The following is a 288358-nucleotide window of genomic DNA, read 5'->3' as shown; positions in this document are numbered from 1 at the left end:
TAAGTGAAATGTGATTGGTTAATCTATTTCACTTAAGTGCAATAGAATTACGCTTAAGTGTAATGTGATTGGTCAATCAGAATGCTACTCATTGCGTCACTGTACTTGCCGCGAAGTCCGACTTTGTATACTGTAATAGGTACAGCACCACAATTAGAGAGGTGTTCAGCCGCTCAAAAGGTTAACCATTGTCAGAAAAAAAGTAAAATTACCTAATGTAAAGCTTGTTTAATCATGAAAGCTTTAAAGCTCTAAATTTTCTATCTATGCTTTGGCAGGTCTTGAAAGTGACGAGTTTAGTGTGTAAGTCAATGGAACAATTAATATATAGAGTCACGTGCAAGACGTACTAGTTACGTAACTATTTGGAGCCATGGCCCCATGCATACTGCCATACTTATCCATGGCCAGCTGTCGTTGTGTATGTACGAACATAACACCATACTGACCCTTAGCAAATGAAACAAAGCTATGTTTATCACTGAGTCTGAACCTTAGACATTCGGAAAATGCAGCCAGCCAATCAATCGTTGCAAAGTGCAAACTGTTGCTGATGCAGTTGGAAGGGCACTTTTGGAGCAAGGAAACGCCGACTACAACACGACATACCACCAAGCAGTGGTACTAGCAGTATAGTAGTACCACAAGGCATGGTACCCATGTAAACATTGCCCCCAGACCAACCACTTCTCCACACGAGGTAAATGTTAAAACGGCTTGCCATACGACCGATCCTTCAATTCCACTTAAGCTAAATTGTATTTTACTTCAGTAGAATTGAATTTTACTTAAGTAAAACGCAATTCTATTTATCTTAAGTGCATTTTTATTCTACTTAAGTAGAATACAATTTAGCTTCAGTTTAATACAATTTCACTAGAGCTTAATTTTATTCTACTTAAGTAAAATACAATTTTACTTAAAAGCTTAAAACTTAAAAGCTTAAGTAAGAAAGAATGACACTTTTACTTAAGCTAAATTAAAATTTACTTAAGTAGAATTATATTTTACTTAAGTAGAATACAATTAAACTTAAGTAAAATGCAATTCTATTTGAGTGCAGTTAATTTCACTTAATTTTAATTTTATTCTACTTAAGTGGAATAAGTTCTACTTAAGTAGAATAGCGAGGTAAATTTTAAAACGGCTTGCCATACGTCCGACAAGCTCGAACTTGGTGCGTTAGTGCCTGACCATGTAAACGTCGTGCCTGCGTGATTAATGACGTCATAAGTCAAAAGTCGGAGGTGAAGGTTTAAGCAGCCTAAACTTTAATTTTAGCCATTTTCTGCTTGTCAACATGGTAGGAAATGTCATTCAACTACACGATATGTGGAGAATAATGGGACAAATTTAAAATAGTACTTATGTGGTTGTTAAGGGTAGAGGCCAAAGTTCGATATAGGCCAAAGGTCAAATTAGCCTAAACTGTGCGAAAAGTGTGTCGCGAAATCCTCTTAAGGTGTAACGTTTGATAACTTTCAGCCTGCGTGATTGATGACATCATAGGTCAATGGTGGTCAGGTAAATGGTTTCAGCTATTTTATGTTGTATAAAAAAAGGCATCAAACCACAAAATATGTAGAGTATGATGAGACAAATTTAAACTAGTGCAGATTTTGGTGTTTAAGTCGAGAACAAAGGTAAATTTGACCTAAATTGTGCGAAAAAAGGTGTGTCTCGAACTCCCATACACCGTAAGTCCTATCAAGTTCAAACTAGATATTTAACACAAGTAGCATATTTTTTAACAAAATTAGGATGACAAGATTAAAACCATGAAGGAGATGAGACCTGCAACTCAATATATTACCTTTGGAAATTTTAATGAGTTAATGTCGACCTCAAATCGTCTAACAAATAGCCTCATACAATTCGGTCAATACTTTTTAAAACTTTAGTAGTTGGAAATTTAAATGGAAGGCTTTTACATCCATTACGAGAACTGAGCGAACAAGTTGATCAATTAAATTGGATCCTAGCTGATGCAGGGAGAGTAAAAAGGCACCAAACTAACTGTGGTACCAGTGGCGGAGCTAGGGGAATTGGTCGGGGGGGGGTGGCGAGAATGGTCTATAGGGGCGCTTCCGACATCTTAGTGGAGCGCCACCACAGGTTGGCGCGGAGCGTACAGAAGTTTTTTGAGTAAAGATACTCCCAAGATCGCCGGAAATGACCCTTTCAGGGCCTTGCTAATTTGCAGATAAACGAAGAATAAATAGGTGTCATCGCCATTTTGTCAGAAAATTACACCAACAAAATGTTACCGATATCGATAGGTATTTGAGAGCGCAATAAAAAAGTCAATAATCGCGAATAAGTAAAAAGTGGTAAAAGCTGAAAAGGGCGCCAGCAGTCCATTTTAGTCCGTCGGGGGGGGGGGGGATCCGCCCCTCTGACTGTATGGACGCTCCGCCACTGTGTGGTACATTGCAGACGGTTAAAAAATATTACAATCTGTTTATTGAGAAGTTTCCAAGATACACATCTGACAATCACCATGGAATAAAATATTTTGAATTGGGAATTTGTGTTAAGCTTCAACAAGCCACAGTGGTGTCGCCAGCCGCGTTCGCGTGCCTCTCATTCGAATCGTAAATTTCGTAAAATATAACATCCATGTTTTCATCTATTATTAAATGTTATTATTAATGTTGTTATTAGCAGTTAATTGTGTCACTTAAATTTCATAGATTTTCTAGGTTACCGGATTCAGATAACGCGAAATAATGGTTCAAATTGTACTCACCGTTAAATATATATAAAGGCAGTGTCAGTTATGGCTATAGCTTCTTGACCAGGACACAACCAACTGAAAGGCACCGGTAATTCAGTTATGACTCACTTTCTTCCAATCGTTGCTGTTCTGTGTTATGATATATCACGAGCGCTCTGTATTGACGACCACTACCCGCATCACATCAAATAACTGCAACATGCATTGTATCCTGTTTATGTCACCGTCGCTTCCTGTGGCGGATATATGACACTTGATTTGAACGGTAAAAGTTGTACTAATTTATTATTATATATCGGTTAAGAGAGTATTGTGAAGGCGTAACTTCTGTCTGTGACCTATTCAAAGGAGGCTCCAGACTCCAGCTATACAATATGCAACCATGGGAGGGGCATGGAAGATCAATTGATTACGTGTCTATATGACGTCATAATATTTCCGCAAATCATCACGTTTTTCACTGGAAAGTGTACTCGTAACTTGGAGTACCGTGTTTTGTTACAGACGGCTTTGACATTTGCGATTTCTTGTAAAAAAAAGATGGCTTTTGTTGTCGATTTAAATTTTGATATGTTGTAAAGCAAATGATCAAGAACAACAAAAAACACAGTGCTACCAATATACAGGTTGTTTTGTATTCCAGCAAAAAAGGATAAACATATGTGGTTTAGAAATACAACCTATGTTAGACAGATTGCAGAGCTTTGTAATGGTCCACAACAAATTTAAAATAATACTTATGTGGTTGTTAAGGGTAGAGGTCAAAGGTCAATGTAGGCAAAAGGTCAAATTGGCTTAAACTGTGCGAAAAGTGTGTCGCGAAATCCTCTTGAAGTGTAACGTTTGATAAGTTCTAACTTGATGGGTATAGGTCCCTGATCATGTAACTTTGTGCCTGCGTGATTGATGACGTCATAGGTCAAAGGTCAGGTAAAAACCCTAAAAAATGGTTTCAGCTAGATTATGTTGTAGGAAAAGGCATCAAACCGCAAGATATGTAGAGTATGATGAGACAAATTTTTAACTAGTGCAGATTTTGGTGTTTAATCTCATAATATAAGGAAGACGTCGATTGATATATTAATATCATTTACCGAAGATTATAACACTTTTCAAAGAAAAACGGATAGATTCTGACAGATCAATTGAACAGATTTTCATCAGTTACTTCAGTTGATGTTGACAAAATTTTGGAATCTAATCTTCAGTGAAATCCCACAATGTTGGCAAATTGATAAAGCTTTATTTCAAAATATAAAATGCGAGCATTCGTCATAGTGCGAAAGCAAATTCAATGCTTCATCTCCACTGCACGGAGTGACTGAACACAAGGTGCTCAGAAGATCAACAGCGCCATCTTTCCACGTGGCCTATCGATTATTGCTGCTTACTAACTTTAAAAATGTGTATATTGTGCTAAATTGTAATTTTGTATCGCTCTGACAAAACGATATAATATTTACTCAAAAAATGAAAGGAAAAAATCGTCAATGTTCATTAAACTAAAACATCCATGTAGGATCAACTTTATAATTGAAGTCAGTGATTAAAGATTTAATAGGGGAAAACGTTTGTGTCCCACAAAATTCATTTCGATAAACACATTGCGAATAATTTCTAATGACAACACATCAAACTTTTAGTTTTATGTCGCTTTTAGTTCAACTAAAAGCTTGCAACTGAACTATAGCGATCGTGAGATTCTGCCAAAATTCTGTCATTTATTGCCACCGTTTTCGAACGACTGTCAATACGTCATTATTCTGTCTATTTGCTTGATATTTGATAAATTTGACGGTCATTTGAGGTCACGAGAAGTCATTTAATGAAAACATAAAGTGCTATACTCCTCCTAGAGCGTTTGTCCAAATCTGCCGAAATGATGTCAATATAACGTTTGAATGGTAGTAGAACTTGTTCAGGAAAAAAAAAATTGTCGTCATGTGAGGACCCAAAACAGGGCCTTAGGTTCTGTAAAGTTTTCAGTTATGATGAAATGTAGGCCATAGATCATGTGATGATCATGAAAGTTATTTTTCAACTTTTTAGTGCTCATGACCAGTATGCGTGTTGGTGTGAGTAGCAAAAATGTCTTCCATCTTAAAAAACATTTCGGTCATTTTGTGAAATAATTGGATTTGATCAAGTCAAATATTTTCTTGTTATTCAGGCCTTGCTATGTAGTTTGATGTCATTCTCTGTAGAAGGACTACTTGGCGGATGAACACAATTTGAACTTTTCAACAGTTTGTGTGTGAAATACGATATTTGCATGGAATGACCTATATTGTTGGAGCCGACTCCGGTATCTGCTCTCTAACCTTTCTCTTTGGTACGTCGATTGTAAACAAGTTGCAGGTCGTTCTACTATACTGTATGGGTGCAATTTTCGTGAACAATGTTTGGATTAGCACAATTCAAACATGATATCCACAATATTTTAGTAGATTATTATTTAACTATACATTGCCACCTCAGTGCCTTTTTGGTTTTCCGAAAGGGACAAATATGGAGTCACTCTAACCGACCTTGCAAAATTGTGAGTGGGACCGCGGATTGCAAAGTCGGCAATGGCTATAACGCGGATCGCAAAGTCGGTTATTACTAATACGGTTAGATTCGTCCAACACGGCAACATACAGAAACGCTGTACTCAAAGCCGAAGACTTCATTGGTACAAATCCTTTGGCCAGCGATTGCTAGACCGTCATTTTTCAGGAAGGTTGTTATTACTAAATGCGTAGGGTCTGCACTGTTTGTCAATGTTAGAAATAACATTCAACAGAAAGAATAAAATTATCAAAGGAATATTAAAATATTAAAATATTAAATATTAAAATTAATAAATGTTGATAATATTATGTAGTTAACATCTTTAATTGTGTTTGATTCAGAAACTGTTAACCCCTATACAATATTCCATATACTTGAAGTTTTGTTGGTTATTCCTATATGTTGATAGAGGTAAGGTAAGTTGGCTTTAAATAAAAACAAAAATGGAAATATATCTATATATAACGGAAACAACTGCTTGTACGGTAGATGACGTATAAGGAACACTTTTTTTGATGTTTTCTCAAAATAAAGTTCTCATTTGACTACTCAAAGATGTATATTACATGCCAACCTTACGCATTACGAGTAGAACCCCTGTGACAAATCTTACGCGATACGGGTAGGACCCTTGTAATGTCATCTGGGAATTTAATCAGGTCACACATACTTGTTTCTTCAATACTGACCTATGTATCTTTCGGGGCAAGCGAAATTGACACTAACGTATACAGGAAGCAAGTTTCGTAAGGGGTCGATTGTGTTATACATATTATAGTATAGGCATACTCACGCAGACTATTATTACCGTATGTTCAGATCTGGTCTATGTACCGGTACGAATTTTGTTTTACTGAAATAGTTTAAAAAATATCTTATCCAACACTCGGTACGTACCGGTATACTAACTGTACTCTACAATCTTTTATTATAGAATCACAGGCAGTCTTTCTTATTTCACGTGCCAAAACCCTGACCAGTTCCAAATAACACGTCATTGCGTGACGTCAGCAAACAGTTAGAGAGGCTTATTGTTGAAGTGCAAACCTGCACTGCAACGTACGGAAGACTTATAGGGCCATGCCCGGAGAAAGTCTCTAATTTCCACATATTTGTTTTTCTTCTCGCTTTTGCATCCATGAATCCATCGACCTAATTGTATATTTATTATCGCCGTTCATCTATCATTAATGTCTCCAATACGTTTTATTAATCGTACTGCAAACCATGTATCGTTAACTTCCCCCTTCCTGTACCTCATTGACACCTAATTCATCATCTGATCTTAAAAAAAACACACACACACAAAAACTTAAAACTTCCCATCAACTGTTTTTTTTTTTTTTTGAAGAACAAGAAAATAAGACGAATAAAGCAGAATTGATCGCATACCCCACAGATGTTTATTTCCAGAAGTATATATTTAACTTGATAGCCTATCATTGCTTTTAAAGGTTTAATAAGGGCATATCCAAATATTTATAACAACAGCAAAATTACTCCTCGTTTAATTCAAATATTATGACTTAAAAATGCAAAATCGAACAATTTTTGCACCTGCAGTCACATGGCGATATAACTTCCCATCAAAATTCAGTAAGTCTATACAAGTGATGAGATTTGACCTCCAGATGGTGTCTCCAAAGTAATCTGGCCCTAGGTTACAGAATTCTCTCAGTAAGTAGTGATGAAAGAAACTTGTTTGTTGTATATAGATAGATAGATAGATAGATAGATAGATAGATAGATAGATAGATAGATAGATAGATAGATAGATAGATAGATAGATAGATAGATAGATAGATAGATAGATAGATAGATAGATAGATAGATAGATAGATAGATAGATAGATAGATAGATAGATAGATAGATAGATAGATAGATAGATAGATAGATAGATAGATAGATAGATAGATAGATAGATAGATAGATAGATAGATAGATAGATAGATAGATAGATAGATAGATAGATAGATAGATAGATAGATAGATAGATAGATAGATAGATAGATAGATAGATAGATAGATAGATAGATAGATAGATAGATAGATAGATAGATAGATAGATAGATAGATAGATAGATAGATAGATAGATAGATAGATAGATAGATAGATAGATAGATAGATAGATAGATAGATAGATAGATAGATAGATAGATAGATAGATAGATAGATAGATAGATAGATAGATAGATAGATAGATAGATAGATAGATAGATAGATAGATAGATAGATAGATAGATAGATAGATAGATAGATAGATAGATAGATAGATAGATAGATAGATAGATAGATAGATAGATAGATAGATAGATAGATAGATAGATAGATAGATAGATAGATAGATAGATAGATAGATAGATAGATAGATAGATAGATAGATAGATAGATAGATAGATAGATAGATAGATAGATAGATAGATAGATAGATAGATAGATAGATAGATAGATAGATAGATAGATAGATAGATAGATAGATAGATAGATAGATAGATAGATAGATAGATAGATAGATAGATAGATAGATAGATAGATAGATAGATAGATAGATAGATAGATAGATAGATAGATAGATAGATAGATAGATAGATAGATAGATAGATAGATAGATAGATAGATAGATAGATAGATAGATAGATAGATAGATAGATAGATAGATAGATAGATAGATAGATAGATAGATAGATAGATAGATAGATAGATAGATAGATAGATAGATAGATAGATAGATAGATAGATAGATAGATAGATAGATAGATAGATAGATAGATAGATAGATAGATAGATAGATAGATAGATAGATAGATAGATAGATAGATAGATAGATAGATAGATAGATAGATAGATAGATAGATAGATAGATAGATAGATAGATAGATAGATAGATAGATAGATAGATAGATAGATAGATAGATAGATAGATAGATAGATAGATAGATAGATAGATAGATAGATAGATAGATAGATAGATAGATAGATAGATAGATAGATAGATAGATAGATAGATAGATAGATAGATAGATAGATAGATAGATAGATAGATAGATAGATAGATAGATAGATAGATAGATAGATAGATAGATAGATAGATAGATAGATAGATAGATAGATAGATAGATAGATAGATAGATAGATAGATAGATAGATAGATAGATAGATAGATAGATAGATAGATAGATAGATAGATAGATAGATAGATAGATAGATAGATAGATAGATAGATAGATAGATAGATAGATAGATAGATAGATAGATAGATAGATAGATAGATAGATAGATAGATAGATAGATAGATAGATAGATAGATAGATAGATAGATAGATAGATAGATAGATAGATAGATAGATAGATAGATAGATAGATAGATAGATAGATAGATAGATAGATAGATAGATAGATAGATAGATAGATAGATAGATAGATAGATAGATAGATAGATAGATAGATAGATAGATAGATAGATAGATAGATAGATAGATAGATAGATAGATAGATAGATAGATAGATAGATAGATAGATAGATAGATAGATAGATAGATAGATAGATAGATAGATAGATAGATAGATAGATAGATAGATAGATAGATAGATAGATAGATAGATAGATAGATAGATAGATAGATAGATAGATAGATAGATAGATAGATAGATAGATAGATAGATAGATAGATAGATAGATAGATAGATAGATAGATAGATAGATAGATAGATAGATAGATAGATAGATAGATAGATAGATAGATAGATAGATAGATAGATAGATAGATAGATAGATAGATAGATAGATAGATAGATAGATAGATAGATAGATAGATAGATAGATAGCAAGTTCGGACCCCGGACAACAAACATTTTACAGACTTTGTACGCCACTTCGTACGTAGACGAATCATCTAAATAATAACCGATTAAAGTCAACTCAATCCGGGTCTTATTCCTTTCATTTGGTTACAACATTATATGCATATACAAGCTGCGCACATTAGGCTGTCTATAACGTTAGGCATTTGGCCTAACGTAAAGTTTTCAGTTATAAGATGAAGTGTATAGGCCACAGATCGTGTCCATTAATCATGAAATTTGGGGTCATCCGAGGTCAAATCGTGAAACCCTTGTAAACATGTACAACCTCACTACACTCTGTGTAGTGAGGTTGTACTGTACTGTACTGTACCTGACACATTGTACTTACTTTGATGTGGTTACCATGAAAGCTGATCTAGGTTAGCTATTAGGTGACTTTAAAATTGCTCTCCCAGCCACACCCACCACAGCCGGTTTGCCAGTCGTCTGGTTTCATATACAGGAATGCACTGTGAACATTGTGACGTACAAGGCAATTGGTTACCTTCCCAGCTAACCAAACCCTCCGGGCTCCCGCTCTAATTGGTACCATGTAAAGTAATAAAGATGAATGAAAAATATATCAAAATAGAAAGTTAGTCAAGTAGTCTAAATTTTGAGTTCATAATATGCTATTGAATAATTCCTTTACAAAGAATGCATCATTCATTAAAGATTAAATTAAACCTTTTAATTACTAACATAGCAGTACGTAATGAATAAAACATACCTTCATATGCTTCTTAAAACTATCAAACTTGTTAATAAAGAATAACCAAAGTTGGAATTTAAAGGTAAACAGACAGGTCAAAGTTCCCATTCATATAGAAGTGTATGTAATTCCGAGTAAGATGGCCTCTGAAAAAATCAAAATAGCAGCTGCACTTTTCAAGTAATATCCACTTTAATTTTAAGCTGACAAAATTTGATAGCAAAATGTCATAACCCCTCTGACAGGTATGTAGACAGGTAGCTATTACTTCAGTTGAAATATCATAAACCACCCCCACCCAAAAAAAGTATATATATATATATATATATATATATATATATATATATATATATATATATATATATATATATATATATATATATATATATATATATATATATATATATATATATATATATATATATATATATATATATATATATATATATATATATATATATATATATATATATATATATATATATATATATATATATATATATATATATATATATATATATATATATATATATATATATATATATATACTTTTTGGGGGGGGGGGGGTTATGATATTTCAACTGTAGTAATAGCTACCTGTCTACATACCTTTAATCTTTGAATCTACGAATGCTCACACATTTGCCAGAGAAACATTCAGAGACCTAACTTTTGGACTTACCTTATCTGGTCTTACTATGCACCTTAAATATTAGCCCTTCAAAAATATAATTGTAAAATGTTGTTAATGGAATGGCAAAATGAATATTAAAACAAATGAAATTTAAAAATCCTGCCAATTGCAACTGTGATGTAGTCCCAAACTGGTGAGCTTGTTGAATTAAAAATGAAAAAGAATTGGGTTGGCCTCCTGTCTGGACCTTGGCCCAGCAGAAAAGGTTGGGTACACTTCAGGGGCTTCTCCTTAACAAATTGGCCAACGTTGGTGCACACAGCCTACCTGAAACGACAAAGTTATTTCAAATCATTATTACCCAGTTAAAAATGTGTGGTTATGGATATAATGGACAGATTTTTTTAGTTTATAATTCTGTGGTACACTTTAGTTGACAAAATAACGTCTTTACATCACTATCAATTTTGTCTATTAAAAACTATCCAACAGTTGAAGCAGGAAGGGTAATAACCTTTACACCAAACACAACAAATGGTCCTTACCTTTGGTACTGCACTAACAGAACAATACACTGTGTGTAGTCATATATAACACTCTTAGGATATTCCCTTTTAGGGGTTAGAAGTTCAATCAATCTTTTGGCATAAGTTGCTCTCTCTGCTGCATAGGACCATTAACATCCCTGTTGTAAGCAATCATTCAGATTTTCCAACACAGTTGATAGATTAATTCTATTTTCTGTCCATATTAATTTTGTATTCCCTTGTGAATTAAATAGTGAAAGGGGATACATCTTTGTTGTATAATTAACTGGTAAAGGGCAACGTTGTTAATTATTGATATTCCTTTCAGACCCTGACTGGTTTTCTACATTATTACTCATTGCTGTCTGTACTATGAATGAAGAAGTTACTGAACATCACAGATAGTACCCATCTTAAAGTAGATGAATCTTGTGTTTGCTTTGGAGGGTGTTTCATTTGCTATGTCCATACACTGTGTATAGGCATTTGTAACTCTCTTCGGATATTCGCTTTTAAGGGGTTAGAAGGTCATGCAATCTTTTGGCATAAGTTTCTTTCTCAGCTGCGTAGGACCATAAACATACCTGAATTGTAATCAATCATTCGGATAATCCAACACAGTTCAAGTTTAATTGTATTTTCTGTCCATATTTGCATTCCCTTGTGAATTAAATAGTGAAAGTGGTTCAACTTTGTTGTATTAACTGGTAAAAGGCAATGTTGTTTAATATTGGTATTCCTTTAAGGCTCTGACTGGTTTTCTACAGTATTACTCATTGCTGTTTGTACTGTAAATGCTATTTAACCTTAATGCCATGTAGTATTTTTCTCCCGTATATTGAGGTTAAATTGATATAGACCTAGTGAACTTTGTAAAGAGGGACATACATATATATTATTAGCTATTGCTATTCATGATAGTTATGATTGAACATTGCAATTGTTTGTCGTCCGAAGTTTATTGTTTCTACTATTATTTTGTAATTTTCTTTCAGGAAATTTCCCCCTATTCCGAATTTTCCACCTGTGAATAAATGTATCCAAAAACAACCTGGTAATTCTGCTGTCTCTGTTTCAGTTTGTGACGTTACATCTTGATACGTGAAATAACAAAAAAAATCATAAAGGAAAACGTTCATTAAGAAAAAACAATTCCTGGACCTTAGCTGCATTAACTTCTGGCCCATTACTCATAGGCCTAACATTAGCCTTAGGCATAGGCCTTACCTCCGAACACAGGCACTCGTAACGTTATGTAGGCGTGTTTATATACTATACACCTACATAACGTTACGAGTGCCTGTGCCTCCAAACAACTAGCCAATGTGTTAATGTGTATGGTACCAAGCCTAATGTTAAATGTTTCCGCTACACTGTTAAGCTTAACGTTTAAGAGCCTAGCCAATCGACTGTAGGCAACGACGACCTGCGGCCATGGCAACCTTCTAAATTCTATATAATTTCACGTTCTTTCAACATTTGCTTGTTAACCTTACCTCCAAACAACTGAATACCATCACGTCCAAATCCGCTTTCTTCAAGCCACTGCGAAACTGACATGTTTTAAGATGTAAAACGACAAGAACGAGCGAAGGCAAACGAGTAAAAAAAATGGCGTAACTACAAATATTTCTGTATTCGAAGAAACGCGTACTGAGTACTGACTGATTGGTTGATCCTTCACTCCAAAGTAAGAGTGAGCGTTCTTAGCATTTGATTGGCTCATTTGTTCACTCCTTTGTAAAGAGTGAATATTAAGTACTTTAGCTTTGAAATACGAAGATTTCTGTTGTCTAATGGAGTGAATTTCCGCTCCTTTGGAGTTAAATTTTTTTCACTCCGTGAAAAGAGTGAAAAGTTCACTCTTTTGTTTTTAGAGTGTATATATTACGTCTGATTCATGAAAAAAACTGCACAAAAACGGCAAAAAAACGGCATACATTTGTGTACGTTTGCATACAGGAAATGTACAGTTATAAGGGCTATGTCTAATCTTGGCCTACATTTTACAGCTTGTGTTTATATTGATGGGAATTGCCAACTGTCTGTTGACCACATACTTGACAATTTATGATAGCCTGAGTATTGGTTGATCACACATATTCAAACACTATTGCATATTAGAACTACTATATTGTCATGACAAAAGTATGATTGTTGTGCTTCCTCTTCTATGAAGTCAAGAAAACCAAATCAGTTCACGGAATATGTTGTTACTTGACATTTATTATTCTACACAGATTGATTTTCCATGATTTTGTTTATATGCAGTGTTTATGGTATTCTGTCTGGTTTAATATGTTAATTCTGCTTTGAAAAAGTCAGTTATTAGCTTGACAAATTAATTGTAATATAAATGACTGTACATATATGTGGGTAGGTAAAAGTACTGAGAACTTTTTGGATTCATTATCATTCATTATATTCCAAGATTCCCTCTCTTAATATCAAACAGTGTGTCTTTTCAATATTTCACTATAGGCTATCAGTTGCATTGTCTCATTAGTGGAAATACTGAAGACAAAAAATGAGCGAGTGCCACCAATTAATGGCACCAATGATGCAAATCTGTAGAAATGAACTTACCAGAGGATGAAATTATCATTAACTTTAGCCGAGCGTGAGTCATTCCATTGCCCACTTCCTGGTTTTTAATAGACGGTGAGTGGAAGTAAACGTCCATAGCCGAGTGGTGAGGGTGTCCGCATATAAAGCGGGAGGCCCGGGTTCGAATCCAGGTGGAGGCTGGAAGTTTTTTCACTGTTCTGGATTTGTTAAGCTCATGACGGTTTCATATATATATATATATATATATATATATATATATATATATATATATATCACAAAATTGGTGGATCGGATCTTGCTACTTAAAGTTTCACGCCGTAGAGATCTTCAGGCAAGTGATAGACTGAAGCCTAGTACTCCCTATATATATATATATATATATATATATATATATATATATATATACATGTATGCTAAGGTGTTTTTCTAGTACGGTTGAGTGATCTTAAGTGTCTGCATTTAGATACTAGTTCTGTTCGCTTGTTAAGAATTCTTTCCTTTTCAGAGTGTGCGTTGATGATCGCGAGTTTCTCCTCCAGGCACAGGCTGCATTGTGTGGTACCACTAAGTAGGGTGTTGGAATGCTTGAGGATTGACCACTCAATTTCGTAACCTTCCCCTTTATCCTTCAAGTCCCAAATAAATTTGGATAGTTCTGTTTCCTTGGCGTAGATTTTGTTTCGAAAAGAATTCGTGTGGTTGTTGTACCTTAAGTTGAATGGACCACCGCACATGCCGATGTTTGAGTTGGTAGTGTCATTGTGATGAACTTCTGCCTTGTACACAATTGCGGCGGATAAGCATTTCCCTGCCAGGGGGCAGTCACTTGGGTTCCTGCAATTGCATTCTTTTGTAGGGTTTGGGGGGGGGGGGTGGCCATTGCGAGGTTCCTTGAGTTGTGTGCTGTTATTATTGACTTGATGCTGTTCATGCAGCTATAACTGATTTTGACATTGTTACGGTTGAATATTTTGTGATATCTCTGCGATGGGGGGAAGTGTTTCGAAATGAGCCTCAGAAAAGATCCTCCTGCAACGTTGCTTTTAATATTTTTACTGTATATATATATATATATATATATATATATATATATATATATATATATATATATATATATATATATATATATATAAATATATATAAATATATACATATATATATATATTTATATATATATACATATATACACATATATATACACACATATACACACGCACACACACACACACACACATATATATATATATATATATATATATATATATATATATATATATATATAAATATGTAATTTAAAAATGGAAGAGAAACTTGGGAAAGAGGGGTGAGGGTAGGAAGGATGTTCACTCCAAATTATTTTGCTGTTAGATATTAGCTTAAACTGCATGGGAGGTTAGAGGTTATTAGCGAACAATGCAAACATAATTATTGTAACGCTGCCTTTGTCCTCGGGTGTGTTGTTGATACGTCTGGTGTATTCGTCCTTTGCTATCGGAGAAGGGTAAAGGAGGGGAAGTCATATATTCCTCTATATAGGTCGGAAATGGGAACACAGTGGGTATAGGGGTATGGAGAGAATATGGAACACTAAATACTAGAACAGGTTTTCTGTGTTGACATTAATTTATTAACAAGTGTACACAATTTTACAAACACTGACTGCGCATCCGTGACCTTGAAGAAACGCATTGGCTTGCATCGCTGTGACTTTGCGCCGTGGCCCCTGCGGCGCACACTAACCAGCGCAGGTGTAACCTTAGCGGGACCATAGAAAATTTCTATGAGCGGGGCGCGAATTTTTTTCCCCCAGCGCGGTAAAGGTCAAAATTAGCATACCTCGCCCCATTGACTGGAGCCCGTATACATAAGATTCATAACAATATTAACTAGCAGCTGCTGCATTGAATCGCTCATCACATACCACATTTCACAAGCCCACTCTGCTACACTCACAACAACAAAGAAAACAGTCTAGCAGCAGTATGTACAATGGTACGCGTTTGAGTAGAGTTAACTTATATGAGTGTGCGTTATACACGGGTGTAGAAGGTATGTGGTTATGTATCGCACAACTCTGTTGCTGTAAATTTAAAGAAGTTAAATCAAACCGAAACAGTTTGAAGATGATACAAAAAAAACACCATATAATATAAACGTAAGACAATTTCTGTGTTCAATAACTATAATCCACAGTAGCAGTGGTACTACTAACATGCATGACTAAATACTTGGCCTATATCTTTCGTATTATAGGCTATTATCTGAAAACCGTACCAAAAGGTCATAATAAACCGTCTCAAAGGGTCATAATTTTGAAATCAAATCAATGTGTATGCTCAAAACTATATAAGAGTCTACCAGTTTAAAGCTTAAAGCATCTCAAGTAAATAATCAACCAGAAACGGTCAAGCTGTCCAATGTTTTGAAGCAGTTTTGAAGCAAGCAAACGTCTGGTACTTATCTGCGTTCATTGCTATCGCTCTACTTTGTACAGCAAGTTCTACCATCACTTCGAAACTTCACCCTTGTGTCAAAACTAACTTATTCGATTTATTGGCTTCTCAGTTTTGGAGTCATCAACCTAAGTACTCCTTACCTTCAAAAAAAGACAGTCATCTACAATGATACGTGTACACTCACAGTCAATGGTCGCAGTATCATGTTTTACGAACTTATGGATGTAAATGTACACAAACAAGTCCGCGCAAAAGCAAAGAAAAAAACATTTTTAACACATTTTTTAACAAAGTTGTTTCAAGACAGTCGCCAGTTCATACAGTACGTGTATGCGAATCACGATCCACACTGCGTGTACGTGTATGTTCATGTACATACACACACGCATAGCGTAAGCAAGAAGTTCCTAATTCAGCATCAAAAGTGCAAGACCCAGCCAATGAGAAGGGAGGTATGCAAATGATGGCCTTAACCGCGCTGGGGAAAAAAAGCTCGCGAGCGGGGCACATTGGTTCGTATCACGTATGACTTGGCAGCGCGTGCACACTAACTAACGCCGCTATGACCTTGGCGGCGCACGCTCACTGGTGCCACACTAGCGTCCTAGACAAGTTATGGCAACGGAAAACGTACGGTACCCTGCAACACAGAACACAGCCGATGATAAAGCCTAGTCAGCCTACAGCAGCGACAACCCCGTTAGCCTAGTCTTGGCCAAGTCGTTTATAGTGATACTCTTTTTCTCGCTTGACTGTACATGCCTCAGAGTCCGTTTCTGCCTACCATGAATTTGCTTACCCACTGTATTTTACATGCCCGAGTATCTATCCGATACAAATCAATCGAAAGCGTTTGCCGCGGGCGTTCTCTGGGCAGTATAGCAAATAGATACGGGAAAACAGCTCTGTGAAAAAGAAGGGTACACTATAGGCTGTTCAATTATAGAGTCGACTACCGTTAGCCTAACCGACACTCCGTTTTATACTACATCTCACCTCCCGCACCCAAAGCACTGTTCTCAATACTACCCATTGTTAAACCCCCAGCCAAGGAAACACCCGTATTTTCCTACAAAGTTCATCCAGTTCGTTATCTTATAAGTAACTGACACTAGGCCCGCCTTCACAAACTACGCATGGTAGAAGAACCTCTCTGGGAAACCACCCGGACTTGCCAAAAGCGGCACAGCTTCGATTAAAAAGTATAGAGAGCGACTACCGGAACATATAACCATGGCCAAAAACACATTTAATCAACACGACATTTGCAAGAAGCCGTATAACACCAGCTCAGTGGCAATACCTGTGAAAATACTGCGATACATGTAACAAACGTTTATTAATTAAAACTACTGCAACCATTCCGTTGCCTCGCTACACCATGGTTTTACTAATACTATAAAATAATTCCTCTGCGAAAATATTGGACCATTGATACACGCGTTCCGTAATTAAAGGTATAATTAATTACTTAACTACGATTACGTTAGTCTTTTCGCGTGGTTTCTGTTATCATTATATTTCTAAGTCTATTTTTTCCTTCTTCTCCTTCTCCTTCTTCTTCTTCAGAGCGGAATATATGTTGATACTAGATGAGACTAGTCTCATCTAGTATCAACATATATATATATATATATATATATATATATATATATATATATATATATATATATATATAAATGAAAATCGTAATGAGTTGGAAAATCAAGGACAGTGAAAAAACTTTCAGCCTCCACCGCGATTCGAACCACGGGCCTTCAGCTCTGTACGCGGACACCCTAACCACTAGGCTATGGACGCTGATTGTATGTCCAGAGGTTCGAAACCGGTAAGGAAGGTCGAAATTCCACTGTAGGCGTTTGTCACCTGTATCGAACAATACTAGTTCTGTTTTTGGTGACATATTTTGCCTTACTCTAGAGATCAAGATACATGATGTTAACCAACTCGTTAGTTTATTTATGATAATATAGCGCTTTACATCAAAGAATGATCTCAAAGGACTTCACAAAATCGCATAAAATATTACAACTGCAGCTTAAAAATAATATATACAGCCTTAAACTATTGCATCCTAAAAATTACAAAAATAAATTAATATTCAAACAATAAATATTAAAGCAATAAAATTCAGAAATTAAAGACGAAAGCAATAACATATGACAGCATACAATAAAACTAAAATACTAAACTATTACAGCCGAAATTAGTAACAATAAGACTATCAAAATATAAATAGAATATATATATATATATATATGTTTTTGAAATATATTACCCTGTTGATAGGTGACACTCCAAAATTCCAAGGTAAGACAATATCTGATGTGATTTTACATCAAGGTACTGACATCACCGTTTATCGGCTCTTAAACGGTTCGACTTGACAGAGAAAAGCCTTTAAATAGAAACCCTTTCCATCATTCTGCTTCATGTTTTCGAATGAAATCAAATATCAAGATTTGGCACATATTCACCCTGGAATGGGCAAAGCGTCGAATTTCCATCCAGGCCACACAACTAATGTGATCAAACGTCCCCAAATGTTTCAGGGACAGTCCAACATTCCGATGTTTCGTCCCCGATTAACAAGTGTCCCCAAAAACTTTGTCCCAGAATTAAATCCCTGACATGTACGCTTTTATTCACAACATTTAGAAATTTGCAAAATCTATACCTTCCTGCCCGTTATACTTAAATTACACGTCATTAAAAAAACAACAACAAATACCCAACATGCATATACAAATAGGCCTATCCCTCACACAGACGATCCGCTCAGATATCGCAACACAGGACTATTATAACGGTAGGGTATAGGCCTATCCTACTATATACGCGGAGTAATGTACAAGGGTGTTTCCTATACGACATAGAAGTCGTGCTACTCCTGTGCTGACCTATAGCGGCCTACTCTTTGATTATGTCATGTCTGTGCTCTACCAGACTAGCACTTTCTTGTCAAAAGGCGAGAGGTGGACACCCCTCCCCTTGTAGCGCCCGCCCCAAACCACCTTCAACAAGTTCCAACCCATAGAAATATGGTCACCTTACACAAGACTGGTCTGCTATACGATTTCACAAGGCACTGAAATATTTACGTATCAGCTCAGATATGGTACTCATCCTCCAATATCATGTTCAAATTATCCCACAGAGAGGCGACAGACAGTCTTGTATTTCCCACCTATAGCATAGTACTTGCTATGCCCTATTCCATTTATTCTTCATCTGTTTAGCCTATGCAGACACTCCTCCTTTAATTTCTCAACACGGCTCAGCCACTCACCGTTCTCTATATCCCCATTGTTTCTGTGGCTGTCGAGATTTGTAACTGGTATACATTGAACTATACATCACTTTTTAGTACAGGAGATAACTTAACAGTATATCTCGATTTAACAGTTCGTAATAACGGTATTAAGACATTTGAAATTATACGATCATATGAAAACATACCAATAATTAAGACGAATCTTTCACATTTGACATATATGAGAGGATATGACTAGCTATATACGGTAAGAAATGGGTGTAGAGGATAGTATATCTTTTATCTCTTTTTCCACATCTGCCTTGAGAGCATTGTATGCCCGTAAGATTTCATTTCATCTGAACCATCGTAGCCGACGTACTGGGATCTCGTCTTGAACGTCCTAGTGTCGTACGTAAGTTCGGCGGTACATGAAATATGCGCGATATGCCGGAAAGAAGATGTCTTCGAAAACGAGATCCCATCAGAAAGATTGACAATGGATCGCAACACGTGTTAAACATTTGGAAGCACGTGCGCCAGTGAAACAGTACTACTGTAGCACCACTCGGTTTTTCATAACTTTCGTCAAACATCGCAAATATAACCAGAAGATGGAAAGCAGCCAGCACACAGCAAAACATATCGCCAGACATATTACCACTCTTGCTATCCTGGTTCGCCCAGCTCGTGCTTTTTTGTTACGCTTCACAGATTCTTTGATTGGCTTACTTTGCCTACAAAGAGTTATTGCCACGAAGACGTACATGCAGAAAATAATGGCCAGAGGCACTACATACAAGACCACGAAACCGTAATAGGCTAAGCAATTTCTGAAGTCCTTTGCCCTGACTCCTCCTGACCGATCAAATGTAAATGCGTACGGTAGTGCTAGCAAAGCCCCCAGAATAAATACAGTCCCGACTTTCCAGCCAATCCCTATCACATTATGCCATGTTGGTCTGACTACAGCACACCATCGTTCAAAACTTAACATTACCAATGATAATACGGAGAGTGTACAACAGTAGAGTAATATGTAATGCTGTAAATTAGCAATTGCGGGAGGTAGTTTAAATGAGTCCTGGTCCACTAAGTCTAGGGGGATAATGGTTACCAACATAAGAATGTTGGATCCTCAAAGCATTGAAATAAACACATTAGAGGAACCACGAAGCTCTCGAACGAAAGCTACTAGTGAAAGTACGGCTGTGTTTGCTATCACCCCGAACACGAGAATGACTACGAGGGCAATATTGTATATGGTAGCAGACAATTTGGAGCGTTGATACACGTCAGGCCGATCAGAGCCACTGAAAGTATAACTACTAATACTATCGTAACCGTAATCGTCAGATCCAACTGTAAAATTGTAGGACGACGACATTGTATCAATCGATTATCTTCACTGAAAATAATTGAATATTTTGTCTACGTGCAATAATCAGTCGTTTATTAACTCTTAATACCAATAAGAGATCTTTTGCTCCGTCCTTTCTTTTTTCTAGTAACGTGGAGACTGTACAAAGAGCGTCTTAGTTATCGTCGTAACACGTATTAACCTCTGTACAAGAACAGGCAATTCGCGCCGTTGACGGATGGGACTGGTCTCGTCTGTATCGTCGTAGTTGAAGTCAGACGAGACAAGACTCAGTAGTAACACAGTAAACCCGTCAGCCTTTTGCTCTGTTCCGAAGCTGACGAGAAATTCAACGTGCTGAGCTGTTATAATTCAGACTCTACAAAAAGAATTGAGAGAAGACAATCATAAACTTCATGAACCGTATCAACGGTTCGAATCCCGGTGGGGGGGGGGGGGTGGAAGTTTATTAACTGTTCTTGATTTTCTATATATATATATATATATATATATATATATGCGCGCGTGTGTGTGTTGTCATGTTATAATGACAAATAATTGCATATATCAACACTAACAAATTAGCGTTGTCAACGAATCTTGAGTGTTGAGAACGAATAAATTACACTTAAAGTAGTAATGAATCTGTTACTAATTAATACTATTTCATCATCATCGTCGTCGTTGTCGTCGTCATCATCATCATCATCATCTTAATTATTATTGTAGACATAAAACCTGAATCAAATCCACTCGCAATCCTGAAATGAACTTCCAACTTTAATAAGTATGATTCATCAGTTTCAATTTCATTGTTTCCCATAGCTCCCTTAATGAGGTACAAGAGACAAGAGACTTACAGATATAACTATACCACATGCATGTAAAAAAAAAACGTTAAGGCCTACATTGTACTCAAAGCGGCGATATATAACTAGTAACAGGAATATTATTGTTCCACTATATAAAATTATCAAATTGAAAGGAAAGACAATATAGGTTTAAGAAGAGAAACCAACTTTTGTGTCGCTAATACAAAGTAATAGAAAGAAGCTATTCAAATCAGATAGGAAATATAATCTCAGTATAGATTATGGAGGAGTTTTCCCCCTCCTTTTTGGTTTTAAAATTGCATAAAGCTCTTCTTTTTTTCTTCTTTTATAAAAGACTTTTGATTTTTTTTGCTTCTGAAAGAGACTTTCAACTTTCAGCAATTAAGTTCTGTCTATTGCACACAAAAGGACACAAGAATAAGTACGAGAACCCGATCACTTCTCATCTCACTAATTTTCTCCTCGCAATTTCCAACGTGAAAAATAATATGATGAAATCAGTCAACCTAAACAATACTTGTGGGAGCTTGTTGCTATGTACCAATTGTACACTTAAGAGAAAATAAGATTTTTACGATTGGATTGTGCTCAAATGACAGATTATTTTGAAATTTTATGTTCGCCATGAATATTCTGTAAAGTTTGAAGTTTGGTTTAAATCTCACAAAGCCAGTAGCGTCTGGAAGTGTATGTGTTTGGGGTTGACGGTTGGGTGCGGTGGTGTTGGGTGCGGGCAGTGTTGGGGAGGACACACCAAAATCAGGGCAACATTTGTTGGGCACAGAATCGGGTGGAATACGCCAGCGTATGGCGCGAAACCATTTCTGCGTATGGCTAAGAGGCCGTTACATGGGCCCTGATGGGGCTCGAGGGAGACTCTGAGACTCTAAGACTTTGTGTTCTTTTTCGTTTCCAAAACATATATTACCTTTAACTGAGTATAATTCTTTTGATGTATACGTAAGAAAACCAAACTTGTTATCTGCATAACTATATAAAGTCATCAGTTGTGTTAATGCCATTGGGGGCCAGCCTAGGGCTGGCACTCTGACCTAGATTGTGTGAGAAGGTGTGTCGCGGACTTCTAGACCGTACGTCCGTATGGCAAGCCGTTTTAATATTTACCTCGCTATTCTACTTAAGTAGAATTAGTATCACTTAAGTAGAATACAATTAAACTTAAGTGATACTAATTGCACTTAAGCAGAATTGCATTTCACTTAAGCTTAATTGTATTCCACCTAAGCGGAATTCATATTAGCTTAAGTTCAAACGGTTTTTGTCTATATCGTATATTACTTAAGTAAAATTCAATTTAGCTTAAGCTTAATTGAAGAAAGCTTAAGTAAAATACAGTTCCACTTAAGAAAATACAATTCTGCTGAAGTTAAATTCAATTCTACTTAGGTAAAATGCTATTCTACTTCAGAAAAATGGCTTTTCAATTTCACTTAAGCTGAATTGCATTTTATTTAAGTGAAATAGAATTCCGCTAAGTGAAATGTGATTGGTTAATCTATTTCACTTAAGTGAAATAGCATTACGCTTAAGTGTAATGTGATTGGTCAATCAAAATGCTACTCATTGCGTCACTGTACTTGCCACGAAGTCCGACTTTGTATACTGTAATAGGTACAACACCACAATTAGAGGAGTGTTCATCCGCTCAAAAGGTTAACCATTGTCAGAAAAAAAAAGTAAAATTACCTAATGTAAAGCTTGTTTAATCATGAAAGCTTTAAAGCTTGAAATTTTCTATCTATGCTTTGGCAGGTCTTGAAAGTGACGAGTTTAGTGTGTAAGTCAATGGAACAATTAATTGTGGTGCGAGACCTATAGAGTCACGTGCAAGACGTACTAGTTACGTAACTATTTGCAGCCATGGCCCCATGCATACTGCCATACTTATCAATGGCCAGCTGTCGTTGTGTATGTACGAACATAACACCATACTTACCCTTAGCAAATGAAGCAAAGCTATGTTTATCACTGAGTCAGAACGTTAGACATTCGGAAAATGCAGCCAGCCAATCAATCGTTGCAAAGTGCAAACTGTTGCTGATGCAGTTGGAAGGGCACTCTTGGAGCAAGGAAACGACTACAACACGACATATCACCAAGCAGTGGTACTATAGAGTAGTAGTACCACAAGGCATGGTACCCATGTAAACATTGTACCCAGAACAACCACTTCTCCACACGAGGTAAATGTTAAAACGGCTTGCCATACGACCGATCCTTCAATTCCACTTAAGCTAAATTGTATTTTACTTCAGTAGAATTGAATTTTGCTTAAGTAAAACGCAATTCTATTTATCTTAAGTGCATTTTTATTCTACTTAAGTAGAATACAATTTAGCTTCAGTTTAATACAACTTCACTAGAGCTTAATTTTATTCTACTTAAGTAAAATACAATTATACTTAAAAGCTAAAAACTTAAAAGCTTAAGTAAGAAAAAATGACACTTTTACTTAAGCTAAATTAAAATTTACTTAAGTAGAATTATATTTTACTTAAGTAGAATACAATGACGCTTAAGTGAAATTGAATTTAACCTAAGCTTAAAAGAAAGTGGTAATTTTACTTAAGTGGAATACAATTAAACTTAACTAAAATGCAACACTATTTGAGTGCAATTAATTTCACTTAATTTTAATTGTATTTTACTTAAGTGGAATAAGTTCTACTTAAGTAGAATAACGAGGTAAATTTTAAAACGGCTTGCCATACGTCCGACAAGCTCGAACTTGGTGCGTTAGTGCCTGACCATGTAAACGTCGTGCCTGCGTGATTAATGACGTCATAAGTCAAAAGTCGGAGGTAAAGGTTTAAGCAGCCTAAAATTTAATTTTAGCCATTTTCTGCTTGTCAACATGGAGGGAAATGTCATATAACTACACGATATGTTGAGAATAATGGGACAAATTTAAAATTGTAGGTATGTGGTTGTTAAGGGTAGAGGTCAAAGTTCAATATAGGCCAAAGGTCAAATTGGCCTAAACTGTGCGAAAAGTGTGTCGCGAAATCCTCTTAAGGTGTAACGTTTGATAAGCTCTAACTTGATCGGTATAGTTACCTGATCATATAAACTTTCAGCCTGCGTGATTGATGACATCATAGGTCAATGGTGGTCAGGTAAATGGTTTCAGCTATTTTATGTTGTAGAAAAAAAGGCATCGAACCACAAAATATGTAGAGTATGATGAGACAAATTTTAAACTAGTGCAGATTTTGGTGTTTAAGTCGAGAACAACGGTAAATTTGACCTAAATTGTGCGAAAAAAAAGTGTGTCTCGAACTCCCATACACCGTAAGTCCGATCAAGTTCAATCTAGATATGTAAACAAATAGCATATTTTTAACAAAATTAGGATGACAAGATTAAAATCATGAAGGAGATGAGACCTGCAACTCCATATATTACTTTTGGATATTTTAATAAGTTTATGTCGACCTCAAATCGTCTAACAAATAGCCTCATACAATTCGGTCAATACTTTTTAAAACTTTAAAAGTTGGAAATTTAAATGGAAGGCTTCAGTTTGACTGAAATTTGTGATTTTACATCCATTACGAGAACTGAGCAAACAAGTTGATCAATTAAATTGGATCCTAACTGATGCAGGGAGACTAAAAAGTCACCAAACTAACTGTGGTACCAGTGGCGGAGCTAGGGGTATTGGTCAGGGGTGGGGGGTGGCGAGAATGGTCTGTAGGGGCGCTTCCGACACTATCTAAGTGGAGCGCCAAAAAATGGGTTTTTCCTTTTTCGAAAAGTATCTCGTGTAACCGTCATATGACAAACAATGACCTTAAATGTGACATGTTCCCTAAGTGAAAAGACACAAAATATGGCAAGTTCGGATCCCGGACACAAAACGTTTTACAGATGTTGTACGCCACTTCGTACGTAGACGAATCATCTAAATAATAACCGATTAAAATCAACTCAATGGTCTTGCTTGATAAACATGTCACGTTTGATGAAACATTTATGATTGACGGTGGTACAGTCGTGCATTAATCAAATCCAATACGTGTTTATAAGCAATAAATCATAAGAAATATAAATCACGCATATTAAAACACAGACCAGGAAAGCACGATCATCACCATCAACTTAATAATTATCTCAAACTTTTCCTAACTTCGTGCAATCCACACAGATATAACAATGTCAAAACCGTAAATTATGCCTAGAAGAGTGTCATTTATATATTGGCACCGTCTTCTACACGGAGCCTCAATCTTTTCTTGACGGCCGGTTATCCGGGGTTTTCCGTCATCCCAGCTGAATGGCGTGAAAACGATGGATGCAATACTTGAAGTGCAAGTGAAACTACTACATAATTGTGACTAAATATTGCGAATCGGTTATATTTTTCAAACTATGAAGGTAGCCTATGCTTTTAGAAACATAAAGAAATGGGAAAATGTTCTACGGAAAGACCGCTAGGCAAGAATGCCAGAACAAGGCGGGAATGACTTGATGACGAGTGTGCTGGATATTGCGGCGTTAACGTCAGAGTTAAGGGCCTAGTATCATTTTGTAACGTTTTTATTTGTTGCTAGTATGTCCAAAAGAAAGAAAACAAAACAACAACACGTGAGGGGCATGATGTAATTCTTGGATAGAAAACCATACACCAAACTTTTCCATATAGCCTAGAATGAGGGTTAGTCACAGTCTTCGCGAAAATTTGTTGAACCGTTTCGTATACACACACGTGACATTCAATCCACGTTATACGTGCTTATAGTGTTTTCACTCCAGCCACATGAAGAAATAACCTTTTTTACAGGAAGTGACGTATGTGCCCCAGAAACGATGAAAAAGGGGAATATATGTATATATATATATATATATATATATATATATATATATATATATATATATATATATATATATACAGTGGCGTATGAAGGTACTTTTGAGTGGGGGGGGGGGCTGAAGACTGATGGCCGGCCTGGGTGAGGGGTCTAAGGGGAGGGTGTGTCCCCCTCCCCTTTTGGATTTTTTTGCATTTCCAGGTGGCCTCAGATGCAATTTGGTGCAATATAGCACACTTCAACCCACCAACTCCATTTTGTATATAATTTTGCATTTTCACCTGGCCTTAGATGCAATTTGGTGCTCCAAATGAGATTTTTTTTCTCATTTGGAAATGTAAAAGGGGTTTTCTGACTTGCGAAGCCGGGGGGGGGGGGGGCGGAATGATACTTCCGCACCTCCATATTTTTCACTGGGGGGAGCTGGCGCCCCCAGCCCCCCGGTTCCTACGCCCTTGTCATAATATATATATATATATATATATATATATATATATATATATATATATATATATATATACAGTGGCGTATGAAGGTACTTTTGGGTATATATAAATATATATATATATATATATATATATATATATATATATCCCGGTGGAGGCTGAAAGTTTTTTCACTGTTCTTGATTTTCCAACTCATTACGATTTTCATTTATATATATTCATTTGCCTTTGTCGTTTACCTCCATTGCATTAACATTATGTATATATATATATATATATATATATATATATATATATATATATATATATATATATATATATATAATTAACTGATGAAAGGGGGGGCGCGTTTGAGGGTTTCACAACACTGCAATGGCGAATGCGCCAGCATCTCCCTGCCGCCTTCCCCGGCTCCTGTATTTCGATAATTTTTAATAATTTGTAAACGCCAGTACGGCAACTTCAAACTGCCATCAAGATAAGAATATCTAACACCATTTTTGTTTTCAGTTTTTTTTACCGCCCCCTCCCCCCTTCCCCCGGAAAAGTGTTACATTGCCATCTTGAACAGAAGTTAGCAATTAAAATTATGCAGCAAGTTGTTGAAATGTCGAGATTTAACTTTGATGAGTTGTCTTTTTAAAGACTTGTCCAAAAAGTTGCCAACTTAAAATATACTTAAAATATTGTAAATTTCGTAGAAAATCGTTGACATGGCGAGATGCGGTAAGTATAGTCATTAAATCATTTTTTTTTAGTGCGCACGTGCAGGAAAGACGTCAACTGCTCAATTTTATATTCAGAAAACTGTTGAAACACAAGTAAAAAAAAAAAATCATCTGATTGATGAGTGAATTGCGTAGATTAATTTTATTGACACTAAAATATTTAGAAACTTTTCCCAACGGTTCCCGACAGCTTGTTATGTTCACGTTTTGTCACATTTCTTCCAAAAAAAAATCCCGTACATAATTAATAACTGGAAATAAATCATAACAAACATGATATTACACATGTTGAAGATTCATACATGTGTGAGCTGACAGTACATCGTTTTGCTAAATAAGAGCAGGGTATGGGGGGAGGGGGAGGGGGTGAAAAGTATTATTGCACAGGTCACGAGTAGAGTACAACACGATACCATAAGTAGGTATTTGCTTAAATTTGCACACGTGTGTCCGCACTTGTGGACATCTATAGTTGTATCCAATGTAATGTGGCACATGGTTAATAAGCTCTGTCTTATATCCCATTAAAATGAGGAATAGAATTCGTGAAATTGGAAAGAGGTCTATACTGCTCATATGGGGAAGAGGTTAAAGGGGTGACTAACTCTCATGTTGGTAAACATTTTTTTAGTGATTTCACGTTTATCTGTTTCATTTTGTGTATGTTATTTTACTGAACGAGTTCATGGGGACATATAGTGCTATATAGTCATTAGCTGACTTGTATTATACGTGTATCTGCATATTTAGACGGCGAGTTGCACTAAATGTAGTCGCAAATGGTGAGCTCTCTTCTTGCATTGTGAACAAGTATGAATTATTTTATCTGTTTATATTATGTAAAATGGAGTCATATAAAAAGTTATAAAAGAATGAAATAATGACGATGAGTTCAGGTGTCACTATAGGATGTTACATACACCCGGGGAACACGTTGACTTGGTTTCTATCCATACGTTTTGATGAGAAAGTTGGTTAAAAATATGACGATTGCGTGGGCAAATTGTTGAATAATTGTTTGGAGCTTTACCTTTCAGTAGCGCAAAATCACATATTTTATTGGGATATTTTTCATCAATTATTCAGCATATCCGCATTCATTCCTTTTGTAAATTTGAGAAAGAGCAAACGACTGAAACAATGTCACAACTTTCAAAATGATATATTTACCTTTACGTGTTGATAACAGTGGAACGCAATCACGGACAGTTATACCAGATAAAGTAAATACCAAAGGCATATCTTTCGCTTGCCCTATCTATCTACTCTATGAACAACGTTAACCAACAACCCTGAAGAAAGTTTATAGATCCTGTACAACAAATCAAGGTGACAAAATAAGATACTGTATACGCTAACTCAGTCTAAGATTCTGGGGCGTCTAAAATATTCCCTGCTGAGGACTGGTGGTGGTATGGAAACAAATGCTGCTTGGATGGTTGTATGTTAGTAACGACGAGCCTTAATTCTCGCTATTACATGCAAAAGATATAACACATAGATAAACGAGTAAAGAACAAGCGCTGCGTAGATTTCGTAAACTATTACTATGATCAGACACGATACAGACAATACATCGAAGCCCTCAATAATATATAGGTAGAAAACATGTAATGTACTTAAACGAAAATGGTCATAAACGAGGTCTCAATACCGAAGTAGAGTCCTATAACGATACGTACAAACTTGTATAAAAGACGAATACAAAACAGATACAAGTACGACCACAGTGGTCGGAGCCAGCGCTACTACCGAACCAAACGATTCAGAACGGGAGCGAAGACTCGAGGTCTGCTTCAGCTGAGCTAGTGAGCAGACATCACGTGACCTGTAATAATTACGTCATGTAACCTATGGAAAATAGAGGGCGACAGATATGATGACCAACGGCATCACTCTACCAAATATGCATGATACAACACAATTAGTTGAACATTCAACAAGAGGTATAGAATATCGAGTTCGGGACTGACCTCAAAGGAACAAACCAGACAGTAACCATGGGAAAGGTGGTCATTGCTGATTGGCCTGGAAACATTAAAAAATCTTGACATAAAACTGAAGACATAAATAGTCGAAATCTTACAAGTAGGAAGAGTTCACCTATAGTTATTAACGATAAGGAATCAAAGCTACAGCATACACTTTCGCTGAATGTATAATTAGAAGTGCAGTAAAACATTTTAAGTTACTCACCACAATATATATATATATATATATATATATATATATATATATATATATATATATATATATATATATATATATATATATATATTCACACCCTGTCAGTGTGAGAAATAAAGCATCCTTGCAGCGATTTTTTCGATTGCTGATACACCGTTTTCTTCAATGTATTTGTCCTGTTGATATCCTGTTCTTTGAATGTACATAAATACATTTCGCAGACTGCACATTTTTGCTTAGATGAAAAACTACCACCATCTATATCTTTCAAAGTTCAGTTACACCCCTCTAACGATCATTTACAACTGCAGCATATAAAAATTCGACTTCAGATATTACTTTTTGAACAAATGGAACTGGCACAGCAACATTTATGAGTATGTTTTTGATCATGAATTTACCATCTGCTCTATGACTATGTAACAGAACTTTTATGATCGTGTTAGTAATATGACTTTCCTTTCCTATACGAGTCATGTTTTATTGTAAAGACATATTAAAGTATGAAAAGAGAGGGTTTTTAGGTCTCATAACTATATATATATATATATATATATATATATATATATATATATATATATACATATCATTATTATATGATATATTTAGCATCCCTAGGTTAAAATTAATTGAACAATGCCATGGTTAAATTGCAGCACATGGACTTAACATGTTTTTTTTTTTTTCATTTCCGTAGAAATTTACCCGTTTCCCAACTGTCGGTATCATCGACTTTATGGCCGCTTCACAAAGAAGTTCCAAGGCTTCTACATCAATATCATTGAATGTAGGATAAGTAAATGCAAGAATGGGAAGTATTAAGTTCAGTAGGTCTAGGATAACTGCTTCAATCACCTTTCAAGCTTGCTGCAAACAGAAATCAAAACATGAAAGTTCTAGTTATATATAGGCTTACAGTAGGCTATAGTATACTACCATTGACCAAGGCATATCACCGTGTAGTCCCATGTATAACTACAAAGTCAGTTTAGTTTGGAGACCAAGGATCAGGAAGCCTTACAATAGCTTATTTGAGACCCTATCCGTGTTAGATCGTAGATGAACACCGGCTTATTTCAAGCCTTCTCTCTTCGATAAGTGTTCAAAGGATAACGAGGCAGAGGTGTGAATTCAATCCCATTTCTGCTGCCGGGACCGCCATTATATGTCCCAATCCGACGAACTAGAGTGTATGCCCCAGCATCTGACAACTTTCTCAATACTGAAGTAGGCAAAGGCATCATATTCAGTGCAGCCATGACGAACAAATTTGTTTTGAAACCAAGTGAAGAACAGAAACAAACCCCTTTCCCCAATTGCAAGTTAAAAAAACTGAAATACCAAATCCACGGAAAACTCCGCACATCACCACTGCACTGCAGCGATTTTGAATGGCTCATGAGAATCTGGCTCCTGCCAAAATATTGATCTGGTAACTTAACCTTTGCCTTTTCTAGTTATGACACGATTTACAACAACAAAAAGTGCGGAAATTTTAGATTTACATGTTGGTAAATTATGTTAGTAATTAATGATAATAAAAACTTTAATTCGATAATGAGTAAAACATACTTCTAATTAATGTTGCAGACTTATGTGTGCCTTAAAAGGTTTAAGAAAACGTTAGGCTGGCCAATATACGTACGCCTAGGCTAGATCTGATCGTCATAATGGCCCCCAGGCATGCATAACCACGGCGTAGGCTGTTATTTGAAAGAAAGAAAACACAGTGCTTACTGCTTACATTTGCAACATCGATATCCTTTAAGTTACAAGATCACATTGTTGATACGGTGAAATGAGCAGCGGTGAACGTGTGGAGTCCGGTTTGGCTTAAGTGAAGGTCTACTAACCTAACGTTAAAGGCATTGAAGCGTGCGGCCATCTGAAAAAAAGTTAACTTTCCGTTGCTTGCAAGTCAAATTTTTTTTTATCGTGTCGCTACAAAATGCAGACAGTCATGAAACCTGATACCTTGTTATCTTTTATCTAGACCTGAGATGTCCATCGTTGCTATGTACACTGTGTTGTAGGTAATGACCGTAGCTGTATGTACAGACTGTACACTAGTGTATAATTACCGACGGTAGCAAGCTGTGGTGTGTATTTTCTGGGATCGATGGTGTGTTCAACACTTCTGTTACACCTCATTCGAAACTAGGTCAGATTACCGGCATTAGACGTTTCTTTTTGCGCGACGGTCTTCACATGCACCCTTTAAATGATATAGCGTACCGTTAGCCGTTATTCACTCTGATGTCACCGGTGAAACAATGGAGACACTATAGTAGGATTCTTCCATTTGTTTACCTCGAAACTCCGGGTAGCTCAGTCCCCTTTGGTTTAGTAAATCGACTGACTTGGACATGTTTCCATTGATCCAGGTTATTTTAATGGAATTTGAAGACATAACGGTTGAGTATGTTTCTTCTTTGTTTTTGTTTCTGACACCAGTTTTCGTATATAGACTATACCAGAGGATGGCTGTGGAGATTGTCATTGCGAATATATCTCGTCTCAGTAAAGTGACTTCAAAGACGACGATACAGACGAACCTCACACATTCAGTTCTGCGACATCACGAATTGCTTTACGTGGTGCATAGTTACCAGGAGTAACTTGTGACGTCGGCAATGAGGGTCTCATAAATTCCCAAAAGTTACTGTGAAAGCGACGACAAAAGTTTTGTCATTTAGGGACCTCCACCAGCAGGGAAAAATGGAGACGCTGTAAAAATTTGTCATCTTGAAATGTTGTGTTAACAATTTTTTTCAGGCTTTGACCTTTGCTGAGCTCAAGTGATCTTTACCATTCATTTCATGGGTTAATTTTACTTATCATAGGGTATGCGTGCAGAGACTTAGTAGCAGAGCAATCCAAGTTTCTTGAACCTATTATATGTCGTGCCCTTTGATTTCTACTGTTCTGAAATGACCTTTGACCTCTCACAAGAATTGTAGGGTACTTCTTCTACTACTTCTATCTACTTTATCAACAAACGACATGTAAGATCCCATGAAATGTTTCGTTATCGAGATCACAGAGATTACAGACAAACATATGATGGGGAAAGATGACGCAGCTCCTTTGAGCGAGAAAAGTTATATACGGATATCTGCTTCAATTGCTCTACTGACAGCAAAGGCACGAAAGTATTTACGAAGACAGAAAAACCTCCAAGCAGAAATGAAGGTTTATTGAAATTTACTAATTTCACAACAAGGCATGCAGATCGAGTGCAACACTCTGTGATATGATCACGCATGAAGTACAATACGGGCTTAAATTAAACCTAATATGTGTTTCCTTTTACTCGTCAGTATCTGCCTAATCACTACCACCGTTATCAATAGGTCAGTCATTGTTGTCGTTAAAGTATTATTATTATTGAGAACTATAGCATTCATATGGTTGTTTACTCGGGTGAAATACACGATAGGCCTACTTAACGCATTGCTCGTACCATATATATACATAACCTTAGATACTACACAGAAGTGATGTGATTGGTTAATACAGGTGTGATATGCTATACGCTGAAGTTGAACATGTATAAGAGTTGCGCGATCGTCAATAAATCACCACAGCTTCTCAAAAAGACGACCTAATCGTGCCGAGCGTTTGTTGTATGATCCTTAAAACAAACCTCGTGTGACCAATATCATTTTTTACCGGTAAGTATTGCTTTCCTGTTATTTATCAGTAAAGGTACCGTACGTATTATGTAATTCGATTATAAGGCAACATTAGTGCTAGATTATAGTAGTAGGATGTTCGATGTTACCTTCTTGTGATTCATAAATATATCTTAGAAGACGATATGTCTTGAATCCACGGAATGGAATAATTAAATAAACATATATTAACCCTCGTTAGCTGTAACTAAGTAATATGGGGGTGGGTTAGGATAAGCGATTGCAAATTTTATCTTGTAATACTCTCTGTATATAGGTTTATTAAATCTGTCTATAAAACATAGAAACTGATAAATGTAAAACTCTCAGATCAAAAAATACCATGATCAGGAATTGGAACAATTAAAAAAAAAGTATCAACTTTTATTTCTTCTCGAAAGTATACTGACCTAAATGCTCTTACTCTCATGTGTATTGAGATTACCAAATAGTTTAGGATGATTCAAGTAAACTGTGAACGGACATAATAAGCTGTGGCGATTACAATACTTTCGCGGAAGTTTGATAAAGGGTGGCGATTTTATTCTCATTCCGCTTCTCCTTGGAAAACCTCCTTATATTTCTCCTTCTCCTTCTCCTCCTCCTCTTGAAGTTTCTAACATGGAGAGGGGCGGGGGAAATACATTGACTTATAAGTGCCCTGAGACAGGTTTGTCATCAGTTTAAGTCTAAGTGGGGGGGGGGTCTGGAGGGGTGGGGTGGGGAAGAGGCAACACCACACATTGCAAAGGATGGTATGGCCAACATTTTCAATAGTGAGTACCTGCTCGAGTTCTGAGTCAAGAGTATGTGATCAAGGAGAATCGCAAAAACGATGTCAAAACAATGACGAAATTACGCATGGATGTTTACAGTAGATAAAACTTGCTACCAGACAGCTGTTAAATTCAATGTTTTGAATTCTGGAGGAGAGGAGGTCAAATGATTTGGGACATGTTAGATTCTTAACCATTAAACAAGGCACGGAGAATAAACTTCCAAAGTTAGTGTTGTATATTTATAATCTCAACACTACTTTGCAAGGAAGTGTGTTGTATGTAATTTCAACACTACATCGCAAGTAATTGTGTTGTATGGAATCCGACACTACATTGAAGTAAGTGTGTAGTATGTACTCTCAACAATATATCGCAAGTAACTGTTGTATATATTATGAACACTACACTACAAGCAAGTGTTGTATGGAATATTAACACTTCATTACAAGTGAGTGTGTTGTATGAAATCTTAACAGTACATCGTAAGTAAGTGCTGCATTTAATTGAAACACTACATTACAAGTGAGTGTGTTGTATATGTAATCGAAACACTACATCGTAAGTAAGTGTGTTGCATGTTGTCTCAACAGTACATCGTAAGTAAGTGGAGCATGTAATCTGAACACTAGATCGCAAGTAAGTATGTTGAATGTAATATCAAAACTACATTACAAGTAAGTGTGTTGCATGTAATCGAAACACTACATCGTAAGTAACTGTTGTATGTAATCTCAACAGTACATCGTAAGTAAGTGGTGTATGTAATCTGAACACTTCATCGAAAGTCACTGTTGTATGTAATGTCAACACTACATCGCAAGTAAGTGTGTTGCATGTAATCTGAACATTACATTGCAAGTAATTGCATTGTATGTTATTTCAATACTACATCGTAAGTAACTGTTGTGTGTATAATCTCAGCACTACAACGCTTTTAAGTTCTGGCGATGAAGAAAGAGTACACCGTAGGATTCTAGATAATGAAAAGCAATACAACATTCAAGTAACATAATTTTTTGGGAGGGTAGAAAGTAGAGTCTGGGAAATCTCTTCCAACAATAAAAATGTTTGGGGACCCTGTTTCAAAGACTTTGAGATGGTGGACATTAAGCACATAAGGATTACAAAAGGTTACCTTTTGGGATGATCTCATTTTCCGGGGGGAGGGAGGCAAGTTTAGGACCCCGTTGCAACACCCACCGCATGGATCCCAGCTTAAAAGTCCAATTCGTTAAACTGAGATCCGTGGCAGGTGGTACACTTATAAATTGGTTCCCATTTCAGTTTTTATAACCCCCTTCCCCCCCCCCCCTCACACACCTTTAGGTACTAAAGGCCACCGGTGTAATTTGTGATAAAGCCAATGACTCTATTTTCTATATTCCCGTGAAGATGATAAATCGTCATTGTCTTAACATTACTTGAGATTCGTTGACCCATTCGTTCCAATTAATTCCACCGCGAATATCATGTAGACGTGAAGAAGCGATGCCGTCAAAGTTTAGCGATTACCTAGTCATGTTACCGATAAGTTAGTATGCTTCATTGGCGCTGTAAGACATATTTTATCTTTAGTATTCATAACTGTTTTTAGTTCATACTTCAGTATTTTACATGTTAGCTGATTGATGCATGTAGATTATATAAATATTCGAAATATATATAAGACTGTACTATTCGAACCACGTTTCAGAACGTATTCGTCGACACTCTGAAGCCTATACCTAAAAAATAATTCATGTCATGCCTATATCCGTACAGGTGAGAGACATGTGCTTCGATTTGTCTTGGGGGTGGGGGTGAGGGGATGGCATGCGAAGTCTTCGAGAGTCAGATTGAGCCTTCTATAAACCCCCTTCGCACTCTTTATTTGCGTCGATTGCATTATGGCAAGCCGTTTTAACATTTACCTCTCTATTCTACTTAAGTAGAATTAATTCCACTTAAGTAGAATACAATTAAGCTTAAGGGAAATGAATTGCACTTAAGTAGAAATGCATTTTACTTAAGCTTAATTGTATTCTACTTAAGTGGAATTAATTCTACTTTAGTAGAATAGAGAGGTAAATGTTAAAACGGCTTGCCATAGGGAATACGTATCCATATGTTTACTCAGACCATGAGGGAAGAGGGGGGAGGGGGGGGGGGAATATTTTGGAAGTGGATAAACGCAAATGTGTCAAGTGCATATCTAAGTTAAGGATGTTAGGGAACACATTTTAGGATGTTAGGGAACATATTTTTGGTTGTTAGGGAATTTTACTGAATATTTTGAATTTGACATGATATTCATAAATGTGAGAGGGATACTTATCGATTTCGAGACCGACTTGCATTAACTTGCTGTGCAACGTTTCGTAACATGAACCAACAAAAGTGGCAACTTGCTTTATAATTGCCACTGTACATTGTTATTGACGGTGAGTGCTGGGTGAGTGAGTGTGAATGATGGCTGGGTGTGCAGTGTGACTGGGTGTGAATGATGGCTGGGTGTGCATGGTGACTGGGTGTGAATGATGACTGGGTGTTCGTGGTGACTGGGTGTGAATGGTTGCTGGGTGTGAATGGTGGCTGGGTGTGCAGGGTGACTAGGTGTGCATGGTGACTGGGTGTGAATGATGGCTGGGTGCGCAGGGTGACTAGGTGTTCGTGCTGATGGCTGGGTAAGCAGGGAGACTGGGTGTGAATGGTGGCTGGGTGTGCAGGGTGACAGGGTGTGAATGGTGGCTGGGTGTGCAGGGTGACTGGGTGTGAATGATGGCTGGGTGCGCAGGGTGACTAGGTGTTCGTTGTGACTGGGTGTGAATGATGGCTGGGTAAGCAGGGAGACAGGGTGTGAATGGTGGCTGGGTGTGCAGGGAGACTGGGTGTGAATGGTGGCTGGGTGTGCAGGGTGACTGGGTGTGAATGATGGCTGGGTGCGCAGGGTAACTGGGTGTTCGTGGTGACTGGGTGTGAATGATGGCTGGGTAGGCAGGGAGACTGGCTGTGAATGGTGACTGAATGTGCAGGGAGACTTGGTGTGAATGGTGGCTGAGTGTGCAGGGTGACTGGGTGTTCGTGGTGACTGGGTGTGAATGGTGGCTGGGTGTGCAGGGTGACTAGGTGTGCAGAGTGACTGGGTGTGAATGGTGACTGGGGGTGAATGGTGACTTGGTGTGAATGGTGACTGGGTGTGAATGGTGGCTGGGTGTGCATGGTGACTGGGTGTTCGTGGTGACTGGGTGTGAATGGTGGCTGGGGGTGAATGGTGGCTGGGTGTGCAGGGTGACTAGGTGTGCAGAGTTACTGGGTGTGAATGGTGACTGGGTGTGAATTGTGACTTGGTGTGAATGGTGACTGGGTGTGAATGGTGGCTGGGTGTGCATGGTGACTGGGTGTGCAATGTGACTGGATGTGAATGGTGGCTGGGTGCGCAAGGTGACTGGGTGTGCAGTGTGACTGGGTGTGCAGAGTGACTGGGTGTGAATGGTGACTGGGTGTTCGTGGTGACTGGGTGCGAATGGTTGCTGGGTGTGAATGGTGGCTGGGTGTGCAGGGTGACTAGGTGTGCAGGGTGACTGGGTGTGAATGATGGCTGGGTGCGCAGGGTGACTAGGTGTTCGTGGTGACTGGGTGTGAATGATGGCTGGGTAAGCAGGGAGACTGGGTGTGAATGGTGGCTGGGTGTGCAGAGTGACAGGGTGTGAATGGTGGCTGGGTGTGCAGGGTGACTGGGTGTGAATGATGGCTGGGTGCGCAGGGTGACTAGGTGTTCGTGGTGACTGGGTGTGAATGATGGCTGGGTAAGCAGGGAGACAGGGTGTGAATGGTGGCTGGGTGTGCAGGAAGACTGGGTGTGAATGGTGGCTGGGTGTGCAGGGAGACTGGGTGTGAATGGTGGCTGGGTGTGCAGGGTGACTGGGTGTGAATGATGGCTGGGTGCGCAGGGTGACTAGGTGTTCGTGGTGACTGTGTGTGAATGATGGCTGGGTAGGCAGGGAGACTGGGTGTGAATGGTGGCTGAATGTGCAGGGAGACTGGGTGTGAATGGTGGCTGAGTATGCAGGGTGACTGGGTTTTCGTGGTGACTGGGTGTGAATGATGGCTGGGTGTGCAGGGTGACTGGGTGTGAATGGTGGCTGAGTGTGCAGGGTGAATGGGTTTTCGTGGTGACTGGGTGTGAATGATGGCTGAGTGTGCTGGGTGACTGGGTGTGAATGGTGGCTGGGTGTGCAGGGTGATTGAGTGTGCAGGGAGACTGGGTATGAATGGTGGCTGAGTGTGCAGGGTGACTGAATGTGCAGGGAGACTGGGTGTGAATGGTGGCTGAGTGTGCAGGGTGACTGGGTTTTCGTGGTGACTGGGTGTGAATGATGGCTGAGTGTGCAGGGTGACTGGGTGTGAATGGTGGCTGGGTGTGCAGGGTGATTGAGTGTGCAGGGAGACTGGGTATGAATGGTGGCTGAGTGTGCAGGGTGACTGGGTGTTCGTGGTGACTGGGTGTGAACGATGGCTGGGTAAGCAGGGAGACTGGGTGTGAATGGTGGCTGAGTGTGCAGGGTGAATGGGTGTGCAGGGTGACTAGGTTTGCAGGGTGCTTAGACCCATCGCCAAGTCGAATTTTCGGGATAAAAGTAGCCGAAATTTTGTTGATAAAGTAGATAGAAGTAGTAGAAGAAGTACCCTACAATTCTTGTGAGAGGTCAAAGGTCATTTCAGAACAGTAGAAATCAAAGGGCACGACATATAATAGGTTCAAGAAACTTGGATTGCTCTGCTACTAAGTCTCTGCACGCATACCCTACGATAAGTAAAATTAACCCATGAAATGAATGGTAAAGATCACTTGAGCTCAGCAAAGGTCATAGCCTGAAAAAAGATTGTTAACACAACATTTCAAGATGACAAATTTTTACAGCGTCTCCTTTTTTCCCTGCTGGCGGAGGTCCCTAAATGACAAAACTTTTGGTCGTCGCTTTCACAGTAACTTTTGGGAATTTATGAGACCCTCATTGACGACGTCACAAGTTACTCCTGGTAACTATGCACCACGTAAAGCAATTCGTGATGTCGCAGAACTGAATGTGTGAGGTTCGTCTGTATCGTCGTCTTTGAAGTCACTTTACTGAGACGAGATATACTCGAAATGACAATCTCCACAGCCATCCTCTGGTATAGTCTATATACGAAAACTGGTGTCAGAAACAAAAACAAAGAAGACATACTCAACCGTTATGTCTTCAAATGCCATTAAAATAACCTGGATCAATGGAAACATGTCCAAGTCAGTCGATTTACTAAACCAAAGGGGACTGAGCTACCCGGAGTTTCGAGGTAAACAAATGGAAGAATCCTACTATAGTGTCTCCATTGTTTCACCGGTGACATCAGAGTGAATAACGGCTAACGGTAGGCTATATCATTTAAAGGGTGCATGTGAAGACCGTCGCGCAAAAAGAAACGTCTAATGCCGGTAATCTGACCTAGTTTCGAATGAGGTGTAACAGAAGTGTTGGACACACACCATCGATCCCAGAAAATACACACCACAGCTTGCTACCGTCGGTAATTATACACTAGTGTACAGTCTGTACATACAGCTACGGTCATTACCTACAACACAGTGTACATAGCAACGATGGACATCTCAGGTCTAGAGAAAAGATAACAAGGTATCAGGTTTCATGACTGTCTGCATTTTGTAGCGACACGATAAAAAAATTTGACTTGCAAGCAACGGAAAGTTAACTTTTTTTCAGATGGCCGCACGCTTCAATGCCTTTAACGTTAGGTTAGTAGACCTTCACTTAAGCCAAACCGGACTCCACACGTTCACCGCTGCTCATTCCACCGTATCAACAATGTGATCTTGTAACTTAAAGGATATCGATGTTGCAAATGTAAGCAGTAAGCACTGTGTTTTCTTTCTTTCAAATAACAGCCTACGCCGTGGTTATGCATGCCTGGGGGCCATTATAACGATCAGATCTAGCCTAGGCGTACGTATATTGGCCAGCCTAACGTTTTCTTAAACCTTTTAAGGCACACATAAGTCTGTAACATTAATTAGAAGTATGTTTTACTCATTATCGAATTAAAGTTATTATTATCATTATTTTTTCGAGCATCTAACATAATTAACCAACATGTAAATCTACAATTTCCGCACTTTTTGTTGTTGTAAATCGTGTCATAACTAGAAAAGGCAAAGGTTAAGTTACCAGATCAATATTTTGGCAGGAGCCAGATTCTCGTGAGCCATTCAAAATCGCTGCAGTGCAGTGGTGATGTGCGGAGTTTTCCGTGGATTTGGTATTTCAGTTTTTTTAACTTGCAATTGGGGAAAGGGGTTTGTTTCTGTTCTTCACTTGGTTTCAAAACAACTTTGTTCGTCATGGCTGCACTGCAGTTATGTCAAATGGGGTTCCTTTGCCTACTTCAGTATTGAGAAAGTTGTCAGATGCTGGGGCATACACTCTAGTCCGTCGGATTGGGACATATAATGGCGGTCCCGGCAGCAGAAATGGGATTGAATTCACACCTCTGCCTCGTTATCCTTTGAACACTTATCGAAGAGAGAAGGCTTGAAATAAGCCGGTGTTCATCTACGATCTCACACGGATAGGGTCTCAAATAAGCTATTGTAAGGCTTCCTGATCCTTGGTCTCCAAACTAAACTGACTATGTAGTTATACATGGGACTACACGGTGATATGCCTTGGTCAATGGTAGTATACTAGCCTACTGTAAGCCTATATATAACTAGAACTTTCATGTTTTGATTTCTGTTTGCAGCAAGCTTGAAAGGTGATTGAAGCAGTTATCCTAGACCTACTGAACTTAATACTTCCCATTCTTGCATTTACTTATCCTACATTCAATGATATTGATGTAGAAGCCTTGGAACTTCTTTGTGATAGTATAGTAGTATAGTATGCCCTTTTCGCACCCCTTTTGGAGGCGGAGGCGGAGGCGGGATGAGGTGGAAAATTTGGGGGCGTCCTTCATGTAGGGTTTCGGTGCTGACGCCCCATGAGAGGGGCGAACAATGCACTCATTGCTTTTATTATAGTTTTTATTTTTAACTTTGCTTTATCCTATTTAAGTATTAAAAAATAATATAATAACAATAATAATAATAGCTTATTAAACTTCATGATTGTTAAAACAAAACAAACGCAAACAAAACAGATGAAACAAAATGTTGGGATATTTTAAACATTTATTTTCTTTTTAAAGAGTACTTTCAAGAAATTATTGAACATACAAAGTTCCAGTTATGTTTCAGAACAATTATTTTACAATGTGTCTGAAAGTTATACATTAACAAAAAATACCAGGCAACAGTGAAATGTATTACGCCAATACATTTTCGATTACAAAGTAAATGTGTCTTACAAGTAAAGTACCCGATATAGGTTAAAATCGTTGATATTCTATTGGTTTATACTTCCTAACCCGTTATCATACTTTATAAAATAGGTTTCCAGATAAAATTCAAAAGAGTACAGGATGAGAAAACATTGGTTAATATTAAAAATCAAGGAGGAAAGTCACAAAATGGGGTAAATCATTTAAAATTTAAAACAAAACGTTTTTCAATCAACTATTAATTATAATCACCATACATTAGCCATATAAAAGAGAAAATGTACACTAAGTTCATGTAAAAAATAATAATAATAAAAAAAAAAAAAAATAAAAAACTTATAACTGTATATATAGGAGTATTCTTAACATATAGATCGGTGAATAAATTTTCTTTGCAGCTATAGTGACACTAGTATAGTATGCCCTTTTCGCACCCCTTTTGGAGGCGGAGGCGGAGGCGGGATGAGGTGGAAAATTTGGGGGCGTCCTTCATGTAGGGTTTCGGTGCTGACGCCCCATGAGAGGGGCGAACAATGCACTCATTGCTTTTATTATAGTTTTTATTTTTAACTTTGCTTTATCCTATTTAAGTATTAAAAAATAATATAATAACAATAATAATAATAGCTTATTAAACTTCATGATTGTTAAAACAAAACAAACGCAAACAAAACAGATGAAACAAAATGTTGGGATATTTTAAACATTTATTTTCTTTTTAAAGAGTACTTTCAAGAAATTATTGAACATACAAAGTTCCAGTTATGTTTCAGAACAATTATTTTACAATGTGTCTGAAAGTTATACATTAACAGGGAGAAAAATACCAGGCAACAGTGAAATGTATTACGCCAATACATTTTCGATTACAAAGTAAATGTGTCTTACAAGTAAAGTACCCGATATAGGTTAAAATCGTTGATATTCTATTGGTTTATACTTCCTAACCCGTTATCATACTTTATAAAATAGGTTTCCAGATAAAATTCAAAAGAGTACAGGATGAGAAAACATTGGTTAATATTAAAAATCAAGGAGGAAAGTCACAAAATGGGGTAAATCATTTAAAATTTAAAACAAAACGTTTTTCAATCAACTATTAATTATAATCACCATACATTAGCCATATAAAAGAGAAAATGTACACTAAGTTCATGTAAAAAATAATAATAATAAAAAAAAAAAAAAATAAAAAACTTATAACTGTATATATAGGAGTATTCTTAACATATAGATCGGTGAATAAATTTTCTTTGCAGCTATAGTGACACTATATGTAGAGTTATACAAAACACGCACAAGCACACGAGACAGGAGAAAACAGTAAAATATTATTCCATACTGCATAATGTTCACTAAATATCAAGATATGTAGTCGTAACACCGTCTTCTTGGACTTTTCTCTTCGGGTAAAAGTAAGTGAAGGCATCCTTTCTGAGCCTGTATGTATAAACGTGATTGTCTCTCACTCGAAAACCTTTATTTTCTCCAGTTTTTGGTTGTTTTGTTGTAAGAACCTCTTTATATATTTTCTCATCGATGCTATTTCTTTTTTTATTTACCCCTTTACAACTACATTTATCTCCCTTGACACCACCGAAACAGTAATACATTTTGCTGGATAAAGCAACAATACCATCACCTTGCCATTCTACTTTAAACAATCCAGGGGTTCGTTTATCAAACATTTTTTCTTCAGTATCATCACGTGGAAACCATAAATGTTTTTCTGCGCGAAATGTTTCATTCATGTTCGGTTTCAAAATCTCCTCTAGACTGTTACCAGCGATGGAAATATACGCCGAATCAGTGTCCATTTCCACGTACTCCCATTTACTTACATCAAAAAATTTACAGAGACAGTCGTAATAAAACTGTAACATGCGTAATTTGGCATACTGGTAGACAAACAAGCCAATTTGAATTGGAAGATCCATCTTAATACTACTTTTGGCTAGTTCTACTTCGTAACAATCATCAACGATGAAATTCAAATCTCGAAAAGCAGGTGAGTTGACCATTTTGGATGATGAACTAGCATCAGCCATTTTAACGTTTGTATGCCTTTCCCTGTTGGTAATAGTTTTACCGTAAGAAGAGTTGCCAATCAATTTCATGGTATCTGCTATGATAGCCTTTGATGGATCGCGGTCACCTGCTCGCCGAGCATTCGACACAGATTCACCAAAAGTACGAAAGCATGCTTGAGGGGTATATTCAATGACTTGGTAAATACGAGTAATTATTAAACCATGTTGAAGATACCACTTGATAAGAGGAGTTGCTAAAAGTATTTTGTTACCAAACATGCTACCTATAAGACTTCGTCTAGGTTTTTGCATTATTTTATTTTCCTCCGCAAATTGTTTCATATGTTCACCGATGTTTTCTCGGGAGATATTTGTGTTTTTGAAAATAGGACACATTTCGGCAAATATAGGTTTCAACTTATCAGGAACGTGAATGTCGCACTCAACAAACCCAAATAGTTGGTTATCCTGAATAGCACGAATAATTTGATCTTCAGTCAATTTATTCTTAAACTCTAACGGACGATAAAGCGTACTCAAAAAATGCCTCAAATTTTGGTTATGTTTCTTCATTTCACGAAATTGACATTCCCATACTTCTTCATAGTTGTATCCTTGGTCTATTACATATTGTCGAATCTCTCTAGTATTTTCAAAGAGTGTCTTCATTGGCACCCCAGTCTTTTCATTTACAGACTTTCCTCTAGTCGGATGACAATTATGTCCATGGTAATAACACCCATGAAACTGTAAAACGGTGTTTGTTTCTGCACAGTAACCGTCTACGGGAATTCGACGCAAGCCTATTCGCTTCTCAGAACAATTCATTGCGTGACGTATTTTTACGTCACTTACATAGGCCTTCCATTCTAACCACTCGAAACTTATTGGTCTAGTTCGTGAGAGCTTAAACCCGTTATCTGATTTGCGTCTTGTAAAACTTCCAGTGGGCATATCCTGCATGATCGCCCAAAGATACAGTGCATTAGCATCATAACCGACAATTTTTTGGCAGACATGACTTGGGTTGTTACGAATAAATGTTTTTCCCTTTTCTTGATGTCTGTTAAAGATGATTGAAGGTCCACCAACTAAACTTTCACGAAACGTGTAATACAAATCCTTATTTTGTTCATTAATTAATTGAAACGTTGGGTTGTTTGAAACCTTAAATAAATGTTTCATTGTTAGCCCAGGAACTGATATCCCGTCCTTAAAGGCATCAATGCCCCTTTCTTTGTAGAACTCCGTCATCTTTTCTAATGCTTCAACGAAGGGTTCTACATCACGGTTATTGTACCATACAAGAAACTCTCGCATGGTTTTCATGTTTTCTCTTTTCCACACATTTTTACAAACTGTATAATCCTCCACCGAGATATTACTTTGCTTTAAATCGCTGTAGAAAGTTTCATACGGTGGAAGCTGAGGGTAATCAAGTTTCTCTAAAGAAAACCATTCAAATGGGAAGAATCCTTTTGTTTGTGAACATTCAAACGCTTTTAAGAAAGCATCATAACTAAACCCAGGAGCGAGATAATTTGTAATGTCGAGAAACATAAGATTATCTGTGCGCAGACACATGTAGTTATTGTTTCGCTTAATGACACAATTAATAGGATCATTTTTGATGAGATAAGGAAAGAAGAATTCTTTAATCAGGTTAATATCATAACTACCGGAATTGAATCCTAACACGGGAATTTCGGATATCCAAGACGTTAACGAATCAAGAAGAATTTTAAGGTGATGTTGTTTGGGTCGGCCCTTACTCTTATATTTATCTTGAATTAAGTACCATTCATCTTGATCTTGCTTAATTTTATCTTCTACTGAGCGAATCAAATCACCAAAGGTTTCCTCTAACAATGCCTGACTATTTTCTGCAATTCGGGATAGATACTCAACTACATTCTGAATCAAATCATGTGGCCCTTCATTTGAAATAAAACAACGAGGTCGAAGAAACCCAGGAACATTGCTACAAACACTTGCACTTAAAGGAACATGTTTAGCCTCCCATGTCAACTTATCAGTTGCTCTAAAACCCTCCACCTGAGATTCAAAGTAACACTCGAAATCGAACACAGCTCTGTATGGATGGTAACGTAATTTCTCTGGTACAGCGAAACCTTCGTCTTCTAACTGCTCAAAAACGGTTCTCTGTAATTGGAAAACTCCACCAGGGAACTTATGCTTTGAACCTTTACCCTCACATTTTGTTTCATGTCTGATAAGAGCCTTGCTCTCTTTCCATAATTTTTGACATTTACGACACATATACGTTTTAGAATACATATTGATATCAGAAATATACGAAAAATGATTACCAATTAAGTTAACATACATTGTATCCTTAAATTTCTCCAAGGAACGCCTTACCAATTGTGCTACATGAAGAATACTGGAGTTAACAAGGAGATATGCCGTTGAATCACCATTTTCTGTTTCCTGTTTGTTTAATTCATAAACAACGATGTTCACGTTGAAGCTGTCTTCGAACCGAGTGAGTTCTTTCATCCGTACCCCGTCGAAGCTTCTCGGATCCTGTCCGTGTGAGTAAAGACGATACATTCTATGGGTTTCTTTTTCCAGGGATTTTGGATTAGATCCACGAAATAGCGCCAGACATCTGAACAAACACATGTTATCATTGTTTGGTTCACCGGTATGAAGATTCTTCTCGAGGTTAACGATAGCTTTGTTGTCCTTTACATAGTCCGGAACTTCAACTGTAACACATCCGATCGGGTGGTCAAGTACCTTATAGACAAAGTAAGTTACGTTAGTAACTGTTTCTATCACCCATTTCGAATTTGGTCTTTGTAACCGTGCATGTTCGAGTAGATCCTGTGCAAGAAGAGCTTCGGTGAAATGTTCAAGTGTCAGCTTGTTTGTGATCTGGAAGGGTTCTTTGAACAGCTTAGAATTATTCGAAGCGTAGTAATAACGAAGTTCACACGTTTCGACATTACGAAGAAAGAACCCCAATCCAACATTAATCTTGAAAACATATTTTTGATCATCAAAAATCATATCTGTGTGATGGATCAACTTTTCTCGAGAAGTTTTGCTCAATCGATAGTTGTACACATCCCTTAGTTTATTTTGCCTGCGAAATTTAGTGCGGATATCGTTCCAATGTTTCTTGTACAACCGCAGAACGTCTTCATGTGAACAATCAGTCCTTTCTGGAATATGGAAAGTAGAGACAAATTCGTCAACGTTGGCTGGTACTTCGACTAGATCTTCACATGACACAGAGTTAGATACTTCTGATGTTTTCATTCGTTTTAAAGATTGTGATCTAACTTGATCATCACTTTCAGCTATTCGTTTACCGCTAGTTTCCTGGATTGAAGTATATGTTCCGTTTGCATCTCTCCCCGTTACCGAGGTAGACGGGGTTTGCGCTGGAGCAATATCCTTTTGTGTAGAAACTGTTCTAGTAACATCTGTTGTTACGGTGTTCTGACCATTTCTTGCCTCCGTGGCATGATATTTCAAGTGGCGAAGGAGGTTATCCTTTCGAGAATATTGTTTAAAACAAATTCTGCATTGTAAGTTTGCCCCTTTGATATGGACAGTTTCAACATGACGTTTTAAAATATCTTGACGAGCGAAAACCTTTCCGCATGTTTTACACTGATATGACATTGTGCTACCTAACATGTATGCTGACCTTTCTCTTTCAAGTTTCAAATAGTAAATGAGAAACCTTGGCTCAATACAAAGACTATATGAGCTTGAATCAAGCGTAACGGTTCATTGAGCAGCAGTGACGGTTACGTAACACCCTCCTTGATAAACAAGTCTGAACATGTTAACTTCTAAGGGGGTCGGTGATTCAGAGCACCCTCATAAATTTCACAAGTTGGGGAGACAATAAATACTCACAATGCCGATGTAAGGAACAACGTATTAATCTCTTTATATATATTGTTTCCTTCGTCTGCATTATTCAACAAGGTAACGAAATAAGTAGATTAAGCTAGAGAGCGTTTAAAACATTTCGAAATAAGAAAAACTTCATTTGAGGTTGTAGAAAATATATGAAATAACATTTTCGGACACAAACACCGCTACAGTTAGTATAGTATATATATATATATATCACTTCGTAAGGTTCCCCACATAACTGCCGTTTTATCACAAGAAGTGATTTCGACAAAGACAATACAGTAACTGAGGTTGTTGGACCATAAAACGTTAACAATGATTTTATTTCTGTCCCCACGATAGACCCATGTGTCTTACAACAGTGTGTTATCAACTTCTACACATATACTTACCTGTAACCAAAGTCACCTAATAAGTTTGTAGTAAAGTATCAGGTATCGATATACTTTAAACTCCACAATCTATATTCCTTTTTAATTTTATAGGAATTCTCGTCCCAACGTTAAAAGAAAAGAAATAACCTTATCTACCACAATTTTACAATCGTTGTACTTAAAAGTAGGTCTACTTACTATCATTCTGTAAGCTAACTTACACAAAACAAGTACGATAGCCTGCCGCGCCGTGCTAGTAACGCTGAATACCGAAGGAGTTGTTTCTTTACTAGAGAGATTATATCCCAGCAAGGGTACACAATAGATGACTATTGATTGAAGGCCTTAATCTACTGACTGGTTGTATTGTTCATCTGTCCATGATACAGTACACCTACAGTACTAGGAAGGGTGAAGGTTTAACTTTTCTTGCTGCCGAGACAACTGAGTAGGAAAACTCAGGCTAAGTTATCAGACCTAAAATTCAAGAAAATATGTTAACGGATAAAACGAACTTATATATAAATATATATATATAGTCATTCGAAAGTAAACTAAATTTTACATGCATAATCGGGAAACGGAGGACTGATTCACCGCACCATAATAAAACATATACTATAGTTGTAGCGGAGAGGTAAATAATATCCAAAAACAACAGGTTTTCTGGTGGTTATGGTAAGACTGCTACATCCTTATCATTCTTGATGAATTAATGAGTGAAAAAGCAAAGATCGATGACGTAATGGGATTTTGCAGAGAATAGAATACTGTAAATTGCACTTGTTTCTTGTGATGAGCCTGTGAACACAAACGAGTGACTCAAAGAGTAAATGAGCACACTGTGAACAAAGTAGAGAGCCAGTGCACATATTGTGAACACGTTTATTGAGTAGAATGAGAACGTACTCACTGCTTTAAGGGAATAAACAATACATGAAGATAGACTCGTACAAATCAAACCAGGCCCACATTTAGGCTGAATTTGATCCATTTGAAAATGCCTTCAGGTGGGGGTAGGTCTAACCGGTATAAATTTACCGGTAGACAATCAATTGATGATTTTTTTCGTGGTAAGCAAGGGCTGTCACTAGAGCTCGAGCGCAACAAAGTTCATCGTTACCCCGTGGAATGGAAATGATACATTGCTTACCACGAAAAAAATCATCAATTGATTGTCTACCGGTAAATTTATACCGGTTAGGTTTCGCTGTACCAGAGAAATTACGTTACCATCCATACAGAGCTGTGTTCGATTTCGAGTGTTACTTTGAATCTCAGGTGGAGGGTTTTAGAGCAACTGATAAGTTGACATGGGAGGCTAAACATGTTCCTTTAAGTGCAAGTGTTTGTAGCAATGTTCCTGGGTTTCTTCGACCTCGTTGTTTTATTTCAAATGAAGGGCCACATGATTTGATTCAGAATGTAGTTGAGTATCTATCCCGAATTGCAGAAAATAGTCAGGCATTGTTAGAGGAAACCTTTGGTGATTTGATTCGCTCAGTAGAAGATAAAATTAAGCAAGATCAAGATGAATGGTACTTAATTCAAGATAAATATAAGAGTAAGGGCCGACCCAAACAACATCACCTTAAAATTCTTCTTGATTCGTTAACGTCTTGGATATCCGAAATTCCCGTGTTAGGATTCAATTCCGGTAGTTATGATATTAACCTGATTAAAGAATTCTTCTTTCCTTATCTCATCAAAAATGATCCTATTAATTGTGTCATTAAGCGAAACAATAACTACATGTGTCTGCGCACAGATAATCTTATGTTTCTCGACATTACAAATTATCTCGCTCCTGGGTTTAGTTATGATGCTTTCTTAAAAGCGTTTGAATGTTCACAAACAAAAGGATTCTTCCCATTTGAATGGTTTTCTTTAGAGAAACTTGATTACCCTCAGCTTCCACCGTATGAAACTTTCTACAGCGATTTAAAACAAAGTAATATCTCGGTGGAGGATTATACAGTTTGTAAAAATGTGTGGAAAAGAGAAAACATGAAAACCATGCGAGAGTTTCTTGTATGGTACAATAACCGTGATGTAGAACCCTTCGTTGAAGCATTAGAAAAGATGACGGAGTTCTACAAAGAAAGGGGCATTGATGCCTTTAAGGACGGGATATCAGTTCCTGGGCTAACAATGAAACATTTATTTAAGGTTTCAAACAACCCAACGTTTCAATTAATTAATGAACAAAATAAGGATTTGTATTACACGTTTCGTGAAAGTTTAGTTGGTGGACCTTCAATCATCTTTAACAGACATCAAGAAAAGGGAAAAACATTTATTCGTAACAACCCAAGTCATGTCTGCCAAAAAATTGTCGGTTATGATGCTAATGCACTGTATCTTTGGGCGATCATGCAGGATATGCCCACTGGAAGTTTTACAAGACGCAAATCAGATAACGGGTTTAAGCTCTCACGAACTAGACCAATAAGTTTCGAGTGGTTAGAATGGAAGGCCTATGTAAGTGACGTAAAAATACGTCACGCAATGAATTGTTCTGAGAAGCGAATAGGCTTGCGTCGAATTCCCGTAGACGGTTACTGTGCAGAAACAAACACCGTTTTACAGTTTCATGGGTGTTATTACCATGGACATAATTGTCATCCGACTAGAGGAAAGTCTGTAAATGAAAAGACTGGGGTGCCAATGAAGACACTCTTTGAAAATACTAGAGAGATTCGACAATATGTAATAGACCAAGGATACAACTATGAAGAAGTATGGGAATGTCAATTTCGTGAAATGAAGAAACATAACCAAAATTTGAGGCATTTTTTGAGTACGCTTTATCGTCCGTTAGAGTTTAAGAATAAATTGACTGAAGATCAAATTATTCGTGCTATTCAGGATAACCAACTATTTGGGTTTGTTGAGTGCGACATTCACGTTCCTGATAAGTTGAAACCTATATTTGCCGAAATGTGTCCTATTTTCAAAAACACAAATATCTCCCGAGAAAACATCGGTGAACATATGAAACAATTTGCGGAGGAAAATAAAATAATGCAAAAACCTAGACGAAGTCTTATAGGTAGCATGTTTGGTAACAAAATACTTTTAGCAACTCCTCTTATCAAGTGGTATCTTCAACATGGTTTAATAATTACTCGTATTTACCAAGTCATTGAATATACCCCTCAAGCATGCTTTCGTACTTTTGGTGAATCTGTGTCGAATGCTCGGCGAGCAGGTGACCGCGATCCATCAAAGGCTATCATAGCAGATACCATGAAATTGATTGGCAACTCTTCTTACGGTAAAACTATTACCAACAGGGAAAGGCATACAAACGTTAAAATGGCTGATGCTAGTTCATCATCCAAAATGGTCAACTCACCTGCTTTTCGAGATTTGAATTTCATCGTTGATGATTGTTACGAAGTAGAACTAGCCAAAAGTAGTATTAAGATGGATCTTCCAATTCAAATTGGCTTGTTTGTCTACCAGTATGCCAAATTACGCATGTTACAGTTTTATTACGACTGTCTCTGTAAATATTTTGATGTAAGTAAATGGGAGTACGTGGAAATGGACACTGATTCGGCGTATATTTCCATCGCTGGTAACAGTCTAGAGGAGATTTTGAAACCGAACATGAATGAAACATTTCGCGCAGAAAAACATTTATGGTTTCCACGTGATGATACTGAAGAAAAAATGTTTGATAAACGAACCCCTGGATTGTTTAAAGTAGAATGGCAAGGTGATGGTATTGTTGCTTTATCCAGCAAAATGTATAACTGTTTCGGTGGTGTCAAGGGAGATAAATGTAGTTGTAAAGGGGTAAATAAAAAAAGAAATAGCATCGATGAGAAAATATATAAAGAGGTTCTTACAACAAAACAACCAAAAACTGGAGAAAATAAAGGTTTTCGAGTGAGAGACAATCACGTTTATACATACAGGCTCAGAAAGGATGCCTTCACTTACTTTTACCCGAAGAGAAAAGTCCAAGAAGACGGTGTTACGACTACATATCTTGATATTTAGTGAACATTATGCAGTATGGAATAATATTTTACTGTTTTCTCCTGTCTCGTGTGCTTGTGCGTGTTTTGTATAACTCTACATATAGTGTCACTATAGCTGCAAAGAAAATTTATTCACCGATCTATATGTTAAGAATACTCCTATATATACAGTTATAAGTTTTTTATTTTTTTTATTTTTTATTATTATTATTTTTTACATGAACTTAGTGTACATTTTCTCTTTTATATGGCTAATGTATGGTGATTATAATTAATAGTTGATTGAAAAACGTTTTGTTTTAAATTTTAAATGATTTACCCCATTTTGTGACTTTCCTCCTTGATTTTTAATATTAACCAATGTTTTCTCATCCTGTACTCTTTTGAATTTTATCTGGAAACCTATTTTATAAAGTATGATAACGGGTTAGGAAGTATAAACCAATAGAATATCAACGATTTTAACCTATATCGGGTACTTTACTTGTAAGACACATTTACTTTGTAATCGAAAATGTATTGGCGTAATACATTTCACTGTTGCCTGGTATTTTTCTCCCTGTTAATGTATAACTTTCAGACACATTGTAAAATAATTGTTCTGAAACATAACTGGAACTTTGTATGTTCAATAATTTCTTGAAAGTACTCTTTAAAAAGAAAATAAATGTTTAAAATATCCCAACATTTTGTTTCACCTGTTTTGTTTGCGTTTGTTTTGTTTTAACAATCATGAAGTTTAATAAGCTATTATTATTATTGTTATTATATTATTTTTTAATACTTAAATAGGATAAAGCAAAGTTAAAAATAAAAACTATAATAAAAGGATTGAGTGCATTGTTCGCCCCTCTCATGGGGCGTCAGCACCGAAACCCTACATGAAGGACGCCCCCAAATTTTCCACCTCATCCCGCCTCCGCCTCCGCCTCCAAAAGGGGTGCGAAAAGGGCATACTATACTACCCTATCCGTGTGAGATCGTAGATGAACACCGGCTTATTTCAAGCCTTCTCTCTTCGATAAGTGTTCAAAGGATAACGAGGCAGAGGTGTGAATTCAATCCCATTTCTGCTGCCGGGACCGCCATTATATGTCCCAATCCGACGGACTAGAGTGTATGCCCCAGCATCTGACAACTTTCTCAATACTGAAGTAGGCAAAGGAACCCCATTTGACATAACTGCAGTGCAGCCATGACGAACAAAGTTGTTTTGAAACCAAGTGAAGAACAGAAACAAACCCCTTTCCCCAATTGCAAGTTAAAAAAACTGAAATACCAAATCCACGGAAAACTCCGCACATCACCACTGCACTGCAGCGATTTTGAATGGCTCACGAGAATCTGGCTCCTGCCAAAATATTGATCTGGTAACTTAACCTTTGCCTTTTCTAGTTATGACACGATTTACAACAACAAAAAGTGCGGAAATTGTAGATTTACATGTTGGTTAATTATGTTAGATGCTCGAAAAAATAATGATAATAATAACTTTAATTCGATAATGAGTAAAACATACTTCTAATTAATGTTACAGACTTATGTGTGCCTTAAAAGGTTTAAGAAAACGTTAGGCTGGCCAATATACGTACGCCTAGGCTAGATCTGATCGTTATAATGGCCCCCAGGCATGCATAACCACGGCGTAGGCTGTTATTTGAAAGAAAGAAAACACAGTGCTTACTGCTTACATTTGCAACATCGATATCCTTTAAGTTACAAGATCACATTGTTGATACGGTGGAATGAGCAGCGGTGAACGTGTGGAGTCCGGTTTGGCTTAAGTGAAGGTCTACTAACCTAACGTTAAAGGCATTGAAGCGTGCGGCCATCTGAAAAAAAGTTAACTTTCCGTTGCTTGCAAGTCAAATTTTTTTATCGTGTCGCTACAAAATGCAGACAGTCATGAAACCTGATACCTTGTTATCTTTTCTCTAGACCTGAGATGTCCATCGTTGCTATGTACACTGTGTTGTAGGTAATGACCGTAGCTGTATGTACAGACTGTACACTAGTGTATAATTACCGACGGTAGCAAGCTGTGGTGTGTATTTTCTGGGATCGATGGTGTGTGTCCAACACTTCTGTTACACCTCATTCGAAACTAGGTCAGATTACCGGCATTAGACGTTTCTTTTTGCGCGACGGTCTTCACATGCACCCTTTAAATGATATAGCCTACCGTTAGCCGTTATTCACTCTGATGTCACCGGTGAAACAATGGAGACACTATAGTAGGATTCTTCCATTTGTTTACCTCGAAACTCCGGGTAGCTCAGTCCCCTTTGGTTTAGTAAATCGACTGACTTGGACATGTTTCCATTGATCCAGGTTATTTTAATGGCATTTGAAGACATAACGGTTGAGTATGTCTTCTTTGTTTTTGTTTCTGACACCAGTTTTCGTATATAGACTATACCAGAGGATGGCTGTGGAGATTGTCATTTCGAGTATATCTCGTCTCAGTAAAGTGACTTCAAAGACGACGATACAGACGAACCTCACACATTCAGTTCTGCGACATCACGAATTGCTTTACGTGGTGCATAGTTACCAGGAGTAACTTGTGACGTCGTCAATGAGGGTCTCATAAATTCCCAAAAGTTACTGTGAAAGCGACGACCAAAAGTTTTGTCATTTAGGGACCTCCGCCAGCAGGGAAAAAAGGAGACGCTGTAAAAATTTGTCATCTTGAAATGTTGTGTTAACAATCTTTTTTCAGGCTATGACCTTTGCTGAGCTCAAGTGATCTTTACCATTCATTTCATGGGTTAATTTTACTTATCGTAGGGTATGCGTGCAGAGACTTAGTAGCAGAGCAATCCAAGTTTCTTGAACCTATTATATGTCGTGCCCTTTGATTTCTACTGTTCTGAAATGACCTTTGACCTCTCACAAGAATTGTAGGGTACTTCTTCTACTACTTCTATCTACTTTATCAACAAACGACATGTAAGATCCCATGAAATGTTTCGTTATCGAGATCACAGAGATTACAGACAAACGTATGATGGGGAAAGATGACGCAGCTCCTTTGAGCGAGAAAAGTTATATACGGATATCTGCTTCAATTGCTCTACTGACAGCAAAGGCACGAAAGTATTTACGAAGACAGAAAAACCTTCAAGCAGAAATGAAGGTTTATTGAAATTTACTAATTTCACAACAAGACATGCAGATCGAGTGCAACGCTCTGTGATATGATCACGCATGAAGTACAATACGGGCTTTAATTAAACCTAATATGTGTTTCCTTTTACTCGTCAATATCTGCCTAATCACTACCACCGTTATCAATAGGTCAGTCATTGTTGTCGTTAAAGTATTATTATTATTGAGAACTATAGCATTCATATGGTTGTTTACTCGGGTGAAATACACGATAGGCCTACTTAACGCATTGCTCGTACCACATATATACATAACCTTAGATACTACACAGAAGTGATGTGATTGGTTAATACAAGTGTGATATGCTATACGCTGAAGTTGAACATGTATAAGAGTTGCGCGATCGTCAATAAATCACCACAGCTTCTCAAAAAGACGACCTAATCGTGCCGAGCGTTTGTTGTATGATCCTTAAAACAAACCTCGTGTGACTAATATCATTTTTTACCGGTGAGTATTGCTTTCCTGTTATTTATCAGTAAAGGTACCGTACGTATTATGTACATATCAATTCCTTAGCGCTCTTCCTTGTGCAGCTGCGGAAAGTCACAAACAGTTACTACCCACACCCCTCGTTGACTTACTGTTAGGCCATGTTTTTCTTCACTGATAACAGTTCTTTCCTCATTTCATTACACTTTGTCTAAAACATCTTTAGAAAGGTGGAATAAATCTCTTCATATCTCTGTTGTTTCCTAGTTTCTATTTAGCATGGCACAATCGGACTTTGGGGGTTAAAAAATGTAAAAATACGTAACTTTTGAAAACCAAAAGTCACACGTAAAACACACAAGGCAACATGTGGCGTCGTGTGGCTTTTGAAACTCCCATTTTTGAAAGTTCAATTGTGTTACTATAACACTGGCCCTCCTCTTTGTCTAAATTGAATATGCATTAAAAATGAGTGACAGATTCTGTACATATAAAAATTATTGTGATTGGTTCAAGTTTTCAATCGGACCTAGGGGTAACAAATGAGAGTCTTCGTTAGAAAATATCGACCTTCTAGCCCAACCTCGAGAGACACTATCGTAGACGCCCGCGTGGTAGCGCCTAGTATAGGGGACTGTAACTACGCACTGTTTAATCGTTTATGTGTAATTGTATTAAAATTTGTTATTGTACTATTAAGAACTCAAAATTAGTTTTAAAACACATTTGTTGGTAGTTTTTTTCACCCAAATTCCCATATACATTGAGAATGCAATAGTTGGCGTCACAGCAATATAAAAAAAACCCGCAACAGAATGGATCAGTCTAATCTTCCTGACCGCGTTGATCCACAGCGCTCACGTATGGGAGCGATGAGTCACACTTAATCCTTCAAAGAGCATATATTGCAGTACTTTTTAGTGTCGTTTTGGGGGGTGAAGGAATTGATATGATTCGATTATAAGGCAACATTAGTGCTAGATTATAGTAGTAGGATGTTCGATGTTACTTACTTGTGATTCATAAATATATCTTAGGAGACGATATGTTTTGAATCCACGGAATGGAATAATTAAATAAACATATATTAACCCTCGTTAGCTGTAACTAAGTAATATGAGGGTGGGTTAGGATAAGCGATTGCAAATTTTATCTTGTAATACTCTCTGTATATAGGTTTATTAAATCTGTCTATAAAACATAGAAACTGATAAATGTAAAACTCTCAGATCAAAAAATACCATGATCAGGAATTGGAACAATTAAAAAAAAAAGTATCAACTTTTATTTCTTCTCGAAAGTATACTGACCTAAATGCTCTTACTCTCATGTGTATTGAGATTACCAAATATTTTAGGATGATTCAAGTAAACTGTGAACGGACATAATAAGCTGTGGCGATTACAATACTTTCGCGGAAGTTTGATAAAGGGTGGCGATTTTATTCTCATTCCGCTTCTCCTTGGAAAACCTCCTTATATTTCTCCTTCTCCTTCTCCTCCTCCTCCTCTTGAAGTTTCTAACAGGGAGAGGGGCGGGGGAAATACATTGACTTATAAGTGCCCTGAGACAGGTTTGTCATCAGTTTAAGTCTAAGTGGGGGGGTCTGGAGGGGTGGGGTGGGGAAGAGGCAACACCACACATTGCAAAGGATGGTATGGCCAACATTTTCAATAGTGAGTAGCTGCTTGAGTTCTGAGTCAAGAGTATGTGATCAAAGAGAATCGCAAAAACGATGTCAAAACAATGACGAAATTACGCATGGATGTTTACAGTAGATAAAACTTGCTACCAGACAGCTGTTAAATTCAATGTTTTGAATTCGGGAGGAGAGGAGGTCAAATGATTTGGGACATGTTAGATTCTTAACCATTAAACAAGGCACGGAGAATAAACTTCCAAAGTTAGTGTTGTATATATATAATCTCAACACTACTTTGCAAGGAAGTGTGTTGTATGTAATTTCAACACTACATCGCAAGTAATTGTTTTGTATGGAATCCGACACTACATTGAAGTAAGTGTGTAGTATGTACTCTCAACAATATATCGCAAGTAACTGTTGTATGTATTATGAACACTACACTACAAGCAAGTGTTGTATGGAATATTAACACTTCATTACAAGTGAGTGTGTTGTATGAAATCTTAACAGTACATCGTAAGTAAGTGCTGCATTTAATTGAAACACTACATTACAAGTGAGTGTGTTGTATATGTAATCGAAACACTACATCGTAAGTAAGTGTGTTGCATGTTGTCTCAACAGTACATCGTAAGTAAGTGGAGCATGTAATCTGAACACTAGATCGCAAGTAAGTATGTTGAATGCAATATCAAAACTACATTACAAGTAAGTGTGTTGCATGTAATCGAAACACTACATCGTAAGTAACTGTTGTATGTAATCTCAACAGTACATCGTAAGTAAGTGGTGTTGCATGTAATCTGAACACTTCATCGAAAGTCACTGTTGTATGTAATGTCAACACTACATCGCAAGTAAGTGTGTTGTATGTAATCTGAACATTACATTGCAAGTAATTGCATTGTATGTTATTTCAATACTACATCGTAAGTAACTGTTGTGTGTATAATCTCAGCACTACAACGCTTTTAAGTTCTGGCGATGAAGAAAGAGTACACCGTAGGATTCTAGATAATGAAAAGCAATACAACATTCAAGTAACATAATTTTTTGGGAGGGTAGAAAGTAGAGTCTGGGAAATCTCTTCCAACAATAAAAATGGTTGGGGACCCTGTTTCAAAGACTTTGAGATGGTGGATATTAAGCACATAAGGATTACAAAAGGTTACCTTTTGGGATGATCTCATTTTCCGGGGGGAGGGAGGCAAGTTTAGGACCCCGTTGCAACACCTACCGCATGGATCCCAGCTTAAAAGTCCAATTCGTTAAACTGAGATCCGTGGCAGGTGGTACACTTATAAATTGGTTCCCATTTCAGTTTTTATAACCCCTTCCCCCCCCCCCCTCACACACCTTTAGGTACTAAAGGCCACCGGTGTAATATGTGATAAAGCCAATGACTCTATTTTCTATATTCCCGTGAAGATGATAAATCGTCATTGTCTTAACATTACTTGAGATTCGTTGACCCATTCGTTCCAATTAATTCCACCGCGAAAATCATGTAGACGTGAAGAAGCGATGCCGTCGAAGTTTATCGATTACCTAGTCATGTTACCAATAAGTTAGTATGCTTCATTGGCGCTGTAAGACATATTTTATCTTTAGTATTCATAACTGTTTTTAGTTCATACTTCAGTATTTTACATGTTAGCTGATTGATGCATGTAGAATATATAAATATTCGAAATATATGTAAGACTGTACTATTCGAACCACGTTTCAGAACGTATTCGTCGACACTCTGAAGCCTATACCTAAAAAATAATTCATGTCATGCCTATATCCGTACAGGTGAGAGACATGTGCTTCGATTTGTCTTGGGGGTGGGGGTGAGGGGATGGCATGCGAAGTCTTCGAGAGTCAGATTGAGCCTTCTATAAACCCCCTTCGCACTCTTTATTTGCGTCGATTGCATTATGAAGACGGGAATTATGGCAAGCCGTTTTAACATTTACCTCTCTATTCTACTTAAGTAGAATTAATTCCACTTAAGTAGAATACAATTAAGCTTAAGTGAAATGAATTGCACTTAAGTAGAAATGCATTTTACTTAAGCTTAATTGTATTCTACTTAAGTGCAATTCATTTCACTTAAGCTTAATTGTATTCTACTTAAGTGGAATTAATTCTACTATTCATAAATGTGAGAGGGATACTTATCGATTTCGAGACCGACTTGCATTAACTTGCTGTGCAACGTTTCGTAACATGAACCAACAAAAGTGGCAACTTGCTTTATAATTGCCACTGTACATTGTTATTGACGGTGAGTGCTGGGTGAGTGAGTGTGAATGGTGGCTGGGTGTGCAGTGTGACTGGGTGTGAATGATGGCTGGGTGTGCATGGTGACTGGGTGTGCAATGTGACTGGATGTGAATGGTGGCTGGGTGTGCAGAGTGACTGGGTGTGCAGTGTGACTGGGTGTGAATGGTGGCTGAATGTGAATGGTGGCTGGGTGTGCAGGGTGACTGGGTGTGAAGTGTGACTAGGTGTGAATGATGGCTGGGTGTGCAGGGTGCCTGGGTGTGAATGATGGCTTTGAGTGCTAGGTGACTGGGTGTGAATGGTGGCTGGGTGTGCAGGGTGACTGGGTGTGAATGGTGGCTGAGTGTGCAGGGTGAATGGGTTTTCGTGGTGACTGGGTGTGAATGATGGCTGAGTGTGCTGGGTGACTGGGTGTGAATGGTGGCTGGGTGTGCAGGGTGATTGAGTGTGCAGGGAGACTGGGTATGATTGGTGGCTGAGTGTGCAGGGTGACTGAATGTGCAGGGAGACTGGGTGTGAATGATGGCTGAGTGTGCAGGGTGACTGGGTTTTCGTGGTGACTGTGTGTGAATGATGGCTGAGTGTGCAGGGTGACTGGGTGTGAATGGTGGCTGGGTGTGCAGGGTGATTGAGTGTGCAGGGAGACTGGGTATATATGGTGGCTGAGTGTGCAGGGTGACTGGGTGTTCGTGGTGACTGGGTGTGAATGATGGCTGGGTAAGCAGGGAGACTGGGTGTGAATGGTGGCTGAGTGTGCAGGGTGAATGGGTGTGCAGGGTGACTAGGTGTGCAGGGTGCTTAGACCCATCGCCAAGTCGAATTTTCGGGATAAAAGTAGCCGAAATTTTGAAAAAAAATGAAAGTAGAGAAATAAAGAAATCTTGAGATTAAGTAGTCACAATTTCAACTGAAGGTTAAAATAGTATATATATAAATAAAAAAGAAGAAGAATTCACATGTTCCCTCAAGCTACCGCAGTATCTTCAAAACTAAAACTCTTTTTTGGAAAATTGCCAAACCTTGTTGGTTTTCACATCCTTGCCCACCTCTTCTTGAAAGCTTCCTATGTTACGGGTTACAATGCCCCTGTCCCTACTTTGATTTGAGAGGCATATAGACTTCCATATATGTGGACGCATGTGACGTGGACCGTTAATTACGGTAACGTTTACGCCCTTGAAGCCTTGATTGGTTGTTAGGCGACGTTCAGCTCTCCCATTGCCATGCCACGTAAATCCGTTTGATGTTCATACCGCAAGAACATCCACAACAGCTTCATTCTTGGTCGTTACTGCCGGATTGGTTGTCAGTGAATATACTTGATCACAACATGGACTTAACAAGATTCAGTATTGAGATTATGCAGCATTGCTTCTCCAATGTCTGGTATTGTCCAATAGCAATGACCACCTTGACTTGTATAAGTTATGATGCACTCAGGATCGTCTGCAGTGCGTGATTTTATTTTTAGCCTGAGAATGCTTGGAGATGGTAGAAGAAAGTAACTATAAACAATGTGAGAATTGCTTTTTCTCCAGCCTCGTTACGCAACTCCCAACCTGCTCTCGACTTCGAGAATGTCAATTAAATGATTGTTGAGGGTTGAATATTACAGAACATTATTTGATTTCATAGCAAATTTGGGGGGGGGGGCGAAATAATGAAGGCCTACAAAACAAAAGTAGCAATAAAAAAAATAATAAAAATAAGGTCCTTTCATTATATACATCGAAAGGAAATTGTGCGAATATCATATATATTTTCTCTTCTTTTATAGTTTCGGTACAGAGCACACGACACGCGAGTTGCAACGTTTACCACACCTAACGGGCGTTACAGAGTGCACGGCGAACGTCATCACTACGAGTGACGACGGCCAAGACGGTAACAAAAGGTCAAAATTTGATACAGAAGTCCTGTAGTTTCCCAAAGCATCATAACTGGTCACAGTTTACTGCCATTGACGACGTCGAAGGCAGTTATTCATGTTCACCATTGCTACGCAGATACATAAGTCATATAGTTTCCCATATTATTACTACTACCAATAGCGACGGAAAGTCATTACTACCAGTTGCGACGGCAAGGACCATCATAAATATCCAATGACGACGTTCAATGTATAGTTTCCGACATAATCAAGTGTCATCTCGTACAACACTCTAGTGCGGACGGTGGAAACATTTTGCATAAAAAAAAGTTATAACTAGTCACGATCGATGGCCAGTAATATAGATCAGGACGTGTACATGACGTCATCCGTTGCTGCTAGTTTGCCTGACGATGGTCAAGTTTCGCTAAGCTATAGCTTGTTAGAAGAAGCTATAGCAGCATATTGCAGAGGCCTATATGACCGTACAGAGACTGGTCAAACCATTTACATTATTGTCCTGGTAGCCATTCTCGTGTTCGGGGTGATAGCAAACACAGCTGTACTTTCACTAGTAGCATTCGTTCGAGAGCTTCGTAATCCCCCTAATGTGTTTATTTCAATGCTTTGTGGATCCAACATTCTTATGTTGGTTACCATTCTCCCCTTTGAACTCGCGGAACATGACTCATTTAAAGTAGAAAAAGGACTTGCTGGTTTCAAGCATTACATGTTATTATTCTTTTGTTCAATCTCCATATTATCATTGGTAATGTTAAGTTTTGAAAGATGGTGTGCTGTAGTCAGACCAATATGGTCTAATGTGGTAAGGATTGGCTGGAAAGTGGCGATTGTACTTATTCTGGGGGTTTTGTTACCGCTACCGCATGCATTTACATTTGTTGCAGAACCAAATGATCAATATTTCCAGAATTTCTTGAACTATTACACTTTGGTGGTCTTGTATGCAGTGCCTTTGGTTATTTTTGGCTGCATGTACATTTCGGTAGCGAAAAAGCTTTGCATGCAAAGTAAATTAATCAAAGAAAGTGTGGAACGTAACCCCAAAGCTCGCGTCCAGCGTAACAGAGTAGCATTGGTGGTGATGGGCCTTGTGGTAAGCTTTGCTGTGTGTTGGCTGCCATTTCATGTTAGACTTTTTGTTGAAATATTTCAAGAGTATTTTTGTTTTCCGAACGAACCCATAGTTTTTATGGTCAGGTGGCGCGTATGTTTCTATATGTTTAATACGTGCTGCGATCCAATGTCAATCTTTCTGTTGGGTTCTCGTTTTAGAAGGCACCTTCTCTCCGCATTATCACATCCATTCCACAAACTCCAGAATCAGTCAGCGGCAAGGCAGACACAGTTTGGCAGTTACAGTAATCTCCGTTCAGGACGATCCACATCGGCGACGGTTATTCATATGAAATCGGTTGACACCACTCTTGGAGGACATCCAAAGCATGATGAGGCCGAAACCGCCTAAACAAAACTTCTTTTGTTGAAACATCCAAAGATATCGCTTTGAATGTTGATTACATTTACATTAGTCAGCGGCCAGCACTAAACCAAGTCTAGTACTTACGCTTTTGACTCAAGCATATGGCACGAATCATAAGTTTTACGACCGCAGGTTAAGATTCAAGCTATGTTGCATTTACTCATTGTCTTTAGCTTCTGCAGCTTCTTCTTATGGAAGCTTAAAATTGCCATCAACATAAGAAAAACTTTGCCCCATAAGTTGACATTTTTCAGTAAATTGTTTAGATCACAAGATAATATCTTATCAAAAATCAGAAAAATGTTGGATTGCTCAGTTGTTTTAACTGAGCAATTCAACAATTTTCTACAAAATGCTTAATTGACAACTTAGCATATCTCGTCAATTCAACATTTTTCTGCAAAATGTTCATTCCATCTAGTGAGCAATTGAACAATTTTTTTTTTAATATTTTTGATAAGATATTATCTTGTTAACTTAAAAATTTACTGAAAATGTTGACTTATTGAGGAAAAGTTTTCTTATGTTGATGGCACTTTTAAGCTTCCGTATCTTTCTCGACAGTATGTCGACATAGGTATATGTCAATTTGAGTTGCTAGAAACTGGTATAAGTCCAAGGAAATTGACTTCTATCGATTTAATTCGACATATCATCGAATTAAACTGGTATATGTCGATATTAATTGACATAGCCTATACCGATTTATTTTACATATCATCGATTTAAATTGGTATATGTCGATTTCAATATGTATGTGTCGATTTAAACTGGTATAAGTCGAATTAAATTGGTATATGTCTATTTAAAATGATATATGCCGGTTTAATTTGACATATCATCGATTTAAACTGGTATATGTCGATTTAAACTGGTATGTGTCGATTTAAATCGATGATATGTCGAATTAAACTGGGTTATGTCGATTTAAATCGGTAGAAGTCAATTTAAGCTGCTGGAAACTGGTATAAGTCGAAGGAAATTGGTATATGTCGATTTAAATCCGTATAAGTCGATTCCCCACGATTTGAGACTGATGGCCCGCCATAGGAGAATACCCTTGTTGGCTATCCTGGAATCGCAGAGGGTTTACCATGTTGTAACCATGGAGCTATAATCTGTTTATAGCTCCATGGTGTAACAAATAACACTGAAATCATATTGAATAGTAGACGTCTAGTAATTTCCCCGCTTTCTTAATCTAAATAAATAGTTTTGATACTTGTGTTATTTGTATCAGTAACAAGGTCACGGAAATCCCCGGATGTCCGACCGACAGACTAGGAACGATGATGTATTCAGAGTCTTGTAGGATGATCTGTTATAATTGTATTAGATATTTTCTTAAACAATAAACAATGTCTTGAAACTCTTTGTGCGTAAATGTAAGTTTTGAGAGAATCTGATTTATTTTCTCAACATTCTCGAAACTTTAATATGTCCAAAGACGGGTCTTTATATGTTTTAGACACTGAATGTCGGTTACATTGTTGGATGGTGAGGGCGAACGACAATTTGAACTACAAGATAATAACTTGACAGAAATGTCGTTTTGCTTTATAAGGGCAAGGTATGGGGTGCTGGAAAGTATTATTAAACAGGTCACGAGCAGAGTACCATACGTAGGTATCTGCTTAAATTTACACACGTGTGTCCGCACTTGTGGACATCTATAGTTGTATCCAATGTAATGTGGCACATGGTTATATAAGCTCTGTCTTATATTCCATTAAAATGAAGAATAAAATTCGTGAAATTGGATAGAAGTCTATACTGCTCATATGGGGAAGAGGTTAAATGGGTTATACTAACTCTCATGTTGGTTAACAATTTATTTTTTATGTTTTCATGTTTATCTGTTTCATTTTGTGTATACTATTTTACTGAACGAGTTCATGGGGATATATAGTGCTATGTAGTCATTAGCTGACTTGTATATACGTGTATCTGCATATTTAGATGGCAAGTTGCACTAAATGTAGTCGCAAACTCTTGTTTTATTATTATATCTGTTTATCATTGTGTAAAATGGCGTCATAAAATGAAATTTTTAAAAGAATGATGATTTTTTGGTATCATTATAGGATGTTCCATATACCTGGGGAACACGTTGACTCGGTTTCTATCATATACGTTTTGATGAGAAAGTTGGTTTGACCTTCATAATATCAGTTTTGACCAGAGTGTTGCTACATAGGCTATCCAATATTTTGTTCCATTCATCATAACGTATGATAACCTTGATCTCACTGTCATATTCCTTCAAATATGACGTATCCCCTTTTTGTATTAACATAAACATTATAGCTCCAAGACTACATTTTAATAGTGGGAAATGCAGCAGTCCACGGTAGAGATGATGCAAACCTTGTTCTTCACATAGTCGAGTTCGAAGGCCAACACCAGCACCACAATTTTGAAAACACAACTTACACAATGATTCGAAATCATCAAACATAGAAGAAATGAGTAACAGAAGGGCTACTAGTTATCGATATAAGTCACATGTCACAACCTCCTTGTCATAAAATAACTTTAGAAAGAGAGTCTGAAGGTGGCAGCCCAATGAGATATGCAAATAACATGGAAGAGAAAAATAGTTCACATCGTGAGTTGAATTTTAACCTCCATCTCAAAATCCTGTTCCTAACTCTATGTATATGGCTGTTTGAATTTCACTAACATTGCCCCCAAATGAACACTCTCATACTCTGGTACACTGTAAGTCAGTAGTATAGGCTGTGATGTCACTATATATATATATGGTAGATGTTTTTATATAAGGTTCACTTTTCTGTTACAATCTGATTTGTCGATGAAATGTGCTGCATTTGGAATCATGCTTAATACCTTGTCAATATCCTCTTAAGTTTAGAATTTCATCAATATCGCTTTTGTGACAAATGTCGATTTTCCTAAAATGATCAATGAAAGTTGCCTAATTACCACGAGGACATGACAAAACTGTGGTTTGCCTGTTAATTGCATTCAAAGAGTTTTCATCGATTGCATATTTTTCATTTCAAGCGTTTATCTAATTTCAACTTTGTATACAAAACGGAGGACTAATTTGTTGAAACTTTGACCATTGGCCTTTGTGTTTTTCTGTTTACATCTATATAATTAGACACTTGTTATTGTTATTGTTTCTGTTTTCCTTGTATTGGTCTTTTCTTCACGAGGACCTTACATGACATGCTATATAGTTATAGCTTCTTTGGATACCGCTTGATCCCTTTTTATTAAAATTTACATTCGTCATTTCTTTACAGTAGTTTTAAGCTGCTTAAAGGTATACTTTGTCTCACAGTTTGTATAACTATTCATAGCTACTACGTAAAGCGACGATGGTTAAAAAAGGTTTTCAACCAAACAAACAACTATCATAACTTTTTGTGAACATCATATTGTGTGCGTGTTCCTATTAATCCATAATTTCCCTGAAAATGTCACAAGACTGCTCTAGCTACCTGGGCTAATTGCTGTATTGGGTGTGAATGGTGGCTGGGTGTGCAGGGTGACTGGGTGTGAATGGTGGCTGGGTGTGCAGGGTGACTGGGTGTGAATGATGGCTGGGTGTGCAGGGTGACTAGGTCTTCGTGGTGACTGGGTGTGAATGATGGCTGGGTAAGCAGGGAGACATGGTGTGATTGGTGGCTGGGTGTGCAGGGTGACTGGGTTTTCGTGGTGACTGGGTGTGAATGATGGCTGGGTGTGCAGGGTGACTGGGTGTGAATGGTGGCTGAGTGTGTAGGGTGAATGGGTTTTCGTGGTGACTGGGTGTGAATGATGGCTGAGTGTGCAGGGTGACTGGGTGTGAATGGTGGCTGGGTGTGCAGGGTGATTGAGTGTTCAGAGTGACTGTGTGTGAATGGTGACTTGGTGTTCGTGGTGACTGGGTGTGAATGGTTGCTGGGTGTGAATGGTGGCTGGGTGTGCGGGGTGACTAGGTGTGCAGGGTCACTGGTTGTGAATGATGGCTGGGTGCGCAGGGTGACTAGGTCTTCGTGGTGACTGGGTGTGAATGATGGCTGGGTAAGCAGGGAGACATGGTGTGAATGGTGGCTGGGTGTGCAGGGTGACTGGGTTTTCGTGGTGACTGGGTGTGAATGATGGCTGGGTGTGCAGGGTGACTGGGTGTGAATGGTGGCTGAGTGTGTAGGGTGAATGGGTTTTCGTGGTGACTGGGTGTGAATGATGGCTGAGTGTGCAGGGTGACTGGGTGTGAATGGTGGCTGGGTGTGCAGGGTGATTGAGTGTTCAGAGTGACTGTGTGTGAATGGTGACTTGGTGTTCGTGGTGACTGGGTGTGAATGGTTGCTGGGTGTGAATGGTGGCTGGGTGTGCGGGGTGACTAGGTGTGCAGGGTCACTGGTTGTGAATGATGGCTGGGTGCGCAGGGTGACTAGGTGTTCGTTATGACTGGGTGTGAATGATGGCTGGGTAAGCAGGGAGACTGGGTGTGAATGGTGGCTGGGTGTGCAGGGTGACTGGGTGTGAATGGTGGCTGGGTGTTCGTGGTGACTGGGTGTGAATGATGGCTGGGTAAGCAGGGAGACAGGGTGTGAATGGTGGCTGGGTGTGCAGGGAGACTGGGTGTGAATGGTGGCTGAGTGTGCAGGGTGACTGGGTTTTCGTGGTGACTGGGTGTGAATGATGGCTGAGTGTGAATGATGGCTGGGTGTGCAGGGTGACCAATCGCCAAGTCGAATTTTCGGGATAAAAGTAGCCGAACTTTTGAAATAAAATGGTTGACATTTTGTTAAAGCTGTTCACATTGAGCAAGTGGAACTTTTGAGTGAACAGCAGGCAAAATTTGAATTTTGTTTTTCGAAAAATTCAATATCAAAGTAAAAATAAGTAAAAATGTATGAAAGATCACAAGGTCTAAGATCGAATATTCGTATATCCTACCGACAAAATTTGGAAAACATGGTATAAAGTCAACATTTGAATAGAAAAAAATGAAAGTAGAGAAATAAAGAAATCTGGAGATTAAGTAGTCACAATTTCAACTGAAGGTTAAAATAGTATATAAAAAAAAGAAGAATTCAAATGTTCCCTTAAGCTACCGCAGTATCTTCTTTTGTTGGAAAATTGCCAAACCTTGTTGGTTTTCACATCCTTGCCCACCTCTTCTTGAAAGCTACAATGCCCCTGTCCCTACTTTGATTTGAGAGGCATATAGACTTCCATATATGTGGACGCATGTGACGTGGACCGTTAATTACGGTAACGTTTACGCCCTTGATTGGTTGTTAGGCGACGTTCAGCTCTCCCATTGCCATGCCACGTAAATCCGTATGATGTTCATACCGCAAGAACATCCACAACAACTTCATTCTTGGTCGTTACTGCCGGATTGCTATTTTACTGAACGATTTCATGGGGACATATAGTGCTATGTAGTCATTAGCTGACTTGTATTATACGTGTATCTGCATATTTAGACGGCGAGTCGCACTAAATGTAGTCGCAAATGGTGAGCTCTCTTCTTGCATTGTGAACAAGTATGAATTATTTTATCTGTTTATATTATGTAAAATGGAGTCATATAATGAAAGTTATAAAAGAATGAAATAATGACGATGAGTTTTGGTGTCACTATAGGATGTTACATACACTCGGGGAACACGTTGACTTGGTTTCTATCCATACGTTTTGATGAGAAAGTTGGTTAAAAATATGACAATTGCGTGGGCAAATATTGTTGAATAATTGTTTGGAGCTTTACCTTTCAGTAGCGCAAAATCATATATTTTAGTGGGATATTTTTCATCAATTATTCAGCATATCCGCTGTTAATAATTTTATTTCGCCCGGTAGCCCATCCATGGCATTCATTCCTTTTGTAAATTTGAGAAAGAGCAAACGACTGAAACAATGTCACAACTTTCAAAATGATATATTTACCTTTACGTGTTAATAACAATGGAACGCAATTACGGACAGTTATACCAGATAAAGTAAATACAAAAGGCATATCTTTCGCTTGCCCTATCTATCTACTCTATGAACAACGCTAACCATCAACCCTGAAGAAAGTTTATAGATCCTGTACAACAAATCAAGGTGACAAAATAAGATACTGTATACGCTAACTCAGTCTAAGATTCTGGGGGGTCTAAAATATTCCCTGCTGAGGACTGGTGGTGGTATGGAAACAAATGCGGCTTGGATGGTTGTATGTTAGTAACGACGAGCCTTAATTCTCGCTATTACATGCAAAAGATATAACACATAGATAAACGAGTAAAGAACAAACGCTGCGTAGATTTCGTAAACTATTACTATGATCAGACACGATACAGACAATACATCGAAGCCCTCAATAATATATAGGTAGAAAACATGTACTTAAACGAAAATGGTCATAAACGAGGTCTCAATACCGAAGTAGAGTCCTATAACGATACGTACAAACTTGTATAAAAGACGAATACAAAACAGATACAAGTACGACCACAATGGTCGGAGCCAGGGCTACTACCGAACCAAACGATTCAGAACGGGAGCGAAGACTGGTCACAAGTCTCGAGGTCTGCTTCAGCTGAGCTAGTGAGCAGACATCACGTGACCTGTAATAATTACGTCATGTAACCTATGCAAAATAGAGGGCGACAGATATGATGACCAACGGCATCACTCTACCAACTATGCATGATACAACACAATTAGTTGAACATTCAACAAGAGGTACAGAATATCGAGTTCGGGACTGACCTCAAAGGAACAAACCAGACAGTAACCATGGGAAAGGTGGTCATTGCTGATTGGCCTGGAAACATTAAAAAATCTTGACATAAAACTGAAGACATAAATAGTCGAAATCTTACAAGTAGGAAGAGTTCACCTATAGTTATTAACGATAAGGAATCAAAGCTACAGCATACACTTTCGCTGAATGTATAATGAGAAGTGCAGTAAAAAATTTTAAGTTACTCACCACAATATATATATATATATATATATATATATATATATATATATATATTCACACCCTGTCAGTGTGAGAAATAAAGCATCCTTGCAGCGATTTTTTCGATTGCTGATACACCGTTTTCTTCAATGTATTTGTCCTGTTGATATCCTGTTCTTTGAATGTACATAAATACATTTCGCAGACTGCACATTTTTGCTTAGATGAAAAACTACCACCATCTATATCTTTCAAAGTTCAGTTACACCCCTCTAACGATCATTTACAACTGCAGCATATAAAAATTCGACTTCAGATATTACTTTTTGAACAAATGGAACTGGCACAGCAACATTTATGAGTATGTTTTTGATCATGAATTTACCATCTGCTCTATGACTATGTAACAGAACTTTTATGATCGTGTTAGTAATATGACTTTCTTTTCCTATACGAGTCATGTTTTATTGTAAAGACATATTAAAGTATGAAAAGAGAGGGTTTATAACTCTCATAACTATATATATATATATATATATATATATATATATATATATATATATATATATATATATATATATATATATATATATATACATATTATTATTATTATATTATATATTTAGCATCCCTAGGTTAAAATTAATTGAACAATGCCATGGTTAAATTGCAGCACATGGACTTAACATGTTTTTTTTTTTTTCATTTCCGTAGAAATTTACCCGTTTCCCAACTGTTGGTATCATCGACTTTATGTCCGCTTCACAAAGAAGTTCCAAGGCTTCTACATCAATATCATTGAATGTAGGATAAGTAAATGCAAGAATGGGAAGTATTAAGTTCAGTAGGTCTAGGATAACTGCTTCAATCACCTTTCAAGCTTGCTGCAAACAGAAATCAAAACATGAAAGTTCTAGTTATATATAGGCTTACAGTAGGCTAGTATACTACCATTGACCAATGCATATCACCGTGTAGTCCCATGTATAACTACATAGTCAGATTAGTTTGGAGACCAAGGATCAGGAAGCCTTACAATAGCTTATTGGAGACCCTATCCGTGTTAGATCGTAGATGAACACCGGCTTATTTCAAGCCTTCTCTCTTCGATAAGTGTTCAAAGGATAACGAGGCAGAGGTGTGAATTCACTCCCATTTCTGCTGCCGGGACCGCCATTATATGTCCCAATCCGACGGACTAGAGTGTATGCCCCAGCATCTGACAACTTTTTCAATACTGAAGTAGGCAACGGAACCCCATTTGACATAACTGCAATGCAGCCATGACGAACAAAGTTGTTTTGAAACCAAGTGAAGAACAGAAACAAACCCCTTTCCCCAATTGCAAGTTAAAAAAATGAAATACCAAATCCACGGAAAACTCCGCACATCACCACTGCACTGCAGCGATTTTGAATGGCTCACGAGAATCTGGCTCCTGCCAAAATATTGATCTGGTAACTTAACCTTTGCCTTTTCTAGTTATGACACGATTTACAACAACAAAAAGTGCGGAAATTGTAGATTTACATGTAGGTGAATTATGTTAGATGCTCGAAATAATAATGATAATAAAAACTTTAATTCGATAATGAGTAAAACATACTTCTAATTAATGTTGCAGTGTGCCTTAAAAGGTTTAAGAAAACGTTAGGCTGGCCAATATACGTACGCCTAGGCTAGATCTGATCGTCATAATGGCCCCCAGGCATGCATAACCACGGCGTAGGCTGTTATTTGAAAAAAAGAAAACACAGTGCTTACTGCTTACATTTGCAACATCGATATCCTTTAAGTTACAAGATCACATTGTTGATACGGTGGAATGAGCAGCGGTGAACGTGTGGAGTCCGGTTTGGCTTAAGTGAAGGTCTACTAACCTAACGTTAAAGGCATTGAAGCGTGCGGCCATCTGAAAAAAGTTAACTTTCCGTTGCTTGCAAGTCAAATTTTGTTTTTATCGTGTCGCTACAAAATGCAGACAGTCATGAAACCTGATACCTTGTTATCTTTTCTCTAGACCTGAGATGTCCATCGTTGCTATGTACACTGTGTTGTAGGTAATGACCGTAGCTGTATGTACAGACTGTACACTAGTGTATAATTACCGACGGTAGCAAGCTGTGGTGTGTATTTTCTGGGATCGATGGTGTGTGTCCAACACTTCTGTTACACCTCATTCGAAACTAGGTCAGATTACCGGCATTAGACGTTTCTTTTTGCGCGACGGTCTTCACATGCACCCTTAAATGATATAGCCTACCGTTAGCCGTTATTCACTCTGATGTCACCGGTGAAACAATGGAGACACTATAGTAGGATTCTTCCATTTGTTTACATCGAAACTCCGGGTAGCTCAGTCCCCTTTGGTTTAGTAAATCGACTGACTTGGACATGTTTCCATTGATCCAGGTTATTTTAATGGAATTTGAAGACATAACGGTTGAGTATGTTTCTTCTTTGTTTTTGTTTCTGACACCAGTTTTCGTATATAGACTATACCAGCGGATGGCTGTGGAGATTGTCGTTGCGAGTATATCTCGTCTCAGTAAAGGACTTCAAAGACGACGATACAGACGAACCTCACACATTCAGTTCTGCGACATCACGAATTGCTTTACGTGGTGCATAGTTACCAGGAGTAACTTGTGACGTCGGCAATGAGGGTCTCATAAATTCCCAAAAGTTACTGTGAAAGCGACGACCAAAAGTTTTGTCATTTAGGGACCTCCACCAGCAGGGAAAAAAGGAGACGCTGTAAAAATTTGTCATCTTGAAATGTTGTGTTAACAATTTTTTTCAGGCTTTGACCTTTGCTGAGCTCAAGTGATCTTTACCATTCATTTCATGGGTTAATTTTAATTATCATAGGGTATGCGTGCAGAGACTTAGTAGCAGAGCAATCCAAGTTTCTTGAACCTATTATATGTCGTGCCCTTTGATTTCTACTGTTCTGAAATGACCTTTGACCTCTCACAAGAATTGTAGGGTACTTCTTCTACTACTTCTATCTACTTTATCAACAAACGACATGTAAGATCCCATGAAATGTTTCGTTATCGAGATCACAGAGATTACAGACAAACGTATGATGGGGAAAGATGACGCAGCTCCTTTGAGCGAGAAAAGTTATATACGGATATCTGCTTCAATTGCTCTACTGACAGCAAAGGCACGAAAGTATTTACGAAGACAGAAAAACCTTCAAGCAGAAATGAGGGTTTATTGAAATTTACTAATTTCACAACAAGGCATGCAGATCGAGTGCAACGCTCTGTGATATGATCACGCATGAAGTACAATACGGGCTTTAATTAAACCTAATATGTGTTTCCTTTTACTCGTCAATATCTGCCTAATCACTACCACCGTTATCAATAGGTCAGTCATTGTTGTCGTTAAAGTATTATTATTATTGAGAACTATAGCATTCATATGGTTGTTTACTCGGGTGAAATACACGATAGGCCTACTTAACGCATTGCTCGTACCACATATATACATATCCTTAGATACTACACAGAAGTGATTTGATTGGTTAATACAAGTGTGATATGCTATACGCTGAAGTTGAACATGTATAAGAGTTGCGCGATCGTCAATAAATCACCACAGCTTCTCAAAAAGACGACCTAATCGTGCCGAGCGTTTGTTGTATGATCCTTAAAACAAACCTCGTGTGACCAATATCATTTTTTACCGGTGAGTATTGCTTTCCTGTTATTTATCAGTAAAGGTACCGTACGTATTATGTAATTCGATTATAAGGCAACATTAGTGCTAGATTATAGTAGTAGGATGTTCGATGTTACTTACTTGTGATTCATAAATATATCTTAGGAGACGATATGTCTTGAATCCACGGAATGGAATAATTAAATAAACATAAATTAACCCTCGTTAGCTGTAACTAAGTAATATGAGGGTGGGTTAGGATAAGCGATTGCAAATTTATCTTGTAATACTCTCTGTATATAGGTTTATTAAATCTGTCTATAAAACATAGAAACTGATAAATGTAAAACTCTCAGATCAGAAAATACCATGATCAGGAATTGGAACAATTAAAAAAAAAGTATCAACTTTTATTTCTTCTCGAAAGTATACTGACCTAAATGCTCTTACTCTCATGTGTATTGAGATTACCAAATATTTTAGGATGATTCAAGTAAACTGTGAACGGACATAATAAGCTGTGGCGATTACAATACTTTCTCGGAAGTTTGATAAAGGGTGGCGATTTTATTCTCATTCCGCTTCTCCTTGGAAAACCTCCTTATATTTCTCCTTCTCCTTCTCCTCCTCCTCCTCTTGAAGTTTCTAACATGGAGAGGGGCGGGGGAAATACATTGACTTATAAGTGCCCTGAGACAGGTTTGTCATCAGTTTAAGTCTAAGTGGGGGGGGGGTCTGGAGGGGTAGGGTGGGGAAGAGGCAACACCACACATTTCAAAGGATGGTATGGCCAACATTTTCAATAGTGAGTACCTGCTCGAGTTCTGAGTCAAGAGTATGTGATCAAAGAGAATCGCAAAAACGATGTCAGATCAATGACGAAATTACGCATGGATGTTTACAGTAGATAAAACTTGCTACCAGACAGCTGTTAAATTCAATGTTTTGAATTCGGGAGGAGAGGAGGTCAAATGATTTGGGACATGTTAGATTCTTAACCATTAAACAAGGCACGGAGAATAAACTTCCAAAGTTAGTGTTGTATATATATAATCTCAACACTACTTTGCAAGGATATGTGTTGTATGTAATTCAACACTACATCGCAAGTAATTGTTTTGTATGGAATCCGACACTACATTGAAGTAAGTGTGTAGTATGTACTCTCAACAATATATCGCAAGTAACTGTTGTATGTATTATGAACACTACACTACAAGCAAGTGTTGTATGGAATATTAACACTTCATTACAAGTGAGTGTGTTGTATGAAATCTCAACAGTATATCGTAAGTAAGTGATGCATTTAATTGAAACACTACATTACAAGAAAGTGTGTTGTATATAGGCTAATCGAAACACTATCTCGTAATTAAGTAAGTGGTGTTTGTCATCTGAACTGTACATCGCAAGTGTGTTGTATGTAATCTCAACACTACATCGTAAGTAAATTTTGCATGTAATCGAAACACTACATCGCAAGTAAGTGTTGTATGTAATCTCAACAGTACATCGTAAGTAAGTGTTGCATGTAACCTCAACACTACATTGTCAGTAGGTGTATGGTATGTAATATCAGCACTACATCGTAAGTAACTGTTATATGTAATATGAACACTACATCGCAAGTTTTGTATGGAATCTAAACACTACATTACAAGTAACTGTGTTGTATGAAATCTCAACACTACATCGTAAGTAAGTGTTGCATGTAATCGAAACACTACATTACAAGTGAATGTGTTGTATGTAATCTCAACACTACATCGTAAGTAAGTGTGTTGCATGTAGTCTCAACAGTACATCGTAAGTAATTGGAGTATGTAATCTGAACACTAGATCGCAAGTATGTTGAATGTAATATCAAAACTACATTACAAGTGCGTGTGTTATATGTTATCTCAACACTACATCGTAAGCAAGTGTTACATGTAATCGAAACACTACATTGCAAGTAAGTGTTGTATGTAATCTCAACAGTACATCGTAAGTAAGTGTTGTATGTAATCTGAACACTTCATCGAAAGTCACTGTTGTATGTAATGTCAACACTACATCACAAGTAAGTGTGTTGTAGGTCATCTGAACACTAAATCGCAAGTAATTGTGTTGAATGTAATCTCAACATTACATTGTTGAATGTAATCTCAACATTACATTGCATTGTATGTTATTTCAATACTACATCGTAAGTAACTGTTGTGTGTATAATCTCAGCACTACAACGCTTTTAAGTTCTGGCGATGAAGAAAGAGTACACCGTAGGATTCTAGATAATGAAAAGCAATACAACATTCAAGTAACATAATTTTTTGGGAGGGTAGAATGTAGAGTCTGGGAAATCTCTTCCAACAATAAAAATGTTTGGGGACCCTGTTTCAAAGACTTTGAGATGGTGGACATTAAGCACATAAGGATTACAAAAGGTTACCTTTTGGGATGATCTCATTTTCCGGGGGGGGGGGCAAGGTTAGGACCCCGTTGCAACACCCACCACATGAATCCCAGCTTAGACGTCCAATTCGTTAAACTGAGATCCGTGGCAGGTGGTACACTTTTAAATTGGTTCCCATTTCAGTTTTTATAACCCCTCCCCCCCCCCTCACACACCTTTAGGTACTAAAGGCCACCGGTGTAATATGTGATAAAGCCAATGACTCTATTTTCTATATTCCCGTGAAGATGATAAATCGTCATTGTCTTAACATTACTTGAGATTCGTTGACCCATTCGTTCCAATTAATTCCACCGCGAAAATCATGTAGACGTGAAGAAGCGATGCCGTCGAAGTTTATCGATTACCTAGTCATGTTACCCAATCAGTTAGTATGCTTCATTGGCGCTGTAAGACATATTTTATCTTTAGTATTTATAACTGTTTTTAGTTCATACTTCAGTATTTTACATGTTAGCTGATTGATGCATGTAGAATATATAAATATTCGAAATATATATAAGACTGTACTATTCGAACCACGTTTCAGAACGTATTCGTCGACACTCTGAAGCCTATACCTAAAAAATAATTCATGTGATGCCTATATCCGTACAGGTGAGAGACATGTGCTTCGATTTGTCTTGGGGGTGGGGGTGAGGGGATGGCATGCGAAGTCTTCGAGAGTCAGATTGAGCTTTCTATAAACCCCTTCGCACTCTTCATTTGCGTCGATTGCATTATGAAGACGGGAATTATGGCAAGCCGTTTTAACATTTACCTCTTTATTCTACTTAAGTAGAATTAATTCCACTTAAGTAGAATACAATTAAGCTTAAGTGAAATGAATTGCACTTAAGTAGAAATGCATTTTACTTAAGCTTAATTGTATTCTACTTAAGTGCAATTCATTTCACTTAAGCTTAATTGTATTCTACTTAAGTGGAATTAATTCTACTTTAGAAGAATAGAGAGGTAAATGTTAAAACGGCTTGCCATAGGGAATACGTATCCATATGTTTACTCAGACCCTGAGGGAAGAGGGGGGAGGGGGGCAAATATTTTGGAAGTGGATAAACGCAAATGTGTCAAGTGCATATCTAAGTTAAGGATGTTAGGGAACACATTTTAGGATGAAGGGAACATATTTTTGGTTGTTAGGGAATTTTACTGAATATTTTGAATTTGACATGATATTCATAAATGTGAGAGGGATACTTATCGATTTCGAGACGGACTTGCATTAACTTGCTGTGCAACGTTTCGTAACATGAACCAACAAAAGTGGCAACTTGCTTTATAATTGCCACTGTACATTGTTATTGACGGTGAGTGCTGGGTGAGTGAGTGTGAATGGTGGCTGGGTGTGCAGTGTGACTGGGTGTGAATGATGGCTGGGTGTGCATGGAGACTGGGTGTGCAATGTGACTGGATGTGAATGGTGGCTGGGTGTCCAGAGTGACTGGGTGTGCAGTGTGACTGGGTGTGAATGGTGGCTGAATGTGAATGGTGGCTGGGTGTGCAGGGTGACTGGGTGTGAAGTGTGACTAGGTGTGAATGATGGCTGGGTGGGCAGGGTGACTGGGTGTGAATGATGGCTTTGAGTGCTAGGTGACTGGGTGTGAATGGTGGCTGGGTGTGCAGGGTGACTAGGTGTGCAGAGTGACTGGGTGTGAATGGTGACTGGGTGTGAATGGTGACTTGGTGTGAATGGTGACTGGGTGTGAATGGTGGCTGGGTGTGCAGTGTGACTGGGTGTGAATGATGGCTGGGTGTGCATGGTGACTGGGTGTGCAATGTGACTGGATGTGAATGGTGGCTGGGTGTGCAGAGTGACTGGGTGTGCAGTGTGACTGGGTGTGAATGGTGGCTGAATGTGAATGGTGGCTGGGTGTGCAGGGTGACTGGGTGTGAAGTGTGACTAGGTGTGAATGATGGCTGGGTGGGCAGGGTGACTGGGTGTGAATGATGGCTTTGAGTGCTAGGTGACTGGGTGTGAATGGTGGCTGGGTGTGCAGGGTGACTAGGTGTGCAGAGTGACTGGGTGTGAATTGTGACTGGGTGTGAATGGTGACTTGGTGTGAATGGTGACTGGGTGTGAATGGTGGCTGGGTGTGCATTGTGACTGGGTGTGAATGATGGCTGGGTGTGCATGGTGACTGGGTGTGCAATGTGACTGGATGTGAATGGTGGCTGGGTGTGCAGAGTGACTGGGTGTGCAGTGTGACTGGGTGTGAATGGTGGCTAAATGTGAATGGTGGCTGGGTGTGCAGGGTGACTGGGTGTGAAGTGTGACTAGGTGTGAATGATGGCTGGGTGGGCAGGGTGACTGGGTGTGAATGATGGCTTTGAGTGCTAGGTGACTGGGTGTGAATGGTGGCTGGGTGTGCAGGGTGACTAGGTGTGCAGAGTGACTGGGTGTGAATTGTGACTGGGTGTGAATGGTGACTTGGTGTGAATGGTGACTGGGTGTGAATGGTGGCTGGGTGTGCATGGTGACTGGGTGTGCAATGTGACTGGGTGTGAATGGTGGCTGGGTGTACAAGGTGACTTGGTGTGCAGTGTGACTGCGTGTACAGAGTGACTGGGTGTGAATGGTGACTGGGTGTTCGTCGTGACTGGGTGTGAATGGTTGCTGGGTGTGAATGGTGGCTGGGTGTGCAGGGTGACTAGGTGTGCATGGTGACTGGGTGTGAATGATGGCTGGGTGCGCAGGGTGACTAGGTGTTCGTGGTGACTGGGTGTGAATGATGGCTGGGTAAGCAGGGAGACTGGGTGTGAATGGTGGCTGGGTGTGCAGGGTGACAGGGTGTGAATGGTGGCTGGGTGTGCAGGGTGACTGGGTGTGAATGATGGCTGGGTGCGCAGGGTGACTAGGTGTTCGTGGTGACTGGGTGTGAATGATGGCTGGGTAAGCAGGGAGACTGGGTGTGAATGGTGGCTGGGTGTGCAGGGTGACTGGGTGTGAATGATGGCTGGGTGCGCAGGGTAACTGGGTGTTCGTGGTGACTGGGTGTGAATGATGGCTGGGTAAGCAGGGAGACCGGCTGTGAATGGTGACTGAATGTGCAGGGAGACTGGGTGTGAATGGTGGCTGAGTGTGCAGGGTGACTGGGTTTTCGTGGTGACTGGGTGTGAATGGTGGCTGGGTGTGCAGGGTGACTAGGTGTGCAGAGTGACTGGGTGTGAATGGTGACTGGGGGTGAATGGTGACTTGGTGTGAATGGTGACTGGGTGTGAATGGTGGCTGGGTGTGCATGGTGACTGGGTGTGCAATGTGACTGGGTGTGAATGGTGGCTGGGTGTGAATGGTGGCTGGGTGTGCAGGGTGACTAGGTGTGCAGAGTTACTGGGTGTGAATGGTGACTGGGTGTGAATTGTAACTTGGTGTGAATGGTGACTGGGTGTGAATGGTGGCTGAGTGTGCATGGTGACTGGGTGTGCAATGTGACTGGATGTGAATGGTGGCTGGGTGTGCAAGGTGACTGGGTGTGCAGTGTGACTGGGTGTGCAGAGTGACTGGGTGTGAATGGTGACTGGGTGTTCGTGGTGACTGGGTGTGAATGGTTGCTGGGTGTGAATGGTGGCTGGGTGTGCAGGGTGACTAGGTCTGCAGGGTGACTGGGTGTGAATGATGGCTGGGTGCGCAGGGTGACTAGGTGTTCGTGGTGACTGGGTGTGAATGATGGCTGGGTAAGCAGGGAGACAGGGTGTGAATGGTGGCTGGGTGTGCAGGAAGACTGGGTGTGAATGGTGGCTGGGTGTGCAGGGAGACTGGGTGTGAATGGTGGCTGGGTGTGCAGGGTGACTGGGTGTGAATGATGGCTGGGTGCGCAGGGTGACTAGGTGTTCGTGGTGACTGTGTGTGAATGATGGCTGGGTAAGCAGGGAGACTGGGTGTGAATGGTGACTGAATGTGCAGGGAGACTGGGTGTGAATGGTGGCTGAGTGTGCAGGGTGACTGGGTTTTCGTGGTGACTGGGTGTGAATGATGGCTGGGTGTGCAGGGAGACTGGGTGTGAATGGTGGCTGAGTGTGCAGGGTGAATGGGTTTTCGTGGTGACTGGGTGTGAATGATGGCTGACTGTGCTGGGTGACTGGGTGTGAATGGTGGCTGAGTGTGCAGGGTGGTTGAGTGTGCAGGGAGACTGGGTATGAATGGTGGCTGAGTGTGCAGGGTGACTGGGTTTTCGTGGTGACTGGGTGTGAATGATGGCTGAGTGTGCAGGGTGACTGGGTGTGAATGGTGGCTGGGTGTGCAGGGTGATTGAGTGTGCAGGGAGACTGGGTATGAATGGTGGCTGAGTGTGCAGGGTGACTGGGTGTTCGTGGTGACTGGGTGTGAATGATGGCTGGGTAAGCAGGGAGACTGGGTGTGAATGGTGGCTGAGTGTGCAGGGTGAATGGGTGCCAAGTCGAATTTTCGGGATAAAAGTAGCCGAAATTTTGAAATAAAATGGTTGACATTTTCTTAAAGCTGATCACATTGAGTAAGTGGAACTTTTGAGTGAACAGCAGGCAAAATTTGAATTTTGTAAAAATGTATGAAAGATCACAAGGTCTAAGATCGAATATTCGTATATCCTACCGACAAAATTTGGAAAACATGGTATAAAGTCAACATTTGAATTGAAAAAAATGAAAGTAGAGAAATAAAGAAATCTTGAGATTAAGTAGTCACAATTTCAACTGAAGGTTAAAATAGTATATATATAAATAAAAAAAGAAGAAGAATTCACATGTTCCCTCAAGCTACCGCAGTATCTTCAAAACTAAAACTCTTTTTTGGAAAATTGCCAAACCTTGTTGGTTTTCACATCCTTGCCCACCTCTTCTTGAAAGCTTCCTAAGTTACGGGTTACAAAGCCCCTGTCCCTACTTTGATTTGAGAGGCATATAGACTTCCATATATGTGCACGCATGTGACGTGGACCGTTAATTACGGTAACGTTTACGCCCTTGAAGCCTTGATTGGTTGTTAGGCGACGTTCAGCTCTCCCATTGCCATGCCACGTAAATCCGTTTGATGTTCATACCGCAAGAACATCCACAACAGCTTCATTCTTGGTCGTTAGTGCCGGATTGGTTGTCAGTGAATATACTTGATCACAACATGGACTTAACAAGATTCAGTATTGAGATTATGCAGCATTGCTTCTCCATTGTCTGGTATTGTCCAATAGCAATGACCACCTTGACTTGTATAAGTTATGATGCACTCAGGATCGTCTGCAGTGCGTGATTTTATTTTTAGCCTGAGAATGCTTGGAGATGGTAGAAGAAAGTAACTAGAAACAATGTGAGAATTGCTTTTTCTCCAGCCTCGTTACGCAACTCCCAACCTGCTCTCGACTTCGAGAATGTCAATTAAATGATTTTTGAGGGTTGAATATTACAGAACATTATTTGATTTCATAGCAAATTTGGGGGGGGGGGCGAAATAATGAAGGCCTACAAAACAAAAGTAGCAATAAAAAAAAATAATAAAAATAAGGTCCTTTCATTACATACATCGAAAGGAAATTGTGCGAATATCATATATATTTTCTCTTCTTTTATAGTTTCGGTACAGAGCACACGACACGCGAGTTGCAACGTTTACCACAACTAACGGGCGTTACAGAGTGCACGGCGACCGTCATCACTACGAGTGACGACGGCCAAGACGGTAACAAATGGTCAAAATTTGATACAGAAGTCCTGTAGTTTCCCAAAGCATCATAACTGGTCACAGTTTACTACCATTGACGACGTCGAAGGCAGTTATTCATATTCACCATTGCTACGCAGATACATAAGTCATATAGTTTCCCATATTATTACTACTACCAATAGCGACGGAGAGTTATTACTACCAGTAGCGACGGGAAGGACCATCATAAATATCCAGTGACGACGTTCAATGTATAGTTTCCGACATAATCAAGTTTCATCTCATACAACACTCTAGTGCGGACGGTGGAAACATTTTGCATAAAAAAAAGTTATAACTAGTCACGATCGATGGCCAGTAATATAGATCAGGACGTGTACATGACGTCATCCGTTGCTGCTAGTTTGCCAGACGATGGTCAAGTTTCGCAGTATTCAAAAGAAGCTGTAGCAGAATATTGTAGAGGCCTATATGACCGTACAGAGACTGGTCAAACCATTTACATTATTGTCCTGGTAGCCATTCTCGTGTTCGGGGTGATAGCAAACACAGCTGTACTTTCACTAGTAGCTTTCGTTCAGGAGCTTCGTAATCCCTCTAATGTGTTTATTTCAATGCTTTGTGGATCCAACATTCTTATGTTGGTTACCATTCTCCCCTTTGAACTCGCGGAACATGACTCATTTAAAGTAGCTAAAGGACTTGCTGGTTTCAAGCATTACATGTTATTATTCTTTTGTTCAATCTCCATATTATCATTGGTAATGTTAAGTTTTGAAAGATGGTGTGCTGTAGTCAGACCAATATGGCCTAATGTGGTAAGGATTGGCTGGAAAGTCGCGATTGTACTTATTCTGGGGGTTTTGTTACCGCTACCGCATGCATTTACATTTGTTGCAGAACCAAATTATCAATATTTCCAGTATTTCTTGAACTATTACACTTTGGTGGTCTTGTATGCAGTGCCTTTGGTTATTATTTGCTGCATGTACATTTCGGTAGCGAAAAAGCTTTGCATGCAAAGTAAGTTAATCAAAGAAAGTATGGAACGTAACCCCAAAGCTCGCGTCCAGCGTAACAGAGTAGCATTGGTGGTGATGGCCCTTGTGGTAAGCTTTGCTGTGTGTTGGCTGCCATTTCATCTTAGTGTTTTTTTTGATATGTTTCAAGAGCATTTTTGTGCTCCGGGCCAACACACAGTTTTTATGGTCAGGTGGCGCGTATGTTTCTATATGTTAAATACGTGCTGCGATCCAATGTCAATCTTTCTGTTGGGTTCTCGTTTTAGAAGGCACCTTCTCTCCGCATTATCACATCCATTCCACAAACTCCAGAATCAGTCAGCGGCAAGGCAGACACAGTTTGGCAGTTACAGTAATCTCCGTTCAGGACGATCCACATCGGCAACGGTTATTCATATGAAATCGGTTGACACCACTCTTGGAGGACATCCAAAGCATGATGAGGCCGAAACCGCCTAAACAAAACTTCTTTTGTTGAAACATCCAAAGATATCGCTTTGAATGTTGATTACATTTACATCAGTCAGCGGCCAGCACTAAACCAAGTCTAGTACTTACGCTTCTGACTGAAGCAGCGGACACGAATCATAAGTTTTACGACCGCAGGTTAACATTCAAGCTATGTTGCATTTACTCATTGTCTTTAGCTTCTGCAGCTTCTTCTTATGGAAGCTTAAAATTGCCATCAACATAAGAAAAACTTTGCCCCATAAGTTGACACTTTTCAGTAAATTGTTTAGATAACAAGATAATATCTTATCAAAAATCAGAAAAATGTTGGATTGCTCAGTTGTTTCAACTGAGCAATTCAACAATTTTCTACAAAATGCTTAATTGACAACTTATCATATCTCGTCAATTCAACATTTTTCTGCAAACTGTTCATTCCATCTAGTGAGCAATTGAACAATTTTTTTTTTTTTTTGATAAGATATTATCTTGTTAACTTAAAAATTTACTGAAAATGTTGACTTATTGAGGAAAAGTTTTCTTATGTTGATGGCACTTTTAAGCTTCCGTATCTTTCTCGACAATATGTCGACATAGGTATATGTCAATTTGAGTTGCTAGAAACTGGTATAAGTCCAAGGAAATTGACTTCTATCGATTTAATTCGACATATCATCGAATTAAACTGGTATATGTCGATATAAATTGACATAGCCTATACCGATTTATTTTACATATCATCGATTTAAATTGGTATATGTCGATTTCAATATGCATGTGTCGATTTAAACTGGTAGAAGTCGAATTAAATTGGTATATGTCTATTTAAAATGATATATGCCGGTTTAATTTAACATATCATCGATTTAAACTGGTATATGTCGATTTAAATTGGTATGTGTCGATTTAAATCGGTAGAAGTCAATTTATGCTGCTGGAAACTGGTATAAGTCGAAGGAAATTGGTATAATTTGGAAATTGGTAAAATTTACTGAAAATGTTGACTTATTGAGGAAAAGTTTTCTTATGTTGATGGCACTTTTAAGCTTCCGTATCTTTCTCGACAATATGTCGACATAGGTATATGTCAATTTGAGTTGCTAGAAACTGGTATAAGTCCAAGGAAATTGACTTCTATCGATTTAATTCGACATATCATCGAATTAAACTGGTATATGTCGATATAAATTGACATAGCCTATACCGATTTATTTTACATATCATCGATTTAAATTGGTATATGTCGATTTCAATATGCATGTGTCGATTTAAACTGGTATAAGTCGAATTAAATTGGTATATGTCTATTTAAAATGATATATGCCGGTTTAATTTAACATATCATCGATTTAAACTGGTATATGTCGATTTAAATTGGTATGTGTCGATTTAAATCGGTAGAAGTCAATTTATGCTGCTGGAAACTGGTATAAGTCGAAGGAAATTGGTATATGTCGATTTAAATCCGTATAAGTCGATTCCCCACGATTTGAGACTGATGGCCCGCCATAGGAGAATACCCATGTTGGCTATCCTGGAATCGCAGAGGGTTTACCATGGTGTAACCATGGAGCTATAATCTGTTTATAGCTCCATGGTGTAACAAATAACACTGATATCATATTGAATAGTTAGACGTCTAGTAATTTCCCCGCTTTCTTAATCTAAATAAATAGTTTTGATACTTGTGTTATTGTATCAGCAACAAGGTCACGGAAATCCCCGGATGTCCGACCGACAGACTAGGAACGATGATGTATTCAGAGTCTTGTAGGATGATCTGTTATAATTGTATTATATATTTTCTTATGTAAAGACTCTAATGTAAAGTCATTGTATCAATCAATGTATAATCGCATTTCACTCCAAGAATTATGCAGAAAAAGGACTCTTAACAGACGATTGGTTGCTATTTGCGTATCACTTCAAACAATAAACAATGTCTTGAAACTCTTTGTGCGTAAATGTAAGTTTTGAGAGAATCTGATTTATTTTCTCAACATTCTCGAAACTTTAATATGTCCAAAGACGGGTCTTTATATGTTTTAGACACTGAATGTCGGTTACATTGTTGGATGGTGAGGGCGAACGACAATTTGAACTACAAGATAATAACTTGACAGAAATGTCGTTTTGCTATATAAGGGCAAGGTATGGGGTGCTGGAAAGTATTATTAAACAGGTCACGAGCAGAGTACAACACGATACCATACGTAGGTATCTGCTTAAATTTACACACGTGTGTCCACACTTGTGGACATCTATAGTTGTATCCAATGTAATGTGGCACATGGTTATATAAGCTCTGTCTTATATTCCATTAAAATGAAGAATAAAATTCGTGAAATTGGATAGAAGTCTATACTGCTCATATGGGGAAGAGGTTAAATGGGTTATACTAACTCTCATGTTGGTTAACAATTTATTTTTTATGTTTTCATGTTTATCTGTTTCATTTTGTGTATGCTATTTTACTGAACGAGTTCATGGGGATATATAGTGCTATGTAGTCATTAGCTGACTTGTATATACGTGTATCTGCATATTTAGATGGCGAGTTGCACTAAATGTAGTCGCAAACTCTTGTTTTATTATTATATCTGTTTATCATTGTGTAAAATGGCGTCATAAAATGATTGTTCCATTCATCATAACAAGGGCGTAGGAACCGGGGGGCTGGGGGCGCCAGCCCCCCCCCCCAGTGAAAAATGTGGAGGGGCGGAAGTATCATTCCGCCCCCCCCCCCCCGCTTCGCAAGTCAGAAAACCCCTTTTTCATTTCCAAATGAGAAAAAAAATCTCATTTGGAGCACCAAATTGCATCTAAGGCCAGGTGAAAATGCAAAATATGTACAAAATGGAGTGGGTGGGTTGAAGTGTGCTATATTGCACCAAATTGCATCTGAGGCCACCTGGAAATGCAAAAAATTTCCAAAGGGGAGGGGGACACCCCTCCCCTTAGACCCCTCCCCCAGGCCGGCCATCAGTCTTCAGCCCCCCACTCAAAAGTACCTTCCTACGCCACTGCATCATAACGTATGATAACCTTGATCTCACTGCCATATTCCTTCAAATATGACGTATCCCCTTTTTGTATTAACATAAACATTATAGCTCCAAAGACTACATTTTAATAGTGGGAAATGCAGCAGTCCACGGTAGAGATGATGCAAACCTTGTTCTTCACATAGTCGAGTTCGAAGGCCAACACCAGCACCACAATTTTGAAAACACAACTTACACAATGATTCGAAATCATCAAACATAGACGAAATGAGTAACAGAAGGGCTACTAGTTATCGATATAAGTCACATGTCACAACCTCCTTGTCATAAAATAACTTTAGAAAGAGAGTCTGAAGGTGGCAGCCCAATGAGATATGCAAATAACATGTAAGAGAAAAATAGTTCACACCGTGAGTTGAATTTTAACCTCCATCTCAAAATCCTGTTCCTAACTCTATGTTTATGGCTGTTTGAATTTCACTAACATTGCCCCCAAATGAACACTCTCATACTCTGGTACACTGTAAGTTAGTAGTCAGGCTGTGATGTCACTATATATGGTAGATGTTTTTATATAAGGTTCACTTTTCTGTTACAATCTGATTTGTCGATGAAATGTGCTGCATTTGGAATCATGCTAAATACCTTGTCAATATCCTCTTAAGTTTAGAATTTCATCAATATCGCTTTTGTGACAAATGTCGATTTTCCTAAAATGATCAATGAAAGTTGCCTAATTACCACGAGGACATGACAAAACTGTGGTTTGGCTGTTGCATTCAAAGAGTTTTCATCGATTGCATATTTTTCATTTCAAGCGTTTATCTAATTTCAACTTTGTATACAAAACGGACGACTAATTTGTTATAACTTTGACCATTGGCCTTTGTTTTTCTGTTTACATCTATATAATTAGACGCTTGTTATTGTTGGTGTTTCTATTTTCCTTGTATTGGTCTTTTCTTCACGAGGACCTTACATGAGCTATATAGTTATAGCTTCTTTGGATACCGCTTGATCCCTTTTTATTAAAATTTACATTCATCATTTCTTTAGTTTTAAGCTGCTTAATGGTACACTTTGTCTCACAGTTTGTATAACTATTCATAGCTACTACATAAAGTGACGATGGTTAAAAAAGGTTTTCAACCAAACAAACAACTATCATAACTTTTTGTGAACATCATATTGTGTGCGTGTTCCTATTAATCCATAATTTCCATGAAAATGTCACAAGACTGCTCTAACTGCCTGGGCTAATTGCTGTATTGGGCCCCAAAAGCTGCTGGCTCTCACCCCAATGCCCAAACCTCACTTTGTGGAAACTTCATATGCCACAGCAAAGTTTTTGTTGTTGTTGACGAATTAGTATCCATTGGTGACTTTTGACCTCTTCTAAAATTAGGACAATTAGGAACACAGTATACACTATTTTAAAGGTCTGCTGTATAGACCCCAACTATAGCACGCTATCAATGAAAACTTTCTTAGGATATCGTCTTGATTTGGTCGTAGTAAAATGACCACTTTTTACCAATTAGTCTGCAACGCCTGCCAATTAGTTTTTCTTGTATGTCATCTACCAATCTCTTCAAGAAAAAGAAAAAACAAACACAACAATATCATCACTATGAAGAAAGTGCAAACCAAATCTGAGATTCAACAAGGTTTCCTTCGGGGTGAACTATGACCTCCGCCGAAAAATGACCAACAATTTCATACACATGGCAGACTAATGACAAAGAGGTCACATATATCCCTAAGTCCAAACAGAGATTTTGAACAAAAATGCTAACTATATAAACCATATCCATCTACAAAATGTACTGTGTGCCCAGTCACCGTAACTTAATGTACCATAATTGGTTGAACTGAACCAAGCTTCTCTATTTTAAGCCAAATAAGAAATCAGTATCAACTCATGAATTTCAACTATTTGCTTCTCACTTTGAACAGTGTGGTTCAGTCTTGAATAAAGTGCTCTTTGTTTGTTTGTTTTCACATAACAAAAAGGAAAATCTTTGGGTAGAGTATTTTCTTCCTTTAAGTGGAAAACTATTGGCACTACACTGGTGCAGGCATTATTACAAAGACATAAAAATATCTAGTTCATACATCATGCGACGATGAAACACCAAAGGACTATTACACTCATTGTTATGAGGGTTCTGTTTTCAATGATACTCGAAGGGTTAATAACTTCCAAACTATTTTCACTAGAATAATGTATTTCCTTTTGGAAACTACCAGCACATGCAGAATCCCATAACGGTACTCAGCAAGGTACTTGGCATTTACCAAAAATATGATCAGCGAAACTCCTTGATTAATACTCCATCCACACTGAACGGCTTCAAAATTACGTTAGACCAGTCCGTATGAAGTACAATTCAGGATTAATCGACCCCGGGGCTTGTCTTCCTCAAGCTTGCTTTATATAACCATTGACCAACATATCGCCTGTCTGCCTGGATGTGAAAATGGTGACAGTGGACCATCGGATATGGAGTGGATGTATGGTACCAACACCAGCTATGCGGCGGATGAATATTAGTCACTTTATCTGTCGAGTGGATGTCTAGTAGGGACATCAGCTATGTGGTGGATGAATATTGATGGCGTCTGCCTTAAGACAGATGAATAAGGTAGGTGAAATGAAAGTGTCAGCCCTCAAAAATAAGCCGACCGTCATTTACAGTATCATCAATTTATCCTTTGAGAAGCATTTCAGAGATTGAAGTATATATTTTCAAAGCTGAATATCTCAAAGACCAGAAGACCTATAGAAACTGTTCCAGCACTCAATTGTTCCTTTTCCTTTGCCATATCAAGACTAAAGTCCAGCTTTAAGAAAACCTTTAATTTTTTAATCTGTTCTGACGGTTTATATCTGACTACTTTTTAATGGCAGCCCGTTAAGCTACTCTTTACATGATCAGTACTGACATTTCAATAGATATGTTGCCCTTCTCAACAGAATAAATTCCAGACAGTGTGAAAACATGTTTTTGTCATGGACACAAGTTCTCTCACTTTTGATATTACTACAGAAAATTTTGCAATAGGTACGAGCTGCATAATTCCTGCAGTTCTTAGGAAGTTTAATTTTGGTCAGAGTTTCAACAGAAATCATTAGCAATTCCACTTCATTAGCAATTCTAGAATTAATAACTGTTGACCTGCTTGAATAATCATCAGAGCAACCCACCATATGAATGAAATTAATCATTCTTGAGAGAAAAGGTTGAGAGACAGGGCATTCCAAGATATTTACATTTTGACAGTTGCTGACCTCAACTGACCTTTTGAGCCCAACCGGAATCTACAATCGTGGCATGTCTGGGAACAATCTGAGTCGTGGGCATATGAAAGTTTGTTAATGTTACAATTCTTTCAGATTTACAGATTTGATTATTCTTACATTCTGACCTGTGTTGGCCTATGATGCCACCAAAACCAACAGGTACTTTGTGAGTATGCCACTCGTCAAGGACACAATTAACAACTGGTCCGTATTGTCGTGTACGTGGTACTCTTGGTATGATTTTTCTAGGATGTTCTCGCAACATCACAAGCCAGTGTAGGAAAGAGGCTCCAATGGAGTCAGTGCAGTAACTTTACATTTTATTAACCTTTACAAACTGTCTTCTGTATCCAAAACACATTATGCATTTCAGTCATGAACGCCAAAGATCTAAAGAAAAGAACGAAAATGTTGACCCTTCTGTGTCTACCAATTAGCTATTTCCCATGTTCTTCCAGCAAACGTTGAAGTAACATAACTTAATAGTAGAGCCGAGGGTTGGCCGACTAAATAACACACTACGATTGGGTCACTGTCGAATGACTGACTGGCACAGTGGCGAGATCAACCTGTGTAAATGACATCTGAGAAGACACACCTGGCTTGTCCTGTTTAATTGACTGCAATGCATAAAACAGCTGTTGTATAGCTTCATCTCGGTTCATTAGGAAGGTAAAATGATCTGAAATGACTAGACCATGAACACATTGAGGTTAAATGGCCATTTGCGCTTGTGTATTAAACACAGTGATGATTTCCTTTATCATTTTAACACATTTTCTTTTCATGTCCCTGGATAGTTATTGGTTTTTGAAAGGCTGCTTCTAAACCATTGAAGATATTAATCTTAAACATACTGGCATGGCTTTTCAGCATTTAATGTGCTATCGATATATATAAGATACTTTTACTATGGTTAGCATACAGTAGATTGAGTATGTGCTGATAGGTGAGTACCTATATAATAGACTCTTTTTTTTTGCTCTCAAACATCTTGTGTAGATTTCCAAAGTTTAGCCAGTTAAAATGTTTGTGTCACTGTGTTGCATCCCTCAAAATATTAAGACCAAGTATGATCAGTTAAATACTTTTCAAAGAAAGTACAGATAGCCTGCAGGCTTAGTGATTCCTTGCCAAATAATGTTATATATGGAATCATCTGATTGATGGAACAACTGAGGAAAATGTGTACTAAAGTCAGGTACCAGAACATCAGAAAAGAGTTCTAGATCATAACTTGATCATTACTACTTAGATAACATCCTTCTGAAAACTTGCTGACAGATACTAGTCATCAGTGGAAGTGGAAAACCCTTCCAGCCGCCGAAAAGACGAAAGATCAAATACTGTGATAGTTAGTGACACAGAAAAGCCATTCATCAAAGACATTGTTTGAGTTTGAGAGCTTACGAGGTTTCCAGACTTTAAAGGGTGTGAAGACTCATGCAAAAGAAACGTCTTATGCCGGTAATTTGACATAGTTTCGAATGAGGTGTAACAGAAGTGTTAAACACGACCATCGATCCCAGAAAATACACACACAGCTTGCCACCGTCGGTAATTAGACACTAATGTACAGTCAGCACATACAGCTGCGGTCAATACCCACAGCACAGTATACAAACGATACAGCTATGGACATCTCTGGTCCAGCTAAAGATAACAAGGTATCACGATTCATTACTGTCTGCATTTTGTAGCGACACAAACAAAACGTTCCTTGCAAGCAACAGAAAGTTAACTTTTTCAGATGGCCTCACACGGTTTGGGGCGAGTCTTCAACGCCTTTAAACCTCTGTTGACTTCAAATGACCTTCGATCAAGCATCATATTTGGGAAAATATTAGGGCAATATCTGCCAGGAAATGTGTTTGTGAAATAAAAACAAGTTCTACTAAGGGCAGCAGGTAATTGAGATAAGGTCCAGTTTTCTGTGTCAAAGTTAATCCCTGAGGCTGTTAATATTAAGCTCTGACTTCTGAACGGACACAATTCTTTCCACTTTAAACAGTTGGGTAGCTGGACACAGGCCACCAACGTTGCAATTGCCATCCCTCTGATGGAAATTTGTCTGCACCATGTTTGGTTATAACGAAAATAATAGAGATATAGAAATAGTAAACAATGATTGTCTTCAGTGCCCGGCATCATCCATCAATGTCTAGAAGAGATGCGATGCATCCATAGATAATCAGCATATACATCGAGTAGCTTCTTTTCATGCCCTCCTCAAAATCTAGTTGCCTTGGTAAAGAGAGAACTTGTAGTTCTTCTACAGCGAATGCAGTGTACTCCTGCTACCGGTTTTTCACGATACCGTAAAGTTCTACACGTCGATCTTTTTGCCATTAAACTGAAAGAAGCAGTGACCCTGTTGGTGGTTTTCTGATATTCCGACTAATAAATTGTTCTTCGGAGAACACGTGGCCGGCGTCAACGAACAGAGATGAACTTGATAATGATGTTCCTTTATGTAATTCGACCGATCCGCATCGACTATGCTCATACAAAGTTTGCCTACATTGGACACAAAACAGAAGCAACAAATATGAAGAAAACAAACCAAAATTTAAAAAAAAAAAGGTTTAAGTTTTGTGTTTAGATGTATTTTCGTTCCCACCACAGATTAATATCTTTTTCATCATTTATACCAACGGGGAAGGAAAACCACACATTTTATCCTGATTTCACGGTATTAGAAGGCTACACAGAGAACTTCTCATTGCTGGGACAATATCAGACGGTTCAGGGCAAGTGTTTATTAAATCCAAATCCTGTCAAACGCTGTGGACCTCGTGGTCTTACCCTGACACTACCCTTGCAAAAGCTGCCCAGGGCAATTCACCACTGCTGTACAAAGAGGTGCATGTAACATGAAAAATCAGCCTAAAAACCACAGAAAGAAATCTGTCTGTTGGTCTACGATCAGGAAATGTCTGAGAGAATATAGACAATTTCACCCAGGTGTATAAATGGGGACTTGCAAATATAGTTGCGTGCGCCGGTTTGTGGCTGCACCCTATGGGAAGTCCCCCAGGGAACACATGGCTGTGGTGCCCCAGGAGAGATTGATTGAATTATGCACACTTTGGTGTGTAGGTGTGACAAGTTACCAATGACCAGGGTTAAGTACAGCGCAGCGAGACTTTATTGTAAGTTGCGCTATATCAGAACTGTTAATTAATTAATTTCAGAACTAACGTAGGTATGTTGTGCTATAGAATGTAGGAAATGGAATTTCAAAGTCGTGATCCCAGTATGACGAGTCCACCGCTCTGCTAAAGTGAGCTATCTCTAGCTTTCACTTGGTATCAAGTCTTATGTAATCATTTCATTTGTTGGGGTCCTCAGTGAGAGTCCCGGAGTAACATGCATGACCTCTAGGAACACGTCCCAGTCTAATCTATTACAACCTGAATAAACAGCAGCAGCAGCAACAACAACTGAAAGATGGTTCTAGGGTTTGGTATACATGTTCTTTCCAACCATGCCCAAAATGAACAGAGATCACTGTCAGATCAGTGGAATCTATTTCCCTCCCCCCCCCCCCTCCCTCAAGACCGTGACAAGCGTGATTGATGATGCCGGTACCACAAGTCGGTCACTTCCTGTAGTATTTTACGATATTCCTTCTCTTTAATATCATTGAAGAAGAGACCTTTTCAAATGTTGCAAAAGTCAAACTAATTGTTTGAAGTACCTTAACTTGTGTTTTCAAAAGCCATTCTGTTTTGCGACACTGTACACAGTGGTACGTTGAACTAGTCGATCATGTACCCAGTGGGTAGCTGTTATATCCGTCCTATCTTGTGCCACAAAGTAGTCTGTTCATATTATGTAAATGTGGTTTATTATGTACGTTGACTTATCATCTTTTGTCACTTATAAGGCAATATTATCTCTGTGTTTGCAAGGCAGTTAAATATTGCATTTTCATTAGCCTATTTCATAATTCCATTTTCAACAGTGTATTTCCACATTATTGTGAGAGCAATTAAATGAAGTTGTGGGCATGGTAGATAAAGTTGTTTATTTGGGAGTTTATTTGGCTAGAAATCAAAGCTGAGGGTCAGAAACCTACATAATTGGAGTTGTGGGAAATATAAACCAGAAATTCCAGTTGTGGGTAAGATCACTCGGAGTTGAAGTTGTGGGCAAGGTAGCCAGATATTAGGCCATTATTGAATGGGGACTTCATTCACAGGCAGAACCTGCAACACTAACTTTAATTCTTTGAGAGATACGTAACAAAAAATTTTGTTTAACAATTTATCTCCAAGAAAATTGGGAAAACAAGTTTGTGTGAATCTGAGCCAAATAATATATCCATCATGAATCACCTTTGAAATATTATTTGTGTCATATGTACTGTACTTACCACGCTTGTAATTTTCATTTTCAAAGTCCCAGTTTGTCTGTTCTGCAGCATGAGCCACCAATAAGAGTTCCTGGGAATAAATTATAGAACCGTTCATCAAATACCAAGGAAAGTTGACTTCATAGCCAAAGAGGTATATATATATATATATATATATTTAACGATTCCTGGAGGAATAAAGAGGCTGTATTTCACAGACTTTAATATGAGTTGTATGCAATAGTAGACATGATTAAATGCAATTCATCAACTGACTATATTCCCAGAGTTCATCAGCTGAGTACCTATAAATTAAATTATCACTAACTGCTTGTTAAGCTGTAGTGCAGCAAACACAGGATCATTATTTTCCCAGGGATGATATTGCCTAAGTTGCTTGCAAGTTTATTAAATCTGACCAAGTTTTGTTATAAACAAACTTTTCTTTATACACTATTCAAAAACTATGTGGTAAAAGCAAAGTCAAGTCTGATTCATTAGAGGTGAAGTCAAAGCCATCATTGGCCGATGTATAGTAAACAAACTTCTCTTTCTTTACCGCTAGTATCAAAGAAAGATTTAATAAAATGAAAATATTGTTCTTTCTTTATAAAAAAAAGAAAAAAAAAAGGGTAAAGATCATGAGGAACGCCCCAAAATACGTTAAGGGAGTTCAAATAATGGGCACTTATTATTACATAAAGATGCATCTATTTTCCGGGTAGTGAAACTACTCAATAACTGGAAGCATCTGGAAGCTAGAAAACCGATAGGACAGTACTGTACTTTTGAGAGGGTTTAGCAAATTCAACAGAAAGCTAAAACTTTAGGCAAACAATTTACTATGCCATTTAACTAGTGTGTATAAACTTGCACAATTGCAGACCTAAGATACATGCAGCAGTGCAGTTTAATACTCCAGACCTCATACTATATTCAATTACAGAACAAATACATAAAGTAGTGAGGTATATTTCTCCAAACCTCATGTTATGCCCAAATTACAGAACAAGGACATATTGCAAGTGAGGTGTAATGCTCCAGACTTCATCTAAGCATGATTACAGAACAGAGAGACAGGGAAGTGAGGTGTCATACTCAAGGCCTCATGCTATATACACAATTACAGAACAAAAGAACAAATACGGTGAAGCACACTTCTCCAGACCGCATGGCTGTTGCTATGCACAACAGTAGACCAAAGACATGTAATGGGATACTAGTAATGCTCCAGACTTGATGTTAATTCATAATTATTGGAAAAAAGACGCACTGAATTGAAGTGTAATGCTCTAGACCTCAATATATATATGTATATGTATATGTATATGTATATGTATATGTATATGTATATATATATATATATATATACATATACATATACATATACATATACATATACATATACATATACATATACATATATATATATATATATATATATATATATATATATTTATTTATATATATATATATATACAACTGTAACATTCAATCGTTAAAAACAAGTTTACTATAGGTTTAGATGAGAACTCACTGCACTTTTGATTATCATTACTGCATATTATATTTCTGTGTTTTTACAGTATAATTGTAACTTATGTATTGTATAACCTTTCCAATCATCATGCTATATGAAAATGTAATAACCATTTGTGCACTTTAGGTTATTTCAATTTCATTTATTTCTTTTTTTTTACACAACAACCAATATACAAGATAAACAAATACTATATATGATTAAACTTAAATGTAGCATGTATTTGTTTTGTGAGTGTTCTCAAGAATTAAAGCTCATTTCATAATTAGAACACTCCCATGAAATTGAAGATAGAGAAAAAGAAAAAAATTCAAAGCATGAAAAGAAGAAGAAAAAAACAGAATGTGTGTGTGTTAACTTCTTTATATAAACACACTTAACTAGATATATGAACACAAATACTATAATCATTATCATGGTAAAATCACTAAAATTTGCCGGGATTAGTCAATCAGTCAATAACACACGGCACAACCATCTTACTGACGAAAGAAAGCGAACTATAGTAATCCTTGTGATGTGCTTAACGAACCGTGAGGTAGATGGAAGGCATGCTTTGTGAACTGTACTGGTAGGGAGGGAATTCCTGCCATTTGTAGCACGGTCTTGAAAACTTAAATAGACGGACTTTGTAAAGGCAAGGATAAAATTGGATATAATTGGCATTTCATTTAGATTGCAAAGTGTTAACTTAGAACATCTTGAAAAATTTATCATTCCATTATAAACCTAGTGCAGCTATGACTTTGTTTCATTTTTGGCTATATAACATTACAACTGTGCACAATAACATTTTATCCTTACATTTACAACTGCAGGCATTTTTTAAGCTATAATTTTGCATGTTAAGGTTATTTATTGTTGTAGCAGTTTATAAGTCTGCACAATTTGATTGCTAGGATTATAAATTTCTTTACCCATTAGCATTACTGTATATTACTTAAGTTATTACTTAAGTAGTTGAGCACTTATATTTCAAGAGAGAATGCACTGGAAACCCGGACAACCAGGACAGATAACGAAAAATTATCCAGTTCTGACAGTTTCATGATTTTTTTAAAGTGTTCCCAGAAATTTGTCTTAAGAAGATGTTGGTAGTTTAAGTTAAATTTGAGGCCATCGAGTAATCTTTTTCTAACAAGTACGAACTTGCTACGAAGGAACGTAAACAATGGTTTTAAATCTAAACTTCCTTCTATTCAATACATTCTGAGCATATTCTCACCACTTGTGATGAAAATTAATAAAGACAAGTTTTCTTTATTTTTATCGATGTTTATTCTCTGACTTCATTTCATCTTGAAAGTCCGGTCCGGCCAGATAAAATCCAGCCGGAGTTTGTGAAAGATCTGGCCGAATTGGGTTCCTGCCACATCAAAAGAATGGATCCGATGCATTCCTAAAATTAGCTAGAAACCGCAATATATGACTTTTCAGCTGATTAAACTAATTGTCAGGGATATCAATTACCAAACCTACGGGGTAATTCCGATACGATAATATCAGGCAAACATGGAGCTGAATTTACTAACACACTGGGGCCGACACTGATTCTAAGCCCAGACATTTGAATATTTGAATCTAGCATTACAAATGATTGGCCTATGAGAAGCCATGTAAGACATAGTGCTGACACTAGTCCAGAGTTGTGGACATGTCATTGAGGCTGACACTAAGCTTGACAACAATGTCGGGTTGACATGGAGGCTGACACTAAGCTTGACAACAATGTTGAGGCTGATATCGAGGTTGGCACTAGGCTTGACAACAATGTCGGGCTGACATGGAGGCTGACACCAAGCTTGGGACAATGTTGGGGCTGACATTGAGGCCGGCTCTAAGCTTGACAACAATATCGGGCTGATATCGAGGCTGACACTAAGCTTGACGACAATGTCGGGCTGATATTGAGGCTGACTAAGCTTGACGACAATGTCGGGCTGACATGGAGGCTGACACTAAGCTTGACAACAATGTCGGGCTGACATGGAGGCTGATACTAAGCTTGACAACAATGTCGGGCTGACATGGAGGCTGACACTAAGCTTGACAACAATGTCGGGCTGACATGGAGGCTGACACTAAGCTTGACAACAATGTCGAGGCTGACATGGAGGCTGACACTAAGCTTGACAACAATGTCGAGGCTGACATGGAGGCTGACACTAAGCTTGACAACAATGTCGGGCTGACATGGAGGCTGATACTAAGCTTGACAACAATGTCGGGCTGACATGGAGGCTGACACTAAGCTTGACAACAATGTCGGGGCTGACATGGAGGTTGTCATTAAGATGACAACAATGTTGGGCTGACATGGAGGCATAACATAGCAGCTCTAGTTTTGTTCTGAGCACAACATTTTCTAGCAAGGTATCACATTACACCTCTGATTTTTTCAAGCCTGACATGGATCTTGTCACATGAGAAGGAAAAGCCTAAAGTTAATAAGATCCATTGACTTCACAGCTAATATCCCTGATGTCATTTACACAAGCAGAATGTGACTTTGGTCCATGGCATCCTTGTCAGTTATCTGTCCTTCTCCCCCTCCCGACCCACCCCCCAGCTACCCCCCCCCACTTCAGTCCTTCCCCTTTCCTTGTCACTCACCCTCATCTCAAAACAAGATTTCATTTAATCAACCTAAAAGACACACTTAATGCTGTAGATCATCCCACCATGCAACCAAAGAATTAAGCAATAATTATCAATTCTCACCAAAAATTGTTGGTCCTTTGTATCAGGTTTAATCTTTCTTCTCTCCACCCTTTGTCTACTAATCCTCTAATACCTCAATCTATTTTGTGTTCACCCTGCTCATTAACCTTTCTGGATTCTGTGCTTGTATTTTGTCCCTTGTATTTTCTGTTACTTGTCATTCAGCCTCTGAAGAAGATCCTGCTAGGATCGAAACGTCAGGCCAACTTTATACCTTTTACACATTCTCTAACACAGGCTCTTCAGTGGATAAGCAGTTTGCTAACAGTTTTTGTTTTATTTTGATTCCAGTTTTAATCAAGTATAAATACTGTACTGACGAACTTCAACATATCTACAGTTAACCTCTATACTTCAAAACTTAGCAAACTTCTTCTTTTTCTATTCATTTTCAACATCACTAAATTACCATCACTAAAGAGAGTGCTTTTCTCTGTTAGACGATATAATGCTCAATTACCTTAAAGAGAAAAATATTCCACAGTGTTTAAGCTGAAATCCCCTTTGTAATATCTTGTTCCTAACTTGAAAGGAGGTTGATTCAATGAATCACGTCTTGATATTTATTACATGACCCTCAATTATCATTGAATCTATCAAAGTTAAGGTAGCACCACCGACCGATTTTCCCGTAGTTTATGTATATATGATGATTCATTGTACTCATAAACTGCGGGCTCACACTATTCAGTACATCTGTAGAGGTGTTTATTACATGATCTGGCAGAATGATGGAACGATTTGAATCTAACAAAGTTAAGGTAGCACAACCGTTCCGATTTCCCCAGATTTATTTATGATTATATTCATTGTAGGCCTACTCATAAACAACAGGCTCAACAAATTCAGTACATCTCTAAGGGTGTTTATTACATGATCTGGCATATTCCATAAAATTGCAATATTAACAATAAATATTTAGTGTAAAAAGTTTTGATCGTTATGCAAAAAAATAAAACGAAAAAAAACCGAAAAAAAAACAGAAAATGGCAAAGTTTGGAGAGTACTGTACTATGGTGTCATCAGAATTCAAGCTATGGCTAGGATGACCATTTACAATTTGTTAGAGAATGCACAAACTGTATACACAATATAAGGAAGAAATCACCATGTGTGACCCAGCTCAATAGACACTATATATATTATACCATATCCATTGAATTACTCAAAAACTAGTACCAGACATGTCAACAGTTTGATATTAACAATTAGGTCAATGCCGCCCCGGGCAGAGTAGATTGTTATAAAGTTGACTCAAGCAAAGGTCTGTTTGTGTGATAGTGAAGGAGAAGTGAAAACTTTTAGATTTGACGTAAAATTATCATGCATTACACGACAGTATAACACTGTGTCCAAGCAGCAACTCCCTGCACGCTTGTCAGAGTGTTTCTGGGCAACAAAGCACTAAAAGATAGTTCATGGCCGCCATTACTTATATTGAAAACTCAACTTTTAACATCCATGGGGGAAGGGGAGGGGAGGGTGAGGGCAGTGGCGGAGCGTCCATACAGTCAGGGGGGGCGGATGCCCCCCCCTGACGGACTCAAATGGACTGCTGGCGCCCTTTTCGGCTTTTTACCACTTTTTACTTATTCGCGATTATTGACTCTTTTATTGCGCTCTTATCTACATATTGACATTTGTCACATTTTTCGGCGATGACACCTATTTATTCTTCATTTATCTGCAAATTAGCAAGGCCAGGAAATGGTCATTTCCGGCGATCTAGGGTGTATCTTTACTCCAAAAAAATTTCTGTACGCTCCACGCCAACCTGTGGTGGCGCTCCGCTTAGATAGTGTCGAAAGCGCCCCTACAGACCATTCTCGCCCCCTCTGACCAATACCCCTAGCTCCGCCACTGGGTGAGGGGGAGGGACTGGTACCCTTACCTAGTGAGGATAGTTGATCAAGAGATGTCAAGTTTAGCATGTGTTTGTATTTTCCAAGGCCTTTGATTCTAACATCGTCGATGATGTCAATTGAGGCTGATTGTAAAATATTTTGTCAGCAAAGACTGAACCGATCAGAGAAAATATAGGCAAGCTATTGGGGGGGGGGGGGGGGTTAACATATATTCAAGCACCGTAGATTGGCAGATGTATAGTAGCTTTAATGTCACTTGTTCAAGGCTTCAAAACCATTTTTTTTGTTACATCTGTTGAAACTATTAGTTAATTCAATGGAACAAACTTAGTTCAGAGCTTCATAGACTGATTGTGTTGGGGGTAGGTGTGGGGGAGGGGGAGAGGGGCAAAGGAGAGAGGGCAATTAACCTTAAGCCTTCATCCTCTCAACTTAACAGAGGGTTTTTATCATTCATGCTTTTTAAACTTAAAAAGCTTTGAATATTATTTGGTGTACATTACACTATTGAGCCAGCTGATAGAATTTGTCATGTATCTGATCATTACTTGTTTACAACATTTTGCTATAAAGTTACTTTAAATAGTATTAAAGTTAGTGTTTTGAGAGATGGTCTTCATTACCCTATCTCCCCACCCCCCACCCCACCCCAAATACCCCTCCCACACCCTCCCACAAATCTGCTAGAATACTAAATAATGGTACCTTTTTGCAACTTTCAACAAGCTTTTTCATGCTGACCTCAAGCAATTTTGACTTACACTGAGACATTAATTGTCTACGTATGGGAATAACTTTGAGTATCAAAACCTCCAGGGTGTGTCACTCTTAAACGATAAACTCTAAAAATATTTGGAGTCAATTCTAATGACCCATTTAGTTCTATTTCTCCAAAATTTTGCTGTTGACTTCTGTTCATGATACAAACAACTAGAAACTTTCAGTATTCATGGCAGTTCTAAGAATCTATCACTGGAAACAATAAAAAAAAAAACAGAAAAAAAATCCATATTAATCTCTATTTTATTTATTAAAAGCAAAATTGAAAAAAATATGAAGCTACAGGATTTTTAGGATGGTTTCCTTAGAAACCAATAAACAACCAAAGGGAGAATATTCACTGGTTAACAAAAATGATTTTCATGGAAGTCTTTTATTGTCAGTTCCATTTGAGAATGTCAAAATCAATAGTACTATAAATTTGTGACATTAATGGATATATTGAAGAAGCAAGATCAATAAATATTTTTATGACATTGTAGCAAGAAATCCTCTAAATATAAACTTTCAGCAGATTCATTTGTTTACACCTGGATTTGGCGTTCTTTTGTAAACTTATTTTTTTTTCGTGAGAGGAGGTAGTAGAGTGAGGGAGGGGGGGGTAGAGTGAGGGGGGAGGGATTCATTATAACATAGATATATTTATTTTGTACTTCATTGTGTAGGTTTAGCTAGCTGGGAAATTCATAAAAAACAAGCAATAAAACAATTCTTAGTACCGGATATTCAGTTTAAACTCATCTATATTTATACATGCTCTAAACTTTCTACATTCAAAAGTCATCTTAAGACCCATCTTTTCACTTGTTCTTTTGTAAATTAATCTGCTTTCTTTGTAAAGCGCCTTAAGCAGTGGCTTTTGTCTACTGATTTGTCGCTATATAAAGTCTCATTTATTATTATCATTATCTATCATATATATAAATATATATATAATTGGAAATCAAGAACAGTCAAAAAACTTCCAGCTTCCACCGGGATTCGAACCTGGGCCTCCCGCTTTATATGCCGACACCATAACCACTAGGCTAAGGACGCTGATTGTATGTCCAGAGGTTTGAAACCGGTAAGGAAGGTCGTAATTCCACTGTAGGCGTTTGTCACCTGTATCGAACAATACTAGTTCTGTTTCGGTGACATATTTGCCTTACTCTAGAGATCAAACATGATGCTAACCAACTGGAAATCATTTGTGATTCCTAAAGCCGGATCTCGAAAGAGATACTTTGAACAGACTTTTGTTAATGAAATGGAGGTAAATGACATAAATAAAACGATAAACGATATCAATATCTTAACTTTAAACCAATACATCTGAGAAAGGAAGCGTGTGGAAATTAACAGCCTTAGAACTGAGATAGTTCGTATTGGCCTTTTATTTTGGAAAGTAACCTCAGGGCAATATCGGGCATCCAGGGGGGAAATTCCCAGTATAAAGCTCAAGCTCTTAAGAACCTGAAACAGTAATAACAGGTTTCTATTCTCTTTAGTCTCTTTTGACGTGAACCAGAACATTTTATCCATTTTTTACAACTCTATTATTAGTAGTGTTTGGTCTTACTGCATAACTTCATGGGTTGGTAACATAAATAAGACATCCAAGAAAGTGTTAGATGATACTGTTAAACGGGCAGGTAGGGCTGTTGGGAAACGCTTGCCAATGTTTGACGAGGTCTTTGATAGTCGGGTTGATGATAAGCTTCATTCAGTTCTCAAGGATATCGATCACCCTCTCCACGCTCCATTAAATAATTGTATTATCCCTCGTAGTGGGAGGATGAGACCTCCGAAGGCTCATACTAATCGTTACCCCTCATCTTTCATGGGACAAGCTGTTAGAATTTTTAATGCATCTTTTAATCGTTAATCTCTTGCCTTTGTCTTTCCTTCTTTCATTGGTTCTTATCATATTTACCGTTTGTGATTTGTTTATACTTTTTATTCCTTGCCATTCTGTGAGCTTCGGCGCATCTGTTCCCATTCCTTGTTATTAGCATTTCTTATGCTTTTATTGTCCTACTGTTTGTTCTCTTGTTGTATAGTATCGTTTTTATATCTTACTGTTTTATCTGCAAGCATGTAATTTCTCTATCGGATGCAATAAAGTTTATCTAATCTAATCTAATGTACATTTGGAAATTGTACTTTAAACGCCAGCAATAAACTGCAGAGTAGTTCATGTTAGAACCCCAAAACAATGCAATTGAACAACTCAGCTTGACTTTAATAAACTTGGAATAGCTGGATAGATTGACAGTAGGTTTGCTTCTTAAGTTGTTCTTTGGTATCTTCCTTATGATGTATAACTTTAAAAGACTTCATCAGAGTAGAAACACTTCATGACCCCCTCTCTCCCCCTCCCATTATCCCCCATCAATTTTTTGGTATTGTGCAGAGTTAAACCTCCATTAAGCATTACAAGGGAATGTAGTGTTGAACCTCGATTAAGCATTACAAGGGAAGGCAGTGTTAAACCTCGTTTAAGCATTACAAGGGAATGCAGTGTTATAAATGAAATTCCCCAGGGCTACTAAACTTTGGCAAACAGACTTTCAATCAAACGGGCAAATTTATACTTACTTTGACCACATTCCACCCTGTGTTACAGTCAAATTCAACAAGAGTGCCAAAGACTATTATTTGTTAAGCAAGAATAGATTTAGTTCACAGACAACTTTGTGACAACTAGCAGGTATTGACTGCCTTAAGGTACCCTTTACTGGATGCACAATGTGTATGCTCAATTCATAACTGTACATAGATAGAGGAAGGATCATTATGACTGACCTATAGCAAATTACATAACAGAATATCTCATAAACACTTTACACACAGGAATTGATGAAACTAAACAATGTCAAGTTAAAATGGTAAAAATAAAAAATAGAAAAATTGTGCAAACAAAAAAAAAATAATAATAATTAATGAAAATTAGAATAAAATAAAAAGGATGGCTTTGCAGTTTAATTAGAACAATCAATCGATGGAAGGGGGTTTAAACAAGACAGTGTTGGCGAGGTTGCACCACAGCAAAAAGTCATCCTTTCAAAGGAAACAACCTTCCGATTCCTTTGACCACTCGACAAAGTCACGAAGAGAAAGAAAGAGTAAATATTGTCAAAATCGTACAAGAAAGCTGACATGTAAATCTCGAAAGGTTTCATTTATTTATTTTTGTTCTATCACAACATAAGTATGACATATGACATAGAAAGAGATAAGAAACAAAAACTTGTGAAAGGAAGTGTTCTAAAAATCCCTATAGGGCTTGTCGGATAGTGACACTCCCTAAAAAAAAAAATTGCAGAACTTTACAATTAGAAAAGAGAACCAAAAGAACAAAACAAGCAGAACCACCCCTTCCTCTCCCTTCCCTCACCCCCCTCCCCCCAGTTTCATTTCACAGTTCTAGTACATGTTGATGGAAGTGCTTTTGTAAGATATTTTTTGAAAGCAACTAAAGAAGGCATCGCCCTTAAAGTGAAAGGTAGGGGATTCCAAAGTGTGATGGCCCGATGATGTAAGCTAGTTTTAGAGAAAGTGTTGTGACATTGTCTTGGGTGCAGGGAATCAGCTTGCCTATTATTGTGAGCGTGGATGTGTGAGTTTTGTGTAAAGAAGGCATTCAGAGTATCTGGTAGCCTTTCATGTAATGAACGATTAAACAAAACCGAGGACATTGAGACTGAACAGATCTCAATGTCCTCATTTTAGGTTACGGATGACTTCAACAAAGCATACCAGCAAGGTGCCACAGTTTCGCCATAAGAATTTTATTGTCACAAACTGTTATTGTCACAAGCAGTTAAGAGGACTTTATCATCATCATCATCTTTGAATTAGTCGATTAATGACTGATTGAATTCCAACACATCTTTACGACTCTGTAATCTTGTCACGTACATGTTTGGGACTTTGGAATTTTTTTTTTGGGGGGGGGTCCACTTGTTGTTTCATTTATTCATTTATTAATTTGTTCATATTGTATAATTGACCATTGTCTGTTGTATTGCATACTATCGAATTGGATAGCTTCACTTTTAATGTTAACATTGTGAGGACCACCTGAGGATGATTTTGTCTGAATTTGTCTTTCTTCTGACAATTGGCATGGCTGTATAAAGTCAGAATATTTGCGTACAGGAATAGGGGACATTTCTGTATAAAGAGTGGACGATCTTCTGAATATTCAGCTCAGTATTTGCAGAGTTATTCCGTCGAAAAGAGGAGAAAAGGATAGAGATAGAGCCAACTTTTAAGATCAGTTTTTGGTATTAAACGTGGGATGGATTTAGTGTTTAGAAAATTGTTATAATATGGTGATATGTTCTACCTCGATTGTATCTTAGTGAGACAGTTATGATTAGATGTATCGTCCGGAACAGGAATACTATTCATTTGTTTGTGTTCATTCTCTCGTCTGTACTTAATTGTTTCAGGGTAAGGTTGTAAATTTGCAACGATTTTAACCAAACGATGCGATATTTTGTAGCAGATCTTGGACACCCCCGGCCTCAACCTGTTCCATCCAGTTACAGAAGTTGGCGTAACACAGGACCTTAAGTGAGTTACTAACCATTTCAAGAATTGCTCCAGATGGAGTTTCTTTTTGTATAGGTAAAGTTATAGTCCAAGAAAAAAAAGAAAACTTGAGAGCTCCCATGTTTCTATACAGTAGCTGTTATGGCTTTCAAGATATTCAGCCATAAAATATGGCTGGATTGCTCCTTTAAGGCTGAACTGCTCAATGATAATGTCAGATTCTCAGAGCAGGCCCCAAAATGGTATTAATGTTCATCTGTGGTTATTTCATCAAACTGTAATAACTTCTCCAAAACATTAAATAACTTAAAGATATTCAGAACACCCTAGAATGGCAATTCAACATCGTTTGTCCTTTAGAATATTAATAACAAACTGTAGTAGACATATCATTTGCAGCCATAAGAAATCTCTTGTTTTCACATTGAGTTTTGTGTTGCATTCTGGGAGATTCGACCAAATGCTCAGTGTATTACTGTATAATTCGGTCACTTTAAAGGTATGCTGTATTGGCCCCAAATATGTTAGATAATCAAATATGGTCACCTTTGGGTCAAAATTCTTGGTTTTATTACAACCATCAAGGACATTTTCCTCACTGGGACATTCAGTCATCTTGTGTGTTCCTTACAAATTGTCTGAGAACAATTTGGAGAGTCAAGACCTCCAGGAAAGTACTTTTTGGAAACTTCTGGCAATTATAGTGTGCTATAATTTGGGGCCTATACTGACTACCTTTAATTGATGAGCCCAGCCTTTTATAGGGAAATTTCTAAAAAATAAAGGATTAAAAATTGTTGTAGAAAAACCTATAATACAACCTGGACTGAAAGCGGTGGTTTTTTCTTAGTTGTTCTACGACACATCAGAATTTATTTTTGTGCCTACAGTCCTCCATTAGTTATCGTATGCAGTGGCTTCGATATTCTAAATCTAATTCCTCTTTGTCCAGAAAACATTTCTATTCCTCCACAGTGTGCGAAGAATACATCCAAAAATATCACAATTGAGATCAATAGTAAATAAATAACTGCTTGAGAAACTTTTCAATGAGCCTGCTGAAATAACTTACCTCTGAGAAAAAAAAAAATAAAAAAAAAAAAATAATAATAATAAAGTGGCAAGAAAAACCAAACATGATGGAATAAAGTTTTGAATCAATAAAATGCATCTTTCCATACACAAAATGTCTATTGCCAAATGTTTCACAAATGGTTTGCCTCGGGCCATAATCGTTCAACAGACTGTCACTGTGAAGACGAAAGAGGCTGAGTGGAGTCGGTTACTTTATTTTCCTGCTTCATGTACCTCAACTTAACCACTCAGACCCTAACTGAAAGAAGGAAAAAAAAAAAAAAAAAAAATATATATATATATATATATATATATATATATATATATATATATATATATATGTATATACAGAAGAGACCAAAAAAAGGAACAGTGAATTGGCGAAACGACTTCTTACGTACCTGGCTTGAGATGGGTATATCTCGGAAAACTTTGCTTCTGGGATACGAGATGGATTCTGTCGTATTGATTGAACCGTAACAACAGGGACTGGAGACGAGCGATGCCTCACTCAGCAAACACTTGTCAATAACTATATCTGTAGCGACTCCGCAGGCATGCAAAGAGACCTGGAAACAATGAGAAGAATTGAAGGGTTGAAGGATTAAAAGGAAATACAAGAACGAAAAAAAAAGCATCAATTTTGCAAAAGTATCATATCATGGTTATCATGGCAGCCGACTCATTTAAAGATCTGTAATATTTTCACATGTGCGTTCGTAAGGAAACTACATGTTTAATTTACCAAATCAATCCCTCAGAAAATAATACAGTTGGCCTGCTGGGGCATTTATCCAAAGTTTGTTCCTTTAAATTGATATCAAAAGAAGATTTTATAGAAACACATGAAAAAAAAAAAAAAACAGAATGCAAAAAATGCATTGCGGTTTCGATGATGTAACATGAGCAGTTTTCTTCATGAATCTGACGTAATGTATAGTGAGGGTGTACATGTTTACAAGGGTTTCAAAATTTGACCTCTGATGACCTCAAATGACCTCTGACCTCCACCAAAAACAATAGGCTTCTTTAACTCAATGTGGTACTTTTACACACTAAACAAGAGGTCGGCCCAAGCTTCCAGTATTGAGATATCGTGATTACAAGGTTTTAACATTTTGACCTCTGGTGACACCAAATGACCTTTGACCTCCACCAAAAACAATAGGCTTCTTGTATTCAATGTGGTACTTCTACACACTAAATATAAAATTGGTCTGATCTTCCCTACTTAAGATATCGTGTTTACAAGCTGGGCGTCACAAACGCACTGACACACACACGCACACACATACAATCATGAATGCATAGGTTACGATTATCATCGAAACCAAAATACAAATTGGGTGTGCATTGATGACATTACACCTCCCATTTGCTTCAAGTTTGCTTTTGGTGCAAAACAAGTCAACTTCAAACGTTGTTATCATGTAAACAATACATAGGAATTGCATACAATTTTGACTGACTAGGACCATCAACGTATCAAAGTAAAGGTTGTTCACATGGACTACCCTTGTAGGGGAGAAATATTCCAGAATATAGCCTGCAATCCACCAAAAAATGTTGCTATTTACACAGTATTGGGTGTTAATTAAAGCCACAGTTTAGACAGTGCTAGCTTTTTGAAGGACACATTGTGATAAACACAACGATGATTGCAGAATCAGAAAGATCAACCACTCTCTGACATATCCCCTCCCCCTCCCAGTCCACTCCCTCCCCACCCCACCACCCCCCCACCGGTAGAAGAAATAATTATATTTACGGCTCAACGTTGGATACTGCAAATTTTGCCTCAAGGCAGACAATTATTAATTATCACCCAAGACAGCCTCTGTTAACACTTCTTAACTAATGTTAGACTTCTGATGATTATCAATGTTACCACATATTCAATGTTACCACATGGTCACATAAACTAAAACCGGAATTTGAACCTGACAGGTTACGTCGTGCATGATCACATTCTGTGGTAAAATGAGTCGATCTGGCCGTGTTAACAAGATGTCGAAGGATGCTTGATCATGAGATGCATACAGATCGCTCGATCCATCAGGTGCAGCGGAGCCTAAATTTAGATGTCACTTACCGACCTACGAAAAGTCTGTCGGAACACCGAGTGATACATTCCAGGGAATAATTTAGTCTCACATTTTTCAAGGTTTATGAACTGTATTTCTTATGAAATACTGAAGAAAAAAAACGCAAACAAAAGCGAGATGTTGCTCCATTTAATGACTGCTATATGAATAATCTTCCATTAATGTAGCAATTTGCCCATTTTGCATAGCATTTTTGCTCTATGATAAGTGGATAATTGCACAGCCGTAGCCATGGATTACTTGCTTTATATGATATGACCATTAGCAGGCGCGTATCCAGGGGGGGGCGTTGGGGGCGCGCGCCCCCCGGGTAAGAAAAAGAGGAGAGGAAAAAAAAGAGAAGAAAAAAGGAAAAAAGAGGGGAAAAAAGAGGAGGAGGAGAGGAAGGAAGGGAAAAGAAAAAGAAGAGAGAAAAAGGAGAAAAGGAGGGAGTAAAAGAAAAATGCCAAGACCTCAGGAAGAGAAAGAGGAACAGTGACATCATTACAGCACTGATCCCTATTATATACACAGGGTAGCCAGTGACGGATCAAGGATTTGGGAAGGGGCATGTGCCTCACCCTACCCCTTACACCGACAACTCCATTTTTGACGTTTCCATTTTCCCTTGTTTTCACTCATGATCTATATATATATACTATATATGGTCTATCATAACGCGTGTGTGTGTATATACGACAATTGTAGAATTGTGCTATGAAACCAACTGTGGCTGGTCTCGAACTCGACCGTGTCATCTGGGAACATGACGCATTTCGGGAAAGGGCGACTGCCCCCCCCCCCTTTCAGCATATTTTTTTTTATGATATCGCTAGTAATTTCAAAATAGAAAGTGCTTAGATGCAACTTACAAGGCCTGGGAAGTGTCATTTCCAGCGATCTGGGAGGCATTTTTGGCCAAAATTTGCTTGTACACTTCGCGCCAACAAATGGTCCTGGGTAGTGCCATTTCCAGTGATCTGGGAGGCATTGTCGGCCAAAATTTTCTTGTACGCTTCGCGCCAATTTATGGTGGCGCTACGCTTAGATAATTTGCCTACAGGCTTCGCCCCTCCCTTGGCAAATTCCTCGCTACGTGCCTGTTCGAATTTGTAAAGCAAACAGCAGATATCACATCATATCAGTGAGCATGAAAATGGCGTTCCAGGATGAAAAGCCTCAAAACTGTCCGACTTGCCCGAAAAAAATAACCAAACATTTTCCCGCGCTCCGCGCGCATTCAACATGTAAATGTCAATACCATATAAGCAAGCATCGGTTATTACATCGCATGCCATCGTGTACCAAACGAAATGTCTTATGTAGATGGAGAAAAAGCATGGAGGTCCAATTATGTCAAAACTCTCTTTTACATTAGTAATGGCGAATTAGGGGCTGCAACCCCCCCCCCCCCGCCTCCTACGCCTATGTGTGTAGTGTTCGGTTGAAGGAAATATCTGCTATTTTTTCATTTCCTTTAACGTTTTATAATAGCCGTTATAAGAGGTTTTAATATTTGTACACCAATAAATTAACTGTGTCTGAATTTTCGAAAATTTCTGACCAACATTCTTCATCACACTTCCCTCTACTCGTGCAATTTTGACCGGTCTGTTAGGGGTTGAAGGAGGTTTTTCTATATTGGTTGTCCATAGATGAAATTTTGTACAACATTATGGGTATGTTTTGAAGTGAGTTTATTCACGAGAAATGTGAATTTTCAAATTCTGAACAAATAATGGGCTTAAAACCTTGAAAAGTGGGGCTGACGGGTAATGTGGGCCGCGACGTGTCACCTACAAAAGCAATGATCCACAGGACATGCGATGAGGTCGAACATGATGTGTGACTGGTGACAATCTTCAAAAAGGGTATGGATGGAAAAAACCTATTGGGAAAGACTTGGTTCTCAGGCCAAAAGTGTACATCTGGTTGGTCGTTTTCAAGCCCGAGAAGTGCCATTTCCGGTGATCTGGGTGGTATCAATAAATTTTCTTGTAAGCTGCGCGCCAACCGATGGTGGCGCTCCGCTTAGATAGTAATTCGCGCCCCCCCGGGTTAGAAAATCCTGGGTACGCCCCTGATTAGTCCTTTGTGCCATTAATGACTAACAACGGCATATGTGAATGCTCTCAGCCCGTACCAAATATCCACTCAAATCGCCCACATACAATCTTATTCGTATGCTTAGTTCAGGATAACAAACACGCAGTCTCCGGTTATATTTTACTTGACTCATCAATATACACATTAAATTATTATAATTTAAAGTTCTATGCACTTCGATTCGCTTCTCTATCCTCCCCCCCGGGCAGCTGTATGTATGGAATACAAGATATTACCATAAATCACAAATCCAAATATTAAAAATTTATAAAGTAGCAAAACTTTCAATTATAACTTTTACCGGAACATTAAACGTTACTAAATCACTGATCAACACAAATATTTATCCAACAGGGGATAAATCAAAGAAGAAAATGAGATTAATAAACAGAAATATCACAGCACGTGAAGAAAACAAGATAAATAGTAAAGCAGATAAAAATCTTTCACCAGCCCATATCTTAGGCAAACCCCTAATTGAAGCATGTGCAATGATCATAAAACATGAGCAAAGTGGGGGTTATACAGGAATAAAAACATATAAGATTAACACACAACCAGAAAATGAAAATGTTTTAATAGTGGTAATACGATATACCTAAACATATTCATAGTGTGGTGAGCCATACATTTTAATATTCATGAACTTGTGCACACCAAAATAAAGAGGATTATCTATTGAATAAGCCTATCATCAACTGACATCATTTTACCATGTCATGTACTAAACTGGACAAGCGGTTGAAGCTCTAGATAAATTGCCATTTTAAGAATTTTACGTTAAGCCCAGCAGCAGACTCATCAATATGCATGAGATGGGAACCACAAACAATAGGGCATATCTACACATCATAGAGCATCGACCTACTGTACCAAGCTTGACATTGACTCAACTTGTGCTTCTTGAGATATCGTGTTTACAAGCTGGCCGTTACATACACACACAGACACCCACCCACACGCTGACACCAGCACAGTTGGAAAGGTTATTTGATCCTTCTGCATCATAACCATAAACAACAATATTTTTGATTTTGTAATTCCATTGATTTTTTTCCCTAAAGAATTTGTCACACCCGCATTGCAAATACCCAATAGCCTTGTACCACTTATCATTCCATATGCGACTTTATACTTGACACACACACAATTAAGTTTGCCTTGATTACGCACAAGACAATCTGTTCCACACAAGCTGAGTAATAATTCAAATGTTTTTTAAATAATGTTTCACTTGTCACACTCGCATAGCAAGTACCCAATAGCCTTGTACCACTTTATATCATTCCATGGGGGACTTACTTGACACACACACAATTAACTTTGCCTTCATTATGCACAAGACAATCTGTTTTAGTTTTAGAATTAGACATAAGGTATTAACAAACGATGTGATCATAAAAAGTACTGTAGTATTGTTGAGAGGGTTAGTTACAAATATTTAGGGGTTTTAATTGGTGATAAGTTAAATTGGGGTGAACACATAGACTATGTTGAAAAAAGGCTAAAACCAAGATTATACTGCTTACGTAAGCTGAATTCTTTTAATATAAATCCAGATTTTCTCGCCATCTTCTATAACTCCATTATCTGTAGTGTTTGGACCTAAATTGTATTACTTCCTGGGGAGGTAATGCGGGAAGAACCAGCATAAAGGTTCTGGATGTTGTTTATATTAAACGTGCTGGTAACATTATTAGGAAAAGTCTGCCGTCAGTGGCCTTGGTCTACGAGAATTGTGTACAATTGTGAGACAAGCTGCTGTCAATGTGGAAAGATCACAGTCACCCATTTGCACAATCATCTAACCAGCTGTATCATTGCTCGTAGAGGTAGATTGAGGTCGCTGACGTCACACACAAATAGACATCGTTCTTCGTTTATAGGCACTGCCATTATAGTGTTCACAACAAGAACTTCACGAGGTAGGGGGGGGGGTGGCATTTCCACTTAGTTGCGCTGTTGGAGCTAGTTAGTGCATATTTTGTTTAGACTGCATTTAACTGTTGTATATTATCAATGTTTTTTTGTATTTTGTATCATTCATTGTATCAATGTTCTTTGTATTTTGTATCATTCATTGTATTGCTCACCGCAGATATGTAATTTCCTTCTGGGATTCAATAAAGTTGACTTACTTACTTACTTCTACACAAGCTAAAAGTAGATAACAAACTGAGTAATAATTCAAATGTTTTTTTTAAATAATGTTTCACTTCCAGATGAAACCGTGTGTTTGGCGGATGTAGAACATATGCTAAGCATATCAAAACAAAAGTCAAAATACATGGAGGAAGAAAGTGGGATTCTATGGAAGTAGTCAGCAATGTACAGCAAGGAAGTGTAGAATTATTTAAGACAATCTTATTCAATTGACTCTGGTCTTGGGCCTCATGCAAATAACATGAATGTAGTCTTGCATTTTGATAATTCAATATTTGCAGCTGGTACAACACAGTTTTGAAACCATTTTGTGGCATATGACACATATATGTGTGAGTTTTTTGAGGTGCATTTTTTTGGGAGGAGGGGGGGGGGGAGGGTTGGTTGGTTGCAATTCTTTATTTTATTTTTGGAGATACAGTCCACACAGGTCACAGTACTATGATGTGTGGCCTTTACCTATGATATATGTGATGGAAGTTAATTATTAATTAATTAATTAACACACACAATACAAAGCCTGCCAGTGACACTGAGAGCGCGTTTTAAAGGGTGTGAAGACTCGTGCAAAAAGAAACGTCTAATGCCGGTAATCTGACCTACATTTGAATGGGGTGTAACAGAAGTGTTAGTCACCACCATCGATCCCAGAAGATACACACACACAGCTTGCTACCATCGGTAATTTAGACACAAGTGTACAGTAGTCAGTACATACAGCTGCGGTCGATACCCACAGCACAGTGTACAAACCTGAAAATCCCAACCTCATTGCTTGTAGTCCAGAAATTTATAACAAAACTTCAAACAGTTTACGTGATGAATTAACAACCAAAAATATTGAAACAAGAGGTTTTACGTACGAGTATCAAGATGATACCGATCGAACAGGATACCAAAATAAGACGTGATCATTGATTCACACTTTGGATAGAGAACGATAAAATGCTCACCCCGATATCAAAGGCTCTGTGAAAGTAATCGATATTACTTTGATAGAGGGACGCATTGGTAAGCTGAAGCGCGTTGACACGCTGCAGAGCTCTCCGTACGGATTCATCGTTGATCTCGATCATGATCACAGGACACTTGGGTAACAAGTAGGCTAGAATGATACCGACATGACCCTGAGAACAACAATGGAGAAACAAAGGAAAAGGAAAGGTGTTTTTTAAACAGGAAAACATTCAGAGAGAGAAAGAATGAAAACCTCACAATATACTAAACTTGTTTGAAGTGAAGATATATTCACAGAAGGAAGAATGGACCTTGTCTAAAACCACCAACCACCAAGGTACCCTGTCTGCTTGATACAAGAAACATTTCCGGGCATATTGTGAGGACATACATACCTGAAACTTGCGTTTTGATTACAACTTGATCAAACCTTTGTACCATTAAGCTAATTAATACGGGCAATTGTCTTTCAGCAGACATGCCGCACATTCCTAGACCACCAATATAGAGAGGGGAAAAGAACAGGAGAGGATGGTGGGGTGGGGTGGGGTAGGGTGGGTGGGGTGGGGTGGGGATAGGGGTAGTTAGTAGTTACATGTTCCTTCTAAAGCAGGAGTAGGGACAAATTGAGTTTACAGAGCTAAGTGCACTTGGTATGTATCTACAGTACTCCCATGGAAGAAAAATTCGACAGATAGCATAATTATTTATTGAAAAGGAAAAAAATCAGAAATTTAAAGTTTGAATATCCTGGAACACAAGTAGGAACTATGTATGCAAACTTTCAGGAATTTTCCTTCCTATATACTAAGGTTTCAGGGGTCCACCATAACAATAGGGTATTGAACCCTTCTCACAGGCTGCAGAACTAAATCTGCTGGAGAGAGAGGGGTCTGATAAAAGAGTCCATGTCCAAATATATATATAAATGCACGAATGTCCAAAAAGTTGATTGAAAGTTGCTGAAAACCTGAATGCGCTGTTTGATCCGTAATGTAAACATGGACCATCAGGCACACAGGTCACAGGTTGAAAAAAATGGCAACATCCAGTCACAACTATTTTACCACTGTACCTCACAAGCAGATCAAGACTTTATTTAGCTCATTACGGGAGTTGTTTAATACAAAGCATTCTATACAAGATATCATACCATTGCTTCTCTGTTTTATTTGCCATTGCCTAGAGCAGTATTTTCTTTCAAGTGCATATCAACTGCACCTGATAGAGTTTTGAAAGAGATCATTTTTTATTTAAATATAATCAAGATTAAAGCAATCCATCTCTCACCATAATGCTATTTTTTTTTTACACCAATGTAGTTTCTATTTTCCTCATACCTAAATTGAAAAAAATTGTTTACAAAAGACTATGAGATACCTTCTAACGGTGATCAAATCGCCCGTCCCCCTCCCCAAATGGTTAGTTGTATCTCTGTCAAAGGTCACAGCAGATCACATAATACAACACATAAAATATCCCTGAGCCAAAGAAAAACAACTGTTATAGTTGTAGTGAACCATTTTATAATAACATCAATTTTCAAAACCACAACAGGGAAAATAAGAACAGCATGAAGGCTTCATCTCAACATAGTATCATGTGATGGAAACAAAATAATTAAGACTTACTTTGACTTAAATACTTGATTAGTTCAAAAACACTTACACCTCCACTACAGAAATCAACAATGGTGTCACCGTCTTGTACTATCGCCATCACCATGGTTACTAAATTTTCAATTTGTTGATGTTTTTTCAAAAGCCTGTCTGCTGGCACCTCACCTGTAGAAAACACACACACACACATAATAACAAAATGAAAAGATATTTTAATACCCATACAAAAATGGACCCTTCCATATGGCAATGAACAATTAGAACTGGCACCCATTACCTCCCTTCCATGTACAACTTCTACACCCCCCCCCCTTCTAATCAACTAACCATTGTTAGCCAGTTTCTTAGAAAACTTTAATGAATATTGATGCAACATCTGCTTAAATAGCATTTCGACTGAATAAGACAGCTATAATAATAATAACAATAATAATCAGCAGCTATTTTTACGACCCTGAAGCGCCCCCGCAAATAATGTGGGAGAAGCCCGCAATATCAGCAGATATAATGATACCCGGGCAGGTCATATTCAGGTGGGATTTTCATCCAAGAGCCCATCTACAGTTTTCCCATCTGAAATGACTTTCTGAATTGAAAAAGTTCCCAAACATTTGAGTCAAAATGTTGAATTGGAAGCCACCCCACTTAAGTAAGTAAGTGAGTTGTAATCCATAATTAAGCCCTTACGGGTTTCTCCCAAATTTGTGGTCGCCTAAGTGTCGTAAAGATAACTGCTGATTATTATTGCTAGTTAAATTTTTACGAATGAGTGGATCTATTAAGTTCCGAACTATTAAGAATCCATCATCGTAATAGATCAGTTCATGTATTCCTTCTACCCATGGTTAACAGTGCATGCTGAAGAAGGAGGAGGACTTAAATATTCAGCAGTCTGTCACCAGCAACGCAAAATGTACTTCACAACCAGCCTTGTTGTCTTTTGATTACCCGCAGAATAATATTTTTCTTCAAAATAAAAATTGTAACTAGTCAAATGTTGTCACTCTTGTGTACAACAAGTCTGACATTTCCATTAGCTTTTCCATTAGACATTTCCATTATAAACTCACTACTCTCTTCAATTCACACCTCCTTTCACCTCTTACAAAAGTTGTGTTATTATTAAGTGTTCGCTCATCTCAGTTAATAATGCATCTGGTGACACGGATGTGCTATGCAAAATGTTTGGGTAATTTGTTCAAGAAAGTTCAACCATGTATGTGTTGTTTTTTTTTTCTTAAATTAGGAACCATAATATTTTATAAGAGACTACAACTCAGAGTCTTCAAAACTGCCACATAAAATTTGAACACTAAATTATTCCATGCAATCACACTCAGAAGCAAACAGTTATCACAGCAGAACTTGTATGACATATGAGTACTTTCTTTTTACCAGAAAGCCAAAAGGCTTTGTGACTCCTTGGCCACAGGAAATAGTTATTTTTTATGGTTCATCTACTTGGTATAAGGCATCCACAAGCTAAATATGATACATCTTAATGTTACCCTTCTTGAGATATTGTGTTTACAAGTTTTCCACAGTTTGACCTAGAGCTGGTAACCCTAAAATGACCTTCGACCTCTATCATAAACAATATTGCTTTAACTCAATATGGGGCATCCACACACTAAGTATCAGATTCATTACTGTTTCCCTTCTTGGGATATCGTATTCACAAGGTTTTCACAGTTTGACCTCTGGTGACCCCAAAATGACCTTTCACCTCCTACAAAAACAATAGGGTTCTTGTACTCAATATGGGACATCCACACTCAAAGTAAGACCTCACTCAAGGTTACCCTTCTTGAGATATCATGTTCACAAGCAGCGTCACATACAGACACACACACACACGCCATCACCATTGCATAGGTTCCTTTAGCCATCAGCAAATTTGGAATCAAAATTGAGGGTATTTCCTTCAACAGTTGGAGTGGAACTAGACTCATCAATCCTACTAACGAAATACAATTCTGCAGTTTTATTCTTAGAATTTTATTAATGATTTGTACAGTACTAAAAAAATAACCATACTTAATTTAATAATACAAAACTTTGCTTTGATCTACATCTTTCATGTCAAATCGGAACTAACCTTGCTGAGGGCTGACCGCTGCAGGCAAGGCTGACCAGTCTATGCCAGTTGTCAAGACATCTTCAGGATGACTGAAGCCGATGGTCTCTTCAAGTTTGAGTAACAACGAGGGCAGCTTCCTCTTCACGGCGTGATTTCTAGCTTTCCTAGTTATGAAAGACATCATCAAAGAGATAAAACTGGGTCACAAGATCAGAATATTCTTTCACTGCATTCATTCATGGTGCGCCCTTCATAATTAAAAAAAAATAATAATCACAAATATGACGCATTGTCAAGGAGCATCATGAGTCAGGGGGACACATCTCAAGTCTTCACCTTTCTTTGAAAAAAAAAATGAGAATTAGTCTTTATTCTTATTCTTCATGACGTATTTACCCAGACCCCCAATTGATCCCCTGGGACTGTACCCTCTAACACACACACACATGTCACACCCAACCCCCTCTTGTCAGGCCTACTGGATGTCACAAAATGTTATGATACCTATTTACTTCTCCCATTCCAGCGCTTCATACTGACTCAGTCGAAATACCAAAATACAAATTCCGTCACTTACGTGTAACATCTCAGTCTAGAAGCCTGCAAAATGTTAAAAAACAAACAATTCCTTCCTTATTTAAAATGAGAACAAATTGAGGTTTCATGCTCAAGATTTAATGTTGATTCGGAATTGAAGTCTATAATTCTCCGTTCATCTTTTGCACAAAATGTATGAAATAATCGTCGTCATCGGTACCATTTGAAAATTTAGATTTGTGCCATCTTGTCCTCACTTGCAAGTCTGATGTTCCATCATTGCCCCATCATTGCCCCCATCCCCCTGTCCCTTCTGCCCCCATAACCCTGTCCCTTCTGCCCCCATCCCCCTGTCCCCTCTAAACAAAGTTAATAGCCTACCAATTGAGGGCATACTGTATATATGCCATGCTCCTTCTCAAAACTATATTACACCCTGACACAATATAGTTGCCATGACGATCAGAGCTTGTTACGTTCTCTTTTGAAACAAAACAATCAACCAAGAGCCAGTGTTTCTAGAACCATTACATGAATGTTAAACAATGTTATAATAATACAATATAGATCTGCCCAATGAAACAGTTGAATTGAGATAATTTCTTTAATCTATTCTTCTACCATAATTTCTCTTCACCCTTTTTCTGTACCAAACTGGCCTTGGAATCTTGCGAGTGAGCAATTTGATGGTCAATGACTTAATCATCTTTAATCATCGTCACCTGTTTTTGAAAGCTCCGTCCGAGAAGTTTATGACTAAATATTCTACAGCAGACAGTGACTTTGATGGATACAATTCCTGTTGTTTATCAATACAGTACTTTAAATCAAGGACATTTTTACGTCCCCCCCATCGTCAATAAACACTCGCAAATTCCAATGTATTAAAGTGTACTTTTCAATATCAACTTCGATATTACTTGAGATGAAAAAGTGCTTTTATTAGGATCCCAACTTGAGACATCTACTGATAGAGTATGCAAGTTATTATCTTGCTGGTCTTACGCTACTGTCATCGTTAAATTTATATTGAATTGATATTAGCTCCACTCATTATTTATTGGGCTCTCATTATAACGCTCTGAACTACAGTAAACTGAGAGTCGGCTTATCAATTGCCACTCACTTAAAGGGGGTGTCCACTGACCAAGAAATCACAATGGAGAAGGACACATCTAAGGCATCGAAAAAAACAAATTAGGCCTCCTAGAGGGTGGCCGCTGGCATGATATCAAAATGGAGGGCACATCCAGAGGCGATGAGAGCCAGGTAATTTCATCGTAATCTCTGGATCTGATCTCCACTGAATGGAAAGCTTTCACACTATGGAGTTAATCTCATTGAGCAGAGGATCAGATCCAGATCAGATCCCTGCTCTAGATCTAGTTTTGAAAGCTTTCTTAGAAGGTTAGCAACCAATTTAAAGTGGTTCGTGAAAGACTGTTAAACTCTGTGATTGACATTTAGACAAAGTGGTAGACATGAGGTGTGAACTTTAATTATGCACCGAAAAATAAGAGAATAAAAATGTCTCAAAATTTTGTCTCTGATAAGATTTAAAAATAAAAACTATTACATTAACTTTTGCAACTATATTACCCATTGACTAAATTTCAAAAGAAGTTGCCCAAAAGATGTTTTTGCAACAACAAAAAAAGAGTTTTGCTATCAAGCACTAGATTATCTCAAAGTTATTTTCAATTATTGAGATAAAAACTCTGTCAGCAGACAGACAAGTACCAATTAAAGCCCTTAAAGCAGCATTTTGCGTCCTTTTCTATGATTTTTCTCAAACTCACTGACTCCACTATGCCATAACGACATACATTACTAGCTTATCTATTAAATCTTACTTCAAAAGGTGGCATAAAAGTGGCATAAAAATTTGCAACTTTCAACTTTGTTTTTCTCCAAGATATTTACCTTTGGGATCCCAATAAACCTTGCCCATAATATGAATATTTAAACACTACGACCAAACGCAAAATGCTGTTTTAAAATGCTGAGGTCCTCCTACGGATGCAAAAGAGACGACTCTCTATTTTGTGATGATGATGATGATGAATGGTTCCATCTCCCATTCAAAGGACGACTTTAGGCAGAATTTTAATCTTGATACGTCATAGACCAATGAAAACATTTTGAGAGCTGTTAATTAAAAGTTCCGATAGCTGTTAAATTTTTCATGTTATTCACCTTTAAAATACATCTCGGGACTGCTCCTTTAAGGCTAAATTGTACAAGCCTTAAAGTTAAATGTAATTCCCTTTTGTTTCATCAAATATAATAACTCAACCAAACCACATTTTTATTAACTTCATATTAAATAAAAGAGAACCCTTGGAGGGATATTCAATAGCATTCCTCCTTGAAAGTTTTCTAACCTATTGTGTGTCATTTGAGGCCAAATAAAAATCTTTTGTGTTTCCCTTTTTTGTTGATCTGTGTATTAGACTGTATAGTCCAGTCACTTTGATTGATGTAACCAGTCACTTAAAGGGTCAATCCTCAAAAATTAAAAAAGTGTGACAGAAAGTACAACATGGACTGATATCAGTTCTTTTTAATGGTCTTCAATACATTACAATTAATTTTGTGCCTATAGTCATCCTTTAACATTATCCATTCCATTCTCTTGCTATTCTGTATTTTTTTCCTCCTTTTTTTCTCTCCAAATTTGTGGTCATGTAGACAATGTACACTTAACAGGTAAATTTACTGTATGCCCTATATATAACAGTCCTTGCAATACTTGTAAGGTAATGCTAGAGAAGAGGAAGAGAGTGGGAAAGGGGTGGGCAGGGGGATAGAGGGGTTGGAGGAAGTTAGGAGCAGAAGAAGAGTGACATAAAATGAACTTTGAATCATATTTAATTATAGTTACCTTGATTTACCCTCTCCATGGTCATAGTCAACAGTGGCTGGTTTCTTGACATCCGGAATGCTCAACTTAATTTCACAATCAAAGACAAGTTCTTGAATACCACAGAGGGCAGCAGTCTCTTTTACAGAATCCAGTGACCACATTCTCTGATACCAATTGATGATGTATGGTATCATGTTTTGAAGTACTACCTTGTTGTCTATGCCAAGCCCCAGGAACACATGAACAGGAATAAAAAGGGCAATATCTACGATTGTTAGAGCAGAACCTACGGCAAACATGTGTTTTAGATGAGCTTCTTTGGAGCTCAAAGAACTAAATTTACCATGAACTTTGACCTGGGATGCCTGATCATTCGAGTCAGTATCCAGAGACAAAAGATTCATCGTGTCACGTAAATTTGGAGAGATTTCCGAATCCACTATTCCACCGTCATCTTTATCGGCATTCGTCATCGAGATATTCGACTCGTTTCCGCCAAATTGCGACGCTACCGATTTGACGACTTCCTCGGTTTCGTACCGATTGTCGACATTTTCCACTTTCGAATGTTGTTCACCAACATTTTGCTGCACGTTAGTCTCTGACACAGATCCATCTAAAGGTTGAACAGCTGTCCCCCTCTCTTGGGGCAACCCTCCCTGGGTATCATCAGATCTGCCTTCGACATTTTCGGATGTACCGTCTCTCAGAGAATTACCGCTCGCCGCTTTGTTCATTTCTCGTTTCCAACTTTCCAACGGAATGAAGAACTCTGAACTTTTGAATGTAGTCTCTGGAGGTATCTCCCCATTAGCTAACGCTCTCTTGAAGGACCTGATTGCATTCCTGTATGTCTTCTTATTTACAACCACATGTTCAGTTTTGTAACGAGAAACAAATCCCTCGGATCCTTCGCTACTCTTCCTCCCTGATCTACCCTCTTTACGAGAGGCGGCCTCCTCTTGATGACGGAGGTTAAACGTAGACACCGGAGACGACAGGTTCATTTCCAGGGTTTTTAGGGACTCCGGAATCATATTTTCTTTTACCTCTGGGACTTCACTGTTGTTAACTTTCCTCGCCTGTCGAGCGACATCGTTAGACAGATTCAAGTCCACCAACTTTGCCCAGATGTTACCATCTGCAAACGTTTTGAGGCAAACCTGTCTAAATCCCTGAAAATGTGAAAACATTAACATCATGATGAGAAATCAAGTTTAACAAACAAGAAGAAATGCAATCAACCATGTTTCACAAGAAAAGTATCGGAGCAGGAACTTACAAGAGGTTTTTTATCTCCATGTAGTGGGTGGAAGAGTCGAAAAAGAAGATTGAGGAAACGTTTGTAGTATCATTTTCATAATAAATATACACCATACACTTTAATATCCTCTTCTTCTTCCCATACAAGGGTAGTGGAAGGGGTTTGTAGCAGAAGGTGTATTAGAATATTAATACTTTATAACAAAGGGCACTAGTTATTTGGTCCACACTGCACTGCTTACATACATCAAGTTTGAGTGGTTTTATTCTTCAGACTTTACCAAATTTGGTATTTCATCCTGGTTATCTTTCATGCCTGTTTTCATTTAGGAGAACATGAAGAGAGGGTAAAAAGAGGGCTTGACTGGGTAAGGAGAAAGGGGTCTCTTCCACTGCGAACTTGTAATGTTAAAAGAAAATACGAGAGGAACTTAAACTAATTTTTGCAGAGATGCATTACCATATTTTCATGGGCAATCTCTGGAATTTTATACGTCTTTAGATGGCTTTGGAATCAGTTATTAATATGATCAGGTGGCAGTGAATATGGACAGCTTTTGGTATTCCACAACTGGTGATTGACTGTCACTCAGTGTCTAATTAGGTAGGTACACTTTAAATCCCATAGTCGAAACATGGTGTCAGAAGTGGGATGTGGGTATTATAATATCTTTCTAAATAAAATAAAAATAACACAAAAACTGTTTAGCAAACTGCTTATCCACTCAGTGTCCTAGGTAGGTACACTTTAAATCCCATAGTCATAACGTGGTGTCAGAAGTGGGATGTAGGTATAATGATAAAGAGGAATGATGTAAGAGGAAACGTCAGGCCCACTTACTTTACACAATATCTTGCTAACAATACAAAGCATATATTACCAGTAAAGCAGACAGATCTTCACTACTTTGAGACTGAGAAGTCCGTAGTACGATTCTTCTGAGGACCGTAGAGAGTCCACAACGGCAGACATTTCCCCGAGAGTCAAGGATGGCGGGTAGAATGCAGCCCTTTAAAATTTCTGAGAGTTGACTTTGACTTTTCTTCGTCACTGTCACACCCTGAGATCTTAACCAATCACACACAACTGATTGTAGCGGTCTACTCCCTGGCCCTGAACTACTGGATGAACCTATCAGCTCGGGAGACTTTGAAACTGGTTCTCCTTCAATGTTGTGATGTCTTGAAGATACTTTTGGCTCAACCACGACTACGTTGAAAGATCTAGACCGGCAGAAAACTAAACTGAATAGAGCAATGTCAGATGCAATGGATTCACTGCTTAAGATATCACTCGAAGAAACGTACAGGAGGTCCTTGGAAGCAACGCCTTCCTCGACGTTAGAAGATTGTACACTGTTCATTCTGGCTACAGCATGGCAACTCTAGATCCCTTCGAAAAGCTGGATTTAAATCTGAAATACGAGAAGAAACAAACAGTTAGAAGAGTGAGACCTAGATTTAATATTTTCACAGGAAAGCTGATTGCACAATCAACATAATTAAAGGATAAATATCATGATATTGAGTCCATCACTCACCATATTAACTATTGTTTAAATTTACGGTTCACAAACTATTGGCACCACCCAAAAGTGGGTCCTGAAACAGTTTTGGTGGGTCTCAGGATAATGCACATTTAAACACAAAGCAAATCAAACTTTTTTCAAATTTTTGCCTTTTTCTTCATTATTTGAAGGCAACACTTGATTCACTTCAGTCAAACTGTAGAACTTTATTATTATGGCAATTTTAGTAACATGCAGTATGGTCAATTTACCTTAGTCAAAGCAAGCTAGAATTTGCTCATTTTTTAATGAAGACTATTTGCAAATAATTGCATTTCAACTTGAATAACAGTTATGATATTGTAAGTATAGTTCCAGCTTGATTTACTAATCAATTGACCCATATGAATGAACTCTCTATTCCACTTGCCACATCTCCCCCTCTCCCCTCCATCATTCAAACCTCACACATCTATTCAGAACGCCTGAATATTAGCTTATATTATTAGTACATCTTGTTTAAACATAATTATAGTCTAATCATACCTCAGAATGCATCATTTGACAGATCTAATTAAGGAAGAACCCCCTCCCCTAAATCATAAATGGGAGTCATTTTCAACCACCCTTGGCCACACTCCCTCCTTTATAAAAAATAATGGAGTCACGTGCTGTTGCTTTAATATGAATAAAAACTGTTTCTACAACTTGGCAAGTTGTAGTTTGAGTTTCGAGTCACTCCAAGATGAATGTATGTCGTCCAGTTTACAGAGTTGTTGACAATTGACAATTCATTTCACGGACATTAAATATGAATCTAAGAGACTGACTTTGGTTAGCTTGCGGCTTTGATAAGCCAGTGAGGCTTCTTCGGGAGTTCCTGCTTGCAGGAGGATCTAAAATACATACATAAATGTATTAACAGTTCATTCAGCCCATAGTACAACTGGTTAGGCCTATACGTAAGTTCTAAGCATGGGTTACTCTTTGTATTGGGCTAGCCTATCTATGGCCGAGCTGAGGCCAAGTTTGCCTATGAAGCCTACTTCGTTTTCGACCAAAATGAAAACCGAAAAGAAACCATAGGGTATGGTAAGAAATAAAAGCAATAACTTATAAATACGGCTTGCTTTTGCCTTTGCACATGTTTATGACAAACCTTTGATGTATTAAATAAATTCCCTTTTCTCGCTACCATTTTTGTACAGGTCACACACACACAGGTTACGTAGTATAGAGGTAAGTACGATATTATGCTTTGATAGCAGATCAGCGAAACTGGAGAGCACGTGAACAAGTAAGTAGTCGTAGGGTATTCCCCTGCTATATAGTAAACAACTCAAAGCTGCACAAAGTGTGACCGCAGATTGAAGAGTTGGATTCATTATCAATATACCAGCCCGACCGACATACGACATTTACTAAGGTATGTGAAGACCCGAAAGAACTAAGGATATGTTATTTTCTTTTATCTACAAGTGATATATTTATTGCCTGTACTGTGAGTATCGGAAAGTCAACTTGCTCTCCTTCATTCTTCTCCCTTTTGAACCCCTTTTCCCTTATTCTTTATTAAACGTGCATAAAGTTTTCTTTCTGAGATTAGGCTACATTAGTCGGGGGATGGACTAACTTTTCTAACCACAATTTTCTGTAATTGTTTTAGCTGATTAAATGCAATAATTTAATTGTTTCTCAGAATCAGAGGGTTGTGAAATGGAATGATTGCCTCAGAAGAGATCGGTTGTGCTATTGAACACTGTCGATGGATTCATATTTACTTTTGAAAAGTATAAGCTAAACTAGCTGTAAACTCCTGTAATCTCCTGACCATTCATGAGTTTGCAACATGCATGGTTGTTATATGGTTTCCTCCGTCCCAGCTGCAGGACAAATAATAAAGGGGAAAGTGAATATAGGCCCCACTCGCTCATCAGCTAGGCGAATTAAAGTTGCGGCTCCTTATTCGGGCGACTCACAGGTATGCGGACCTTTTGGGGAGCCATTCTCCATCGAGTTCAAAATCATAATATATGCGGATACCACAAACCCCTTATGCACGATTTTCTATGGCCAGGGTAGTGTGGGTTTGCTGAACTTTGGGTGGGGGGTGGAGGGTCAACTTTAGTTTAATTAACGGTGCTAGGGTGCAAAAGTGCTGTATGTTGCATTTGGGGGATTTGCGTAGGCATGTGTCACCCCACCCCCCCCCCTCCCGTTTGAAAAAATGGATACCTTGTCGCCCAATTTCTTCACGGAATGTCGAGCTTTAGCGTCCAATCAATCATACACCTAGTTATTTTAATATGATAACAGATGATTTCATCTTCGACAAATAATGAGTGATCAAACTTAAAAATTAAAATTCATTTGCATTATAAATGGAGCATCTACGTTTACTTTTGTGTCGTGAAGGAATCAATAATGACAACTCAGGGTAAGCCTATTGTTCATCTGATCTGTCAAATAATCCCACAGTACCTGATCACTTAGAACGAACACAAGAGAGACGCATTGCTTTCTGCTTTCACTGCAAGTAGTAATTTTTTTTCACCCGATCTCACCAAGCTAAATTTAAATTGGTTAATGTTTAAGTGTCTTCCATTATCCTGGTGGGTTTAGCAGATGAATACACAGGGGCGTAGCGAGCGGGGGTGTGGGGGGTGTCACACCCCCCCCCCCAATAATTTGGTCGCTGTCGGCAAATTTTGGGCCTGTCGGCAAAAGGAGAAAAGGTGAAGAGAGCGGAAGGGGAAGAAAGAAGGAAAGCTGAATAGAGAAAGGAGAACGGGAGCTTCTTCCGTGCCAAATTTGACTTAAAATATGCACCAGATTGCATCTAAGGACGTTTCAAAACTAAAAATTTTCCAAAGGGGAGGGGGACACCCCCTCCCCTTAGACCCCTCCCCCATTTCAGTCATCACTTCCAGATCCGTCTGCAAATCAAATTCTCCACACCCCCCCCCCCAACAAAAAAACCTTCGCTACGCCCCTGTGAATACAGAAGCTGATATCTAGAGTTCGAAACCCCTCCAAAGTTAGACAATCAAATGTGACTATTTTGATATTTCCACCTTTTCCCCTCTGAGACTGGTTCGCGAGATCCTGCAAGGATCCAAAAAGTCAGGCGCTAGAACTTTTATATAAATTAAAATATATCGTATAACATCTGGTAGTGTTGACAATACATCTTTGAGCAGAACACATACTGAATGTAAAGGCACCCTCTTTTTCATTCTCGACTTCAAGAATTAATAGTCATAACACAACAATATCGTACAGTACAGCGATTTCAATTATCCAGTTCATGCACACTATAAGCCATTTGTATAAAAAAGTTTTAAAAGGTTTTAAATTGGGAGAATTACTCACGGGGCAATGTGCACTGCAGAGAAGCTGCACAGGTGCATGCATGGGGGAATCGGTGATGGTCTGTGTTCATTTTGCAAAATCATATAGAGTATTCGGCACGTGTTTTGGGAGTGTACACACATGAGTCATATCCTGGGTATATAAAGTTGTTGAAAGAGTATAGTAGTTGGTAGGAATGTTTTACTCACTTGTGATGCCTTCTTACGTGGGGTTCCTAACCCTGGATTACATAAGCTGACATGGGAAAGACTAGTCTTTATATTTGGTATCGTTAAAAAGGTAGTTTGGAATAGAAGGTGTCGAATTGTGTTTGATAAGAGAATTAAGTTGATGAAAAGTAGGTAGTGAAATTGATTAAAAGAGAAATGCAAGAGCGCATTGAAACTGATTTTAGTAGATGTTCAGAAATCAAATTTATGAAAACTTGGATTCATGGTTCGTCTTTCTGTGAAATACTGTTAAACGGGAAAGTACAATTAAGTTACCGTATTGATAGAGTGTAGATCAACTTCTTAATTTATTTTTAGCTTGTATATATAGGTAATTGTTTTCTTTCTTTCTCCTTTGTATAATCCTGTACTTATCGATTTCTGGTAATATTGTAAAGTAAAAAGTCAATAAACCGGAAGAAATTAAGAATTAGTTCTGAAGTTACTTTTCTTGCTGATGTGTTGCTTGGCGCGACGGTGTAAGCGAAAGACCTTGCGTTGCTAATCGAGTAAACCGTTGCTAGGGTTCGAGACAGGTCGGAGGCGATATTACCTCCGGCTGTAGGTATGGTGCGTTTTGTGGCCTAGGATCCCCCGCCATATGTCCCTTTTTGTCAGGGTGTAAGAGCCGGGGGCAATGGGGAGACGCCCCAACTCCCCCCCCCCCAAAAAAAAGCAAATGTGTCCTACTGGCAAATAAAATGTGCTTCTTTGATGAAGAACTGTTCATTGGATATCCTAAACCTTTGTTAATTTTAATATTTTATTTAATTATTCACGTGTACCATAATAGTATTGATAGCATACTAACACATTATATATATTTAAGTAATATGGCCGGTGTGTATAGGTTTATAGCATAACGAGTGGTGGTCGGTTGTGGAATGAGAAAGTGCCCCTCTGATGTTGTGCCCCCCCCCCCCCGTTTTTTGGAAGCTTCCTACCCCCTACAGGAGGATGCGATGAGGGTCGGTTGGTTAGAGGTCGACCAGAATCGTCCAAGGTGGCTTGCGTGAAACCTTGCTTATGGCCAGAGGTCCGAAACACTCCCTGCGACCGGAATGTGTGCAGCCCATGTCCACTGAATACGCCGTGGCCCAGTGAGTCGTTATTCTCCTAAAAATGTACCTACGGAAGCTTACAAGTGCCATCTTAATATTTAATTAATTTACGAAACTATTACTTAACTAGCGCCATCTCTTTAACTTCCTGCATAAAGAAGGAAGATATTTGTTGCAATCCTGATTGGCATGTAATAGTATTTTCCCAAACAGTAAAGAGCACATAGTGCTATAACAACAACAAGTGGCTTTTCCATTATCATATATATATTAGTGTTTTATTTCTATTTGCCAATTTTTTTATTTCTATTTGCCAATTTTTTGTTGCTGTCAACGTTTCTTCCGGAAAAAGTCTGCTGTGTGTTTAGATGTGAGGGGGGGGGGGGCACTTTGCAACTGTTATTTATATATCGTCTACATATAAAAATCGGCGTGACGTCGTATGAGCCATCTTATTAATACTCATTAAGTAAATCTTTATCTATGATTGATTTGTCGATTTTGTAGATAGGTTTTACCGACTAACCTCTTATTTCATAGCATTGGAATGCCAAACATTGTCAAACTATACACATAATGTAACGTTGTAACATACAATAATGGTGACGTGGCGGTTCATCCGAATTTTGACTGCGTTTTGCCGTTGTTATGATTTTTACAACAATGCTTTACCAAAAAGTATTCATCTTTTGTTTTCTCAAGTGGTAAGATCCTCATGTGCATATTGTTCCTGCCTCCAACAGTACATATTTAAGAGACTTACTTAACAACTAATGTAAACTTGCATTGGCAATTAAGGGCACAATTACGATAGCAAATCATAGATTAATTATTACGTAGTCTATAAGTAACCTATGCAGCAGATAGATCAGTTTATCATGCTTGGAATTACACATGTAGAGTGTCGGAAGGAGTAGCCAAGGAAAGGATAAAGCATGATCCGCAATATGTTTCCGCAATGAGTCATTTGAATAGGGTCAATAGATTAAATGGTTTGAACAGATAAATTTATGATTTTACAATCCCTGTCGCGATGCATTTGGTTTTCGTACAGATGCCTGTAAAGAACACACTTCTTAATACAACAATTGTTATGACATTATTTGAAGAGGTGAAGGGGTGGGGGAGTTTCGGGGAGTTGATGGTCATTTGCGGAGTGTATAGCCTAGTGGTTAACGCCGGCGTCTCCCAGTCATGAGATCCCCGGTTCGATTCCCCGCCGACAGCAATGTGTGTCGTCTGGCAAGGGTGTTGTTCAATAACAACTTCCTGACATGGACGTTAAATGGATGTGTGCCGAGAGATTGGCTTCGGTCAGCTTGCGAGTCTACAAGCCTCCATGGCTTCTTTCGCGAGTTCCTGCTTGCGGGAAGATCACATATACATACATACATACATACATACATACATACATACATTTGCTTGTTTCAATAAGTTTCTTCTCTAACCGAATTGTTTTTCTACTATTTCTCGCTCCCGAATGGCTGTTTTATCGTTCCTCAGTGCAGCCGGTCAATTTTTAATTTAGAAATTTATAGCTTTCTACACGGAGATTGATGAGAATACTGTACAAGAGTGCATTGCAAATGATGGAGTGGCTTCCTCAAAATAACACAAGAATTGCAGTTGTGACGGGGTCTTTACTTTATTATGAAACGAATTGATTTGTGGTTCAGTTATGATATAACGTAGTATTAGGCAACGTTGTCATCAAAATAAAAATGGACTAAATGTAAAAGTTTAAATCTCAGCAATGTGACAAGTTATCAAGATGAGTCTTTAACTAATGAGTAATCATGATTTGGTACTAATTTGAGATATATATCAACAAACATACAATTGCTTTTTTTAGTTCAAATGATATTTTAGCAGGAAATTCTTTGTTCTTCTTTCACAGATCATCGTCTACCTAGATGACCTAGTTTTCTTGGACGTGGTGTTGGTGGAAGTATCTTCCGGTCTCCCTCCAGTGCCTTCCTACAACAACAACCCCATTCCACTGCCTTCAACCACCACCTTGGAGGACCAACCAACCGACCAGGAACAACAAACTGCAATAGAGTCAGCAAATGTGAGAGGAAGTTGAAAGAAATAGTTCCTATCTTACCTTTCATTCATTAAGCGTGATTTGTGCGTGTCTGTCATATATACTTATATTGTCAATCACGATGTAATCTGTACAGTGGCGGAGCGTCCATATAGTCAGGGGGCGGATGCCCCCCCCCCCTGACGGACTAAAATGGACTGCTGGCGCACTTTTCAGCTTTTTACCACTTTTTTATTGCGCTCTCATCTACCTATTGACATTTGTCACATTTTGTTGGTGTAATTTTCTGACAAAATGCTTTATCGACACTTTCGTTGTACGAATGACACTTATTTATTCTTCGTTCATCTGCAAATTAGCAAGGCCCGGAACGGGTCATTTCCGGCGATCTAGGGAGTATACTCAAAAATGTTTGTACGCTTCGCGCCAACCTGTGGTGGCGCTCCGCTTAGATGTCGAAAGCGCCCCTAGACCGTTCTCGCCCCTCTGGCCAATACCCATAGCTCCTTCACTGATACTGTACTTCTTAAATGCATTTGAAACGATATTTTATCAGTTAAGTCTGGTAGAATATCAGTAATGCTAATTGTTGAATCGTGCTCGCTGGATAAATTTGAAGTTAATGGCGACACAATCGTAATAGGAAATTACTCTTATCAAGTTATTTCTATTCTTTTCATGATAAGCATCTCACCTATCGAAGAACTGCGTGCATCAGTCGGTCTCTGCAAACCAAACCATCGCCGACCTCGTAGACAAGAAAGTGTTTAAAGCTTGAAAAAGGCTCAGCACGAAATATTTAACCAGAATGCGAAATGCATTGAGGTTTCGATGACTTCATTGCACTATACTTCTGCTGCAGACATAGCTGTCACAATACAAATGGCCCGGACCACTATTTTGATGTACAATTACACTATGGCATGCAGGGGCGTAGCGAAGGGGTTTTTGTTGGGGGGGTGTGGAGAATTTAATTTGCCGACGGATCTGGAAGTGGTGACTGAAATGGGGGAGGGGTCTAAGGGGAGGGGGTTCCCCCTCTCCTTTGGCAATTTTTTAGTTTTGAAACGTCCTTAGATGCAATCTGGTGCATATTGTAAGTCAAATTCGATTTGCCGACGGATCTGGAAGTGGTGACTGAAATGGGGGAGGGGTCTAAGGGGAGGTGGTGTCCCCCTTCCTTTTGGCAATTTTTTAGTTTTGAAACGTCCTTAGATGCAATCTGGTGCATATCTTAAGTCAATTTGATTTGCCGACGGATCTGGAAGTGGTGACTGAAATGGGGGAGGGGTCTAAGGGGAGGGGGTTCCCCCTCCCTTTGGCAATTTTTTAGTTTTGAAACGTCCTTAGATGCAATCTGGTGCAAATTTGAAGTCAAATTTGATTTGCCGACGGATCTGGAAGTGGTGACTGAAATGGGGGAGGGGTCTAAGGGTAGGGGTATACCCCTCCCCTTTGGAAAAAATTAGTTTGAACGTCCTTAGATGCAATCTGGTGCATATTTTAAGTCAAATTTGGCACGGAAGAAGCTCCCGTTCTCCTTTTTCTATTCAGCTTTCCTTCTTTCTTCCCCTTCCGCTCTCTTCACCTTTTCTCCTTTTGCCGACAGACCCAAAATTTCCCGACAGCGACCAAATTATTGGGGGGGTGTGACACCCCCCCCCACACCCCCCCCCCGCTCGCTACGCCCCTGATGGCATGGTAAACACAGGTCAGTCTACTGTACCTGGCAATACACACCTCCACCAAAGACAATAGGGGTCTTGTACTCAATTTGGTGCATCCACACATCTAGTATGAGAAGTATCCACGATTCCCATCGTTATAGGTATCATGTAAAAGGCATTCAGAGTTTGACCTCTGGTGACCTCAAATGAGATTTGACCTCACAGGCAACAGGATTCCTGTACTCAAATATGGCAATCATGTTTTAAAGGTGTTCAGGCCTTGACAAACGTTTTTAAATGTACTCCCTATTTGGCGACCGTGACTAAAAATCTACTTGCCAAAACGCAAAATTCACTCGCCACTATGGCTGCTGTTTTCAACGAATGCCCATAAGCTAATTTCCAATTGTCAACAGCCTCTCCTACTCTTATGAGTCGTAACGCACACGTTATCTTATAGGCTCGACGTTGGGAGATGAGGTATATTATGAAACAATGTTTCAACAATTTCATCCCTGGTGACTCCAAATGACCTCTGACCTTCACCAAAAACAACAGGCTTCTTGTACTTAACATGTTACAACAACATACTAAATATGAGATTGGTCCAAGCTTCCCTTCTTGAGATATCATGTTTACAAGGTTTTCACATTTTGACACCTAGTGACCCCAAATGACCTTTGACCTCCACCAAAAACAAGAGGATCCTTCCACTCAATTTGGTTCACCTACTCACCAAATATGAGATTGGTCCAAGCTTCTCTTCTTGAGATATCGTGTTTACATGCAAAGCGTCACTCACACACACACACTCATCCGCCTGCACAACCACATAGGTTACGATTATCATTGAAACCAAAAACTGATATTGCGCCCCTACTATATTTATTGGTCTTTTCGTCGCAGACTACCCTGTTCTTTACTGCATATGTACAGTTGTGTCATACAGTATGCAGTAACGTTACATGCCGTACCTAGGCAGCGTTACATATCAGTGCTTGTAGTTACCATGGTACGAATATAGCGGTCTGATATCACTGCACAGCAAATCTGCTACTTCTGTGTGAACGTGCTTGTAGAACTTCTATCGGTCCAAGCCTTTTTATGTCAGGAAACTATCAGTATTTTATAGCTGGAGACTTGAATATAAGTGTTTCTGACCTCAATTGGTATGTAACTATAAGCTTAGCAAGTAGGCCTAGGCTTATCCTGATCTAACTCCTAGCTACGTCTACTCCTACTCCGAGTCCTAGGGGCCTAGGCTAGGGTCTACATGATTAAGTAAGACTAAGTAAGATTAGGGCCTAGGCCTTCACTATACAGCTCTACATAGGCTACAGTAGGTTGTTGCCTAAGCTTTTCCCAAAATTGTTACAGTTAGCCGTAGTCTTACTCTTAGACTGCACAAAGTTGCAAGAGCGGTATCACTTTAATGAATCCAAAATAAGCAGGTTTTCAATAAAATACAACCACATTAGGCCTATCTAACCTAGGAAATTTAACAAATGGATTACAGCCCAGGCAGAACAAAACTTTAGTATAGCCTAGGCTAGGCAAACAAAATGTTTACTGTTCAGGCTAAAGGTAACATTAAAAGTAAATTTATTGTCATGATAACCTTAGCTTGAATTATTTTTTCTTGAGGCTTAAACTGGACTAATGTTACTTTGTTAAGTTAGGTTTGTTCCAGCCAGCAAATTATTTCATCCCTTTGAACAGGTCCATTGAATTCAAGAACAGGAAATCACAGCGGTATGTAGGCCTATGAAAATTTAATTCACCTAGCCTAGTTGTACATCCAGTGCATTTGGCCAAAATTACAAATAGGCTAGGAAAATTGTCCACACTATTTCATGATGTAGCATGCAGTTGCGGTATTGCATTTAGGCATAAGCCTAATGTAATTGACTGTTTTCTTATAGAATCAATATTATTTTACAAATTTATATCCATTTTCAAATTTAAAGGATAATATTTCCTACATTTTCTCATAATTTTGACTAAAAACAGCAAAACATTTTAGGCATTTGACCTACAGCACTGTGTTAGCAGCTTTTACAGTTTGCATTGTCGTTCATGGGGACTCAACATATATTTCTTTGAAATTTCAGGAAATGTAACTATTATCATTTTTGATTTTGTTGTTGTTAGGAATCATGATGTATTTATTCCTGATTTGTCAAGATATTTGCTTGTAGCTACTCCTTGATTCACATTGGCATTTAGATCCTCCTAGTACAAGACTCCTATTATTTTCTTCGTAGGTCAAAGCCAAAGGTCATTTGAGGTCAGCAGAAGTCAAAATCTGAAAAGTTTGTAATACACACAAATACGTCCAGTTACACGCATATGAACTTGATATTTGATAAGTAAGGTCCGCATTACAGTACTTCAAGAACCTTGTTGATAACTTGAAGCCATAATGGTCAGTACATAAATGTTCTGGGCACAGTGTTACCAGTGGTTGAATGTAACTTCTCATGTAAAATGTGGCAAAGAATCTCTAATCCAGTTGGTTTTCTGGTTGAACTTTGGACTTGTTAGAAGATGATCTTCAATAGATCATGTTTCATTATCAGCACTTGCAGAACCCCAACTACTGTACCGATGTGGTTAGTAGTGCACTAAAAGTCAACAACAACAACAAAATCTTTAATTAGGGAGTCTTATAATCCCAAAGTACCATGGTTACATAATGACATACATGTTGAATGTTTATGACATCATCATCATCATCATACTGCTGAATAATTCAGATGTAATAAATCTGATCTGTGTCAGACTGTGTGTCTTTCTTTACCTATTCACTGTCTTACTGATAGTAAGTCATATCAAAGATGTTTACCATGTGCAGTTACAGTATTGCCCCTGGCATCAATTAATAAGTACTATAATAATAATATCAGAAAGTTAATTGTTTCCTATTGAGAAAATTGTCTTTCTCTTGTAAAACAGAACCTATGGGCATGAATAGGCCTTCCAAGTACTACCTGATGCCCTAAATAGCAAGGCCCTACTCCTACAGTACATCATTTTATGGACTTTATAGTTTGCAAAAGTGCTAATTTAAATTGTGCTGTACATAATATAAATGTTCCAGTTCTTTTTTATTCTTTGCCAGTGGCAGGAGTAATCTATGTGATGGTGATGGAGTGTGTGTGTGTATGTGTATGAATGTGACTTGTAAAAACAGTAACTCAAAAAGTTCATGGTGGATTTACTTCATACTTGGTATGTGGTCTTATTGGGTAAAAGAAGTTTTATTGTTTTCTGTGAAGTTCAATGGTCATTTGGGGTCAACAGAGGTCAAAGTCTGAAAACTTTGTGTACACGATAACTCAAAACATACATCTTTGTTGAACTTCATACATGGTATGCAGCTGGTTGAGTACAAGATTACTATTGAAATTGGTGGAGGTCAAAGGTCGTTTGCGGTCAACATTAAAAATAAAGTCTGAAAATCTTGTAAACAGGATAACACAAGAAGTATATCTTTCTTGAACTTCATATGTAGTATGTAGATCCAGCTTGGTGAGTGCGAGAATGCTATTGAAATTGGTAGAGGTCAAAGGTCGATTGAGGTCAACAGGCATCAGTGTCTGAAAACCTTTTAATCATGATAACTCCAAAATTAAAGCTATAATTAATCTGTGAATTCTCCAGTGCTATTCAGTTCAGTTTAGGTCTGTGCAAGGGCTCTACACCTGGCATCCATATAATGAAATCTGCTTTAGAGTTCATACTCTTGCTTTAAACATGCACTTAAGCCTCCTTTCAGTTTCCCCCTCTAAGCCTCAAGGGATCAACAGGTTATCTAAAATGGGCACAAATTGGCTCAAGGGGACAACTCAAATGGTGGAAATATTGGCCAATTTCTCAGAAATATTTCACACTCAACCCTCAACAGTTATAAAGGGATTGCTAGCTCAAAGTTGGTGAAATGTGTCTATATTTCACATAGGAAGACTGTTCTTTTTGGATATTAAAAGTTGAAACTTTTTCATTTAAGTGACATGATTGATGCCCATAAGGGATTGCTACAAACCTTTTCTGGTTCTCACTTAATTCTTGGACAAATTTAACTCACTTGCTCTGCATTAGGCAGTCATTTTTAATTTTGAGGATAATGTAATGTACAGCAAGGAATCACAAAGCTAACTGGCTTCTGGTTGAACATGTAGACATGAAATTGCACAAAGCCATTCCTTAAAGCAGTAATTTATTTAATATACTACAGTAAATGTTCAATCAGAGAATGATTTGTAGTGATCAAAATTCATTGATATAAATCATTCAAGTCCTGCTTGTTAGGTTAGTTATTAGTAATGATGTTATTTAAGTACCTGACAATAACAAGAGTGCAATTAAGCTTGGTTACAGTCTCATTTGCTAATAGTAGTGATAACTAACATTGGTAGGATTGGACATGTGTGGCATATGTTGAAATATATACAACAGTTTTTTTCTTCTTATTCCTTGCAGAAGGTAAAACAAATCTATAGATGCAGTCATGATGTTATGTGTATATGCGTGTTTGTGTTTGTTTGTTTGTGACATCTCAGCTCGTAAACATGAAAAGCTCATCATATGTAGCTTGTATTAATTTCATACCTAGTACATATTCTTAATGTCAACTGGCAGAAACATTCATTTAAAAAAAAAAAAAAAAAAACTATCTACTGGCAAGCAGCGAAAACCACTTACGTATTGGCCAAAAAAATTGCTTACATTTCGAGGGCCAGTGTGCACACTGCACTTCACTGTGCTTTCTTTCAATTGCCTTTTTGATTGCTCAGTTTAAAGAGTAACAGACATGAATCATGAGATGTAGTCAATCCTCCTCCATAAATTTGACAAATACTCAATAATTAAACAGTATAGCACATTGCAATCCTGCCAGCTTTACCAGTCTTACCGGGAGTCTCAATATTCTTAAAGCAGTCACATTCTCTCTGGAATTTATGTGCTGATCTCCCATTAAATGTTCTAATTGTTTCCTAAATAATTTCTGATGGGTTTTCAAAATTGTGATCAGAAATGGGCCACACATATGTCTTTGCCTGCGGGTAGGAACGTAGAGAGAATCCACTTGAATTGGTGTGGGAGATATGCTGTACAATTTTCAATTTTTTCTCTCCCCCATGATCCTGATGCCCTATATCTATTTCAGTGAAAGACAGGTTAGACATTGTACTGCAAGGACTAATTTGTGAAGGTGGAGTGGGGGGGGAGGGGGAGGGGGAGTGAACAGCTTGATCACAAGGACACCTACAACTATCCCTCAGTTTATAAAACCTGTTAAACTAAATACTAACCACTCTCTAAGCGCTCTGCTATCTATATAGTGTACTGTAACTCTGTATTACATCTTCCCATACGGCACATATCGCACACAAGCCAAAATAACATGTGAATTAAATATATATGTTAGCAATTGATATGTGATCCAATATTTTTTGCTTGACCGACTACTGATGAGTTCTGTAGAATATTTCTGGTCAATGAGAAAGGAGTATGCACACACAAACAAGGATAAATATTGTGAGATCGATTCTTCTACTTCAAGGTCAAACAACTCTCTCTTTTGTATTGAGTTTAAGACAGCGTACCTGTACTTCTGCTTGTAATATAAATATTAATGTCATGTGACCAAGAACAGTTTGAACGCCATGGATAATTACTAAAATTACAAAAAAAAAATTGAGAATGTTATGGTCAGGAGAAAGTTTTTTTTTAAAATACAATTTTGAATATGAATGGTTGTGTTGATTAATATCACACTTCACAGTATATATGTCATAATGTAACACAGTGTGCACACCTATGTGTTAACCGCATATATGTGTTTTTTTGTGAATAAATTCATGTGTTAATCAATTAACATTAAGTTTTTGTTTACATCATTTAGTTCAAAGTTTGTTGTGGTACATACAGTAGTTCAGTACATCATGTAATGAACAGAAAACAACTTCATTTGACCTGGTAACAAAAAATAAAATAATATTATTTTTAATGCACCAGGACTAAAATTTGTCAGTGCACCTCACATTGCATGAAGGAACAACATTGTTGTATACTTGTAAAATAAACCAATACACCTCGCTTCCAGTTCAACTTCATAAAAGCACTTGATGTATGTAAAAAGCTTTTTGCTTCGAGCAAAGCAGCTGCACTTACATTTCAGACTAAAATTATACCATCATATTCACTCCAACCACATTCACTCAGGAAACTAACTGTACAGTGCAACGAAACATTTTGTGATCCATACGAACACTACATAATTATATTCCTACCTACTGTAGACTAGGCCTACCATAGGTATACTGTTCGTATGTGTTAGTCAAGTGTAAGTATGGCATATATATGCTGCACAATAATGTTTGTATTGGGAAAGTAGCTTATACAGTTCAGCACTGTATCAAGAAATTTGTTGTTGTGGTATTAAACTTTAAGGATGACCTTGTGCATTAAACATTAATTTTCATATGTTGTAGCGCACATTAATTTCCATTTTCCAGTGTTGAACAAGGAACATAATTTGTAAGTTTACGTCAAGTCGGTAACATATTTATGAGACCACTGCAAATATTGTTTCCAGTCTTCACTCCGATAATATCTGTTGAATAAGTTCATTAGCATCTGGTCATAGTAGGTGTATATCACCAGTGGCGGAGTGTCCATACAGTCAGGGGGGCGGGATGCCCCCCGACGGACTCAAATGGACTGCTGGCGCCTTTTTCAGCTTTTTACCACTTTTTACTTATTCGCGACTATTGACTTTGTTATTGCGCTCTCATCTACCTATCGACATTTGTCACATTATCTGCAAATTAGCAAGGCCCGGAAAGGGTCATTTCCGGCGATCTAGGGAGTATCTTTACTCAAGAAATTTCTGTACGCTCCACGCCAACCTGTGGTGGTGCTCCGCTTAGATAGTGTCGAAAGTGCCCCTACATACCATTCTCGCCCCCCGACCAATACCCCTAGCTCCGCCACTGTATATCAATATAGTTCATTCTAACCTTCAGTTTATGAAAGTCATTTTGTTTTGCTTCTTTCTTTTTATTTCTATCGAACATTTCCCTGACAACCATGAGAAATGACATAACTGACTCCCAACAATTACAATTGCCTTTTGCATGTTTGCAACGATCACGATGGCACCATACTTCATCATCAAAGGAAAGATAAAATGCACTGGTCCGAAAATTGAATGAGTTACTATAGTCCACCAAAATTGAACCAGGAACCAGGCCTGTATTCAGAGTTTTTTTTTTTTTTGAGGAGGGATGGGGGTTGGGGGGGCAGAACTCAGATAATAAACTTTGACCAAAGCAAGATCAAGGCCAGTTTTTTATGTGTGCACAGTTAAGAAGATGTAACTAGTTATCCATGAAGGTGAATGTACAGTACAATACAATAGGTCAGGTGGGACTTTTCCAAGATTGAGGATTACTCAACATGTTGACCAGACAACAGCACACCTATAGTGCCACTACCCCACCCCCTCCCTCCACACCTCATAGGATGTAACCCACGGGAAATTTAGATTTGATTCCGCGCCGACTTGTTTGATTGTATTGTGTATTTATGTACACTTGTCGTAGTGTAAGTATGATATATGTTGGGAGGATTCAGTGAGAGCAAATCGTGTTCCTAAGATGACGTCACATGATGTCATGAGATTAGGAAAATTTTCGGGCGAATGAACTTTTCAAGCCCGAATAGGGTAAATTAATTCTCAATTTTCGACTGGAAAAATCAAGCTTTTAACTGGCAGAATGGTTGGTATATGTTCTAGAGAACATGCTTAGATGGATCCCAAAAAAACAGGACGTTGAAATTTTGTGTCATGGCCACTTTAAAGAATTTTATGATTTTGGCTTAGTAAAAAACTGTTATGTGCCATCATGTGATTTCACACTTTCCTGACTGTTTTTCTCTTTACCTATTTATGTTGGAAAAAAACAAACTTTAAAATTTACAATATTCTGACTTGTCTGTTTCCATGCATGATATTACAAGTGCCATAGCTTTTGTGAGCTCTGAGTAAAGTTTTCCTGGTACACTTGTAAAGCAAATGCAGCTTTAAAATGCAGTTATGAAGAGAATAACTTAGTTAATGAAGCTTACAACAATGATCATCGTACTCGTATAACAAACTAAAAAGGGTGCATGATGCAGGCACAAAACACTGTTTAGTACGGTCATGTGTGATTGAATGTCATGAAATCCACTCACTTGCTCAAATTAAACTTAGTCTTTTCACTTTTGTCTCACACTTCACTGACAGTCTATTTTTGCTCCTTTTTATGTATTAAAAAAAAATGAAAGGCTCTACAATATTCTGTTTCCATGGTGATATTTTCAAGTGCCAGAGCTTCAGTGAGCTAACCTCTAGCTTTTGTACAAGGTCTATTACTGTAACTGCTTTTGTCATGCTTGTATTGCAGTGTACTACTGTAGGCTTAATTTAGAGATTTAGTGGCTTTCCTTGCATTGAAGACGTCATACTTTGGTCAATATAATATCCATTTTCCATATATAGATTCATAAGGTGCATGCATGCTACAAAATATGATGTGGAGATCAGAACAGCAGTATGTTGTCAGTACAGTAGTTGCAGTGTGTTCAGTTTCTTTTAACTTAGTACTAGTAGTATTATTAAAAATATGTAAATTAGTAAACTTGTATTTGAATTAGATACCAAGAATACAATAATGAATTGATCAAAGAATAGTATTTTGTATGATTATTTTCATTCGTTTTATTATTGATCTTCTGTTGGGGCAGGGGGAGAGGGGGGGATGGAAGGTGCAATGAGGTTCTGTTTTTTCTTACCTCACATTAAGTGTAATCTTGAATCAGTCGTGCTGTCATTATAAGTTTCTGTAGGTCTGTGATACTTTGCCCGGGGATGCTGCAGCTACAGTTGGAACTTGTCACCAAAGAGCAAGAGTCCTGTCGTGTCACTCAGTTTCCAACATACTGTACGTTGCAACAGGAATAGGTGCAGTATTGCAACAGGAACATGCATCTAGGTATAATATTACAACAGGAACATAAACAGTTACAGTATTGCAATGTTCAGGAAGATACATAGGTGCAGTATTGCAACAGGTAGTACAGGTACATACACAGGTACAGTATTGCAACAGGAACATACATAGGTACAGTATTACAACAGTAACATACACAGTTACAGTATTGCAACAGTAACATACATAGGTAGAGTATTACAGCAGTAACATACATAGGTACAGTATTGCAACAGTAACATCTATAGGTGCAGTATTACAACAGTAACATATATAGGTGCAGTATTACAAGAGTAACATACATAGGTACAGTATTACAGCAGGAATATACACAGGTAGAGTATTGCAACAGTAACATACATAGGTAAAGTATTACAAGGAAAATAAACAGTTACAGTATTTCAACAGGAATATACATAGGTACAGTGTTGCAATGGTAATATAACATAGGTAAAGTAATATACAAGGAACATAAACAGGTACCGTATTTTAACAGGAACATACATAGGTACATTGTTGCAACAGTAACATACATATAGGTACAGTATTACAACAGTAACATACATAGTATTGCAACAGGAACATACATCTAGGTTAAGTATTGCAACAGGAACATAAATTTGGAGCTTTTGTAAATAGCATTGCAAGCTTTTTTTTGAAGGTATGATTCAACAAACATCAACTTTGTTGTCTAGTCTTGTGGTTTTGTATTGTAGAATGAGTATTACTTTGCAGTGACAAACATACATTTGAAGGCAATTGCAAAAACAATATGGTGTAATACTCTAAGCTGTTTGTATTCCATGATATAGAAAGACTCAAAGAGAGAAATACAGGCTAGTTTATACTGTGTGATCTCGAAGTAAAAAATATTGAAATTATTTAAATTGAGCATGTTTGTGAAATAAATCAAGAGTGTCTGCCTTTAGATAATACTGGAGCAAATGTATTTGACTTTGAGAATTTTGAGAATCCTTCGGTAACTATTGCCTGTCATATGGAATAATTTAATATTGAAATCATTGTGTGATTGCATGTAGATATATCAGCATCTTCTGTAGACTATGTGTCAGGGTTATAGCTACTGTACAGTAGTGCTGGTTAGACTTGACCTAGTGCCGGCTACTTGTAAATCCGTGGGTCTGGCGGTGGTGTCTAAGGGGAGGGGTGTCCCTCTCCCCCTTTGGAAAATTTGTGCATAATAGTGCTAAGATGAAAAATGGTGCTGTCTTTGGCAACTTGTGGTCATGTTTCCCCTCCCACCACCCCCCACCCACCCCACCCCCTTCTTATCAATGACCCATTTACAAGGGTGAACTTTTTACTAACAAATATTAGTAGTACTGTACGGTATTACTTTACTTTAAAGTAGACAATTAGCTTTAAAATACAGTGACAGTATTCTAGTTTCATTTCAAATAGTCTATAAGTAAAATTGAAATCCATGTTTTAAGTCTTTCCATTTTCCTATAATTTCCCAGAGGGGGAGGGGGGAGATGGGGGAAGCATTTACAACCATAATAATATTAAAAATATCTGGTTGATGAAATAGTTATAATGGAATCTGATCCATTTCTTACTGACTGATTATTCATAATGCATTTGGTCTAAAAAATATCTAGGGATGGTATCTTTAATAGTTCAATCAATGGTTCATTTGAGGTCACCAGAGGTCAAATTGGTGGAAACGTTTGTAAACACGATATCATGCAGAAAAACATGTTTGGATCATATATCTTTCATGTAATGCCTAATATTTACACAAGAAGCTGATTTATGACCATGTTACCATGACATCAATCTGTTTGATCTTTCATTATTAAATTATTAGTAAAGACCTTATTGAAAATGGTGGAAATAAAGTCAAACTGTGCAAGCCTTGTTCATGATATCTTAGAGGTAAAACTTTGATGACTCATATACTGTGTGTCATAGTTCACAAAAATGTTGGTCAATGCCCATAGATCTTACACATTCTAGACCTAAGTGTGGACACAGTAACCACACTATGAAAAACTTAGTCAATTTGAAACCATAGTACTAGCTACAAAAAATATTTTCTATGGGCAAGGAATCACTAAGCCTTTTGGCTTTCTGGTTCTTTCTTGTTTGCTATGAATATGAATAATTTCTCACAATTAAGCATCCACTTTGAAGGTAAATTTAATACCGTAGTAGTCTGAATAATAAAACAGAGCGTATTTGCTGAAGCTGTTTGCATTTGGTCAACAATTCTACCCAACGTTCTGTGTGTTACAGATATTGCCATCGATCAAGCTATATTTTACTGCCAACAGTAGGTTAATGAGCCGGTGATTTATGCATTTGTTTTGATGCACACATTTCAAAGCTTTTCCTCATTTCGATATGAATCGCTTGCCAAGAGCAATTTCGAGACCATCCAAATTTGCAACTCGCTTTTAAATATGATTTGAAAATCAAACTTTTGAATGGTGATTCTAATGATTTTCCCAAATTTTTTTTAATAAATTCATCTCGGTCAATATCAAATGTCTTTTTTTCTGAGATAGAATTCTGTTAAACTTCATTTTCCACATGATATCGTCAAGGATTTTCGAACCATTTTTTTTTCTCTTTTGTGATTTCACTAAGTACCCAAGTATTTGCATTGTAGTCACTCACGCAGACCTGGAGGTTTTCCGCACGTTTCTTTGTCATTTTCACCGCTACTGCACGATAAAAACGTTTACTCTGTCATCTACGGTCTTTGTTTACATCTGGAAGCACGAAGACGCTTTCCAATTACAACGAGGTAAATTGTGATCAGTACGTACATTCTACAAGGCTACAGTATAAACAACACACGTATTGTACTGCAACGATATCATCGTCTAGAAAATTATGAACGAAAAATTGATATTCGTGCATGTTTATTTTTTGGCACTTTCTGTTGATAATAATGTATAATATATTTAGTTTACTGGATCATTGCCATACATGTCATTGTATATATTTATAGACATGTAGACCTTACAACCTTGTAGTTTACTGCTATGTAATGTCATCTATAAATCTTCTTCTCCTCCTCCATTCTTTATTCGAGGATTGATTTTTATCGATGAAAGTCAGAGATTCTGAAGAAGGCGCATCACCATATAATTCTGCGACTGATTGATAAGATTGGCGAAAGCATTTCAATGCAACTGATCGATCAAGAAAACTCGCTCGTAGTTAATTAAGCGATTTACTGCCAAAATGTACAGGCTTGTCTGGTGAAACATTTAATCATTCTGAATAACCATGTTTATATGTAGTAATTACTTAACTTAATTGTAACTACTGGTGTTGTTTCAAGATCAAGATATCCGTAGTATATGTATACATATAAATGTATGAATATACAGATATACATACACATGTATATAAATGTTACGTATATATACATCCACATAATACAGGGTTTTGAGAGCAGCTCAATAATATTTAGTGGTAATAAGTACTGTATTAATTACAAGGCTTACGTCAGGTACGGAAATCTTGCCGATTCCTTGAGTGACCTTTTTGTGTGTATTTAAGTTCTTTAAATGTTTACTGGCAGAAAATTACCAGTGGCCACTTTTTTTTCTACGGGCTAGCGGGGAAAATCCAGTGGCATTTTAGCCATAGCCACACAGCAAGTACATCGTGGATATTTTACATTGTGCGTATACTAAGGACCACTCATACAGCGAGTGAGTGGACTATTCTCAACTGTAAGTAGATGTGGCTAATTGTCGTAGGATGTATCAAGATATCGTTTGTGTGGAGGACAAGAATTGTAATGTATCCTCCGTATTGCAAATATCGCAACAACGCTACGAATGAATAACTACAGTACAGGCATTTAGCTGTAAAGTTAAAATCACGTCAAAGAGCTCAGCGGTCGGTGAAGCATGAATCAATTAGGCCAAATACTGTACCTGTCAAACACTAGTCTTGTTTGTGTACTATAAAAAAAGGGCAAAAGGATATAACTGTCACACCTGGTCGGACGAAACCCTTTTGAACTTTAGTGACAGGATCAGAAAACCTCATAGATGTCCAGTAAACATAGCTGACATGTCATGCCAATTCCATGCTATTGTTCACAAAATGGAGATTGTGTGTACATGCGAATATTGTACTTTTGCCATGCAGCCCTCCAACCAACCCTCTTCCAACCCCCTCCCATCCCTCTCCCCTCCCCCTCCCCATCCCCTCACCATCCCCATCCCTCTTACCCTCCCCATCTCCTCCATCCCTCTCTCCCTACTCCTATACCATCCTACATCTTTGTATACGACATTTGACCAATTCGTAGAAAACAATTTGACTGTGAGATTTCCCCTTGGGCACTGTACCAGTGATTATCAAATACTCATCCCCTTGTTGCCTGTTGATCGATGAAGTAATACGTCAAACCTGATGATTAGATGTGATTTAAATGGAGTGCATTAATTATGGTATCCCCTGGATCTAATGCAATGTATCTGTTTGGGCTCTTTAGCTTTTTATGCCAAGTTTAATCATGTTTGTATTCCCAGGGCTTAGTATGGTATATATCTAAGCTGATCAAGAATGCAAGTTGTGTGATTACCATGTGAGATGCCTCCAAGATTGAATTTATTGGCAATTAAATTTGTACCAGATTGAAGGTAGCATGGTATTTCTCAATGTCTTTCAAAAATAAAATATTCAGTTAAACAGCTCTGTTTCACCTTGGAGCATCTCTTAATTTGTATTCAGTTGGGCATTGAGTATTTTCCCTGTCAACCCTCAAACAGCCGTTAGTGTTAGTGTATTATTGTCTCCACCGTACAGTGTGTACTGTTCTTACACCTGACTCATATAGTGTCATACAACAATATTGTATCATAATAATGCTATATAAAACATCCACAATAATATTGTTGCATATATGGTATTACCTGTTTCACATAGTATATATCATAGAATGATATTGTTTTTGTTATATTACAGTACATTAGTATTGTATAATAGCATGTGAATCGGCTGGTTCATACATGCAGTACTGTAAATGGTAGTACAGGGTGTACAATATGCTCTTATAAATATGGTATTTTTGTGAACATATTAATATTTTCGAAAATTGGATTAAAGAAAATAAACAAACAATGCATTCCAAAGTAGTTAGAATTTTACTTGCCTTCCTGACTTAACTGTCTCATCACAAGTTACACTCTGTTGGTGTACCTCTAGCACTGTCCTTGTCCCGTGTGGAGTCAATTCTCGACTACTGCCCTCCCTGTCATTACACCACCCTTGATTGTCTGCACGTACAAGTTTGTTCGTGAACACAAACTTCGCAGCTTGGGTTTTGTGTACAGTAGTTTGTGAGTGTCTGACACACTTTATTATTATTATAAATGAGGATATAATGAGAATAAAACTAAAAATAGACATATTTCTATCTTCATATCTAAGTTGGTCTTACCCATCTCTAGAGCGTTATTGCGGACTTCGAGAGTCTTTTGATAGTAGCGCAGTTCTTCAGCGGGCTAATATATTAGTATCCTTATTGAACTTGAGTGAATTTGCATTGGCCAGGTTTTTTCTTGCTGTGGTTTGACTCTCTCTAGTGCACAGATTTTTTGAATATGTAATTGCCAGTCTATTTCACTCCTCGTTACTTCCTATTTACAGATGCATGTCCCTAATTACCTGCAATTACTATCTGGCAAATCTTGGTTAACTATTGTAGACATGAACGGAACACCTATGTATAGAAGATGTCGGCTAAGAGCGTTGTACTAGCCTTTAATAGAGTTCAAAATAAGTTCACTTTGTAAAAAGTAAGTATAGAAAATGTAGTTTAAGAAGATGACGCATTTCACCGATTGAAAGTAACAAGTCTTTGAGCTCTCTGTAACAACTTGGGTGTCAACTTAGATCCAATTCTGATATCAATTAAAAATATTGGAGTTGAGTGGGAAAAAAGTTCAAATTCTGATATCAACTGAAAATATAGAGTTGAGTGGGAACATACAGTACAGTAGTTCAAATTCTGATATCAACTAAAAATATAGAGTTGAGTGGGAACATACAGTACAGTAGTTCAAATTCTGATATCAACTAACGGCTGACATTTGGAAAAATCTACGAAACGGTAAATCCGTTAAATCTCAGAAAAACCATCACTTTTAAAATTCGATCCCAGTTCATTTCCTAAATGATTATCATGTTTACAGCACTTCCTATTCCAGGAATCGACCTGCAAAGATTCAACAAGTCTATAAAGTTGTCGACGTCGATTTCGCTCGCTGTCGCTCATCGATTGAGATTAACTACTCGTAAAGGCCACTTCAGACTTCAGAGTCATCAAGTAGCTCTCGATCTGGAGCGCTCCGAATGCCCAAATGTCATCAGATTTCTCTTTGATTCAATGTTTGTTTAGATTCAGAGAAGAGTGTTAAAAAATTTGAGTCTAATCCTTTACAGACAAAGAGAATACATTAATATTGTCCATGTCACAAAACTTATTTCTCGTTATTTCCGAATCTCCAGAAGCTTCGCTTGTAAATTTAGGTATACCGTAAGACACTTACTGTACAGTGCCACTTCTCAGTATTTATTAATTCTACCCGGCTGAAGGGTGAAACTTTATCTTCCCTATACTACATTTCCATCGGTTGTCAACTTGTCACTGGATTTAATTTCACACTAAACCTTATCAGATAAAGACTGGCTTTGTTTTTTTATTAACCCAGCTTGTCAGCTGTTTTCAAATGTGAATGGAAAGTTCTAAATTATCGATTGCATGAGACATTTTTAATAGTTAATGTCAAACTCTTTGATTGATATAAACACTGCCATCAAGAGAAATTATCTTCCCCACAATAAGTTGCCCACACACTGTGTAGATTTGGAATACTATCACTTACCTGTCCCCTCAACATTGAAGCACACTATTTTACAAACCGAAAGAAGTCCGTAATTGGACACCTTTACAGAGATGATCACCAAGGTCAAATTGAAGTGGATGATCTTGGCTGTAAAGTCTGCGATAATGTGTGTAGTTAAAAAACTAGATTAGAAAGTGAGGATGAAGTTGGTGGTTTCTCCAAGGTGGGATGTACCTATTGCTTAGGTTTAGGTCGATGGGATAGTGCTTTATATCTTGGTTCAAGGGGGCTTAGTTTCATCTCTCAATAATACCCAAACCAGTAATTATGGGGATTTAGGAAGCTCTGTTTATACGTAAAGTTGTGTTGTTATGTATTCTTATTTCTGAAACTTGGCAACTGAATTATACTATCAATTACTGAAAACCAAAACTGTAATTTAAGAAAAAGAAATGTAAAATTACCAAAATGATACATGCTTACAGTATTTCTTTATTAGTGTAAAGTCTTATTGTATATATGACAGCATGTGTTTGTGTGTGTACGTGACTTCTTTGCTTGTTAACATGATATTCTAGCAACCTCGGAGCGGGGGGGGGGGGGTTAAAATGTAGATATCCATCAGCTAGTTCATGAGCGAGCTAATCAATTCAATCATTGTGACTATGCACTCACCGATGTTTCATACTTTACAGTAACTATATATGCTGATGTAGGCCCTTAATGAGTTATTGGTGTTAAAGGTCATCGGAAGTCAACAGTGGCCAAAATTCCCAAATCTTTGTAAACTAACTTTTATGTACTAGCACTATAAGTTGATTTTCAAATGAGCATTTTCCTCCTGTTGGCACCGCAAATTTCTTTAAAAAAAAAGGGAAGTTTAATCTATGAGAAGTGGAGGCAGGAGATAACTAACTTTACAGGATGTTACCGATAACAATCCCCAATTAATATTCCTGTAAAGCCAAATTTCTCTTGAAATATCTTCCTCCTGTTTACTACTGTCCCAAGTCTATTTGGCATGTCTTAGTTTGAGAACAAGACCAAAGTTTGTACTGTAACTTGTTGTTGATGTTGTTGTTGATTTTCATATCTTGTGTGAATCCAGGCCGAGGTTAATTTGCTGTCTTCAAACTGTTCATAATTTTCAGTTTTAGATTTCAACTTTATAGATTTACGACATACCTTATATGAGAAAGCAGAATTTCTCCTCAAATTCCTTACCCGCTGCTTTCGTAGGAAACTTAATTATAATAATATTTATAAGAGACATAACATGATTCTGCCCAAGTTCAAAAAGTAAACTTTGCCTTTGAGATGTTTGCTTGGATCAAATATAGAAATTCAGATTCAGTTTCTTTTTAAAAAAAAAAGGGCATTTTAATCTATGAGAAGTGGAGGCAGAGGATATCTTACTGTATAGGATTTTACCAATTACAATCTCAAATTAATATTCCTGTAAAGTCAAATTTCTCTTGAAATATCTTCCTCCTGCTACTGTCCCAAGTCTATTTGGCAAGTCTTAGTTTGAGAACATGACCAAAATTTTGTAATTTGTTGTTGATGCTGTTGGTGTCGTCAAATTTGAATACATGTAGTGTGAAATGAATGGGAAGGGTTGCCAAGGTTACCAAGGAATAACCATATATTTTATGATGACTTTACAGGCCTAGTAATAGTATAAAAAAATATTAGAAACTATAAACATTAAAAATTAACCATAAAAAAAAATGAAGATATGGTGAGAATCATAGTGTACAGGTTAATTTTCCTTTTTTGGTTTAAATTATTTAGTATAAATGTAACTTTTTAAAGTTGAAATGTCAATTTTGCTGATGTGGACAGATACTGTATCTCATCTCAGCTTACCGCAGGCAGATAAATTGAAATTATCGAAGCAGATAAATTAGAACAATCAACGTCATCGATTACAGTTGGAGACTTTGGGATCAACGTGTGTCTTGCTCTGTATAACATATTTTACAAGCTTTCAGACTGTACTTAAAAAAATATACCCTTAAAACCCAGATGCAATGTTTCTCAAAGACTCAGGTGAAATATAGATTGGTCAATGATTAACATAGGACGGGGTCAATTTTACTCTTCTAAAATAAATGTAATTTTCTTTCTCTAAAGATCTTTCTTCTTTATTTTATTTTTTAATTTAACTTTATATTTTTGGGAAATTTTACAGGTATTGAATAACTATCACGGACATGTGTTGAGAATTGAGAATTCCTTCTAAAATGCCCAATTTACTGTGAAGATTGCGGAAAGGATTTTTGGATGTGCAACATGACCTCTATGAAGCAGGTTGGTCTTCTAGCGGCCGGCTGCCAGCCATGGAACCGAGATGTTTGCGCAGCCAACGGCAACAGATTCGCTTACTGTGCGACGTTAGCCATTTATATATACCAGGTGAGTGGCCATTAACATTTCAGGATTGTTTTTATATAAAGGAGGGTGAGGTGGGCTGGGGTGGGGTGGCTTGCCCTAAGTGGTAGAAATCATTTCATGCGGTAGTTATCTTTTGCAGGTTATCTTTTTATATAAAGGGGGGTGGGATGGGGTGGGTTGCCGTAGGTGGTAGAAACCCTTTCATGCGGCAGCTCTCTTTTGCAGGTTATCTCTTCTGTGTACAGAACTATATTGAAGACCCGACAACCAGGATTTTTATTTTTATAAAGGAGCGTGGGGTGGGGAGGGTTGACGTAAGTGGTAGAAGCCGTTTCATGCAGTAGTTCTCTTTTGCAGGTTATCTCTTCTATGTACAGAACTATATTGAAAACCTGGCCACCTTCTCAATGTTCAGGATTTTTATTTTTATAAAGGAGCGTGAGGTGGGGTGGGGAGGGTTGCCGTAGGTGGTAGAAACCGTTTCGTCCTCTTTTGCAGGTTATCTCTTCTGTGTACAGAACTATATCGAAGACCCGACCACCTTCTCAATAATTCAGCCGACTAAAACTCCCACTGTACCTCAGATACTGCACAGTACATATTGCTATGTACAGTCATATCTGAAGTTCTTGTCTTATCTTATTTCCCTTCTCTCTTTTTTTTTGGCTCTCTTCGTGTTACTTTCGTCAGAGTCTCAATCGTTGCTCTGTAGAACATTGTTCCATCAATGTACTGTAACCGTTTGCTCTCATTCAGAAACAGAAACAGAACGCATGTGAGAAGGAGCTCACACTGTTTTCTTGCTTTCTGCTCTATTTAACATTGATGTATGGAAATAGGTCTCCTTTGGAATCTAATTTCTGTAATTCCTCATGTGTGTGTGCTGGGCTGGTGTTTAATGAGAGACTTCTTCGGGGGCATGACTCAGTAATAAGATTTGGTCAGACGACAAGTCAGTCTCGTGACGTGATTGCTGACATTTGACGGTCGAGTGTTTCGGAAGAAAAGAGTAAACATATATATATATATTGAATAGCAGTTTGAGAAGAAAGAGTATGAATATTTGACATTACATCTTTACCATGGCAGGGATAATAGTATACACTGGCAGCTTAACTAAACTAACTACAAGACTGACATCTGCCACTTTATGAATTCAAGCCCTATATCATAGGAAGTAATTGTGCGTCATTCTTCTGTCATTCACTAGGCATTATGGTTTATTGTAGTACAGGGTTGTAACTAATAATTCCATCAATTGGATGATTTAAGAAGATTTATCAATTTTCACATTTTAATAGTCAAATTCATAATCATTTCATTTATCAATTTTTTTTTACTCAAATGAAATGGTTCTAAGATAAGCTCAGAGTACTGTAGTTAAAATCATTTGTCTAAGATTTCAATTTTGATCTGTTAGTTCCCACCCTTCTGCCCCATCTCAATCCTCAGAGAACAAAAAAAATTAAGAAAAAAAAATTAAGAAAAATAGAATTAATAATAAAAAAATACTAATAAAAACAATGGCAAAGTGCCAACCGTAAAGCCTGGCCAAATAAAGAACTTAGTCAGTTGTTGGCTGTTCACGATTTCACTATATAGCACTTTGATGTTTTGCCCTGAATGTATACACAGTAATCTAATTAGTATGATATGCTTGTGAGATTGTTTGACCTAAGTTTATAACAAAGGTAAATAAATGTCTTTATCTGTTCTCTCACAGATGGACAAGAATTACAAGGAATTCAAGCTCCACTCCATTATGTCCGAGCATAAAAAGTCCATCACGGCTATCTCCTGGCACCCCACAAACCCGGACCTGTTTGCTAGCACCGGAACTGACTGCAGAATACTGGTCTGGAACGTCACCGAGCAGCAGTGCATCGCAAAGCTGGAAGGGACCAAGGTGACCTCGCCGACCTGTATAGGGTGGTGCACGCATGACAACGACGCCGTGGCGTACATCAGTGGGAAAGGTCCACTGTATCTCTGGAAATGTGAAGGTCACAACCCAGCCATCCCTCACAAAGAAGCTCAAAGCTTTATATCGAACGTGACTCTGTTCAGGTGGCACCACAGAAAGTTGGGTAAAATGGTCTTTGGACATGAAGATGGCAGTTTGTCTTTCTTTAGTCCAGGTATGTACAGATTGAACCTTAATACAGGTTTAACAATAATAGTCCAAGTATGGAAGCCATTCTAAAGGTGAAATATGAATAACCCAAATAAGGATGCCTTGTGGTATAACATTGAATAATCCAAGTAAGGATGCCTTGTGGTATAATATTGAATAATCCATTTAAGGATGCCTTTTGGTATAATGTTGAATGGGTCCAAGTATTGATACCTTTAGTGTAATAGTAAACAGTCCAAGTATGAAACCCTTTAGGTGAAATATTGAATAGTTCAAGTAAGGATGCCTTTAGGTGTATAACATTCAATATTCCAAGTATGGTTGCGTTAAGTAGATGAATCATTGAATAATCCAAGTATAGATTGCCTGTAGGGTGTAACGTTGAATAAATTGAACAGTAATTCTTCATTACCTTGATAAATTTTTACGTATGTGATGAAATATTTGACTTTGTCAGGTGCAAAGAGCTTTAAACATGTGCTTCAACCTATGACCTTGGAAACGGAGGAAGATGACCCTATCGTGGCGTTGGAGTGGGATCCTCTATCCACCGAATACTTACTGACAGCAAACGAAAAGTATGGTGCGAGGCTAATCGACAGTGAGTCTAGGACAGTTCTGATGACCTTTGTGACACCGAGTGTGGCCACCTCTATCTGTACCCTTGCCTGGGTCCCCAGTGCACCTGGCATGTTTGTAACTGGAGGTGAGAATGGAAACAAATATCCCAAGAAGGAAATATGTGATTGATGTCATACTTAGTATATATATATGTTGGTCAGGGTCAGTAAATGTTTTTTGGTAGGGCTGTCTTGCATATTAATGAGTGGGCGGGGCTTAATGTAAATTCTGAAAAGGGTCGATATCTCTTCAACCGTAAATGTCCGATTTAGTTCATATTGGGTATGGTGATGTAACTACATAGAGTACATAATCTTTGCAACAACAAATTTACCTCATTAATATTCATTAGTGGCTGGGCTTAATTGGAATCTTCATAAAATAGCTTGTAAACACCATATCTCAACAATCACAAGTTGAATCAATGTCATACTTGGTAGGTAGATGACCTACAATGAGTAGATGTGCCCTGTTGTTTTTGGTTCCCACCTTATAAATATTAATGAGTGAGCAGGGCTTACCATAAAATTCTTAAAATGTCTCTATCTCTACAACTGTATGTCCTATTTAGTTTACACTTGGTATGGTGATGCAACTACATATAGACATGTTCATTTCAACAATAATTTTTACCTCATTTAAGTAGATGCCCTGTGATGAGTAGATTGGTTTTGGTTCCCATGCCATATGAATATTAATGAATGGGCAGGACTTAATGTAAAATTTGGTTCTTGCTGTTATGGTGATGCTGGTACAAAATACTCAAACTTTCCATGACATTTCTATGTTTTAGTCATCATCTAATTGTAAGAAATGGTTTTTAAACACAAGAAAAGAACCAAATGTTCCATGATTTCCATTCATGACATATTAGGTTTGTCACACTACATTCATACAATCAACATCATAAGTTTTGTGTGCATATCATGAATATTAATCAGTGAACATAAAATTTTGAATCGAACATCTCTGAAATTGTATGTCTAATTAGCTTTATACATATATGTCCTTGGATACTACAATGAAAGTACAGTATATATAGATACAGTACATGCCAATGAGATCATAAAATTTGACCTCATTAATATTCATGCATATAATTGTTTTAATATGATGTCACTAAATGGACTTTGTCAGACCACGATAACTGATCTGTGGTAACTTCCCTTTATACGTTGTCCCATTTGTCAATGCATAATCACTCTTCATTTTGGTGCCGTGTGTACAAGTTCATGAATATCGACATGTATCGCTTACCACACTATGAATATTCTTTGGGCATCGGAACCACTGAACGTTTTCGTTTTCCCGTTTGTCTTTCATTATCCTTCTTTAACCCTGTTCACAATTCTACTTTTCACTCTTCAACTTTTGTGTAATTTTACCAATGTTCTTCACCAGATGCTCACGTCGGTATCCTTCGTCTATGGAGCGTCTCCAAATCGTCTCCTATCCTTAGTTTTAAGCTGAAAAAGATGGGCTTCCACGCGCTTTGCGTTTTAAATGCTGACCCGGACGTCAACGACAACGACAGCTCAAAGTCTCTCCTTCGTGGGTCGTCGAGTCAAAGTCAGAGCTCACCGAACACCGGAGGCAGCAAACAATATCAATCTTACGCTCTTCCCCCGGGTCATGCCGTCTGCACATTCCAAGATGGAGGCGTCGGCTTGTACGATCTACGCAAGAGGAAATGGGACTTCCTTAGAGAATTGGTAAAGAAATGCCTTCCAGGTTGTTATTTTCTTCTCCTGTCGTCGGTATTAGTGTCGGTAGTGGTGGTGGTCGCAAATAAACGCAAGGACCAAGTTTCCTAGTTTACCTAATTGATTCAGCCTGGATTTTTCAGATATGATAGTATTTGATTCGGTCTGATATATGCTCGTGCCAAAATGGTTTTATCATTTTGAAATCACTGTCCCGTATGTCGGTTTGGATCAAGATTTCAACGTGGAGAATAACCATTCAAGGTTTTGCTATCATCAGTTGGCATGGCTCACTGGATAAAAATATAAATAGCTTGAAATGAAATGAAAGTTGAAATGTGGAAGGTTGAGCAATCTTTACTGTATTAAAAAATTTAAAAAATTACTGTATCTCTATTTAGTAGAAATGTTAATTGGATGCCACCTTTGATAAAGATAAAAAAAATGGATTGGCTTTATTTATGACTGAGCACTAACCACTGTAGACCAGCCAATTCCTCTAGCACCCATGCTATTCAAAGTGGAGATTGCAATCCTTTTTAGGGTCGCCAAAACATTTTTGGGAAAAAAAAAGAAATTGCAGATATTTTTAGGGATACAAATCGGAAACAAATCTTGAACATAAATTACTTTCACAATTTGACGCAGTGCTTGTTTTTGCTTAACTCTTTAATGTTCCAATTAACGAATTTGGCTTGCAAGTTTCAAACACAAGAACCTTAAAGATTTACTATTTGTCATAAATATTTGTTGATTTCCATTCTGCTTACAGGGTCACATAGAAACTATCTTTGATTGTAAGTTTAAACCTGACAACCCTGACCTTTTGGCGACAGCTTCGTTTGACGGGACAATGAAAGTGTGGGACGTGAATTCCCTCACTGCCGTAAATTCATCTCCGGGAAACGAAGGCATCATCTATTCACTTTCCTGGGCTCCAGGTAAAAAACAGCCAAATAATAAAAAATTGCTCATAATTTGAATTCTTTGATCTAAGATTTCTTTTGTACAAGATTATCTTGTGTTTGTCCTTTTAACTCAACCAAAAGTGGAAAAAAAGGTTGATATTACTCGCTAATGACTTGAGGGACATTGAAGGAAAATTTTATCAAGCGATTGACGGAGGAATTCAAAATGGTCATCTCAAAAGAAGAATGGGATGAGACGAACAAAACATTTGGAACGTGAAAAGGAATGTAGCTAAGTAATTAGATGTAAGCTTCAAATTGATCAGATGAACTTTTACTCTTTTTTGAATATGACAAATTACGTCGTAACTTGTTCTTTACAGAGTAGGTATTCAGTGACAAGTCCTTTCCCATTTAGCTGTACTTCGTTATGTTACCCTGCAGATATGCATATCTTATACAGCTGACTAGGTTGAACCGCTTTGATTTGATAACAAGAAAATATTAAAGTGGTTTAATATTTTTAAGATGTTCTTTACATATGTCTATCCCCTGTGTTTCTTTTGCTCTCTCTCTCTGATACTCTTACCACTTATCTATGTAATACTTAAATCCTGTCCATTTGTCTGTCTGTCTGTCTGTCTGTCTGTCAGACTCCTCTAAAGGGTCTAGAAGCATACACTTGACAAGCCCCTGTAATATAAATATCTAAGTTGTGAATGTTGTTAAGGCCTACTAATACATTTACAAAGAATTAAAAGTGATTATAATGCAAACCCTTCAAACCCCTTTGGGAGCTGCTAAAATTATTAACATTTATGTAAAGTAAATGGATAATGGAAAACAGACTGGGACATTATAGACAATGGATAAGAGCAACAAAATTTATGGCTAGAAGTGGGATTGGAAACAGTGACCTCTGGATTACAAGCCCAGCAGCGCTCTACCAACTGGAGCTATCCAGCCTTTAGTTAGCATCAATCCCTATATAGCCATTTCTTTGCTGGGGGCACCAGTCATAAGCCACAGTACCTTGCATACCGTGCAACCAGGAATTTCCCCCCCCCCCCAGTTTCCTTTGAGACAATCCAAAAAGTGGCAGGGAATAGATTTAATTTTATATATAATTACATATAATTATGTAAGTCGATGACTAATGGAAAACTGGACAGGAGCCCTGCAGCAAAAAATAGTTCTACAGGGATCGCTGGGCTTGTAACCCAGGGGTCACTGGATCGATTCCCATTCTCTTCACAGATTTCTTTGTTCCTTTCAAACAAAAATTATTACATGACGCATTTAGCCTGTGCAGGTGACCTAGCCGAGATGGCACCTGGTCTAAACAAGGTCTCTGAGCAAAAAGACATTTTTCAAAAGAGTTTTTCATGGATGGTTATTGACTTGTCCAATCTACAAGCACTGCAACATTATACCTCTAGATTGCATTAATGAGATGGGCAGAATGTAATAAATAGACTAGTTCAAGCTCTTTTTATTTTATTTCTATATTTTTTTTATATTTCTCACTAAAATCAGTTTGGATGACAAATTCACTTTTCTAGCAAAGGCTTCAGAAAATACATTGACAGAATCTGCTTTGATCAATAATACCCCTGTCATAAATTCCGTCATTGTTATAAACACTTCTTATATAAAAGAAAAGAAATAATATTTATATCGATGATATGAATCTCCTGCAACATGAGATCATTGTTTGATTGTGTGCAATGTTATACAAAACACAAACAAATTTCAGGCTCTGCCAGTAATGAAACTTTGGAACCGCCGAAAATACATAATTCATGTGTGGTTTACCAATTTTGGGGGATTTACATTTTGAGGGATTAATTATCATTTTCTGGATTCAAAGTGAATAAGTTACACATAGATCCCTCAGATAAGTTGATTATCTGTCCGTTGACCTTGCACAACCGCTGTTTTCCAAAATCTGCAACGGTTTTTAGCTTCTACAGAAAAGTTCTGTTTCAAATTTAAGTACATTTTCTCGATTGTATAGCTCTTGTAGTCTTTTTTGTCTTCTTTTCCATTGAATTGATCATATTGAAAGCAGGGGCAAACATTAAAATGAATGGGGAAATCTTATACCTCTTCTTTTTTTTCTGGTTTTTATATTTTTAAATAAATAGCTAGAAGCAATTTTCGATTTTGAAATATTATGCCACCAGCATCGATTTGTTTAAACCTTTTCTTTTGTTTCTTTTCTTTTATTCTTATTTTGGAAGCTGACTTAAATTGCATTGCTGCAGGAACTTCCCGAAATGGTGTCTTCATCTGGGATTTGAATAAAGGCAAGACAATTAAGAGGTTTACTGAGGTAAAATCTTTTTTAAATATCATCGTTTTATTTTTTTATATATGTTTTTTTATATCTTGCTGTGTATTTTTCTTTATTTATTTATCTTCATAAAAATGGTTTTAAGAAAGTGAGGATTTCCATCCCATTAATTTTTAGAGCTAGGTAGGTTTGTTACTGAGTGCTACATGGAGACTATTAAAATGGATCAGTAAGTAACTCCTAAAGCATTTACTTCTACCGAAAACATAAAGGCTTTCTGTTGTTACAGGAGGTTAATACTATTATGGAAAGTAACCAACAAAGTTACCCCACATGGCCAAATACTGCATGCTTCATAAATGACCCTGGGTGATATCAGACTGGTCTGGCTCCATAAATTAAGGTTTAAACTCATGCCTGTCCATAAAGGCAAAGAAATGCAAAATTTCCTCTAAAGCATATCAATTCTAAACTTACTGTGTAGGTGTTGATCAGCCTGTGTGGGTAGTGACCAGCCTGTTAGTTCTGTATGGACTTATTATTTCAATGTTAGCTTGGACAGATTGTGTGACATTAATGAATATTCTGCAGCTTATAATTCTTCTTTACCCTCTCCCCTGAACAACCCCCCCCACCAACCATCCAACCCCCCCCCTTTAATAACAAACTTTGGCCATTTTGAAGATTACATAGAAGGAAGTCACAATATAGTAGATAAACAAAATTAGAATTTCCAGTGATGAATATGACCTTCATCGAATAGTCATTATTTTTTTTATTATCTCAATACATTACATGTATAGAGATATTGTAACAGTAAGTGGGACTCTCTCCTCTCTTAAAAATTTTTCAGCGTCTTCATATAAAGTTCTTTTTCTCTGGAATTTTCAGAGCAAGCATATATCATATAGGCCAACAAAAGTTACCATTTTTTATTCGAGAATTTTATCTCATTCTATGACTTCTTCACCGATTTATGTCCAAATCGGGCCAATTTGGTCTGAAATCCAGTTTAAACAACCCATTTTTGCACACGCTCCAAAACTTATGTTTTATGAAAGAGAATAGAATAGAATTGTCTGTCAACAGTGGTATCGTCTAAGATAGGGTCCTATGTATTATATATTTTATTAACATTTTAAACTTTCATTAGTTGTTTACAGGTAGGTATTAATAAGAATTTTACCAGCTGTATATGACATTTTATGGCTTTTATTTGCTTTATTTGATGTTTAAATGATTTTTCTTTCTTAAAACAACACTGAGCTGCCGCCCCTACTTTTAGTAAAAAGGTCCGTTTTTGATGATTAAGCTCCGCCCCCAAGTCTGTTTTGTAGCAGATTGGCTATGACTCATGGCAGCTACATGTTAGATATACGAAAATGGCTACCCTCGCGACCAATTTTTGTATTTGTAGTTAGGTACGCCAGGTGTAGTGTATTGCATGCTAATTACATATAAGTGCATTTTATATCAGGCCTTCGTTTTTGTAACCTCCATTTAAGGATAGTACTGGTGTTCAGGTAGCTTTTCAGAGCAAGGGCCATGATAAGTTTGTTTGATTGCCCTTCATGTATTTTGTATAATTACGTATACACATTCTTGTATTTCTGAAGGCTACTTACTGTAGGCCTAGTGCATTTAAAACAATATATATATAGGCCTAGCCTAGGCCCCCTAGGTCTATTAGGCTTTCAGTGATAGCCACATTAGCATTGTACTGGTGTTTAGACAGCTCTTCCTAGGAAGGACCAGGGTAAGTTTGTTGATGGGTACGTATAAAAGAGGAGCCGGCCATAGCATCACAACTTTTATAAGACTATACAAATTGTATAAGGTTATGTTTTATTTATAAGGATATAAGATGTATAAGGTTATAAGAAGTATGTTTAGCTTTCTTTTGAACCTGTAATGTTTGACATCAAATGTACAAAGAATTAAAATAAAATAACAAAATGGAGAGGAACTGAGGTGGCTATTAGGGGAGGAAGAGGCCACCCATCACTTGCATATAAAAACTTGTAATCTTCTTTTACATTATTTTTCCAAGTCATAAATCCATGAAATCTTCATGTCAGAAAACTTGAGATGGAAAAACGTGGGTTGTTTTGATATCTAGAAGTGGACACAGTTTTGATGGTAGTCACCACTGCAGTCTACAGTATCATACAGTAGGTCAATAGGCCTAGCTCTCAAGGCAGGCATCAAGAATCTGGTCGAGTTGTTCGCCTCTTCTTATTTGGCCGTTGTCATTGACGTCAAACTATATGACCAAAAAGTCCAACAGAGACTGACCCAAGATGAAGGATACCACATAAAAAACAAGTTCTTAAATATTCTATGACATTACTAAACCTTGCAACGTCGTTCTTTCGACTAACAGGCAATGAGCGCTAAAGGCAAGACTAGCAGGATAAAGTGTAACCTGCAGAGACTATTCGTGGCAAAGTAGCAAAAATGCAAGTTATATATTTGTTGTACCATGATTGATAATTGTAGAGACAGAGCAAAGATTTGAAATTAGGAATCAAAATTAAAACTTCCAGTATTGAGATACTGCGTCATTGATGCTCTTGTCTTATCAATGCAGCATTCAAAAGCGAGTATTTTCTCAGTTGCTTGGAATCAGAAGGACTCGAGGAGGATTGCCTCATGTGCTGCAGATAGTTTCTGGTAAGTTATCTGTCCCTGTAACTGTTTGATGTTATAACGTGAATACATCGGGATCAATATGTGGGATGTCCTTGATTGATTAGTGAAGCTTGATAATAAACTCACACATTCTGTGATGTCTCGTCAAGGTTTTTATGTTGTTTTTTTGTGCTGTATTTTCTCTTCATACATGTTCATCTATGTTCATATACGTTCATTGTGTTCATGTTCATATATGTTTGTTAGTTTCATCTACAGTGTAACTAGAATTTGTGAAATACCGAGATTTTGTGTTGCCATTATATATTTCATGCATGAGTTACTGATCATATATATATATGTGTATATATGTATATATATATATATATATGTGTATATATGTATATATATATATATGTGTATATATGTATATATATATATATATATATATATATATATATATATATTTGGTTGAGTATTCGGATTGATTCGGTCGAACAGTGTTCATAGCATTACCGGTCACATTTGAAGTGGCATATTTCAACCAGTTGCAAAATATACAGGAAAAAAAGGAAGGAAGAAAGAAAGGCAGCAGGACCTAAAAAGGACGCTGGTGTGTTCTAGAAACATAATATTTGTATTTGGCCTGACCTGTGGTGTGTGTGGGTTTACATTGAAAATGGAATCAATCGGCTAGAATAAAGAGCGAAAAATGTTTAACTGGTAGTGAGTAGCATTTTCAACTACCCCTCCCCATCCATTCCCCCTCCTTCAACCCTTCTTTTTCCTGATCCTGTTGGCTCCCTCACCTCTCCCCCTATAGCTCCCTTACCCCCTGTCCCTAACCTATCCTTCTCTCTTAGACAATCTGATATCAAGAAACATGAATGTTGCGTTACAAACCCCTTCAAAGAATATCAAGCACAACAGTGCTAACCTTGAGGTGTTATTTAAGTGCGCATTTGCTCTAGTGTATTCATTTCTATCATTGCAGTCAGTTTTCACCTGAACAAACTGACCAAAAGTATTTACCTACTTTGTCCTCTATCAGAGTATGTGAAATGGATGAAGATGATCCACATTCGTAAACATTCTCTAACGATAAATTAAACAATGGCAAACTAACTTGCCCGATATCTCTTTTCTCCATTCTCCATTCTGCCGCAGTATCGTCCGCGAAGTCGACGGCAAGATCCTTCAGAAGTATAGACACCCTGGGTCCGTCTTCGGATGCGACTGGAGCCCAAACAACAAGTAGGTTTTATTAAGACAAACCTGGAAGGACTTCTTAACCTGACTTAAAACCTAAAAGACTGTCTCTACAGTCTTTGTGAGAGGGGGAAGGGAGGGGAAGGGAGGGGGTTGTTTGATTATAATGAGTATTTGATGATGCAAAGTTCAGTTAATTTTATTTCAATAACCACTTGGAAATATCTAGGTGCAACCAAAAAAAAAAGAGTAAGGTTATAATATATCTATTGTTTTTATATCCATTTTGTTTGGATGAAGAAAGGGGAAGGAGGAAGGGATAAGGCATGTAGAAGGGTTAAGGGAAGAAGAGGGTGGGGGGGCTAGGATGCATCAAGTAGACAAGCTTAGGGCAGATCTGTTATTTTTCAGAAAGATGTTTTCATCTAGGGAACTGGTGATCATCTACATGAGATGTAACAGAGTATTGAAGCAAAATGTGCTTTATCGACACATTTACATGTAAACATTTGATCATTCAGGTGTTTTTTTTTCCTTCTTCTCTGCTCTTCTTAAGGGATATGCTCGCTACTGGCTGTGAAGATGGTATAGTCCGAGTTTATTATATCGCCACATCAAGTGAACATCCACTGAAAACGTTCAAAGGCCACGCTGCGAAAGTATTCCATGTGAAATGGTCACCCCTCCGAGATGGGATTCTGTGTAGCGGTTCGGACGATGGGTGAGTGGTAATGTAAATTGTACTATAGTAATTAAATAGTATCCTTTTACTTTTAAGGTCCATATTAAACTGTGAATATGCCAAGGGAACGTCCACCTTAGTTTAACCTTTGCGAAACAGAAAAATCATGGATAGTCGAACAGTGTGCAAGTGCTTAAGACTACCACCAATCAAATTATTGCCAATTCTAAGGCGCGTCGGCTCCAGTGGGGTAAAACTGAACGTGTAGTGTTTTCGGCAGTCGGAGGCGTGCGGTAGTTTAGGAATAAAAACTGGACAGTCTTAACAAATGTGACCAATCACTGGGCTAATGAAGTTGCAATGTGACCTAAATAAGCTCCGAATCGTTACCAGCAAACAATCGTCTTGTGCTCTGATCAGTCAGGCAGTGTGCGGCAGGCTTGAGATCTGAGGTTGAAAGGTTTCTCTTTTTCCAGTGGTTGTTAGTGAAGGGAGGATCATGGCACATTCAGTATTTTATATTTACAAATAATTATAATTCATCTGTACCCTTGGACAACAGCCATACCCTTTGACCACAGCAATACCCTCTGACCACAGCTATACCCTCTGACCACAGCCGTACCCATTGACCACAGCTGTACCCTTTGACCACAGCCGTACCCTCTGACGACAGCCATACTATCTGACCACAGCTGTACCCTCTGACCACAGCCGTACCCTCTGACCACAGCCATACCCTCTGACCGCAACCTTACCCTTTGACCACAGCCTTACCCTCTGACCACAGCCGTACCCTCTGACCACGGCGGTACCCTCTGACCACGGCTGTACCCTCTGACCACAGCCGTACTCTTTGACCACAGCTATACCTTTGACCACTGCTAGACTGAACTTTGAGTTTATATTCATTTTTTTTATACTTTATTGCAGAACAATAAGGATATGGGACTACACCCAGGACAGCTGCGTTAATATTTTGGTTGGTCATACGGGGCATGTCCGGGGTCTTCTCTGGAACCCAGAGATCCCCTATTTACTGATGTCGGGGTCGTGGGACTATACCATCAGAGTTTGGGATGTCAGGTAAACTAAAGGCTTATTAATATGGTAATAGTAGTTTAGAATTGGGTCAGTAGTGGTCAGTCAGTACACAGCTGTTTGACATCTAACAAGACCAAAACATTGACGGTCAAGTCATAAACTATTTTTCTGATTCATTTGAAAGGTCAAGTCATAAACTATTTTTCTGATTCATTTGAAAGCTGTCTCTTTGTCAAAAGCATCCCGTTCTCATATGCTTTCTCATCTGAAGGTTTAACAAAGTTTGCAATTTAAAATATATACAATACAGAGCAAGTAAATGCATCAAACATTAGTCCAACTTAAGTCCTAATTGCTCTTGGCATCCCTGAAATGTACCATTTTGCATTTTTTTTTCCATCTATTTGGTAGATTTCATGTTTGTTTATCTTCAACAGCTATATGCCTTGCCTTCTCACTTTTTTTGCAATTTAAATCATATAAATCAGCACAAGAATTAAAATGTGTCACACAGTAGACCAACTTTAGTTTTAATTACATTTTGTATCACTGAGACATACTATTTTGGGAATTGAATATTTTAATTTGATAAGTTACAATTGTACAACAACTTGTGATGTCAAACATGGATAACGCATCAGACCATCTTTTAAGTTCTTCCATGCTTTTCATTAATTCAGTTATCATATCTCTACATTTGAACCCATTGTCTATTGTGTATCATGTCACACGGCCTCACCTTGGCAACATGAAATAACATACTGTACCATCACACATTTGGAACTGGTCGCCAAAGCATGTAGAATTGATTTCCAAGGTTATATAAAAGTTATATCACTTTTAAAGGTAATCAAATTAATTGTTGGTGTTATCCTTCGCATCATGTAAGAAGTTTATTGTATCATGCACTAATAACAAGAACAAATTTCATTCAAATGAGTACAATATTTTCACATTTTGTATCTCAACTACTCAATAAAATATACAGCTGGGAATTTGATAAATGTCATTTCATTTCACATGCTCTGTATTATAAATTTTGAAAATCTTAGATGTTTTTTCACTTTTACCAGCTGCCTCAAACATCTACCTATCTATTTAACAAAATAATCAAATGAACAGGGATGGGATCAACTTTCTGCTGATAAAAGTGTCAAAGTTAAATAAATTTTGTTTGCTTTTAATACAGCAGGGGACAAAAAGCGGAATAATTAATCATGCATGTTTTATCAGCGCTATTTCTGTCATTTAAACCCTGATCAGGCGTCGGGTGTCATAAGTTACATATTATGTTTTGCCTGAAGATGAAATCAAAGGAGTTTTTATGAAATGTTTGAAAATGGTTACATATTTACGACAATATACTTAACAGACATGTTAACCTGTAAAACATGTTGAAGAGTAACGAAACTGAAAACTTGTTTTCTGTTTTTTCCCCGGGATAGGGACGGGGCCTGCATTGATAAGATTCTAGATCACGGAGCAGATGTGTACGGACTCACCACCCATCCCCAAAGACCCTTCGTGGTGGCGTCTTGTTCAAGAGATTCAACTGTTCGTATCTGGTCTCTGTCGACGTTATTCTCCACCATTCAGATCAGGATAATAGCGGGCAAACCTATGCACGAGGTCATTGCACCGACGGGTGAGGATTAAGCTCATTGTTGTAATTCAAGGAATGTTGTATTGAAGACAAAATCAGGTTTGTGCCTCAGGTCAATTACAAATGTATATATGCTTACACTACGAGCACATTTGACAGAGAATATGTTAAACCTTATTTTTAATTGCAAGTTCAAAATATTCTTCTTCTTTTAGGGAAATTTACAACTCGGTACAAAAAGTAACCAGAAATTACAATGAAACCACTGAAACTGTTAAATTGTGAATGTGTGTTATAACACAGTTTCTGGAGTTGATATTTGTTTGTGGTGGTTAGATATGCTTGTCTGGATATGTTAATCTTTGAGAGTTAAAAACAAGTGAAAATATTCAAGATTGAATTTATTTAATTTTAAGTTCAATTATTCTTCTTCGAGGAAAATTTACAACTCGGTACGAAACATTGAATTTATTTAATTTTAAGTTCAATTATTCTTCTTCGAGGAAAATTTACAACTCGGTACGAAAAGTAACCAGAAATTACAATTAAACCACTGAAACTATAAAATTGTGAAATGTGTGTAATAACAGTTTTTTTGGAGTTGATACAGTATTTGTTTGTGGTGGTTGGATATGTTTAGCTTTAAGAGTTAAAACAAGTGAAACTTTTTAAAGATTGAAATATTGTCCAAGATGTATATGAAAGTAGGACAACACAGGTGGTTGAAATATCCTGCAGTCTACAATCAATGATGAGAATTACCGTCAGTACCATACCATTATACAGACCTAGCAGGGTGCTTCGTTCAAGCGTACAACATATGCTATCTGTTCCTACTGTTCGCACTTCCACCTATGGGGAATGTTGCTTTGCTAGATCAGCTCCACAGCGCTGGAACAGTCTCCCCTTACATCTGAAAACAATCCAGCATGTGTCAACTTTCCAGAAAGAACTCAAGACGTTCTCATTCATGAATGCGTATCCATTTGTTTAATAACTGTTGTGTCCATTTTGGGTACTTTGCTCCTGCAGCGCTTCTGAGCAGTTTTTTTTTAACTGGATAAAAGCGCTTTACAAATCTTATATTATTAATATTATTATTATTTTCTGGCAGGCATATGCAAACCTTTCTCTAAATTCTTTCTTGTTGCTATCCGCAGATCATGCACTGGCTGTTACTACCGCTCACGTCATGTCTGGCCGAATATCCAGGGACCTCAAGCAGAGGATAGATTGTTTCCGTGGCAATATTGACAAACAGCAGCTGCTCAAATGGTTCTCCGAGCTCTTCTCGGTGAGTTTTCTCCAAAATTTTTTCTTACATTCCCCTCGGATGATTCAATCTGCCGAACGCTTGCGATATGAATAACCTCTACGTTCATCAAGTATACCAGTTGCATCAATCCGAGACATTTCCTTGAATACAGTTTGTTTGCTTTTAATGAACAAACAAATGAGAGTGTAAAACATTTGTAAATTCTTCTAAAATTTTATTTCCTATTAGTTATTCTACTTTGGTATTTTTCTTCTGGTTGTTGAGAAGCCTAGAATTTTACAGTTTTTTTCTGTTGGCTTCCTGCTAAATATGCAAGTAACTTGTTGTATTTGTTTGAACTGCCAAGCCACAAAACATTAACATGTATGCAAATCTATCTTTCACTTCACCTTTTAATTATACCCCCGTCATTTCACAGCCTCCATCAGGTTTGAGAAATCTTTGGGAGCTAGTATCCGTCATCAACGGATTGGATGACTCGCAGCTGTCCGAAGACTACAGTAAAGGTATCATGCATATGAAACACATCTGCAGGTACAAAGCAGTAAGTATAGACAAGAGAGATGGCTCTACCTCTACCTTTACCTCAAGAGATGGCTCTACCTCTCATTGAATTTGTGTTGCATGAGATGCTAAATATAGAATGTTAACCATACTCGTAGCACTCAGTCAGGGAATTGCAGCTTCTATCACAGATTTTTATTTTGTCCTTGACTATCATCTCGTTAAACCTGACCCTTCGCAATTAGTTCCTGCTAGCTGTTTATAATGGCTAGAGACTTTTGATAACCTTTAAGAAGGTGAATTTTAGGCCGAATTTTTAATCTCAATATGTTATTGTCCAAGATATATAGTACAATTGGAGTGCCAGTAATGTTTCTGTAGTTACTGGGGCTTTCAAGATATTTACCGTTAGAATGTGATAAAAACTCTTCAATGCTCCTTTAAGGCTTCAGACTTGATGAGGATGTCAGTGAGGGCTTAATGATTAATCCATATTTTTTTTATAAATTCTAATCACTAAACCCACTCCCCCCCAAAAAAAAAAAAAAATTAAAATTTTTCCTTTAACTGTTTATAAACAACAGAGCAGCACTAGATGACTGACATTCAACACAATTTGTCCATGACAAAGTTGTATTGTATTGTAAATATGTCATTGAGGCCATGAAAGTCTTATTTTTGCCCTAATGCAGTTTTGTAGTGTTGTATCTGAGGAACTCACCTAATTAATGGTCTGTGTTTTAGTCTTAATAGTCTTTAATTGATGAATTCTCATTTATTTAAAGGGTCATTTACAGTAATAGAAATCCAACTTGGACTGAACATGTGTGTTTGAGGGTCAACATATATATGCCTGAAGTTAAAATCCTTTAAACTTTCCATTTACATCACCTGTCAACTTGGTTCACTCCCTTCATGTTAAATCTGTTTACCTGGTAAAACATTGAGCTGTGAATGTGGAAATCTTTGTATATAAGAAAACATTGAATGTTGTGAGAGTATTTAAATCCAAACAGTCATGTTCTAAATACCCATCAGTTTTTTCCACTGTCTTCCTAATATGATGACTGTCTTTAATATGATTTTCTCTTCTTGTTTTCCCCCCTTTTTTATTTCCACACCCCCCCCCTTCCAGTCTACAGCTCAACAACTTGAAATGGCCAAGGTACATAAGATAGGAGCGAGGAGTAGAGAGGACAGATTAAGAGAAGCAGCCAATCTTCACATTAAACTGGGCAATATTCAGAGATACTGTGAGATTATGGTTGACTTGGATGAGGTTAGTATGTTATAGAAGTCAAAGGCTCTCTCTATTCACACAGATTCATTATAGTGTGTGGAAAATGCAGATGTGTGTTGAATAGTACAGATGCCAGCCAGTACAATGGTTGCCATCAGTCGAAAAAAATAGGAGGTTGATAGATGAAGGGATGGACAAGAGGCAGAAGATGATTGGTGGTGGGGAGGAGGGGGGAGGAGGAGGTAGCAGAAACCCATAACATAACAGTGCTCGCTCAGTTAGATATTATTTACAAGTTTTTAAAAATTATTATCATAATCAAAATAATTTTGAGCTTTCATTTGGCTGCTTTTCCCCCAGAATAGACATGCATTGTTTCAATTGCATTCATTAAATGATTATTAAATTTCAACATCTTCAACCAAAATATAAGGTCATTGTTTAAAAAGTGATTGTTGTCAACAGAAAAAAAAAACTAACATGTGCTGTGATTGCTGTTCATGGGGGGGGGGGGAGGGAGGAGAACTTACAAAACTTACAAAATATATGCATCTAGTTTTATGCTTGCATGCATAATGTTGTGCTGTTTACCGATAGCTAGTCAAGGCAAGTTAAAAATGCTCGGTAGCAGTTAAAGAGCACATACCACATGAGTAAATCTGGTCAGAATTGGAATGTGTTTATAAAACTTTTAAGGATATAAAAAGCAACCAGGGCTGTTTAGTAATGGTTGTCGGTTTAGATGTACACCCAGGAAAAGAATTGTTTGTGTTTTATGTAATCACTAATATTTGCTCTCTTGACAGTGGGAGAAGGCCCTGTCTGTGGCACCGGCCGTCTCTGTAAAATACTGGAAACAGCTAAGTGTAAGGTAAGGTACCTCTCAACGATACAGCCTGAAGGCGAGTTCATTTGAGTGAACCCTTGAGAAACAGTTTCCAGGCTTCACAAAACTGACAGGAGAACAATGATTAATACGAAACTCATGATTAGGAACTTTCAAAACTGTACTGAGCAATAATTTTACTCCTTTTGTGGCTTTTGACACTGTTTTATTTGAGTCTTCATCAAGTCTTTCTTTAATATCTAGGGATACTCTCATTGTATCCTGGAATTTATCAAGATGTTGAGAGTAGCTGTACACTTCTATGACCAGAACCATTCGTTCCTTGTTTTTCAGATATTGTTAAGTCAAATGTGAGAGTATATACCATTTTGTAACCTGCGTTGACAGTTTCACAAATTGTGAGAGCATTCTGTCTGTGAATAAATCTTTTTCAATGCTTGAACTTCTCATTACAGTAAGATGGTAAGGGAGGATGGTATGGGAGGATGGTGGTAGGATGGTATGGGATGATGGTATGGGAGGTTGGTGTGGTAGGATAGTATGGTATGGGAGGATGGTGGTAGGATGGTATGGGAGGATGGTGGTAGGATGGTATAGGATGATGGTATGGGAGGATGGTATGGGAGGATGGTGTTAGGATGGTATCGGAGGATGGTGTTAGGATGGTATGGTAAAGGATGGTGGTAGGATGGTATGGGAGGATGGTGGTAGGATGGTATGGGAGGATGGTGGTAGGATGGTATGGGAGGATGGTGGTAGGATGTTGGTAGGATAGTATGGGAGGATGGTGTTAGGATGGTATCGGAGGATGGTGTTAGGATGGTATGGTAAAGGATGGTGGTAGGATGGTATGGGAGGATGGTGGTAGGATGGTATGGGAGGATGGTGGTAGGATGGTATGGGAGGATGGTGGTAGGGATGTTGGTAGGATAGTATGGGAGGATGGTGTTAGGATGGTATGGGAGGATGGTGTTAGGATAGTATGGTAAAGGATGGTGGTAGGATGGTATGGGAGAATGGTGGTAGGAATGATCTTTGTATTGGTTTATTTTCCCCTTCCCTACCATCTTTGCTGCTTCTTTATGACATTATGTAAGTACCTCAAGTGTTGCCCTCTAGTTCTCATTTTATTTTTTTTATTTTTTTGGACAAACCATATTATTACTCTTATTTTCTTTTCTCCCAGATATGCAGATTTCCTTGGATCTCAAGGATTAGATGACTGTGTGCCTCACCACCAGGCAGTGGGTAACTTGAAAGAAGTGGTCAAGTATTTTATCGACCACGGTCACCACGAAGATGCAATGCTCGTCTCTCAAACGGCCTGCGAAGGCAACTTATCGATGGAGGGCCTGGCTAAATCAGTCCGTGGAATCGAAATACCTAAAGGGAATCAAAACGGGCTGGGTCTTCCAAAACAAGAACATGTCAAGTGAGTATTTAAAGCATCTCATGATTTTAGGAGATCCAATAGGATATGAAAAGAAAAACCTTATGCCAATAATTTTATTACTAAATTTTTTTTTTGGGGGGGGGGAGGGGATTTCAATAGAAGTAAATAGCTCAAAACCAACTAAACTGTATGTGGCTAATTTTGTAAGGCCCAACTCCTTTCTGGACACGGAACAAGTTTTATAGCTTTGATTGTGTATTATATGCCACACATGCATCAGTTATCATAATAGTAATTATTTTTATTTTTTCTTTGTATTTGGTGATAGATTGTTACACTACGCCAGTCAGAAGTTAGCAGATCGCTTCTTTCTAGATGGATCTCCTGTTTTGGCCGCTTGTTGCCATCTCTCTGTCGGGGAAGTCAAAGTAAGATATCTGACATTTTTTTTTAAAATAGGGAAAGAAATTGATATTCAATCAACACAGGATAATAGTTTGTATCTTTCATCACAGTATAGCTCTGAAAGTTATTATTTTTGATAATGTTGAACTATCGGACTAAAAAATAAGACAGGCAGGATTGTGGAAGTAAGGAATAATATTGAGGAAGATATCATCACTTCTAACTTGGGTGATGTTTTATTGCAAAAATACAATATATCGAGGACGGTATCATATTTGTTAATTCAATTGATTGGCTTCTTTTCCAAAACCATGAATATCGTACAAATATATGAAATAGCATATATGGCATATATGAATCTGTTTCTTTACAGAAACAAACTGAATAATGTTGTAGTGCCACAAAAAAAAAAATGCTTCAGTTCAGACACAAATTTTCTCTGAATAAACAAAGAGCCCAGGTAATCCAAGAATATACACCCATTGTTTTGTAATCTCTGTTTATTACATTCCCTGGACTTTTTTTCCTCTACTGTAAAGCCACTTTATCGAGAAAACAAATTAAAAGATTTATTTATATGCCAAGTCGGTTTCCTAGTGGGCAGCCAATCGATTAAAAAGCATCATCGTCTGGGTGGCAAACAGCTTGATGATCAATAATAATTTTAAAAGCCTTAACAAAAGAAGAGAAAACATTTTATGGTAATCTTTTATCCCAGCTTTGCATAACATAAAGAAAAAGATATAGTGTTTGCTTCACTGACAAATGTTTTAACAAAATCTTTTTGTCACAGAGTGCTTTATAACATTAACAAAAAAGGGCTCTTTTTTCTTTTTATTTATAGAAAGCATTATCAAAACTGATCCGGGGAAATGAGTTAGAGTTGGCGATATGCATCGGCCAATCAATAGATCCCCAACAGGTACAAAATTTGATCACCATGGCAACAGAATTTTTAGCCAGAAGATGTGAGAAGTTGGGAAAATGGTAAGTTTTTCCTTTTGGTTTATTCTTTGCGGTGAACGCAGCAGGTGGCATACCGATTTTATTCTTCTCATCTTCTTTCTTGTTTTTTTTTTTGGTTATTTATGATCATTTTTTTTTTATTGCTTATCAACTTCTTGCTTTCATAAATCGCACGTCATTGTGATATGTGTGAGACATTCACAAAGACTTTTACCCAGTACAGATTCAGGAATTGTATCCCCAAGACGAGAAAGATTATATAATTGCCTTTTTTTGAGTGGTGCATTCTTATGTAACAAATATTTATTTAATTTTATATATAAATTATATATTTATGGAGGTGATATGGTACGGAGTTTTGTAGTTTTTAGGTAGTATAAAATTGCTGTGCTGTCTTCAAGCATTTGTGGTTTCATAGCATTGAATCTGTATCAGCCTTATGCTATTTTCTGTGTATCACTCTGTCCATATGTACATTCGTCTGTTTCACAGTCTTAACTGATTTTGTCTGTTGGGAGGGTCTGAAGTAATGTTTGCTCTTGATCAAAACCATCCACTCTTGTTAGTTCTCTTCGGATATGATCTGTGAATTGCTCGAAAACCACACCTCAAAAACAGGAGATTGAGTGTATAATCCGACGAGGATTTGTTCTTTTAATTTATGAATAAACGCATTAAAGTAACAATTAATGAGAAGTCCATATCCAAACAAACAAACAAACATAACCGACAACAAAACTTGACAAATTCCACTGCTTTTACTCAACGATAATCAAAACTTAAAAAGATTCAGCCACAAACTCTGCCAGGGATTAAGGATTTTACTTTGTATAGCCAAGAAAAACCCTCCACAAAAAAAACCCTTATAGGAGAGCAAGTATATTTAATGGTCGTCATTATAGGCCACATGTTTTAGCCTGGTTGTAAGGCTTGTTAAAAGTTTTCCAGAGCGCCCTCAGGGCAGTCGAGACCCTGCAAGTAAGTAGTCCCGTACGTTGAGAATTGACTGTTCTATACCAAACGAAAGTCACGATGTGGAAACATGTACTTTCAGTGAGGCTGGCGGCAGAATTCCTGTCGACGTTTGAACACCACATGACCAATAGAAGACTTTCTAGCATATTTTGAGGGCAATACTGATGGCCTTCAAGTTTGATGAATTTCTGGTCACGTATTGATGGAGAATTATTTTTAGAATGCATGTGATGAAGCCATCCATGCTGTAGTAACTGTGTTTCATAACATTTTGGTGAACTTTGACTTCATTCTTTCCGTTCTTTCTTCCCTATTTTTTAATTTTTTTTATTTATAGGGATTTATCGGTGGAACTCTTACAGACTTTACCAGATAGCAAAGAGTATCTCATACAGACCTGTGCCCGCTGTTCAGGCAGCGTGGCTGAAATAAATCATATGCACAAAAAGGTAAGTGAAAAAAAAGAAGTGTTATTCAAAGTTAAAGGTTTACAATCTTGTATCAAAGCCTTCTCACGCAACTTTATCAAACTACTCTCTTTTGATCTGTTGCAACTTTAAAGTTTTTATTTTGCTTTTTTCAGCTGAACCGACAGATCTATTTACATTTTGTGCAATATTTGGCACATTTTGTGCTCAATGGATGTCCAGAGACTGGGTGAAAGCAATAGCTAGATCTGTAGTATTCTTTATATTTTGGTGTATGTTCTCTTCTAGGCTGGTCTCCCAACTGTAGAAGAATGCTTAGTCAGAGCTGAAAGCCTTCAGGGAGTAAATATTGAAGAATCTGTACAATACTTTCTGCTCTCATCTACACCAGAAGTGGCCTTGCAGGTTGGGTTACCGCTTATCATCTGTAAGTTTTTTAGAAATATTCAGTAAAACATCCAGGAGAATTTGTTTTGTAATTTTCTTAATATTTTTTATCTGTTTTAGAATTTATTTGTACTTTTGAAAATCTTATCTATCATCTGCTTCTGGGTTTTGTTAAATTTAAGGTAAAAAACGTTATCAGTCAATCTTTGGATGACTTTTTTCGACATTTGTAGTTACATGGCAGGCAGGGTGTAGTATTTTGCATTTCAATAGCAACTGGTAGTGTTCATAGCATAATTTCTTCAATACAGGGCAAATTTATCAAGTGTCAAACGAGCAGATTTAAAAGGATTTTCTGGTGACAAACAATGTGAAACTAAGAGTGAAAAGAAAACATATTCGACGCTGCTAGGTAAAAACCCCATCTCAATATCCTGCCCTTGACTTAAGATATGTTCAGCTGAAGTGCCCTGATGACATCCCATTTCGCTATTGCCAGATGCATTAACAAAACTATCACAAGATTTAAAAAAATCATATCTTTTGTGATACAAAATGCTACAAGGATGTGATCCCCCCTGTAAACTTTCTGGAACAATTTTGCTCTGCAATCAACATCAACCACCAGTAAATTCTTAGATTTGACAATTCAACAATCACATTGGAGGCATACAGCTTTACAGTAAGCACCTTCATAGCAATTGTAACTTAGCCTAGAGACTATTTTGCGTATGACTATTGGGGCTGACAAGTTGGTTAGGTCGTCGTCAAGCGATCAGGGGTTAGGTTACTTGATTAGTTTAAGTGTTAATATATTTTATGTGAGAAGTAATGGTTTAATATTGAGGATGCACATTGCACAGTCTGCAGATCTCAATATTGGGAAAGAGTGGATCAATTTTGAAATGGAACAACCTTTTCTCAACAACATTTGATATTTTACTTTTCTGATTTTTCTTTATAGCCAAACTTGAGGATGGTAACTGGAAGTTAGATGAGCTCTTATCACTTGTAAAACTCATGAGCTGTATTAGAACAGACAAATTAATGCAGCAGTCTTGCTCAAAGTAAGTTTTTTTTCTTCCCTACTTCGTACTTCCAATCAGTTCACACAGAGTTATCAGATAGATAGATTGTTATAAATCAGGCCTCAACATTCAGGCTATTTGCCTCGAGAAAAAAAAAAAGGAACCGGCAATTTTCCGGCCAGTAGAACATATGGTAAGTTAGTTAACAATCATCAGACCAGGAATCGGTGTAATATCAGTATGTAATATAAGTCCCTGTATGACTGCTTTACGATCAGTAAATATTTATTGGGCTGTTCTGAAAAGCTTGAACTTTGCCTTCACCAGTTCCTCATTTTTGTGGTTTTTTTTGTTTCTTTCTTCAGATCAAGAAGAGAGCTTATTGCCCTGAGTGCCTACATCGGAGCTCTGTTAGCTATCAGACGAGGTTACGCTACCGTCGTGCCTGCACTGTACAATTTAGCAAAGTGAGTAATCCACAGAAAATTATACCTGCACCGTACAGGTCAGCATGAGCTCTGTACACAATGTGTCAGCTAGTGTTTCCATTGTATCCCTCCATTAACCAATTGAAAGATATATTACGCTACCGTCGTGCCTGCACTGTACAATTTAGCAAAGTGAGTACTACACAAAGTTGTACGCCAGCACTGTACAGGTTAGCATTAGCTCTGTACACAATGTGTCAGCTAGTGTTTCCATTGTATCCATCCATTAACCGATCGAAAGACATATTAAAAGTTACGTCATGCATAGAGAAGTAGTCAGAGACACTGACGTTGCCATCCCAGCAGAATCTTCTTCAGAGGCTATCGTAGATGATACTAGTTGGAGTGAAATGTTAGGCCCCTCAAACCTGTTATATATTTACAAGCACAGGCTCTTTGCAGTAGATCAGCAGTCTGTTAACAGTGCTTTTCTCGCCTTTGAAGTTAGGTATCGTCAGTAATGTGCAACATCCTGGTGATTTTAAAGGTTTTAAGATTTGTTTGTTTGCGTTTGCCGATATTTCCTATCAGCATGTAGTTTTGTAAAGTAAATCTCTAATTCCGAGAAATTACAAACTTATATGATACTTCATTTGTTGGTGATGTCTGCAACTTTCAACCAACCGACCAGATTACATTTCAAGAAGACGCTTCAAACTAATGCAAGTAGGCTTGGTACGGAGTAATCTCTACTGGCCTGACAGTTTGGGGCCGGTGGGAGGGGACATTTGTTTTCTCTCTGATGTTGTGGAGAGGAAGTTTTGAATTATCTATTATTTCACTAACAAATGCAGACATCTATGCACTAACGAGGAGATGGATCTCCCTCTTACTCCAACTGAAATAGAGCTGGAACTGGATGCCTGGTTGGCTGTAACGCAACATGAAATGAACAAGAATGAGGAGTGAGTATGAATAATAGAAATGAGTATGGGAATATGTGTCCATAGATTCTACACGGTATAATGTTTGATTCACTATGAACACATGTAGATCTCCAGAGCATGAGCAACATTAATGAGCAACATTAATACTTGTAATGTTTGATTCACTGTGAACACACCTAGGTCTCCAGAGAATGAGTCCAAAAATCCTCCATGTTAGTACTTGATGTGTTTGATAAACTGTGAACAGTGAACACATCTAGATTAATACTTGATGTGTTTGATTCACTGTGAACACATAGAAATCTCCAGACAATGTCTCCATACATCCCCCAACATTAACACTTGTTATGTTTGATTCACTGTGAACGCACGTAAATCTCCAGAGAATGAGTCAAAAGATCCTCCATGTTAATACTTGATATATTTGATTCACTGTGAACGCACGTATATATCCAGAGAATGAGTCCAAAGATCCTTCATGTTAATACTTGATATATTTGATTCACTGTGAACGCACCTAGATCTCCAGACAATGTCTCCACACATCCTTCAACATTAATAATTGTTATGATTGATTCACCATGAACACACATAAATCTCCAGAGAATGAGTCCACACATCCTCCAACATTAATACTTGATATGCTTGATTCACCGTGAATGCACCTAGATCTCCAGACAATGTCTCCATACATCCCCCCAACATTAACATCTTGTTATGTTTGATTCACCGTGAACACACCTAGATCTCCAGAAAATGTCTCCATACATCCCCCAACATTAATACTTGTAATGTTTGATTCACTGTGAACACACCTAGGTCTCCAGAGAATGAGTCCAAAAATCCTCCATGTTAGTACTTGATGTGTTTGATAAACTGTGAACAGTGAACACATCTAGATTAATACTTGATGTGTTTGATTCACTGTGAACACATAGAAATCTCCAGACAATGTCTCCATACATCCCCCAACATTAACACTTGTTATGTTTGATTCACTGTGAACGCACGTAAATCTCCAGAGAATGAGTCAAAAGATCCTCCATGTTAATACTTGATATATTTGATTCACTGTGAACGCACGTATATATCCAGAGAATGAGTCCAAAGATCCTTCATGTTAATACTTGATATATTTGATTCACTGTGAACGCACCTAGATCTCCAGACAATGTCTCCACACATCCTTCAACATTAATAATTGTTATGATTGATTCACCATGAACACACATAAATCTCCAGAGAATGAGTCCACACATCCTCCAACATTAATACTTGATATGCTTGATTCACCGTGAATGCACCTAGATCTCCAGACAATGTCTCCATACATCCCCCCAACATTAACATCTTGTTATGTTTGATTCACCGTGAACACACCTAGATCTCCAGAAAATGTCTCCATACATCCCCCAACATTAATACTTGTTATGTTTGATTCACTGTGAACACACCTAGATCTCCAGAGAATGTGCCAATTGATCCTCCGACGTTGCGCCAAGTAGCTCTGTACGAGAGTATATTACAACGAGTTGGGACAGAAACCTGCGACCTAGAACCTGGAGTAGACGTAGCTACGGGATCTCACTTACCCTGTCATTCGGATATTCACCAGTCGCTATTCTCAAAGAAACGGATTCAGGTAGACACCTTTATATTTTGTCTTCATCACCGTCTGGTTCGGGACTCGGCTCTTAAAAACCCGGTTGTATTTCTCTACCGATTTTAACTTTGTAGGAAATCATAATTCAAATTTTAATAAAAATTTAACATCAACCAAAGTGACTGAAATACATAGTCTAACTCTAAAAGGATTCCCTTCCTTGATCTCAGGTATCAGATTTTCATGGACAATCTCTCAGGAGAATCAGAGAGATTCTCTGCCTTTTTTAGGAGCAAAACTTAAACGAAAAACTATCGCTGGAGAAGTAGAGACATTTCTATATCCAGATTACTAGGTTCTCTTATTCTAATGTTCATGCACCCCATCTAGGGAACCCCTGATCTAAATAAAGACACTCCGATGTATTTTCTGTCATATTTCAGGGCCCAGCGTATTTCTTGGAGGATGCCAGCTCGGTGGTCTCGTACAACGACGCACTGATGTGGGCTAAAGTCAATCTGTTTTCACCGTTGGCCACAGGTGTCCTTATCAATCCATTTTAACCCCGTAGGTTTTTATTACATTTGTTTCCTTCTTTCAAGTATAGTTTTTACCAGCAATTTGTTCCTTTCAGTATTAATCAGTAGTCACTCAAACATAATGTACAGTTGCTTTAATAGAGAGATATAGATATATATATATATAGATATGCTATCTGATTTTACTCCGTAGCGGATTCGGCTAGGAACGTAAGCATTTCTTGTAGTGTCACCTATCGTTACATCTAGACATCTCTGTCGAAGAGAAAAATAATTTTTTACAGGGGTTAAATATATTGTTATATGTAACATACAGTTATAACATACCCGTCACATAGCTGGTATTGTAATCAAATTCTCAAACAAATATCAGACGTACTTCATTTTGTAATTCGATGGCTCGCTGCATTTTTTTTTTTTTTTGGGGGGGGGATTGTAGAAGAAAGGGAGCTATCAGTTCTCCCCCCCCCCCCTCATGGGAAACTAAATGCAAGGTATCACAAAAAAAACTACCATAAACTTGTTGATAGCGATGACTCTTGTTTAATATTGAAAAGGCAAACATTTCTTGTTCTTAAACCTCCATTTTCATCTTGACAGTTTGTTAAGAAATCGACCTTGTAAACAAATACCTTGATAATTTGTTAAGAAACCGACCTTGTAAACAAATACCTTGATAGTTTGTTAAGAAACCGACCTTGTAAACAAATAACATGATATTCATCTCTTTGTATTGTTTCCTGTGATATTTTATTTTCATGATTTCATTTTTTTTTTTTATACATTTTTTTCTTAACAGTAGCTTTAAAATTGGTTTACAAACTCTACTGTAAGTGTAAAGCTAAACTATGATTTTTGTAAATGTTATAAAAAAATTAATATTGTATGTTCTACTGAAATATTGAGATTATGCTGATAGCGTTCCTAAGCAGATATCTTTTTTCGATGGAGAGTGGAAAAATTTTGACATGGTTAAATATGTTTAGTAGAGTTTGGAATTATAAAAAATCATTTTATGAAATTCAATGATGGCTTTAAATGAAGGGAACTTTTTATACTGCCAGTAGAAATATTTTTAGTCATAAAGGTTAAATTTACATTAAATAAAAATAAATTTGCCTACGGAAAGTAAAGCATTATGTTAAATGTGTTGAACACAATAATTTCTGTATTGCCTAGTAACTGCATGGATTTCTTCAGTGGCTTAGCCAGGGGGGGGGGTGGTCTCATTGGGAGGGATGTCTTGGCCCCAAATATATGTCTGTCCCACCCTGTCAACCTAAAATTGTAAAGAAAATGTTTCTCTATATGAAATATATTCTCCCTGCCCCCTAAATAGTCAAGTTTATTCAATTATGTACTTTTTGCAATAACTTTGTTTCGTGCATACCTGGGAGAAAAAAAACAACACGTTGAACTATCTTTGTTTATTTCATTGTTCTACTGCTGAGGATTGTACTCCAGCATGTCCACAGATGGCGCTGTTCATAATTAAAAGGGGTGATCTATACTGTCGACAGATCTCTTGAGTTGAACTAAAAAACGAGTGTGAAAGCGTGTGATCTAGCATGCAAACACGCCTGATGGACTGGCCCATACAATACTCTGGGTGATTGGCTAGTTCAAGGTTCCACTCAACTGGCAAGTTTTGGTCAAGCCAAGAAAGAAAAAAGTGTTTTAGAAAACACAAGGTGCTTAAAACAATATGTCTGCCTTTTGAAACTTTATTGAAATTATGTTTCCAAAGGAATTAGAAAATGATTTTTTTTTATATTACTAACGATCAAACCATGAACCGGTATGATCTGCAGTCAGAGACTGAAGCTTGGTCAAGTTTCAGGGAATTAGATAGGTGAGAGCACCCTCTGTTTATTTCTGGGTTTGGCTGGAGAGAGTCCCATTGAAATCACTGTTGCGATGTTTTGACATAATCATACCTTACCAACAGAAAATAAGGTGTTGTCACACAGGTGAATTACTTTCTTACAACTTAAAACAAACAAAAAATCAAAGCAAATTGTTGATGTCATCCTTGTATGACATCATTGATTATTTCACAATCCGGTCATCCAAATAAATGTGACTAAACTTATAAGAAACATGTAAGAAACTTAAATAGATGAAGTAGCGTGCTTTGTTTCATAAGCTTTATATTTAATGTTACCTCATTATCACTTTACAAGCTCTTTTTGTAATTAGTTTGCTTGCAAGAGGCGTTTTCTTTATCGGTGCGTGACAGGAATAGCTGTTGGTTCACTGGCTTTAGTCTTCTCCGTTATTATGATAGGGGAGGTTACATGCACTCTGTTATATATTTATGGATTATTTAGCCCTTTTCTACTCTTTTTTGAGTTGTCATGTAAAATAATCCATAAAAGACCTTGATAATTTCTGTGCAATAATTTGAGTTTTTTCTTTTTCATTTAACTCCAATAAATTAGATATAAACACTAACCAGGAATACCCTTTCCTCGTGTCTTCTTTTATTGTTGCCACTGTTTTTGCTCATAAACTAATTTGAAAGAGGATGAATAATGGACCAACCTTTCGCATGTGACCAATAAACGCAACTGGTGGTATCGGCAAATTTTTCTTTCAAAAGGTTAAGTCTGTTATTACCCTGAATCTGATCGCAATTGATCAAAGTAAGACCCACCCCCCCTCCCACCTCCCCCCCTGTACATATTTGTCACCTACAGATCAAATATTAGCAAATGAATTAAAACTTTCAACTTTGATTCAGAACATCTGTTTTTCAGTGTTGCTATTAATTAAATACAAGTATCAACCACCTTTCATAGACTGTATAAAGTCTCATTTCATGTTAAGGTGGTTTTCTTCACTGACTTTTTTTGGAGAACTCCGCACGACAAAAAAAGACGAGTTGGAACAAAATTATGAATATGAAATGCAAATCTATTTCTGTATACTGTACATTTGGTAAAAAGAAACGAGGACAAAATGACGTGACAGCTTTATATTGCTTGTGATCGATTCCTTGACATAGATAATTTAAACTGTGGAGAGTATTCCCTGATTACTGGTCCCCTCCCAGTAAAATGCGACAGCTTTCCCTGATTACAACAGCACCCTGTAGTTTTAATAGCTCTGTTGTATCACTGCGCAACATCTCGTTATCGTTGCCACAGCTTCCTGTCGGCTCTCTAATATCAACCTCAAGATAAACACGGTTGGTAGGTCTACTCTCTAGTATTGTTTTTATGACTCTGTTATCGTTTTGTGCATGTATGGATTTGTCTCTGAATTCCGACGGTAGTTACATTCCACTGATGGGGGGAAGGACATTGTTAGGTGAAAGGGTTCCTGACGGTCTGATGATTTGTTGTACCGTGTGGTCCAACTGATTGACAACGATTTCACGGTATGGCATGCTACCGCTGCTGCTGGCCACCAAAGGACTTTCCTGACCTGTTAAAAAAAAAACAGAAATGATTTCACATTTTACCGTCAAGTTATAACAGCGTAATGGTTTCACATTCACAATGCCCCAAAAGTTTGGCTTACAGCCAGGGTTACAATATGCCCAAATTTCACCAGACAGTGACACACCCCTTACTGTTTCTCACATTGTTTTTCTCTCTATCTTTCAATTTTGTCACCCCATAAACTTTCCAGAGTTACTAAACAAACACATATAAATAGGAACTCGGAGGATTGTTCAAAACCTGTCTTCTTATTTTCTTCATAATTTGAATTGAAACTTGAGATATGAAGCTCATATGCACTGCAGTATGAGAAATTTGTTTAAAATAGTAAACTAAAAGAATTAAACCAAATTAACACAAAAATTGTTGAGGACAGGTTGCCAGGGAGCTAATGTGAGCCTCTCTCAGAAATACATTATTCTTGCAACTTTCATCTTGTTAGTTTTTGTTCTCATTTTATCGCAGTCTATTTGTCAGCAACTATTGCTGTTGTTTCGATATTACTGAAGTCCTTCAAAAGATAAGGTAGTGGACTCCCCAGTCCACCTTCACACTCTTTGGCCCACAAATAAATTGAATAGATTAGCCGGCCATTCATTTACAGACCACCAGGGCTACAACAGCATAGGTGCTTAATGAGTTTTTGATCAAAACAGAAAAAGACGGAAGAAGATAATCAAGTGAACTTACGATGAGGTGAAGGGTTCTCGGCTCTGCTAACAGATGCAACCTCGGAATTCTGATCGATCAACACCGTACTCTGGTGTTGTCCCGGTTTCCTGACACACCTCTGACCGATAGATGGACGGATATCAAACCGATCAGGATCCTCTATCCTCTCTTCCTGTCTGTGTTGGGTACGTTTATAGATGATGTCTTGCGCCTTTTGAAAAAGGGAAAATTGCTATCATTGTCTCTGAGTGAAAATGCACGCTAAACAACATGCGTTTTCCACCAAAGGGAGCATGTCAAGATATTATGACAACACCACTGTAGGTAAATGATCAAGATAATGCCACTGATGGTTACCTACCGCGGTAATGCTACTGTACATTAGATACCATGGTAATGCCACTGTACGTTACCTACCATGGTGATGCCACTGTACGTTACCTACCATGGTAATGCCACTGTAGGATACCTATCATGACAATGTCACTGTAACTTACCTACCATGGTAATGCCACTGTACTACCATGGTATTGCCACTGTACATTACCTACCATGTTACCTACCATGGCAATGCCACTGTACGTTACCCACCATTGTAACGCCACTGTAGGAAACCTATCATGACAATGTCACTGTAAGTTACCTTTGATGACAATGCAACTATAGGTTACGTATCATGATAATGTGACTAGTTTACAGATCATGACAATTTCAAAGTCATGCTTACTATCTATCAAGACAACTAGATTGTACTTAGTAATCATTTGGAGTGTCACCATGAATGCTTCAAATTTGGATTTCCAGTCGAATTGAAATCTTTTAAGATTGACAAAAGTGCATACATGTAGTGGACTCTACAATACTAACAACTTACTTTCTGCTGACATGTAATAATGTTTGGTTCGGTCTCAAGCTCTGTTATCTTGAGGTTTGTCTTGACTGCCATGGTCGCTGTATTCCTGGCATGCATCGGCAAGGTGAGTTGGTAGTGATGGTCTGTAAAGTCTATATCCCTGTTCAAAGCTAATCTTTTAATTCTGCCAAATAATGAGATAAAGCTGAGTTATGAAATTTATATAACTAAATCCAAGAACAAAGAACCCCCTCTGGCTGACACCCTCCCCTCCCACCCTACACCCCTCTCAGCTACTGGTTTAAGATTGAATAGGATACACCTGTACTTTTTATGTTGCTGTGTCTTGCTACACACAAAATGAAAAATTGCTGAATATTTTACTGTCTTTGTTAGTATCTTGAAACCATATATAGTCACATCGCCTATGAGCTACAAGTGGTAATTTCTAAGCCCTGCTATATACCATGCAATATACATTCAAGAAATCTAATGCAAAATGTTACACACGTTTGTTGTGTGGTGAGATATCCAACACACATATTCAGTCTATCGAAATTAATCGTGGCAAACATGTAGTACTTGTCCACTAAACGTTTGATAAAACCATGTACTGATGCCAACTAAGAACAAGTACAACCTTAACTGTGTGATAAAGGAAGAAGCAATATCAAAAACATCAGTCTTTGCTCAACAACACCCTATATTCTCACCTAATCGTGATAGTGTAACAAAGTCTTGCAGATAAATATACAGTGTCAGATTTGAATGTAGTACATACAAGTAAAGAACACATTAGCACCATACTCACTTCTTATTTGTAAGTTTTGAGTAAAGGAATTGAGCCAACAATTCTGCTGCATCTGGCCTACAATGGAGAGTGCCCTCAATTAGTTCCTGTGGAATGTCGATACTCCTTCTCTTAAAGAACTGTGAGAAGAAAACAAGAGAAAGTTTACAGCGATGCTTATAAATATTTCATTGAAGCATGTCTCATACTAGCCACATACAACTTTGGCAGTGAATGTCCCAATTTATCTATCCAATTTATTTGCATAAGATGACAGTGAAGAAGTTAAGTTGAAAGTGTAGGTTTGTAACTGTAAGGACTCACTGTTTGTAGCTGGCACCAATTGCCCAGTTTCCCTTGTAATCCATTACAGTTATTATAGGAGTGCATCTGGATGTCTTGAGGAAAGTACCAGGAAAATATTTCTGCAACAAGGTAACCATTGGAGAAATCTCTGGAAGGGAAAAAAGATTGAACAAGATTACGAAAACAATATTTTTTTAAAACATAGTGATCACTTCATATTACCATGAAGATTGCAATACTTTGGCTATTTAATTAGGCCTACAGATGCCTTTCTTAGCCCAAGGCTAAAATAAAGTTAGGCTACAGCCTATGATACATTAGGCCTAGGTATGGCAATAACTTGTGCTCTCACTCAGGAGTCAGTTCAACAAACTTAGGCTAGTTTAGGCTAGTATTACTTATAGTAATAAAGCCTAGTAACAGGATATTTCGGACTACAAACCAATTAATAGTAAGCGAGATCTACCTTGAAAATTCTCAGGAAATAGGCTACAGTAGCCTAAGCTAATGTGTCTTACCTTCGCACGTTCCTCACTGGAAATGTGAGGTCCAAACTTTGCAACCATTTGTGCACATCTCGTGTTAGGGACGTCATTTCATTCGGTAATCTAATTTTTGTATTTAAAGAATGTTCTTGTTTTTAGGTTTTATTTAGTTGATATGTGGTACAACACTTGAGACAAGAGAAGACTTGGATGGGCTCGTTAACATTGAAAACAATTAAGCCAGACGAACACCACAAATTATGAACTGAGTGATCTTTGGACCTGTGAGTGTGAGTCTCTCGTTGCTGTTTTGATCAAGTAGCCTACGAGATTAATACTGCAAAGGGAAGTACATATGGTTCAACGATGAACAACACACAGCTTAGGCCAAATGATCAGATTGTTTTTGCAGTCAGCTTTTGTAATTGTGTTGTTGTTGTCAAGGATGTTGCTACGAGGGCGCTATACAATATTAAATTATCAGAGGCTGGATAAACTATTCAGTTTACTCCAATGTGCAATCATAATGCATGACATAAATAGAGGGGGGGGGGTCTGTGGACACGTGTCTGGGCCCGGGTCAATTGATGAACCGGAACCCGACCCAGCGCTTTATCGACGCGCCTGGGTATTATCGACGACTGACTTCAGTTCGTGGTCTTACACCCATGACGTAAGAGTAATAAAAAAGGGATTGAAGAGAAACAAAATCGTTCTCGCTCTCCTCTGTTTCTCCCTTACGCCTAAATATCCAAGATTTTGATAATATCAGGATAACGGATTGATACAGCCTACAGCAATACACTCCTGTTAGAAATGTCGAGAAGAAGAATATCTAAACGGTGCAGGGAACGTTAGACCCCAGGTCTCACCAGGACTTGAAAAAGATTCAAGAGAACTGTAAATACCTCTTTCTAACATGTATGTCTGTGTTTAACTCGCTACGAGAGAAACTTACACAGGCTGTGTAAGTTCATTGACTTTACCCCATGGACCTGTGGTTTCACATGGAATTTCTCTTTCTCTCTCATAGGTATATTTGCGCTTCGGGGGAACAAGCAATGTCTATAAAGGCTGTAGCTTATGAGGGATTTTAACCCCTGAACCGCCAGTATTTAAATATAGTGCTCTGATATATGCTCTCCATACACTAGTAATTTGGAGCAACAACTCTTCATTGAATATCTTGAAAACCGAAATAGATACACAATCATTACATGCACGCATCTTTACTTTGTTCTTGACTATGACATTTCTCCATGAATTCAGAACCTATCAGAAATGGTGTCACTCCTTATACCACCCTCTTCTTCCGTGCTGGATTTCAGTTTGACCATGCTATTGAGTTTGATGCTGCTCATGAATGTAACTGTTTCATATACGACTGTGGTGGTGGATTTTCATGCAGCAAACGATGAGTTTTGTACCTTTTGGCGCTCCATAGGCCTGGTTCATTTGCTAGTTCAACACAGTAATGTCTAGCCAAGGTTATGATGTTAGAAATTGTACACCAAGTTAGTGACGGTCCATCGTTGATTGCGTAAGTTACAACTCTGCTGATTCCTGAAAACTGGTAAGTTTTAGACCGTTCTTGTCACTCTGGCGGTTAGTCATTTATATGATGAGGTACTGTAGTTATTTTTTTTCTCGAATTTATGTGTCATTTTAAAGCTGGTTTAATCGTAGTATGAAAGACATCGGCGAAAATTCCGAAGCGACTTAGCCTACACCAATGAGGCCTAATGTTAGCCTACAATACGCCACACTTAAAAGTGTCTAAAGTAGCCTAACGCTTAATAACAGTACGTTCGACCTACACTACTGAATCGATATCAATTTGATAAACCGTACATGAACTCCACCAAAAATTTCATTCTCATATAATTTTATGGTTGGTTGGAATTTGAGGAGTAATTATAGAATACAGGGCCACTCGATGATTCTATCTGAGCATCCGGATGCGCGGATGCTCAGTCTCACCCCAGTACGTATGTGAGCAAAAAATGTCAAAGTCCCAGTTCTTTCTTTTTGAGTGGATACGTGGATGCGAAGTCAAAAATTTCCTAAGTTCTTTCCTAGTACTTCTGTGGTGGAATTTTAGAGGGCGTCACACATGTACGGATGCCTTTTAAGAACGACACACTATTGATGTGGAATATCTTCGTACATACGGGACTTTCAGTATTGGAAATACGTGATGGTATATGTTGAAACTTTTCGAAAATTATTTAATTCCATTCCTAGTACTCCCGGGGTGGATGCGCGGATGCGGAGTCAAAATGAAATACGTGATGGAATTTTAGAGGTTGTCATACGTGTACGGACATGTACAGACACACCGCGCATCCGGATGCTGGGAAGAGTTAATGAATGGCCCTGTATTCTATAATTGTACCGAATTTGATTTTGCTAGTCTAGCTTTAGGCCAAATTCCTGTTTTTTTATTTTTTATGTTGTATTATGCAGCATTTAGGGCTAGTATGACTGGGAGTCTATGTTATTGTGTCTGAGACTCTGAATTGGTGTTTAAATTTATAAATAAGAGAAAGGTGGCAGTTATAAAAAAATAGGTGTCTACTTGTTAAGGTTTGAGGAGTAAAGAAATCACTGAATTTATAATGGATCATTAACCTAAGTAAACCTATGATAACTCAAATATGGAACTAAAATTTGATGTTTTGTTTGTACATTTTTCAGTTCATCATGGGGAAGCATTTTGGCAATATTGGACGATACAGTAATATTATCACATATTCCCTGTCACCTTTTGAGCAAAAGGCATTTGCTGGATACTTTAGAAATGGCGCTCCTAACCTCTGGCGCAGGTTTAGAGCCAAAGTCTTCATAGTGACACCACGTAAGTATTCATCTGTACCATTCCATACAACTTGCTCTAAACTATTTAACTACAATCAGACAATGAAATGAAACTGATAATTGATCAATTGAAAGGAACAATTAAAACATTGATGAAAGAGTCCTTTTCTAGTTTCAATCATACATTTTCAGTTCTGTTCGCCGAAAATAACTTAAAATCATTACCGACTAGTGACTGCTACGATCAACACGCATTCACGTGCCATAGCCTTTAGGTTTCACATTTTATGTATGTCTTTTGTAGTCCATTGTTTATTTATAGTCCGTGAGTTTCTCCCCTCACTCTACTGGGGGGAGGGTAGGGATAAGAAAATTTTGCTAACAACTGCTTTTTGTGTGAGGTTGAGTGGTGACCCCCCCCTCCCTCCCCCACACACTTACACAAACTATTCTGTTGTAACACATAAAAACCATAGTTTCTTCTTGTTCTTGGGCCAGTTATTCATCTCAATTGTTCTTTTCTCTACTCTCTCTCTTTCCCCTAAAGCTTTTATCTTGGCTTATCTTGTCTATTCGTGGGGAAACAAGGAAAATAAGAGGTTGAATAGGAAGCAACCCGGCCAGTTTGACAATGAATAACTGTTCTGAATGAATCGAGAGGGTTCCACTTTGGGAACAGTCACAGGAAGATGATGAAGAAGTTTTATTTAATGTCATTGCATCACAACTGAAACTCATTGATCAATCTACAATAGGAGGAAGAGACCCTGTTGCCAGCTAGAAAGTTATTTAATCTACCTCTTTGTGCAGCTACGAGGATGCCAACTGAAGTAACTGTACAAAGTAGTAGGATATGGAGGAGGAGAAATCTGCTCTATGGTTATTAAGGTTGATTTTGGTGTTTCATCTGAAATGAGGAATAAATAGAGATCGTTTCCTGGGAGAGTGACAGAGCTGGTCAGTTGATGCAGACTTTAAATAGTCCTTCAGTCGAGATGTATATTGTGATCAGTTATGTTTGGAATAAAGAGAGAGTTTAATAATAGCTGATTTTTCTTTGTCTTTTTCTTTCCGGGTCTATGTTAGATTAAAATGGTATCAGCAAGAATCGTTCAATTTTGTATAACAAGAGAGAAAAGAATCAAGCTGCCAATGGGCAAGGGTTACAAAATTGGTAAATGCTTGTACGCAGAGTTCTTATATGTATTAACATTGAGAAAGCATGGTATAATGCAATGATATCTTTATTGGCTAAATAGCATTGGAGGTTTGCAGTGTTTGCCTCTGAACCTCCCTTGGCAATGATATCTCCATCAATCGGTTTTTACCCATATCACCTCCCACAACCCCCCCCCCCCTCCTCCCACCCAGAAAATATTTCTTCCACACCAAGGTCAGGCCTGTGCAAAGGTCCTCTTGTAATAGTTCAAGTTGGACTTTGACTGTATGTACTAACAGTACTTTGGTTTGGGAAGCCTGGATACAGTGGGGTTAGCTGAGACCTTTAGAAATGCCTTTACAGAAGTGTGTGAATGGGTATTCTTGCAACATGTGACAGTACATAATACCAATCCCTGACAGTCTGCCAACTGGTAGAATCAAAATGATAGTTGCTCAATCACCTAGAAATGAAATATAGAAGTTGTGGCAGTTGACATATCTATATCTTCAAAAGCCAGGAAGGTCACAGGTAGGCTTAACATTGTGCTCTGCCACAGGGTCCCTGGCATGGGATACAAAGGAAAAGGTGATCTACTGGAATTTTTTCTTTAAAAATATAATAATAATAAAGCTCTTTTTTTCTTATTTGCCATTTCCTCATACTTTTGTTATAACAAGTAATAGCAAGTTATACATGGATCCAAAGCTTTTGAATGAGTCCTCCAATTAGAATTTACTGTGCAGACAATGTGCATACACATGTACACCTGTATTAAACTGTAAACAGCGCCTTTTTTGGTTGTCAGTTTTGAGGCCTCTGTGCTGGCTTAGGGGGTCCCAAAAGATAATTTCATTCCTGAGGAGGGTTTTGAATGATAGTGGAGATAAAATTTGGGACAATTTCCAATGTTGACGATTTGTTTACGCCTTCTCCAAAGTATTATCACTCAGTATTGCACGCATTAATGGTGGCCGCTCATGTGCATCCTCCACTTTCAGCTTTTATTAAAGCATTCCATTGTCTACTCTAACAACGGTCCTTAGATCTGGAAAAAACATTCCTTAGATCTGGAAAGAAAGTTGAGGGTCATACCCAGTAGGGTAACTCCTATGGGCTCAGACCGTGCTGAGCCGGGGGCCCCAACCAAAAGGGGGCACAGAAAAAGGGTACCTCTTTGGATAGGGAGGGCCTGCTTTACTGGGAAAGAAAACCTCATGCAAGACTGTTGTTTTTCACTCATACAACAAGATTTTTTATAGCTATGTTGATAGTATTGTTCTGTCATTTTCTCTTGATGTAATTTAGCATTAAGTAAACATTTTGAAAAAAAGTTAAAACGAAGTTGACATTCCAATGATTTCATCCAACCAGCACTTCTCTAGTTATGATCACTGCATACGGTCAAATTCCTAAGACAGATCTCAAAATAACAGATGTGTAAATGCAACTTGAAATGCCCGGAAAGTGTCTTTTTCCGACGATCTAGGAGTATTATTTTTTGGCAAGAACGCTCCACGCCAATCCGTGGTGGTGCTCCGCATAGATAGTATCAATAAGTGTGTTACACCTACATGACCTACTGACTCCCACCCCCCCTCCCCTTGTGAACAATTCTGCGGACGCCCTTGCTTGGACCTCCTGATAGGGGCCCCTTTGGGCCAGGAGCCGGGGCCCCCAGGCTCATCGTTACGCCACTGGTCATACCCTATGAGCTTAGGGGTCTGGGAAGTGGATGAGGGCTACTTAGGGTAGAAAAAAGGAAATTTATTCTGGAAGTTTGAGAGCAATTCCTCTTTCCGCTGTGTTTTGTGAGTAAAAATCGTTAGAAGAGAATACTTACTGTCTGAAATTGCTTCCCCGGAAATCCCGCACCCTTTGGTGCCCCCCCCCCTTCAATTTTATGCATCAGAAAAATTCAAAAAGTACATTCTAAAACAGCTCTAGCATGAAATGTAATTGCAATTGGTGGCGTAAGTTATGTAAGTAGACTCCTGCTTTTTACGATGTTCCAATTTGTATTCTTGCCAAACTAATACCAACGTACACCATCTGACGAGACTTTGACAGCCACAATAAATCGCTACTAAATTTACCATGAAATATCGCACGTCACAAATGGTGCTCAAAATGTGAACTATTTGGAGGGCTTGAGAATAAATGTTCACCCAAACGAATGATGTACGTGCGACATGGAGGAAGGAACCACAATCTATCAAAGTTAATGTTCAACTTTACGTCCATTTATTCATGACTCCCCGGGCCGTTCTGCTACCCCTTTAACATTCTCTACACGCAAAACTTTTGAAACAATATAGAATTGTTATTGCCAAACCATTCTTCATGCAGTGACGTAACAGTAAACGCTTAAATCTGCTTCCGGGTTTTGTGCACTGTATCTACAGAGAAATCATCTTCTAGATTTTCTGTGTTGCTGTTAGGTCAAACATAGACAAATAAAATGCAATGTCAAGAACAGAAATCAGACATTACTTTAAGAATAGAAAATTATTATATATTTAATAAATTTTATGGTACGTATCGCCTTTTTGTTGAACTATAAATGTATTGATGTATACGAGCCCCCATCAGTTTTAGATCACAGCGCAGAAAAGGATAATCTTGCTATACGTTATCTGTACTTGTATTCACTCGCGGAATATTGCATGCACAGTTAGTGCACAGCAACTTACATATGTGGTATTTTAATTATATGATGAAGTACAATATTGTTTATGTATAGGATAGATTGCGTATAAATTATCATTACGGATACCGTCTGCCGAACACACTACAACTGCTTACCAAGAATCTACAAGCAAGTGAGGACGTGTGACTGAACATATTGCAAATACCGCTGAGAAAAGAACGGAACATTCTTTGTTGAATTGTTAACTAGTACAGAATTTTTTCAAAAGAGGAGGTTGATTTTTCCATCAAAATGGCAAGCCCTCCACCTTACACACAAGTAAGAAATATATGCAGTTTTGTACTGGTTTAGCCGAACTAAGCTAGGCTACGCCAACGGCCTAACATAACCTAGTCGTCACTTACGTTAAGCTAGGCCTGTACTTCAGTGTACTTTTAATAATAATGGCCTAACTTTTGTTACTTGTGTGACTTCTACTTTAATGTTGTTGTAAGTTGTAACTGTAAGTAAGGCCCTATGCCAAGTGTGTTGTAGCTGTATACATGATAAGTAGGCCTTGCCCAGGCGATCAACATTTACTAAATTAGTGCCCACCTTAGGCTTTAGCCAAGAGTTTTTTGTCCATGTACTGTGAGTGATACCAATATTACCAAGTTTAGTGTGAAACAATTTAGACGAATACTTTTGTGAGTGTAACATTGTTATTTTCTAAGGTTGGTTCCTTTGATTACACAGTTAATGTGTGGAAGAATATGTGTTTTACTTAGTATTACAACTACAAGGTAGGTACCTACTTAGTACTTGATAAACCAAGCTTTCATTGCTATAATGAAGTTATTTTATTGCTGTTTGATGAATTGTAACTTGCAATTGTGTGCTGGAGTGTCTTTGGACTAAGGGAGACACCAAGAATCATTAGTTTAGTGCTGGAAATAATTTGCAAATTTGGACCATTTTTTGCCTCTTAAAATATACAGCTCCATGAGGAACAAGATGTTGAAGCTGCAATACAGCAGGTCAGACTTGCCCTTGTTGTACCAGATGAGAGATCCATGGCCCCCATCACAAATTCGTCTTCATCACAACACGGTAAGTAAAAAGGTTAGATTTAAAAATTATTTGTGGTAGTAGAAGAACACAGTTAGCAATTAGTGGAATGGTAGGCCTTCGCATAATTGTTAAAAGGGGCACTGCACTTTGCATTTAAGTGCCATTGGTGTGCTAGTGGTCTGAGTTAAAGGGTATGATAGCATTAATATTTAAATTTCAACTATAGTGGTACATGCTCCTAATTGATTTTTGAATGTGCTCAAAGAACAGTGCACAAATAAAAATTCAGAAGTTAAAGCAACCCTTGGAGCCCAATCTAAATTTTGTTTTGGAGTGGCATTGCAACATATTCCATTTTATATGATATTTTTAAAGAAAATGGGTAGCTAAAGTCATATGAGGATGTGACATTTTTTGGGAACTTTCAGTGGTGCACTGTGTAACATACCATCTTAACATTTTGTTCCTAAATCTGGAATGCTTGTTTGAAGAAAACAAGTTTAAGACAAATTTTGTAACAATGCTGGTTTGTATCTTACTTTACAAGTATTGTATGTAGAATGATCTGCACATTGGTGAAATGAACACAAGCAACAAAACTGATGAAATATGAATAATATTAGTTACATATATTATGAATGTCAAAGAATATTATTTTGGTAAATGTACTCTTTTCAACCATCAACACTTAATATATTTTCTTTATCCTGTTTCTTCTATTCCCTATTCAGAGACAAATGAGCAGTCATCACATGACGATCGCCCCCCAACCCCGACAGAAAACGATAAATTTCCAGATGAAGCCCCTCCTCCATATCAAACAGATTCAGACCTGCCCCCCTATCCTCCAGATTATCAGGAGCAGCTACAGGCATCCCTAGAGGAGAAACTCATAAGAGTTGGCCTTTTGAATGTAAGTTAATATGAATGTCCTTCTTTGCATTGGGTTGAGGTGTCCAACACCCTCACCTGTCAGCCTTTTCATATTTGTGGCTGCAATTGAAACAGTTTATAAAGTGTTTACACACAGGTGTGCACCTATGATCGCTGTACCACTTGAGTGACTTTGTTCCTATCATAACCTTGTCATTCCCCTAACCAGTGAGTTTGGGGGAATATGTACACCCTTTGATATGTTTACTCTGTGATATGTTTAATGGTACCCTTTGATGGTATGCATCAGTGTTCGCGCCAGCGATCTTGCCAAAGTCGTCAGGGGAGTCTGAGATGTTACCCCCAGTGGGATTCAAGGGGAAAGCCCCTGGTCAAGGGGTAAAGGGGCCAAAGGTCCTCTTGGGACATTCCAGCATTTTAGCGTCATTTTAGTGATAAGAAAGCTACGCAACCATGACCTGTTTCATTCTAATAGGCCTATATATCTGTATCCCAAATTTCCCAAACGAGCATTGCAAAATCTTTAGAGGTAAGGACTCTAGTGTTATAGCACACACAAATTTGCATATTAACAACTGAAATGAATAGCTTGAGACTTGATCTGTGAAGTATTTTTGATACCTTGTAGGGGAGATTCCAACCTTAGTTAGGCTGCGAGGGGCCGGGCTTAGTACCACAACCTTCAGGCTTCCAGTTGGTACATTGCCTCTAAATTTCACTTCATTTGGGGACTGCCTTAGCCTTAGCAGTCTCTTCATTATTGAATATCTCAAACATCTTTCTCTCTATCAACCAGGAAAGTGAATTCCGAAATGATGAAAACAGACTGGGAGGCGATATCGTCTTTATCCTCGCATTCATCAGTAAGTAACACGTTGGAACTTTACCGTACGGTAGTTTTATATCATTTAATCAGTAAGTCACACATCTGAACTTCTTCATGTAGTAGAACTATGTATCATTAGTAATTGCTGAACACTAGGATAACTAATCTTGCACAGACCCTTCCTTAAATCCCTCTTGGTTGCCGAGTAATCTGGAACACCTTAATCCCTATTCCATCTGTAACCTTCATCAGGGGCATCATTGTTCCATCACTGGTGATAATCTCAGAATAAATTTGCAAGCTTTTCCAACCATGTTTGCAATCAAGGGTTCATAACTATAAGTTCTCAATCAATATTCTAAAGTTTATAAAAGGAAAAAAAACACCTTAGTTGGCTAGAATGGGATTCTGACCAGTGGATTTAGAAGTACAAGTCCTATTCTCTGTCGAACCCAGTTTTCTGTGAACCATTTGTTTCCTGGTGATGGGGGAGAGGAGAGGATAGGTGCTATTCAGAATACACATTACCTTGCATGATACCTGGAATTACACCCCCTGTTTTTTCAGTTGAAGCCAAAAGCCCATCGCATCCCCAGATATTGGCTTGAGCACACTCCTCCACCCCTCTTCCCTGAGTCTGCAAATTGCAGTCACCATATGGTAGCCACAAATAACCTAGTGAGATGCTACACACAGCATTCAGGTAGTCAACACGTTTCTGATGTGATAAATTGGTCACCCAAGATGGTACTAATGAATGAATGAACCTTTTTGGGAAAGTGCCTGAATTCTATGCCATAGAGTTACAAAAGTTGAAAGTCTGTATGTATACTGCCAATGTATCTTCCCTATGAGATGGTTACTTGAAACTAATATAAGTGGATGATATATAAGTTTGCCTTTCCAGGAGTTGTTGCTGACACAATCTTCTTTCTTTTCTCTTTATTATCAGTTGCATTCATTTTTAATTGGATTGGATTCCTTTTTGCATACTGCCTGAGTATCACTGTAGCAGGAAGGTATGGCGCCCTCGCTGGGTTTGGAGCATCCATGGTCAAGTGGTCTTTAATCGCCATGGTAAGCCACATCTCTAATTGCATCATTTAATATTGCTTCAGTTCCAACAAGAAGAACGACGACAGAGCAAGGAACATGCACTGATATCAGACTCAAAGTGTAGGAAAAGGTGTGACAAAACGTATAATCTGTACAGTGCTCTATGGATAAATGGTCAATGGTCCACCTAGGTTGGATGTATTAACACACATTGAAAACATCATAGCCTTTCAATTCTTTGAAAAATAAGGATTTGCAGGTGATTTTGTTGTTATTGTTGTTGAGATATTGATGTCAAAATAAAACGAAACTGTTAGCAAACTGCTTATCCACTTAAGAGCCTGTGTAAGGGAATGTGTACAGGTAAGAGGGCCTGACATTTCCATCCTAGCAGGATCTTCTTCATAGGCTGCATGAAGAAGATCCTGCTAGGATCGAAACGTCAGGCACTCTTACTTTTACACACAAGATATTGAACTATGAGTTGAGAAATCCGTATTGTCTTCCTGTGAGAACAATGAACCATGACAGCCATAAAGGACTATAGACACTTAGCCAATTTTGTCCCATATTTAGTACATTTGTTGTGTGTGATAACCTCATTCAAAATCTGTTGAAAGTTTATCGAAAAGCTCTTTTCGTTTCCAAGATATACACATTTGAAAGGTTTGATAAATCTGGCAAACTCATGAAATATTTGCAAGCTATGATGTGGAGTGTTGTGCTCATCAAAATCCTTTTCATAGCCCTAATTAAGGTTTAAGCCATAATTACAAGCCCACATATATAATTGAATAATGTGATGTTCCTCTTTGCAAAGAAGACAAAATATTTTAAAAAGTAGCCATAGGCCACAAAGCTGTGTTCAGTGTCCTTGAAATGAAGGTTGTAAAAACAGGAATAACATCACAGAAAATTAGGCAGTCATTCCCTTTACATCATCACTCAGTTGGGACAATTTTTTCTATACTGTAGTGTTATGCCCCGCTTCAGTGTAGTCGTATTGTCAGTACGAGCAGTATGAATAATGTTTCTAACAGATCAAGGTTAGGAACTGTTTGTACTGACAATACAAGTGCTTTGAGAGCATGATATTGGAGTACAGTTTAGAGGTATTAGCATTAGGAAAATGTCCCAACTGGCTGACATCATCAATGGGCTAATGTTAATTTTCAATGAAACTAGAATTGAAAAAATATTTTGATGGGAATTGTGCAAGCTATTTTCATGGTTTCGAATGCCTATTACATTGATTAGGACAATGCTGTTCATAAGTGTCTGTAGACTTTAAGAGTTACCTGTTGGGTTATGCTCATTACAGTTTGTTGGTAGTACTCAACCATAACAGGAAAAAAAATGGGTGACCTTGAAACAATAGTGCTTTACCTTAGTGCAACAAATTGTACCAGGAAGTTTGGAAATAGATAATAGCAATCTTGTAGAGGATCAAGACATGGTGTCCCATTTGGGATCAATTATAATCTTTTGTTGAGCAATGCTCAGTAGGTTTGCTAAGTTTGTAGACTTGTCGTACCAATACAACAGCATGAATCGTTAATACGGATATGAGCATTAAGGCTAAAAGCCCCAGTACTTAATCTTGTACTGGACTCTTTATACTTAATTTCCAAAATTCCTTTGAGTACCGAATCCAACTACAAATCCTTGACAACAAGTACAAGTACAGGTAACCATGCTAGAATGTGAATCCAGGTAACAGACTCGTTAGGTGGGTGACATCCGCTTTAAGCAAAGCAGCTGCTTAAAGATCTCGGAAAAACCTCATTGTTATCATAAATACATTCCAAATACAGAATGTTGTTCTTCAAAGAGTAACAATTTTAATGAATATTCATGAATTCTTCGTCTTTGTCGTGTTCCAGTATTCTGATTGCTGTACACCATATATGCAGAGTGCCGTGTGTCTGCTAGCTGCCCTCATATTTTGTGGTACGTATCTTGTTTCAGTTCCCTTTATTTTCATTTAACATGGTACCAGCTGGTTTCACGTCGTGATGGTTTCTTGATCAACATAGCATACCGCCCAACTGGTTCAGTTGTTTTTAACCACATAAAAAAAAAAACTACAGAGTGCATTTTCTTTGAAAATTAAGTTGATTTACATATAGATACACTTTCTAATATGAATGATATCATATAAGAAATGGAATGAGATGACGTCCAGAGAGAGATGATGCAATCATACACCGAAGTGAGGGTCAATAACTCAGTTGTCAGTGTTATTTACCATATATTTTAATCGTCAGTGTCGTCCAGCACGGAAGTCATAACAAACTGTAACATTACCCATGCTTCAGCTGTGCGACATAAATGGGTCTCCTAGTTTGGTAAGCTGTCAGTGTACACCCCTGTATCTCCCCCCCCCACCCACCCTCCCCTCCAAAGCAAGTAACTTTGGTCTTCAAACGTTTGGCTGGGGCCTGTCATGAATACATCACATTTTACACACACTCAGGTCTAGTATTCTAATTTGCTAGTCATGTATTTCCAAGTTCCTAAACCAATTTAATCCCCATTCCAACGGCCGTATAGAAAACATAAACGTTCCACGTTTTATCGTCGTTCGCAGGAATCCTAATATTTTTCCGAGGAATCTTTCTGTACATGAAAGCAAAGGCCTATTTCTACAGTGGACGGAATGGTAACATCCGATTTGTGTACTGGCGCCCAGAGTAGAATGTATGTGGAGTCAATGGAGCTTTCACACACCCACACAGCTTACGGTATATAAAACACATGACAAAATGTGTGAATTCATAAAGTTGATTATGGCAGATTTGTTATGTTTTATTATTGTTCTTTTTTTTTCGCTAGAATTTTGACAGTTTTGACTAATTCATCTGTTTTGTAAACAACTCAAATTAACTCTGCACATATTAAATTTTCTCTTTTGAGAAAAACTTACAAACTTGATGTTTGTTGTTTTGCAAACCGTGTTGCCTAATTCATGCTGTTTACTGAGGGATTGGCCGTTCAATACATGTTCTCATAATATCAGTCTCTGCATTTTTTCCTTTACAAAATCTACTATTACTAATAACTGTGTGCAAAACCCGGCTGTAGAATATTTTCTCCATTTAGAAACCAAAAAAAAAAAAAATCTGTGAGTTAAATCTATTCCTTTGTAAATAGCTTTTAAAACATTTATTATTTTAGCAGGCTGGTTTGATCGCCTGGATGTGGGAAATATTTATTAAAACATATATTCAGAATGGACGCAACTGTAATTTTAAGTATAAACGAATGTTCTTTTACTTACTAAATGTCCATGCACAAATATGAAGTGTCTAATGTACATGACAAAAAAAAGGTACAGTTGTAAATTTGAGGGGGAGTTTGGGGGCCGGGGGGGGGGGGTTAATGCTTTTTATGTACTTTCTTGTAGTAATGATTTTGACCACAAACTGAATGCTGGAGCAATGTAACTAACTAATTCACATTTGTCATCTTGTAATGGAACTCTGTCTTGATAAGGAAAGGCCAAAAATTCTATACTGTTTAAAAATAGGTGTTATTATGATTCATGTAATTGCCTGGGAAACGAAATGTCTGTACTGTTTTACTTAATCTGTGTATCGTTACATGTATTGGATGAATGTGTGCAAATCGGTCAGCAAAAGGCATAAAAGGTATATGTGTTTAAGCTTCTTGTAAAGGTAAAATCGATTCTCTTACGTTTGAGAATCTGTGAGCCATGAGAAGCAGAGGAGGGAGGGGCTTACATCAGATAGTGAAAGGTGTACTGTAAGATGGAGAAGAAATGGTTGAAGTTGAAACGAAGGCATTTCAGTGACAAGGATATGGTTCTGTTATATTTTGGGGGGCTTGTTTACATTTTGAGAGCGCAAGGAGAATCGAGATCTTGTTTTCTTTTGGGTAATAAGGTAATAAATCTGACCTGAAGCGTCCACGTTTGAGAACAGTTGTTGAATCAACATCAAATCTAGTAGCTGGTCATTGTACTACATTGCGCTCACCTTTTAGACTTGCACTGATCTGTCTTTATGTGGAAGTACCCGGAAATCTCCGGTCGCCTGATCTCCCGAGTGTTTCACGCTGCAATCTTGCTCGCCCACGGTCGGGATCCACCCGGAACGCAAGATCACGACTCTAGTTGATCTCCTAGTATGAGAGCGTTCACGCTACAAAGTCTGGTAGCATGAGGGCATTCACGTTCACTACAAAGTTAAACACCCCAGTGGGTATCCGATCGCTCTTTGCCTTCTCAATCGTGAAAAAGTCAAAAATATATATATATTGATCTATTGTTCAGGTCGTGTCCTGGATGAATAAGTCGTTTGCATGTACCCTAAACAAAATACGTGTGAAGTGCCACTAAACTCGCATAGCCGCTTTAATATTGGGCATAAAATCACTGTCGTGTGTGACCGTTTATACCGTTTCAAAAACTGCTTCCCTACTGCACAGAACTTGTGTCAGTAAATAGTACTTAACGTTAATGGGCCCTGATCCTCGCTTCGATCCCTGCAGGATCTTCAACGGTGGACCGTTTTGTCATGAGCTGTTGTTGGTATCCTTCGTACAGTTACTTGGTCTTGATTACTGGAGTACAGTCTTTTCATTTTTTTTCTCTCTGCCGTTTATAGACTAGAATCTTTGAAATCGTATTTAAGTTTCTGTCAATCATGTAAAAGCTTCTATTTAGTAAAAGAAAAATGTTTTAGAGAGAGTGCTAAGAATTATGGGGTACTTTGTGAATGAATCTTTCTTTTTCCCTTTTTTTTGGGGGGGGGGGGAAGGGGTGCATACTTTACTTGCCAAAATATACATTGGTGCCTTGCTGATCTTCCCCAGTGATATAATTTAAGCTTCATTTTGATTTTAAGACTTCTGTGTTAGACTTCTGTCTGGTGTAAATGGTCAGTTCATAGTATCATCAGAGTTAACGCTGATAGGATACAACCTAAGTGATCATGGAAAGGTTTCCAAGAGGTGCATCAGAGGAGAATTGGAGGTCAATCATAGTCATCATTTGGGAAGGAACAAACACCTCCGTGGCTTCTCTGAAAGTATGGACGTCGTTCTCATGCAGAGCCGGTTAACGTTAATAATGTCATGTGAATATGGGTGGATGGTGTACTTGTAGAATCCTGTAGAATTATCAACGACATGACATTTGGTGGAAAACGTTTACTTACGGAGAACAGGAGTAATAAATTAAACATGGAGTTGGAGTGTAGATTTTGAATGTAGTTTTGATTTGAGTACACAGTTTAGTGCAGTGTTGAGTACAGGGAGTTGAGTATAGGGGTGAATTCCGTTTTGAATGTAGAGTTTGAATCGAGAGTGGAATGTACAGAGAGTTGATATTAAAAAAGTTGCGTACAGTTGATTGTATAGAGTCAAGCACAGTGTTGAGACCTGAGAATTCTATGTTGATTGTAGAGTTGAATGCAGTGTTGAGTACAGAGATGTATACAGAGTGGCTTATACGGTGTATTAATACAAATACAATGTTGACTGTTGAGTATAATGTCGATTACAGAACTTTAACATAGGGTTAAATATCAAGGAGACTAGAAGTTGAATACTCGAGTCGACAAGGAATGTGTGCAGGGTGTTCCTTCTGATGTTTGTGTGATTGACAATCCATTTACTCGGAATAATTTAATTAAGCTGATAGCTAAAACAAAACAATATGTAAGAAATGTCACAGAATGCCAATAAATGTAAGATGTTTTGAAAAAATTGATGAAAAGTATGAGACCATTTTTGGTGCTGTTTTATTATCTATTTTGTTTTTAAGGGAAAAAATATATATTTTAAAGTATGATTTCTGTTGTAATCCTGAGGCATGTTATCATGTATAAACTAAATCGATTCTCATTCAAATAGCCGTGATGTAACAAAACTGCATAAAACTAACAGTCATGTCACAAAACTTGATGAAATATATGTAGCGAGTGTTTGAACAAAAGACAATTTGTAGGAAAATTAAAAATCCTGCATGAAGAGCTCTTTGATACCAGTTTAGTGAGTTAACATTTGCTGGTGGCAGGATTCTGTTGAACCCTTAAAAGAAGATCAGAGGAAAATCATTTTTATGATTTCAGTTAGTTTAAACACATGGCCATTTCCAAAATGTCCTAATTCACTTGATCAGAAATGGGCAGGAGAGAGAATACGAACACTAACACTTCTGTTATAGCCAAGTTTCATATCCTTGACAAAATTGATGAGTTATCTTTATTTCTGAAAGTTAGAAATATTGTAACTTGCGGGCAGCATCACAGATAACTGGTTGTTCCTGATAAATATATTGTTATGTTTTGGTACATATACAACAGATTGATATGTTCAGTTTTATCTTTTGATAGTGAGAGCACAAGTTTGTTTGTGGTTGTAATGGTATTTAACCGTGATAACCATGAAGTTTCTCAAATTCTTCTGAACAAGTGTTAAAAGGGGTGCAGACAAATAGAGGGGTGAAAGAGGGATGGATGGGATGGAAAGGGGGAGGGTGGATACAGGACACCACATGTACATGTAGGATAATTGGAAGTTGCACAGATAGTCTTGGGGAGAAAAAGGTGAATGTTTCCTATTACCTTTGACTATATTGATATTGTTTCATTTGGGCATGAGGGGGTGGGATTGGGTGCAGTGAGGTGTTTCTCAATTACCACACTACCTGTAACTTCTAGGTGAGTTTGAACTTCACTAAATTCACTGTCATATGTAGACCAATATTTGTGAACCTTTCAATTTTAAGTCTATGTAGTTTTCTTTTCTCGCAGTATTTTTAGCAGCCATTGTCAGCCATATATCGGTGGTATTTTAAAATTCTACAACAATTATTTTTATTTTTCTCTTTCTTTATTTGTTTGTCTGTATTATGTTGTGTTAGCATCAGTGCATGTTTGTAACCTCATTACACAGTCATCTCTAACAGAATTCCTTGTTTTTCGTTCTCTTTCGTGTTTTACTTTTGGAAAAAGCAAACTAATAGCATTTCTTTAAAGGGATATTTTCATAGATAATGTCATACAGCTATGTACATTCCATACAGTTAGTCGAAAAACCCCATCTCAGTATCTTATCCCGAACTCAAGATACGGTTGATTGAATGTAACCTATTTTGACTGACTAAACCCTTCGATTCTTCCCTGGAGTTGGTCACAGTAGGTGGTGTGTGATATCAGGAGGGGTACATATTCTTCAAAAGCTTTACTCTCCTAAGATAATCTTCTTGCTGAATTATCCTCGAAACCTGGTAAATTTGGAATGTTTACCTAGCTGTCGAGGTTCTCTATTTTGAGAATTTCATCCAAATGTAACCTTTTGTAGATGTGCCCTATTGTTTTTGGGACCCAGTTAGGACAATTTTTTTTCTATACATGTCCCAAGCTTCAAAGCACTTGTATCGTCAGTATGAGCAGTTTGAATATCATGTTTCTTTCAGATAAAGGTTAGGAATACGAGTGCTTTGAAGCATAATATGGGTGGCCAGTTTAGGGAGACATTAGAATCAGATGAAGGTTGGGAACTGTTTATACTGTCAGTATGAATGCTTTGAAGCATGATATGGGAGGACAGTTTAGAGAGATGTGAGTATTTGAAAACTGTCCCAACTGGCCGGTGTTTGGTTCCCATGCCATGCATTTTAACGAGTGGGTGGGGCTTAACATAAATTTCTAAAACTCAGTGTATCTTCAACTATATGTCTGATTTAGTTCATACTTGGTATAGTGATGTAACTACATAGTAAGTATTTGTTCTTTCCAGCACCATGCATGCACCTCTAAGATCCCCCAGTGTCTGGTAGACCATGCACCTATCAGATCCCTAGAAGTTACCGCAGACCCATACACCTGTCAGAACCGAAAAGGTAAGCACATATCAGATCAAAAATAAAATGTGCACCACAGATTCTGCATCTCTTAGACCCCTAACCCAATAAAGACCCTGAACAGTAACCACAGACCTTGTACTTTTTCAGATCCCTGAGTGGTTAGCACAAAACCCTGCCCCTAGCTATCCCCAAACAGTAACCCAGTAAAGCCCCAGAATCTATAAGACCCTGAACAGTAACTGCACACAATGTACTTAGATCCTGCAAGTGTAACCAGAGCCCCTGCACCTTTCTGATACCTAATTAGTAACTACAGTTTTCGGAACACAACGATGACCTCTTTTCAGTAACACACCATAAAACTTTATTCTTGATGAATTATTACTTAACAACTATTCCTATGATGCTATATTTGGCAAATCTCCCCTTAAAGCCTACCACACACTGTACAACTGACCCAACTCGACATCGTTACATGAAAAATCCTGAATTGTGATTACTATTAGACTTATATGACTGACACCCCCCCCCCGCACACTAAGTTCAATGTTACAGAGAAAACCAAAACAATTTTTTCTGCTGCAATGCTGTGATGACATCTTTTCTTGTGCTGTTGCTAGATGCAAATATTGGCAAAATTCATATCTTTGAAGCATAAAATTTCTAGCAATTTATTTAAGCAATCAACTACAGCCACTGGCTTATCTCTTTACTATTAATTACAGACCCTGTTATAGTCAGCCTTCAAAATTGTAACTACGGACTCTGCATTTATCACAAAGCTAACTGGGTGAGCGCAGTCACAGCTTTTACATTCCTAAGCTGTATTGTACTTTTTTACAGTAATATGTGCATGCCTCCCCTCCCCCTCCCCCCCCCTTTATTCTGCCATCATCAGTCGAGGGAAATGGTTAAGCTTTTTGTCAGAGAAATATTTGATATTTCTTTGACTACCCCCTCTACTTGTCATCTCGCTGCTAGTTGAGATTACAGGTTATACTAAAATAGCGCCACCACTTTCTAATGCTGTCCTTATTCTTTGAAATCATCTGTCTGCCAATTAAGTTTGGAATGGAATGAATAAAAAAAAAGAGATAAATTTGTGCACATCATTCAGTTAAAGTCTACAAAAAATCAATAGTAATGCAACAAAAACACAAAAATTTTCCTACATAAAAAAATAAATAAATAAAACTGAAATACCATTAGTGGAATGGATCCCTTTCCACACTCCCCCCCCCCACTCTCCCCTCCAGTAAAGTAAAACAAAAAGAAGTTTGTTTTCAAATATTTGTACTGCAGACATTGCAGTTTGCAGAGGTCATAGACCTTTCGATAAAATGAAACTTTACAGAATGTCATTATTTCTTCTCCCCTTTTGTTGTTGTTGTTGTTGTTGTAGTAGACATGGAAAGATTCCAATGTAACTCATTGTTGAACTGTCTCTATATGTTTTGAACGTAACTCGGTATAAACTACATCACACTCTTGAATGCTCTGTCTGCTTTTCGAGAAAGTCATTCCAACCGAAGTCTGCTTAATGCATGGCTTTTCATTTCCATCGATTTTTCATCCACGGGGAGAAAAGAAAAGTGTAGTTTATGTCTAGTAAAGAATGGCCCCAAGCAGTGAAACTGTTGGTCTGTTCTGAGGTTTTTGTTATTTGTTTTTTCTGCTGGGAGAACTTCCTTCACTGCCACCCTTGATTTTTTTTTCTCCCAGTTTTTTTTAATATATTTTTTTTAGTTACACCAGAAGGTAAGGATGTGGTTGCAAAGAAACCAACTTAGGTAAACCCTAGCCAAAAACATGAAAACCAACCATTCTTTATTGCTTATTTACGTGAAGAAATTAAACAATGTATGAAATACTGTGGAAAATATCAGTCACAAATAAAAAAAAGACAATGTTTGCTTTCAAATTTGTAGTTTTTAGAAGACACAAATGGAGTGTAACTTGGTTACAGTTTTTTTTTATCTCTTTTTTTTCTGTTATTTTGTATAAGGGTGCAGTGCATTGAATGGGCATGTAGAAATAGTACTTCTAACATGCACAGACAATCACTTGCTTAACCAGTTTTCCTTTAATGAAAAAGCTGCAAAATATTATAGAAAATTAGGAAAACTCCATAAAACTCTTGTGGAAGTTTAAAATTTGTTAAATAATTTAAGATTTTAGCCTAAGATTTTTACCAAAAGTGTTTTAAAATCACTTCCCTTGAGGTTAAGACGATACAAGGTATATTCTCGGACATTGAGAAGTTTACCACTAAAGACATTTTTAGAGTTACTTATATTTAAGAGTTTTATAATTTACTTTAATTGTGAGACTCCTGGTTGTCTTCTGCCGAAGTGCGCTTTAACCATCGGAACCTGAGGAATTAGCCGAAAAGATTTAGACAAATAACCTTGTGTCAAGGGGGAGGGGGAAGGCAAGGTGGACTGGGGATGGTAGTGGGAGTTTGTGATCAAATAAGTCACCTTCTAGAGATCTTGAAATTATGGATTTGTGGGACACTTTCATCTTTATATAGATTTAAGATATGTGACATTCATAAATTATATACTATTAAAATCACATCAAAGCTATGGAGTTCATTTGCGGGACTTGTCTAGAGTTTATTTTCAAATAGTCAAACTTTTAAAAATTCTCACTTACAGTAGTATATATGCTAAGAATTGTCTTGGGTGACCAAATATTTTTAAGTCTACCAGGGTGTCAGTAGCACATTCTACAATCTCGCTTGATAAATACTTGCTAGATAAGTTGTTGAAAATTGGTTTGATCGAATGCAGAAGAGCTCCTTCAAGAATTGTTTGCTTTAGATAAAATAGTTGAGATGTCCTTATCTGTTAAGTATGCCTCAAAGAACAAGTTTAAACCTGGTGAAAGATGTTAAGCAGGACAGTTAGAATTCTACATTGAAATATTTCAGTTGCAACCTGGTTATATGATTTTCCAGTTCTTTCTCCAGTTTTCTTCTGGAAACTGAAACTCGAAAATATTTACTGTTGTACATTTTCATAATTGATATACAGTAATTTTTTCTGCAGCGTTTCTTCCTAAATTTATCAGTTGAGCACAAGTGCTCCGAGAGTGCATGGCAATAAAGTGGACTGGCAGTCAAATTGACATCTGAGCCTCACTGACCATTATTTGACTTTTCTAGCATATTGGTGATACCTATAACCTTTAAAGGTAGTCAGCATAGGCCCCAAATTATAGCACACTATAATTGCTAGAAGTTTTCAAAAAGTACTTTCGTGGACTAGGTCTGTACTCTCCAAATTGTTCTCAGACACTTTTAAGGAACACACAAGATGACCGAATGTCCCACTGAGGAAAACTTCCTCGAAGGTTGTAATGAAAATGGTTCAACATTTTGACCAAAGGTCACCTAATTTGAATATCTAGCATATTTGAGACCAATACAGCATACCTTTAAGTCCTTATCTTCTCTGTTTTGTACCAAATTTCAACAAGTTTATATTTTTTCTTCATTTGACCTTTCAAAGCATTCTGGGACCAGGATGAGGAATATGACAGTAAATCTAAAACATCAAAGTTAAAGAACAAGAAAAACAAAGTGGAAAAATAATACTTCAATAAGATTAATAATTTTTTTTTACAAATGTTTGTGTCTGAGGTGACCATTTTGTGCTAATTCTAGCTTATTTATCAAGTGATGTTGTTCTGGCACTTAATCGTAGTAAGCTGTGCGGCAGTTTATACTTGAGGCTTGTGTCCTGTGTGCTGAAACCACTACTTGGGTTTATCTGGTTCATCACACAGCTGGTTATTGAAACTGCTACTGGCGGGGCCTGGCTGCTTCTCTGCCCTTTTTATATTTTGTGTTGTTTTTGTTGGCTTGTTTGTTTTCTTAACCAAACTTGCTTATTTCCCTCCAGAGTAAAACAGCCAAAGAATGGGATAGCAACCAAGTCATTTTTGGTGATCACATTAATTTAAGATTTCCTGTGGGTGAAAGGTGCCAGGTTGGTGTGGTGTCCCTACAATGAACAACCATAATGGTATTTATTCAATGGCTTGTGTAAACTGGATTAAAGGAACCCAGACACTGTCATCAGGAAAAGTCGAAAAGGTCTTGCTTCGAAAGCTCCTTTGTCCTCCAAACGAAATTCAATAAACTCTATGGCATGTTTATTCTTTTAAGGTCTCTTCCTTTGTACGGAAACCTTACCTTTCGGAGTAGAAGTGTTGTTGATACCAATAATTTGTTATTTGACATCTCAGATGCCTTATAGACGGTTGTTGTTGATGAAATCGTAGGCTAATTAACAGAGGTTCTTTAAACTGTTTTCAATAGGAATTCCTTGCCTTGGTAGCTTAGCCGAACAATATGGCATGTCCCGAAGAAAAGGTTTGCCCATTTTTGAAAGGAATCGATACCGCAGTTACCTTGGCTGTGTACGCATTCATTTTTTTTTCCAAACAAGCTTTTAGGTCAGACAAGGCCCAAGCAGAAATCTGTTTGTTGTCTGGGGTATGTTTTACAAATCAGATATTTTTTCAATGCTTTGAGAAAGAGGGAAAAACAAGAAAACATGGCTCCCTTTATATTTTCGTAAAATGGCGATATATTTTAAGAAGAGACTCCGATATGCAGCGACTTGGTGTCAAATTCATGTAAAAATAGGACAGACATATTTTTCAAAATAGTCATATAACTTGTTTTCAAAAATTGTCAGACAGTTATTTAAAATTAGACTATTTTTAGTTTTGATTAGGCTGCAAATCCAGAGAAAGCTGATCAGTGATTAGCAATGTGCTAGATACACAAGCTTACAAAATTAAAGGGGACACGAATACCCAACCACCGCCCGTCTTTACCTCACATAACAGAGATGATCCCTGTGAAGAATGACTCCAACGAACAAACAGCTAAGAAAAATCTCGCTCCGTTCGGGAGATATCGTAGTTTAAGAGTCGTATATCTGGGCGTCTTTGTCAAATCTGTGATGTCATAATGCCATTAGGATCTTAAAAACCTAGCTACTCTTCTCTCTGAAATTTCTTCTTCGCATATATTCAAAGCTAGAATTTTTGCAGCAAGTATTACAACCCAAGCTGACAGCTTTAGGTAGCATTTCTACTACTAATAATATACCTCATGTTCTGGTGTGATAATTTACTACAACAACTAGTAGAATTTGAATGTCACTTTACCACTTGGGAACCATTTCTTCCATTCAGTGTACCATTTTGAGGATTTTTTTTTAAATTTTCACATTTTTCTGACCCAAACTACGCAGTAATCACTATATGTTTCGTCCTGGTGGTTGGGCTGATGATCAAATCCATTATTTTAATGTTTAGTTCCAATGACTTTCATGCCATGAACTTTGAACACAGGTGGAAGGGTTCTTGACCTATTTAGGAAGGACAAGTGACCCATTTAAAGGGGGGGGGGAGAGTGCTGATGATTCATTGAGCGAGCATCGACTAAGCAGCTGGCAGTAAAATGGATTGTAGCTACTTCATGACGGCAATCATTTCCTGTTCTTTGGGCCATAAATTTTAAAAATGTTTAGAATTTTTTCTTGCATGATTGGCAATCCATAGTCCATCATTCTCTGCACTGCCTGTCATGAATTTACACACACACAAAAAATAAAAAAAATCCAACCAGTTGTTTATTACACATTCTAAGGATGTCATGGATAACCATATTTCTTCAGACTATTAGATATAAGGAATTTTTTGCATACAACAACAGACTGCCATATCAAATGATTCGATCAAAAGAATTGATTGATGTTGTAAAATTTCATTACAGCTTTAGTAAAATAATAGATGTTTGAGGATTTGTAAGGTTAAAGCTGTTTGTAAATTCACTTGTGTATGCTCAATACAGATTGATAATGTCACAGTTTTTTATTCCTTGGCCTAAATATAATTCTTTATATAACGTTTGGCATAATTTAGTGTTAAATTTAGCTATTAACAAACATTTTATTATTATTATTGCTGTGAAGATAGAAGATTATGTATACCTACTATTAGATATTAATTTAATGACCCTACTAAGAATTTTCTTTCCATTGGTACTATACCCCCACCCTGCACCCTCCATTTCAATAATCTATTATTTCAGAAATGTTGTCAAAGGACAAACTCATTGTGTAATGAATCCTCTCTTCCCCTCCCCTCCCCTCCCCTCCTCCCCTCCCCTCCCTTTCCTCCATATTTGGTAATAACAACTGACCAATCAAAAAAATTCTTTGACCACCACAAAAGTTTCGATGCTGTACATTTAGAATGAGATGACATAATTTGGGATATTATTTGAAAAGATTAAATACAAGAATTATCTAAAACCTTTTGAGGAAGAGGTGGAGAGGGGTGGTGGAGGGGTTGCAAATGCCAGGGTGAGACATCAAAGTAGCTAAACACATCTGCATGGTTTATATACTGTTTAGACCAGTTATGTATTTAAGACCTATAGAAATGAATTGTTACACAATTAAAAAGCTTCAGTCCATGGCTCTGATCATATATGTGCTGGAAACAGCAAAGGTTTTGACATTTTATCATAATTTAAAAATAAAACTGTAAAATTGTGTCTTAATGTCCAAGTCGTAACCACTTGGTTCCAGTGACTGCCACAGAATAACTTTTCTGTTAGCTGCTTTTGTTCGGCACGGTGGATCAGGGCTGCATAGCCATCTTGTCAGTTGGTTACATTTTATCACTCAGTAATACTAACAATGCCCCTCCTGGGCCCAGGAAATGACCCAGTTGAACTCTCAAAGACGGGTACTTTTTATGAATCCATAATTCAGCTATGTTTTAACTTTTGAAATTTCATTGAACTTCTAGAACAAGAAATCAATAATTCCCTACTTCCGGTTTTACAAAGAAGGAATGGTAAACAAAAATATCCAGAGACTTAAGAAAATGGTGATGATATTTTGTGGTGACAAAAGAATATGCAAGGATTGAAAGACTCTACTTTCTTGAATGATTTATGAGTAGATCTACTAGCTGGGGTTTACCAGCCTTTATAATAATGGGGAGGGGGGTTGGGGAGGGATGGGATAAGTCATGTGCTCACATTTGCTCTTTTGAACCAACTGGGAGTTAGGCTAGATTGATGGTTTAAATTGCTTCGCAGGTTTGGGGAGCCATGGGGGAGGGGGTGAGAGGAGGGGTGGTCTCTGTCTGCAAACCGCCAGCTAGCTCCTCTGTCCCCTCCCTTCCTCTGGTTATTCTATAGAGAACTGCTCATATGATATGCCAAATTAATACTGTGTTGCTTTAAATTCACTTGAGACCAATATTAGCATATTTCAATTAAACACTACCACCCCCCCCTCAAGTCATCTGTCGGTGTATGGCTGTCAAAACTTCTGGGAGTTTTGGGATCTCCGATGTTTGGTAGTAGGGAGTAATAACCTGGTGGTAATGTGAAGCTCGTAAACTTTGAATTCCATAGCAGTTCAAACTCCGGCACATTTTTGAATCTCACAATTTTACTGGTAAGGCGTGTGTTTATCAATCAGATAAACTCTGGAAGTAACATAGATGTGGAGGAAAGAAGAGAATGGAGATGAGGAATTAAGAAAGCAGTTTACTTTTGAAAATGTTTACTTGTTGTAGAGTAGTTCTACTTAAGATCATTGTAACAGATCAAACACCCCCCCCTCCCCCTACTTCTCTGTCCCTCCCTCAGGCCATATGAAAGGGGTCCAAGTCATATAAACTCCAGGTTCTAGGGTCAATCCGGGGGGCCATGGAAAATAGGCAATAAATAAATTAATCTTTTCTCATTTTCATAGTATTCTTAAGGAAAAATGAAAACTTAAAAAATGGGACCCTGCGACATTATTGTGCCAGAGCCTATGGCTCTCGACACTCCCCCCAACATTCCTTCCCACCACCACCCCCTCCCTCTCCTATCTGCCGCCCATTTTCTTTTCCACCGGCAAAACTGAATATGATGCCCAGTGTCATTGTTGATAATGTGCTGTGATTCATGAGCATTTTAACTTGGACTAAATGTACCAGAAAAATGCCTAAGAGGTCCATATATATACAAACTATTCCGACATTGATGAAAATTGTTTTAAACCAGCTTTAAAGCAGCATTTTGCGTTGGGTCGCTTTTTTCCACTTTTTTAACATGTGCATCGATTTTTTTACATGTATCAATCATAAAACAGCAATCTAAGATACCATCCAAGTTTCACCCTGCCAAGAGCGTTAATTAGCGAGTAATTAACGATTTATGTCGATAAATGAGAAGAGTGTCCTCGACAAATTTCACAGTTAAAATTAATCGCATACAATTCCGTCAAACCCACTAGTTTGAATTCAACCAATCAGAGATGCAGGTTTAGTTATGAGCCGTTGCTAAAAATAGATTCAAGACTTCGCGTTGGTTGTACCAGGGAGTTGTTATGCAACTCCCTGGTACAACTGCCATATAGACTGTACACAAATCAAGCGTGGTGTTATATTACGTATCTGTCAATGACGTTCGTAGTGTTTAAATATTCATATTATGGGCGAGGTTTATTGGGTTCCCAACGGAAAATATCTTGGAGAACAACAAAGTTGAAAGTTGCAAATTTTTCGACTTTTATGCCACCATTTGAAGTAAATTATAAATAGATTAGCTAGTTATGTATGTCGTTATGGCAAAGTGGAATCAGTGAGGTTGAGAAAATTCATAGAAAATGACGCAAAATGCTGCTTTAATAGGTATTGGGAGCTAGAAGTGGGGGGAAACTGAATAACTGCTTTAACAGTGCTATTTCAGCTCATAACAATTGGATTTCTGACAGAGGAAACTAAAAACAGGAAGTCTGCAGGGAGTAAAAAATGGCCATAAAGCCCAGCTAAATCGTAAATCTTTAAGTTTCTGTGTATACCCTGGGTACATACAGCTGGTGTGCTTCATCAGGCAGGTGTTTAAGTATATCCCACGGCTAGTCTTTCCGGAAATGTTACATCAAAAAATGTCAGCAGGCAAATTGACCAACCTGTGACGGGGTTTGAGTAAACCGGTTTGAATTTTTTAGTTCTGTTGGGAGTTAAACAATATTGATAATCCAAGTCTTGGTTAGGCATGACTATATATGCTTAGCTGACAGTAGTGTGTGCTGTACCCTGTGTTTGTGTGTATGACAGGGTAACATTTAACGATAGGTCTCCAGTGGGTACTAAACTTTCATGTAGGTCCAGGAAGACAGAGAGAGGGTTGATTTGGTGGAGCAGGGAGCTGCTGCCATGGTTGGAACAGATGGAGAGAAGAATGGTACAGTTAGTGTTACACAGTTTGTTACGAGCAGTTTAGAACGCTCTGAATTTATCTCTTATAAATAAAATATGGTTCCTGCAAAATGAAAGAACGAGGCCAAAAAACAAGAGATTCATCTTTGAACTTTTTTAGCCATTTAACGATTGTGCTTCTTGTCTTCACAGAGGACAGAATGCAAGTGTTATTAATCTCAGCCTCCCAAAACACCCCCCTCCCCTCCCCCGCCCACCCTCCCTTTCGCTTGCCACCCCAATTTCCTTCTAATTGAGCTCTGCCGTCCGTGAGCGTCGGACAAATATTTTGACGTAATTTACAAGGGAAATAATTTATCCAAATACTGCGCAGGATCCGTAGTCTTTTAAAAGAGAAAGTGTTACTTTCAATACAAAAGTATATCCTTGTTTAATAGATCAGGTTTGATTTGTTCTGGTCAATATAGTGTGGTATTCACAAGGAAGGGGAAAAAAAAAAAAAAAAAATGAAGATATTCCACAAATATTCAACCATTAAGGTAGAGAAAATGATTAACCCTGCCTGTGGTCCAGATATGATCCCTAGATGATCCCAAATAGAACTGTCATTTAATTCCGAGAAAAATGTGTATAAATAACACCGGTGTTTGGAAAAGGAAGCTAAGAAATCAATTTATTATGAATTTCACCTTGATAGTAAGGTGTTGAAGCTTCATCAAGTCAAATTTGGTGCTTGAAGTTTGAAGTTCTTTATTTGTGTGATTGACAGCTGTAGAACTTTTATAAATGATCAATGAAGTCAAAAAGTGTATTGACCATTTTAGGCTTTTAGGGACAGAATAATGTGTAAATCAATCAATCAATTGATCGATTCAAAAGTAAAGTACCAGATTTTGGTAATTACATTCGTCTAAATTGTAATATTATAGTCATTTTGCTAATGTCTTGTCATCGGCAGGAAAAACTTAGGGCAGGAAATTATCATCTCGCAAAGACACGGGGAAGTTTTAAAAGTTTAAACTTCAAACTACCTTGGACATGTTGGAATGGATAGAATTTAAAAAAAAAAAGGTAACTGTGTAAAAGATCATGTTGGTTAATAATTTAATTCATGAGCACAAGAAAGTTGGTAAGTTTCTCAAACTTTTCAGTTTATTACAATTTTTTATTTTATTTTTCACGATTGTAATTTAGAGAGAATCTAACTTTTCGAATACCACAAGGTCATTTATGCTAAGTTATTTCTCCGCATTGAGAGTTGGCAAAGCCATCCTAGTCGTAGTCGACGTAGTCGTCGGGTGCTTCGAGTTCGCAATACCTACGGTGACAAGTTGATTATTAATTAAAAACTCTAGCAGGGAAAAAGGAAATACCTGGTAGGGATTGGGGCAAAGTTACTTGCCAACAGGTGAGATTAGCCTCAGGGGGCTTACAAAACAAGCCTGATCCCCAGCCAAATTTCAGATGTCAGGGGATGACAATAGGCGTGTGTCTCTGCTGTCCTCCGGAAGCTGCTCAGCAGGTACGAGGAGAGGTTGGAATCTATACCTACATCTCGGCACCACAGGATCTCCACACTTTTGCCTAGAATTCCCTTCAAGATCAAGAACAGGTGTTTTCTCAAGATATTGTGCACACCACTGATATTCATGCCTGAAAAACTCGCTATTTTTAAATGATAATCAACTAGTTCATCATGTGAGAACTGCGGATCAAAGACAGGTTTCATGTTAAAGGTAAACTTTAATAACGAGGTTTTCTAGTTACTGTAAACTAAAATATCAGTTTAGTTGACAAATTTGATATTTGATGTAAAAATAATTTATATATAGTCTTCATTTTGAATAATCATTAATCTAGCCAATAGCAAGCGTGGGGGTGGGGCTGTGATGGGATCAAGAAAGATGGAAGAGGGTTATTTTTTCTCTATATTCATCCATGTGACCATGTTACTAATTTTAATAGATGGAATTGGAGCCAAAGTACTTGTAATATATACATATATATATATATATATATATATATATATATATATTTATATAATGTATTCAACATCTATTTACATATATAAAATTCAAATGAAATATTCATAGGTTCCCCACCCCCCCCCCCATCATCATTCTGCCAAACCCTATCTTATCCTTCAATTTTTAATACAGTTTTTAAATTTTTGCAGTAAAGTTGCCATAGTTTATATGAAGAAGGTGGACCGGTTGTTGTGGTCTTTAGGGGGATGGGTTCGGGGAGGGGGGAGGATAGGGGTGTGGGTACTGAGATAATTCAGCCCAGGTTACAGCCAGGCTTTACATAATCTGTACATACAACTGATACAGTATGAAGCTATTGGTGATAATTTCTCCTCATCTATTGCTTATGATAATCCAGGTAAAAGTTAGAGACTGACTATTCGCAATTTAACCGCTCCATCAAAAGATTTAGAAACGGTATTTGTCATAGTTCTGTCAAAACCCCTTCTAATCCTTCATCTTAGACTCCAGTTTTTAAATTCCTTAGCCCGAGATTGTTTGTCAGCGATTTCCTGCTTGCCAATTTTTTTCTTTTTTTGCAGCTGTTTGCTGTCTATTATTACTCGTACACACAGAGCCAGGAATGACAAAATGCCTGAGAGGCAGAAAAACATTTTGATGTCAAAATAAACAGGGCCATATAGTGATGGAAAACATTTAAAATTTCATTCCTCTGATCCGGTATAAGTTGATCAGACAGTGTGATGTATTTGGGATGGCTCTCTGGTTAAAAAGAGACAGAAAGATAGAAAGAAAGTAAGAAAGATGGTATAGTTTGTAGGTGTCTAGAAGCTATACTAAAACTACTAACTGCAAAAAAAAGCCATGAAAACCATCAAATATTTTGTAGAAAAAACAAGTTTTGTTTTTGCAGTGTCTTTTATTATTTTATGCCTTATTTCTATTCTGTTGAAGTTGGCTCATAGGTTTGGCAAGACTTGAAAGAATCGTAAATGTACAGGCTTTCAACATATTAAAACTTTTAACCTATTTTCTAAATATCAAATATTTCAATACTTCAAAGAATAATATCCTGGTGGAAGTTTTATGGTGATTATTCCATTGACTCTGTCATTGACTCTGATAATGCATAAAATCTATGCATTAACATAATTATTTCACACTAACTTATAGTGCTGCAGAACACAACGATGGAATAGACATTTTTATGGTTGCATTATTTGCCCCTAAAAAATAAAGTGGGTTTTCTCGACATTCGGAAACACAAGTAAAAACATAGGATCGGCCAAGTTCTGATCACGATACAGAAATCATGTAGAAATTGAAACATGCTTTGAGATTAGCACATAAAATCCGGAGAGCTTAAAGGGTGTGAAGACTTGCGCAAAAAGAAATGTCTAATGCCGGTACTCTGACCTAGTTTCGAATGAGGTGTACAGAAGTGTTAGACAACACCATCGATCCCAGAAATACACACACAGCTTGCTACCCTCGGTAATTAGACACTAGTGTTCAGTCAGTACATACAGCTGCGGTCAATACCCACAGCAGAGTGTACAAACGATACAGCGATGGACATCTCATGTCCAGCTAAAGATAACAAGGTATCACGTTTCAGTACTATCTGCATTTTGTAGCGTCAAGAGAAAAACTTCACTTGCAAGCAACAGAAAAGTTAACTTTTTTAAAGATGGCGGCACACTGTTTGGGGCGAGTCTTCAATGCCTTTAATAATTGACTTAAAGAACCTGGGAACTCCTGGGTGGGGATGGCATCTTGTCTGATCAGAGGGCAGTCCCCAATGGGTCATCCCTCACCAACGTGTCTTTCATGTTAGGGTCACTTTGTGACATGCCCGTCCACACATGGACACATTATTCTCAATGACGATGTTGCAATTATGCGGTGAGTGAAAAACAGATGGTGGTTTAAAAGGTCGCATTTATAGCCGCATGAGTTGGTTTGTGTGTTTGGTTGAAATAGTATATGTGGGGTGGAGTATATCTGACCATGAAAACTTTTATCTTTATTATTTTGTTATTCCAACAATACATTTAATTATCCCGTGGCATCCTTCTTCCTTCCAAAATATATGTCATCGTACGAATCAAAATATTATATATGGTGACATATGCCAAAGTAATTTCCAAGATAGATCTGTAGAATTACATTACTGACATGTGCTGTATGGTGAGTGGTGAATCACTATATCAGGGGCAGCTGTGGCATTCCTCAAAAGAAAAAAAAATAGCCCAAGATCCATTATGATCTTGCAGGACAGGAAATGCACCCTATTTGACTTGTAGGACAGAAGGGGGGGGGGGGGTGGGGGTGGCAAATGGCATATTTCGTTCTTCGGGGAGGTACACTTACAGCCAACGGTACTTTTCTCACCTTCTCTTTTGTGAATAAATTGCCCTCTGGATTAATTTCAAGGTTGTCGGGGAAGTTACATAAATACCCACAAGGTGCATGATGGTATCACCGAGCATTGTAGCCTTTAATTACCGTTCTGGCCAATGATCTACACATTCCACACCTGAGACTACCCCCGCAAGGGGAAAGTTTTGTACCTTGAACCCTGAGATGTACTTTGCCTATCAAAAAGAAAAATGCATGCAGTGAATGGTTTCCATTTCATGTCAAAAATAATCACATTTATTCTTAAACTTTGTTTGGATGTATTATTAAACTTCAACATCATGTCTGGAATTGGCAAGATTTAAAAAAAAAAAAGGGTTTTTAGGTCAATTTCACAACTTGCTATAAAAAACGCAAAAAAAAAAACAGAACAGACTTAGTTTGTCAGAGAGGACGTATGAGAATGATGCAACAGCTAATCATAAGGCTAGGCCGACTCGTATGAAGATAAAATAACATTATTTAAGATAACTGGTTAATTATTTCATGGGATAAATTTAGTTTTCACATTTTGTGAAGCAGAGCTGAAATTTCATCTTCTATATATATAACTGATATGTTTCTTACAAAGCACAAAACCTGCTACCAATCTTTGCAGTTGTGTCATTAGCGTACCCTTAGTCTTTAGACAGAAGTTTAGGCCTGAATTGGACTCGTAATGGTGATTACCAGTTAAATAAGTTTCTCTATAGGGTCTGGAATATAATTTATAATAAAAAATTAATAATGAAGATGATGGTGGATCCCCTGACACAGATTTGAGATGAGATGGGGGAGGGGGTGGATGGATGGGGGTGGGATTGTGGTAGGGCAGGAGTTGATGGCACCTCACCAATTTGAAAAACATTGGTCTGAAAATTCTTAGGGGCCATGGTCGCCCAGGACACACCTCCAGAATGGCACGTGGCCCTATAGTTCACCCGTAAGTTTAAATAAATGAAGAAGCTCCCACAAATTGAAAGTTCGCAGATGAAATCTGCTCGGGCTCACTTGTAGAAATTAATTCATTTTTTCTTTTTTTTTTGATAATAATTTAAGATACTCTCCTGAAGTTTCTGCATGATTCTCCAAATTATTCCCAGAACATTAAAAGGAAATTAAAATGTCTGAGTCACAGGATGTGGGGGGAGGGGGGTAAACTGTATCATGAAGTTTCAACATAAGTGACCATAAATTAACTTTCTAGCAGATTTGAAACTTAATAAACAAGAACCTTTAAAGGGAGTTAATTGTTACCATGGCAATTAAAATGAAACAAGCAATGATAAAACAAGAACTTGCATGTGAAGCATGGACAAAGCCAGGACAAGTTGAGTGCATGATTCTCATGTATTTCTTTCATTAACCTGACTAATTTTCATCATTATGGTCAAATGTCTAGCATTTCCCCCTTCCGATGGACATTAAGTTCTGGTTGCCTGATCAAGGGAGTGCAAGGTCGGAGAGGTATAGTTCTGGTCAATAATAGTTTTGGTCAAATAGTTCTGGTCAAAGTGAATAGCTTATAAGGAATTAGGTCAGACTCTATCATGGCAGGAAATCTTCGGCCACCTCCCACCACCCCCCCCCCCCCACTCCCACCTACCCTCCTCGGACATTGCCTTTACCACTATTCCCATTCCACCCATCTCTTTGAAAATAGTTGGGCAGTCAATAGCTTATAAGGTATTAGTTCACACTTCACCATAGAAGAGACTCTACTTCTCCCTTCCCCCAAACCCACACCCACCCGCTACCACTCCCTTACCTCTATTCCCATTCCACCACCTCATTGAAAATAGTTCTGCATTTACTAGCTTCTAAGATGTTATTTCAGAATCTTCTCAATTTTGAGTATGTTAACTTTACTCCTCCCTCCCCCCCACACACACAAATCCCATATACATCTATGCCCCCCCCCCCCCCCATCCCCTCCTGCTCCATTTTCTTTCTTTGACACAACATGGCCTCATCTCAAATAAACAGGTTTGGATCTACAAACACCTCCGGTTTCTCCCCCGTTTGATGCATTTATATGTTTTTGTTCTTCTCTTTAAAATTGGTCATGTTTTCAGGTCACATAACACCACAGTAAATTCCCTGAACCCAAAAGGAAGAAAAATTCCTAACTGAACACATCCTAGCTAGGTTTACCAACATCCATATATCCTTCATACTTGTATTTCACAGCCTGCTGTGTGTAGGAAGGAATCAATTTCCCAGGAGTCAAGTTTTATCCCCAAGGCTTCAGTAAAAAAAAAAATCAGTTCTTCACGATTTCCTCTTTTTCCCTCTTGTTTTTTTTTTTTTGTGGTGACAAAGGTGGTGCTAGAAATAAACAAAAGAAGAAGAGGGCTCTAAAACAATAGAATTAAATGAGATCTGACAAGTTCTACTCCTATGGTGATTCGATTCCTCAGGGGGGGTTTCATTTCTGGTGGTTGATGCTGCCATTTTTGGAATAAAAATGGCTGAGGCATTGGAGGGGATCCGCAGGGTGGTAAGACACAATGGTGACCCACACCAGTGGTGGGCAAAGGAACAACAGCTGTCCGTTTTAACTTAGCCCGAGATAATAGACAGATTGGATTAATGGTATCTAGATAAATATAATATAAATGATTGGACCTAGCCAAATAGAAACTCCATAATTTTGTCGATAGTCAAGAGTGGGAGAATGGACTGGCAGGATTGTTCAATAGCAGAAACATGTGCTTTTGTTTGTTTTTTTAGTTTTACAAAACTATTTTTCAAGTTCATCTACAGTTTGAGCGAGCTGATTTATTATAAATAACCTCTCATGTAAGCAGGCCTTGTTTAATACATCTTTATAGAAGAGCAAAGGACAGTACAGAAGCAAATTTTATGAGCAAAAAATTCCTCATCTGGTAGTGCAATACGATATTAGACCACTTGATGAAAGTTTGAATATAAATTCCATCATTGCTTTACAGAGATCAAATTACATGTTTCCCTGTCAGGGTCTGATCCAAGATTTTATAAAATGAAAAGAAAAAAAGTGACGTTTCAGATACTGTGCAATTTCTGAGGCATCTTTAGTCTATAAAGTAGGGGCTATTGTTGGCTATACAAGCAACCTTGTACTATTAATTACTGTGAATTTTTGTGTGAGATTGATAAGCTACCCACCCCCCCCCCCCGATCCCCCTCCCTCCCACCCCCTTGGATCCACGCCTGTCAGTTCAGATATGATTATTATTCTCTTTATTAATGAACTGATGCACAATTAGTTCTTTAAAATCATAAAGTCAAGGATAACAAAACTCCAGTATGCTTAGGCTTATAGTCTTAAGCTTAGGCTTATAGGCTTAAACAATACAAAATATTATATATTATAATAATAATCATATAAAAATAATAAATAATAATAATACGTATTATCAAAATCATATAATAATATAACAAATATATATATATATGTAACTCCATTATTTACATAGGAAAAACGATATTTCTACCAAAAAAAGTTACATTTTAATGAAATTCTATAAGACAAGTGAATTTTGACAGCTGAGCAAACTTTCCAAATGTATCAGGTCTCATGGATAAAATCAACAAGAATATTATAATAATAGGCAAGTAAAGCTATTGAAGAACATGAATGTCATTATGACATCACAGACCACCCACAAGAATCAGTTCTTAGTTAGTCAAAATCGTTTACATTCAAATCAACCGTATCTCCAGTTACGATCAAGATATTGAGAGGGGATTTTCCACTATTACAATATCTGTATATTTTTCTTCTCCATAAAATTGTGGCATTTTCTTGGAATCAATTTTTTGCTATGAATAAAAATGGTCTCAGGCTACTATTGAATACTACTGGTTAACTTAATAAAATAAATAAGATTTCAAATTTTTTCCCCACTTTTTAGTCATTTTGAAACTATAGTTAATAATGGGATTTGGCAGATAGGTGTCATCTAAATTTCTCTTAAATTTGTTTGATATTTTTTAATAAAATTGTGGCATCCCACATGGGCCATTCCATTCATCTAACCAGCATTCCAGCTGTGTCAGGTTAACAAAAGTATTTTATGGTATTTAAGCATCTTTGTAAAAATTTGATGAAAGGTTTTCACACTTACAATTAAAGCAACAAAACAAGTGCTGCGTAACTATTATTCAGAGTTATTCAAAAGCAAAACCATTTCCATCCTCCCCCCCCCCTTCCCCACACCTTCTTCTCTTTCTTCTTTAACTTTTGTCACAATTGCTCATTATGACACTTTAGATCCATTAAACTTGCTATTGAAAGAGCTAGTCGCATTGGTCAATAATAATAACCAGTGCCCAAACCCTGACCTCAATTTTAGACTTGGCCTTAAGGTTATTTGTGGTGAAAATGGAAATTTAGGCTTTTCTGATCTTATTCAAACTCCACTGGGGACAATTGTCTCAGAAAGCCTTTGCTCAGCTTCTGGATTTAGATTGTAGGTAAAACCTGTCATGTTTGACATAATCCACAAACAGAAGCTATTGTAAAATATTTTCTTTTTGGTTGAAATAAATGAATAAGTGAGACTAAATATTTGGTCCTTTTTACTCAGGACTGTGATTTGCAACTAATATATTTTTCAAAGCTGATTTCTAATATATTCAAGCATAAACATGACAACAATATGACAAAGCCCATTATCATTTCAATTTTTTGGTATTTTCTTATTAATGGGATTTCAGTGAGTGAATGGGAACAAAGTGTCCTGTCATAGAAAACCAGCCTCTAGACTGAAAACTATAGACTTGGTCCGTAGAAATTTCCTAATTAAATTTAATTCACTTTGGAAATTTCATTAGAAAGGGAAGTTAAACTAAGTTATTATCTTAATGGATGGTCCCACTCACATCCCAACATAGGTGGTGTAATGTAGAGCTGTCAGTAGGGGGGGGGGGGGGGGGACAAAGTCCTGGTACTTCACCTTTGTCATTATTAATGACTTTGACAATGTCACAGGCACCTATGACCAGATCTCCACTGCATGCAGTAAGTTGTACGGTGATACATCACCAAGTGACAAATGTATTGCTTGACTGTAATCTACACACAAGTGCATATTAACCTGTATTGTGGGAGTCACTTCATAGCAACTCATAAACTAAATCAGGCTTGATGTATTTGTAATGACCCTTTGATTTGTATGTCCACCTTTAAGCATACACAGTGACAATCAGGTACAATTAAAAATCATTTTTCAAAGGGTCCCACCTGTCTTGGCTTTTTTGTTTTAGTCAACTATTACAAAATACACAGATAAACAAAGTTAAATAAAAACACATGCTATTTTGAAAGTTGTTTATTAAGAGAATACCTATTGTCAGAGATAACAAAATTATATCTAATAGTTCATAACAGAAATCGTTGATGCTCCTTTCATCTCCCACCTCTCAACCCATCCCACCTCCAACCATCTTACCTCTCCCCTCCCCAAAATTTTATATATATAGTACTATAGTCCTACATATGGTATATACTACTATATATATATGCAGTACACATATAGTACTACATATGGTATATAGTACTATACAGTACTACATTTGGTATATAGTACGATATATATAGTACAATATATATAGTACTATATACCTATTTATATAGTTTGTAAAGAAAGTATACCAAAATGTGTATTAAGTTCTGTTTTGCTTTGTTTACTTTCTCTCATAGTCCTCTCTCTTCATTGTTTTTAACATATATTTCTGATATGGCTTCTTTTTTCAGTGCTTAGGAAATGAAACTCTTTGACAAGCCTGTGTGGTGTTTGTTATGTATTTTTTTATATTACTTCTCTCTAATTAATTAAGCTTCTTTGCTGCTCATATTATTTTTGTTATTTTGTGCACTTGTACTATTTAATGTTGTAGAAAACAAACAAAACGAAAATGAAACGAAGCAATGGACGTCATTTTTCATTTGATCTGTATATTAATGCACCATATTTATGAACACAATCATGTTTCTAAAATTTCTTAAATAAGGTGGAAAAAGGAAACAAAAAAAAACATGATAAATAATAATTTCAGTGCAGGATGAGGGAAATTTGTGTAATCCCGAAGTGAGTGGCCTTGGAATTTTTTATTTTTTGTGTCATGCTAGACTATTTCGAATCTATGCCATTATTCCATCAGGAATAAATAGGTTCCTTCAAATTCCCCATATCCAACAAACCAACACAGTCAAAAAATATTCCACACTCTCGATGAGAATTATTCCGGTGATGTGAAAGCGGTGTGGTATACCTCAACACTCTGCTGCATTAACAACAACAAAAAAAGGGAAAAAAAACAAAAAATTGTTTTTACAATCCAAGTTGAGATGAATCTGCACTTCCTGCTGATCCCATTTCTTTCCATTGATTCGATAAATTTGTTATCGCACCTTCTTCAAAGTCTGTAGAAGAGGTCAGGCAAACCTCTTTACAAGTCATCACTTCCTCTTTCTCGCCTCGCTTTTCGGATGTTTAGATTTGGTTAATTATTTGTCTGTTGGATAACATTGACACCCTTTGGTAAACTAATTACCTCTCTTTAGAAGCCAGGGATAAATTTTTATAACAGACTAATTGCTTGTTTTTCTCACATTAAAGCGGTAGAGGGATATTGGGTTTGGATAATGGATTAGTTAAAACAGGTCAGTTACCTCTGGAAATGCAGTCGTCAAGCTTTTCTGGCAACCGTCTTCAATCCGTCGTCAGAATTTCTAGAAAATTTGCTGGCTTTAATTCCACTTCGTGGTAAACTTTTCCCAAAACCAGTTTTAGAGATGTAAATGTCGGACACTTTAAGCATATTCGGTCCTCACATCAAATATGCTAAAATATCCAAATAGCGTATTTAATGGCCATCCTCACATCCTTTTCTTGCCTTAAGCATCTTGTAGTCTCATTTCACCTGAGAAAAAAATCTCCCCTTTCCCAACCTGCCACCCCCCCCCCAGCACCAAAAAGAGACTGTAACCTTTATGAGGTAAAATTTGGGAGCTATTAGGATGACCTTTATATGTGCCCTGGACATACTAGGCAATACAGTATTCTTCAAAGAAAATGCTAGAAGAGCACAAATGGTTACCAAATAGAAATATTCTTCAGCTTCTCAGATTCATCTTTATTTCCTGGTATTCAAAGTCAGGGTTGTAGTGTTTTTATGTTTGACAAAAATTTGGGGAGGGGGGGGGGGGGGCCTGACAACAAAATTAGAAGCAAAAAGAAATTCCATTGATTTTTAGGAAGAAAGTAATAAAAACATGAACATATATTAATTGTTGCGAAAAAATATTACACCATGTTGCAACTAAGCAACCTTAGTAAAGTTAGTCATTTAACAAATTTTGAAATGGGACCCCTCCCCCCCCCCTCCTCCACATAGACCCTTCCCTAGGCTGTCATATCTGTCAGTGGAGGATCGCAAAGGTGACAATTTTAAAATTGGCCTTTACCAAGCAAAGAAGTTTGAATGCCAGAGGTTATCCTTACAGTGATATTTTATTTCTCAAAGTACATTCCCCAAATTTTCAGAGAAAAAAAAAATGATAAAATTTATGAGCTTCCTAAAGATTTACCTCAGAGGCTTTCTAGTTAGAATCCCACCTTCGAGCCAATAATTGGCTTCCCAAATAATAATTTTCAATTTCTCTGTTTTTTTTTGTTTTTTTTGTTTTCTTCATGATTTGCTTTGGAGACAGTCTCAAATTGATAGACAATTAAGCAAACTAATAGGTTGCTATGGCGATACAGACGGCGTAGTTGGAGATATATGATGAACTTTTTTTAATATTTAAATATAATTGGAGACCTAAAGTATTGTTTGCGTTCTGCTTTAAGTGGTCTATAGGTCCATATTTCTCCCAGCGGAAGATTCTTATTAAGCTTAAATCAGCTCTTGGGATTGTTGGAACTTGTAAACAGGATGTCATGAAACTTTAATCTAACAAATTGAACCTAGATCTGATAATGACCATGGAAGACCCCATCATCTCATCAGCGTAAAACTAGGAATAATTAAAAACATCTCCCTAATTAGATACGTGGAAATCACATCAGACACTACGGCAATAATATCTCATCGGTAATAATAAAATTCAAAGAAATCAAAACAGAAAAATAGTAAAAATTACTGTACAAAAGTGACCATTCTGTGTAATGTATAAGAAAAGAGTTTGGTTTGTTGATTTGAAATGTTTTTGTCTGTCTGTCTGTCTGTTAATGTGTTTGTCTGTATGTTTTTTTTTCTTTCTTGAAATGGAATAAGCTTTTGCAAAGATTGTTACTTTGTTTGGCATGGTCTATCTAGTGTGATTCGTGGTTCGACAATATCATATCTGTTAAAGCAAACGATTTAAAGAGAGGTTTTTTTTTTTCTTTCTGGATATGCAGTCAGGTGTTTTATCACTTGAAGAGCTTCATACGACATGGAATGTGAAACATTCAGATTTATTGAATACCAAATGCGACTTCACAACGACACTATGGCAGTTGAGTCAATTGTGTTTTTGCGAGGTCCTTAATATTACGGTTAACTGTACAAGTACTTTCTAGTGAATAGCAACTGCTAGGGTAGAGTGAGTGACTGCTTAATATGGTGATGGAGATGCCCGAATTGAAACTTTTGAAGTCATGAGCTGTGTTCCCCCGACGCAGAACGTAGATTTCCTTTCTAATTTGTGTCGTTCCAAAATTATAAATATTCAAATGAAAAAAAAAAACTCCAAAAAATGTCTGTACTCTGTGACTTATATACTTATTAATTAAATCTTGGGTTGCCAATTGTACTCCCCTCCCCCCACCATCCCCTCCATATCTGTCCCCCTCCCTTCCCCCTTTTCATTCTCTGCTGCTACAGAATTAGTTTGACAGCAGCAGCTTTGTAAACAATTGTTCTTTGAAGTTACAAACCATGTATCTTGATTCACTGTCTCCAAAAATAATGACATAGTTTTAGATCAGGGGTCCATCCTCCCTAGGTATACATAGATAACCATGAAAAAGGGGTTCCCTGCTGCACCAAGGATACCTTGAACTTGCCCTAGTTTCTTCTCTTCTTCGAGGGCCCCCAAAACCTTAACTCACTGATATCTTTTGGCTATTTACTTCTGCAATGCTGCTCTCTTGTTTCATGCATTGCCTGGTTCCTTTGAACTCTCTAATCACACACAAGACCATCTGCGTCGGACAATCTCTCCACGCTGCGTGCCATCCACCACGAGACTAGATAGAACAAGGAGAAACTAACAGGGTTCCCCACCGGGAGGTGCAGCCGAGTGGCGGTTCTGCTTCTACCTGTTTGGTAATGTTTTCTCAGAAGGGGTAAAGGTATCGGTTTGATACTTGGTAAAGTGATATCTAAGTCGGACACTTCCTCGGACATGTAGGAGGCTTGCTACTGTATCCAATCCTGAATGATTCTCTGGAAAGATGCAAAAGCCGTCAAACGTCTCCCAAATGAGAGCTGACAGTTTGACCAGATCCACGTTATGTCGCACTGGAGCAAAGCGTTCCTTTATTCTTGACTCTGTTTTGATGTCAAATTGAATTAAAATAGAATAAGTAGGGTTTGAGATGTTTAGGGTAGGGAGGGATAAAAGAGTCAAGATATATATATATGCTGTTCTACATACCTGGGTAAACCAGTCAAGAAATAGGTCAAGGAAAAAAAAAATATGTATATTATTGCTCAGGAGGAATGCTTTTTATATGGACTGGCTACTGTATCTCTGTGTTTTGTTAAATGTGTATGTAAGGTGGCGGGCCATTGGTGCATGAACGGGGAGACTGGCTGTCACCAGCGAATGGGAGATATGGCAGTGGGGGACTCATAATGCACATGCCACCTTCATTATAGAGTGTCTGTGTGACAGAGATAAGTATGTTCATCAGTGTGCTTGGAGACAGTCGCTTAAATCTCCCCCAAAGTCTCCCCTAAGTTATGTTGACTTAACAGACAGACAGACAGAGAGAGAGACAGGGAGAGTAACTTACATTTTCAAAGCAATGTAGCTTCACTTAAAAAAAAAAATAATAATAAAAACAGCTATTGGTTTGCATTAAGCAAATTTGCAAAGGAGACATTTCTCCCTGTGATATTAATTACATGAATCCTGTTATCTCTGTGTGTCAAAACATCTTCTCTCTGGCCACCAGCTACGAACCATTATTTTGGCTTTCCCTTATTCCCACCAGCACAAGCTTCGTTTACTCCTCCCTCCTCCACCTTTGAACAATTCCTTTGGTTTTAACCTATCCCCACCACTTCAAGCTCGGGTACTCTCCTCCCTACTACACATACGAACCCTTCCTTTGGTTTTCTCCTCTTCCAACCAGAACAAGCTTGGGTACTCCTCCCTCCTCCACCTACGAACCATTCCTTTGGTTTTAACCTATCCCCACCACTACAAGCTCGGGTACTCTCCTCCCTACTCCACCTACGAACCCTTCCTTTGGTTTTAACCTATCCCCACCACTACAAGCTTGGGTTACTCCTCCCTACACCACCTACGAACCCTTTCGTTTGGTTTTCCCCTATCTCCACCAGGGATAGTTGGTACAACTTTTCACAATACATGTCAAACTATATTGTTTAGGCAGCATTTATTTGGAAACTTTTTAAGAACTTTTTTTAAGAAAAATTAGAGCAAACACTTTTTCTATACCAATATGATCATTCTTTTTCAGTTGTATCAGTTTGTGTGCGTGTGTGTGTGTTTATTATGCAAGCATCCTTAAAACTGTTCTTAGATTTTCAAATCATCTCCAAATCTATTTAAAAATATCACAAAATAGTCTACAAATATATTTCTCCACCAGAAAAAAAAAACAGACAAAAAAAGAAATGATATTTTTCCATCCATCTATCCATGTTTTCTTTTCCTTCCATTTAGCAGCTAACAAGTTCGCTTGTACAGAGTAGTCAGAACTGGGTGCCTGAGTGTCTCTCAGCCCACATTCTGTGGATTTCTTTGACTGTACCCAACACCTTTGTATTACCAACCCTTGTTACCACAAAAACCGAGCTCTGTCTAAACACTTGTCAAAGTGCCTTGGGGATAAAATCTGTTTATTTTCCATAATTATGTTCCCTTTTCCCAAGGATTGCAGATTGCATTTTTTCCCCCTTTCATATCCACTAAAATATCTCACTATAAGTAATATGCATGCAGCCCAGGCTGTTAAAACATGGTAACCTACAGTAGGTTGTGTATAGTTATAGATTAAGTAAATTTCAAATCCAGACCAAATCGTAATACAAGGTAAGGCGAATCTACGAACACTATCTGGTGTTTGAAAAGCTATCGTTTTGTGTGTTCTGTGGTATCTTGGCATCAGTTTAGTAAAGACATGCAATATTATGGGTACCAGACACAGATCCAGACTGGGTGTAGGGGGGAGGGGTAGGGGCCATGTACATGCCCCCATTTTTTCATCGCCACATAAAAATATGAACAGAAGTTATTAGCACAAACATGCGTGTATACTGTATACCGAATTATAGACCTAATTTATTGCCCAAAGACGCCCCAGATTGCACCGTCTTGCATCAAATTACCCCCTCCCCCACCTCTCTGGAAGGGTCCCCAGACTTCCCCACATGGCAGTTGGCTTAAATGATCCCCAGGGGGCCATACTACTTCCCTTTTTAATATCCTGGAACTGCCCTCTGAGAACCACTCAATCTGAGAGATTTACCGGTGTGGTAACAACCATTTCAACACTCATAATCTGGAATTAATTAATTAATGAATTGATTAATGGTTTAAGCCCAGTGGAGAAGATATGTTCCCCTTAATTTGAATGTAGTGTTAAACTCTGTTTGACTCACAAAACATCAAATTTTATGCAAACGTTTCATCATACCTGGTGTAATTTGGGTGGAAAAAAAGTGAAACAATATTGATAGGTTTCAGGCACTTGTATCTTTTGTTTTAAGGGGGGGGGGGGGGGGGGGACGCACCTCAGATTTGCATCTAGCTCAAGGAGAAATAGAAAGTGCAAGCGATAAGCAAATGTCAATATTTAAGTCTGTGATGGGTAAAAGGTAACTAAAACAACTACAACATTTATAGTGTATGTTGCTTTTCAACAACACTTTTAGACTGTTAATATTTGTGGTTGTTAATTACTGCATCAGGAGTGCATCCATGTAAGCAGCTGGCCTTAATATGTTACTTGTTGAGTTTGAGTTTATGCCTCAGAAGCATCGGAACTAACAAGAAATAAGAGAATGGATAAGAACTTGTGAAACTTGGTATTAAATTTCATTGTGAAATTGCTACACTGTCTAAGTTATTAAAGTTTTATTTAAGAAGCAGTTTAGTTGGTCATATAGAACTTTCTTAGAAAAATCAATAGGCAACATACCTAAGGAAGACAAGAAATGTGCTTTTATTACTTAAAAGGAGGACATGGGATGTAATAGAGAAACTTGACTAAGAAAAGAAGCCATGTTTGTCTTAAAATACTATGAATAGTGAAGATCATTAATGATATACCACTCATAATATCTACCATAAAGTGTTACATCCCTTCCTCTTCCCTGCTCCCCCACCCCTCCTTAACAAAAAGTGGTGATCCCTCCGCCTTCTCACACTCAGCTCTGTCATTATCGTTCACAAAAATCATTTATGACACAGCTTTCACAATGGGTTTAGTGCATCATTGTTTCTCCATTGAATCTGCCAATGTATTTCTAAGTTTTAAAATTTAATACAAATATATATTTTAACTTTGCAAATTTTCATTGGAATGGGTTGACAGAATGAGCTGTTCCCTATTCTTCAGTCAACTCTTATTTTCCTATTCTCTCCCCGTTCCACGCCCCTTTTTTCTCTCCCTTTATCCTCTCATCCTTTCCACCCACCTCCCATTCCACTTTCCCTATTCCCTTCCACGACAACACCCATAAAAAAGCCCCCCCCCCACATAATCGTTGGTATGGAATATCACTTATTCAGAATGCTGCTAATTCTTCCACCCCGTGTACCCAGAACGGATATAGGACGGAAAGTCAAACATAACCAGTTACATAGAAGAGAGGTATGTCGGCCTATATTCATTTTTTGCAGAGAACCTCGTCTCTTAAAATGACTGATGAAACAGGCAGAGAGATTTGTACTCCTCCACCACCACTCTGTCCCCCCTAAATGTCTCCAGTGGAGGAGGACCACCCATCAACTCCCACGAGTCCTCTTGAAGACTTGAACAGATGTCCTTTGAGCCATCCTACTTGGGGAGAATACTCTGATATGCAGCTGTGCAAACATAGGGTTCTCCTCCTTCTTGTCCTACACAAGGACAAGGAGTTATTTAGTTGAGGCTAGCAAAAGTGAAGTTCAGGAATCTTCAAGCCATAGCTCTCCTAAAGAGACTCTCTGATCCACCTTGCTACTAGGACATCAATCATTCTTCATCATATATTCCTCATACTCAGTGCATTGACTCATATTCTCTCGATCCTATATACCATTTTTTAATTTTTTTTTTTTAGAAAAATAGACAAAATAGTGGCCCTAAGAAATCATATGAAATGTCAGTCAGATGCTTTATATGGGGCGAGCATTTACATTTTATTTAAATTTAAATTGTTGATTGAAAAGAATTGTATTTTTATATTTCCTGCATGTTTCCTTCACATTAAACTACTAAACCCTCTTTCCTGTAGCGCACTACTTTCGTCATGCACTCAAGATCAGTGAAATATTTTATGCCTATGGTAAACAACACAACTGAAAGAAAGAAAGAAAAAACATTGAAAAATTAAAAATCAGTGAAGGTAGGGGAGGAGGGGAGAATGGATAGGTTACATTCGTTATAGATTTATCGCACGACTTACAACACTAGAGAATTACATTGGTCGAAACTGTTGATTTAATGAAGTAACGAAGTAATATATCTTTATCCTGAATCAATTCATTTATGCATGGACACATGGAACGCTCAGTTTTAACTTTTATTACGTGAGCATTGATAAATGCATGAACGTAAAGAGGATGAGCGCCCTCTAAACAGCCGCAAGGTTATGTTTGCTCTTGCTTTTTTTTTCTGTTCTCTCCCTGGAATGGAAAAAAACGTGATATAAAACACCCGCCACAGTTGAACTTACTTTCGTTCGTTTCTATACTTTTTATCCGGAAACAACAAATTAAATAATTTTTTATCGAACTAAACCTACGCAGGAGTTTGTAACGTTGCCAAGTTTTGCTTCCTTTATCATTCTCAGAAAATTCCCATGAAAGTAAAGGGAGACACGTTTTTGTAGATGTTAAAGAAGCATTAGATTAGTGCCATCAATACCACGATGGTAGGCATATTTTCTAATCAGAACCAATTGGGGGAGGGGCAGACAGAGGGGTAGGGTGAGGGTTAGATACGGTGACTATGGTTAATATCTTTCGTCGATTTTGAAATAAGCCTTCAAGCTTTATACTAAATAGACTACCAGGAGATATGTAAAATATAGTTACATACTATGTGTTGTGTATTTTTTTAAATATTTTTTTTACACAAGTTGTACAGTAATTTCTAGAGTGTGCCAGGATCGATGGAAGGAAAATGTACCTGCGTTTAGCAGGGAATAAAGGTGGCCTTGTCGTTTTGTTTCCCTAACAGGCTGGTACGGTTCCAGATCATACACTGGAATAACGTGTATCGTATGTGTCAATGTGACGTTAACGTTATCTGACGTTTGTAAATGGTCATTTATTTTGATACATCCAAACATATCATGCCTGATTAGTGGCTCCTTTGTAATCCACCAGTCAATATAACTCATTGTTCTTGCCGCTTAGCTATTTTCGATTGATGCGGGTCTCCCTTTAGATAGTGGACAAATGTTCTTTTTTGGGTGCATTCATGCAACCAATTAATCGATTTTTCGAATCGTAATAATGAAATATATATACAAAAATGCGGAAGTCGTTTCATCGATTTCAGGTCAAGATACTTTAAGAGAATGAGAGATTAATTAGTCGTGGATTAATGCTTGACAGCCCAATGCAGGCGAAAGAATAAACATGATCGGCAGAAAACCGTGTCTAAGAAACAAAAACAAACAACTCGGGTGAGGGGGGTAGGGGGAACGTGAAGATGTGTAGTGTCATTGCTATGTTTGTGGGGAGGTTGGGGAGCGGTTTTCTTTGCTTAGATTACTGTTACTATATAATATTGAGTGATATTGCTTTCTTTCTCGTCTAGTCGTGATGGTTTGGCGACACTCATACCTATATCTTCACCTGCATTTCTAATCTCTAGTGGACAACTACCTGCATGTCCTTTGAGGCTATACAATTTCGAAGTGATAATCTCGGACGCTTTATTTTAACAAATATATTTTACAAGTATAAATGCGTCAGGATGTCATAAAATCTTATGATAGACTGAAAAAAACTTAAACAGAGCCGAGGGAGAGAGAGAGGGGGAGGGGAGGGGGGTTCAATCGATGAATCGAAATCGAGGATCGATTTTGATAAATGTCAGTTTAAAACAATCCGGTCGCGTTTGGCTTACTCATATGTAATCAAAGTAAGGTAAGTTTCATATTTCACACTTTCATAGGTTGATTATGTATAGTTTAGTATATATATATACGAGATTCTGGAAATGCGACAAGATATGATCACGTCTTCATGAATTACAAAAATTTGTCAATGACAAATGGTTCTGATTGTCATCCGAGTGTTCATCTGTTGTTGATATAAAGTGAAAAGGGACATGTTTGGGTAGAGTAGGGCCTACTTACAATTTATAAAACAATCGTATTAACATGGGCATTAAGGCCTGTCGACGTAATCATTACTTTAGCCCTTAAAGGATTATTCCAGAGATTAATCATAATTTAAAGGTGAGATATATCTTAAACTATAGCACATTAATACTTTACAGTCTATATAAAGTCATCCTTTAACCAAAAGGATCGAGTATTAAACAGATTTCCTGTTATCATGATGATGAAGCCGAACGACTTTATGGACGGAGTTAAAATTTTGGAAAGTTTACAATACTAGTAAAAGGGACAAATTCCTTCACGTAGCTTTGATTACATTTTTATATAGGTATGCCACACATGATTTGGCCATGAACTCCTCATAGACGCCGTACAAAATTCAAAATGGCTTCAAACTAACATGTTTACATTGAATTAACATTTTCTTGAGGATTAAAACTGGGACAATGGGTATTCCCCCCCCCCCCTCACTTTTATTCCCTTTTGTGCTCAGTTATTTCTAGAAACTGATAAGGTTAAATATCTTCTTTTTTGGGGGGGTATCAGGTTTCCAGAAATTTGCCACTTTTATTGATTCCTAAACTCCGCCCTCATTTTGTTATTGGTTACTCATCATATAAAGCCTGCCCCCAAAATCAACATTTTTTTTTTATGACTGCCACATTTTGTAAACAGTTTGTTTATTCATTTTTCTCTTCTTTAAAATTTATGTAACAAGTAACTTAAAGCGGCTTGGATGTAGCCGCGTCCAAAATTTAATCTGTCATAAAATGAAAAATAACCTGGAAAAAAATGCTTCCCTACCTATGACCTATTAAATGAAGTTCAATACGTTTTTTTCTCCCTTTTTTCCCCCATCTTTTTGTTCTGAGCTTTCCATTTATTCAAAGGGACCAACTTATGCTGCTAGCGTAATTTTTTTTTTTAAAACCATATATGTTTGGTTTTCGCCGGGATCAAACGTTCGCCTTGGTGTAGCTAGTGGGTAGTGGCTATTCACCAGAATGGGGATAAGTCGGACCAACTTTTTTACCCTAGGGGCCAAAACTTTACTCAGCGTTGGAGAAAAAACAGTCAACAGGGGCATCCTTGCATACATAATTCGCTTGCACGCACCGCTGCCTTCGGCTCTGGAAGAGATTAAGCAAAGAATAAATTACCGGATTTGAAAGGCAGCCCGCAGAAAGTCGGGACAATAGGAAACTTGTATACCAGTTGAATGGATGTTTCCGCTTAAACAGCATGTAAAGGCGATGTAGGATAGAAGAGAGCGGTTGGTTTGCTTGAAAACGGTCGCTTTTCAATTCATATCGTGTGCAATACCTTCAAGAGAAAGACTTGTTTACAACCGTTATGCGCTGATGCCAGAGGAAAAACACAGGCTCCTGTATATAGGAGAGGGAAACCTTTCAATTCGATGCCACTTTGCCAGACTCTTCATAGTTTTTACGACGAAACTTACAGACAAACAACTATTGTTAAATGTTTTTTGTTGTTGGAATATTCTAACGGCTTACTTCCTCTTCGTGACTCTAAAGGACATAACAGCAACAACAAAAGTGAAACTTAACAAGACATACCTAACACCTACGTGACAATATAAGGAATAGTCACGTGACATCAAAATCCTGGCATCGCGTCGTCCACTCGGTCTAACCAGGGAGTTGCCAACTCCCTTCACCCCCCCCCCCCACCGGTCCATCAGTGTCGTATACGCAAAAGGAACTGTGTTGATACGAATACGGAGAACAGGGTATGCATGTCTGTTGAGAGGGGCGGTCAGGGGGACACAGCGCGGGGATCAATGAGGAGACCCGAGAGGGATCAGGGGACAATATGGATAAAGAATAATGTATTCTCAATTTTGTAACATGTTAAAGGAGGAATGAAGAATAAAAATATGGGACCCAGTGACTACATTGTCATCAGGTCCCGACACCTGGTCATCGACGCCTCTGAAGGGGGGGGGGGGGGTGGGGTGGAGGGGCGGTTCTTTCATTCCAATGCACTTGATATGTTTACGTATAATCAATGTTAAATTATATTAGATCGCACTGGAATGCGATCATTTGGCCTACATGTTGTAAACACACGTATTCTTATATAGTCACTCTCTTCCCAGCAGTATAAATTTTCAACTGATTCACTGGGGATGTCTCTGTATATTAAACTTCCCTACTATGCCAATGAGTAACTTATTTTCACATCAAGGAAGTCTGTCCTCTCATTGCATGTGAAATTGTATTTTATTCAGTAGTATAGCATTCAATTTTATCTACGTGAGGAGTCTCCTTTAAGTTAACTTATGTCCGTATGTCGACACGTTTACCATTAAACGTACATCTGGGGGTTGAAGAAGACGGGGAGGGGTGGGGGCGGGGGACGTATTCGGTGGAAGGCCGGGGTCGAGGTGGTGTTATGTAGGGGCCATTTGTCTGCAGACGACGAAAACGGTCAGGAAAATTACATTGTATGATTTATCATATCACGGTATCCTGAATAGTCATCGCATTTCATTGAAATATTGCAACAACAAAAAAATATTCAATAAAACAATACATAAAAAACTTTTAAAAGAAGACAGCAGAAAAAAAAGGACTTTTCAAGAAAGTACGTGACTCGAGAATCAATAGCGCCTTGACCTGAAGATATATACTGGTCCGTCTGATTAGCAGCAGAAAATTTCTATTAAATGAGAAAATAATTGAGCGTTTTAATCCGTGGGTGGATCAAGGTGAATTAAACCAGAAAGGTAAATTAACTCAAAAGTTGTTTAACCTTACCTTTAAAGCAATGTGTAAACTTGAAGCGGTGGTGGATATGTACGGATGTCTTAAAGCAGCATTTTTTAATTTTTATTTTTTTTCGATACTGAAATATCAGAACAATGTTGTAAAATGTGATATGAGATGTCGTATTAGACAACTATGACGGTTGGGTTTGTGTGTTCTATAAGTAATAGCCGGCATCTATGTGTATTCATCTATCTTATATTTAATTGAACGGTCAACTATACTGATTGTAACTACAGATGGCAACACAAACTGCTGCTTTAAGTATAGTATCAAAAGGAAGCCATTTCCTCGTCTTGTCATCCTCTCCCTTCTCAAAGAACATTCCGAATTACTCACCAGGAAGAACTTAGTTGTTTTCATCACGCAATTCTGATTAATGAATAATATATAAAGCTGATTGTGGTTGGAAAATCAGCGATTTAAAACTTGCTGTTAGAATTGACTGCCAAAAAAAACTAATAGTAATAAAAATAAATAAAAATTAATAAAGAATAAATTTAAAGTACAAGAGGACTTTCATGAAAAACCTGAACTTTATCGTTAAAACGAGAGCGAACCTAACAAGTTATCTTTTTCGTTGTGTGATATAGATGTTTGTGATGAGCACCTGCCTCAAACTAAGAAGTATTTGACTGTTTATTTGTGAGATAGCCTTCATAATGCTAGACTGAAGACTTGGGCAAGTCTAAACTGATGTCACGGTGCCACGTGTACTTGCATGTGTTTCTTCATATAGGATTATGTTAGACTGAAGACTTTAGCAAGTCTAAAATGCCATTTTGGTGCCATGAGTACTTGAATGTTTAAAGGTCAGTAGTACCTGTCTCAAATATGCTAGATTGTCGATTAATGGTCACTCATGCTCAAACTTGATCAAAGCATTTTACCACCACCCTCAAAGTAGTTTTCCTCTCATAAGACTTGTAATTGCCTAATGTAAAACTCGTCAATGCCTGTCATCCAATGACTTTCGTTATCCATCAGAAAACCTTTTCCAAGTGGCAAAGTGTTGTGCAGGTTAATCTCAGAAATAATAAGGATATATAATGCCAACCCTCCCCACCACCCGCGCGTCCCCAATATCAATAGAATATTGGGTATTTTTTTATATTGGGTATATTTTCTGTAGTCGTAGAAGAGACATTTGTGTGTGTGTGTGTGTGTCCAAATCAGAATGGGAAGGGGGTTGGCGGGGGACTGTGTTCCCACTAAATATTCACTTCGAAAGGACGAACCCGCCTAATGCTACCCATATGATGACAACGAGTGCTGTTTGAAAAGAACTGTGTAAAGAATCAGTATAACAGCTGGATTTGGATTTAAATTTTCATTACAATTTATGATGGACTACGGTACTACTGCAGAAGAGAAAAAACAGTACAAAACATAAGACCCTTTATTCACAGGCAGGAACTTAACCTTTTGTTCTTGAAGAGGAAAACTTTGGTCCAAAATTTGTGCCATTGTGTAGGTCGATACACAGTGGGTGATCGTGGGGTGCATATAGAGGGAAACAACCCTAACTGTATACAGCATAGGTTACTGGTATAGTTATGTAGGTTATCATCTTTGTGTAAAAGAGGACGGTTAATTACCGGAATCTCACAGACAGGTTCAAGGTTGAAGGAAAACCTTGTAAAATCTACTTTCTTGTTTTTCTTTTTTATATTTCTTTTATAAGTATTGGACGACGATATTTAGTTCCACTTGATTAGTTACTTTTAGTTCGGATGACAATGTCGCAAGTTGTTTCACTTGTAACATTGATCTTATAAATGACCTTTAATTTGAGACAGTTCATTTTTGTGGCAGGGGTTTAATTCAATTACTGGTTTAAAGTATCAGCTAGTTAGGTCAAGGTTGACATTATCAATCGATCACATTCTATCAATTACAACACTGGTTGATAATATAGCCGCTGTGCTGCATATGATCCATCATCGCCGGCGCTCTTAACCTTCATCATCTAAGATGGGTAGCAAATGTTAAACACGTGAACGTTGAGGGTTGGAGTCACCCCCCCCACTCCTCCCCCGGTATATATGGTATATGGTGATCCTACATAACAACATTGTCGACATTAAAGCAGCAGTTAGTGCTCGAAGCTGCGTCATTTTCTGCCGGAACTAAATACACTAGAACAAGGCAAAATGTGTACTATTTAACTCCATTATACTTCAAAGGCGACGCGTCGCATCGTCTGCTATACGCAGTCCACTGATGGATAAAAATTACGTAACTTGCATGCGTTCGTATTTCATGTTGTTTGGTCAATGACAACGAATGCACAGCGTGCACGTGGAAGCCGTGTAACCAGTATAGGCGGATCATGACAGTGTTAAACGTATACGCTAAAATCATGGACGTATGCTACAACGTTCTCAGAGTTTTCGTAAGATTGTCTCGAGCATGTAGCCTACGTATTGGTGCCGAAAATCAAAGCGGTCGCGCAATGGGTCCGTCTTTACACCAGGAGCTTCTGTGTGCTCAGTAAAAGGAGTGGGCCTATAGTCAGGGGATAAAGCAAATTCCCTGGCCTATCAGAGATAGCTAGCAGAACTAAGTAATACAAATTTGACCGCGCCTGTTCTAAAACATTTCGTTACCGTGTCGTTATAAACATTACAACCAGAACAAAAGTCGTTACATATCAAGGATGCACAGTCTCAACGGCGGAGGATATAAGAATGACAATAGAATAATGGGTTGTTAATCAGCCTCTTTCCTGTTCATTGTTCTCGGATATTATTCGGGTCAATGCTACAGTGTAACATCATCTATCTAATTTAATGGCATGTGATTATATCTGACCAACGGATCGGTATCGTTGGTAAAATCTATACATATTGGTCGTAAATTGAAAACAAGGTTGCTTGTTCGTTATTCTTTGCCGAAAAGGAGAAAATTGCTTGTTTTCCATACAGAGTTGGCCTGGGTAGACTTAACTGCGTTAAATAAACACATAAAGACCCCACCCCCACCCCCCCCCACCCCCACGGCCCGGTGGAAGGGGGTAAGTACACTGGCATATCATAAGAAGTACAGTTTATATTTATACAAGGGTATTTGTCTCTGCTTCAGACTCAACGTTATCAGGACTTGGTTGTGGAAGATGTTTGGGGTGGGAGGGGGGGGGGCTAGAGGGTCGGCACGAATTTACAGGAAATGGATTTAACAAATTTGTCGTTTTTGAATGGCGGTTGGGCTGGAGGGCGTGACACATATAGCTATACAGGCCTATTTTTTTATACAACGCATATGCAAGCATTACGTAATACTCTATATAACTCCCAATACAGTTTCCGTATTTACGTAACCCATGAATCCTTTGTAGCGTCCCCAACCCCAGTCTTGGCCAAGTCGTTGGTAATACTCTTTTTCTCGCGTACAAACTGTACATGCCTCAGAGTCCGTCTCTGCCACCACGAATGTGCTTGTCAACTGCATTTTATATGCCCGATGATCTTTCCGATACAAAATCAATCGAAAGCGTTGCCGCGGACGTTCTCTGGGCAGTACAGCAAATAGATACGGGATACGGGGAAATAGCTTTGTGAAAATGAAAGGTACACTATAGGCTGTACATACTAGGGTCTTAACAAGACTACCCCAACCCCATCTCACCCCGAGAAAATTTTCCGACCGCATGACGGACAACATAGCCAAGGACTATTATTATGTTTGTTGTTTTATGGAATAAACTTATCTGTCCTCACGATACAGTCAAAATGTATACAATGTTATAGCTGTGTTTGTATACATTCTGTTATACTTCACTATATATATATATTTGAAATAAAACAGAATGATTAGTCAAGCTTTATGAACCACCAAAAACCTGACATTAATTGGTTTGTATAATCTACCCATATAACTTTGTGGTCAGTCTAGACTTCATCGAATTCCATTTACATCCTCCCTCTGTCTACAGTCAGTCTGTCTCCTACCTTTGTAATGATGATGGTTGTGGTACAAAAATGACCAGTCGCCCTCCAACCTCCCCCCCCCCCCCCCCTCGAAAATACAATTGGTCAGGAAATATTCTTTACAAAATGCCCAGGTGTTAGTTTCTATTTTCTACTTCCAAAAAAAAAAAAAGTCGTCCTAAATGCTTCATCAGTTGGAGGCTGTTACATCCCTTAGAAATAATCCCATCTTTATTTGTCCTCTCTGTTTGCTCCTAAATTGCCCTAAGATTTCTAGGCATCTTTTGAAGAGGGGGTTTTGAGAGCCAAGACAAAGCCCAGCAAAAGTAAAGGCAAGCACTATCGAACTATCTCAATTGGTTTTATGTTAGAGCTTGGTAAACAGGCGCAACTATAATTGAGGAAGTGACTAAGTGAGTCAACCAATATACTCTCACAAATACCTTTATTGAGTTAGCTGTTGAAAAGTTGTTAAGTAGTTCTTAAATTGATTGCTCAGGGTCCTAGCAGGCGCTTGGCAAGTTATTCCTAGTTATACCTCTTGTTGCATTTATAAGAACGATCCACCGCCGCAAATGACAAAGTATAGGTGAAAGTGGGTGGAAACCCTATATAGCTCGCCGGTGAATAAATCGACGGAGGGCTAGACTATAGTCAATCCATTTGTAACTTACTCAAGTACCTATACGGGGATGTTGGTATTTCAAACTCTATGATGAGGAGGTATTATGCTGTTAACTGTTAGAATAGTGTTCAAGGTGTTGTTTCTTTCGTTACAGTTACAGTTATAGGCCACGCACAGAGTCTATCATGACAATCGTTATACATTCTCACATCATTTATCAGATACACTCGTTTTGGTCAAATTTACCTGTCGTTCAAACATTACTTGATGTTTGGTCAAGTTTAAGCTATAGTACGTACGTCATTTACACACGAAATATGCTAATCCATTTCCGTGTTCTCGTTTCATCAGAATTTAACTTTCCTCCTAAGCAAATAGTGAATGTAATTTGTCATACGTTACCCCACCCCGCCCTCTCTAACTGAACAACGCTTCCCCACCCCTCCACAAATCCCCACCCTCCCCAACCCCTCGCTGTCTCTGCAGTATCCAACAAACTATTGGTGACACTCCACCTGTGATGCGACTGGGGAATTTCGTCCGTTTGGAAAATTTCTTTTTAGAACAATACGGACTCGGTTAAGTTGTTCGTCAGTAACCGGTTATTGTCTCCAACATCCATGTCAACCGTTCTTCCCTCCAATAACAGAAGAATCGCTTCCCCATCCACCCCCCCCCCCCTCCCCTCGCTCTCTCAATCACCACAGCGAAAATTTCGTGACCTTCCGTCTATATATATGGTGCGACGACTGAGAACTTTTGCCTGTTTGCGGCGGATTTCTAATAGCAAGACGAACCGATTTCGATATTCGGTTTTCGACTTCGATCCCAAATGACCGACTCTTTGTTGATGATCATGTTGAGAACGGTATTTCAAGTATATGCTTCAACAGGTTGATACGCCACGCTCAATAGTAAGGATTCTGCTCATGATTATCCTGACAGGGTGCAAGACTTCCATGGCTTAACAGTGTCCTACGTCCTTTCCAGATCCCGCCCCCCCCCCACCCCACCACTTGACAGTAAGCGTTAAAAGTCATGTTTCTTGGAACAGCTAAACAAATTGTTTATTTTTTTTATTTACCATAACAATTGCTAGGATACTTGGCAGATATTCCAATAAATTCATAACTATTGTCTGAAGACACTGAAGTATTATTGCTTAAGAAGCCTGCTGTCTTTATATAGAACCGACCAATTATGTTTCGAGTAAGATAAGGCACATTGACATGGGGATTTGAAATATGAGTGGGGGATTTATTTGTTGTCTTTTCATATTATGTGCTATAGATTTAATGGTCGGTGTCTTGTCACAAAAACACGAATAGGTATTCCATATTCAAACTGTGTATCGCGGGACGACAGTAATTGCACTGTACTATTTCCACCAAAGTACACCTCGAGGTAAGATGTAACACGTTTGTTACTTAAGCTCCTGGAACTTGGCACTATATGTCAGTATCAGACCGGGGATTTGTTGAATACTGAAGAAACTTAAACTTAAACCAAGCGGATGATTTTTATAAATAAATGTCAATGAAAAAAAACAAGGGTACGAAGTTTATAGCCTATGTGATGTAGCAATATGGTTGATTCTCAACAAAAACACGTGAACTGAAAATTTACTATACTTTTGTATCGAAAACGAGAGCTACTTAAGTGTCAAACATATTGTTTGATTTTCCACTTTCCGTCGCCGTTATATTTCCGTTATTCTGTTTCCTTACCAAACAGCGGCTCGACCAGAATCGCTGCCCCCTTTGTTTGCAATGTTCTTGGCCTATTTGCCGTGGAGAGACAAACAAGTTTGCCCTAAAGGTAAAGTATGCAATGGAAGTAAACATGAATAGCTTTGAGCTAGCCTAGGTTACGTTATCCTAACAGATAAATTCCAACGGTTCGTGTAGTAAATGGTATGTGATGGGATTAAAAAACAAAATGAATGACCTTCACCGGATTTTCACTGTCAACCGTCATGAATTCGATATCATTGCGTGTTAAACGCTCGTGATTGGGTTAAAAAAAAAGAAAAAAGGAAAAAAAAGATGATATTTTTAACGCAATGTATTACCTGCATGCTAACGATGAGCGGTGAATAACAACCATCGGTACTTTGTTAACTATAACACTGCATACAACCATTCTAAAGCCAATACAATTATTATACATGTAGCACATTGAATGGGCCAACCGAATTAGGTAATGATTTTCGTTTACCCAGAAGGAAGACATGGGGCTGTAGCCCCCTCCCCCCACACCCCCACACACCCTATAACTTTTGGAAGAATTGATACACCGCTGCAGCCTGCCAACATCTCACAGTGTGTGGGTCTGTGTTTTTTTAAAGGACAACGATATATTTATGTATGCTGTTAGGCCATACAACTGCGCAGGGTTACAGTGTGTTCACTGGTCTATGCGTCTGACGTCACTGTTATGTTACGTCGCGCATTCATGAATGTTCTTGATAAATGTTGCAGTTAATTCAATAGCAAAACGAAAGGCAAAACCTAATGGAAGTTCGTGCAAAGGGGGAGGGGAGGGGGGGTGGTTTCAGTAAGCACAAGTACGAAATTCTTTACATTGCTGATGCTAAAAACAGTGAAATTCCAAGACGTAATTTACCACCACCGAAGGCTTACTGCACGGGCTAATCTATATAGGGTAATGAAGCCCGTGCTCTGGTTGAAAACATTCGTGTTAATAAGCTACTTGAGAGATTAAGATAAAGTTAAAATAAAATCATAACAAATATTTCTGACAACTTGCCACGTTACCGGTATTAAATTTAAAATTGGTATGGCCGACCTCTCATGGCATACTAGCTATAAGCCTATAGTAACTGTGTAGACTGAACGCAGTCATAGGCGACGACCATGTGACAGATGGCGGGTCACTAACCTACACACCGAGCCGGGGACAATTCCCTGCTCGCTGACAGCTGTTCATAGTGATCGTTCTCAAATGTGTCAATAGGTTTAGACCGTAAAATCCAGTTATGCTCTTAGCATTTCGCACCATTTTATGACGCCATATATGAAGAGGTTACGGTATATAAGTAGAACGTGGTATGGGAAACCCATTCCCTGACATGGTCAACCAAAAGATTGAATGAATACTGCCAAAGTAAATTATATAGGCTACGTTTCTGAATGCACGGCGATGGTTCTTGACGATATATAGCGTACCAGGCGGCAAGGGTTATGAAACCTCGAGTAATTTGAACATTGCGTAATGTCGACCGCCGACGATGTGAGGCCCGCGAGTTTGCCATGCCTTTGTACCATATAAATCCCGTGAGATAGTTCCCTGTAATCTGACAAATACCATATATGTATGTATGTATGTATGTATATATTTATATATTTAAATATATATGTATATATATATATATATATATATATATATATATATATATATATATATATATATATATATATATATAAATATACATATATATATATATATATATATATACATATATATATATATATATATATATATATATATATATATATATATATATATACACATACATACATACATATATCCATACTTGACCAAAATGTGACCTTTTTTTGATCAGCGTAGTAACGCCAATTATAGCGTTCACTCGATGAGCGATCCCCCGCGTGCATTCAAAACTATTGTGCGAGAGTAGAGAAGCAGACCTCTCGTGTAATTAATCGGCCAATTATTGGCGGCAAACCTGGTGTAAATTGTTTACGTTTGGATTTAAACACACATAATTGAAAGGTTTTGAAGAGGTTTATTCGCACGAAATAGAAATTGAAAGTTTGTATGGAATCATATATGCATTTTTTATCATTGTCGTACAGTAAAGCCCATAGTAGTTCGCATATTGAGCAAACAACACTGTAGTTTCGGTAAATATACGTGTTGCAGTACTGTATAAAATTATATATATGTGTGTTTGTGTGTTACGAAATCTAATATCTACTGAGCGCCCTCACTTTTTGCTCTAATTGCGTAAGCACGACCAATTTAAAATGCAGAATTTATCGCAATATCGTCAAAGAAAATCAAAAAGTGATTATAGACAAGTTTACAATAGAAAGACATAACGTAGGAATCATTCACGAAGTCAGTTTTCATATTTCGTAATTTTTATTTGTACTCTCTGTGCAAAAAAAAAACAAACTTATAACAAATTTTGAAACAGCAAACAATTGATTGAAGGCTTGATAACTCAGTTGTTTGAACAGAGGATTTATTTTGCTGAGGTCTCACGTTTGAATCACGTTTAAGCCTCCAGTAAGCGTCCCGAGGCCCAAAAACTGATATCTATCAGTATTTGATCTTGAAAAATTTCTAACTTATTTGTAAACATGCTACTTGAAACAATTGAAAGTTCGATGCTTTCCGTTTTTCATTATAATCTGTGGCTGTTCCTGGGCAGCTGACGTCATCATTTAGGTATGTATGATATATGACAAGCTCCCCTGGAGATACAAGAAAATCTTGCAGTGAATATGAAACAAATTTGAAAGTTATCCATATATAAGTGTAACTTTGGCGTTCCACAGAAACACCATTTAACATGCCAATGGTGTTGTATCCCCAACGAGAATTGTGGATCAACACGGCAAACACCTGCTAGTATAAAGTAGGTCACATTGATGGAAGGTCACCCACCAAATTCCCCTGTGTCGATGGATCCTAAACTGCAGTGTACCCTTCGGCAACGCGACCAAACGTATTGAAAATAAAATGGAAAAAAGAGAAGCCTCGGTCGAAAGTTAAGGATTCGCCGGTTACTGACCGATTCTGTACGCTATGCCATTGGCTCATTAAAGAGATATATCCGATTTGAGGTCAGGGTACTTTGCCTTAAAGTTTTCGATCAAGACCAGACACTATAAAAGGGCTTAGTTGGAGATCGAATTTGTGCTTTGTTTATTCTGCGTTATTGGTTGATTCTTATGTCGCACAATACATAGAGCTGACTGTATTGATCACAAGAGCATGAGTAATGCTGCGTGTGATAGAGTTAAGTCATGAATATTTATGAATTATGTCATCATTGTACTGGAGCGAGGGCGAAGCTGAAAATGGACACGGAGTATCAGTCGAAAAAAAATTTGCCCACATACCGAGTTTTTATAACATTTTATTGGTTCAGGGGTTTTCATCTTTCTGTTGTTTTAAATTTAAATTGTGTTACAATAACACCAAAGCAATATAAAACAGAACGATGGTTGAATGCCCATCAGTCGTCAGTTTGAAAATTCAGTAAACTCACACCTAAAGCACCTGTGTAAACGTACAGTGTGATGGGACTTATATATGCCGAGGTTCATATACAACAACGTGCGACAACTGCTTGGTACCATGGTACGTTCTTAACCCTGCTTGGCTATATATCGCTTTAATTACTTGACCAGTAAGAATCACGAGAAAATTGCCTCTTTGATTCCTAGAATTCTCACCACATGGAGGGTCATCTGTAAAGTAACTGAATGGGGACCGTGCTGAGTAGTAGCCTAATTTTAAAACAATTAAGTTATCCGGAGCCTTGGGCATGTATTTGACCATGTGTTGTAGTTGTGCAATGTGGCCGAACCCTGCTAAGCTCGGACTTGGTCATCCTTCGACACCAGGGGGAAAGTCAAGTGGCCACAGAGGTTATATATATATATACATCCGGGTAAAGTTGAAACACTCAGAATACTTTATTCCTGAATATATAACGTAAAAAACATAACAGATTCTTTAAGGAGAATATACAAATATTAACCATCATTATTGTTTATATGTATTAGAGATAACTGCCATGAACCAAGTTCCCCAAAATATATTGTAAGAAAAGTCTGCTTCCATTTGGGTCTGATATCACGGATTTACCACTCCTTCACACACGAGGGGAAAGACTTGAACAAGTCTGGATATGACATCATCTAGCTACAATTGCTTCAAATTCTTGTGTGTTGTTGTTGCTGTTGCTGTAACGTTTATATTCTGTAATGGAGGTGGGGTTTGATAAAGATGAATATTGATAGTTTAAACATAGCGTATAAGCATTGGTTGAAATTTGAATACTTATGACATTCTACCTTGAAAATACGAAAAAGAGAAAAGTTAAAGGTGTCAGATCCTAGTGGCTCGATGACATCACAGTTTTACAAAATGGCAGCTATCAGACTGTTGTACTACCAGATATTATGCAAAACCGAGCAAGATTTTGCCTATAGCTGTTTGGGGCGAAGCGGGTGTTCTTCATAAAGAGATCTGTGATATAATCTAATATTCATGGTTGGCTGTGTGTCACCTTTAAGGTAACTTTAGCTGGTTGGGTATCAGTTTTGAACTTCACGCGCATGTTTCATTACTATAAACGTCACTTAAAACAATGTGTTACATTATTACGGCATTATACATGCCATTCCCCAAGGATTAATGTCAATGTACCATAGATGTCTTATGTTCCATATACGTTTGAAAAATTTCCTTTATGTGTGAAGGAAATTTGTCAAAAGGATGTAACATAATTATAGCTGCTATATGCAACGACGACATCAAATTCTGCATTGAATGGTGTAGGCAAATTAGGCTTCATATATAGGCAGACATTACTACACAGAATCACGCAATAATTGCTGAGAGATTATTCACGTTGGCTTAATGTAGCGTTCATTCTGGTAATATATGGAATACCCAAGCTATGTTTGTTGTTTCCTTTCCGGTGTACAGTGGTCCCCCCCCCCCCCCCCCGCGTTTATGAGTTGTGACAGGGCAGTTCACTCGTTAGTTGCATATAGTTTTCCCCAGACTTCCAGTATTTGGGTAAACCTATGGTTACCCACGTTATTGTTAATTGGTACAACCTGATCGATAATCTCTCACGTCATTTTAGCTGGCCCTAGTGTATTCTTTGGTAGCCTATACATTACCCACATTGTGTAGCCTAAGTTGTCCTTTACACACAGGTTTATATATGTTAATTTGGGTAACAGATGGATTACCCACGTTTAAAGGCATTGAAGGCTCGCCCAAACCGCGTGCGCACATCTGGAAAAGTTAACTTTCTGTTGCTTGCAAGTGACGTTTTGTTTGTGTCGCTACAAAATGCAGACAGTAATGAAACGTGATACCTTGTTATCTTTAGCTGGACCTGAGATGTCCATCGCTGTATCGTTTGTACACTGTGCTGTGGGTATTGACCGCAGTTGTATGTGCTGACTGTACACATAGTGTCTAATTACCGACGGTAGCAAGCTGTATGTGTATTTTTGGGGATCGATGGTGGTGTTTAACACTTCTGTTACACCTCATTCGAAACTAGGTCAGATTACCGGCATTATACGTTTTTTTTTTTTTTGCGCGAGTCTTCACACCCTTTAGTCTTTAAGCCGTTCGATAATCGCGGTACGTCATTTCTGTTCTCCTTAGCCTACCGTGAAATATCACTCAGTCTACGAACTCGACTGAGGCAGGGAGGCTAGATTTCACAGCAACTTGATTTGTTTATTCAGACCGGATATGAATCTTTCACGCTCTGCTTATCTCCCAGTGACCGTCAAATGGCGGTATCTCCATGACGTCAGACGCATTTCATTTTCGTCGATGTAAATGAGCTGTCATGCATGGTTTTTATTGGTGAGACCCTTCCTGACAAGCGGGGACCTATTTATGAAAGGTAACAGCTGGGCTGATCCATGCTATATCCCGGAAACGGATTTGACTCAAAGTAAACATGACCGACATTTGCAAAATACTAATCGTGCGTTGAGGAACCTTCATCTTGTCAAAACAGAGGATGGGAACAAAAAACAAGGAATGCGCAAACAAGACTCATCAAAAACTGAGTGTTGACGAGACGTATGACCTTTGACCGTTGTCAAGTTTGACGCATTGACACGACGATGACGAGTCCGAATCAGAACTTCGGGTCTTATCGGTTCCATCACAAATCAGTCATGGAATTCTGCGTTCACAGGCATCTGTGGATTATTGGGGGGGGGGGGGGGGTAGCCTCACGGACCAATGTATTATATATATATATATGAAGCTATCAAAAAAAGAAGTGAGGGTTGGTTGGGAAGGAACAATACCGTTGGGGTCTGGGGTCTCCGTTGGGATTTGCCTCATTTTGGAAATGCTGTGGTGGCCCACTGGATGGTACATTGGCAATCACGACAATTTTATATCCAAATTTCTACTTTTCTTGAAACTGTACGAATTTCGGTCTGTCACCACCAATTTTTCACGTCAGAACTTTCCTTTTTTTGTTGTTGTCGAAATTCGAAACAAAAATCGAAAATTTGTCGTACTGTGAGGTACTTAAAAAAAAGGACTGTTACATTGCCTGGCGCTCCTTTGGCTAATACAAAGTACACATCTTTAGTTGAAAACAATGTCAGGGCAGAAACATGCTCATGGTCATGTGGAGGGGTGGGAGGGTGTGGGGGTGAGCTAGGGCAGGGACCCTCTTCCCCTGTTCTTACGCCTATGTAACGCAAAACATGGCATTAACATTTACCACTTGACTACTGAACTATACCAAATACCTCCAGATTTTTTTTTCTTAAATTCCAACAAACCCCTTCAAAGTTGGCCCTGAATTAAACAGGAAGTGAAAGAGTCTCCACAGGAAATTGAGTACAGCCAAACTTCTGTATAGATAACAGATAATAAAATAACAGAACATTTATGCGTGGCTAGCTTCTACCTCGATATAGACATTACTGAAACCGACGTCTGTTTCATCGATTGGAGCATGAGGGGGGGGGGGGGGGACAGGCTAGCTATTCGACGGCGGAGTCAAAGAGCATGTAATTAAGGCAAGTCGTTAGTAAAGATCTTGTAGAATAATTCTGTTTACAATTTAGATCATCATCAACTTGAAATCTTCTTCCATCTGGAAGAGCATCCTTCTGTCGTCATCAGTATGCATTTTTCCTTTCATTTCATTTTGTCGTTAAAACATTTTTTTTTCTTCTGGGATGTGCCAACATCCTAATAGGCTGATAAACATTGACTCAGGAAGGAAGTCATTCTCGTCTCAATCAAAGTCTTAACGAGTTGTTATGTAAAGGAGAAAGAAACATTTCAGTCTCCGCGCTAATTGAATAAGCTCAATTTCTTCCCCTTTGAAACAGGAAATTTTGATTTGCCGAAGTAAGTGTTGATAATTATGAAAATTAAATCTATCCGGTGAACTTTTTTAACTCACAGTGACCCAAAGGTGACTCGGTACAACAACCCTCGGGGAAGGTAAAATCATAGACACGTGGAAATAAGTATAGCCTATATTAACTCATAAAAATATACTAGAATGAGTCATTTAATGTTCACCCTGCATGTTCAAGCTTCACTCAAGCATTTTACTGCCAACCCCCTTGTATTCTAGTTGTTTTTTTTTTTGTTTTTTTTTTGGGGGGGGGGGGTGTTCTAAACTGTAAAACTCCACGGGCATGAATAATGAGACTGCTTATATATTTCAATATACAAGAGTTTTACTGATTTGAAAAGATTACCGTTGTTGTCTCTTTTATTCATGTATAACATCACACACAGTGAAATTCACCCTTCAAAATGAGGTATCATCACCAGACGCGTCGTTCAACCTCACCCCAACCCCCCCCCCCCCCCAATTAAAAAGTTAAAAATTAGGCCTACATATTAGCGCACATCTATAGCCTATAAATATGCTACAGCATGTAACAGTTTCACGATTAAAATGTTAACATTTTCGGAAAGAGAATCCCTACACCCCACCCCCACCCCTTAAAGCGAGAGTCGATTTCAAGGACGTCAGGACCACATTCCCTCCCCCTTTTTCCACCATAACTGTTCTTGGACACACACAAAGAGGGCATTGGAATTTATCAGTGCATGTTTGAGGTGCACACGTTCATAGTGTAGAGCTACGGTCAATCACAGTTCAGTATGTATTGGTATAGACGAAAATTAAACAGAGAGATATGAGGATATAAACACTTGAGTCTCTGGCAACGCAGTGGGTGCCTTCTCAGTCTAGTAAAGTGTTATGTGATTAGTCCAGATTGTGTATTCCTCTCGAACCATTTAGTTTAAATAAGCATCTTTTTCTATTAAACACCAACCACATTATTTTCTCAATTGTGGTACAACAAACCACAGGAAGGACTAAGGTCATAGTTTTGCCAAGTGAGACGGCGCAAGTATAGGGATTTTGAATATGGTATCGTATTAGTGTAGTTCATTCACCAGTTCATCCCTGTGCTAGCATATGATATGTTTGTTTCACCATGGAACTCCCTGGTTTCACCGACCGAACAACAGTCGTATGGTACGTTAATCGATGTTGTAGCATCTGCAAATGTCTACATCAGTATGTAACTGAAGATAAATTGAAATGGTTAACATTTAATTAATTAATTAATTAATTGGCAAATGGTGCCATATATAAACAATCACACAATATCGATTAAATATTGTCAGTGGGTGGACCCCGTGAGTTCCCCGGTCTCCCGATATAGCCTCACTAGTATTGCCACCAAATCTGCTAGAAAGTTTAAAAAAAATGGCCACTCATGGGCAAACTTGATTCAGAATTTTGCTGTCATTTTCAAACGCTTCTCTCTCCCTGAGACATTCATTTGTTTAATTTGACACGGTACTCTTCAATGTCTGGGTAAGCTTGAGAGGGTAAGGGAGGTAGGAAGGGATGGGTAGGGAGGGAGGGAGGGAGGGGATGGTAGAGAGGGAAGGTGGGGGTGGGTAGGGATGGAAGGAGGAGATGGGATGGGTTGGAAGGGAAGAGTTGGCTAGGGAGGCAGGGGATGGGTAGGGAGCGAGGTGATGGGTAGGGAGGAAGGGGGTGGGTAGGGAGGGAGGCAAGGAATGGGTAGGGAGGGAAGGAGGGGATGGGTAGGGAGGGAGGAGATGTCTAGGGAGGAAGCGGGATGGGTAGGGAGGAAGTGGATAGGTAGGGAGGAAGTGGATGGGTAGGGAGAGGGGGACCGGTTCGAATACCAGGAATGTTACTTTAAGAAATGCTATCACGCTACAGTTGGAGGTCTAGACTGATGTACGTTATCGTGCACCGTCACCTCAGAGAGCAGCTTAGTTGTCATCTGTATTGCCTCCGAGTTCATCTTTTAACAGGCTGAGAAATTGAAGAAAAACAAAACATTTGTCGGAAGTATAGCTTACTGGAGTACTGGAGTTTCTAAGTGGTTGAATTATATATATATATATATATATATATATATATATATATATATATATATATATATATATGTATGTATGTATATATATATATATATATATATATATATAATAAAATTGAAAGTCGTAATGAGTTGGAAAATCAAGAACAGTGAAAAAACTTCCACCCTCCACCTGGATTCGAACCCTGTACCCTGTACGCGGACACCCTAACCACTAGGCTGTGTACGCTGATTGTATGTCCAGAGGTTCGAAACCGGTAAGGAAGGTCGTAATTCCACTGTAGGCGTATATATATAGCGGTATATGTATATGTACATTTTATATAACACCCTACTGACGACCAGGTGTGATGCAAACCTAATCGAATCAGAGAACTGTCAGCTAACTCTCTGAACAAATGTAGATGTTGATGCCACTCTCTGTTAACTTAAAGTTACAAATCTTCCCAGCCTGCAAAACATATGGCCATGCTTTAGTAGGGCACAGCGAGAAGTCGCAACAAGATACGTTCTCTCGGTGACATACAGTTTTAACTTTCCCCTTGTCAATTAATTTCAAACGGTTTTAAAGATCGAACCTTAAACTTAAATTCCCACTATAATTTAACTACCGCCCAAGAAGCCCGCCGCTTCGACCCCCACGCTGCCTCCTGATGGTACACAACGTTAAGCTGTCGAGAATGACATACACAGGTGACGAGAAGTTGCACCAAAAGAAAAAAAAAAACATAAAACGTATACCAGCAGAAAGATGTACTAGATAAGCCAATTCACCCGTTGCGATGCAAATGTTATATTTAATCTAATTTTCTTAAAGTCAGCCCTGGTTTTATTCCAATTTCATCAGTTTCCCATCACATGTGTGTGTATATGTGTATACCAGAGGTTTCAACTCTCACTTTGTGCAGATCTTGGCCTGTTCTTCACTATATTACATTCCATTTCCAAAGTGTTTTTGCGCTTTGTCATAACGATATTCAAGTAAACAAGTATGAAGGAGACCAAAGATTTAAAACGAGAAGATGAATGGTACACCCATATAGAGGCGCATGGTCTACACTACCTGCCATGGTACAGCAACAGCCATTTGGTGGGGGTATTTGGCCACTAAAGTGACGGTATCAAGGTATAATATAAAGGAAGCTTGTAATAATTATATCCTATTGAACTCACACAAATTCAGGCGAGATGGTGGAGAAGATCCGGGGGGGGGGAGGGAACATTTGTAGGGTAGTGAACGTTAACCCCGCTACCCGAACCCACCCCACCACCACCCCTCTCTGAACCATGGTTTAATGACATCGCGGAAGCTAAATATATATTAAGTTAATACCAACTATACGTATAACATTTCCCCTTTGACTCTTTCCATTGCAGAGATAACGTATATTGCAAATATGGATTATGTATACTCGTATACTGCAATACTCTGCATATACTGTAACTCGGAAGAAACATTCATTACGTCACCAAGTTGGCTTCTCTGCGGTAAGTAATGATTCCCTTCGATATTTGCAAAGCCGTCGAAATTTTAATTCCCCAATATTCAAATTGGGAATCGCGACACTTCTTGCCTTTTTGGAGATTGGCCAAAAATTGACGATATTTGTAGGTAAAAAAATGTGGAAATATCTCGATCGTATAAATTAGTTCAAAATTTGCAAACTATAGTACCATCTTGAAAGTAAGCACCCTTAATCAAATAAAAAGAACTGGTCAAATGTTAGTGGGATACCTCCTCCTATATAGTGTCGGCCTCCTTCAAAGACCACAACATTCGCCATCGTAGAGAGTCGCCAAGATGATCAATATATATATATATATATATATATATATATATATATATATATATATATATATATATATATATATATATATATACATAAAACAAACAGCGAGTTGTTCCATAACAACTCCCTGATTCAAAGCAAAACCTATACTGTGTACATGCACCCCAGGTAACGTAACCTGGAGCAAATGGCGTGTCGTATACTATAACTCAGCAGGAATGAATAAATGATATATCATTTTCTGTGTGTTATCTTTATCAATCCATTGACCATGTGTGTCTTGAGCAAGTTCTCTTCTTTTCTGTTCGTCTCCCATGACTTCCGATTACCCTGTGAACTGAACTACAGTGAGTCTGGTGGAGTTTTGTTGCTGACATTTGTGAATGTCAAACTGTCAGTCACGTTTTAATGACAGCCTCGGTTTGTTTCCTATACCAACCCCCTCTCTTCACGGTTATGGTAGAAGAGTCTTTAGCGATGGCGTATAAGTGTTTCCACATGTCCCCCATGCCGATATGACTTGCATTGTTTTAGATTCTAATTGTCTGGCTGGTATGCGATCTGGCAAAGTCCATCGTATAATCTCAACGTCAAATTCAAAATGAATGACCTTCCATGTTATATATGGTCCTTGACTCGCCATATGTGACATTATTGCTTTTCACTGCATGTTCAGTTCTTTTCGGTAACTCTCTCATGATGACGGTCCCGTATCATTCTTGATGAGGCTTGTCACCTGCTCCTTTAAGGCCGCCTAGCACAGTGACTGCCGCAGTCTGCGGCGTAGGAACAACTCTGCTGCGAATACGTCCTCGATGGCTATAGAAATCCTAAGAAATGTTTATAGGAAATATATTCATCAACAATGGCTTGCATCTCCTTTACAAAAAAAAATTTTAAAAAATGTAAAATAAAAAATAAATAAAAAAATCAGAGGTAAAATTACTTTTGACTAGTAAAGGATGTACTTCACCTAAGGATCATCATATCAACTTTCACTCAATTGCTAAATGTCGTTCTTTATAATATCTTCATTTGAAGATACATATTTTGTGTCAACAGTGAACTTGAAGCAAGCAGGATATATGCCCTCATATATACGCACATTAACAGACTTATGGTTTGCTATTTTTTTTTTTTTTTATTCTTTACAATAGATTCATTTGTCCTTGAACTCTTATCAAACTTTCACTGCAGTGTATTTATATGTAAAATTGTATCAAATACAAATTAACATGAGTAGCATTCATATTCTGATATATCAACTTTTTATAGTCGAAATTTAATATAAACATTTTGAAGATATATATTCACACAAACCGTCCATGTTTAGTTACTGCGTATCTATTTTATCACATTGTGTTTGCTTCAAGTTCACTTTTGGTTAAAAACCTAAATGAAAATTATCTCGAAAACGGCATGTAGGAATTGAATGAAACTTTCAGTAGTAACGCTATAATTAAAGTTATAACAGTAAAGTCCTTTGTGTTTCCTTACGCCCGGAATATGCATTGAACGACTATACCATGCAATTACTGTAAATTCTTTGTTATTTTGCTGGTTTGCTCTACATTGTTTATACATTGTGTTTGTTGTTTATACTGCAACCATGCGGGTTACATAAGTAAGTCGGTACTTATTGTGATGATATAAAAACAGGAACACTAACCAAACTGATAAAAGCAATTCCTAAGAGGCGTGCTATGTTTTACCGTCACGTTTCAGAGATACCAACAAGAGAACGGTGAAGTTCAGACGAAACGTTTCTCTTCAACGACAGGAAGCGAATAATTACTTCTCTAGAAATTAATACCTGGAAACAATCAAGTTTTCCTCTAGAGTTTATGACTCATTAAAAGAGGTAAAGAAACGGCAATGCTGCTATTTAATGTTGTTGGCGGTGTCTTAAAAGAACGGATTTTTATTGCCCCATGCGAACGTAGTGAAAACAAAACATTAAACTGAATGAAGAGCGATAAAAGACAGTGACTCGGAAGACATTCAACGCGATCGGGAAAGTGATGAATTTGAAAATAGCTTGAGTACGTTACCCCTCGCACTGAAAACTTAAATTGGTTCACCGACTAACAAAACGTTAGTCCATCTGGTGCCTCTCCCGACTAACATAGCCTTAGTCAGTTGCTATACCGACTAATTTATTCCTTAGTCAGTTGGATTTCTTAGTCGGTCATCTTAGTCCGTCAGCTTAGTCGATCAACAATTTCTCAGTCGGTAAATGTATATTAGTCAGTTACATTAGTTGGTGACATTAGTCGGTCTTTACCGACTAATTTATATGAGCCACCGACTAGTTTATAGCAGGTTTTACATTAGTCAGGATGGTGCCTCTCCCGACTAACCTTTCTTAGTCGGTATCGAATGACTAGTTGCACTGACTAGATTCACTGAAAGAATTAAACCCGACTAGTTTCACTGACTAGTATCACTGAAAGAAAAGAGAGCAGAAGAAGCACAAATAATGTGTACGTTGGCAGTATTTATTTCTGATAAAACTTCTGATGTCTACAAAAGGCTGACTTTCGACAGATAGAGAAGAAATCACTGTAAATAAAATCTGAAAATCTGATTTTTGTTTCCAACAAAGTTAAGACAAGTTAATAGATCAAACATGAATCGCAAAAGTATAGCACTGCACAATAATGCAAAGTTGAATCTTGGGCAAGGGTTCCTCATGACTTTCGTTTTAAAGTGGTACCCCAAATCGACACCAGTTAAGTCTTCACGAACAAAGAGTGTTTCTCTTAACTACAAATGGCCTCCCACTTGTCTTCAGGAAGCCAAAATATGCACCATTATTGACCTGTGAACAGAAAATATGATATACGTGTAAGCACAGATACAGATATAGCACATGATAACTCACATTATCATAAACATACATTTACATTAAAATTTTATAACATATTGGGAGGTATACATTTAAATCTAGGTCCCTCAAATTATAAGCCAGGAATAGCAGCTTTTACCAAATTATTATTAGCTTTGCACAGCATAACACCAAGTTATTTCTCAAAGCTTAATAATTATGTTAATTATGTTAATCATGTTAATAATGATCCCAATAGACCGGGATCCCAGAGGGTTTGGTTAGCTGGGAAGGTAACCAATTGCCTTGTACATCACAATGTTCACAGTGCATTCCTGTATATGAAACCAGACGACTGGCAAACCGACTGTGGTGGGTGTGGCTGGGAGAGCAATTTTAAAGTCACCTGATAGCTAACCTAGATCAGTTTTCATGGTAACACATCAAAGTAAGTACAATATGTCAGGTATGGCCCCAAGAGCAACAAATGGCCATTGCCAGTAATTATTGGTGGTGGGGTACCCCTGCCAGTGATCTATAATTGACCCCTCAAGGCTGACCTAGGTCAGCTCATGAGGTAACTACTTGAAACCTACTGGAAAATGTTGGTTAGGGCTTCAGATACAACTGATGGGCATTGCCAGTAATTTTTATTGGTGGGGTACCCCTGCCAGTAGACCCCCAAAATGCCCATCCCCCATTGACCTAGATGAGCTCATGATGTAACCAGTTGAAAACTACTGGAAAATGATATCACTTCATATGTAAGGGATGGGAATTTCCAGTAATTTATATTGGGGGGGGGGGGGTACCCCTGCCAGTAGACCCCCAAAATGCCCATTCCCTCATTGACTTAGGTCAGCTCATGAGATAACCAGTTGAAAAATTACTGGAAAATGATAGGTATCACTTCATATGTAAGGGATGGGCATTTCCAGTCATTTACATTGGTGGGGTAACCCTGTCAGTAGACCCCCAAAATGCCCATCCCCCATTGACCTAGATTAGCTCATGAGGTAACCAGTTGAAAACTACTGTAAACTGATTGGCAGGATTCTATATATATGTAAGGGATGGGCATTTCCAGTAATTTATATTAGTGGGGTACCCCTGCCAGTAGACCCCCAAAAAGCCCCCCCCCCCCCATTGATCTAGGTCAGCTCATGATTTAACCAGTTGAAAACTACTGGAAAATTATTGACAGGATTCTATATGTAAGGGATGGGCGGACTCTGGCAGTGGTGGCCCACCAATATAAAATACTGGAAATGCCCATCCTTACATATGAAGTGATACCTATCATTTTCCTGTAGGTTTCAACTGGTCAAATCATGAGCTCACCTAGGTCAATGAGGGGATGGGCATATTGGGGGTCTACTAGCAGGGGTACCCCACCAATAAAAATTACTGGCAATGCCCATCCCTTGTATCTGAAGTCCTAACCAACATTTTCCAGTAGGTTTCAAGTGGTTACCTCATGAGCTGACCTAGGTCAGCCATGAGGGGTCAATTATAGATCACTGGCAGGGGTACCCCACCACCAATAATTACTGGCAATGGCCATTTGTTGCTCTTGGGGCCATACCTGACACATTGTTCTTACTTTGATGTGGTTACCATGAAAGCTGCTCTAGGTTAGCTATTAGGTGACTTTAAAATTGCTCTCCCAGCCACATCCACCACAGTCGGTTTGCCAGTCATCAGGTTTCATATACAGGAATGCATTGTGAACATTGTGATGTACCAGGCAATTGGTTACCTTCCCAGCTAACCAAACCCTCTGGACTCCCGCTCTACAGATCAGTGAAAATTTGACCAAACTTATGAAGCTTGCACGTAAATGATATACTAGACTGGTTTTTTTTAAAACAGGTTATGAAAAGTATCTTAAATATCATTAAACAGTTGGGTACAATAGTTAAACTCACTCTTCCATCTTTTTTCTCTATGGTACTTGTTCCTTTGCTTTTTGGACTCTTGGATAAACTCTTTTGTTCTGCGAAGGGTACCAATATATCATCTTAAAACATGTCTTTAAGCCATATATAACACAGTTCTCCTCTTCTGTTGTTGCCTCCACACTGGTGTCGTACATCACAGGAAAGCTCACCCTTGACTTAGATATTTGGCTTTTCAATTCCTGCTGGAAGAAAGAAACAGCAAAGTATTCATCATTTGAAAAAAAAAAAAATTAATAAAGTTGTCACCACAAAGTTATGTGAGATTTGCTTCCACTATAGTCTCAAAAAACAATCCCAAAGTTTGAAGCAGACTGTATAAAGCTGAAAATTTGAACGAGAGTGTCATCACCATTGCAACCAGAATCAAATGCCCAGAATACAGAGATAATAAAACATGGTCTAAATCTTTGTTTGTTTTTATGATCTTTAAAAATATAAAATTTTAGAAACAGAAATGCACTGAGCCAACTTATTTATAGGCCTAATCGTTTTTAGTTGTTATTTTGCTTGCTCACATAACAAGCCTGTTTAGACCTAGGCTAGAGGAGAATCAGTACTTTGTTACACTAAGTTTGTCTTCGGTCGTTTTGATATAGTCTTACTAGTAGTACTAAAGTATATAATGGACCGGCGAAGACTAGAGAATACCCAGAGTTTTAGCAACTGCGTTAAACTGTATCATCTGATCTATTATTTACGCCAATGAGTTTCATTCAATCTAGGATCAAAAAGAGAAAACTAATTAATCTTAACCTTTAAACTTTGCTACTAAACAGATATGCTTGAATTACAAATAAATGTCAAAAAAACATCATAATCTAAGAATCGATGCATATACATATACATAAACAGAATAATTTGAATTCGCGCAAGTGAACCCTGCACTACATTGGACAGAAAAAAAAACGTGCAATTAGACCAAACTAAACATACTAAATTTTCCGTTACTTCTACATAAAATATCAATACAAATACAACAACTTACTCTTTTGGCAGTATACTAAAAGCACATGTTATAATAACTTCAGACTATCAAGCTTTCCTGAGAAAAAACGGTTAATACTTCTTACAGTAAGCAAGTCGACCGTGAAGGAATGTCGCAATTGTTTCCTGGGCGTGACCGGAAATTAAATACTAAAAAATGATAAATGAAAAGGTTAAATAGAACTGAAGCGTGCATCCTGACTGCTCGCAACATATAATACCGTTGACTAGCCAACATAATTTGTTCAGCCTACTGTGACTGTACGTTTGAAGGTCTAGCCTTGCTTATTCAATATCACAAAGCCTACCCATTTAGATTCACATGGGAAATTACAGGAAATCTTTACCAAATGAGTGTAGACTTCAAATAAACTATTGAGCCATATAGTTCCAGCATTTGTTTGGGAATAAATAAGAAGATTATGTGCCACTGTTCAATCTAGCCCAATACACACATAACACATTGTTAATTGGTGTTTAGGATGCACACTTTAGTGTTGAGAATGCACTGCAGTACCCAGTAGAAGCATATAGGCTACTCACTGTCATTGCACTTGTGTATTGCGAAACGCCAACGTGACAACGGTAGCGTTACACTAACCATAATACAGTACTAGTGCCAGTGGCCTAACAATTAACTTTAATTTTACCTTCAAGTTAAAGGAATAACAGGTAGGCCGATGATGCAGTTAATACCTCCATTCTTCTAAAGACCTTCTTGGGTGATTTACGGTTGAAAGTTGCTTAGAGTGATCGTATGACATGAAACTATGCCAAGCCCAGCAAGCTGCCGTTGCCTCTCGGTTTCCAAATTGAAGTGAATCGAATTGGGTTAAAATACATTAGTCCGTCGACACCGACTAAGCTACGATTATGGCGTAAATCGGGTGTCCGTATCGTTCTTAGTCCATGGGTTAAAATACCTTAGTCCGTCGCCACCGACTAAGCTGCGATTATATTTTCCTTAGTCAGTGTAAACTAACTAAGAAGCAGCGATGAAACGAAGATTTTTGCTAGTCCGTGTGCATTGACCAACGTTACAGACTAATTTAACGTTAGTCCGTGGCAATATTGACTAGTTTATTTTTTCAGTGCGGACTAGAGAGACCGAAGTAACCATTTCGTTATTGTATGTATGTATATGCATATATATATATATATATATATATATATATATTATATATTATATATATATATATTATATATATATTATATATATATATATATATATATTCGATGAATACAACGAACGTATAACACGAGTAGAAACGCTACACTGATTGGTTGTTTCAAGCACGCTTATAGTAAGCAGCCTTTATGGCCTCGTTGGCTTGCCGTGGACGTGGTGGAGATAGAAAGGAGTGGTTTTGCGAGTGACCATTTTGGGGGTTTTCTAGCTAAATGACGGCGACGATGCTTATTCGACCTCAAGCTCTGTGTACTATATAAAGGACGATACGCTTTATCTGACCTCGGTAAATAATATTCACATTTATAGGATGAGGATGTGTGTAAACCGATAAAGGAAATCACGCGTATAAGGTGAGGCTGTGTACTCAGGTATAGGCCATATAAAGACACACACTATCACCATGGCTACTTATGCCATGGTTTCTGTATAGAACGACTCACTTCATATGTCATTTAATTTAATTTATTAATAAAGATGGCGGATAACCAATAATGACCCCGTGAAATCCCTTCTTCTCCGGTCAGGGTTTAGTACCTGTGGAGTAACGCTCGGGGAAGTTCCTGTCGGTTTTTTGCTCTTTTCATTTACTCATCTCTCAGCTGCAGATGACGTCATAGAGCGAAGAGGTTTTTACATATGGATCTCAACAATATCTGCAAATTAACTTTCGAAAGCGAACTCACCCCACCCCCACCCCTGCCCGTCCCCCTTTTCTGGTTGAATTTTGTTATGAGTTATTTCCGTATTTCACCATTTGATCGCAGAAATCAAATTATAAATACAAATCGTCTTTACCTACACTATAACTTAAGCAGCCATTTTGTTTCAAAAATATTCGAATCATTTTATAGTCTTATTCCCCCCCCCCCCCTTGGCGGTGGGGGAGGGGGCTCGCCGTTTCCAGCTTATATAAAAAAATTAGTGTCTGACCTATATTGCAAACAATGCTACAACACTGTATGTATTTACACTAAACCACGCACCTCCCCTTAATGATACAAATTATTAAATAGTGCATGCTCTAAGGTCAATTTTTTTTTATTGGGGGGTTGCTATTAATTCAAAATGCAAGGCAAGGAATACGTCATTGATCTGTTGACTGTGACGGTCGACCGGAGCACGAACTCTATTCGCGGAAAGCACTAATTACTCTGGCTGACTAGGTTGTTGTACGGGGCCAATGTACTACTACTAATGACTTTCTTATATATTTTGTTATTCAAGTCCAACAACGTCTTGAAGCCAGGCTGCATTAACACTTCGTGCAAACTGCAGGGATGCGGTTTCGTTGGAATAACCATTTGGCGCCAGAGTTTCAATTTCGGTGTAAGATCTCTTGGTGATTAAGTATTTATCTCGAATATTATTACGGCTTGGTGAAGATAACCGTGCATATGGAAAGCCGTTTTAACATTTAATAAGGAATTTCAGATATCTCGAAATAATTTCAGATATCTCAAATTAAATTACAGATATCTCCAATTTATTTAAGATATCTACAAATAATTGCAGATATCTTAAAATCAATTTCAGATATCTCGAAATACCAGGGAATTTCAGATATCTGAAATTGAATTCGAGATATCTCGAATTCAATTTCAGATATCTCGAATTCAATTTCGGATATCTCGAATTCAATTTCAGATATCTGAAATAGAATTTCAGATATCTCGAATTCAATTTCAGATATCTCGAATTCAATTTCAGATATCTGAAATAAAATTTCAGATATCTCGAATTCATTTTCAGATATCTCGAATTCAATTTCAGATATCTCGAATTCAATTTCAGATATCTGAAATAGAATTTCGGATATCTCGAATTCAATTTCAGATATCTCGAATTCAATTACAGATATCTGAAATTTCCCGATTAAATGTTAAAATGACTTTCCATACGTGCCATTTTAACATTTAATCGGAAATTTATGCATATGCATTTCAGATATCTCGAATTCAATTGCAGATATCTCGAATTCAATTTCAGATATCTCGAATTCAATTTCAGATATCTCGAATTAAATTTCAGATATCTGAAATAGAATTTCAGATATCTCGAATTCAATTTCGGATATCTCGAATTCAATTTCAGATATCTCGAATTCAATTTCAGATATCTGAATTAGAATTTCAGATATCTCGAAATCTATTTTAGATATCTCGAATTCAATTTCAGATATCTCGAATTCAATTTCAGATATCTGAATTAGAATTTCAGATATCTCGAAATCTATTGAAGATATCTCGAATTCAATTTCAGATATCTGAAATAAGAAACAATTTCAGATATCTAAAATTCCCGATTAAATGTTAAAATGGCTTTCCATACGTGCACTCGTAATTGCCTATCTAGAGTAGGTTTTGATGATTTTACACGACAGGAAACGAGATGTAGGTCACCTATACTGAAGAATCAAGTAAATAACTTATTTAAGTAGGAATGAGGATGACGTGTTATAGTTGGGTAGAATTGTGATATAACCCAATATATATTCATACCTTTGCCCAATCTGCATGTCTAAGGAAAGGCGGGTCAGTCCGGTGACATAACCCATGTATCCATACCTTTACAGGTGTCACGAGAGGTGGGTTATGGTGACATATTTTCCCGAGACCCGCGACCTGGCTCTCGGACGCCTCTGTCAATCTGTGTAAAATTTAAGAAAAAAAACTGAAATTATTTCATCCGTTGTCTAGTTTGATTTAGTTAGGAATCAAATCTGCTCGCTAGTTAGCATTCATAGTAGTAGTAGTAAGCAAGGGCGTAGGAACCGGGGGGCTGGGGGCGCCAGCCCCCCCAGTGAAAAATGTGGAGGGGCGGAAGTATCATTCCGCCCCCCCCGGTTCGCAAGTCAGAAAACCCCTTTTTCATTTCCAAATGAGAAAAAAAATCTCATTTGGAGCACCAAATTGCATCTAAGGCCAGGTGAAAATACAAAATTAAGTTTACAAAATGGAGTGGGTGTTGAAGTGTGCTATATTGCACCAAATTGCATCTGAGGCCACCTGGAAATGCAAAAAATTCCAAAGGGGAGGGGGACACCCCCTCCCCTTAGACCCCTCCCCCAGGCTGGCCATCAGTCTTCAGCCCCCCCCCCCCACTCAAAAGTACCTTCCTACGCCACTGGTAGTAAGTTGAGTCTCGTCTACCCGGCACGCTCAGGGATCAACCTCCGCCACGATCTTGCGCAAGGTTTATCATTGTTATTGCTTCCTCGAAATTTTTAATGTTAACGTCCTTAAATTGCGACTTTATTTTTCCAAGCAAGGTATAGTCACGGGCCTTCCTATTGGTTTAGCAGTATATGTCTCGATGCTTCTCTTAAAGCAACCTTTGCTGGAGCGTCCTCCCGGAGTCTTGCTACATGACCGAAAAATCTCAATCTTTTATGTGCGACTATGGATGACCAAGGTGTTTGGTTGGTTCCATTGTAGAGCTCATCGTTTGATAACCAATTGTTATTGGTCCATCTAATGTTGGAGAATATTACGAAGTAGTCTCCTTTGAAAAGTGTCAATTTTGCGATCAAGATCCTTCGTTGTGCTCCACAGTTAGCATTCATGTATCGACATAATCTATGAGTTTGGTCTTAATTTGGTCATTCGTTATCTTGCTTTGAGTACCGTAGTATAGTTGGTAAAGGTTTTGTAAAACTGTCGACCAAGATCAAACCGTTGGTGTAACCTCGTGGTTCAGTTCTCTAGACCTTAGATATGTAACCCTAAATTTAGTAGATGAAAAATGTCTCTTGCAACCATGGGATGGAACTGCCTTCGAGATTAATAAAGCTTTATATAGAAACGTTTCTCAAAAGGTCATAGAATGTTTCAACATACACCTTTGTCAAAAGTGAAACAAACTTAATAAAGTAAATATAATTCTGTTATAACGAGAACGATAATTCCAGCATCGACATATAGTTGCCTTATGTAGATGTTGAACAGGTCGACCTATGTAGCCTATACTACTATCTATACTGTATAGGCTGCCTATTTTCAGATAAATATCGTTTTCATGTTAACACGGGAGAGAGTTCGAACCCTTATGGCGATTTGACCTGTCAGTAATATAAGGATGTTATAGGTTGTCCAAACAGAGATTTACAATAGTAGATAAAAACCCGTCCCTCAGGAAAATGACAAAAAAAAAAGAAACAGGTTCATTGCGATTCATGGCCGGATTACCATGGAGATTGAGTATGACGTCATCGAAGGTATGAAAAACACAGAAGCGTATGATTATTTTATACTTTTATACTTGTTTTATTTTATATTTGTTAAAAGAGCACCAGTGGCGCACAACATCAGGAAACGAGGAGATGACACAGCAAGACTCGGCGCAACAAAAAAAGAAAAAGAGAAAAATATATACAAAAAAAAAGAGATGTGAATATATCCGGTCTGAGGCCGCTAACTTCTCGATGAAGTCAACACGCAACCAGCGTGATGCATCGCAACAAGACTAACATTTCGCGGAATTGTTAACCTTTCTTTCGCAATGGATGAACCTACCCACCTAACCACCACATGATGTTGACCGCATATATCCCATGTTTCCCCGTGTACAAGGTCCGGCTGTGAACATACACCCTGTTAAATTGTAATAATTGCCGTGGTTTACGGGACAAATTACAGCTACGCGATATTCTCATTGCGTTTAACATACCTGTGACGTCAATCACTATGAAATGTAATGCCTTGCTTCCGGGTTTTTTTTCTCTCTCTCTTCACCTCTTGCTATAATACACGGAGGAGAGGAAATTATTGTGAAGATATTGTAATAAATGGGTTTTTTGGCAAGACTAATAGAACTGTGCGCAGCGGGTAGCTTTTAATTCTACCATTTCCCATTTCTCCGATCAAGGTATAGGCCTATAATGACCTTAAAACAGCGAAAGGAACACAGCAGGCTAGTTGCAATAAATATTTTATGATCGAGAGGCAATGTCATGTGGATTATTATATCACGCCATACGTTCGAAACAGTCCGCGTCAACTATAAACAATTGAAAGTTTGAAAGGAACCCCACTTTAATTGCGAGCTATTATCAAGTGGTTCAATATCACGTTACAAATGGCACGAAACATTTTAGAATTAAGTATTAATTGAACTTCAAATCGTAACTTTGAAATTAAGGCAAATTGAGAAAGGAAACTGGACTACAATGGAATTATATCACTTCACTTTATTAGTACGCTAGACATGCAATGGAAATTCAGAAGAGGATAATTTTGTTCTAAACCTACAAAATATGATAGTTCTCCTGACAGCCTCACTCTTCCCTTATTTTTACAAATTTATGCCATTTTTTACCCTACAATGACAATCTTTATGCACAAGTATTCTATTTCCTCGGTTTTTTACCCCCTTCATAAACGGAATGGACATGTTAAAAAACTTAAAATAGAGGATCGAATTATTCAGACGAGTCTGACACAATCTTTGTTTGTAAACAGTCCGTCGATGAAAAGGGAAAGCCAAGTCGAGTAAGGTTTTTTTTAGAATATCACTCATACGCATGCGCTAACTTATGATTTGCATACTACTCAATGTGATATGGCTTACAGCGAGTACCGGTAGTGGACTAAACCAAATCACGTGCATGGGGGGGGGAGGGGAGGGGGGTTAAAGACATTATGCCAGAGTACATAATCCTTGGAAGAGATAAGGAATTCCATCACTATAGGTATGAATCAAAGCCTATAGGCTCAGAATAAATATAGGCCTATTCACGCTTGCGTACTTTATACCTGCACGCAAACATCCGTTTAATGGCTCTTAAACGATATTAGCAATGGGCCATATTCATAACCGTCTTTGATCAAGAAAGAGAGAGACGCCACACATCCGTTTCTAAAAATGTTGGCTTTTCCAGAATTTTCAAACTTTTGACCGTCTTAAAGGTTCAGCTGCACCATAATTAAAAGCTATAGTTGCCGCCGACTATACTAAGCAATGGTTTTAGTATCGTGAAGTATACCGGTACTGCAAAAAAATGTACATAACAGATGCAGACCTAACCCGAATAATTGATTTAATGCACGTTTGTTCCAAGTTTTGGATGTCAACATCAACCAATATCAGCAAATATATTACACTAACATGACAGTTAAATATACTTTGTGGTAAGAATTTTTTTATCATATCGACCAAACCGGAAATATCTAAGTCAACATGGGAGCACACACCTGTTATAAAGTACTTAAATGCTTCTTCTTCTTCCGTACTATATATCTTACTCAATCGAACGGTCGCAAAATACTTTGCCTAGGTCATCGTCCTTTTTCTGATGGCGACTAAACTTTTGGTAGCGTTTCCGTTTTCAAAGTTCCTTGCCGAGCTGTCGTTGATTGTGTCACAAACCAAAATAAACTAGTGACCTTTGATGGTTTGATGGTTTGGATGTAATCTTAATATCAGAATCATAATATAAAAAAAAAAAATCTGAGCTGTGTATAGCCTTACCTTACCTGTTAAGGTCTTAATCTGAAGTTGGGTATAACCTTATAATGCCTTGCCTGGTGAAGTCTTTATCTGAAGTTGGTTACAGCCTTACCTTATACCTGGTGAGGTCTTAATCTGAAGTTGGGTATAGCCTTACCTTACCTGGTGAGGTCTTCATCTGAAGTTCAGTATAGCCTTACCTTATACCTGGTGAAGTCTTTATCTGAAGTTGGGTATAGCCTTAGCTGGTGAGGTCTTAATCTGAAGTTGGGTATAGCCTTACCTTATACCTGGTGAGGTCTTCATCTGAAGTTGGGTATAGCCTTACCTTACCTGGTGAGGTCTTCATCTGAAGTTCAGTATAGCCTTACCTTATACCTGGTGAGGTCTTTATCTGAAGTTGGGTATAGCCTTAGCTGGTGAGGTCTTAATCTGAAGTTGGGTATAGCCTTACCTTATACCTGGTGAGGTCTTCATCTGAAGTTGGGTGTAGCCTTACCTTACCTGGTGAGGTCTTCATCTGAAGTTCAGTATAGCCTTACCTTATACCTGGTGAAGTCTTTATCTGAAGTTGGGTATAGCCTTAGCTGGTGAGGTCTTAATCTGAAGTTGGGTATAGCCTTACCTTATACCTGGTGAGGTCTTCATCTGAAGTTGGGTGTAGCCTTACCTTACCTGGTGAGGTCTTCATCTGAAGTTCAGTATAGCCTTACCTTATACCTGGTGAAGTCTTTATCTGAAGTTGGGTATAGCCTTAGCTGGTGAGGTCTTAATCTGAAGTTGGGTATAGCCTTACCTTATACCTGGTGAGGTCTTCATCTGAAGTTGGGTATAGCCTTACCTTACCTGGTGAAGTCTTTATCTGAAGTTGGGTATAGCCTTACCTTATACCTGGTGAGGTCTTCATCTGAAGATCAGTATAGCCTTACCTTACCTGGTAAAGTCTTTATCTGAATTTGGGTATAGCCTTAGCTGGTGAGGTCTTAATCTGAAGTTGGGTATAGCCTTACCTTATACCTGGTGAGGTCTTCATCTGAAGTTCAGTATAGCCTTACCTGGTGAGGTCTTTATCTGTAGTTGGGTATAGCCTTAAATGGTGAGGTCTATATCTGAAGTTGGAGAGATCCCTAACTTACCTGGTGAGGTCTTAATCTGAAGTTGGGTATAGCTTTACCTTACCTGGTGATATATTGGGGATTGAAAGTAGTCATTTATCATTCGTTCTTTATGATATATTAAGTGGGTAGTTGGTGTGATCAACTACGCCCTAATTTTACAATGTTTCCAGTACTGATAAAGACACTACTAATTAATGCAAGCCTTCTACACATAGTGACGTCAGTAACAGCGGTAGCCGAGACTTAGTTATTTGGATAGTTGGATTTCACGATACCGCGTAATCACTTTTAATAAATCACGGATGAATGCACTCCCAATTTTCTATCCCAGATATATAGGGTGTAGTGAACTTTCTCAGCAGCTCTATGGTCCAACGAGACAAACATACATTTTCTGTACTGATTTTATATATTCGACTTCGCTAAGGGTATGTGGTGCCCTTGGGGATTGTTGTGGTGGCAACCCCCTCCTCTCTGTCCTTTTCAACAACGTACCATGGATATGACCGCAGTACCGTATGTGGTATGTGTATGGGTATATGGAGTACGAAGTATACGGGTTTAGGGGTTATGCGAAATTATAGATTATTCAACTTCCACCGGGTAATCATAGTTCTAAAATGTTGCACAATACCTCTCAAATGTTTTCAATCTACAGCGTTTGAACAAAGTGTGTATTCTCAAGATATTCCAATCCCCTTTATCAGGCTAGCCGCTCACGTAGGTCATGGTTACATCACTGTACCAGCGTGACATAATAAAGGCAGCCAACCTATACAGGATATCTATCATACACGAACCAATGGCTAAGACGTTAACGAACTAGACGTGTCGAAACACTGATCTAGTTCAGTTTTGTCGAAGAGTTTTCTAACCTAGTTTCCAGCACGTCTATTTCAAGCCTGTCAAAGGAATCTCTCCCCCCCCCCCAATCTTCGTTGTTTCTGCAGACAATATAGGCTTTCTAGTCATCACCGCGACAGATCAGCGCCTGTGTTTGTCCACCGGATGCCTGTTGCTGGAGGAGTAGGAAGCCTGGGCTTCAAATGGCAGACGACAGAAACGACGACGATAATCCTACAAAACTAACAACTTGACTTTCCCGCCAAGGGGCAAAAAAATAAGATAAACATAAACAGATATATATGTGATGTCAGGGTTGATATCTTTTGGTTTTTTTTTTCATTATTCATGCAATCATTTGGATCAGATTAAAATCTGAGAACTTGTTTAATTAACAAAAAGCGACAGATCCAATGCGATAGTTTTACCATAGTGACACCTATGACACGCCAAAAGACCTACGACACCACGAGATGTGATGATATGACGAAAGATATATGACACAGTCGTATACCAATCAATTAGAATATAGCAGTACTTTTCTGGTCTACTTAGCAATGATAGATTATGTAGGCCTCTCTGTAGCGGGTGAATTTATTGTCCGGTTCTTCCCATACTTTATGTCAGCTTAACTTACGTCTTTACCCAGGGTTACAGACGATAATTTCCCCTCCGGAGGCGGGTGAGGGGGCGATATCCTATCCTACATATATTCTACACTGTCATACCGGCAACGTAATGGTAGCCTTCATTCAACCCATATAAACAAAAGAGATAAGTTTGCAGGGGCCAACTTTCTGGCATTGTCTCATGCAGGTGTGCGAGAAACTGGCCCACGATTGCCGTGGTGTCGCTTATGACCCTAGTCAAGGATAACATTATAATTGGCTTAACAATAATGTTCATATGATGCAGACCGTTAGAAAGCACTGTTATAAGTCCAAGTTGTACTTACCACTGTTTGAGAAATGACCATTTAAACAGCTGAGGTTCATCAATTAAAATGACTGGACTATCTAGTCTAATACACACAGACCATTATAGGTCAGTTCCTCAGAATGGTTCAACACAAAATAAGAAACAATTAAGACTTTTATGGCCTCGAAGACATTGTTTACAGTATACATTACCAAATTTGTCAACTTGAACAAATGGTGTTGAATGTCATTCAAAAGTGTGCCCCTGTTGTTGATATGAAGTTGGAAAGGGCATCTTTTGATTAAAGGGAGTGAAGACTCGCGCACAAAGAAACGTCTGATGCTGGTAATCTGAATGTGGTGTAACAGAAGTGTTAGACACCACCATCGATCCCAGAAAATACACACACAGCTTGCTACAGCCGATAATTAGACACTAGTGTATACACTGCGGTCAATACACGGAGCTACGGTCATACCCACAACACTATAGCATCTCAGGTCCAGATAAAGATAACAAGGTATCACGTTCCATTACTGCATTTTTTAGCAACAAGAAGAAAACTTCACTTGCAAGCTACAGAAAGTTCACTTGTTTTCAGAGGGCGACACGCGGTTTGGGGCGAGTCTTTAATGCCTTTAAGTTATACAACATGAGAATATTTATACAGCAATGGATTAACATTAAAATTTTGGACTAACATTCAAACAGTTTTTTTTTTCTTGGACTACATCATATTTACAAGACTTAACATTCTGCCAATAAAATTATCCTATAAAAAAAGACGTTTTTTTCGAAAAAAAAATATCACTAAATCTTATATAGTTGACCTATAAAACTTTATTTCATTACAGTTTGATTCGTCAGGTTGTGTTTTGCAATAGTAGCATAACATTTTCTATACTGTTGAAGTGGCTCCTATGTTATACATCTCGAAGAACTTATTAAAATCGAGAATTTTCTGTTCTTTATTCTCTAAGCAAGGATTTATTAAAATATTCCTCCAGGAAGTTGTGTTAATACTTGGAACAAGAGGCAACCTGATTTGTGAGATGACTGAGCTCTATTGGTATGTAATTTTGTGCAAAATGAAATGTAAATAAATTGCTTTTAATCATGTTAATATAATACCGGATTCCAAAATTTTCCCCGAATGAGGTTTCCCATATAGGGGGTCTGGGGTCCCCCACCCCTTCCCCCGTGGAAAGTTAAATGTCACATTGTTCATTCTGTGGCAGCATATATTGAGACTATAAATTAGGTTTAAAAGCAAGTTTGGAATACTTCTGAATTTTTGCCAGATGATGAAACGGGAGATGTACCGTCTCCCACATCCTCTGCATCCCCGCACACCAACTGCACGAACTTGGCGGTATGTGTAAAGGGTCTGCCAACTTTGTCCCACTCGCAAAAAAAAGAAATCTTTGGAGACTTTTGGTCATGAGAAAGTAACGTGTGATACCTGTCTCAATATGTCAAAACGTGGACATTGTTTAGTCCCGCTTCCGTTTCCTGTACGGAGCCAACCTTTCCCTGAGATTTCGGAAACCAAACAGCCAACACGTATGTTTTCTTTGTTGTATATATGATAGCTATTATTAAAGACAAAAGCACCAAGTTTATCGCCACAGGCCAAGGAGAATCTAAACCAACACATTGTTATTTCGGTGTTTCGTGTTTTTTTTTTTGGTTAGCAAAGGAGGCGCATTATCAAACTCATTGTCATGGTCAGTATAACTTGACCGACGGAAGGAACGGTCTACATTGTGGGTAGACCGCAACATCCATGGACTATACTGTTTGTCAGCTATACGTGTCAACAATTCTTGAAGATAATGACGTAGCGGTTGTACTTCCCCCTTCTCTGTCGGTTGCCCGTTTGTACAGAGAAACCCACCAACCACTACATGGTTATAGGTCAGAGCGAAACAGGACCGCTCCTTTGATGACATCAGAATGAATGCATGAGTACACGGCCGCACCTTACCCGGGCAAGTGGATTACTTTTCTCTTTTTATTTCCCTTTTCTATTCTTTTTTTTTATTACATGTTGACGGTCGCTTTCGTTCTATTCTAAATTTCAAATCAAGTGAATGCACTTTCCCCCCGGACCGAAATCAAACAGCAAAAGATTTTTTTTTAAACCTATACGATAAAAAATTCCAAAGTAAATCAAGCGAATGTCTGTGTTATTTCTCACTGTGTTTTGAGTATTGATCAATATTGTGGAGGTTGGAGAGCGGAATTTTGCCAAAGCATTTTTTTTTTACTCTTTTTTGGGGGGCAAAGTGGTAATGTGGGAACGATTGGTGCGTTTAGAACTTATGATCTTCCGCGTGGGTTGCTGTAGCAGAATGATTCTCAAAGACTGCTGAACACTATATGGGTGCGCAGGAAGAAAAGACACGCAAGCTGGGTGAAACCACGCGGAAGGGCGAAACTTGAATAGACTCACTCTCTCATCAGTCTCTGCAAAACAGCAGATTTTAGTCGTAAAAATGGTGATATAAACCAAAGAATGTTCCTGATTTTATAAATATCAGACTTCTGTCGTCACTGATATGAACCGAGGGTATTTTCATACTGGTAACCTATACTTTCTGTCATTATTCTGTGTTATACATATCTATATATATATATTGATACATTGTGCAACTTCATGTGACGACATCTTAATTAGGGGAGGCGGAGCCTGGATGGGTGGGAGGGGGCGGGGGCGAGGCACAGGGGACTCTCCAGTATTTCCACCTCTTAAAGAGCCCCTATAGATACTTAGGAGTGTTCTTTCGTGATTTAAGAAATCGTTCCTTTGAGGAGATATAAAAATGAAACTAAAAGTATCTTTTTGTTAAAAGAGAAAAAAAATGTTAAGAGAAAAGAAATAAAGGACGACTTACACAAATATTGTAATTGTATAACAGTGTATGTTACATTTAAGTACCACTTACTGAGTATATGAAATAACTGTTACATTGGACGTTCATTACTAACGTTTATTCCAACATGTATGAAGATAATGTATTGAAAGAATTTAACGAAGACTGTAATGTTATTATATCATCATCATTATCGTCGTCGTCATCATTTTATTATTGTTATGATTATTATTATTTGCTTCACATTTTTAAGTTTATCCGAATGTCATGTTACCTCGGTTTGTGATTTTAATGACTTAAAGCGAACAGATTATGCTCTCAGGTACATTACAATCCTTCTATTTAACGGTGGAGCCAAACATGGTTACTTTGATAAAGTATGATCAACTTGTGACAGATCCAACCTTAAAAATTCTACTTGAACATTTTTTGAACGTCATAAATCCAAATTCAGTAACGAGCGTGTGATCGTCAAGCCTCCCCCAAAAAATATACGACCCATACAGGTCACGTGAGAAAACAGTTGTTATTATTTGAATCGACTTTTACGACCGCAGCCCTTCCACATATTTATCTGTCAAGGTGATGGTCATTTCTTGGTCAAAATAAACCTGGGTGGGCGAGTGGTGAAGACCCGTTCCCCGGGCTGATTGGCAGACGTTAGAGACAGGAACGGAAGTGATGAACAAACATCACATCTCATGATCGGAAGGCATTAAATTGTCACCTTGAGGGGGTCTCCCGTCGATGTTATTCCTGTCAAAATGTCAAGAGGAGTACTTAACAGTTAGCGTGTTGTCAATCGCCCGTAGCAATGAACGTGGGTTGAAGATGGCTTACAAGTTCAACCCCAGACTGACGTCACGGAATACATACTGTGAGGGCTGTTAAAGAGATGGCGTTTTTTTTTCGTTATTTTTTTTTTTTTTTGGTTAAGAGAAAAAACCAAAAGACCAAATCATACGTACACAGAATTATTTTCAATTTGTTCCTATACATGCCAAAATTAGCAGACGGTAACATTTCATGACTAAAATTTATATGTGTATTCACGAGTGTAGGCTTTACGTTTGCTTATAATCCACATATCAACTATATAGACTATTTCATCTCGTCGTGGTTAGTTAAAAAGTAAACGGTACTCTGAAGAAGTCACCTAAGATTGAGTCAGGTCACGAAGACCAAAGGTCCACTCTCACCCACATGCAGTCCCCTCCCCCACCCCCATGCACTTCCCCTTTACATCGAGCAGGGAGCTGCTAGTTAAAGTAGCATCTCCCTGCATCGAGACTGTATCCATAGGATCATGACGATGTTACGTCACATGAGTATCACGGGGTTTATTGGAAAGGGAATAATTACTACACGTCGCCGGCTTTTCAGGTAAATAGTAAGGAGTCTTCACTATAGTACTTCATGGCTGAGTAAGATCATGGTCTTTGTACTGCTATAACAGTATGTATGTGTGGTGTAGTCCTATATGCTACGTGTTGGAGTATCAATACCGATAAAGCGCGCCGAACACTCTGCTCGACTGAACTCGAGGGGGTCGATTCAACTCGCCTGTCGCTGAGTGGGAACTTCATCAAAGATAGTCGAGCAATGTGCGTGTGCTTAATCAGATTAACACGACTGATCAAAAGTTTGACTGTCTGGAAAACTGAACATGTAGCGCTTTCCCTACAACTGTCAGTCGTCGACAAGTGTTTGGTTTGTTCACGACTGAAACTGCCCAGTCTTAACAATAACAATTGTGACCAATAAACGAGAAAGTTATTTTGCATGTGGACTAAACGAGCACTGGTCGTTAACAGACAAGGGCGGCGGAACCGGGGGGGGCACAGGGGGCATGTGCCCCCCCCCACTTTTCCTCAGGTTAAAAATGTGCCCTTTTTCTACATAAAAATTGAGGTGTCTCAAGTTAGCAAGAGGCCAGGGAACCAGAATGAACACTCGGGAAGGGCCGTTTCCGGCCATCTGAGGGGTTTGTAAAACCAAAAATTTTCTTGTACGCTCCGCGCCAACCGATGGTGGCGCTCCGCTCAGATAGTCATGCATACAACTTTGCAAATCCTGGCTACGCCCCTGACTTTTTAATGAATTTCTGTGGGTCAAACTCAAAGCTATTTCGAATGGAAAAATTTGTTAAGATATTAACAAGAAATAAACTCTAATTCGGAAGATTCCTACATTAGCAACTAGCATGATTTCACCTCCTTTTGTCTCAAAAGAAAACTTGTTCCTTGTTTCCCAATTTGCACATTGGATATTGCAGTGCTAGTATGCATATTTTCCTTGAAGGGGGGGGGGGGGGCGTTGATGGAGTGATGTGTATACGCAAATAAGATAAAACAAGAGTTATAAAGGGTACTAAATATAAGGCTGCATCAGTCACATCGAATTTCTGCAAAGTGCCCTTTGATGTCGGTGCCCCCCCCCCAGATTAAAAGTGCTTCCGCCGCCCTTGTTAACAGATATATAGCAGTCGTCTGTTGTACGCGATTACCACTCGTTCTGTGCGCGGGACGGGGACAGGGGCAGTTGTAAAGACCATGGGGTCTTCATGACTATGAAAAACTAGGTCACGGCGGTCGAGTTGAGTTGGGTATACTGATCAGTCGGGCAGTGTGCGACGGACTTGAGAAGAATCCCAAAAGTTACGTAATGAACTCAGGCTAGGCTTTAGATGACAATTCTTAAATCGCCTCATGTTTTTCTGCAGAATGCCGGGTTGTCTTCTTTTTTTGGGGCGACTAGTAAGCAGGGAAGATTATGTGCGCATTATAATTAAAAAAGAAATTATTCTTGTCCGGTTGACTCCTAAACCGACTGACAGAACACTGGAATCATGTTAGAGCCCTGTGTCATAAATATGCATGAATGTACAAAACACTCGGATAGTGTTGCAACGTTCGTTACTTTACCACTGTGGCCACAGGACTGAATCGTGTGAGATCACTCAACTGCCTGGTATATAATAACATATATAAGAGACGGAAGCAGGACACTTCGCCCAACAACCATTTCGTCCAACTGCCATTTCGCCCAACCTTACCATTTCGCCCAACCAGCCTGGTCATTTCGCCAAACCAGACTAGAAAGCTAAGAGACTGGACTATCGCGTTGGAGGCCGGTGTCATTAATAATGTACAGGATATATACTTCGATGGTAGTTTGCTCTTATGATTGATTGTCCAAAGGTCCAATTAATTTGTTTGCTCGTCTGTCTATTTCAAATGTGTCCTCGATGTTAAGATCGAAACATCAAGCCCTCTTTTACTTTTAAACGATTTTGTAACTAAAAAGGGGAAAATTGTTTAGCCAGCGGAAAGTTTTATACTTACATCGCTTTAATTTCCCCCAAAACAAGACTCCGCGACAATCATTCATTGACAACTGTTTGTTGTAACGTCAAGTGGAAGGTCAAAGGTCATGACGAAAGGAAGTAATCTTTTCAGGGGCATTTATTACATAGTTTTCTTTTTCTTTTTCTTCGCAGACCCATATACAGGACGATCGATAACAAAATGCATGATTTATGAAGCTGAATTCCACCCATGACGAGCTGTGACCACGTCCTATAGCAAACGGTAACCGCAAGAACATGTAGCCCGGTACTGAATAACACTCAAAGAAAAACATTATGAGAAGAACAGGGCCATCAATCACGACAAATAGATCGCTGGAAAAATGCATCAGGGCCAACAACAAAAAAGAAGGATTTCAAAAGTTACCTGTACTGCAGAGAAGCTATATATATAGTACACAACCAACTGCAATGTACGGCAGCGTTCCAGAGAAGCGGTGTTATGAATGTCAGTCACAAGGGGAGCGGAACAGGCCGGGGAAGACCGGAGGATATGACACTAATATTGTGGAAAGGAAAATGAGAGAGGAAGATGGGGGGAGGGGCTGGGTTGAGAGATATACGGAGTTGGGTATACGGAGGGCAAAGAGAGGGCGACATTTTGTATGTATGAAGCTAGTCAGCATATGTTTTCCCCCTTCAAAGATGTTAGATCAAGGATGTCAGTTGGATGATGAAATTTACCATCAACATTTTCTATATATACCTAGATACACCTAGGCCTATACCAATTTGCAAACTATAGAATAAGTTAGACTCGAACTTTTGTCTTAATGACGCTGTTGCCAGGTTCATAATCAGATGAACGATTACCCAATAAACACCGAAACTGTCACCAAGAAAAGATGAAATTATATTCATATAGAAGGCTTGCAAATGAAACAATCACGTATTGAAAGTAAGGTTGAACATGAAGTGTTTCTGCACTTAAATTAAGATTATTATTGTTAGTTACTGCTCATTGGGATCCAGCAAATGGTTGTAATCCAATAATTATCTTAGTTATCGAAGGATCCCCCGTTATGTGGTTTAATATAACAGTTATACTGTTTAAAAAAAAGAGTCACTCTATCCAAGAGCATACGCACGAAATGCAAACACGTTTAATGTACTGATATATACTCTCATCCCCCATTTCCTTATAGCATTAGGACTCTGGTCACGTGACCATGACAGTCGGTTACGGCTTGTGTAATTTCACGAATGCGTTTTTTTTTTGTAAAAAGAACCCGGTACAGGTGGTCTACAATTTTTATGAAAATCTACCTAAAGATAGAGTCTGGGCACGAAAACCCAACAACTCGATCCACTCACAACCCTAGTCCCCTTACATCGACACTGTATGGTCATAGGTTTATACGCTACACATGATCCATAAGCCAACCGGCCAAGTATAGTGATGCTTGGACATGACAGTGCAGGCGACAATGTTACACATATTACAGCGCATAAATACTGTGCGTACATATTAACTCGGCTAGTATCAGGAATGATTACGTAACACATATATGTAAAGTATTTCACAGACTGCAAAGGGAGTGATACCACATTCCAAGCGAGCTTTCAAATCTGGCCGATTATACAACGGACTGCACAAGTCATTAATAAATATCTACCGAGCCACAGTCAGCCCGCCGCCACACAGTCATCATTCCTATACACAAAGGCCCTATATATCCTACAGTGAGTGGATCGGGGTACACCCCTCAGTCCGACAAGTTTTCAGTCCGACAAGTTTTCAGTCCGACAAGTTTTCAGTTCGACAAGTTTTCAGTCCGAAAATGAGATACACGTTTTCAGTTGGGGAATGAAAGCAGTTTTAATGCCGTAATATCACCAATAAACGGTGACAGCCCGAACTGATAGAAAAGAAATCGATTGAATCTTTCGTATTAGGCCTAATATATACATGGTTTATTTGTTTTTAATTCCATCAATGCCATTTACACTTACCTGGCGTCATACTTTCATTGTGTTACATTTGTACTTTTCATTCGACTGCCAAGTATTGCTGACGAAGGTCCCAGGGGGACCGAAAATTCCAGTATATTTTCTACAACTTTACTCCTTATTTGTCAATTATGAGTCATATATTTGGAAAAATATTGGCAATACCTTAGCTTAAAAATGGAATGGTTAATTGAGGTGGAAGAAAAAACTCGGTTCTGTAAGCAAAATATCAGTTTTGGCATAATTTTCATGCTTAGGTGTTCTTTAACTTAAGCCTATATATTGTGGTAGGTTTTATTCAAAAACGAATATTATTAACACATCTTAATTGTTGTTACGATTGCTGAACTGAATGCATGTTAATTATCTATATAGCCTTATTTCACTATGGTAAATTGCTGTTGAATATTCATAGGCTATATTCGTAAAAAAAAAAAAAAAAAAAATTGTCGGCAATGTTTCTATAGTTGCATACATGACATTACGTGTACAGGCCATCAGTGGATATACCCTTAGTATACGTATATATACGTGTGGCAGTTTCGATATTATTATTATTATTATAACATTATACACCACATATAGATATTTAACACGGTGCTTGCATATATCGCGCAGGCTATACACTCGTGTCGTATACCGTACTATATCTTATTACGGAGTGAGAACAAAACACATCTCTCTGTAACAACCTACTGCCGCAATTTTAGGTTTGACAAACATCCTAAGTAGTCTAACAATGTACTTGAACTTTATACCGGGCGCTTAAAGGGAATATTTGCCAAAATAGGACGACCTAAGTCGAACGGGATATCCAGCGCAACAACATTGATACAGCGTTGATATCGTACGGACGTGACGAAAAATCGAGCAACATATATACGATCTGATGTTTCGAATATGCAATATTTCCTTTCATATATTCTTGGTCACTCATTTAGTATATACTGAAAAAGAGAAAATAAGAGAACCATTACATGGAAATATTATCCTAGTGGTACTGGGAATTCAGGGCGCAACCTACCATTTTTTGTACTAGGGGTTCGGTGGGGCGGGGGTGGGGGTTGGGCTAAGATTTCATGTCGTCCGGGGTGAAAGGTTCTCCCTTTATGAAATTGTGGTTAAATTAAGGTGTTCAGACGCAAATAGGTGCTGCATTTCGTAACTTGTGAAATAATGTTTAAAGAAATAATGTTACAATATTGCACCATATTTGTTTTGTGACACGAGTTATGTAATGTAGGCTTCACCAGTCGCGAGGTTGTGGTAGCAAATCAGTGGCGTCGTCAGAAGGCATTTGGAAGTGAGAGTGGGGCTCAGCAGATCAATATTTGTGAGGGGCACAGAATTCCGGTAATGCAAGCTGGTGCCACAGGCCATTGCGATCTACATGGCGGCGATGAAGTTCAGCCCCCCCCCCCCCGCCCCTCACCCGTCCCGAAGCTTATACACTTTAAGTCGTTTGCATACCGTACATATCAACTTCAAATCAACTGAACTTTGGAGGTATAGACGCAAGTACATTTTACGGAGTAGAAGTCTATGAGTTGTATATCTTCCTTCCTAATTCTATTTAATTGTACGGCAAATTTCACTTTGGAAGACACCAGGGGTAAGGGGGACACCAAATATTTGGGGTATGGGCCCCTATGCCCCTCCACGGCGAACAATAAAAGTATAAATAACCTTCCGATCTGATTTTTGGTATACTAATATTTGAAGTCCAACAGTAGCATTTTCCCCCCTTCTTCATCGTAGATAAACATGACAAAAAAGCCACATTTCAGCATATGCCTACCTTTAAGGTAATCTATGTAGTTTACACCAAGTATACAAAGACGAGTTTACCCGAGAAGGGGGGTTGCTTGGCTTTATACTGTCAAACATGATAAATCGAAGTAATGATTTCCGCTGCGGTCGTCGTCAAACAGAAGGTATAATAGTAAATCCAATAAGTTACAAAAGGGTCCCTAAAGCCGAAGACAGACAGAGTTAAGAGGTTGACACTACTGTAAAGTGTAAAGTATATATCTATGGCATCATATAGGGATATAGATTAGATACCTAGACATGTTTATTATATGTTATTAACATATGGTACATAACGAGAAATATTACCTTTTTATCTCTCATCCTGTTTATATACTGTTACTGACATTTTGACAGCAGAAAAAGTGTGTAGATAATAATATGCAGCCCAGACTACTTGTATACTGAGTCAGTGTAACTCGTATGCTAGCGATGTTACCCGTAATCGCAGTTATATGGATTTGTACTCACAAGCGTACTCGAAGGCGTTTCAGAAAATCTAGTAGAGATAAACTATTTAGTACAGTATAGCGTGTACTCGTTTATTCGCGCTATAGTATAAAGCCTTGTACTAAAACACTCATATTAAGGAGAATTCCATATAGGCTAGGCCTATACTTGTACTCGTATATGCTATCATTGTAACCTGTACTCGGTACCTGTACTGAACAAAATAACACCCTACAAATAAAGGGGGGGGGGGGGAAACGTTGGGTTATATAGATATATATGCTAAAGTATAGTATTGCATTTGAAGTCATTTTCTATATACAAGTCACTCGTTCATTATTCGTAATTGGTTCTCGCACTGGAATCCAACGCAAATTAGATCCATGTTAACTTTGGGCATGCTAGTAGTAGTACAGTCACGGTATGGAATGCCCCACCGCAAATTACGTATCGTCGTACTATGCACATGTCTGTCCATATAGATGTATATCCGCCCGCAGCTCACTCGTATATACACCAAAGGAATCATTGTTTTCATTCTGGTGTGTGATATCTTTCTTACCGAATAAAAAACACAACATTCTTCGATGTACGGTGGGTAAGTCATTTATCACATATATCGATATCGTACTGTCATATATTGTAGAGACCAATCATGATGGTTGGGTTTGTGCCCCCCCCTTTTTTTTCTCGTTTTTTTCATAAATATTTTTGTAACTTCAGAAGCTGCTTGCGCAAGTTCTGCACTTCAGAGCCTGTTTTTTCGTAATTACTTCAGAAGTTGTTTATGTAATAACTTCAGATTTCTTTCCGAGTTTGTGTAGGCATACCAAACTTCATTAAAAAAAAGGTATGTTTTTTTAAAAAAAAAAACAAGCCAAAGCCGACTTCCCCATACATACTGTATATATACTTCTCGCAGATCATCCGGTGTTTGCTCTAATTTGATTGATGGATTGTTTAAACTGCTCCTTAAGTTATGCCAAGGACCCAATTTAATGACTGAACCGATGATGAGGTGAGTCATTTATTACCCAAAGTATCGATTCATAATGATCGGCGTCACATGATTAGGTCACGTGTTTCACGGGTCAAATTTCAGGGCACGTCCATGGTACGAAGCCATCGAAGTTTTTTAATGTTCATTGCAAGCGAATTAGGTTTTAATAAAGCCGTTTTGTATATATATATTTTTTTGCTTTTCCAAAAAAACCTATTCATAAGGAAGCTTAAAAGTGCCATCGACATAAGAAAACTGTGCCCCAATAAGACAACATTTTTCAGTAAATTGTTTAGAAAACAAGATAATATCTTATCAAAAATCAGATTTTTTGGGGAATGCTCTGTTGCTTTAACTGAGCAATTGAACATTTTTCTACAAAATGTTTAATAGACAACTTATCGTATCTCGTCAATTCAACATTTTTCTGCAAATGTTTAGTTGGCAACTTATCGTATCTCGTCAAATAAACATTTTTCTGAAAAATATTTAATTGTTCACTTCATTCCAATTGAGCAATTGAACAGTTTGCTGCAAAATGTTTAATTGACAACTTCATTCCAAGTGAGTAAGTGAGCAAGGTGTCAGTTAAACATTTGGCAGAGAATTGCACATACACTTCTGCTTGTTAACCAGAAGTAGCTGTTACAATATAAATGGCCCGAACCACTTTTTTGATGTACAATTACACAATGGCATGATAAACACAGGTCAGTATACTGTACGTGGCAATACACACCTCCACCAGAAACAAGTATGAGAAGTATCCACGATTCCTAACGTTAGATATCATGTATAGGGTTTGACCTTTGGTGACCTCAAATGAGATTTGACCTCACGAGCAACAGATTCTTGTACTCAATATGGCAACTCCATATACCATGTATGAAAAGTATCCATGATTTTTGCCATGAGAAATCATGTCTTAACGGTTTTCAGGCCTCGACAAATATTTTTGAAAGTACTCGCTATTTGGCGACCGTGACTAAAAATCTACTTGCCAAATTTCACTCGCCACAAGGCATATGATCGCTGTTCATGTCTCCATACAGATCTACAACAATCAATACTTTCTGTTAAGAAAGATGCAATCTGTGCTACGTAATTGCACATTGGAAAATTATGTTTCTGCGCAATACGAAATTTAACCTTTTTCAAACAAAAGTATGAACAAAGTAAAACATGACGCAGAATTATAAATAAGCAGCTAAACCTACTAAAGAATCTCAAACAGTTTAAAATAGGCCTACAAAATCTGTAAAACACCACGAAGATAGCTTGGCTTCTGTTTCATTATAGGGCTCCTCTATTTTACAAGCACGAACTAAACAGTAAAAAAGGGGGGTTCGAAATTTTGCTCAGGAGCCCAAATTTGCAACTGCCAGGTCCATATCTGCTTCCGTTCGGGAGATACGTGATCCCAAAGTACAAGATAGAAATAACTGTTCTTTATAAGTGCACAATCTGGAAAACCCCCTCTTTTCAGCCCCCTCTCTTGTCCTCTCTGAAACACCCATCGACATTAAAATTAGACGTGAAGTAGAAGACACTCTTGTCTTTGTTATACACCAATTTCGTGTGATTATCTGACCGGGAAAGGCTTTTTGTCCATATCATATCTATTTGCGCCAAATATAGGTGTTTTGTCATGGAAAGTTAAAAAAGTACCTCAATTTGGTACCCAATTCCAAAATAAACTTCAGATTCGTAATCAGCGTGTCGCGAACTACCAGAAAAGATACACATTTATCGCCTTTGCGCCCTGAAATGACACTTTTTTCGCTCAGTTTGCAACTTCAGATGAACAATAGAAAAGCGAAAAACTTTTAGGGACAACAAAAGATTTTAATCCTTTGTTCGTCGTAAAAGTTTTTCGCTCTTACTTTTTTTGACGTGAAAAAACTTGTTGTCGCAAAATCGATAAATATGGATCTTTTCTGGTAGTTCGCGACACGCTGATTACGAATCTGAACTTTTTTTTGGAATTGGGTACCAAAAAGAGGTACTTTTTTTCACTTTTCAGACAAAACACCTAGTTTTTGCGCAAATAAAAATTGCCAAAAATTCACCCCAAATCGATTTCGCCCAGAAGACGTAATAGGGAGTAATCGATGCTCAGGAGCCCAAATCTGCAACTGCCAGGTCCATATCTGCTTCCGTTCGGGAGATACGTGATCCCAAAGTACAAGATAGAAATACGTGACTGTTCTTTATAAGTGCACAATTTGGAGAACCCCCTCTTTTCAGCCCCCTCTCTTGTCCTCTCTGAAACACCCATCGACATTAAAATTAGACGTGAAGTAGAAGACACTCTTGTCTTTGTTATACACCAATTTCGTGTGATTATCTGACCGGGAAAGGCTTTTTGTCCATATCATATCTATTTGCGCCAAATATAGGTGTTTTGTCATGGAAAGTTAAAAAAGTACCTCAATTTGGTACCCAATTCCAAAATAAACTTCAGATTCGTAATCAGCGTGTCGCGAACTACCAGAAAAGATACACATTTATCGCCTTTGCGCCCTGAAATGACACTTTTTTCGCTCAGTTTGCAACTTCAGATGAACAATAGAAAAGCGAAAAACTTTTAGGGACAACAAAAGATTTTAATCCTTTGTTCGTCGTAAAAGTTTTTCGCTCTTACTTTTTTTGACGTGAAAAAACTTGTTGTCGCAAAATCGATAAATATGGATCTTTTCTGGTAGTTCGCGACACGCTGATTACGAATCTGAACTTTTTTTTGGAATTGGGTACCAAAAAGAGGTACTTTTTTCACTTTTCAGACAAAACACCTAGTTTTTGCGCAAATAAAAATTGCCAAAAATTCACCCCAAATCGATTTCGCCCAGAAGACGTAATAGGGAGTAATCGATGCTCAGGAGCCCAAATCTGCAACTGCCAGGTCCATATCTGCTTCCGTTCGGGAGATACGTGATCCCAAAGTACAAGATAGAAATACGTGACTGTTCTTTATAAGTGCACAATTTGGAAAACCCCCTCTTTTCAGCCCCCTCTCTTGTCCTCTCTGAAACACCCATCGACATTAAAATTAGACGTGAAGTAGAAGACACTCTTGTCTTTGTTATACACCAATTTCGTGTGATTATCTGACCGGGAAAGGCTTTTTGTCCATATCATATCTATTTGCGCCAAATATAGGTGTTTTGTCATGGAAAAGTTAAAAAAGTACCTCAATTTGGTACCCAATTCCAAAATAAACTTCAGATTCGTAATCAGCGTGTCGCGAACTACCAGAAAAGATACACATTTATCGCCTTTGCGCCCTGAAATGACACTTTTTTCGCTCAGTTTGCAACTTCAGATGAACAATAGAAAAGCGAAAAACTTTTAGGGACAACAAAAGATTTTAATCCTTTGTTCGTCGTAAAAGTTTTTCGCTCTTACTTTTTTTGACGTGAAAAAACTTGTTGTCGCAAAATCGATAAATATGGATCTTTTCTGGTAGTTCGCGACACGCTGATTACGAATCTGAACTTTTTTTTGGAATTGGGTACCAAAAAGAGGTACTTTTTTCACTTTTCAGACAAAACACCTAGTTTTTGCGCAAATAAAAATTGCCAAAAATTCACCCCAAATCGATTTCGCCCAGAAGACGTAATAGGGAGTAATCGATGCTCAGGAGCCCAAATCTGCAACTGCCAGGTCCATATCTGCTTCCGTTCGGGAGATACGTGATCCCAAAGTACAAGATAGAAATACGTGACTGTTCTTTATAAGTGCACAATTTGGAAAACCCCCTCTTTTCAGCCCCCTCTCTTGTCCTCTCTGAAACACCCATCGACATTAAAATTAGACGTGAAGTAGAAGACACTCTTGTCTTTGTTATACACCAATTTCGTGTGATTATCTGACCGGGAAAGGCTTTTTGTCCATATCATATCTATTTGCGCCAAATATAGGTGTTTTGTCATGGAAAAGTTAAAAAAGTACCTCAATTTGGTACCCAATTCCAAAATAAACTTCAGATTCGTAATCAGCGTGTCGCGAACTACCAGAAAAGATACACATTTATCGCCTTTGCGCCCTGAAATGACACTTTTTTCGCTCAGTTTGCAACTTCAGATGAACAATAGAAAAGCGAAAAACTTTTAGGGACAACAAAAGATTTTAATCCTTTGTTCGTCGTAAAAGTTTTTCGCTCTTACTTTTTTTGACGTGAAAAAACTTGTTGTCGCAAAATCGATAAATATGGATCTTTTCTGGTAGTTCGCGACACGCTGATTACGAATCTGAACTTTTTTTTGGAATTGGGTACCAAAAAGAGGTACTTTTTTCACTTTTCAGACAAAACACCTAGTTTTTGCGCAAATAAAAATTGCCAAAAATTCACCCCAAATCGATTTCGCCCAGAAGACGTAATAGGGAGTAATCGATGCTCAGGAGCCCAAATCTGCAACTGCCAGGTCCATATCTGCTTCCGTTCGGGAGATACGTGATCCCAAAGTACAAGATAGAAATACGTGACTGTTCTTTATAAGTGCACAATTTGGAAAAACCCCTCTTTTCAGCCCCCTCTCTTGTCCTCTCTGAAACACCCATCGACATTAAAATTAGACGTGAAGTAGAAGACACTCTTGTCTTTGTTATACACCAATTTCGTGTGATTATCTGACCGGGAAAGGCTTTTTGTCCATATCATATCTATTTGCGCCAAATATAGGTGTTTTGTCATGGAAAAGTTAAAAATGTACCTCAATTTGGTACCCAATTCCAAAATAAACTTCAGATTCGTAATCAGCGTGTCGCGAACTACCAGAAAAGATACACATTTATCGCCTTTGCGCCCTGAAATGACACTTTTTTCGCTCAGTTTGCAACTTCAGATGAACAATAGAAAAGCGAAAAACTTTTAGGGACAACAAAAGATTTTAATCCTTTGTTCGTCGTAAAAGTTTTTCGCTCTTACTTTTTTTGACGTGAAAAAACTTGTTGTCGCAAAATCGATAAATATGGATCTTTTCTGGTAGTTCGCGACACGCTGATTACGAATCTGAACTTTTTTTTGGAATTGGGTACCAAAAAGAGGTACTTTTTTCACTTTTCAGACAAAACACCTAGTTTTTGCGCAAATAAAAATTGCCAAAAATTCACCCCAAATCGATTTCGCCCAGAAGACGTAATAGGGAGTAATCGATGCTCAGGAGCCCAAATCTGCAACTGCCAGGTCCATATCTGCTTCCGTTCGGGAGATACGTGATCCCAAAGTACAAGATAGAAATACGTGACTGGTCTTTATAAGTGCACAATTTGGAAAAACCCCTCTTTTCAGCCCCCTCTCTTGTCCTCTCTGAAACACCCATCGACATTAAAATTAGACGTGAAGTAGAAGACACTCTTGTCTTTGTTATACACCAATTTCGTGTGATTATCTGACCGGGAAAGGCTTTTTGTCCATATCATATCTATTTGCGCCAAATATAGGTGTTTTGTCATGGAAAAGTTAAAAAAGTACCTCAATTTGGTACCCAATTCCAAAATAAACTTCAGATTCGTAATCAGCGTGTCGCGAACTACCAGAAAAGATACACATTTATCGCCTTTGCGCCCTGAAATGACACTTTTTTCGCTCAGTTTGCAACTTCAGATGAACAATAGAAAAGCGAAAAACTTTTAGGGACAACAAAAGATTTTAATCCTTTGTTCGTCGTAAAAGTTTTTCGCTCTTACTTTTTTTGACGTGAAAAAACTTGTTGTCGCAAAATCGATAAATATGGATCTTTTCTGGTAGTTCGCGACACGCTGATTACGAATCTGAACTTTTTTTTGGAATTGGGTACCAAAAAGAGGTACTTTTTTCACTTTTCAGACAAAACACCTAGTTTTTGCGCAAATAAAAATTGCCAAAAATTCACCCCAAATCGATTTCGCCCAGAAGACGTAATAGGGAGTAATCGATGCTCAGGAGCCCAAATCTGCAACTGCCAGGTCCATATCTGCTTCCGTTCGGGAGATACGTGATCCCAAAGTACAAGATAGAAATACGTGACTGTTCTTTATAAGTGCACAATTTGGAAAACCCCCTCTTTTCAGCCCCCTCTCTTGTCCTCTCTGAAACACCCATCGACATTAAAATTAGACGTGAAGTAGAAGACACTCTTGTCTTTGTTATACACCAATTTCGTGTGATTATCTGACCGGGAAAGGCTTTTTGTCCATATCATATCTATTTGCGCCAAATATAGGTGTTTTGTCATGGAAAGTTAAAAATGTACCTCAATTTGGTACCCAATTCCAAAATAAACTTCAGATTCGTAATCAGCGTGTCGCGAACTACCAGAAAAGATACACATTTATCGCCTTTGCGCCCTGAAATGACACTTTTTTCGCTCAGTTTGCAACTTCAGATGAACAATAGAAAAGCGAAAAACTTTTAGGGACAACAAAAGATTTTAATCCTTTGTTCGTCGTAAAAGTTTTTCGCTCTTACTTTTTTTGACGTGAAAAAACTTGTTGTCGCAAAATCGATAAATATGGATCTTTTCTGGTAGTTCGCGACACGCTGATTACGAATCTGAACTTTTTTTTGGAATTGGGTACCAAAAAGAGGTACTTTTTTCACTTTTCAGACAAAACACCTAGTTTTTGCGCAAATAAAAATTGCCAAAAATTCACCCCAAATCGATTTCGCCCAGAAGACGTAATAGGGAGTAATCGATGCTCAGGAGCCCAAATCTGCAACTGCCAGGTCCATATCTGCTTCCGTTCGGGAGATACGTGATCCCAAAGTACAAGATAGAAATACGTGACTGTTCTTTATAAGTGCACAATTTGGAAAACCCCCTCTTTTCAGCCCCCTCTCTTGTCCTCTCTGAAACACCCATCGACATTAAAATTAGACGTGAAGTAGAAGACACTCTTGTCTTTGTTATACACCAATTTCGTGTGATTATCTGACCGGGAAAGGCTTTTTGTCCATATCATATCTATTTGCGCCAAATATAGGTGTTTTGTCATGGAAAGTTAAAAATGTACCTCAATTTGGTACCCAATTCCAAAATAAACTTCAGATTCGTAATCAGCGTGTCGCGAACTACCAGAAAAGATACACATTTATCGCCTTTGCGCCCTGAAATGACACTTTTTTCGCTCAGTTTGCAACTTCAGATGAACAATAGAAAAGCGAAAAACTTTTAGGGACAACAAAAGATTTTAATCCTTTGTTCGTCGTAAAAGTTTTTCGCTCTTACTTTTTTTGACGTGAAAAAACTTGTTGTCGCAAAATCGATAAATATGGATCTTTTCTGGTAGTTCGCGACACGCTGATTACGAATCTGAACTTTTTTTTGGAATTGGGTACCAAAAAGAGGTACTTTTTTCACTTTTCAGACAAAACACCTAGTTTTTGCGCAAATAAAAATTGCCAAAAATTCACCCCAAATCGATTTCGCCCAGAAGACGTAATAGGGAGTAATCGATGCTCAGGAGCCCAAATCTGCAACTGCCAGGTCCATATCTGCTTCCGTTCGGGAGATACGTGATCCCAAAGTACAAGATAGAAATACGTGACTGTTCTTTATAAGTGCACAATTTGGAAAACCCCCTCTTTTCAGCCCCCTCTCTTGTCCTCTCTGAAACACCCATCGACATTAAAATTAGACGTGAAGTAGAAGACACTCTTGTCTTTGTTATACACCAATTTCGTGTGATTATCTGACCGGGAAAGGCTTTTTGTCCATATCATATCTATTTGCGCCAAATATAGGTGTTTTGTCATGGAAAGTTAAAAATGTACCTCAATTTGGTACCCAATTCCAAAATAAACTTCAGATTCGTAATCAGCGTGTCGCGAACTACCAGAAAAGATACACATTTATCGCCTTTGCGCCCTGAAATGACACTTTTTTCGCTCAGTTTGCAACTTCAGATGAACAATAGAAAAGCGAAAAACTTTTAGGGACAACAAAAGATTTTAATCCTTTGTTCGTCGTAAAAGTTTTTCGCTCTTACTTTTTTTGACGTGAAAAAACTTGTTGTCGCAAAATCGATAAATATGGATCTTTTCTGGTAGTTCGCGACACGCTGATTACGAATCTGAACTTTTTTTTGGAATTGGGTACCAAAAAGAGGTACTTTTTTCACTTTTCAGACAAAACACCTAGTTTTTGCGCAAATAAAAATTGCCAAAAATTCACCCCAAATCGATTTCGCCCAGAAGACGTAATAGGGAGTAATCGATGCTCAGGAGCCCAAATCTGCAACTGCCAGGTCCATATCTGCTTCCGTTCGGGAGATACGTGATCCCAAAGTACAAGATAGAAATACGTGACTGTTCTTTATAAGTGCACAATTTGGAAAACCCCCTCTTTTCAGCCCCCTCTCTTGTCCTCTCTGAAACACCCATCGACATTAAAATTAGACGTGAAGTAGAAGACACTCTTGTCTTTGTTATACACCAATTTCGTGTAATTATCTGACCGGGAAAGGCTTTTTGTCCATATCGTGTCTATTTGCG

At 38.0% G+C, this 288358-nt stretch overlaps 8 protein-coding genes and 1 long non-coding RNA gene across 12 annotated transcripts in view; 5 read left to right on the top strand and 4 right to left on the bottom strand.

Moving 5' to 3' along the window:
- Nucleotides 1–2952, bottom strand: part of LOC139979652 (bombesin receptor subtype-3-like) — a 7877-nt gene extending 4925 nt beyond the window's left edge. Inside the window, exon 1 of the mRNA XM_071990661.1 lies at nucleotides 2750–2952. The gene's annotated coding sequence lies outside the window, so the exon portion shown is untranslated. The remainder of the gene's footprint in view (nucleotides 1–2749) is intronic.
- A 39880-nt stretch (nucleotides 2953–42832) lies between these two features.
- Nucleotides 42833–47213, bottom strand: LOC139980048 (uncharacterized). The gene has a single exon (XM_071991417.1). It carries the CDS (start codon nucleotides 47177–47179, stop codon nucleotides 42833–42835), a length of 4347 nt encoding a protein of 1448 aa, XP_071847518.1. The 5' UTR covers nucleotides 47180–47213.
- Nucleotides 47214–72480: 25267 nt separating this feature from the next.
- LOC139979610 (gastrin-releasing peptide receptor-like) lies at nucleotides 72481–86700 on the top strand. 2 transcript variants are annotated; one of them, XM_071990581.1, is made up of 2 exons: nucleotides 72481–72966; nucleotides 81256–86700. In XM_071990581.1, exon 2 carries the CDS (start codon nucleotides 81698–81700, stop codon nucleotides 82826–82828), a length of 1131 nt encoding a protein of 376 aa, XP_071846682.1. In that variant the 5' UTR covers nucleotides 72481–72966; nucleotides 81256–81697; the 3' UTR covers nucleotides 82829–86700. The 2 variants fall into 2 exon arrangements, with proteins under 2 accessions (XP_071846682.1, XP_071846681.1); XM_071990580.1 differs by lacking the exon at nucleotides 72481–72966 and adding an exon at nucleotides 73099–73287.
- A 2735-nt stretch (nucleotides 86701–89435) lies between these two features.
- On the bottom strand, nucleotides 89436–124523 carry LOC139979609 (glutathione S-transferase C-terminal domain-containing protein-like). 2 transcript variants are annotated; one of them, XM_071990579.1, is made up of 9 exons: nucleotides 124350–124516; nucleotides 122564–123097; nucleotides 120438–121594; nucleotides 117035–117180; nucleotides 114986–115101; nucleotides 113314–113487; nucleotides 106409–106576; nucleotides 93507–93576; nucleotides 89436–91645 (listed from the first exon to the last, which is right to left on the bottom strand). In XM_071990579.1, the coding sequence occupies exons 2-9, from the start codon at nucleotides 123044–123046 to the stop codon at nucleotides 91455–91457; spliced, it is 2505 nt and encodes an 834-aa protein (XP_071846680.1). In that variant the 5' UTR covers nucleotides 123047–123097; nucleotides 124350–124516; the 3' UTR covers nucleotides 89436–91454. The 2 variants fall into 2 exon arrangements, 1 of the variants encoding a protein (XP_071846680.1); XR_011797238.1 differs by lacking the exons at nucleotides 89436–91645; nucleotides 93507–93576 and having other exon boundaries at nucleotides 106437–106576; nucleotides 114949–115101; nucleotides 124350–124523.
- Nucleotides 124524–132413: 7890 nt separating this feature from the next.
- LOC139979350 (WD repeat-containing protein 17-like) lies at nucleotides 132414–180077 on the top strand. Of its 2 annotated transcripts, none has more exons than XM_071990051.1 (26): nucleotides 132414–132558; nucleotides 149624–149847; nucleotides 151550–151964; nucleotides 152418–152666; nucleotides 153983–154293; nucleotides 155057–155225; nucleotides 157436–157527; nucleotides 160079–160161; nucleotides 161287–161373; nucleotides 161885–162049; nucleotides 162944–163096; nucleotides 164500–164699; nucleotides 165818–165951; nucleotides 166352–166477; nucleotides 167573–167716; nucleotides 168484–168548; nucleotides 169711–169956; nucleotides 170246–170345; nucleotides 171167–171309; nucleotides 172601–172712; nucleotides 172980–173118; nucleotides 174043–174145; nucleotides 174472–174573; nucleotides 175389–175499; nucleotides 176940–177123; nucleotides 177528–180077. In XM_071990051.1, exons 2-26 carry the CDS (start codon nucleotides 149716–149718, stop codon nucleotides 177645–177647), a joined length of 3885 nt encoding a protein of 1294 aa, XP_071846152.1. In that variant the 5' UTR covers nucleotides 132414–132558; nucleotides 149624–149715; the 3' UTR covers nucleotides 177648–180077. The 2 variants fall into 2 exon arrangements, with proteins under 2 accessions (XP_071846152.1, XP_071846151.1); XM_071990050.1 differs by having other exon boundaries at nucleotides 132469–132715.
- A 441-nt stretch (nucleotides 180078–180518) lies between these two features.
- LOC139979351 (spermatogenesis-associated protein 4-like) lies at nucleotides 180519–184605 on the bottom strand. Its single transcript, XM_071990052.1, has 6 exons — nucleotides 184209–184605; nucleotides 183709–183838; nucleotides 183406–183524; nucleotides 182616–182778; nucleotides 181760–181952; nucleotides 180519–181052 (listed from the first exon to the last, which is right to left on the bottom strand). The coding sequence occupies exons 1-6, from the start codon at nucleotides 184283–184285 to the stop codon at nucleotides 180901–180903; spliced, it is 834 nt and encodes a 277-aa protein (XP_071846153.1). The 5' UTR covers nucleotides 184286–184605; the 3' UTR covers nucleotides 180519–180900.
- Nucleotides 184606–185590: 985 nt separating this feature from the next.
- On the top strand, nucleotides 185591–188037 carry LOC139979905 (cytochrome b-c1 complex subunit 8-like). The gene is made up of 3 exons (XM_071991117.1): nucleotides 185591–185748; nucleotides 186873–187032; nucleotides 187540–188037. Exons 2-3 carry the CDS (start codon nucleotides 186879–186881, stop codon nucleotides 187629–187631), a joined length of 246 nt encoding a protein of 81 aa, XP_071847218.1. The 5' UTR covers nucleotides 185591–185748; nucleotides 186873–186878; the 3' UTR covers nucleotides 187632–188037.
- Nucleotides 188038–190903: 2866 nt separating this feature from the next.
- LOC139979352 (uncharacterized) lies at nucleotides 190904–201563 on the top strand. The gene is made up of 7 exons (XM_071990054.1): nucleotides 190904–191119; nucleotides 191779–191890; nucleotides 192583–192764; nucleotides 193542–193608; nucleotides 194524–194648; nucleotides 196511–196577; nucleotides 197218–201563. Exons 1-7 carry the CDS (start codon nucleotides 191093–191095, stop codon nucleotides 197322–197324), a joined length of 687 nt encoding a protein of 228 aa, XP_071846155.1. The 5' UTR covers nucleotides 190904–191092; the 3' UTR covers nucleotides 197325–201563.
- A 1443-nt stretch (nucleotides 201564–203006) lies between these two features.
- LOC139979353 (uncharacterized) lies at nucleotides 203007–280035 on the top strand. The gene is made up of 4 exons (XR_011797137.1): nucleotides 203007–203251; nucleotides 240917–241000; nucleotides 251734–251844; nucleotides 274809–280035. It is a non-coding gene; the product is annotated as an uncharacterized lncRNA (long non-coding RNA).
- The last annotated feature ends 8323 nt before the right edge of the window (nucleotides 280036–288358 follow it).

Source organism: Apostichopus japonicus, chromosome 14 (genome assembly GCF_037975245.1).
Source record: "Apostichopus japonicus isolate 1M-3 chromosome 14, ASM3797524v1, whole genome shotgun sequence".
Taxonomy (NCBI): Eukaryota; Metazoa; Echinodermata; class Holothuroidea; order Aspidochirotida; family Stichopodidae; genus Apostichopus; species Apostichopus japonicus.
This window is presented reverse-complemented; position numbering and strand designations above follow the sequence as displayed.

What these genes read in the sequence shown, in the direction of transcription:
- LOC139980048 (XM_071991417.1), bottom strand. Translation starts at nt 47,179, where the DNA reads ATGTTAGGTAGCACAATGTCATATCAGTGTAAAACATGCGGAAAGGTT.
- LOC139979610 (XM_071990581.1), top strand. Translation starts at nt 81,698, where the DNA reads ATGGCCAGTAATATAGATCAGGACGTGTACATGACGTCATCCGTTGCT.
- LOC139979609 (XM_071990579.1), bottom strand. Translation starts at nt 123,046, where the DNA reads ATGAACAGTGTACAATCTTCTAACGTCGAGGAAGGCGTTGCTTCCAAG. An exon ending in AAGATCTGTCTGCTTTACTG is followed by an intron (nt 121,595 to 122,563) that starts GTAATATATGCT and finishes TCACATTTTCAG; the next exon opens with GGATTTAGACAGGTTTGCCT. An exon ending in ACAGAGCCTTTGATATCGGG is followed by an intron (nt 106,577 to 113,313) that starts GTGAGCATTTTA and finishes CATTGTTTCCAG; the next exon opens with GTCTCTTTGCATGCCTGCGG.
- LOC139979350 (XM_071990051.1), top strand. Translation starts at nt 149,716, where the DNA reads ATGTGCAACATGACCTCTATGAAGCAGGTTGGTCTTCTAGCGGCCGGC. An exon ending in GCACTGTACAATTTAGCAAA is followed by an intron (nt 174,574 to 175,388) that starts GTGAGTAATCCA and finishes TAACAAATGCAG; the next exon opens with ACATCTATGCACTAACGAGG. An exon ending in TCTCAAAGAAACGGATTCAG is followed by an intron (nt 177,124 to 177,527) that starts GTAGACACCTTT and finishes GTCATATTTCAG; the next exon opens with GGCCCAGCGTATTTCTTGGA.
- LOC139979351 (XM_071990052.1), bottom strand. Translation starts at nt 184,285, where the DNA reads ATGACGTCCCTAACACGAGATGTGCACAAATGGTTGCAAAGTTTGGAC. An exon ending in TCAAAACTTACAAATAAGAA is followed by an intron (nt 182,779 to 183,405) that starts GTGAGTATGGTG and finishes ATTATTTGGCAG; the next exon opens with AATTAAAAGATTAGCTTTGA. An exon ending in TTATTACATGTCAGCAGAAA is followed by an intron (nt 181,953 to 182,615) that starts GTAAGTTGTTAG and finishes CTTTTTCAAAAG; the next exon opens with GCGCAAGACATCATCTATAA.
- LOC139979905 (XM_071991117.1), top strand. Translation starts at nt 186,879, where the DNA reads ATGGGGAAGCATTTTGGCAATATTGGACGATACAGTAATATTATCACA. An exon ending in AGTCTTCATAGTGACACCAC is followed by an intron (nt 187,033 to 187,539) that starts GTAAGTATTCAT and finishes TTTCCCCTAAAG; the next exon opens with CTTTTATCTTGGCTTATCTT.
- LOC139979352 (XM_071990054.1), top strand. Translation starts at nt 191,093, where the DNA reads ATGGCAAGCCCTCCACCTTACACACAA. An exon ending in GCCCTCCACCTTACACACAA is followed by an intron (nt 191,120 to 191,778) that starts GTAAGAAATATA and finishes TAAAATATACAG; the next exon opens with CTCCATGAGGAACAAGATGT. An exon ending in TAAGAGTTGGCCTTTTGAAT is followed by an intron (nt 192,765 to 193,541) that starts GTAAGTTAATAT and finishes TCTATCAACCAG; the next exon opens with GAAAGTGAATTCCGAAATGA.